This window comes from Astyanax mexicanus, chromosome 7, assembly GCF_023375975.1.
Source record: "Astyanax mexicanus isolate ESR-SI-001 chromosome 7, AstMex3_surface, whole genome shotgun sequence".
In the NCBI taxonomy this organism is placed as follows: Eukaryota; Metazoa; Chordata; class Actinopteri; order Characiformes; family Acestrorhamphidae; genus Astyanax; species Astyanax mexicanus.
The window spans coordinates 50,621,064-50,887,500 of record NC_064414.1 but is presented as its reverse complement, the minus strand read 5'-3'; the positions used below and the strand labels follow the sequence as shown (position 1 = coordinate 50,887,500).

At 38.4% G+C, this 266,437-nt stretch overlaps 1 protein-coding gene across 1 annotated transcript; it reads left to right on the top strand.

The window, feature by feature from the left end:
* The first annotated feature begins 71,574 nt into the window (after positions 1–71,574).
* On the top strand, positions 71,575–265,682 carry nr3c2 (nuclear receptor subfamily 3, group C, member 2). Its single transcript, XM_049481378.1, has 9 exons — positions 71,575–72,074; positions 75,932–77,753; positions 196,691–196,818; positions 221,655–221,771; positions 229,214–229,528; positions 235,501–235,645; positions 251,113–251,243; positions 262,908–263,065; positions 264,041–265,682. The coding sequence occupies exons 2-9, from the start codon at positions 75,952–75,954 to the stop codon at positions 264,194–264,196; spliced, it is 2,952 nt and encodes a 983-aa protein (XP_049337335.1). The 5' UTR covers positions 71,575–72,074; positions 75,932–75,951; the 3' UTR covers positions 264,197–265,682.
* The last annotated feature ends 755 nt before the right edge of the window (positions 265,683–266,437 follow it).

Below are 266,437 nucleotides of genomic sequence, written 5' to 3'. Positions count from 1 at the left end.
GTTACCTAATCACAATTACTTAATTTATACAATATTTCTAAAATAATTTATGATAATATATAATATATTATAATTCCTGAAATTTAAATATTTTTAAATATTAAAACACATGTAATACATTCTTTATACTAGTATAATAAAAACATTAGCTGTGAACAATTTATTAGTATACTATAAAGAATGTATTACATGCCACTCATGTGTTGAGACAGAGAGACTTGCTCTGTTTACAAAATAAATCTTTGAGATTATTTAAATATTTAAACGTGTGTTTTAACCAAAAATGTATATATAATAATATTGTATAAATTAAGTAATTGTAATTAGTTAATTTTGTATGCAGAAAATAAGTAAAGTTTACTAAAAGAAAGGATTGACTGAAGTTCAGTTCACTTATTTACTCTACTGTGTAACATTTAAGTCTTGAAACTGAGTTGAAGTAACTTAAATTAATCTGAAAATAAATTTACTAAAAACAAAAGCAAATGCAGAAAGTTGCAAAACTTTTTTTAAGTAAGTTTTACGCTTTTTTTTATTAGTTTAGCTTTGCATGAAAAAATTGCTTTCTACTTTAGATTTAGGATTTAAAATACTCATATACAGCTCTGTAAAAAATAAGACACCACTTAAAAATGATGAGTTTCTTTGATTTTACCAAATTGAAAACCTCTGGAATATAATCAAGAGGAAGCTGGATGATCACAAGCCATCAAACCAAGCTGAACTGCCTGAATTTTTGCACCAGGAGTAAAGGCATAAAGCTATCCAAAAGCAGTGTGTAAGACTGGTGGAGGAGAACATGATGCCAAGGTGCATGAAAACTGTAATTAAAAACCAGGGTTATTCCACCAAATATTGATTTCTGAACTCTTAAAGCTTTATGAATATGAACTTGCTTTTGTCTTTGCATTATTTGAGGTCTGAAAGTTCTGCGTCTTTTTTTGTTATTTCAGCCATTTCTGCATCATTTTCTGCAAATAAATGCTCTAAATGACAATTATTTGGAATTTGGGAGAAATGTTGTCTGTAGTTTTTTAGAATAAAACAAAAATGTTCATTTTACTCAAAAATGTACCTATAAATATCTAATTAAGAAAAACTGATTCAGATTCAGTTATGGTTAAATAGCTAAAACATAATTAATTCTTACTTATTTACTTAGGTAAATCCAGGTGGTGTAATTACATGTTAAAATGATTTTATATTTATTTAGTATTCATTCAAAGGGTCAGCATATCAGAATGGATACTCAATTTCTATTTACTTGCTCTTTTTGGTATTTAAAAAGTATTTACAATTTTACTCTTTAAACTGCGAAGAAGAAGCTCTAGGCAGGGACAGAAATCAGAAATGACCTCACAGACCCATCATGATCATGTTGAGGCCGGTGTGGTGACAGATGTGTTTGGATGTGGAGAGATCTCCGTCAGCTGCCCCTCCGTCTCTCTCTCTCTCTTCCAGATGAAAGCTGCTGTGGTTGCTGGGAAACCAGCACCTCCACCTCCATCTGACTCCCAACCTTTCCAGAGGTTGGCACTGCGGATCAATCAGCTCCGAGCGAGTGAAGACAGCAGAGCGCCTGGCTTTAACCACTGATATACAGCTGGAGTTTCATGGTATATGTCTCATTTATACTATATAATGCATATAAACTAAATAAAATATGCCTTAAATAATAACTATTAACTGTTATAACACAGATATTATGAAAAATATAAAGAATATAAAGAATACTATAGTGGGTATGATGTGAAATGTATTTAAAATTATTTTAGATTAATTTTACAGCTTAATTTAGCTTAACACATTGATTTTTTTCTTGATAGATTCCAGGTGGCCCAAAGTTACACACAAATATAAATACTATATTTAAATATTTTATTTGATGCTACTAATGAGCCTAAACATGATTTTCTATAAGGATGCTGAAAGTGATAACATAATAGGGATGCGGGCTCCAAATGGTCCAGTGGACTAAGGCGCTGCCACTTTGATCGGTGGTTCGAATCCCAGTCATGCAGCTTGCCATCAGCTGCCAGAGCCCTAAGAGAGAGCATGATTAATTGACCTTGCTCTCTCTGGGTGGGTAGATGGTGCTTTTTCCCCACATTCCTCCAAAGGGTGATGTCGCTCAGTACAAGGCATCTGTGCGCTGATGTATCACTGTATATTTTCTGTAAGTCTAAAGTCAGTGCAGTTTTGTTTTCCTGGAAAAATCTTACAGCACTTCATGCTTCCCTCTGCTACTGACAACTTTTATGGAGATGCAGATTTCATTTTCCAGCAGCACTTGGCACACTGCCCATGCTACCGAAAGTACCAATTGGTCTTATGTAATATAAAATATAAAAAATAATTTACTGAGGCACTGAGATCTTAAAATAGATCACTCTGTGTGTAATACATCGATATAATATATGAGTTTCACATTTTAAACTTAATTTCTGTAATATAGTAATTTTTCAATGATTGTGTCCCAATTCATTAGCCGGGGCAGCGATAGTGTATTGGAACACGACCCTGATGACATGGGTTCGATCCCGCGTGAGGAGCGGTGTGTTTATCTATCTATCTATCTATCTATCTATCTATCTATCTATCTATCTATCTATCTATCTATCTATCTATCTATCTATCTATCTATCTATCTATCTATCTATCTATCTATTTATTAATTAATTTATTTATTATTTTCTTCTTGGGTTTACCTGCTTTGAGATCAACTGTTCTGCAATCAGGCTCAACAACCCTCTGGGCTGGAGAGCTACTAGTCTGTAGCACTCCGTACCATTACACTTAATTTTTCCAATACAGAATTTATACATATATATGACTTGAAAAATACATTTTAACTGCAGACCCCTGGTTTAGATACTCACATTGTATAGTATGATTTTTACTCTGTAAACTGAGTTACAGTTCTACAAATGACCAGAGCATTATACTTGCATAACACTGGGCTTCACTAATGAGAAGAAATATTAATTAATGCCTTCAAATCTGTCTCAATCTCGTCCTCTCTTGTTTTTCTCCCCTCTTCTGCTCCTGCCTGCCATCCATCTGTTGCTCATTTCCTTTTTTTCTGGTCAGATCCAGTCCTGCAGTGTCTGAGTGCTGCTCCTCTAACTGATGTGGGTTAGGGTAATACAGTACTGAGACTGAAACTCCCCTGACTAACAGATCAGCTTCAGTGTGCTAATTTATCAAAATACTCTATCGTAATCCTCGTGCTGCTGCAGGTTAGTGTTATACGTGTAATCCTGTGTGCTCAGCTTTTATCCAAACATTTGCTCTTTGCTTTTACTTCAGTGTAATATTGAGAAATCTCATTTTAAAGGAAAGGATGTGATTCATTATGAGTGTTTATGATTATTTAAAGACATTTCTCTACATAAGTCTAATAATAACAGCCTTCATTCACAGTATAACATCAGTCACACACACTTTATACACAGGTTAGAGAAGTAGTTTCAGTACACACTGGGTCTTGTTGGTCTCCACACACACAGAAAGGCGCATATAGAAGGTTTCTTTAGGGTAGTGCACCTCTTGGTGAGAGATTGTTGATAAATTGTCCAGTTGACAGACTTTAAAAGGAAGATATTATGAAAAACTCTCTTTTTGCATGCTTTTCCCTGGTAAAAAAAAATATATATATATATATTGTATGGAATTGAGAAATGTCTATTTTGATTTATGTACTTAAAATATATTAAAAGTACATCAATATTATGCTTCCATCAAATGTTTGAAAGTAAACTTTGACAATACTTTTTAAAAAGTACAATATAGTGTATTTAAAAAAATAGACTACAATGAAGTACACTTTTAGTTTAATGTAATTCAATACTTTAAATACTTAAAATACTTATTTTCAAATATACTTTTGCACATTTTTAGCAAAGTGTGTTAAAAACAGCTGTTACAGTAGTTCACTTAAAGTACAATGTATCATTTATACTTTTTAGAAAGTAAAATTAATTACTTCTACTAATTTAAAAGAAATTAAGGTAAATTTGTACCAAGCTAGAAACTATAGTGCAATGTATTAAAATATATTTTTATACCCAACAAAGTGTTGTAATACTCATTAAATGTATTATAATTTTACTGTAAGCATATTTAAAATATAGGGTTACATACATGAAGTAGTATATTTAAATGTTACTTAAGTATATTTAAAATAGTTCCATTTTAGTACAGTTAAGTACACTTAGCACAATTTAGTAAAAAAAAAAAACTATTTTACTATTTACTATAATAAGTAAAATAAATTGTTCCATTTTAGCACTTTTTAAATATACTAATTAGTAATGTGTCTAGAAGAACACTTATAGTATACTTTATAGTATACTATAGCATAATAATGCTTATAGTATACTTTAAGTATACTAGGTTGTATTTCCACTTGAGTCTAAACTGCGGACATAAACATTATAAACACTCTAAACACAAAGAAAATCCCTCCTTCTGTTTTCTGTGAATCAGCTGAAAGGGTTTGGTGTCAGAAATCATTTGCTGATCAGTTAAAGAAACAACATTTTGGTTTGCTGGTTGAGAACCTCAGCAGGATTAGCCTGCAGACTTCTTCTGAGGGAGGGATCTGTACCTATTGTCCTTGGCTAGAACTTTTCAGATTTCAAAGCCCTCAAATTTTCAGAATGTAAATAAGTTATTTTAGGCAGAAAAAAGGGGTTTGTATCACCTACACCTGTAGCTGGTATAAGGGACAAGGCATGTTAAGGGGTTAATAATAGTAAAAAGTATTACTCGACTACATTAATACATGCATTAAAATATATTTTCTCACTTGGACAATTTTAAACTAAACCTTTTTAAGAACTTTCATATTATAGGTGTCTATAAGTGTATAAGTTTGGCACCATTTGTTACAAGAGGTCATGAAGTTTTGCAAAAACAGTAAAGTTGCAGTGCGGTTGAAAATACGACTACGTTAATCCTTTATAAACTGGGCAGACATTAAAATAATATTTTTGGATTGAATATTAGCAGTAAGAAAGCATCATGCCTCAGGGTAAGGTAACGGCCACCTCTCTGCATCTGCACAGCTCACTGTTGCACGAGGACACCACAGCTGTGCCAGATGCCGTCCACCACGGACCAGCTGCTCCCCTAAACTGCTTTGATGGCCTTAATAGGTGGTCACTGGGGCACGCTGTATTTTACCCTGATTAAATCCCATCAGCCTTTTCCTCATAAAACTCTCCCAGTCTCTCGCTGAGCCCATCCTCTACTGCATCCTGTATACGTTCCTGATGTTGGACCCTATTTCAGTGCACCATACAGCTTGATTATGCACATGTCAGCGTGTCTTTGCTATCGTAATGATGGGCAAAGTACACCTTGTGCGACTCGAAATGGACAAAAGCCATGCTTTCCGGTATTTGTGTAAAAATGCCTTTATTTTAAAACTTTTCTAAATGTTGTTTGTCTCACTGCCTCCCAGCACTGTTAGTCAATCAGAGGCGATATGATTGCATATATGAATATTCATGAGCAAGAGCCAAAATCCCATTGTCCCCCCACCCACTCTTCCACCGGACTAAAGCACCGTTATACCAGTTTTAAGAACTAGACTTAGAGTCTCTGTAAAACACCAAATTTACTGGAGATCCTATTTAAACCTATAGTTACTTACACTCAGAGGTGGGTAGTCCAGGTCCAGAAGGTGAAAATCCAGAATTTTTTTCATTTAACTAGTGTAAACAGAACTGTTCTAAACATACACCTACTTATCTCAATTGTACTTCTCTGGTGGTAATCCTCCATAGACAAATTTTAACAATTTTTAACCGTTCCTTAGCTCTGAATTACTGGGTAAAGCATTAAAACACTAATGTGTTATTCGCACAAATAACACAGGAATGAACTGCCATGCTGTTCCTAGCACTGTTAACCCTCCTATCTAACGAGACAGCGTCGCTGCCCGGCTTCAGTTCTGTCTGTGGGCGGTCCCGAGCCAAGGTGGGCGGGGCCATGAATATTAATTCACAGGTTGGCGTAGAGGACATTTTCTTTTTTAACTAGCTACTGCAGACAAACTTATCATATACATCTCAGAGAGACCCACTGGATTTCACAAAGAACAAGGTAAAGTGGATTTTAGTAGAAGGAGACCTTTAAAAATTAGTTTATGACTAGTTATTACACCATTTAACAATGTTTATTACTGTTATAAGTGCTGTTATTTGTAACCTATATTGTAAAGTGTTACGCTGAATTGCAACTACTGTGAAGCAGCACCCCTGCACACAGTTTAACACGCTTGGAGGAGAACCCTAAGCTCCAGTACTCTTAGATAAGTTGAATTTACTTTAAAAAATTGAATTTACTTAAAAAAGTTAAGTAATGGGTAATAAAAACTTAAGTTAGCATAACTTAGAACATCAAGTTATTACAACTAAAGGGGAAGCTGATTTACATTTTTTTTTTGTTGTTGTTGAACTGTAAGACTGGATAAGTTGAGTTTACTTAACTTTTTTAAGGCAGCTGATTTGCTCAAATTTTTGAGTGGAAATTACTTTGAAAAATTGAGGAAACCAGTTGCCTTAAAAAAAAAGTAATGGGGAATGAAAACTTGAGTTAGCACAAATTAAAACATCAAGTTATTACAAATAAAGGGGAAGTTGATTCATTTCTAAGGTAGCCCAGGAGGAATCACTACACACTGATGCTGAGTGTAAGTCAGAAACTGTTGGACACACCCAGTATGCAAATAGATTGTGACAGAAGCCAATGGAAAAGAAGCTGCCAATGACTTAAATTATTTGAGTTCAAACAATGTATGGGTTTATAGTGTAGGTAGCATTATGTCCCTCTACAATGAGGGGGGGAGGGAGGTAGAACAGTTATTAAGCTTTCTTAAACTCTCTTGCACAGAGGTGGAAAAAGTATGAAAAATTGTAATTAACTAAAAGTACCTTTACTCTGCTAAAATCCTACTAAAGTAAAAGTAAAAGTACCCATCTAAAAATCTACTCGAGTAAAAGTGAAAAAGTACTCAATTTAAAATGTACTTTGAGTAAAAGTTACTTTTTACTTACTTTTTACTTTTAACTATTTGATATAAAAAAAGTACAAATCATACATTAAATCGTTTTTAATGAACTATTATTCCAAATAATAATTTGGACCTTTCAGGCAGTATTTGTTAAGACCATCCCATAAAACATTTTCAAGAACAAGTGGCAACGGTTTCTATGATAAATTGTTTCATTACGGTCATACAGGTTTTTAAAGTTTTACAGTTCATTATTATTTTTTAACTTGCTATTGCTATGCTTTAACTGCTATTTATGTGTTTTTTTTTTAACATCCAAGCAGACCGTTTTCAATAAAAACGTAAGGTATTATTATGAAAAACATGAAAACATACAAAAAAACTGTTGGTCGGCACATGCGCAGTGCCGTAAAGAAGCACATATTGATGGGTAGCATAACTCGGCAGAACACCGGTTCCCAGCTGATTCACACAGCGTCTCTCCCGCTAACCGTAATAAACAATGCTGGGAAAAGTTCAGCTGCGCTGCCATGGAGAACAAAACTTAATTATTTTTCTTTTAATTCAGACAATTAGTATTTTTTTAGCCCAGCGTTTAATTGTTTATTCAGTAATTGGGAGTTTTCCAATGTAGCGAAGTAAATAACTTGTGTCAAAATGTAGTTGAGTAAAAGTAAAATTACCTATTTTAAAAACTACTTAAAAAATTACAAATTACTCATAAAATCTACTCAATTACAGTAATGTGAGTAAATGTAATTAGTTACTTTCCACCTCTGGTCTTGCACAGCTGTGCAGTCTCTGTGAGTGGACAGGCAGCCGGGCAGTAGTAGTGAACCAGGCGTGCGAGTGTGTGTGTGCCCGCTGTGTTGTGCCCACGCTCTGGCAGTCAGGCTGAGTGATGCTTTCTGAACTGCCCTAATTGTTTAATTAGGTTGGAGCGGATAGGATGTGACAGCTGCAGGGTGATTCATGTTTACGAGGCAGCGCGGCCCGCTGTGTGACGGGGCCTTTGGCAGCCAGGATGGCATCTGTCCTCTCCGCCAGGGCTGTTGGAGGAGAGACTTTACCAGCGCTGCCGGGGGACACACCGCCACCGACCCTCTCCATATACATTACCTCTATTACTTCTGTTACCTCTATTATCCTTCTGTCCATCTCTCTCACCCCCTTTTACCTGTGTATACACACAGCTCTAGAAAAAATTAGGAGACCACTTCAGTTTCTGAATCAGTTTCTCTTGATTCTGCTATTTATAGGTATAAGTTTGAGTAAAATTAACACTTTTGTTTTATTCTATAAACTACAGACAACATTTCTCACAAACTCCAAATAAAAATATTGTTATTTACATCATTTATTTGCAGGAAATGAGAAATGTCTGAAATAACAAAAAACACACAGAGCTTACAGTCCTAAAAAATAATGCAAAGAAAACAAATTCATATTCATAAAGTTTTAAGAGTTCAGAAATCAATCTTTGGTGGAATAACCCTGGTTTTTAATCACAGTTTTCATGCATCTTGGCACCATGTTCTCCTCCACCAGTCTTACACACTGCTTTTGGATAACTTTATGATTTACACTCCTTGAGCAAAAATTCAAGCAGTTCAGTTTGGTTTGATGGCTTGTGATCATCTTCCATCCATCTTACTCTTGATTATATTCAATTTGGTAAAATCAAGGAAAAACATCAAAATTAAGTGCTCTCTTGTTTTTTTTTATCTCTTTGTCTCTGTCTGTTTTTTCTTCTTACTCTTACTTATCTCAGTCTCTATTCTACTATATGGCTCTATTCCATTTCACCCCTTACCCTTACCCCTCTGTTTTGTGTGTGCACACCAAGGAGTACTGGAGGATGGAGGGGTAGGTTAGGGGAAGGGTGTCATGTCTTAGCCCTGTCTCATGTCTCTGTGTGTTTTCCTCACGTGACCTGTACTCCTCTGTGTCTCTTGTCAGTAGATTTCCACCATGTGTTTCTCATTTGTAGCTCCGCCCCTTCCACAGGTGTTTCTAATTATAGTGTGTTTTATGTTACTATAAATAGCCCTCCTCTGCCACCTTGTCCTCCGTCGGTCTTTGCACTAACCCCTGTTGTTTGTCTCTCCGTGTCTCTTTGTGATTTCAGCCTTAGCCCTAGCCCTAGTTCCTTGTTTACATCTTCTTGTTTCTTGTCTTTTATATATATCCCTGCCTTGTTTAGTATTGTATTTATTCAGTCCCTCGTTTGTTTCTTTGTTTATTTACTCCCAGTTTATTTTGCTATTTATTATCTCTTGTTGGTTTAGTTGATGTTCTCTGGTTTCTCTCGTTTGTTTTGGTTTTTGGTTATTTGTTTATCTAGTTTAATTTATTTAGTTCACTCCCTTGATCCTTGTATATATCTCCCTGTTTTATGTTTAAGTGTTTACTTGTTTCTCGTTTCCTGGTTTATTTATATTTATTTATTAAATTATTCATTTCTCACCCTACCTGCACTTGTGTCCGCCTCCTCGTCTCCCTGCCTGGGTCATACGTGACAAAGGGATTGGGCTTGTTAGCCCTTCAAACAGAGATTTTTCAGATGCACACTTCAAACTGAGGGGTATTAGAATCACTGGTAAGCTGGGGGAACAAGCAACCAAAGAAACCCACAAATGTAAATATTTTCCTTGTTAAAAGTGATATTTAGCACTATGTTACCAGAGTTTAATGGGTAGTTTCAATGTTTCATGCTCGAATTCTTCATAGCAAGCATAAATAAAATCGCTAGTAGTTTGTCTCAGTAGCTATCTAGCTAACTTTCACTTTCCACCTTAAATGGTGCACCAGATGGCAGGGACCTCAGCTTTTACGGCGGAACGGAAAAATAAAATATAATGAAAAACTAATCAAAGCTAATTTCAGCTCCCCATCACAGAGGTATTAAGGAATGGACAATAATAATTAATTTCTGCACCATCTTACTTTCTCCCTTTCTGAAGACATACAATAGAACACACTCTAAAGTTAACTAGTTATCCAGCAGCAGCAGCTCGGTTACTGAACTTTAGCGCTCCTGATGACGTATCAGGTGCTGAAAGGGTTTCCCAATTATTAGGGGGAGAATTTTACCCCTCCCCCTTGTAACTCTGTACCAAGGGAAAGGGTTACACTTGAAAAGAAGGGGTAGAGGTAAGTAGTAGGACCCAAGTGGTGAAATGGGATTTGTCCCATATCTCACTTTATTTTTCTTTCAAATTTCTCTGACTTTGGCAGATTGCTATTTTAACAGTGCAGTTACCTGAACGTGTCCAACACTTCTCAGCAGAGGAAACTGACCTGCTTATTTACGCTGTGAAGGTGCTTCCTGATAGTGCCATGTGCAGTGTCATGTGAGCAGTGTTGGGAGTAACGGCGTTAAAACTAACGGCGTTAATAACGCCGTTACTTTTTTCAGTAACGAGTAATCTAACTAATTACTCTGACAGTAACTATAACGCCGTTATCATTTCCGACACCCTGTTACTGCGCGTTACTTTAGCCGCTCTATGAACTTTTTTTGTTTTAACTTCGCTTTGCCCTGGTTAACCCCTCTTCTTTCTGGTGAACTTGAGCTTCTGGCCGCTGTGCCTGTGGTTTGGCGTGGTGAAGGGAGGCACAATTGTGACAATTTGCGTGCTCTAATCAATTCAGTGATTGCCCTGGACAGCCCAAGTTCCAAATTAAGGACGTTAAGCTCTTTTTAGCTGCTCCGGTTTTTGTGGTGCTGCTGCTTTCTCTTTTAGTGAAACTGTTATATTAATACCATTTTAACGGTCATTAGATTGTTGTTTTTGTCCATTATTTTGTTTTGTTTATATATACATATTTCCTTTGAGTGTGGCTTGGTTTGTTTAATTTCATGCGTTTTAACGTTTTTTTTCCGTTTTTTTTCAGTATTACAAGTTTTAGTAATTTTCTTTGGTTCTGTGGAGAATTTCGTTTTGTTTTTTGAAATTCGTTAGATTATATTTTTGTCAACATTTTGGGTTCATTTTCGTTTGTGATTTTTCTAATAATAATAGTAAATGCATAATTGATTTCCTTTTTTTTGACGGGCGAATAATAAAAAGTAACGCATAGTTACTTTTACTGGTAACTAATTACTTTTATAGTGGAGTAACTCCGTTAGTACTTTTTTGGAGAAGTAACGAGTAACTATAACTAATTACTTAGTAACGTGCCCAAAACTGCATGTGATCACATGAGTGCATGATGGGTATCGTAGTCCGGAGGCTGGAGATCGCATCTTACTTACTGTCAGCTAATGTAACCTACCTATCTCCTTATTATTCACTTCATTTCAGGAGAACATCAGGGTGTCATCACCAACCATTATAAATTCAATGGCCTTCAGTTAACAGCTGTGCTGAACTCGTCATTAAGAGGCAAGAAACTCGTCAATTTCTTGCCTCGCCTGTTGGTATACAGTGAATAGCCCTATTTCTTATCCATATTATGACTCAACCAAGAAAAGAAAAAACGTCGAAAGCGTCTTTAATTGCAGTCACCACAAAGACAATCAAAAATATTATAATGATGAAACTGGCTCTCATCAGGAATGCTGCAGGAAAGGAAGAGCGAGAGTTATCACCCTCAGAAACTGCAAATCACATCTAAAGTTACTAAATCACATATAAATTGTGAGGCCAGTGCTGTAAAATGTATGCAGTGGAAACTTTACAATATTTGTGACCTACATTGGAAAAATGCAATGCCAAAACCCACACTTTACTAATACAGTATTAATAGCAATGCTGACTCTGCCAGAACAGCATTCTCTCACACACACTGTACACACCCAACATATATCTCAGAGCTGAGCTATTTTTAAACATACTACTTATGCTTCTTGGAATGAGATTGTTGATAGCTGCTCATGCCTTCAGCGCTGATCACTGTTCTAAGTAAAGTGTTGTTATGTATACATGTTATATTGTGTATACAGTGCCGGCATGTACATCTGATTGTGCGTTCTTTAATGACTGAACTATAAATAATGTTAATATAATAGAAGCAATGTGATTAATCTATGAAAAAAACTCTTTACACTCTACTTCACTATTTGAATGGTTCAGTATAGATGCTTCTTAGATGCTCAACTAACATTCAATTGGTGAAAGTAAATTATTCTGTATTGAATGTAACCCTACACCCAACTCTAACCCAACATACAGCTCTGAGAAAAATAAGAGACCACCCAAAAATGATGAGTTTCTTTGATTTTACCAAATTGAAAACCTCTGGAATATAATCAAGAGGAAGATGGATGATCACAAGCCATCAAATTAAACTGAACTGCTTGAATTTTTGCACCAGGAGTAAAGGTATAAAGTTATCCAAAAGCAGTGTGTAAGACTGGTGGAGGAAAACATGATGCCAAGATGCATGAAAACTGTGATTGAAAACCAGGTTATTAAACCAAATATTGATTTCTTGACTCTTAAAACTTTATGAATATGAACTTTTTCGTTTTCTTTGCATTATTTGAGGTCTGAAAGCTCTGAATCTTTCCTTTATTTTGTCCATTTCTCATTTTCTGCAAATAAACGCTTTAAAAAAAACATTATTTTTATTTGGAATTTTGAAGAAATGTTCTCTATAGTTTATAGAATAAAACATAAAACATAAACCTATAAATAGCAAAATCAGAGAAACTGATTCAGAAACTGGAGTGGTCTCTTAATTTTTTCCAAAGCTGTATATTCTTAATAAATACCACACTATGGATCAAAATAATTTCAAATACCTGCGTCACCTTATCATGAGCACACTGGACAGTGTTCAGCCTCACTCACAAATAACACCCCACAACTTATACAGGTGTGGGTATTATCAGGGCATCCAACTTAATGGCAATTTTACATACTGCTGTCACATGACTTGTGGCAGCTCATGGTAATAAAATTTGTGTTAAGATTTATGGAACAACAATGTGTTTAGAAGCTTTAAAATATATGCAAATTAAAAATCACTATCTTAAGTTTTGCAGAAATAGCCTTTCCTTTAGTAACAGATGAAAACATTCTAAATTATTAAATTCAATGTTTTTTTTTTCATGATTTAAATTCTAAAGTGATTCAAACTATGAATAAAAACATATGAAATTATTTAGTAAACAAAAGCAGTGTTAAACAAACCAGAACATGTTTTATGTTTTAGATTCTTTAAAGGAGCACCTCTTGCTTAGACTAGACAGTTTTACACATATTTGCTGGGTTTTCTCAGTCAGCTTTATGAGGTAGAGTCACCTGGAATTCAGGCTTTCAGTTAACAGCTGTGCTGAACTCATCAAGAGTTAATTACTTGAATTTCTTGAATTACTTGAATTTCTTGTCTCTTAATAAAGTGTTTGAGAGCATCAGTTGTAAAGTAGTGAAGAGGTAGAGTTACAGGTATACAGTGAATAGCTCTATTACAGTAATGTTCTAATCCATATTATAGCAATAACTACTCATCTAAGTAATCCAGTCGTAAAGACCATCAAAAACATTATGATGAAACTGGCACTCATCAGGACTGCTGCTGGAAAGAAGAGCAAGAGTTTCCTCTGTTGTACAGAATAGGTTTATCAGAGTTACCAGCCTCAGAAACCACAAGTTAACAAACAGCACCCCAGATAAAAGCACCTAAATGCTTCACTTTTAAGTTACTACATAATTCTTTATGTGTTCCTTCATAGTCTGGATGACTTCACTATTCATTTACAATGTAGAAGTAAAGAAATAATAAAAACATTGAATAAGAAGGTGTGTCTAAACTTTTGACTGGGTACTGTACATCTAATATCCATGTTAAAAGTAAGATATGAGCCCTTTAAGAGTCTGATTTAGACAGTCCAGATCCAGAGCAGGCTGAACAGTGTGAGAGTCTCTCCCGGGCAGACGGCCAGCGGACGCAGTTCAGAGACGTCATGATGAAGGGCGGATCATCAGATAGCCGCGGCTGCCCGGGCCCGGCCACGCTACTGCTGTAATATACAGCCGGCTCTATAAATACTCTACCCCATCCAGACCTAACATGTTTACCTGCAGTGTCAGAACTGATCGCTCTGTTAGGACTACACTCCACCAGCCAGGCCAAGTCCCTCACATACAGCTCTGGAAAAAAAATAAGAGAGCACTTAAAAATGATGAGTTTCTTTGATTTTACCAAATTAAAAACCACTGAAATATAATCAAGAGGAAGATGGATGATCACAAGCCATCAGACCAAACTGAACTGCTTAAATTTTTTGCATCAGGAGTGTAAAGCATAAAGTTATCCAAAAGCAGTGTGTTAGACTGGTGGAGGAGAACATGATGCCAAGATGCATAAACTAAGGTTATTCCACCAAATATTGATTTCTAAACTCTTAAAACCTTTTAAATATATGAATATGAACTTGTTTTCTGTTTGCATTATTTGAGGTCTGAAAGTTCAGCATCTTTTTTGTTATTTTAGCCATTTCTCATTTTCTGCAAATAAATGCTCTAAATGACAATATTTTTATTTGGAATTTGGGAGAAATGTTGTCTGTAGTTTATAGAATAAAACAACAATGTTCATTTTACTCAAACATAAACCTATAAATAGCAAAATCAGAGAAACTGATTCAGAAACTGAAGTGCTCTCTTAATTTTTTCAAGAGCTGTAGGCTTTATGACTTTGACGTATAGGCTGAAATTAATGAAATGAATGGGATCACTTCAAAATTAATAGTCCGTTTCTCTGACTATTTATAGGTTATTTTTGAGAAAATGAATGTTTGCATTGTTGTTTTAACCAACAGAAACAAATATTAGATTTATTTTCTCTTTTACTAAAATATGCAACAGATATCTTTAAGATGCTGACTGGGATTTGCAGATTTTTTACCATTTGGATACAGTTTGGGACATTTAGAGACGTTTTTGGCACTTTTCGGTAAAACTTTAATAAAACCCAAATCGTTAGACAGAAGCCTTATCTGGACGTGATTAGTTTCTTAGGTTGTTCTGGGGTAATTTGATCTTTTGTGTTTTTTTTTTTTTGTTTATTCCGTCTGGGGGATGTGTATGTGTTATTCTCAGATGTCCTCTGAGAAAATTACAGGCTGAACTATCTTCAGTTTTTCTCAGAACTCCGTGGTCCTCCGGTAATTTTAGTCTCGTCCGGACGCACATCTCTGACTTTCATCTCCTTGCGTTTAATAAAATAGCTATTTGTCCCCTGCTACGCATCATAATTACACTTTGGGTGCGCGTTTCCATGGAGATCCACATAAAAACACAACAGTGAGTGGAAATGGAGGAGCTACTGAACGTGATGTTTTTCAGTCATGTGACTGAGAAAGCCTAAAAACTCACTGGTCCTCCTGTTTTTTCAATTGCAGTCCAGATGCAAGAGTTTTATCACTTAGTAGAAGTGATAAAACTCTACTCCTTACATTTTAATAAAAATAGCCTCGTTACTCCTATTTAATTTCAGCTCGTTCTCATTCTGTCTTTTTGTCGTTCAATAAAATCCCTATCCAGATAAATCTCTCCATCCAGGTTGTGATTGTATGTAGAGAAGTATAAACATATACCATTCCGACTCCCTATTGGTTTATACTGTGATCCATCACACCTGATCATGTATGTAGTCTAGTATAAAGACGATCCGTGCAGAGACTCAAGAGAACTCCAGATAAACTCCAGTCCAACTAAACTTCTTTAATATATTTACATTGTTCTGTATGTGAAATACATTCATTTTCAATCAGCATATATGCAGCTGAAACAGGAAATCCCAAATTTATCAACATTAATATTTTAATATAACGTTATAGTCATTATGGCTGTTAGAAAATTGTTTTAGGGAGGGCTTTATTTTTTCTCCTTACATTACTTTTACTTTTATACTTTAAGTAGTTTTGCAATCAGTACTTTTTTTAAACACTTTTTCTTAAAGAGTAAAACGCTTGAGTTGATACTTCAACTTCTAGTTGAGTATTTTAAACCTGAGTATCTATAATATACTTCTACCTACAGGTTAATGAATAAGAATATTTTTTCACACCTCTTTAACATGTACTCAGTGTTTTGGTCAGTGGAAGGACAGGATTTGGGCTCAGTTTCACTAGAAGTCCAGACTGCCAGACTGAACCAAATGAGGTGCCACATTTTCATACTGTCAGCAGACATAATGCATGAGATTCCATCAGTACCACTCGCTCCTCCTGACTTCTCCACGAACTGTGGAGAAAACTTTCAGCTTCAGCTTCTTCCCAAATCAGCTCCAGCCCAGCATTTTACCAGACCCTGAGTCTGGATGGGGGACGGCGGAGTGAAGGGGCTTCTGAATGTGTGACAGACCTGACAGGTGTCCAACACAATCATCTCAGACAGAGAGAGAGAGAGAGACTGAGAGAGAGAGAGAGAGAGAGAGACTGAGAGAGAGAGAGAGAGAGAGAGAGAGAGAGAGAGAGAGAGAGAGAGAGAGAGAGACTGAGAGAGAGACTGAGAGAGAGAGAGAGACTGAGAGAGAGACTGAGAGAGAGAGAGAGAGACTGAGAGAGAGACTGAGAGAGAGACTGAGAGAGAGACTGAGAGAGAGAGAGAGAAAGAGACTGAGAGAGAGACTGAGAGAGAGAGAGATTGTGATACCGCCTAAAGGACAGTGAGTAACTCCCCATTAAGCCACAGTTCGTTATTATATTAGACTTTAATTATTCTAATTTCTATTAATATTATGATCATTGTTTATTTGTATTGATGATTCTGTTAATATTTTCATTGATGTCTTACTATATGTTCAGTTTTTGACATTTGTGTGCTTTGGCAAAATTGTTTTTAAAACAGTCATACTAATAAAGCCAACTTGAATTGAATTGAATTGAATTGAATTAGAGGTAGAAAGGGTAGAGAGAGAGAGAGGAAGAGATAGAGAGCGAGCGAGAGAGAGGAAGGGAGAAGAGAGGGAGAGGAAAAAGAGAGAGAGTGAAAGATAGGGAGAGAAGGAGAAAGAAAGCGAGCAAGAAAGAGAAAGGAAGAAGAGAGAGAGAGAGAGAGAAAAAGGGAGGAGAGAGACAGAGAAGGGAGAGAGAGGAAGCAGGAGAGAGAGAGAGAGAGGGTGAGAGAGAGAAGAGAGAAAGAGAGAGAGAGCAGGAGAGAGTGAGAGGAAGAGAGAGAGAGCGAGAGAGCGAGAGAGAGAAAGGGAGAAGAGAGGGAGAGGAAAGGGAGAGAGAGGGAGAATAGAGGGAGAGGAAGAGAGAGAGAGCGAGAGAAAGGGAGAAGAGAGAGAGAGAGAGAGAGAGAGGAAGAGAGGGAGAGGAAGAGAGAGAGCGAGCAAGAGAGAGAGAGGAAGAGAGAGAGTGAGAGAGAGAAAGGGAGAAGAGAGGGAGAGGAAAGGGAGAGAGAGGGAGAATAGAGGGAGAGGAAGAGAGAGAGAGAGAGCGAGAGAAAGGGAGAAGAGAGAGAGAGAGAGAGAGAGAGAGAGAGGGTGAGAGAGAGAAGAGAGAGAGAGAGGGAGCAGGAGAGAGCGAGAGGAAGAGAGAGAGAGAGAGCGAGAGAGAGAAAGGGAGAAGAGAGGGAGAGGAAAGGGAGAGAGGGAGAATAGAGGGAGAGAAAGAGAGAGAGAGAGCGAGAGAAAGGGAGAAGAGAGAGAGAGAGAGAGAGGAAGAGAGGGAGAGGAAGAGAGAGAGAGAGCGAGAGAGAGAGAGGAAGAGAGAGAGAGAGTATGGGGACAAGCAAAAATGGTACAGTTTAGGAGACACTACAGACAACATATACTGACTTGCCAAAAGTCATTGGATAGGAACTAAAATCATAATTTGCCATGTCTTACAGAATTCAGAGAATTCAGCTGCTCTGACCTGTAGAATATGTGGGCGGGGTCTCCTGCATTGAATATGGATGCCTTCTCAGGTGTATTCCTGTTACACATGTTACACTGTAGCCTTATATGTGGTCTCTCATTGCTTTGCCATGAGCACACTGGCCAGTGTTCAATCTCACTTACGTGATAACACCTCACAACTGATTCAGGTGATTATTATAGGTGAGCCATCAGCTGTGCACCGTGTAGCTTGATTTAGGGTTGGTCAGTGTGTCTTTGGTATCGTAACAATGGGAAAAGTACAAAAAGCATGTACTTATTATCTTAATTAATCATGGGTATGTTTTGGACAGAACACTTGCCATTCCTTCTTAGAGACAGGAGCTCCCTGACTTTGCTGAATTGCTATTTTAACGGTGCAGCTACCTGGCTGTGTCCAATGCTTTTCAGCAGAGGAAACTGACCGGCTCATTCACAATGTGAAGGTGCGCAAACAGGTAATTTAAAAAATATGTCAATGACCTACTTTTTGTTTTGACCACCACACCCATTGGCGTAGATAAACCTCTGGAATATAATCAAGAGGAAGATGGATGATCACAAGCCATCAAACCAAACTGAACTGCATGAATTATATATATATATATATACGTATATATATATACGTATATATATATATATATATACGTATATATATATCAAATATTGATTTCTGAACACTTAAAATGTTATGAATATGAACTTGTTTTCTTTGCATTATTTGAGATCTGAAAGCTCTGCATATTTGTTGTTATTTCAGCCATTTTTCATTTTCTGCAAATAAATGCTCTAAATGACAATATTTTTTGGCATTTGGGAAAAATGTTGTCCGTAGTTCATAGAATAAAACAACAATGTTTTATAACAATTTTATTCAAACATATACCTATAAATAGCTACATTTATATTGCTATTTAAATGATGCAGGCAGAAGTAGTGAAAATAGACTGTTGTCGAGGTGTAAGATAGCAATGAGCATTACAACGCTCCTTGCTCAGGGTGTAAGATATTGCCCAGTGACCAGTAGGAAGCAGATAAGAAGATAAATGAAGGTATTTACAACTAATTAAAAATAGTAAAATTGTATTAACAATATTTTGAATAATAATTTTCTCCAGCATGCTCTAGATTTATTCAGCAGTTCATAGAAAGCTCCAGCGAGAGGATTTAGAGAATGTGTGTACTGCGTCTATGGTTGAGCTCACTCAGCCTGTAGAGCCTCATTAACACCCTGACTCTCTCTGATCTCCTCCAGTTAAAAGTTCTGCTCAGGACAGACGAGACGTGAGGAACCAAGCAGCCGGAGGTCACTCTGGACTTCATCTGGAAGCGCTGTGTTACGGGCAGACGCTGGATCCCAGCCAGGCTCCAGTCAGCATCCTCTGTTAGCAGATCAATGCTACTGTTACAGCGCTCAGGGGATAATGGGAAGCTACAGGTGGAATAAGTTACTGAGCCTCAGGTTATAAAGCTGCAAAACAGAGACTGGCAGTAGCGGAATGACTGGAGGAGAGATGACTGTCATGTTTTCCAGTGACAGGGATTTTCCCTCTGGGAAAAAAAAATCTTATGTAACAGTGTTATCTGGTGTAGTATGCTCATGCAACAATACTCAGTCTGTCAGATTTTACAGAATATTATTGGACACCCCTTCAAATAGCATTCAGCTACTTTAAGCTTTTCTAATTCCTGTAGAGAAATATTACCAAATACAACAGGACTTTCTCTAAAGATAACAGATCATTGAAAAGTTACTTTATTTCAATTATTCAGTTCAAAATGTGAAACTCATACATTATATAGATATATTACACACGGAGTGATCTATTATATGCATTTATTTATTTAACAGTTGATGATTCCCTGCTTAGGCTGCTGCCCCGCGACCCGACCCTGGATAAGCGGAGGAAAATGGATGGATGGATGGATGGATGATTATGGCTTACAGCCAATGAAAACCCAAAAATCAGTGTCTCAGAAAATTAGAACATTACATAAGAACAATTGGTACTTTTGCTATCTGTGTGTGCAGTGTACCTGCTGGAAAATGAAATCTGTGTCTTTGGTAAAGTTGTCAACAGAGGGAGGCATGAAGTGCTGTAAGATTAAGTAACAGCATGTCTGTAACAGCATGTATGTAACAGTATGTGTGTAATAGTAAGTCTGTAACAGCATGTATGTAACAGCATATTTGTAACAGCATGTCTGTAACAGTATGTCTGTAACAGTATATAGTATGTAACAGCATGTCTGTGATAGCATGTATATAACAGTATGAATATAACAGTATATCTGTAATAGTATATCTGTAACAGTATGTATATAACATTATATCTGTAATAGTATATCTGTAACAGTATGTATATAACAGCATGTCCGTAACAGTATATATGTAACAGTAGGTGTGTAACAGCATGTCTGTAACAGTATATATGTAACAGCATGTTTGTAACAGTATATATGTAACAGTATGTCTGTAACAGCATGTATGTAACAGTATGTCTGTAACAGCATGTTTATAGCAGAATGTCTGTAACAGCATATATGTAACAGCATGTCTGTAACAGCATGTCTTTAGCAGCATGTATGTAACAGCATATATTTAACCGCATGTCTGTAACAGCATGTATGAAACACCATATATGTAACAGCATGTCTGTAACAGCATGTTTGTAACAGCATGCCTATAACAGCATGTATGTAACAGCATGTATGTAACAGCATATATGTAACAGCATGTCTGTAACAGCATGTATGAAACACTATATATGTAACAGCATGTATGTAACAGCATGTCTGTAACAGCTTGTATTCAAAAGCATGTCTGTAACAGCATGTCTGTAACAGCATGTATATATTTACAGCACTTTGTCTTCTGACGTTTATTCAGCAATTAATTGTGCGTTACTGAAATTAGTTCAGCTCCTCCTAAAATTTACCAGATTAAGTTGTATATTCAGGACATTTAGCTAAATTCACTAATGTTATTGTGTATCTGGAGATATTTGGACGTAGAATCCTCTGTATTTCTTTGTGCATTACAAAAATAAATGGTTGGATTGTTGGATGACACATCCAGCTGGAACAGGAGTCTTTTCCATGCAGATATAAAAACACACCTGCTTCTTCCTGAATATTTCTCCTCTAAACTGAAAGTTACGCAGTGTTCTGTTCGCTCTTACGCTTTCCTTTCCCGCTCATGTCTCTGAGGGAGTGGGGGAAATGGGCTGTCCCAGAGCCACCGCCTCCCCTGCCCTGTGTTTCCATGCGCTGTATCCAGTGCAGGCAGGAAACACACTAGTATTCCCCATCAGGAAGAGCACAGCTGCCAAATATCTGAGGGATCTGGAGAGCGGTTTAAACCGGTTCCTCAGCACACTGTAGTAACCTCTCCACCACAGCCCTCACCAGGGTCAGAGTCTGAGGTCAGGAATCCACACACTCAACAAAAGTAGGGATTTACTTCACTCACATGTCAACAACATTCCCACATTAATACATATTTATACCCTTTGTTAAGTCCGGCTGTCAGATTGATTGATAAACAGACTATCAGAAGCAAAAACATAAACAACTTCACAGTAGTGAAGCATATTTCTTACAGTTTAGACAGTTTAGAAAGGCGGCTTATTATTGTGATTTAGTTTCACATTGAAGCACAGCCTTTAAAAAGGCTTTTTAATATAACACAATATCTGTCTCATTTACAGTCACAATTCCATTATAGTTCGCTAACTATTGAATTAATTCAGCATGAGCTCCATTTATGACTGAGCAACGCGTAACACCTTCAACACAGCGCTGAGAAGGGGTTAGACAGCCATGGATCCGCCCCCGTAGTGAAAATCATGAATCTGATTGGTTAGACTTGCTTTGGCTTTGCTAATAGACTCATTACTACACCCTTCTCAAAATCAGGAGACAGGGGGCAGAAGCCATTTTAAAAAGCTTTGATTGGTTAAAACCGCTGTCAGTCAGATAAGAGTCCTGTAGCAACTAAAAAACACAGACTAATGCTTTAAATTAGTTGCTGTTTTTTATTTTAGTTAATTTCTAAAATAAATTCTTAAACTTACAATAGCTATGATACATATTTCCTGATTAAAAATGATGTAATTATTTACATGCATTTATTGTCACCCCTTCTCTGAAGGGTTAGAAGGGCCTCACTGCACACCACTGTCAAAATCACACGTCTTGAGCGGCTCGAAATGCACAAAAGGCATGCAATAATTCTCTTAATTAATCAATCATTAATCATTGTGTTCTTTTTCAAAACATCAGTGTTTTTTATCTTGGAAATCTCCAATGGAGATCATTTTTGACCTTTCATCCCTTTTTATTATTGAATCATTAACACTCACCTGTACTGAGTCGAGTGAGATCCTGCACTTCTTTAAATGTTGTTCTGGTTTCTTTTGGGACCTCCTGGATGAGTTGTTCATGCCCTTTTGGAGTAATTGTTGTCAGTAGGCCGGTCACTCCTGGGAAGGTTCACCAGTGTTCCCGTTTGTGTTTACTCGATTTGTGAATAATAGTGAATCCATGTGGTTCTCTGGAGTCCCAAAGCTTTAGAAATTACTTTATAACCTTTTCCAGACTGATAGATGATCAATGACTTTGTTTTCTGATCTGTTTTTTAATTTCTTTAGATCAGGGTATAATAATTTGCTGCTTTTAGAGATCTTTTTCTGCTTTATGTTATCAGACAGGTTCTATTTAAGTGATTTCTTTATTCTACAGCTCTAAAAGTGATCAGGCCTAGTGTATTAATTTGCACAGATAGAATGTAACATCAAGTAAACAAATGAACAAACACACAAACAAAAAAACTGTGCAGGGAAAGTAAAAAAAATCCTAAAAGAGGCTACAGTACTTTTCCTCCAAGGAAATTATAAGAGAAACACAGAGAAAAAAAAACCTAGAAACAGAACAACATAAAACAAATAATAATAATAATAATAATAATAATAATAATAATAATAATAATAATAATAATAATAATAATAATAATAATAATAATAACAATACTACTACTACTACTACTACTACTACTACTACTACTAATAATAATAATAATAATAATAATAATAATAACAATACTACTACTACTACTACTACTACTACTACTAATAATAATAATAATAATAATAACAATACTACTACTACTACTACTACTAATAATAATAATAATAATAATAATAATAATATGTAGTTCCTCAATATACATAATCACAAGAAAATACATACGTAAGTATTTGAATTGGTTACAGTGAGAGTAGTTTTAAGTTTTAAGCTGTTTTTATTTTTATTAATAATGCTAGTGCAGATTTTTAAGTGAATTTATTACAATTCATGTTTTTATTTCATTTATTATATTACCAGACATGGATGTTGGTGGAAGACTATTAATGTTTTTATTACTTTTAGTTTTTTTTTTTTTTTTTTACTAAAAGGCATAAATTAACTTACATTTTTATTGTAAGGTCTGAATGTGCACTGACAAAAATGATGAGTAAAATTGAATTAAAAAAAGTTTCTCAACTTTCTGCATTTGCTTTTTTTCAAGTAAATTTAATTTCAGATAAATTTAAGTAACTTCAACTCGGTTTCAAGACTTAAATGTTACATAGAGTAAATAAGTGAACTGAACTTCACTCAATCCTTTCTTTTAGTAAACTTTACCTCATTTATTTTTGCTGAATAAATCCTTTCTTTTAGTAAACTTTACTTCATTTCTGCATACAATATTACCTAATTACAATTACTCAATTTATACAATATTACTAAAATTTAAATAATTTTATTTAAAACACACATTTAAATATTTACATAATCTCAAAGATTTATTTTGTAAACAGACCAAGTCTCACCGTCTCAACACATGGATTGTAGTTTACTAAAACAAAAAAATATTTAAATTTCAGGAATTATAACATATTATGTATCATAAATTATATATAATAATATTGTATAATTAAGTAATTGTAATTAGGTAATAATGTATGCAGAAATTAAAGTAAAGTAAAGTTTACTAAAAGAAAGGATTGACTGAAGTTCGGTTCACTTATTTACTCTATGTAACATTTAATTATTAAAAAAACGAGTTGAATTTACTTAAATTTGTCTGAAATTAAATTTACTTTAAAAAAAAGCAAATGCAGAAAGCTGCGAAACTTATTTTAGGTCAATTTTACTCATTATTTTTTTTTCAGTGTGTTACTGTAAACATGTTACAGGTGATGACCTCAACACCTATACCTGTAACCTGCGGTTTATTGTATCTCAGGCTTGCGTGTTTCCCTCTGGGTCACCTTCCGCTGACCCCTGTAAGCCCGCGAGGGCTCGGAGCGGCTTCCCTCGGTCAGGTGATTGGCCGGCTGTCCACCGCGCTCTCCAGGCATCCTTCAACAACAACAAGGCCACTAATCCCTCTTCCTGTTAGCCTGCTAATCCTGAGATGACTCTCAGGTGGTGCACAGTTACTAGCGTCCGGTGCAGTGCCCCCGTGGCCCGGGCTGACCTACATTCACAGCAGTTACACACCAGCAGATTCCAAGCAGGTGGAGGAAACCAGTATATGTCTGTTCAACATAAAATTGGATATTTCTAAACAATACTCAACTATTGTGAGTTAGTTGAGTTAATAACATTTATGGGCACATATACTGTACTTTTCAAACTGAGATCTTTGAGTTGAACCATTAACAGCTTCTTTTCCATTGGCTTCTGTCACAATCTATTTGCATACTGGGTGTGTCCAACAGTCACCATCAGTGTGTAGTGATTCCCCCTGGGCTACCTTACAAATAAATCAACTTCCTCTTTAGTTGTAATAACGTGATGTTTTAATTCATGCTAACTCAAGTTTTTATTCCCCATTACTTTAAAAAAAATAGCAAAAAAATTAGTAAACTCAACTTATCTGGTCTTACAGTATAACAAAAATAAAAAAAAGTTAAATCAACTTCCCCTTTAGTTGTAATAACTTGATGTTTTAATTTATGCTAACTCAAGTTTTTGTTCCCCATTACTTAACTTTTTTAAGGCAACCAGTTTTCTCAAACTATTTAAGTAAATTCAACTTATCCGGGCTTATAGTCTGTGTTCATCCATGTCTTTACCTTAACTGTTGTCACCTGTGTTCATTTTTAGCTCCACACCTCATAAGTAGGATCTTCAGATGTTACCTGTTCCCTTTCTTGCCTTTTGTGTATACTTAAGCTCCTTAGTCTTCAGTGTTCGTTTGTCGGTTCTTGTGTGTGTTATGTTTCTGTATCTCAGCTGTGTTTCTGTCAGTTAGTTCTAATCATCCTGCTTTTTGCTTTATTTGGTTTATTTGCTTGTTTTCTGTTTAAAAAAAAGGATTCTTTACTGGATTAATCATTTTACATTTTATATCTACACTGAACTTTTATTTTAATATACATTTTATGTCTACACCAAATATCTACACTGAACATTTAACTAAAATTCTATATAATAATATTGTATAAATTAAGTAATTGTAGTTAGGTAATATTGTATGCAGAAATGAAGTAAAGTTTACTAAAAGAAAGGATTGATTCAGAAACAGTAAATTAAGTAAAGTTTACTAAAAGAAAGGATTGATTCAGTAAAAATAATTTAAGTAAAGTTTACTAAAAGAAAAGATTGATTCAGTAAAAATAAATGAAGTAAAGTTTACTAAAAGAAAGGATTGATTCAGTAAAAATAAATGAAGTAAAGTTTACTAAAAGAAAGGATTGATTCAGTAAAAATAAATGAAGTAAAGTTTACTAAAAGAAAGGATTGATTCAGTAAAAATAAATGAAGTAAAGTTTACTAAAAGAAAGAATTGATTCAGTAAAAATAAATGAAGTAAAGTTTAATAAAAAAACGATTGACTGAAGTTCAGTTCACTTTTTTTACTATATGTAACATTTAAGTCTTGAAACTGAGTTGAATTTACTTAAATTTACCTGAAATTAAATTTACTTAAAAAAAGCAAATGCAGAAAGTTGCGAAAAAAAAAATGAAGTAAATTTTGTTGGAATGTGTTGGAAATTCTCCAGTGTCTGAGGAATTGCATTATGATACATTTGAGTTTTTAAACCATTATTTACTGTGTACATTTGGAACTCAATTATTATAAAATTAAGAAATGTAAGCCATGTTTAAGACATACTTTTTGTAAAGATACTACTTTTAGATATTTACAGCAGCATCTACTTTAACAGGAATATGTATACTTTTACCCAAATTTAGGGGTTGTGTACCTTTGTCCCTCTATAGTTTGAAAGTATCTCACAGATTTAAGTCAGTCTTTTTGTTTCCTGTTGTAAATACGTACACTCTCTGTTTGTGCCTGAATAAAGTGGATTAGCACAGTGAACGAAATCTGTCACCTCTGGCCCACTTTCATTCGCTAAGTCAGAGGTCATAGCTGTAGGAAACAACAACTTATGTAAAATTATGCAAAAATTAATTTTTCATTAATTTCTTTTAAAACCAAATGAAAATGCAAAGCAGACAGATTGATGACTTTAGCCCTGAGCTCTACTTCCAAAAAGAAAACAAGCACATGCAAATCAGACCAAAATCACACTTCCAATCACAGCATAATAGACTGAGTGTTCATTTTACACTGTACACACACACACACACACACACACACACACACACACACTCGCACGTACACACTTCCTTAGTCCTTAGTCATAGTACATTAACCTTTAGCCTAAATGTTTCAGATTTCATACTGCACTACATCATTATCTTCATCATCATCATTGAAATTGGCATTAACTCTAAATTTCTGCATCATAATTGTATTGTTTATTTATTTTAACCAAAGTATAAATTGAACCAAAATAGGCTTTTACACCTATAGGAATGGACTCTAATGATTGGCTGTTGTCAGGGTTTTAATCAGTCAGTGGAGCTCCTGCGTTTTCCATCACCAAAATATATAGAAACACACCAGAAATTTACCTGAACACACCTCACTTCTAGACCACCACACCCATCAGTGATGTAGATTTGTTCCTAAACTCTGATGCTATTTTATTGGCATGGGCACTTGGGGGATGGTAGGGCCCCAAGAGTTGCCTCTGTTGTACAGGATAAGTTTATCAGAGTTACCAGCCTCAGAAACCACAAGTTAACAAACTCCCCAGTTAAGAGAATCTAAATGCTACTTGACAGAGTATTTTTTTGGTTTGTTTAACAATTTTAAGTTACTACATGATTCCTTATGTGTTCTTAATAGTCTGATAGATCACTTCACTATTCATTTACTATGTAGGAAAAAAACATTGGTGGAGTGGAGTCAGCTAACATCAGGGGGTTTAGTGCCCCTTTAACCCTTTGAACTCTAGGCTGATTTGGTGTGTTTTTCTTAGTTTTTGTCACTTCCTCTTTTTCAGGTCTTATAACACAGTAATTATATCAGACAGTCACAAGCCCTGTTCTCTTTTACTCCACAAGACATACGGCTGCTCAAAAATAGAATCATTTAAAATGTAAAAGGAAGCAGAATTGTTATATTTTCCTGGAACTGATCTTTTTTTTTTTTTTTTTACTTATTTTTGAATATATAGACATTAAATATATTTACACCTAAGATATCTTTTCAAAAATGGTTAGACTAGAGTGTTTATGAGTTGAAAGCATAAGAATATTAATTATTATAAGTTCATTACATGGTTTATTAATTATTACTTTAACAAAATACATGGAGAAACAGCATCAGGTGGAGTTATTTTTCTTGATAATCAATAATCACACCTCTAGGATACATGTAGATACTAAAAACCTGACACTCAGAGCAGCCTATGCCTTTCAGTATTTATAGTGATCAGGACACACACAAAAAAAATACTGTATATACAAAAATGTAAACTTTTAGTCCAAATAAACAAAAAAAATGTTTAGTGCAAGATAACTACTTAGTAAAAATGTGCAAATAAAATAAAAACTATATGAAGTAGTGCGCACATCATATCTAGCTTTAGTTTGAGTAAAGCAGGTAGTTTCACACTTTTTCTGTGGAGACTTTTGAGTCTTTATTTACTGATATTATTTGGTTTGAAACATCATATAAATATGTTTTTTAAGCACTAAAGGTAAATATTATATATTGGTTGGGGAAGAAGATTTTTCACCTTTTTCTGTGTTTTTTTAACTTAATAGGTTTTTTGTAGATTTAGCTTTACCGCACTGGAATATGATCACTATTTTTAGAAAGAGTAAGCTCCGCCCTTTCTAACCATATATGGATTATGTTTATGTGTGAAGGGATTCCTGAGTTATTTAGCTGAGAACACAAGGTGCGATCTAAGGCTTCTAAGGGTTAATATATATATATATATATATATATATATATATATTAAATAATGATATTTACGAATATGTGCTGTTTATGTTATTTTGATAGTATAAAGTATGGCAGTAGAATTAAGTTATTTCTTTCTTCAGTTAAACAAGCCTTTTACAGTCCATTCACTGTAATTAACTTAACTGCCACTCAAGCCTATGGCAAGTATTTCATGCTCTGACTGCAGCACTCATTTACTCATCTCATAAGAAATAAGCTTTAATTAAGAAATCCAGAGAAACGCTGCCGTTCTGAAGATACACAATTATTGTCTGGACTTAATCTTTCATAATCATATTCATGGCAACCAAAACTCCTCTGCGCTGCAGTAAAAAGACTTAAATTATTGACCCATGATGAGGTTCCTGACTGTAATTCCATGTAAAGCAAATTGCTGCCAACTCCACAAACATTAATTCACCCTGAGAGCGCTCTGTCTGTGCCAAACTCTCAGCCCAGTTGCTGCCGTTACAGCATGTTTAACCCTCGCAGCCTGAGATTTCCCTCTGGTACAAATAATGAACTCGTATGAAGTTTGGCTAAACTGCATGAGAGAAAGGCATGAGGGATTTTAAAGCCAAAAATTCTCTTTATTTTGGAATGATTCGCTGTTTAGTAAAGGGTAAAATAAATAAAATTGTCAGACTTAGCCATAGAGACATATGAAGAAATTTGTACACCACATGAAAACCTTCTTTTTCATGTATTTTTCATAGGGCTGTTCAAGTTAAAGCGTATACACACCTAATTAATTGTTAAGCCTAAATTATTTATATACAAATACAAATGTTTCGCCGTATTTCACCCTTTTTTTTACAGAGCCTGGTGATGGTTTAGTGTGTCACGGATGACCCAGGCAGGGAGACGAGGATATGGACGCAAGTGCAGGTAGGGTGAAAATAAATAATAATTTAATAAGTAACAAGTAAACAAAGAAACGAGGAACAAGTAAACATGTAACAAAGATAAACGAATAACCAATAACCAAAACAAACCAGTGAAACAAAAGAACATAAACTAAACCAACAAGAGATAAAGATAATAAATAAACAGGGAATATATACAAGGGAAGAAACTAGAAATAAACAAGGAAAATAACTATAAACGAGAAAACAAGAAATAAACAAGAAACAAGGGACTAAGGCTATGAGAGAATAAGGAAACACTGAGAAAAGCTATTAAACACTGAGAGAGACAAACGACAGGTGAAGGTGCAAAGACCGACGGAGACAAAGTGGCAGAGGAGGGCTATATATACTAACATGAAACACACTAGAAGTGGAGACACCTGGGGAAGGGGCGGAGCTACAAATGAGACGAGTGGTGGAAAACTACAGACAAGAGACACAGAGGAGCACAGGTCACGCGGGGAAGACACACAGAGACACGAGACAAGGCCAGGACGTGACATAGTGATTGGTGTTGTTGTTTTTAAGCAATGTGAATAAAGCTACTAGCTACTGTTCAGAAGTTCAGAATGTAGATTACTGTTTATATAATAAACACAGCACAAAAAAGTAAGGAAATGTGTGTAGATTGGTAGATTTGATTTACTTTGTTGTAACTTGTTGCTTAAAAATGGCAATAGATTTTATATGGTTGGAAAGCCTGTTCATTTCTCTTTTAATGGCAGAGTGTTAGACTGTGGATGGAGGAATGTTTAATGTTCACACAACTTCAGAAATGGGACATCCCATCATCCATCTTTACTCACTATCAGTCCTCACTATACTCACTATACTCATGCTATTCAGATTGCCTTGCCATGAGCACACTGGCCAGTGTTCAGTCTCAGTCACAAGGCAGCATCTCACAACCAGTGATGGTATAGTTACTTTAAAAACATAATCTGATTACTGATTACTGACAACCCCTTAATAAAATAACTTACTAGTTAGTTACTTAGTTACTAATTAGTTACTTTATGGATTACTTGATATTAAAAGTAACAAAGTTACTTAGAAGTTACTTTAATAGTTACATTCAGCAACTGCCGACAGCTGATTGGGGGAGAGCAGAAGAAGGGTGTGTCTGTGTGCGTGTGTGTGTGTGTAAGGTGAAGAGAGAGGGGTGCTTGCTGTGTGTGTGTGTGTGTGTGTGTGTTTTTGTGTGTGTGTGAGGTGGAGAGAGAGGGGGGGTCACTGTAAATGTGTGTGTGGTGGTGAGGGAGAGAGTGGGGGTGGGGGGGCTTGCTGTGAGTGTGTGTGTGTGTGTGAGGTGGAGAGAGAAGGGGGGTCACTGTAAATGTGTGTGTGGTGGTGAGAGAGGGGTGCTCGCTGTGTGTGTGTGTGTGTGTAAGTGTGTGTTTGTAAGGTGGAGAAAGAGGGGTGCTCGCTGTGTGTGTGTGTGTGTGAGTGTGTGTGTGTGTGTGTGTGAGTGTGTGTTTGTAAGGTGGAGAAAGAGGGGAGCTTGCTGTGTGTGTGTGTAAGGTGGAGAAAGAGGGGTGCTCGCTGTGTGTGTGTGTGTGTGAGTGTGTGTGTGTGTGTGTGTGAGTTTGTGTGTGTAAGGTGGAGAGGAAGGGATGCTCGCTGTGTGTGTGTGTGTGTGTGTGTGTGTGAGTGTGTGTGTGTGTGTGAGTTTGTGTGTGTGAGTTTGTGTGTGTAAGGTGGAGAGGAAGGGGTGCTCGCTGTGTGTGTGTGTGTGTTTTTTTTGTTCTAATTAATGTAATTTCTTCCTCTAATTTATCTCATACAGTTATAACACATATAGAGAATGACATAATCACAGTAATATTCTCTTTACAATAAGCCAATAAGGTGACTGCACCGGGTCCACTGACCCTCCTCACTGAAATATCCTGAGCAGAGTCACGAGGGCCGTCTCTGGAGAACAGGGCTTCCTTTATGACTGATCTGGAGAGGAGCTTCCAGAGGGACGCAGTCAGCACAGTCAGCACAGTCAGCGCAGTCTGGTACAGTAGATTCTGTAAGGTGATGACAGCCCATAATAGCTGCTCTTTCAGTGAGTTTAATTCATTTCCCACAGCACCGCCGTCCCAGTTTTAGCTTTTTTGTGTATTTTTTCAGGTAATTCTTACTCTAACAATAACTTTCACATGAATTCAATAGAGAATCAACTACCTGAGCAGAGCAGACAGACTGCAGACTCCCTATAAATTCATAAACATATATAAAATATATTCTGTTTATTTATATTTATTTATAGTGCATTACACAACGAAAGCAGTGTCACAATATAGCTTAACAGAGATCCACATCTCAGCCTCTTCTGTCTCTCCATTTATTCATCTGTTCATCCACCTTTAATCCATCTGTTCTTTCATTTTTCTGTTCATCCATCCACCTGTACATCCATCCAAATTACAATCCATCTATATATACATATATTGCATATGTAATATGCATTTATGTAATATACATATATTAATACATATATTAATCCATCTCTATACTTGCTATAGAAACTTCCATTCCATCCATTCATCCATCCATCCATCCATGCTTCAACACTCACTTGCACACATTCATCCATCCATCCATTGATCCAAGCATCCATCCATCCACTCAACCCTTCTATCCATCCACCCATCATCCATCCATCCATCCATCCACCCATCTATCCATCCATCCATCCATTCAATCAACCTTCTATTCATCCATCTATCCATCCATCCATCTATCAATCTATCATCCATCCATCCATCCATCCATCATCCATCCTGCCATCCATCCATCCATCCATTCATCCATCCATTCAATCAAACCTTCTATCCATCCATCCATTCATCCATCCATTCAATCAACCCTTCTATCCATTCACTCTTCTATTCATCCAACTATCCATCCATCCATTCATCCATTCATCCATTCATCCATCATCCATCCATCCACCTTCTATTCAATCATCCATTCATGCTTCCAAACATGCTTCTATACATCCATCTATCCATCCAACAATTCACTCAAACATCAATCAATTCATCCATCCATCCATCCATCCATCCATCCATCCAATCACCCCTTTTATCTATCAATTCATCCAATCACCCCTTCTATCTATCCACCTATATCCATCCATCCATTCACCTTCTATCCATCCATCCATCCATCCATCCATGCTTCCACATATGCTTCCAAACATCCATCAATTCACCCATTCATCCAATTAACCCTTCTATCTGTCCACCCTTTTATCCATCCATCCATGCTTCCACTCGTGCGTCCACACATCCATTTCATCCACCCATCCATCCATTCAATCAACTCTTCTGCCTATCCACTCATATCCATTCATCCATCTATCAGCCTTCTATGCTACCATCAATTCATCGAAGCAACCATCCATCCATCCATCCATCCATCCATCCCTCTCACTAATCGATATGTAGACGTGAGGATCAGGTTACGCTGATGGTAGTCTCTCTGGTTGGCAGTGTGCCTCCCCTGCCCCCCTCCATGTTATTGTGACTATAGTGGTCGGTTGCTATGGCAGCCCCAGGTTGGCGTGTGGAGAGTAGGTGGGCGGGTGGCCGGCGGTTCCTCGTTCCTGAAATAGGCGCTTAAATTGTGTAAACAGATAAGCGGAGGGAGCTGGCGCTGAGCCAAGAGCGTGCCCGTCTGGCTCCCACTTGGGACCCGGAGGCGGCACAAACAGTCTGCACCGCTGGGAGGGAATGAGCACATCGGCTCGGGCGGCACATCCTCCACCCGGCCGCCGCGCACTAATCTCCTCCATCACAGTCAGGTTGCATGACCAGTTTACTGAGAATTAAAGCTAATAAGGGTTCAAATTAAGTGTGTGTGTGTGTGTGTGTGTGTGTGTGGAGGGGGGAGGGGGTCCGTGTGCTGGTGGGGTTTAATTCCTGATTTATGCTCTTAGGAGATCAGGAGGACACTTCTGCCCAATGTTGAGAAAACACGTCATTGTTAAAAAAAAAAAAGAAATTAGAAATATTCTTTGTCAGTTAATAGTATACAGCTCTGGAAAATGAGAGATTTTATTAAATTGAAAACCTCTGGAATATAATCAAGAGGAAGATGGATGATCACAAGCCATCAAACTAAGCTGAACTGCTTGAATTTTTGCACCAGGAGGAAAGCAGCATAAAGTTATCAAAAAGCAGTGTGTAAGACTGGTGGAGGAGAACATGATGCCAAGATGCATGAAAACTGTGATTAAAAAACAGGGTTATTCCACCAAATATTGATTTCTGAACTCTTAAAACTTTATGAATATGAACTTGTTTTCTTTGCATTATTTGAGGTCTGAAAGCTCTGCATCTTTTTTGTTATTTCAGACATTTCTCATTTTCTGCAAATAAATGCTCTAAATGACAATATTTTTATTTGTAATTTGGGAGAAATGTTGTCTGTAGTTTATAGAATAAAACAACAATGTTCATTTTACTCAAACATAAACCTATAAATAGCAAAATCAGAGAAACTGAAGTGAATCTGTATATCGGTCATTATCAAAATGCCTTGTCTTTTGGCCCTCAAAAGCTTCTGATTACACAGAAATCATAATCACTTCATATTTTCACTTGCATGCATTCATCAATTTTGCATGGCAAGCTGCTTTAGCCACCAGTTCCACCTTAAACCTGTCACTAAATTCATGCATTCACACTAGCTCCACCTTAAAAGCTTTGTCACATTGTCACATTGTGTACATTTGATCCGTTTAGTTTCGGTTTCACTCTGCAGTTTAGTGACAGACAAAAGAACTGTCACTGTGTGTATTAGACAGTGATGCCCCTCTTAAAACACTGTATCCCAATTAACCAGTCAATTAAAGCTGAAACTTAGCCAAATTCTGAGTTCACAATGGAAAGTCATGATTTAAAACTAGGCTAAAACTGTACCTTGGAAAAATATAGACTTTATATGAACCGTACATAGGAAACATGTTTAATTTTAAGGAGTAAAGATGGGCTGTTAAATAACACACTTCAAATGCTATTGATAGAATTCACCTTCAATTTAAAGAGAAAAACGTAAAGAAAAACTTTAAACCTCACTCCTGAAGGGATGGAGGTTTGAGAAGATGAGCTAAACTCACAGGTCAGTATCAGTCTCTGCTGAGATACACAAAAGCGCCGCACTGTTAAGATATGAACGCGCCAAAGTCAGAGCTCACCTGCCTCTTAAAAAGAGAATGACAACTGACACACTGATTGGTTTATTTCACGTTACGCCCAAAACCCAATCACGCCCATGATTATTTAAGAGAATTAGTCGATAATCATGCCTTTTGCACATTTTGAGCTGCACAAGTCATATTTATTTGCAGCTTAATGATACAAAAGACACTCTGACACATCCTAAATCCAGGTGCGTGATGTACAATTGACCTGTGCACTATAGATCACTAAAATAAGGCCAATCTTACACTTCATTCTGCTCAACCAGTCAATTGAAGCTGAAACTCAGCCCAATTTTGAGTTCACAGTGGAAAGTCATGATTTAAAACTAGGCAAAAACTGTACCTTGGAACTTGGGGTAACACTTTAAAATAAGACTACCTTTATAAAGGGTTTATAAATGGTTTACAATTAGTTTATTAATGGTTACTAATGTCACCGGGGAAAAGAACACACACCAAATGACAAAAGAACTTTGTTGGTTATTTTATTCTGATTTAAATTGAAATATAAAACAATAAAAATAAAATTAATACACTGTAAATACCTAACTAAGAACACCGTACAGTATTTGGTAGTGGCACTAATTACAGAAAATAGATAAATAACATTAATACCACATTAATACCATTAACAGAGCTCTTTTTATATACTCAACAAGATTTGAGCATTTCTTTAAGAGAACTTGGATAAACAGCTTCTGTAACCCAGAAAAATACAAGGCTTGAACACGAGGAGCACACTACCCCACAGAAACAATGCCATCTGCCCGCATCTGGTTATGATTCATCCAAAATACATGTTTAGAAAGGCAAAATAGGCATCTACTACTGTTATATTGTTCAGTATTTCCTGATTTTTACCTCTTATTCCATTAGGATGGCTCTGGATGGATCCTAAAATGGAGCACCACCATTCACTGCAGCTTGAGCCTCCTTCTCTACCATGCTCTTAGCTCCTCCCTTTCCTCTCTCAGGGTGACAACACTTCTGATTGTGTTTCTTAAAGTTACAGACACACATTTTAAAGGTGTATTCTCAATTCACCACCTGGCTACACTAATTAGGTTGTAAATGCCTTAAAAATGATTAATAATCAGTTATAACACATACATAGAAAGGGCTACAATACAGATGGCTGTGGGGTCACTATTTGGCAAACAACAGGTCATCGTTGCCCTTTCTACATATGTGTTATAACTGATTATTAATGATTTTCAAGGCATTTACAACCTAATTAGTAACTATTAATAAACTAATTGTAAACCATTTATAAACCCTTTATAAAGGTAGTCTTATTTCAAAGTGTTACCGAACTTGGTTACCCATAGATTTATAGGAACCAGTGGCGATTGCTCTAAGACTGCAAGGGAAGCTCAGCTTCCCCTAAAATGTAAAAAAATAAGTGATTAAATATATACTGTTGTGTGTACATGTCACTGATTAAATATGCGCTACAACGCGCTGAACTTAGTTCAGAATCAGCTTCTTATCTCTGGTAACGCCGCGGCTTTCCTCTCACTCATTCCCGCAGCTTCACTGCGCTGCTTTAAACAGTGCACACACTTCAATAGCTTCAATAATTTCAGACAGTTTTAATGTTGTGGACCAGATTTTGGAGAAGCCATTTGATAGTCTTCCTTACAAAGAAAAACTTAGAGTTAAACAGCAGGGCAGATCAACTGCTCAGAGTAATTTGGTGTAAAAGGTGGGGTAAAGTAACAGGTATTTTCAGCTGTCCTGGTATTATAAAGTGAGCTTGGCTGACTGGAAGTGCTGTAACAAATAAAATGTACTGATGGCCATTCCTCTTGATGAAACTATCTCAGGACATAAATGAACAGGGGCCAGCAGTAAGTATTGTGTTATCATTAAAAATAATCACCTGCTTCTTAAAAAAAGGGAATGACAACTGACAAACTGATTGGTTTATCAATCATGCCTTTTGCACATTTTGAGCTGCACAAGTCATATTTATTTGCAGCTTAATGATACCAAAGACACTCTGACGCATCCTAAATCCAGGTGCGTGATGCACAATTGACCTGTGCACTATAGATCACTAAAATAATCAGTTTTAACACATACGTAGAAAGGGCAACAATATAGATGGCTGTGGGTTCACTATTTGGCAAACAACAGGTCATTATCGCCCTTTATACATATGTGGTAACTGATTATTAATGATTTTTAAGGCATTTACAACCTAATTAGTAACCATTAATAAACTAATTGTAAACCATTTATAAACCCTTTATAAAGGTAGCCTTATTTTAAAGTGTTACCGAACTTGGTTACCCATAGATTTATAGGAACCAAACACCAAAAAACATGTTCAATTTTAAAGAGATATAAAGACGGGCTTTTAAATAACTTTAATGCTATAGATAGACTTCCCCTTCAATTTAAAGAGAAAAACGTAAATCACAGGCTCTTTAAAGCTCCCTCCTGATCTGTCACGCTCTGAAGTGATGGAGGTTTGAGAAAATTTTCTCTGTGAGGTTAGATAGCAGCTCTTTGCAGAGCACAAACCCGAAAAAAATTGACAGACTAAAGATTAAAATAACATTGCTGTTCCCTTACATGAGCTGAAGACGCACAAAGCACCACACTGTTAAGATACGAATGCGCCAAAGTCAGACCCATGATTAATTAAGAGAATAAGTCATTAATCATGCCTTTCCACATTTTGAGCTGCACAAGTCCTATTTTTTGCAGCTTAATGATACCAAAGACACTCTGATTCACAAGTGCGTGATTCACAATTGACCAGTGAGCTATAGATCACTAAAATAGGGCCCATCTTACACTGCATTCTGCTCAACCAGTCAATTGAAGTTGAAACACACTCAACCCAAATCTTCCAGTTCACAATGGAAAGTCATGATTTAAAACTAGGCTAAAACTGTACATTGGAACTTGGTTGCTTATATAGATTTATAGGAAACATCCCAAACACCAAAAAACGTAAAGCATAGGCTCTTTAAAGCTCACTCCTGATTTGTCACACTCTGAAGTGATGGAGGTTTGAGAAGAGTTTCTCTGTGAGGTTAGATAGCAGCTCTTGGCAGAGCACAAACCCGAAAAAATTAACAGCATAAAAGATTAACAGCAGAAAGATTAAAATAACATTGCTGTTCCCTTACATGAGTTAAGGACGCACAAAGCACCGCACTGTTAAGATACGAACGCGCCAAAGTCAGAGCTCACCTGCTTCTTAAAAAGGGAATGACAACTGGCACACTGGTTGGTTTACTTCATGTTACGCTCAAAATTAACCACGTCCATGATTAATTAAGAGAATTAGTCATTAATTTTGCACATTTTGAGCTGCACAAGTCATATTTTTTGCAGCTTAATGATACCAAAGACACCCTGATGCGTCCTAAATCCAAGTGCGTGATTCACAATTGACCAGTGAGCTATAGATCACTAAAATAGGGCCCATCTTACACTGCATCCTGCTTAAATTAAGGCCAAATTCTAAGTTCATAATGTAAAGTCATGATTTAAAACTAGGCTAAAACTGTATCTTGGAAGAATATAGACGTATAGAAACCATTTAAAACATGTTCAATTTAAAGGAATAAAAGAATAGCTTTAATTCTATAGATAGACTCATCCTTCAATTTAAAGAGAAAAACGTAAAGCACAGGCTCTTTAAACATCACTCCTGATCTGTCACGCTCTAAATTGTGATGGAGGTTTGAGGAGATGTTCTCTGGGAGGTTTGACAGCAGCTCTTTGAGCTCTGATGACGGTTTAAGGAAAAGGTGAGGTTGGTATTGTGAGGCCTGTTAAAACATCTTCAGTGTGTCTAATGGAAGACTGGAGTGAAGGGAGCTCTATAAAATAATAGATGACTATTAAAATTGTCTGAATTCAGTGTCAGTCAGTAGAGCTAATGAATTCTGGGGTAGATATGTGTTATAAAGTGTTAGAGTGTGTGCTGTGTCTGTGGTATAATGGGGAAAGGTCAGTTTATCCGTGACCTCCTTCATTTTCTCTGGGAACAGTATGTTCAGTGTAGCATGAAGCGATGTAGAAGTAGCTGTTTGTACACTGGAAGCCACATACAGCCATATGTGTCACATTTAGACTATTATCTATAGGTCTGAACATTTTCTTGTTTTTGGTCATTTTTCTACAGAATGTCCAAAAAATATATAAAATGGCATTATTGCATTCAAGAAATGCTGCTTATATCACATTTTTAATTTTTTTGAGTTGTACAGCTCTGGAAAAAATTAGGAGACCACTTCAGTTTCTAAATCAGTTTCTCTGATTTTGCTATATATAGGTATATGTTTGATTAAAATTAATATTTTTGTTTTATTTAATAACCTATGGACAACTTTTTCCCAAATTCCAAATAAAAATATTGTCGTATAAAGCATTTATTTGCAGAAAATGAGAAATGGCTGAAATAACAAAAAAAAAAATTCGAAGCTTTCAGACCTCAAATAATGCAAAGAAAACAAGTTGAAATCTTGGCATGTTCTCCTCCACCAGTCTTACACACTGCTTTTGGATAACGTTATGACATTACTGCATAAAATATCATAAATCTATCTGTCTGTCTGTCTGTCTGTCTGACAACACTATCTATCTATCTATCTATCTATCTATCTATCTATCTATCTATCTATCTATCTATCTATCTATCTATCTATCTATCTATCTATCTATCTATCCATCTATCTATCTATCTGTCTGTCTGTCTGTCTGTCTGTCTGTCTGACAACACTATCTATCTATCTATCTATCTATCTATCTATCTATCTATCTATCTATCTATCTATCTATCTATCTATCTATCTGTCTGTCTGTCTGTCTGACAACACTATCTATCTATCTATCTATCTATCTATCTATCTATCTATCTATCTATCTATCTATCTATCTATCTATCTATCTATCTATCCATCTATCTATCTATCTGTCTGTCTGTCTGTCTGTCTGTCTGACAACACTATCTATCTATCTATCTATCTATCTATCTATCTATCTATCTATCTATCTATCTATCTATCTATCTATCTATCTGTCTGTCTGACAACACTATCTATCTATCTATCTATCTATCTATCTATCTATCTATCTATCTATCTATCTATCTATCTATCTATCTATCTGTCTGTCTGTCTGTCTGTCTGTCTGTCTGTCTGTCTGTCTGTCTGTCTGTCTGTCTGTCTGTCTGTCTGACAACACTATCTATCTATCTATCTATCTATCTATCTATCTATCTATCTATCTGTCTGTCTGTCTGTCTGTCTGTCTGTCTGTCTGTCTGTCTGACAACACTATATATCTATCTATCTATCTATCTATCTATCTATCTATCTATCTATCTATCTATCTATCTATCTATCTATCTATCTATCTATCTATCTGTCTGTCTGTCTGTCTGTCTGACAACACTATCTATCTATATATCTATCTATCTATCTCTCTTCCCGCACTACCCCCCATCCCAATCCTGCCCACAGCACACACACTCTCATCATCCTGACCCCACATCCTCCCACCAACACAGTACTGAAACTCTGCACTAGAACACACACAGTACTGTAACTTTTGTAAAAGGACCTGCACTACACACCCAATACCTGCACTACTGTTACGCTGCACTGTCATACACACTTTAATTCCCCAAGAACTGGGAACTTTAAGAACTTTACCAGCCTTAAGCTAGATACAACATTGCACTACTGTTATACGGGTTCTATTTATATTGTCACTTGATCTTAATCACCATTAATATTGCACTATTATCTTCTGTCTCACAAATGTCTATTGTGTTTTTGTTGTATTGTACATATAGTGTCTCCCACTCATTTAGATTATATATTTATTTCTTTTTATTTCTATTTATATATCTATTTCACCCCCACCACTACTGCACCTTGTTCTGTCTCATGTATGTCTGTGTCCCTGCTGCTGTATTGTACACATAGTGTCTCCCCTTTTTCTTTATTTTTCTTTATTATCCATTATCTGTACTTGCTGTAAAATTGGGAAGGAGAGTAATGTAATTTCAATTCTCTGTATGTCCTGTACATATGCAGCATTGACAATAAAACTACTTGACTTGACTTGACTTGATCTATCTGTCTGTCTGTCTGTCTGTTTGTCTGTCTGTCTGAAAACACTATCTATCTATCTATCTATCTATCTATCTATCTATCTATCTATCTATCTATCTATCTATCTATCTATCTATCTGTCTGTCTGTCTGTCTGTCTGTCTGTCTGTCTGTCTGTCTGTCTGTCTGTCTGACAACACTATCTATCTATCTATCTATCTATCTATCTATCTATCTATCTATCTATCTATCTATCTATCTATCTATCTATCTATCTATCTATGATGGGCAGAGTGTAGAAAACAAGGAGGTGGTCATAATATTCTGTCTGAACTATGTTTAACACAAGGTAAGAAATTAAGAATAAACCCAGTTATATCATACGGTTGATAAAGCTGCATTAACACCATGTTCCTCTGTTTTCACTTCCCACAAAACCCCGCACTCGTCCTCTGATCACTCCATCACGTATCAGAGTGGACTTGGTTGAGTTTAACACCATGAAGGGCTGAATCACCATTCAGCGAGCAGCAGCAACAAAGCCCACCCCCTTCAGTGTGGAGATAAATGTCAGGGTTGGCGCTCGAGCCTAAATGCCCGTTTCCCTGGGCGCCGCCGCCTCTGATGAAGCGCATCACTCAGCGCCGGTGGATGACCTGTCTGTGGAGCGGTCGCCGTCGCCCGCTGGCCCATGAAGGGTGCGACCGGGCCGCCGCCAAACACTGATTTAATGCCTTTAATTTTGAACACTGCCTGCTTATCTAAAGCCAGGTTCACAAGAACGTGATCTGTGTGTGAACAGTACACTATCAATGTTTTACTATAGTATTTAGGTGTAATTACATGTTTATTACATTTACATTACATTAATGGAATTTAACTGATGCTTTTATCCAGAGAAACTTACAAAGTTACTCATATTACAGTTTTTGGATTCTTGCCCAAGGACTTACCCAGACAAGGAATTGAACCTCAGTCCCACATACGATGTGGTAGCTCACTGGCAGGTAGTGGTGTTATCCACTGCACCACGTCAACCACATTTGCACTTAATTAACATGGATTTAAGTCTCCATTTACTATACATAATTTTGCATTCTTTTTGATGTTAAGAAATAAAAAATACATGGCAAAAGTGTACTGGACATTCTACGTTCTGGATAATAAAGCTAAATAATACATATTTATAAAATATACTGTTTTCTTATCACACCTAGCTAGTTCTCTTCTGGTGATAACACAAGATACCATCTCACAACTTAAAGTACAAGTCAAAAGTCATCCAGACTATGAAGGAACACATAATAAATGATGTAGTAACTTAATTGTTAAACAAACCAAAAAATACTCTGTGAAGCATTTAGTTGATTCTTATCTGGAGAGCTGTTAACTTGAGGTTTTTGAGGCAGGTAACTCTGATGACTGCTTTCCTGGGGCGGTCCTCATGAGTGCCAGTTTCATCATTATAATGTTTTAGGTGGTCGTTGCAGTGACTGCACTTTGTCACGGATGACCCAGGCAGGGAGACGAGGAGGCGGACACAGGTGCAGGTAAGGCGAGAAATTTATTAAATAAGTAAATAAACAAATAAACAAAGAACAGCGAAACAAACCAAAACAAACTAGGGAGACTAGAGAACACGAAACTGAATAGAGCTAAGAACTTAAACAGGGAATAACTACTAAACTAGGAACAAAATAACAAGGGAAGAGAGCTAACAGCTACGAGGAACAAGGAAACACTAAGAATCTAAGAAACGCAGAGAAAGAGACAAACAACAGGAGACAGTGCATAGACCGACAGAGGACAAGTGACAGAGGAAGTCTATTTAACTAAACAGGAAACACACTGGGAGTGGAAACACCTGGGGAAGGGGTGGAGCTACAAATGAGACATGAGGTAATGGAAAATCACAGGCAGAACACAGGGGCATGGGTCACGTGGGACAACACAGGCACGAGGACAGACAGGAAACAGGGTCAGGCGTGACACACTTCTTCTTTTTAAATTGAATGACCTTAATTTCTTTAAGTATTTTTTCTTTACCTAGTTGAGTAGTTCTTGCCTCTCATAATATGGATTAGAACATTACTCAAATAGAGTAATACTGTAACTCTACCTCTTCACAACTTTACAACTGATGCTCTCAAACACATTAAGAGGAGCAAGAAATTCTCACTTGCTACTTAGCTGTATATCCTTCATCATTAGTGATGCCACAACACAAGGAAAGTGAAGACTAGCACATGCCTCCTCCGACACATGTGAAATCCGACTCCGCCTCTTTTTGAACTGCTGCTGATGCTGCGCTCGGAGGAAAGCACAGTGACTGGTTCTGATATGTCAGCTCACAGATGCAGCCTTGTGCTGATCCACATCACCCTAGGAGTGATGAGGGGAAAGAGCGCCATCTACTGTACCCACCCAGAGAGAGCAAGGTGTATTGTGGCATCTGAAGGCAAGCTGCATGACCAGGATTTGAACCAGCGTTCTCTCGATCATGGAGTCAGTGCTTTAGGCCACTGGACCACTCAGCAAAAGGTGTGAAAATAGACTGATGGCAGGGTGTAAGATAGCAATGAGCATCACAAAGCATATTTTGCATGGTGTAAGATATAGGGCCCACAATATTTGATGCAATAAGCAGCAAAATGACTACAAAACAAAAGGTGAATGCATAAAAAAATCACAAAGATGTCATCGGGAAAGTTTCATTAAGCCAGTCTCTCTCTCTCTCTCTCTCTCTCTCTCTCTGGGCGAGGAGGCTCCAGGCTGTAAGTGGGGGTGTGTGTTGGTGAGTTAGTGTGTCGCTGGCGAGCTGAAGGCCGCGTTTTGAACAGAAGGTGTTGTCTCGCGCTTCGGGCAGTTCGCACACACTCGTGACGGTGAGGGGTGAAATATTAACAGCTCGCTCCCTCCGTAATTAACCCGACTCCGCCGCCGGCCCGCGGACGAGGGCTCCAGCAGCGTCTGGGGAGGCCACTGTAAAAACGCTGAAGGTTTATTTGAATATTCAGTGGAGAAATGTTCGGAAAGTTCTTCAAAGGAAGGAGGAAAACAGTTATTGTTATTGTTTAGCTGGAATGTTGAGGAAACCCAATCTACATTTTAAATGAGTCTCTTTAATAATACTGAGCTGATCACGCACTGCTTTTCTCTCTATTGAGGAATTACTGGTGTAGCATCCCGGCTCCTCCAGGCTCAGCCATGGGTATCGGAGAGAGAATACAGTAAGTTCATACAACAGACCTTTTGAGTGGATTAGTAATTTAGTCTTCTCCAGTAATCACACACTTATGTTATGCATAACTCCCTTAACTGAAATTCCCTTAACTCTCCTGAGCATGGAGCTCACCAGAGCTTGACAGGTTCCACTGGAATGCTTTTCCACTCCTCCATGAGGACATCAAGGAGCTTATCGCTTCCATTTGAGGATGCCCCAAAGATTCTCTATTGGGTTTAGGTCTGGAGACTTGCTTGGCCAGTCCATCACCTTTACCCTCAGCATCTCTAATAAAGAAGTGCTCATTTTAGAGGTGTGTTCAGGGTCATTATCAAGATTTAAGATTCAAGATATACCCAAGAAAAACTTGGGTATAAAGCTGGAACATTGCCCTGTGAGCCAGTTTATTAAAGTTTATGTGTCCCTCAGTGAAATGTACAGTAACTCCCCAACACCTGCTGCACTCATGCAGCCTCAGCACCAAGGCACTCCCACCACCATGTGGGAAAACACTGCACTGACTTTAGACTTGATAATAAAACACAGTGGATCAACACTAGCAGATGACATGACTCTCCAAACCATCACTGATCATCAGTAAATTTTACATTTCATTTGAAGTAAATCAAGGGAGCAGAGTCTGGAGGAAGAGTGGAGAGACACACAGTTCAAACTGCTTGAGGTCTAGTGTGAAGTTTCCACCAATCAGTGATGGTTTGAATAAAGAGAAATGTCATCTGCTGGTGTTGATCCACTGTGTTTTATTATCAAGTCTAAAGTCAGTGCAGTTTTGTTTTCCCACAAAATCATACAGCACTTCATGCTTCCCTCTGCTACTGACAACTTTTATTGAGATGGGGATTTCATTTTCCAGCAGGACTTGAAAATGAAATCACTGCCTAAAGTACCAATTGGTCTTATATTATATAATATTCTAAGTTTTTAAGACACTGATTTTTGTTTTTTCATTGGCTTTAAGCATTAATAATAATCATCAACAATGAAAGAAATAAACGCTTAAAATAGACCACTCTGTGTTTAATACATCTATATCAATTATTTATTATTTAATTATATATTAACCTTTTTAACTGCGCGACCCTCTTGTATTCTCCAGAAAATGTTGTGACCCCCCCATCATTGGCAGCACAAAATAAAGTGGCTGGGATGGTTGGGCCTGCATTGAGGCACAAATATTTTCTATGCATGGCTTAGTAGGGCTCAAGAACAGGCGCAAACCGTCTGAGAAGGTCTATGTATTTGTTTTTTAGATCCAGAAAATCCAGATTCACAGAGAAATGTTGATTCAAAGGGGAAGATTTTTTTAGTGCAATTGAACTTAGTGCTGGGAACTCCGTTTACAGTAAAATCCAGAAATCAGGCAGAGAGCATTCTTCGCCACATACCCCACACTGCAGTCGTGCATACTCTCCTTTGCTTGTCTGTGTAAATGTATATTTCAAGTCCTTTTCATCATATTTTTTCTGGAGGCTTGACTCTCTAAAAAACGCTCCATTTTAATCCAGCCTGGACTTGCAGAGCTGCGGCGCGCATGTGTGAACCTATATCGAGATTGAGATAGAAGAGTCGAGTAAAGCAGCGGATGAGTCCGTTTGAATCAGCGAAAAGATACTTTTTAAAAAAACGACCAATTTTAAAGCAGGCGGTTCCATGAATTAAGCCTGAGAATGAGTGGGTTTGATTCAGTAAAGAAAAACAAAGATTGGGGCCCAAATCTGATTTGTCTCAAGTTTAGCTGAGAAAACGTGACACCCCTGCAAGTACGTCATGATCCCTGGGGGGTCCCGACCCCCAGGTTAAGAACCCCTGATCTATATAATATATGAGTTTCATATTTTAAACTGAATTACTGAAATAAAGTAACTTTTCAATGATATTCAAATTTTTTATAATATTACTCTTTAGTCTTTAGTGATGAAGGTCAGAGCATCACCCCCAAAACAAGGAACGCGATTAATTGACATTAGTCTTTTTAACACATTTTTAAAAGTGATGTGATGTTTGCTGGATATTGTGGTGAGAAAAACACTGATGAACGAGAAAATGAAAAATGAAATAAGATTGCAAATTCCCTCAAACTGATTAGGCTCAGGGTTATAATACACAGCTACAGACGGCTGCGTAACAGATTACATATTAAATGTTACTTAGAAGCTAAAAGGCCACTTTATTATCTGGAGGCCCTCCAAACCAGAGAGCCTTGATCATTACTGCAGCAATTAGCTTTGTACTATTTTTAAGAAGTCAGGATGTCGGGTCAGTGATCGTTTGAGAAAAAAGGCGTGAAGTTTGGAAAGTGTCGTTTTGGCTGACAGAAGATTAACTGTAAGGAAAATGATCACGGCTGCCAGACGAGTTTACACCACAGCCAAGTATCACAACCAGGCCTACGATACAACAGAGGCTACACACACAGCGCCGGCCGGCAGCCAACACTCCTGCCTCCCAGACAGTCAGACAGAGTACAGTCCTGAATACTTAAGACTGAACAGCCTGATTCTGTTTTTTCTTTTAACTTTAAGCAACGATCTGTTTTGCATACACACGCTCAGGGCTTGCATAATAATATTCAATAATCACACCTGAATTAAAGCTGTAAAAATACTATATGTCTATATAGTGAGATCGGTCTAATTAATAACAATACCATTATTTCAATAGCACTATATTTTAACCCTTTCAGACCTGACTTATATTCTAGTGAAAAATATAAGAACACTGGGTACCACTTTAAAATAAGACTACCTTTATAAAGGATTTATAAATGGTTTACAATTAGTTTATTAATGGTTACTAATTAGGTTGTAAATGCCTTAAAAATCATTAATAATCAGTTATAACACATACATAGAAAGGGCAACAATGACCTGTTGTTTGCCAAATACTGTACCCACAGCCCTATTGTTGCCCTTTCTACGAATGTGTTATAACCAATTATTAATGATTTGCAAGGCCTTTACAACCTAATTAGTAACCATTAATAAACGAATTGTAAACCATTTATAAACCCTTTATAAAGGTAGTCTTATTTTAAAGTGTTACCGAACTTCCTTACCCATAGATTTATAGGAACCATACCAAATACCAAAAAACATGTTCAATGTTAAAGAGATATAAAGACGGGCTTTTAAATAACTTTAATGCTATAGATAGATTTCCCCTTCAATTTAAAGAGAAAAACGTAAATCACAGGCTCTTTAAAGCTCACTCCTGATCTGTCACGCTCTGAAGTGATGGAGGTTTGAGAAGATTTTCTCTGTGAGGTTTGATAGCAGCTCTTTGCAGAGCACAAACCCGAAAAAATGAACAGAATAAAGATTAAAATAACATTGCTGTTCCCTTACATGAGCTGAAGACGCACAAAGCACCACACTGTTAAGATACGAATGCGCCAAAGTCAGAGCTCACCTGCTTCTTAAAAAAGGGAATGACAACTGGCACACTGGTTGGTTTACTTCATGTTACGCTCAAAATTAACCACGTCCATGATTAATTAAGAGAATTAGTCATTAATCATGCTTTTTGCACATTTTGAGCTGCACAAGTCATATTTTTTGCAGCTTAATGATACCAAAGACACCCTGATTTTCAGGTGTGAGTCGATTCTCGGTTGTGATTCAATTCTCAGTTTTAAGTCAGTTCTCAGTTGTGAATTTTTTCCTAGTTGTGATTCAATTCTCAGTTTTGAGTCGATTTTCAGTTTTGAGTCAATTTTCAGTTTTGAGTCGATTGTCAGTTTTGAGTCAATTTTCAGTTTTGAGTCAATTGTCAGTTGTGAGTCGATTTTAAATTGGGACTCAATTTCCAGTTGTGACTCAATTCTCAGTTGTGACTCAATTCTCAGGTGTGAATCGACTCTCAGTTTTGATTCGATTCTAAGTTTTGAGTCGATTCTCAGTTTTGAGCTGATTCTGAGTTTTGAGTTGATTCTCAGTTTTGAGTCGATTCTCAGTTTTGAGTCGATTCTCAGTTTTGAGTCGATTCTCAGTTTTGAGTCGATTCTCAGTTTTGAGTCGATTCTCAGTTTTGATTCGATTCTAAGTTTTGAGTCGATTCTCAGTTTTGTGTTGATTCTCAGTTGTGAGTCGATTTTCAGATTTGAGTCGATTCTCAGTTTTGAGTCGATTCTAGATTTTGAGTCGATTCTTAGTTTTCTGTCGATTCTCAGTTGTGAGTCAATTTTCAGTTTTGGTCAATGTTCAGCCAATTCTCAGTTCAGATTCAATTCTTAGTCATGAGATGTTTTTTAGTTTTGAGTCGATACTCAGGTGTGACTTGACTCTCAGATGTGAGTCAATTCTTAGTTGTGAGTCAATTTTGAGTTTTGAGTCGATTCTCAGTTGTGATTCAATTCTTAGTTATGAGATGATTCTTAGTTTTGAGTTGCTTCTCAGGTGTGAACCGTTTCTCAGTTGTGAGTCCATTCTCAGGTGTGATTTGACTCTCAGTTGTGAGTCAAATTAATTGTTTAATTTAAAAGTGTTTTTCTTAGTTGTGTCTCGATTCTCAGGTATTCTCAATTGAGAATCAGCTCATCACACATTACAAAACTATTACTAAGAATAAACAAAAATAATAAAACATGTAAAATAAAATGTAATTACTTTAATCTGTAGGCCCTCTGGCCCTAAAGGTACCCCAGTAATGTTATGATGTGACCTCTTTTACTTAACTTCCCGTTCTGCTGAGCTAAAAGTAATTCTGAGTCATTTCAGGGCAGATTTCTAACAGAATGGTAAAGAAGTGAGTCTGCGAGAGCAGGAGAGCAGCACTGTATGAGAGCAGCATTTCGAGCAGGAAGTGGGATGGTTTTAAACATGAGGCACCAGAGGCAAGTCTCTCGGAGAGTCTGGGCTGCCCTAGATTTCCTAAATCTGACCCAGAATGGGTATTCTCATCTCCTCTGCTGCGGAAAGCCCACGCTTTCCATGCAGTTGTTTGTTTGTCTGAACCTCCCGGCAGATCAAATGTGAATCTGTGTTAATTTAAGTGTGTTAAATCTCATTGTTTATATTCAGCCAAAGCTCCAGAGCTTTTTCTCTGCTAAATTAATGGGAAATGGGCGATGTTGTGTGATGTTGATAGTGGTCAGCTGTAAAAACAGTGGTAAAACAGAAAGCTGATTAAAAGGATCTTTAGAATTGCAGCACAAAGCTCTTTATAAGGCTAAGTGATTGGAGGTTTTCATCAACATTAAATACACTGTAAAACCTAACTGTACTATCGATGAAGCATAACATAATGACACGATCACATCCTTGCTTCCAGATTCATTTTCCATTGCTTCAGTTTGTCAGAACCACTGATTGTATTGGAGCACTTATGTACTGTAGTTCTATAATATTTACAGACTGTAGTCCTGTATATGTTTCAGTTTTCTATACTATACTTCATTATTACCCTGTTCTTCATTGTTCAGGACCCCAATAAGCAGCTATTATTTTGGTGGTGGTCGGAAGATGGTCAAAATGTACCATCAGTGTGTAGTCAGTCCCCCATACTAGAATCAATGTCCAGATAATATAATAGTGGTTTTCATCTTCTGGTGAAGTTTCTGTGCTTTTGTTCATGTTCATTGTCTTCTGCAAAGAGTTGATTGTGAGTCGATTCTAGTTTTGAGTCAAATCTCAGTTTTAAATCAGATCTCAACTGTGAATTTATTCCTAGTTGTGAGTCGATTCTCGGTTGTGATTCAATTCTTAGTTGGGAGTTGACTCTCTGTTGGGAGTCGATTTTCAATTGTGACTCAATTCTCAGTTGTGAGTTGATTCTCAGATGTGAGTCAATTCTCAGTTTTGAGTCGATTCTCAGTTTTGAGTTAATTCTCAGTTTTGAGTTAATTCTCAGTTTTTAGTCAGTTCTCTGTTTTGAGTTGTGAGTCAATTCTCAGTTTTGGGTCAGTTCTCAGTCAATTCTCAGTTGTGATTCAATTCTTAGTCATGAGATGTTTTTTAGTTTTGAGTCGATTCTTAGTTGTGAGTCGATTCCCAGTTTTGAGTCGATTCTCAGTTTTGAGTCAAATCTCAGTTTTGATTCAATTCTTAGTTATGAGATGATACTCAGTTTTAAATCGATTCTTAGTTAACATAAAATACACTGTAAAACCTAACTGTACTATCGATGAAGCATAACATAATGACACGATTACATCCTTGCTTCCAGACTCATTTTCCATTGCCTCATACTAGAATCAATGTCCAGATTTAAAGACCTCAGTTTGAGTCAACTTACAATTCAATTCAAGTACAATTCTGTTAACTACTTAATTCACTTAACAGTTTTATTGTTTGTTACTGCTTTTTATTATTATTTTTTACCAAATTGAAAACCTCTGGAATATAATCAAGAGGAAGATGGATGATCACAAGCCATCAAACCAAACTAAACTGCTTGAATTTTTGCACCAGGAGTGAATCAGCATAAAGTTATCCAAAAGCAGTGTGTAAAACTGGTGGAGGGGAACATGATGCCAAGATGAAGCATTTAAACTGTGATTAAAAACCAGGGTTATTCCACCAAATATTGATTTCTGAACTCTTAAAACTTTATGAATATGAATTTGGTTTCTTTGGCATTATTTGAGAAAGCTCTGCGTCTTTTTTTTTTTTTTTTTGTTATTTCAGCCATTTCTCATTTTCTGCAAATAAATGCTCTAAATAACAACAGTTTTATTTTGAATTTGGGATAAATGTTGTCTGTAGTTCATAGAATAAAACAACAATGTTCATTTTACTCAAATATATACTTATAAATAGCAGAAAATCTGTTTTAGAAACTGAAGTGGTCTCTAATTTATTTTTTCGATTTTTTTTTTGTATTTACTGCTGGATTTACAGTGTACTCTACACACCTCACAGGAAGTGCTTACATAGTCAAAATATCTCATTTTTAGGATTTTATTTTTATATTACTGAATATAATAAAAATAGAATAATATAAGATCTACTACTTTGTGTTTACAGTGTAGTCATAGAGGAATCATGGAAGTGAACTCTACAAAAGAGCTTTTATATTGGAAATAAACAGGTAAACTAAGAGTTTCTAATTCATTAAAAAAAATTTATTTGGTGTGGAACGGCTGCATGGGCTGAATAGGGCACTGGCGAGTGAGCTGCCACCCACACTAACGCACAGAATGGCATGTTATGCAACCCTGGCTGCTAATTGCAAGTGACACTTTGGAGAATGTGTCCCGTGAAATGATTCATCAACGCAGCCGTCAGCTCTCGATATTTGGCAGTCCATCTTTGTAATTCAAATCAGGGATCCTCAAGCCCCAATCAGGAATCAATGCTGCCGGCTGGCTAGCTTTTGGTTCCTCAACAAAAGCGGCTTTTTCAGCAGGACTGCAAGAATTTTCAGCAAGACTAAAAGAAATATTTCTAAAATGACACTTAGCTGTAAAGCCAGTCATGCTGGAACTAATACAGAAGTTGAGACATTCATTAAAAAGGTCAAATTTATACAAAAGCTATGGTAACACTTGCTGTTCTGCGGTCAGAATTTGGGGAGCACCAATTCAATACTAAGTATCACTATCAGTCTGTAACTGATCAAAATCATTGGATCGATTATCAGAAGAGAAATAAAAAAAAAATCCTTATAAAGCAAGCAAGTAAATTCTATTAACCCTTGTGTGGTGTTCATATTTTTGCTACTCGTTTACTTTGTTACTTGTATTTAATTCAGCAAAATTAAGCAATTTTACATTAAAATGCTTTACACATGCTTGCTTCACCTAAACTGCAAGCAATATAAACAGCTTACATGGTTAATATTTGCCTTTTACCTTTCTTATGTTACATTTCTTTCAAAAAGTGCTACTCTTTTTTTATTAGTTTTTTTTTTAATAAAATGTAAAAGAAAATGAATTAAACTCAAGATATGAGTAGAAAATTTGTTTAGTTTCAAATTTACAAATGAAGCAATGTTTATTAGTCCTTGGCCAAACATACTGTATGTAATATAAATGTGTGGGTGTGTGTGTGGGGGGGGGTGTACAGTGTGTGTTTATCGAAAATGTGTTTTGATATATGTTTTTCACAAAAAAAGAGCCAATGCCAATGAGTTTGAGTTAGAAAAAATATTTTTTTGTATCATGTGATGAAGGGTAAACCCTGACTACTGAAGAAGTAGGAGCAAGGTTACTCTGCATGGGTAGTGTCGGGCGTGCAGTCTGGTGTACCAGATAAAGAGAGCAAAAAGCAGTAATTCTTCTTTTATCCCAGCCAGATTTTATTTACAGCCACAGCGGTGAAGGATATTTACATAGCGCGCAGATATATTTACAAAAAGAAAAGTAACAAATAAACAAAAAGAAAACTAAACCAGAAAGAAACTGTCTCTCATCAGAGAAAAAGATTATGACTACAAAGTCACACGAGCTTAAACGTGAAGCATACAAGCATGCTCTTACTCTGGCACAGGTGTAACTTAACCTGGCCCTTACGGGATGAAGACCTTCTCTCCTTCCCCCCGAAGTTCTCAATGATCCCCTTTCTCCCGATTCTTGGGAGGTATATATGCGGGTAGCCCCGCCCCTGAATGCACCAAATCTAATTACAGGTTAACATGAGCATTATCACCTATAAAAGTATCTGCACTGGAAACAGTATACGCAATCAATATGTTGAGACACCCTTCAAACAGAACACACATAACTATAATCAGCCTAAACGTGTTGTTAGCACATAAATAACATCGCTCTTTGTCTCCACAGGGCCTCCTCTACCCCTCCCCTTCTACAGAGGATGGTATCACCCAGGTAAGTAAAACTCAGTGGTTAGCCCACCTGTACTCTTTTAGGACTACACAGGTAAGTATGAACAGTAACAGGTTAGAACAGGTAAGTATACACATGTAATTAGCTGTTGGTAATGTGTAGGGTAACCTGCTTCATTACATATCATTTTATGAAAAATGAAAACGGGTCCCACGGACCCGAACACCACACAAGGGTTAAGTTACAGTTTCATTCTTAGTTCTTGGTTCAGTGAGTTATTTAAACTTTATTTTATTAACTATTTACTATCACTTGTATTTTTACAATTCAAAAGTTCTAAAATACTTATTTCCAAAATATATTTTTGTAAATTGTTAGCAAAGTGTGTTAAAAACAACTGTTACAGTAGTTCACTTAAAGTGCAATGTATTATGTAACTGTTTAGAAAGTAAATTAAATGACTACTCCTCATTAAAAAAGAATAAAAGTAAATTTGCAACACGTTAAAAATTATAGTACAGTTTATTAAAATATATTTTTATACCTAAAGAAGTATACTAGAAGTGTGCTACTTACAAAAGACAGGAAAAAATGCATATTTGTGCTCTAATGTAAACAGATCACATGTATTTAACATCAATTCTTAATAATGTTTTTCTCTTGTATGTATAAAATAATGTATAAAAAAATCCTTATAATCCATTAATGGGATGTGCACAAAGAACTAGTAAAAGAAGTAAACATCTTCAAATGTTTTCTAGCTGACCTTTGTTAAGACTACAACTTTGTAAAGTTAAAAATTGCCTTTTTTGAAACACAGCACTAGACAAGCAAATAATAATGTGTAATTTGTAACTTTTTACTGAGTCTTGAAAGGCTAAAACTGCACTGGTGGGGTTAAGGGAGGCTACATGTGCAGAAATAAATGATTTAAGGGTTTACAAAACCTATATTCAGAACATGGAGAGGTCAGGAAACAGCCATCTGTTCATGACCTCAAGCTCAGGTGTACTGTTGGGTTCTGCAGCAGGACAATGACCCAAAGCACACAAACAAGTTCACATTTAAATGACTGAAAATAAACTAAATGAAGGGTTTGTAGTTTGGTTTTGGTCTAGTCAAAGTCTGATTGAGATGCTGTGGATGATCTTAAACAGAACATTTATGCTGGAAAATCCTCCAGTTTGTCTGAGTATCATTATCGGTCTGATACTGGTCAAAATCACTGGATTGACTATTAGACGAAAAAAAGAAAAAAAAAATAATCCATGTAATCCATTAATGGGATGTGCAAAAACATTTAGAATAAACATATACAAATATTTTCTTGCTGGCTTTTGTGAAGAATACAACTTTGTAAAGTTAAAAATGGCCTTTGTTGAGACACGGCACTAGACAAGCGAATAATAATGTGTAATTTGTAACTTTTAATTGTTTTCACTCGCTTTTTCATTAGTTTTCTTGAGTTTTACTGAGTCTTGAAAGTCTAAAACTGCACTGAAAGGGTTAAGGGAGGTTGTTTGTGCAGAATATGTGTACCAGATGTATATTTAGAACATGGAGAGGTCAGGAAACTGCCATCTGTTCATGACCTCAAGCTCAGGTGTACTTGGGTTCTGCAGCAGGACAATGACCCAAAGCTCACAAACAAGTCCAACTCTGAATGGCTTAAAGTAAAAAAAAAAAACTAAATAAAGGTTTTGGAGGAGTGGTCTAGTCAAAGTCTGATTAAGATGCTGTGGATGATCTTAAACAGGACGTTTATGCTGAAAATCCTCCAGTGTGTCTGATTTAAAACAATTCTTTAAAGAAGAGTGGAACAAAATTCCTCCACAGAGATGTTAAAGACTCGTTGCCAGCTATCCGTAAAGCTTGATTGCAGTTGTTGCCGCCAAGGGTGACAACATTACAACAAAGTTATTAGATGTAGGAGGCACTTTTTCACACAGGGCCAGATTGGTTTGGATATTTTTTTTTCCTTTAATGAATGAAATAATCATTTAAAAAATACTTTTTTATATATTTACTCAGTTTACCTTTGTCGGATATTAAAGTTTGTTTCATAATTGGAAAAAAAAAAAAAAACATCAGAATGACAAAAAAACAAAATCAAAAGAAATCTTCAGAGTGCAAGTACTTTTTCATGCAATTGTAAACTCTAAAAAACAGAGGTACATTATGAGTACTTTTTTGTACTCAAAGGTTAATTTTTTTATAATTGTACTGTCAATGGTATAATATTGGTCTTTACAGGGTCATATTTGTTCCCTTTGAAGTACAAAGTCATTCCTAACAGCAATATGTAAATTTGTACCATTTAACCAGAAAAAGATACACTTTGTAGTCTGTATAACTGTAATTATAAACAATATATATTTTAATTGCACATTTTTCATTTCAAAACCAGACTTTTCCAGAATTTTGGATCATCAAGTTCTTGACACATATTTGGTTTAAGATAATCTTTATAATCTTTATAATCTTCACTGGCACAAAAAACTTTCACTGAAAGGTACTTTTTTGTACCTCAGTATAAGGTACAGTCCCAGCAACAAGCTTTATACTCTTTTAATTACAAATCTGTACTTATTTTTCTTAGTGTGTATATTACACGTGGCACATAGCAAATAATGACTTTTATGTATTGCAATTATTTATTTTAATACTACACTACATTCTGTAAAAAAAGGCCACTTGATACCAAAACTGTTGTTTTATATGTCACCCCTCTAGTAACCCTTTGTATGATTTTTTATTTACAGTGTAGACCCTGTATGTAAGTCTTTGGCTGCAAGCTCAGCTCATCTTTGGTTAAAAGCAATGTGACAGTGTGACCTTTAGAAAGCCCATCAGGTGATGATGAATGCATGAACCATAATGACATACATTATATACACTCAGTTCAGTCACAGTCTGAAAGGTTTTCTATTGGCTCACAGATTAAACTACAGTTTTGCATATGCTGGAGTCTTCAGCTGACACTCTAGGATTCTTCCTCACCTCATTGATCATTCGACGCTGTGCTCTTACAGTCATCTTTACAGGACTTTACCATGCCTAGGGAGAGTAGCAACAGTGCTGAACATCAAGGCTTTTAGAGATACTTTTGTAACCCTTTCCAGCTTTAAGCAAGTCAACAATTCTTAAACGTAGGTCTTCTGAGAGCTTGATCTTTTTTGTGAGGCATGATTCGCATCAAGCAATCAAGCTTCAGAACAGCAAACTCAAAACTGGTGTGGGTTTTTTTTATAGGGCAGGAAGGCTTTAATCAACACATCCAATCTCCAATCTTAATCACATCCTGGCTCCAATTAGCTCTTAGAAAAGTCATTAGTCTAGGGGTTCACATACTTTTTTCACCTTGTTTTGTGAATGTTAACATGTTGTGTTCAATAAAACCATGCACACATTATCATTTTCTGTGTGGTTTTAGTTTAAGCAGACTGTGTTTGTCTAGTGTTGTGACTTAGATGAAGATCAGAACACATTTAATGACCAATTTATGCAGAAATCCAAGTATAATCCCAAAAGATTCACATACTTTTTCTTGCAACTTCTACCTATGTTCTACCTATAAGATTAGTTTACCTGTGGGGGGAATCACTACACACTGATGGTAAATGTCAGTAACTGGGGGGTGATGCTATCTAAAGGAAATTAAGACCACAGTTCATCTGTCAGCTGAGAACACAGAAATGCAGTGAAGATAACTAGGGCATGTTTACTGCATGATAATGCTCAAACGAAACTGATGAGATTCCAGAACTCTTAATCTGATAATTACTATAATAAGCGGTAAACAGGTAGCTTTTTTAAGACAAAAGAAATGCCAACAACAAGAATTTCATGGGAAATCTTCATCAGTGCCAGCCATGCCTCTGGCTCGGCACCAAAACCGGATTCCTGGCATAGTCCTGTTCCACTTAGATCGCTCCGGGGAACTGTTTTGACTTCTCATTCTGATGTAAATGTTTGATTTTGACGAGCAGTTGATGGAAAAGATGTTTGCGGTATGTTGACCTGTATGTTGGGTGACTGAGCAGTGTCAGGAGCATTTATAGCTGATGTGTGATTTAATGTACCGTATTTTTCGGGCTATAAGGCGCACTTAAAATACTTATTTTTTCCCAAAAATCGTCATTGCGCCTTATAATGCAGTGCGCCTTGTGTATGGATTTTGCTTGTGTTTACTGACCTCGATTTTTATGTGGTACACGGCGCTCTGTTGTGCAGAATTCCTCACCCACGCCAGAAAAAGATCCCCCTCTTGGGCTAGCGCGCGGTTACCTTTGACTGCCGTACTGCCTCTCGGCTGTGGCTCAGGGTAGCTAGTTTCCACTGTAGCTCCGTGGCCAGAACAAGGTGCCGGTAAACTTTCCTTTCCACCCGTTCTGGGGTAATAGCACAAACTGTTTCTTTTTAGCGCCCACTTCTAAGTAAAGTTAACCTCTTAACACGCGCTGGCCCACCGGCGGACCAGAAATATTTAATATTTCATAACTGGCTGTGTTTCTGAATAGTTATGAACAGTTACAGGTTCAATATAGACATCCAATATACCATTTTAAAGCTTAGAATCTCTGCTTTTGAGCTATTTAGCCTATTTAGCGGAATATCCTTTCAGAAAATAAACATTTAGGGCGAAATATGCCTTGGTTATGATTTTAATAATTCATAACTCTCATATTTGCGTTTATCGTTCGTCCATATTTCATCGAATGCGGTCATGTCATACACCATTCGAACCGTCTGGCTCTCCGGATTCCAGAACTGTGCTTTTACTGTAGGATGTATGTTTCATGAATTAGAGCTGCGTCAGAGCGCATGTTTCCAGTAATAAAAGGCTCTCCTTTTGTCCTGGGGTAACCTCCGGTCACTGCCGCCACCCCCCGAACACACACCCACGCTCAGCCACAGGTCCTACCTTCAAAACGCGTCCAGACTAAAGAGAATCCATCAATCCAGTCTCCTGTAATCCACAGTTATATCCAAACAGCGCTGGAAATCACTTCATCCAGAAATGAAACTTATCCAATCTTTATCTCTGTTTTAAAACCGTTTTATTCACCGAATTCGGCACAACACGCTATTATAGTCAGAAGCCTCGCGGAGTAATGCGGTACTTGCTGTGCTTCAACATAATATTATGGTCTGTCGGAGCGTTGCGGCTACCGTTGTCAGGAGCCTCGCGGAGTAATACGTACTTGCTGTGCTTCAACATAATATTATGGTCTGTCGGAGCGTTGCGGCTACCGTTGTCAGGAGCGTCGCGGAGTAATACGTACTTGCTGTGCTTCAACATAATATTATGGTCTGTCGGAGCGTTGCGGCTACCGTTGTCAGGAGCGTCGCGGAGTAATACGTACTTGCTGTGCTTCAACATAATATTATGGTCTGTCGGAGCGTTGCGGCTACCGTTGTCAGGAGCGTCGCGGAGTAATACGTACTTGCTGTGCTTCAACATAATATTATGGTCTGTCGGAGCGTTGCGGCTACCGTTGTCAGGAGCGTCGCGGAGTAATACGTACTTGCTGTGCTTCAACATAATATTATGGTCTGTCGGAGCGTTGCGGCTACCGTTGTCAGGAGCGTCGCGGAGTAATACGTACTTGCTGTGCTTGTTGATTTATTGCTCAGAGATGTTATTTTTCACAGATATTGTGAAGGATTTATTGCTCAGAGTTATTGTTACTGATATAAATAAAGTTTCATTTAGTGCGCCTTATAATCCAGTGCGCCTTGTGTATGGACTAACACTAAAAATAGACCGTTCACTCATCGTGTGCCTTATAATACGGTGCGCCTTATAGTCCGAAAAATACGGTAATGCGATTACTTGCCGTTGACAGTGATGGAAATAAGGATGCATGTAATGCAACTTTAAAAAAAAAAAAATTGATTAAATGAATGTAAGACTTTTATTCTGGATGTCCAGCTATAAATAATATTACCCTTAAAAAATATATTGTGCATAAATGGTTCAAATGTGTTTATTAGCAGTTATAAATTGAATTAGATCAGAAACATCTTAAAATGAATAAGTTACAACAGGGGTGTTCAAACTACGGCCCGCGGGCCATTTGTGGCCCATTTCCTTATTTTGGAGCGGCCCGCGAGGTATTTTAGAAATAGAATGAAAGTTGGCCCGCTGTTAAGCAGGTTTTTATAATGTGAGATTCAACGTTTGAACGCTAGGTGTCAGAAACGGGCCAAAGAGTCTAAAAGCGGAGAGAGTGCGCATTTCTAGCGCAGAAAAACAGGCCAAAGAGTCTAAAAGCAGAGAGGGTGCGCATTTCTAGAGCAGAAAATGGGCCAAAGAGTCTAAAAGCAGAGAGGGTGCGCATTTCTAGAGCAGAAAAACAGGCCAAAGAGTCTAAAAGCAGAGAGGGTGAGCATTTCTAGAGCAGAAAAACAGGGCAAAGAGTCTAAAAGCGGAGAGAGTGCGCATTAAACATCAATTTGAAAAATCTTAGTTTACACAACACTGTCAAAGATAAAGTTAGTAAGTCAAGTAAAATGGTGTGTAAATGAAATAATCAGGAAAATGTATTATTTAAAGTGGTATATTTCATTATTTGTTTTATTACAGAGTCTGTGGCCCGTGACTTTAAATATATTTCTCCTTCTGGCCCCAAACAAAGAAAGTTTGGACACCCCTGAGTTACAATAAAGCACATAAATACACTGACACGCCAAAAGTCATGATACAGGAATTAGTATTGTTATAGAACTTGTCCCATGAGTTTTGCCACTTTCAAATATAACCCACAGAATATATATTTGCGGGGCTCCCTAAATTTCTTGCTTGGCATTGCTGTGTTAAATAGACTAAAATGGCTTAAGACAACCTCAGATCCACATATTGCAAAGAGCCAATTGGTCAGTTCTCTTAGCTCTCTTAGGCAGTGTAACATTTAAATCAGTTCAGGGAAGTAACATCATACTAAACGTGAAAACATGGTGGTGGTAGTGTGATGGTCTGAAACTGCTTTGCTGCTTTAGAGCCGGGAAAACTTGCTGTAATTATGCTGTTTACCAGACAATCCTGAAGGAAAATGCCCGGTCATCTCTTTGTGACCTCAAGCTCAGGTGTACTTGGGTTCTGCAGCAGGACAATGACCCAAAGCACACAAACAAGTCCACCTCTGAATGAAAGGTTTTGGAGTGATCTATTTAAAGTCTGATTTAGATCGGAAGTTTATGCTTGAATATCTTCCAATGTGTCTAATTTAAAACAGTTCTGTAAAGAAGAGTGAAACTAAATTCCTCCACAGGGATGTGAAAGACTCCAGTTTTCAGTAAAGCTTGATTGCAGTTGTTGCTGCCAAGAGTAGCACAACCAAGTTATTAGTTATAGGGTGTAAACAGGGATTTTTCAAACAGGGATAGACTGGTTTGGATAGTTTTTTTTTTCTTTAATAAATCATCATTTAAATTATAATCATTTAAAAAAGTGCTTTTATTTATATTTACTCAGGTTATCTTATTGTTGTCTAATATTAAAAAAAGAAGAAATCTGTAGAGGGCAAATACATTTTTATGCAACTGTATGTTACACATGGTACATAGCAAATAATGACTTATATTCTACAATTATTTCTTTAAATACTAAAGTACATTCTGTAAAAAAAAAAAAAAACACTTCTTTAAACTATTTTGCACACATCTCTTTTTAAACAATACTCTTTATGGTACCAAAACGATAAAGACAACCTCAGATATCCACTTATTCTAAAGAGTCAATTGGTCAATTACACTCTTTTAGACAGTGTAATGTTTAAATCAGTTCAGGAGTGTTGTAATGTTCTTTCTCAACAAGTCTTCCTTTCAAAAAAATTGGATGGAGAAAGTTAATAGCATACAGCCAACACAGATTTAGCAGCTCAGATAAATGATGCTTGCTCTTACAGCCTACAACACAGAGGCCAGGCAGTTTAATCATAATTAGGTCTGTAAATGTTAAAACTTTAATGACACACATAGATATAAAATGTATATCTTGATATGATATGATATGATATATTTTATATTATCATTATTTTTTTTTTATTATTACTTTTTTATTTCTTGATTCTATTTTATTTTATCCTAACATTTATCTATTTTAACAATTGCTCTTTTTGGCATAACTGCACCATGGGAATACAAATTCGTTCCACCTCATGTACCACATGCGATGTGAAATGGCAATAAAGTCTACTTGAATTCTTGACGATGCTGCGTACTTGGCGTAAGGAGCTTTTAAAGGGACAGTGTACACATTACAGACTACTGACTGTTATATATTTCCCCAAGGCCATTTAAATGGTCATCCCCCCCATTGTGAGCATGTGAGCAATACCAAACACTTCCTGAGATTTTTATAATATATATTAATTAAGTTCAAATTCAGAAATCCTTACAACCAAGCTGAGATGTTTATAATAGTAAAAAAGTAAAAACGTTTCCACCAATTTGCATGCATTCTTTATTCCAGCGTCCTGCGTCGGCTTTATCTCCCTTTAAACATTCAAGTATTTAGTGTTTTAATTTATACTACTAATATAAATAAATTGCATAATTGCATATATAATTGCATTTCTTACATTCATTCTTTTATTTACATTTAAATATCCACTATAAAAGTGATTAATCACAGTTAATCACAGACAGAATATTTGTCGGATTCATTGGATGAAAATGTTTTAATCAATTCACACCCTTAATCATAATATACGTATGATCTACCTTTACTTTTCACGGGGGGGGGGGGGGTGGGGGTGGGTACACACAGTATGCAAATAGATTGTGTGAAAGCCAATGGAAAATCAAAATGTTTCTTTGATTTTACCAAAAAACCTCTGGAATATAATCAAGAGGAAGATGGATGATCACAAACCATCAAACCACCAAACTGAACTGCTTGAATTTTTGCACCAGAAGTGAAATAAAGTTAACTAAAAGCAGTGTGTAAGACTGGTGGAGGCGAACATAATGCCAAGATGCATGATGAAAACTGTCATTTATAAAACCAGGGTTATTCCACCCAATATTGATTTCTGAACTCTTAAAACTTTATGAATATGAACTTGTTTTCTTTGCATTATTTGAGGTCTGAAAGCTCTGCATCTTTTTTTTGTTATTTCAGCAATTTCTTATTTTTATTTTCTGCAAATAAATGCTCTAAATGACAATATGTTTTTGGGAATTTGCGAAAAATGTTGTCTGTAGTTTATAGAATAAAACAACAATGTTCATTTTACTCAAACAGAAGTGGTCTCTTATTTTTGTTTTCAGAGCTGTAAAAGTGTAATGTTTGAAAATATTAAATTTTATGTAAAAGAGGACTTATTTATTTGATTTATTTGAGCTCTGTTTGAACTAACTGTGTGTGTGTGATTTGTGAGTTAATCCTCTCTGCAGCGTCGCTCCTCTACCTGAGCATTACATCACTGTCTGACTGACCCACTTCATCCCAAATCACCCAGATCACCAGGTAGTCGAGTTCACATCAGGTCCCGCCCTACTAACACCGCCCACACTGACCAGCCACTGCGTGTGTGTGTGTGTGTGTGTGGGTGTGTGAGAGACATAAGCCCTTTGTTATCAGTAGGTGGAGATCTGTTTGTGTCTGTGTCTATGAAGAATGAGTAAGAGTATTAGAGGAAGTGACACGTGCGAATTTGCATGGGGGAACATATCACACTCATTATCTCTGTACCCGTGTCCTCACCTCACACGCACCCGGTGCACAACCTTGTGTGGGAATCTGATCAGAGAACAGGAGACAACAAAGCCTTCTTAAGCTTTAATTCACTCACTATTTACTATAATTAAACACTCACAGGGGTTGGACAATGAAACTGAAACACCTGTCATCATTTTAGTGTGGGAGGTTTCATGGCTAAATTGGAGCAGCCTGGTGTTCAATCTTCATTAATTGCACATTGCACCAGTAAGAGCAGAGTGTGAAGGTTCAATTAGCAGGGTAAGAGCACAGTTCTGCTCAAAATATTGCAATGCACACAACATTATGGGGGACATACCAGAGTTCAAAAGAGGACAAATTGTTGGTGCACGTCTTGCTGGAGCATCTGTGACCAAGACAGCAAGTCTTTGTGATGTATCAAGAGCCACGGTATCCAGGGTAACGTCAGCATACCACCAAGAAGGACCAACCACATCCAACAGGATTAACTGTGGACGCTGTAAGAGGAACCTGTCTGAAAGGGATGTTCGGGTGCTAACCCGGATTGTATCCAAAAAACATAAAACCACGGCTGATCAAATCACGACAGAATTCAATGTGCACCTCAACTCTCCTGTTTCCACCAGAACTGTCCGTCACCACAATAAATTATTGTGGTCTAAAACCAGGTGTTTCAGTTTCATTGTCCAACCCCTGTATTTGGACATTTAGTTCATTGTTTTGTCCTAAATCAAGGACATTTTATCAATTCTATTGACCAAATTCCAGTAGAAATGTGGCAAATTGACTTTTACTTTAAAGTTAATGACATTTGGAGAAAATTATGTTTTTTATTTGACAGTGGCAACATGTCATTAGCCCTATCTGGACAGGATTAGTTTCTCAGCGGGTCCTGGGGTAATTTTCTCTTTTATGGGGCTCCTTTGTGATTTTATTACCGTGAGGAACAACCATATATATGTTTTTTTGTCCTCTGAAAAAATTACAGGCTGAATTATCTACAGTTTTTTGTTGAACTCTGTGGTCCTCCCGTAATTGTAGTCCCGTCCGGACGCACATCTGGTCTTGAAGTGTGTGTTCAGGTAAATTTCTGGCATGTTTCTATCATAAAAAATCACAAGCCTGATTTTTAACTCAACAGTAAATAGAATAAAGAATAAAATAACATAGCTGTTCCTTTAAATGAACTGCTGACGTATTGTCACAGTGTGAACACGCAGGTCAGTATCCTCTGCTGAGACGTGCAAAAAGCACTGCGCTGTTAAGATATGAATGTGCCAAAGTCAGACTGACACACTGATTGGTTTATTTCACATAATCACACCCATGATAAATTAAGAGAAACAGTACATGTCTTTTGCACATTTAGAGCAGTGCAAGGCTTATTTTTTTGTGCCCTCACGATACCAAAAACACACCGACACGCCCTAAATTGAATGGTGCTTTATATATCAATATAATATGGCCCATTGACCCATATAGAGTTTTTCAATGTTAGGTTTTACTGAAGTCTGAACATTGTCCATACTTTGGTCCACAAAGCTCTAAACACCAGTTATACAGTATCCTGGGTTGAAGAAGTGATAAAAATGAATTAAACAAATACATTTTTCGCTGAACAATTGTTGTAAACTATCACACTGCAAATCACATAGGACATACAGCATATGGTGGTGCATAATCGTGAGCACCGCGCTGAACGGTTCTCCATGTTTTGGATGCTGCTGTTATCTTGGCTGTAGTGCCGGCCTGGCATCTGGAACAGAATGCGTGTTAGGAAACACCTCGCATATTAATTCGTAATCTACTTGACACAATTTGGGTAAACATCGCATTATTGGGTGATAAAGACGGGCCGGATAATGCGGCGATCCGGAGTCCGGCTGTGTCTCGTATTTAGTGTTCCTGCTGAATATGTATCAGCGTCATAACGAGATAAACACGTTATCCAATGGGCCTGTTCTGCTGCTGTACCTGGAGTTCTTTAGTTAGGGAGGCAGAAACGGGTTGTTTTTGCTCCCCCAGAAACCAGACACGTGTGTGTTTGTGTGTGTGTGTGTGTGTGTGTGTGTGTGTAAGATGCTGTACAGAGCTGCCAAACTCTCAGGTATTGGCTGTGAGTATTTTACAATTACAGTAACTCTAATCTCACTTTTTATAATAGTCTCACTTTTACACACCACTGGTCTTTTCTCATCCTTTTTTTTAATGACCCCTCTTCCCCCCCAGAGAAAAACTTCTGGATAAATTTGACTGCAGATAAAGTTTCCTACAGCTGCAGCGCTGCTGCTACAGAACATGGTTACTGTGGTGTTCCAGGTTTCCATAGTGTTGCTAGCTGCTTACACTCAGTGCTTTTCCACCGATGTGGAACCATCAAATTTTGAACTGGTTCGCCACTTCGCCTTTCCACCAACAAAAATGGTTACGTAACCAGGAACCTTTGTACGCAGAAGGAACCGAAGAATGCTATACTACCATTACAGCTTCTGTTCACCTCCACTAACTGCGAACCCACTATTTGTCTGAACTCAAATAAATTAAGCCTGTTTTCTCTAAAGATTTGATATTTCCAAACATTATTCTACTATTTTGAGTTATAGTTTTTCCACATTGTTTTCACACAAAATATGGAACTGTGCACACACATCCAAAAACATGAAGCTCATGTGTTACATTATGACTCCAAACTGCTGAACTCTAAACACAATTCCACATGTTCTCACTCAAATATCATTCTAAATCACAGCTTTACAAATCACTAATCACTAAACACAAACTGCATCATTTAGTACAGCTTGGTCACTTAAGAATCACTGACCTTCAGATACATCAATAATAAATACATTTTTGTTACCTCTTTGTATGTGAACTGATTTTCCTCATAATGTTTCACATTGTTGAAAATTACAGCTTTTCAACGTACTACATACAGTGAGCTAAAAATAGCTCACATTTGTGTTGCATATACATGTAGTCCTGTAATGCTATATTGGGAGGGGGGGGGGGGAGGGGGTCCTACACCGCACCAAATAAATATAAAGAACAGAAAGCCAAACATATTTCCATGGACATGAAGTCAAAAACACAACCAAACAAAAAACAACCAAACAAAAAAACACGTTTTCAGAAAATTTAGAAATGAGAAGGGTACCATCATATAAGAGCAGATAAATGTTTTACTAAATCCTAAATTCACCAAATAAAACAATTACAGTAATACAATTAATACCTACAACTTATTGATAAGCAGAGGTTACACAAGGATTCAAGGATTCAAGGATTCAAGGAGATTTTATTGTCATTCGCATCACATGTGGTACATGAGGTGGAACGAAATTGTGATCTCACGATCCAGTTTTACACCCAAAGAGCTGTTATTAATAGATATATAGATAAGAAAAGAATACAATAAAAGAAATAGAATATACAAAATAGATAGATAAATATCCCAAGAATAAAAAAAATAAATAGAGAGTAGAAGGTTCAGCAACATGAAGTCCAGAGTGCAAGCTGTTACATTTAAATAAAGGAGGTAGAATTACAGTATATTGGGGGGCAAAACGTGATTGAAAGTTGTCTGTTTTGCCATTGAAACCTATGGGGATGGGTGGGGTTACACAGCTTTCTGCAACCGAACAGCAGGGGGCGCCCGACCTGTGGTGGCTTCACTTTTTTGAGAGACGATGCTCTGTCCAGCTATATACAGTCTATGTTACTTGAGTTAATTGACAGAGAGCAAAGAAGAGAACAAAAATAAAAAAACAAGAAATTTTCTGAAAAGACTAAAAAAACAGAACAAAACTTCAATTAGTACAAATAAGTACCACTATTTTTCTAATACAAATATAATTAAACCACTTCCTTTGAGTTTTGGACTTTAAGCTCCTCAAACAAAGATTTATAAGTCAGAGGAATGAAGAAACAGTTTATTCTGAACCTCCATTGTTACCATATGGCTCCCATTTTTGGATGGCTTTTAATCTGGGGTAAAAAAAAACAGTACTGCCCCCAAAGTTCAGGGGAGGAATTGCAACTACAAAAGTAAAAAACGTGACTGCTGTCACAAGTGAGTGGTACATATTTTACATTTGCTCAGTAGAAGTTTAGTAGAAGCTCAGACTGTGTGTGTTTTTTTTTTTTAGAGGCAGGTTTTCCAACCCTGCATAACTATCAGCAGCCCCAGTTAGAGGTCTGCCGAAGCTGTAAAAGCCTGCAGGGCAGTGGGACTTCGCTCTAGGGCAACTGTCTTCACCCACTGAGGAGCGGCTGCAGCGAGACTGGAGGATTAGATCATTCTGTGCATCTGTATGGAACAGATGTTGCTCCCCAGCTGCTATGTTTACCACCTACACCTTAGTCATGATTCCAGTAGTTCATTTTCCGAGAAACAGTAAGCGGAGAAGCCTCTGAGCTGGCGGCGGGGTTTCAGCGTTTGTACGAACGCGAGTCAAATCGCCTTCCGTGGACGTCCAAATGCAAATGTCCTACCACAGAAATGACTAAAGTGATCTTCTCCAACACCGTCGCTGCCAAACAGCCCCCTTCTCCTCTGTGAGTCAAACACTTTTGCCAATAGCGGCGGCACTAGAGAGAATATCTGATGAAGGGGATATGTGGGTGAATATTCTGAACTGTTAAAGAGGAGACGGGATCAGCCAAGCGTTTTTACATAACGTCGCTGTCGTATAAAAAAAAACCTATAAACTCTCTAATAAGAGAACTTTTTAAGTCATTTTGAACAGTTTCTTTTGGTCCAATCATTTAAAGAAGTTTAAATAACGTTAAAGACAGTGTTTGTTACAATAACCTCTTATTTGAACCCAAGATATTTGATAAAAATGAGATAATGCACTGGGATTAAAAAAGGCTATGCCATCCATAAGCATCCACAAGAGAAATCCACAAGAGAAAAAAGTAAAGAATTACCCAGAGCAAGAGGAAACTTCCAGGCTTCTTAAAAATAATTAAAAGCTTTATTGAAACATGGCAAAATAGTAAAACAGTGCCAAAGCATTTCTTTACTTTTTTATCTTGTGGATTTCTCCTGTGGATGCTAATGGATGGCATAGCCTTCTCTACTCCCAGTGCATTATCTCGTTTTCATCAAATATCTACTGCACCTATTCCACAGGAGCACCTATCTTTTTGCTTTTACAGCCGTGACCCCTGCAGAACATCTTCTATTTAAGTTTTTTTTTCCAAGATATTTGATGTTTTATTTGGTGAAATTAATTTTATTTCTTAATGCATCCACTTTCCAGTACAACAGAAGTTAGGACTAAAAAGCATTTACCATTTTGCAATGCTACCATTTTATACCATTCATTCTCTTAAACACTTAAAAGGGTTTTTAGGTGTTCTTTTGTTATTTTTAAAGGTGTACAACAGCATAGGATTAAGGCCAATTTATACTTCTGTGTCAAAGCGACGGCGTAGGGTACGCAGAGATGCGTAGGCTATGGCGTAGGTTCGACACAGAAATATAAATTGCCCTTAATCCTATGCTGTTGTACACCTTTAAAAATAACACCTCTCTGGAAATGTAACTACGCGTCTCGCGTGATTGGCCTGCCGGGCATTGTGTCCCCTCCCACACATTCCCGCCTTCACCGTTTAAACTGCAGAGCATGCAAAGCTGCTGATACACGCACACAGAAGTATAAACGCATTATGCTAAGGAGCTGGATACGCGTACGCTACGGCGTAGGTTTGACGCAGTAGTATAAATTGGGCTTTATGCTTATACGCTTTTCCTGGGGACAGTTCAGGGCTACAGGTATACGTATCCTCTTCTTCCTCAGCCATGCCTTTGTAATGCCTGCAGCATGTGGTTTTGCATTATCCTCTTGAAAAATGCATAGATCTCCTTGGAAAACATAATTGGCCATATTGTAGCGATCCATGCACTTAATTTAGGGCATGTCAGTCTTTGCTATTATAATAAAAGGCAGAGTTGCCAGGTTTCACAGTTTTCCCGACAAATTGGGCTTGTTTTAAAACCCAGTCACATGTGAAATTTAGGGGTAGGCTACTTTTAAAACAATTACTGTTGTTAAAAAGGAGAGAAGAGACTTCAAGAGGGCCAAGAACATAAGTATATAATGTTCAAATTTCTAAAACACTGGTTTTTGGGTTTTCATTGGCTGAAAACCATAATCATCAACAACAAAAGAAATTAACGCTTAAAATACAGGGTTTGGACAATGAAACTGAAACACCTGGTTTTAGACCACAATAATTTATTGTGGTGACGGACAGTTCTGGTGGAAACAGGAGAGTTGAGGTGCACATTGAATTCTGCCTTGGTTTAATGTTTTTGGGATACAATCCGGGTTAGCACCCGAACATTCCTTTCAGGCAGCTTCCTCTTACAGCGTCCACAGTTAATCCTGTTGGATGTGATTGGTCCTTCTTGGTGGTATGCTGACATTACCCTGGATACCGTGGCTCTTGATACATCACAAAGACTTGCTGTCTTGGTCACAGATGCGACAGCAAGACGTGCACCAACAATTTGTCCTCTTTTGAACTCTGGTATGTCTCCATAATGTTGTGTGCATTGCAATATTTAGAGCAGAACTGTGCTCTTACCCTGCTAACTGAACCTTCACACTCTGCTCTTACTGGTGCAATGTGCAATTAATGAAGATCATGTGTTTAATACATCTATATAATATATGAGTTTCACATTTTAAAATGAACATTTTAATGATTTTCAAATTTTTTGAGATGCACCTGTAATTCCCTCCAACTTTACCACAGTCTGAAGGGAACTATGGTACCACCTGGTGGTGAAGCGCACTGTATCTTCTCCACTGTAGCCACTGTTCTTAATAATGTAGGTCTACTGAGAAGCACTGCAATCAGACACACACAGCGTGTGTACAAAGACTTATAATCACACAGCATTTCAGCACTAACCCATTAACATTTTCAATTCTGCACACCCACACATAGTCTCCTAGTCTCTCTCTCTCTCTTTCTTTCTCTCTGTCTCTCTCTCCGTCCATGTCTCTCTCTCTCTCTCTCTCTCTCTTTATCCTGCTCTTGAATTAGTACGCTTTATGTTTCATCCGTGCTATCAGTGAGCAGCTGGCAGAGGAGCAGGTTTCTGGGCAGGAAAGCTATGTGTGTGTGTGTGTGTGTTAACCCCTGAGGCAGTAAACCTAAATTTAAAGACACAGTCATGCTACACACTATGCAGCTACATTATTATCATGATACTAAAGCCTCTATAATAAAGCTTTACAGGAGAAATATTAGAAATTAAATAGACTTTAATGTCGTTTTTCTTTATTCCTTTATTTAATGTATTTTTTACAATGTAGATTAATATTAAATACATTTAAAAAAATAAGGGACACATATGGATTTAAGTAGTAAACAGTAAAAAAGTGTTATTCCTCCACATTAATCTTCTGATTTAATCCTGATGAACTGAGATGGTGATTTGAGGTTATTTAATTGGGATGAGCTGGAGCTTCACAGCGTGAAGGAAAGAAAAGCAGCAACTATTGTTCAGCACCTCCAGGAACTCCTTCCTTCAAGACGCTGAGAAAACTATTCCAGGTGACTTTCCCTCATGAAGACACTGAGATTAAAATTAAAACCAAGAGTGTGCAGATCTGTCCTCAAAGATAAATGTGCTACTTAGAAGAATCTAAAGTGAAATAGAACATATTCTGGTTTGTTTAACATTTTTTGTTTACAGAATAATTCTGCATGTGTTCCTGTAGAGCTTTAATATAGTTTTTAATATTAAATATACAATGCAAAAACTCATAAAAAGAAATAAAACATGTTAAATGAGAAGAGGTGTCTCCACAGTTTCTGAATCAGTTTCTCTGATTTTACTATTTATAGGTATATGTTTAAGTAAAATGAACATTATATTCCAGAGGTTTTCAATTTGGTAAAATCAAAAATTCTCATAATTTTCAAATGTTATTTTTTTCCCCAGAGCTGTATATTCCCCCACACAAAGTTCCACTTCTCCACAGCTCATTGCTGTGGAGTTTCTGAATCAGTTTCTCTGATTTTGCTATTTATAAATATAAATATTGTCATTTAGAGCATTTATTTGCAGAAAATGAGAAATCCATAGCTTTTAGACCTTAAATAATGCAAATAAATAAACAAACTCACATTCATACATTTTCAAGAGTTAAAGAATAACCTGGGTTTTAATCACAGTTTTCATGCATCTTGGCCTCATGTTCTCCTCCACCAGTCTTTTACACTGCTTTTGGATAACTTTATGCCTTTACTCCTGGTAAAAAAATTCAAGCAGTTCAGTTTGGTTTGATGGCTTGTGATCATCAGTCTTCCTCTTGATTATATTCCAAATGTTTTCAATTTGGTAAAATCAAAGAAACTTATCATTTTTAAGTGGTCTCTCTTTTTTCCAGAGCTGTATATAAATGTCTATTACATTTTGGTTTACTTAATAACTCCATATGTTTTTTTTTTCTAAGCTTTTTTCATGAACTAAATCAGTGAGTCGGTTGAATCAGCTGAATCGAATCTCCGGTCATCAATCGCTGCTATCACTGTGTTTTGTTAGCGGAGTAAAGTTAGTTTGATATTCGATATTCAGCGGAGATTCGCCTTTCGGCCGTTCTCTTGCTCACAGGCAATGTCCTAAACTCTCCCAAATTACATTTTCCAAACCACAGAAGAACAGAGAACAAACTACAAATGTCAGATTTTCTGAAAACACCCAACCTTTCTGTTTCTCCGAGAATATTTACTGAAATATTCTATATTTCATATTAGTACAGTACAGTAGCAATTTTTATTATTAAAAAATTAATATAAAATCAACCGAGTCATATTTTTCAAAACTAAAAGTTGTAGTATGTTTATCAGGTGTGTCTCTAAAGACTACAAGTGATTTTATTTCTATATTTCATATTAGTACAGTACAGTAGCAATTTTTATTATTAAAAAAATAATATAAAATCAACCGAGACATATTTTTCAAAAATAAAAGTTGTAGTTATTTTTCAGGTGTGTCTCTAAAGACTACGTATGATTTTTTTTATCTATATTTCATATGGGCGTGTTACAGTAGAAATGCATTAAACGGCGCTGTGAATGTTTACGTTTTTAATCAGGGTCCGTACTTTGCAGACGGTCCCTTAACAGCTTCAGCGCCCGCTGCAGCGATTCCTGCCATTTTCAGTTAATATTCTCGGAGAAACAGAAAGGTTGGGTGTTTTCAGAAAATCTGACGTTTGTAGTTTGTTCTCTGTTCTTCTGTGGTTTGGAAAATGTAATTTGGGAGAGTTTAGGACATTGCCTGTGAGCAAGAGAACGGCCGAAAGGCGAATCTCCGCTGAATATCGAATATCAAACTAACTTTACTCCGCTTGTTTTGTTTTGCTTCACCTGTCGGTGAGTTACCTCGTAACCCCGCTCCGGCTCGTGCACGCGCAATCTACCTCATACCCCCCCCTCCCCCTCTATAGAGCTCGGTGCAGTGGGCGGGGCCTATGACGTAGCGCGCGGGGGGGGGGTGTATTATTTTGTAGAGCAGCCTGCAGTCGCCAGACTCCCAACATACATACACACACACACACACACACACACGGAGACACGCGCTGTGTATATACACACATACACACACACGCGCACGCACGGATACTCTGCGCGCGCAGAGCGAGAGAGAGCGAGCGAGACAGACACCTATGCGCGCGCACAGGTAAAGAGGACGCAAGTGCGTTTGTTGTTTTTTCTGAAGCCGCGCGCACGAGGAAACTCGCGGACGGGATTTTCTCTGTTTTTCTGGGGTTTTTGGTGTTTTTTCTTTTTTTTCTATTCTTCTTCTTCCTCCTCCTCTCAGCGCGTGATGTGCGCAGCACCGAGCTCAAAGTAGTGGACGAGCAGAGAGAGAGAGAGAGAGAGGAGTACAAACAGAAGAAAAAGGAGAGGAAAACTACTTTCCCTCATTTGGATTAATCGAATAATCGAACGGAGCAACGCGGGGGACGGCGGGGACACACCTGACACAACACCTGGATGACTTAATCAAGGTAAACTCCGCTCGCGCCGCTACCGCTTCTGTTGTCATGCAAATTGTTGCAAAGTCTACTGGATAAACAATACGATTTGTTGGAGCACTTTTCATTTCACTTTACTTCAAAGTAGTAAAGTAGTGATAAAAACAGCACTGCAAGAAGAAGAACTGCAACTAAGCACTGTTTTAGTAGCTGACTACTTAAATGTCTGTCGATTATTTTTATTATGAGCCTCGATTACTCGATTAGTCCCTGTATTTCATTGGTGAGGCTCCTGTTCAAGTGACAGCTAAACTCTTAGGACCCTATAGTGCTATAGTGTGATAGTGTACATGTTTTATTGATCTTAGCAAAACAAACAAACAAAAAAAACATAATTCTAATCTAAAGAAATGCTGTATTTTATATAAACCCAATATATGATACACAAGCTGCAGTATTAATATCATGGCATTCTGAAATATAATAATATTGTGCATCCCTACCATAGGTCAGTTTTATGGGATATTTTAATCATTGTTTATCATACCTCTATTTGTGTTTGTAAGAATTTTAACATGTTTCTGATTTAATATATATATATATATATATATATATATATATATATATATATATATAGATAGAGAGAGAGAGAGAGAGAGAGAGAGAGAATTACTACTATGTCCCATTTACAAAATATTATCTATAACTTTTATAATTGTTGATTATAAAAAATTTGAAGACACAACAGATTACATTGCACTGCATTTTTTTTCACTTAGTATCAGAACATCCTTGAAGCGAAGATGGAGAAAGTCGAAAAAATAATCCTGTACAACTACAATGCTTAGTTGATATAATCTAAAAATCATAAAAAAATAATTGTGGATTGACTCCAAATTCAATGTTGACTAGTCGTTAATTTGAAACTGTAATGTAATGTACTAAAGACAGGGCAAAAAAAGTGCCTACTGGGCATTTAAAGGGCATTTAAATCCCATATTGTGCTGTTTTTAACATTTTGGTGCAAAGATAGAAAAAGCTATAGGATCAGGAGCTGTACCAACAGAAGGCAGAGATTAGAGGACATGGCAGAAATAATCGCTGACTAATCGATTAATCAGAAAAAATAACCGTTAGACTAGTCAACTATCAAAACAATCAATAGTTGTATCATATCGGTTAGGGGTGAGCAAACGCGATGTGCCGCGCGACAGTCTAGTAGCGCTGGAGCTGTTTGTAGCGCTCGCGCCACAAATCGCGCTGCTCCCAACAGTGCTGTTATAGTGTTATTATTTATTACTTTGTTGAAGTGTGCTCCAACAAATCCTGAGCGCATGCACGCACGCACACATACATGCATGCATTCATGCAAGCAACATCCCACTGCTTTGCTCGTGCATAGTCAGCCCTGCTCTAAACTGTGTCCGAGCAACTCCGAGTTGCATGAGTGAGTGCACGAGCCTTGAAGGTTGGTCAGTGTCAGTGCACTGCGCGAGCTGCTCCCGCTGCGTTTTTCCGTCCCGTGCCTGTTTGACAGTGAAAACCGCTAGTCAGCGCGTGCATGCACGCTAAGGACACCTACGGTAATGCATAACGCATTGTACTCGTCGCTCGCGGCGCGATGGCATGAGTGTCGCGAGCTTGTGTCGAAGCCAGATCGCGATATAAGCAACTGCGTCACTGTCATCATCACCATGCAAGCAGAAAAAGTGGGCTGTTGGAGGGGTTGGGGTGGGGACGAGAAAGGGGGGGGATGCTTGACTTTGGGCAGCGCGCGCGAGGCTGTGCTGTGCTGGGGAAAGTTTTGCATGTGCACGGCATCACGACATTAAGCCCATTGTTGTTGTTATGTTGTTTTGGAAAAGAGATGAGAGATGAGCAGTGGCGTGTCCATCCACGAGCCCTCATAAACAGTAGTGCATAAACTTCTGGGCGACAGTGGGTCTGCTTGTGTACAGTGCACGAGGAAAAAAAATATGTGCACCACCAACTAGTAGGCTACGTCATGTTTTTTTTTAAAAGTCGTAGCCTGCTGTCCCGTGCACATTGCTGTAGCTTGTAACAAGCCTGTTAAAATCCATTGCATTTTAAATAAATTGCAATGCAATGAATTAATGCATTAAGTTATATGCAAGCATGCGTGCATGCATATGACATCAAGCTATTCAAACATGTCCATTCTGTCATCTTAAATTACATTACATTACATTTGGCATTTTTTTAAATTGATTATTATGATTTCTGTGTAGTCTGAAGTCTTATAAATATAATAATTATTTTAAAAACGGTATATTAAGTATTTTAAAGGTTTTGAAGGCCAAAAGGTTTTAAAGTCATAGCCTACTGTAGCCCATGCACATTTGTCCTGTATTCTCGCTTTAAAACAGCAGTCTGTAAGATTGTACTTTTTTTAGTTTTACATAACATTGAAACATGACATTGCAATTTAGTTTTAGTTTTTGTTTTTGCAGGGGGTGGTTGCAAATATGTGAGATTAACCATTTTCATTAATTTCATATAATATGTTGATTACAGTTAATTAGGCAAACAGAAGAAGTTTATTTGAAACGGGTCAATTTGACCCGTAACATAACAGAAAATTAATACATTTGTTTTAAAACAGTGGTCTGATAGTTTGCATGTCTATTCAACAGCTTTTGCTGGTTACTTAAGCCACCTTGCTAACCTTGCTAATGGCACTGACACAAGAGCTACTGCGAACATAGAAATATCATAACAGCAAAGTCTTTGTATTCTTAAAAAAGTCTTGCTTATTTCTAATTTATGCATCAATATACTAAAGAAACACAGAAACTATAACAAAATAAAGCTGGCAAAGTAAAAGAGAGTGCAACAGAATCCTCACTAAATTCACCAGATTTATCTGCTCTGAAAAAAGACTGCACCACAATGCACGTTTTAAAAGTATTTGTTTTTCGCAAGCCTGCTCCTGTTACACACATTTTTACCAGAGATCTCTCAAAATCCACCAAAACTTACGGACTGTCTTTTTAAAGATACATTTCACTCAGAGCAAGACGAGCGCTGATCCAGCCCCTCCTCTAAAAGTCCAGAACGGCTTGTGCTCTTTTCCTCCAGCTCCTGCTGCTCTGAAACAGTCAACAAGAGTTGCACACCAGCCTGTGCACATGCACACTGCTCAAAGTTCTGCTCCGGCTGTCAAAACTAAGTTTGTGTTTAAAAGTGTGTATCTTGGTTGCAAGCTGCAATTGCAATTCCTTAGTGTACTTTGAATACTATGCATTTTATTATGCAATGTGTTGTGATTTAACAGAACTATGTACCATGTTACTATAGAAATATGCTGTAGTTAAGTTGTAGTGATATAATGACCATGTGACTGGTTTTATTTAACTTATTGCAATTGAAAAAAACTAAAATAAAAAAGCGTAGATGAACATGCAATGTTTAACATCTGTTAAAAAAGACAAATTCTACAACAACTTCTGTTTTTGTTTTACAATGATATGGAAAACCTTTGGTAGCTCAGGTCAAAGGTCTTTTAGGTACAAATATAGGACACAGCTGTGATTTCTGTCAAATGGGTCACCAAGCAGGTGGAAACTGACCTTTTCCAAATGGCCTAGTGATTATCTTTTATATATTAAAAAAGTCTAGACCTCTCATGACAACCATTTTTCTTTGCACAATATATTGTCCCAGAAATAATTCTAAAAATGATGTCATTATCATTTTAATAAGATTTTTACCAATAGATAACACAGTACTGTAGGTTTTCTAAACTTTTGACCTTAGGTCACACTGTAATATATATTATATAAATCAGCTTTGTTTGTGATAAATCTACATCGAAAATTGTTCTCACTCAAAAGTAATCACGCCTTCTTCTCATTTCTGTCACCAACCAGGTTTATCAAATGATCCAGGCATGGAGACCAAAAGATACCAAAGTTTCTACGAAGGCACCGACACCGAGAACAGATGGAGCCAGGTGCCAGGATCTATGGAGTACTGCTGCCCAGCAGAGGAGGAGGGTGGCTTGATGAACAGTGATGTCTTGATGGACATTGTGAACGTAAGCAGTGCGTCCAACCCCCCAGCACCAGTGCCCACGTGCAAGGACAGTGTTGCAACAAAGAAGTCAGAGGCACCGATACTTCGGATCGGTCCGAACCAGCCTCTCAGCTTTCCTTCATTTAACAACAACAACAACTCCCTCCACCATCGCAAGCCAGAAGGCGACTCTAAAGAGCTCTCCAAAACTGTGGCTGAGTCCATGGGCATCTACATGAATGCTGCCCGGGAAGCAGAGTTTGCTTACGGCCAGCAGGGTCCACCCGCCGGGTGCCAGGGCAGCCCTGGCAAACTGTACCCCATGTGTGGCCGAGGGATTGAGGACAAACAGTCCGGAACTGTTGGGAGCCCCAATATGAAAGCTCCACCAACACCATTCCCAACCATGCCTCAACTTCCCAACGGAAACCTTGGGGAGTGTGTTGTAGGCACAGCGTCAACACCTTCTGCCCTGGTCTCGGCTCTGTCCAGCCCTATCGAAAACTCCAGCACCATCTCCAGCCCTACTGGAAACAACATGGTGACTTCCACCACCAGTCCCACCTACTTTGGCGCCAGCTGCCCTTCTATCGGCAGCCCATCAAGCTTGGGGCCAGTTGGTTCAAGCCTAGCTCCAGGCCACCGTCCGAGCTCCAGCACCTGCAGCCCGGTGCAGTCCAGCACAGTTGGGTCTCCACCACTGGCGAGTCCCTTAAACGTGATGAAGTCGCCCATCTCGAGCCCGCAGAGCATGGGAAGCGTGAGGACGCCACCATCCTGCAGCACCAACATAAGATCGTCCGTGTCCAGCCCTACGGGAAGCGGGGGCAAAGTAAGGCCATCCATTTCTAGTCCGCCCACCGTGGGTTCCATGACCATGTCCAGTCCCAGGAACCCTTCTAGGAGCTTCTCCGTCTCAAGCCCTCCCAGCGGTCTGGGTTTGGTGCAAAACGACATCCACAGCCCGGAGGTTCGAGAGCCAGACTTTAAAGGGTTTGAGTTCCCCAAAGTGGAGAGCATTGATGGGGAGATCTTTAACGTAGGTCTGGACTCAATGGGGATGGTCAAGTACATCAAGAACGAGCCGGACACTGATTACAAGAGCATGTGTTTGGGCAGCAGTAAGGCTAACTTGTCCCATTCGCCGTTTGTGGCTCAGATTAAAACTGAACCCAATCAGGACATGACTTGCGGAAGTGCGCACTATGGCGAAACGCAGCACTCCATGGGGCTCTTCCCGGGATCAGAGACCACATACTTGTCCTTGCGGGATAATTTTGATGAATACAGCCTCTCGGGGATCCTGGGACCTCCCGCTTCTTCTCTTAATGGCAACTACGAGCCTGGCATGTTTCCTAACAATGACCTGCCCAAGGGGATTAAACAGGAGACCAATGATGGCAGCTATTACCAAGAGAATAATAACGTGCCCGCTTCGGCTATTGTCGGCGTTAATTCAGGTGGACATTCATTTCATTACCAGATTGGAGCGCAAGGAACAATGTCGTTTTCACGGCACGACGTGCGGGACCAGACGAACCCCTTGTTGAATCTAATCTCTCCGGTTACGGCGCTAATGGAGACGTGGAAAACACGCCCAGGCCTGTCGCAGTGCCCCCTGTCCGCACGAGCAGACGGCTACACGGGCCCTGGCGGCTTTTCAGACAACATGGCAAGGTAAGGGGCGGCGGCAGGAAGTGCTGGGTGCTTTTTTCTCTTCTTTTCTTTTTGTCTTTTTTCTTTTTTTAGTTATTTTCTCTTATATTCCTTTCTTGCAAAAAAAAGAAAAGTGAAACTGAAAAGTGAAAAAAAGTGAGGGCATACAGAGCATTACAGCATTACATTACATTCACAAGCTGCCTGCAAATAATCGTGCACTTCAGGTAATTTTCTAACGCTTTTGTTCGCCAAAAGAAGTTGCTAATACTTCACGGCTTTCGGGTTATAGTACATTCTGTATTATTTCACCGTGCTGTTAATTGGAAAAAAGAGCCTACTTTAAAAAACGGTATGTCACATTTATTCTGGCACTCCAGGCATTTCATAAGCTTTTTGTGATTGCAGCTATGGCATTTTATGACTTTTTTTTTGCTCAAATATTTGCAGATTGATTAAATAACTGATGAATAAAAAAAAATGAAAGGTTGTTGCTGTGAGAGATACGTAGGCAATAGGCATTAAAATGATTTGCAAGCATGCATGCTTTGGCTTTGGCTAAGGAAGCAGATTAAATTTTTGATTTTTAGTTTCGTAGTTAGTTTAAGTCCTTAAATAAGAGCAGATTTTGACATCGAAATGATGCTTTTCATATTTGATTTTCAGGCTTTGGTACAGAAATTGGGTCACAAATTGCAAATTGCATGACTACAGTTGCATCATTTACTGTATATAGTTCTGTAAAAAGGAAGTAACGTAGAAACGCTTTGTCTTTGTATAAATGTGTTTTTTATGGGTTTATGGATTCCTGCTGTTGTGTTATACAGCTGTACCATAAATAATTAACGCTAGCTGACACATTGTTTTTTTTTCTTTTCTTTTTTTTTTTTTTACACAGCCACTGTGATAAACAGTAAGGGCGGAGTGCCCAAATAAAAACAAACAGTAGTTGGACGAGAGTGGGAAAGTGTGTGTGTGTGTGTGTGTGTGAGTGTGTGTGGGCACATATACTGTACTATTCAAACTGAGATCTTTGAGTTGAACCAACTTATATATATATATATAATAACTAACTAAGTTTAGTCTTTAGTCATTGGCAGCTTCTTTTCCATTGGCTTCTGTCACAATCTATTTGCATACTGGGTGTGTCCAACAGTTTCTGACTAACACTCACCATCAGTGTGTAGTGATTCCTCCTGGGCTACCTTACAAATAAATCAACTTCCCCTTTAGTTTTAATAACTTGATGTTTTAATTTATGCTAACTCAAGTTTTTATTCTCTTTATAACTTAAAAAATTGAGCAAACCGGCTGCCTTAAAAAAGTTAAATAAACTCAACTTATCTGGTCTTACAGTATAACAAAAATAAAAAAGTTAAACTAAAGTCAACTTCCCCTTTAGTTGTAATAACTTGATGATTTAATTTGTGCTAACTCAAGTTTTCATTACCCATTACTTAAAAAATTGAGCAAAGCACCTGCCTTAAAAAAGTTAAATGAACTCGACTTATCTGGTCTTTTATTAAAACAAAATTAAAAAAGTTAAATGCTTAAAAACTTAAGTAAACTCAACTTATCCGGTCTTACAGTATAAGAAAAAAAAAAAAAATCAGCTTCCCCTTTAGTTGTAATAATTTGATGTTCTAAGTTATGCTAACTTGAGTTTTCATTATCCATTACTTAACTTTTTAAAGGCAACTAAGTTCCTCCAATTTTTTAAGTAAATTCATCTTATCCAGGCTTAAATAGAGGACACACACTCTTTTTTTTTTTACTTTGTCCCAGCTGTTTACTCAGCCCCGCAGTGGTCAACGGTTACAAAATGCTGCACTAAAAATCCAGGAAAATAAAAGCAAGCGAGCCGTCCATAAAGTCGCCTGCATCTGGGGCACGGCTGGGATATTATGTGAAGCGGTTATGTAATCTCGGAGCAGAGCAGCACTTTGTTTACACTGAATCAAGAGATAAGGTACAGTACGTGGGTTAGCGGCCCGGCCCGCACTATTCTGGGCAGACGACCGACCCGATACAATATCTGCTGATTACTGCAGTCGTAAATTTATGGCCCACAGATAGCGAGTTTCCTGGTTGCATAATTTTTTATGAGCTCGCACCCAGCAGGAAGTCCTAGACAATGCTATAAAGTGGCCAGCTCCGGGCCCTGGAGGGCCGTGGGATGGTTTACACTCTAATATACTGGATTCAGCTCAGTGGATACTCATGAGTTTGGGTTAGGAATGAGGCGAGTACAAAAAAAAAAACACTCCTTTAATTATTAGTCGGCACTTTTATTATTATTATTATTATTATTATTATTATTATTATTATTATTATTATTATTATTATGTGTGTGTGTGTGAATTACTGTACATGGAAGTGGCACTTGGGATGTGCCATATCGTATTATATGCAATAATATCACCTTGATTTTTTTTGAATATTATAAATGATATTATACCCTGAAATATGGTGCCATATCACCCACCCCTAATTATCACACTAAGGTACTTCTTTTGTGGCTGTTTTTATCAAAATAATTAGAAAAATTCACACTTTTCTCATTTCCCATAATAAATCTACTAGAGACAGTATCATTTATTTAATATTTATTTTTTTATTTTACTTTAATCCTGGATATATGGAGATATATGGAGTGCATTCTGCTAAAATTAATAAAATTCTTGCATTTTTTAATATCTCACTTACTGGTGTGCCATATCCTATCATTCGCAATAATATCGCCAATTTTTTGAATATTATGAATAATATTATATCCTGAAATATGGTGTGATATCACCCACCCCTAATTATCACATTATACTACTACTTTTTACTGTTTTTAACAACAAAAAAAGATACAATGATAAAATTATACAATTATATATCTACTAGACACTAGATTATATCTGTCCAGTATAATTTATTTTACTTTAATCCTGGTTATGTGGAGATATTTGGAGTGCATTATTATTAGTATCGTGACATTCTGGATCATCATTGACTTCTGTTACAAATCTGATAAAATTCTTGCATTTTTTAAATAAATCAGTTAGGGGTGTGCCATATCATATCATAGGCAATAATAAAATTTTATAATGATTTTGGACCAATTTTTTTTTACTCATTGTTTTGTCATATCGCCAAGAGTATTTTTATCGCGAAAATATGATGAAATATCGTGATAATCCAGCCGTATTGCCCACCCCTAGTTGACACATATATTTGCCCTACACCATATCTCTCCTTAATAATGGATAGAGTGCATTGTGATTACCTGGTTATCAGCGACTGAAAACGGAACATTTTAGCTTAAAACAGACTTTATTAGTAGCACATTTTTTAGTATTAGGTGATTTGTGACTGTCAATCAATAAATCAATCAAGCTTTATTTTTACTCAGCAATACATTGAGGGAGTGACCCTCATTGACAATGTTTAAAAAGGTTTGAAAACATTTAATAAGAAATCAGAAATAATAAGAATATATATATATATATATATATATATATATATATATATATATATATATATATATATATATATATATAATAGGAAGATCTTAAAAAATGACCATAAACAAATTAAAACACATTAAAAGTAAAGAATTTATTACATATAAAATGACGAAAAAGATAATAATAGTTAGGAAAAATAAATTGATAAGAAATTGTGAAATTACTAGATTAATTATTTGCTATGCATGATTGGCATAGCCTTGGGGAAATAAAAAATAAATATTTTTACTCAAAATGTGATTCCTGTCATGTGACTGCCTGAACTAATATTCTGCCCATATTTGTGATATATATATATATATATATATATATATATATATATATATATATATATATATATATATATATATATATATATTAAGAGAGCACTTAAATATTCATAAAGTAGTTTTATTGCTTAGTCAGAGGGTCATCTTCTAACTCTATCACAGTAAATGCAACATTTCTATTGGCTAAACATGTCTAATGCTCTTGGTTGCATTGTAACATGATTGAAGAGATCTGTATTGTTAAACACTGTGGTAAAAGCTGGAAGCGGCGGTTCTGTTTCAGCTCTACAGCTCTGGCCGCGAGGCTCGGCGAGGAGTAAGACCGAACATGTGATGGCTGTAGCGTCTGCTGGAATGTGCATCTCTTTGATGCTATTCTGGAAGAGGTGCAATTGCTACGAGACTAGCCCACTAGCTCTCATGTGCTCCAAAACAGTTAGCCAGGCACTCATTCAAAATAGCATTAGCAAGTCATGCATGTCCGCTAAAGCCGGCTAATGATACCAGTAGCAGAAAAAAGCTTCTAAAGTGTGTCTGCTCACCAAAAGCCCTTCTGAAAGCACTACACCACTGCTTCTGAAAGTGGTCCTTGTGGCTCTCCAGACCGTCCACACTTGTGGACTGTTTGGGATGGCTCTGTGGACCAGTCTGAGAACCATGGATGATGGAATGTTACCTACTTTAGCAAAAAAACTTCAGTTTCTGAATCAGTTTTTCTGATTTTGCTATTTATAGGTTTATGTTTGAGTAAAATGAACATTGTTGTTTTATTCTATAAACTACGGACAACATTTCTCCCAAATTCCAACTAAAAATATTATCATTTAGAGCATTTATTTGCAGAAAATGAGAAAAAAGATGCAGAGCTTTCAGACCTCAAATAATGCAAAGAAAAAGTTCATATTCCTAAAGTTTTAAGAGTTCAGAAATCAATATTTGGTGGAATAACCCTTCTGGTTTTTAATCACAGTTTTTTCATGCATCTTGGCATCATGTTCTCCTCCACCAGTCTTACACACTGCTTTTGGATAACTTCTGCTACTCACTCCTGGTGCAACATTCAAGCAGTTCAGTTTGGTTTGATGGCTTGTGATCATCCATCTTCCTCTTGATTATATTCCAGAGGTTTTCAATTTGGTAAAATCAAAGAAACTCATAATTTTTAAGTGCTCTCTTATTTTTTCCAGAGCTGTTCAGAAATATATTAAAAGGTCTATGCAAATAATGATGTGACAAATAAACAATGTGCAAATGTTGATTAGGTGATAATGAATTACTGTATAGTAGGAGAATCACGTTTTATGTTGAGGGAGTTGAAGTTGAAGGTTGTTGGTGTTGGTTACCCTATATCTAAAGTAGTGCTGGGTGGTATGACAAAAAATGTGTATCACAGTATTTTTCTAGATTATGACAGTTTCATGGTATATGACGATATTTTAACGATTATTATTTATAGTTTTTTAAATGACTTTAATATTGGCTTTAATATAGATTTGTTACTGCACTGTTATGAGTACATAAAATATAAAATACTTAGGCTTTAAATACTATTGGGTTTAGTTTGTCCCAAAAATTACACAATATATGAAGAAACCAGACTTTATTTTCAGAAAAACAGCTGAAAAATGTAAACAACAGACCTTAAAAAGAGCATTAAAGTGTTAAAATCAGCCACAATTCCCCTCTTTCTCTAGTTAAGAAATAAATTCAGATCAGTGTGCATTAATATTACCCTTTAAGCTACATTATCAATATAATTAAAAGGACTAAGGACTAATAGTTACTGCTCTTTAGGTTTGTTTGTTCCTCATACCCAGTGTTTTATTGAGTTTTATCACTTGTGCTGAATAAATGATTCAGTACTCAGGTCTGGGGGACTAGAAGACCTTTTCTCTGACCTTTGGATTGATTGCAGTAACTAACTGAGCACATTATATAATACTACTTATTCTGTACTGTGGCTGTAATCTATATCAGTGGTCCAATGCTGGACCAGATGCTTTAACCCTTGTGTGGTGTTCATATTTTTGTTACTCGTTTACTTTGTTACTTGTATTTAATTCAGCAAAATTAAGCAATTTTACATTAAAATGCTTTACACATGCTTGCTTCACCTAAATTGCAAGCAATATAAACAGCTTACATGGTTAATATTTGCTCTTTACCTTTCTTATGTTACATTTCTTTTAAAAAGTGCTACTCTTTTTTTTATTAGTTTTTTAATAAAATGTAAAAGAAAATGAATTAAACTCAAGATATGAGTAGAAAATTTGTTTAGTTTCAAATTTACAAATGAAGCAATGTTTATTAGCCCTTGGCCAAACATACTGTATGTAATATAAATGTGTGTGTGTGTGTGTGGGGGGGGGGTATATGTTTTTCACAAAAAATGAGCCAATGCCAATGAGTTTGAGTTAGAAAAAATATTTTTTTTGTATCATTTGATGAAAAATGAAAACGGATACCACAGACCCGAACACCAAACAAGGGTTAAAACAAAGTAAGAAAACATGGCCGTCCCCTTCTCACTTTTCCACTGTTTCTGTAACTGTATCTGTAACAGGTCTTTGGTTTGTGGATTACGACATGGACGTGGGTAATTTACATTTGCTGTGTCTGTAAATGTGCTAGTGCTATTTAAATGCTGAAACCTGCGGACAGACAGACAGACAGCGTCTGCATGTACGGTTATGGGGAGTGGAGTTATGGAAATGAAGGCTTCCCAGCCAAACCCTGGGCCTGGGCTGGATTACCTTATTTGACCTTTTTCCTGCTAAACAAATCTGGTCTTGTTTGAATGGAACTTGTAGAGGAAGGAGGGGGAATATTTTGCTGACTCACGATTAAAAGAAATCTATTTGACTCTGAGCTCAGGAGGCTACTGTAAGAGTAATTAGCCCTTGAGTGTAGGGCATAATGAATTCAATTGTTCTTTGGGTTATGGTTGCGTGACTTTGCTGAGTTTAAGTCGATGGACTCCTGAGTCCTCCTGAGTGAAATATGAGTGACTGATGGTGGTGAAAGGGCTTGGCCTGAATTTTACCAGAAATCTACCTGAGATATTCATTTTATCGTTTTTTTATTCATTTTAAAATGTAGTGTAGCTGTGGTCTCTAGTATGAATGAATGTCATGTGAGCTGGTATTTGTGGTGATCCGGTATAACGCTGCTTTAGTCCGGTGAAGGAGTGGACTGGGAGAAACGTTAGGATTTCGGCTCTTGGTCATGAATATTCATGCATGCAAATATATTGCATCTTATTGGCTAACAGCACTGCGAGGCAAGGAGATGGACAGCAGTTTGAAACGCTTTAAAATAAAGTCAGCATGATAACTTTCCAATGTCATATGTTACCATATAACATGTGTAATGCCCTGCTAAGTGCAGTTCAGGCACACCAAATCCACTGGAGATCCTATGTAAACATATAGTTACACACAGAGGTGAGTAGTCCAGGTCCAGAAAGTAAAAACCCATCCGGGGTTTTGTTGGCTGAGCCGCAGAAAAAACGCCTAGGCAGTTGGAAAACCCAAAACCCTGGGATGGAGTTTTACCTTTGACTAGTGTAAACAGAACTGTTTTAAAATTACATCTACAAATTACATCCTATCTACGTTGTACTTTGCAGGTGGTGTTCCATAGACAAATTCTAACCATTTGTTCCTTAGCTCTGAAAATACACATGCAAACATGCAAAAATGGATTTAGTAACAAATGTGATTTGACGCATACATAGAAAACATCACTCTTGATTAAACAAAAGAACAAAGAAGTCAGATGCCTATTAAGTTATCAAGTCCCTAAAAGTCATTAGGCCAACAATTAGTTTTTAGTTCAGAAACTAGAAACTGATTGCTGTCTTACTTCCTGGGTTGATGTGATGTAATTATTTGTGGAACATCTGCTTTTCAGGCCTATCTCTTAATTGTCTACTAAATATCTTATATAAATAAAGATAAGTATTAATGATAAGTATCGGGTCGGGCTCGGGCCGGGTCGGGTCGGGCTGGATGTTTTGGGCCTGATCTAAGCTCTAGTTTGGATCTAAGCTGAAGGCCCGTGGTAGCCGGAGCTCAGCGGCGTCAGTATGTAGCTACTTTTATCACGCAATCTGTTGCAATCAGACTCAGGGCAGGTCCTGGAGCGGCGGTGGCGCTGATTCAGCAGTTCCTGAGGGGCAGTTTAAGGGGCAGCTAGCCCCCGGAGCGGATGCTGCCGCCCGGAGGGAGCATGATATGGCAGTTACCTTGAAGGCGACCCATACTGTGGGAGTCAGAGCGACGTATCAGAGCCGCGTCCTCGGCCTAATGAGATCCAGCTGAGCTCGGATGTCGCTCTGGATGACAGTCAGAGGTGGGGTGATATGTTGGCTTCGGCTCGCTCACAGCGTTGTGTCGTATGCCTAGAGACGGACACTCTCCTACACATTGGCACATTCAGATTCTCCCTTCTTTGTCTTATACAATGCTCATTGCTATCTTACACCCCTATTATACAGCCTTACAGCCTGCGTTATTTAAATAGCAACAGTTCTTTTGGATATATGCACTCCGATGTGTGGGGTAGTCTCTAAAAGAAGTGTTTTCAGGTAGCTACATTTATTCCATATTGCTATCTTGGCAATGGAAAATATGCAGCAGTGCACAAACCCAACTTCTACATCAATAGTATACAGAATACACAATATTAATATCACATTGTGAACAAGCAGGACAGTTTTCTCTGCTGAAAAACAATAAAGCGCTGTGCTGTTAAAATAGCAATTCACCAAAGTCAGAGCACACTTGTCTCTTAAAGGGAATGGCAAATGAGACGCTGATTGGTTTATTTCATATTCTAAACACATATTCGTCACTCAAAACACACCCATGATTTATTAAGAGCATTACTACATGCATTTTGCGCATTTTAAGCTGCACAAGGCGTTACTTTTCCTGCCGTTATGATAGCAATGACACACTGACACACTAAATCAAGCTGCATCTCCTGGCATTTCTATCTTTAATTCTTTGTTCTTTTTCTTTATTTTTTTTTTTACCTTTGATTAATCCATTTGCCCCTTTTCTTTATTCACCACATCTGTCTATTATATCAAATTCTTTTATTTATTATTTTGTTTATCTAAACCATTTTATAAGTCATTTTTATGTCTTTTTCTATTTAGTTTATTCTTGCTTTCTTGTTCACTCTCCTTCTCTTTTCTCTCACTCACTTTTAGCTACTCCTCTCTTTGTATCTGTCTACTTTATGCTTTTTGTCATTACTTTTTTTACCGCTCGTTTTTTGAACCTATCTCTCATTTGATCTCTCTCTCTCCCTATTTCTGTCACTTTTTTCTCACTTTTTTCTTTCATTTCTCTCTCACGCTTTCTTTTTGCCCCTCCTTTTCACATTGTATCACCTCTTTCACTTTGTCTCTCAATTTCTTGCCTCTCTTGTACTTTTACTCTTCTTTCTTTCAATCTTTCTACTTTTTCTTTCTCATTTTACCACATATTTGTATTCTTTCTCACATTTTTCTTTACTTTTTTTCGTACTCCCACTTTTAGATTTGCCAGTCTTTGTCTCTCTCTTTCCACCACTCATGTTTGCATCTTTTTTCTGTTCCTTATTTCTACACACTTTTCGCCTTTTCTCTCTCACCCTTTCTCAATGTAATTTTACTCCACTCTTTCTCACTTTCAAGCATTTTCAATCACTTTCTATCTCTCTCTTTCGCTCTACCTTTTCCTCTCTCGCTTCCCCTCTCCCCTTTTTCTCACTTTTCTCTTCCCCTTACATTACTTTCTTCTTCTCACTTACCTTCTCATCTCTCTCTCTCTCAACCTTTCTTAATGTTAGTTTTACCCCACTCTTTCTCACTTTCAGTCATTTTTTTCTTTCTATCTCTCTCTTTCGCTCTAACTATTTCTCTCTTGTTCCCCTCTCTCCTTTCTCACTTTTTCTCACTCCATCCTGTCTTACATTACTTTCTTCTTCTCATTTACCTTCTCATCTCTCTCTCTCTCTCTCTCTCACCCTTTCTCAATGTTAGTTTTACCCCACTCTTTCTCACTTTCAATCATTTTTTTCTCCGTCTCTCTCTTTCGCTTGACCTTTTCCTCTCTCTCTTTCTCCCTTTCTCACTTTTTTCTCACTTCATCCTCTCTTACAGTACTTTCTTCTTCTCACTTACCTTCTCATCTCTCTCTCTATCTCTCTCTCTTTCTCTATCACTCTTTCTACTCTTTCTTTCTCATTTTATCACTACTGTATATCTTTTTTCTCCCTCTCTCTACCACTTACATTTGCATTTTTTCTCACATTTTTTCCTTCCTTTATCTCTTTCTCCCACTTTCACATTCGCCTCTCTTTCTCTCTCTTCCCTATTTCCACACAGTTTTTCTACTCTTCTCTCTCACCCTTTCTTAATGTTAGTTTTACCCCACTCCTCCTCTCTTTCAATCATTTTTTTCTCTCTGTCTCTCTTTCGCTCTACCTTTTCCTCTCTATTTTTCCCCTCTCCACTTTTTCCCTTTTTTCTCACTCTATCCTCTCTCAAAGTACTTTCTCCCTCTCACTTACCTTCTGATCTCTCTCTCTCTCTCTTTTTCTGTCTCTTTCTCTCTCTTTCCACCACTCATATTTGCATCTTTTCTCTCTTTCCCATTTCCACACACTTTATCCTCTTCTCTCTCACCCTTTCTCAATGTTAGTTTTACCCCACTCCTTCCCACTTTCAATCATTTTTTTTCTCTCTGTCTCTCTCTCTTTTGCTCTACCTTTTTTTCTCACTCCATCTCTATCACCTCTCATCTCTCTCTCTCTTTCCCCTCTCCCCTTTCTCACTGTTTTCTCTTTCCATCCTCTGTTACAGTACTTTCTCCTTTTCTCTCTCTCTCTCTCTCTCTCTCTCTCTCTCTCTCTCTATCCTCTTATTCTAACCCGTCTCTGCTGGTCCTCCTCCTACGCTCCGCACCGTTAGATGTATTACAGGAGTCTTTTGTTGCTCGCGGGTCTTTGATATCGACATTAAGCAGCACACATTACTGACTCAGCCACGCATTATGCAATCGCTCAGAAAAATAAACAGAGAGAGAAAGAGAGAGAGAGAGAGAGAGAGAGATATTGTGGTGGTGGGATGAGGACAGTCATTCATTTCATCTGTTCATTCAGTGTCCAAAACTAAGAGCAGCGTGTCTTTTTAGGCACAGTGCTGTAAATTGGCCTCAGCGCGATAGCAGTTGATTTTTGTGACAGACGTGTGAATGTGTAAAAGTGCAGATGTGTCAGACCCCTCATCTCATCTGATCTCATCTGATCTCATGTGAACACACTCGCTGCCTCAGACCTGATTTAGATTGGCAGTGCAGACACACGTTACAGCATGTCTGATACAGCACTGATTACACTAAAAAATGAGTCAGTTTATGCAGATATTTACTGCACTGTGCTGCACTGTGCTGTACAAGTTATACTGGGACATCAGTAATAATAATAATAATAATAATAATAATAATAATAATAATAATAATAATAATAATAATAAAGGATTCTCTTATCAGCAGGTCTCGCCGCTGGGTGGTGGTGATAGAGTAGCAAACTAAGTTAAGTAAAGCTAAGCTAAGTAAACAAAACTGTAATAAAAAAAACCTTTCTTTTAAAGTCAAATGAGCACTGGATGTTAATCGACACAGATTTCTACCATCAAAACAGTTCATTTGGGTGAGTAAATCTCTTCCGTTTATTTACAGTAAGCTTAGATTACTGAATTTCCCCAGCACTAAGGCTGGAGCATTAGCATTAGCGGCTAACTGCTAGTGGTTTTAAATAAGACACAGTCTGACTTCACATGTGTCGGAGGAGGCACCCTCCTTGTGTTGAGGCATCAACAGTGATGAGAGCTGAGTAACAGCTGTATGAGTGGGGCAATTGGCTTAGCTTAATTGAAGAGAAAAATGGTCAAAAATTAATTTTATAAAAAAAATAGCTCTTAAGTCTTGTTCATACAGTTTGTGGATTCTTGTTAGAGTGGAGGTTCTAGAGGGAATCTATTGCTTTTGTTAGTTTGCTGCTGTTTAGCCTAATTAATCCACAGGTCTCCAGCCAGCGCTGACCAGCGTAGTCTTCAGAAGGAACTAAATAAAAGGAGCTATTGCTTAATTATTAGTTATCAAGGGCCAAGATCAATTCTGTCTTAATCTTTGATTCAGGTTTTTCTCTTTGTCCTGGCTAGAGGTGTGCCATAACATATCATACCCAATAATATCTGCAACATTTAAACGATATCATACCCAGACGTTACATTACATATCACCCACCCCTAATTATCACATTAAGGTACAATTTTTTTTGCTGTTTTTTTTTTAGCAAAAGAACAATTCACACTGTTCTCATTTCCCATTATTTACAATATGTACTAGAGACAGATTATATCTGTCTAGTATTATTTATTTGACTTTAATCCTGGATATATGGAGATATTTGGAGTGTATTATTAGTATCATGACTTTCTTGATTATTGACTTCTGTTACAAATCTGATAAAATCTCAGTTAGGGGTGTGCCATATCATATAGTATGCAGTAACAAAACTTAATTTTCATTTTGTTGCAGTAGTATATTCTTATATATATATATACAGTACAGGCCAAAAGTTTGGATGCACCTTCTCTTTTTCAATGCGTTTTCTTTATTTTCATGACTATTTACATTGTAGATTCTCACTGAAGCATCAAAACTATGAATGAACACATGTGGAGTTTTATGTACTTAACAAAAAAGGTGAAATAACTAAAAACAAAAAATATATATATACTTTATATTCTAGTTCCTTCAAAATAGCCACCCTTTGCTCTGATTACTGCTTTGCACACTCTTGGCATCATTCTCTCAATGAGCTTCATTAAGAGGTGGCCACCTGAAATGAAAAGTTTTCCAACAGTCTTGAAGGAAGGAAGGAGTTCCCAGAGGTGTTTATCAGCACTTTTTGCCCCTTTGCCTTCTTCACTATGTGCTCCAGCTCACCACAAACCTCATGTTTTGTTAAGTATATAAAACTCCACATGTGTTCATTCATAGTTTTGTTGCCATCAGTGAGAATCTACAATGTATAAATAGTCACGAAAATAAAGAAAACGCATTGAAAAAGAGAAGGTGTGTCCAAACTTTAGGCCTGTACTGTATTTTTTTTTAATTCAGTGTTTTGTCATATCGCCAAGAATATCGTTAATCAAAAATACCATAAAGTATCGTGATATTATTTTATTAGGGCCATATCGTCCATCCCTAGTCCTGACACATAACACACAGTTATAACCTGCACTGAAACACAGGCGTATTACCGCTGTAAGAACGTCACAGTCAGCAAAGCCTGAGGTAAAGAAGCTCATGAACAGGTTTTACTACCTGCATCTGCTTCCTGTGTCCTGATTGTCTCTCGCTAAAGCGAGCGATCGATATATTCAGGATCCGCAGACGCTTCTGTCCTCATTTTCCCTCTGCTGGCTATGTTTGGTTCTTTGGTAAACAGGGGAATGGTTTTAATTAAAAGTGTCTGCTCATCGGAGGAGTCTGGGTGACTCAATGTGAAAGCTTTTCCTCAAAAGAGAGAGAGAGCGCGAGAAAGAGAGCGCGAGAGCATGAAACACACAGAGAGAGAAATAGAGAGAGAGGGAGAGAGAGAGAGAGAGAGGATCATTGGGATTTTTTATTTTTTTTCTGTGGTAATTTCTCTTGCTAAAAATGCAGCTTACACACCCCTTTGAATGCATTCCCTCATGTAACCTATTAAATTTGCATTGAACAAATGAGATTATTCCGGATTATTCCTTCTATCGTGCTCCGTGTGTTATTAGGGGCTGAAAATATGTATTCCGTCGAGGCGAATTCTCTCTTTCTTCAGTGTTTTTTTTTCTCCCAAACGCGCGATGGCTGTGCGGTTGTAAAAAGAAAGAAAATAAATAAATAAACGAATAAATAAGAAAAAGCACACTATTACAAATCGACCTACTTTTATGCCCAGGATTACCTTGTGAATTGCATTTTTCCGCTATTAAATCTTGTTCCAGTCTATTTAGGCCATGTTTAGCTGCTGGGTTTTATTGGGCATTGAGGACATTATGTGTGGGCTACAGTTCATTATGAGTGTACACTTAGCGAGCAGGCCAGCTGATACTGGAGCTGTGTGTGTGTATAAGCTACAGGACTGTGTGACTGTGTGTGTGTGTGTGTGTGTGTGTGTATGTGTGTGTGTGTGTGTGTGTGTAAAAACTGCTTTTTAAAGGGGCAGTCAGAAGCTTTGTGGAGGTTATAGATAGCCTATAGTATGCACGCTATGCTGTTTACATTGAGATGTGTATTTTTAAAGCAGCACATCTGTAGGACGTCTGAATGTGAGTCAGTGCAGTGTGAGTCGTCAGTGTTCTCCAGCTATGCCGTTATATACTGTGTGTTTATATACTAAATGTTTCCAGCTACAGCTACAGCTTCATAAATCTATTGATCAGCATACCACAGTTCCAACAGTGTATATATATATATATATATATATATATATATATACACTGTTGGAACTGTGGTATGCTGTACAATAGTACAGCAATAGTAGTATTAGACTGTATGTACAGTATATATATATACATATATATATATACATATATATATGTATATATATATACTGTACATACAGTCTAATACAGTCCTCATACATTACATAACTACAGTTAAAGTTAAATATCTGCAAGTCTGGGACAGGTTTATTTTAGTGTTTATTCCTTTAATTAGACACTAGAACAAGTTATTTGTAGTTTAAAATGAATTCTAATAAGTGTATTTGTTTCTTTGTGCCTTTTAAGCTTTAAAATATACAATATTTGTATCCTTAATTTTTTTAATAGTTTTATAATTTGTTATTTAGTGTCTTAACAGTTAAGCTCCAGCCATTTGTACTAAAGTTATAAAGACTTTTCAGTTTCAGTTGAAGGTTCTTCTTAAATAGCGCACAAAACAGAGCCGCGAATCAGAACAGATGTCATTTACATGGGTCAGTCTTAAAGGAGCAGTATATTTTTCATATATGCTTTCAGTGCTTATTTTTTCCCCTCAATAATTAGAGAGCACTTCAGTTTCTGAATCAGTTTCTCTGATTTTGATATTTATAGGTTTATGTTTGAGTAAAATGAACATTGTTGTTTTATTCTATAAACTACAGACAATATTTCTCCCAAATTCCAAATAAAAATATTGTTATTTAGAGCATTTATTTGCAGAAAATGAGAAATGGCTTAAATAACAGAAAAAACATGCAGAGCTTTCAGACCTCAAATAATGCAAAAAAAAAAAAAAAAACAAGTTCATATTCATAAAATTTTGAAAGTTTAGAAATCAATATTTGGTTTAATAACCCTGTATTTTAATCACTGTTTTTATGCATCTTGGCATCATGTTCTCCTCCACCAGTCTTACACACTGCTTTTGGATAACTTTATGCTGCTTTACTCCTGGTGCAAAAATTCAAGCAGTTCAGTTTGGATTGATGGCTTGTGCTTATCCATCTTCCTCTTAAGGTTTTCAATTTGGTAAAATCAACGAAACTCATCATTTTTAAGTGGTCTCTTATTTTTTACAGAGCTGTATATATAGTCAGCAATTTCTCTTCTGTTGTATTTCTGTTAATTTGTTTTTTTTTTTTAGTCTTGTAACTGATGAACTTATCCTGTGCAACAGATGTAGCTTTTGCTCTTCATTTCCTGGGGTGCTTCAGATGAGTACCAGTTTCATCATCACGTTTTTGATGGTGACTGCGCTTGAGGATATGTTTAAAGTTCTTGAAATGTTTCGTATTGACTGAGCTTCATTTCTTAAAATATTTTTTCTTTATTTAGTTGAGTAGTTCTTGCCATAATATGGATTAGAACATTACTCAAATAGAGCTATTCACTACTAAATAATTCAACATGTGTTTCTTCATAGTTTGGATGACTTAAGTCTTAATCTACAGTGCAGAACATTTAAAAATAATGAAAAAAAAAACTGAATCTGTCCAAACCTATTCAGTGAAAATTAATAAAAATTATTCAAATAATGTGATAGAAAACATGGTGGTAAAAATGAAACAGTGTTAGTTATATGACGTGTTAATGCACTGTTAAAGTATTATTAATTTGATAGCACTAATGTAAAACAGAGAAAGTCATGCCACAATTGTTGGGAGCAGGTTGTAATTCTGCAGGCCATCTAAGGTGATAATGACTGGCTAAATCATTAATTATTATTTTGTCAGGTACAAATTTAAATGTAGTAAATTGACGCTAAATGCTCCACATTTTCCACATTTTCACTTTTTATGGGTGTTTTAGGGATTTTTGAGGAACATTGGTTAAACACTGAAATTGTCGGTGTCAGATGGAGGTGTGGTGGTGTTATCTCTAAATAATAAATAATAATCAGGACCTTCTGCACTGAGTACTGATTAATTTCTGCTACAGTCACTTATCTGTTCTGTTCACATGGACAGTTTTAGCCAGACACCACCAGTCACGATCATTATAAACCACTGAGGATAATAGTAATAGTAGCCTGGTACACATACTGTATGACATCCCACATAATAAACAATAGTGGAGGGAATCACAGGGCATCTCAAGATACGATATTATCACAATTCGTTGCTCACATTAACGATGATATCACTATACTGTGATTCTGTGATACTTGATACAGTTTATCACAAGACAAAAGAAGTGGATAAAATACTTAATTAAAGTGGATTAAATACTAAATAATTGAATAGCAAGAATTATAGATTTATTGGTGTCAGTTTCACAGAATTTCACAACCAATATACTTTATTGCAGGTTTGCGCTATTCATTAAATTATAGCGCCTCCATGGGGATTAACGAGGCAGTAACTTTAGGAAGTTAAATTGTGGGTCGAGTCTGAGGGTCTTTAGAGAGCCTGTGTTTTAGTAACAGTAATGTGTTGCAAGACAATTTATTACATTGTAGCGAGATATTGAGTAAAAGATTTTAACAAAATATTGTGCCATTTTTTCACATTTCCTTTTCTTGATGAATTGAGTTGGTATACAGGAAATAGCCCTATTTAAATAATATTCTAAAACATATTATGGCATGAACTACTCAGTAAAAAAAGTAAAGAAGATCACTTTAACTCTCATCGGGACCTTCAAGACCAATTTACAAATCCATATTTGATGCCACCTAGCAATAATGCATCAATACGATATATTGTATCGAGATATCGAGCAAGACATGAACAAATCTTATTTAGACGTAATCATTATGTTATAATGCTATTCCTTTACATTTTCATGGTGAATAAAATACAGTGGTTGGTATAGAGTGAATAGCTCTATTTGAGTAATATTCTAATCCAGATTATAGCAACTACTCAACTAAGTAAAGAAAAATGAAGATCAAACAAGACAAGAATTTGAACGTATCCTCAAGTGCAATCACAAAGACAATCAAAAAATGTATGATGATTTTATGATCTCGTCAGGACCACCCCAATAAAGGAAGACCAAGAGTCTTGAAGACCCATTTAATTATCCGTATTTGAAGCCAAATAAGACTTAGTTGGACTTAATTATCTCATTATAATGCCATTTTTTCCACATTTCCTTTACATTTTCACAATATATGGAACACAGTGGTTAGAATACAGTGAAAACCCCTATTAAAATAATGTTCTATTCCATATTTTCCAAGAACTACTGAACTATGAAAAGAAAAAAATGCTTAAGTGCAGTCACAAAGATCATCCAAAAAACATTATGATGAAACTGGCTCTCATCAGGACCACCCCCCCAGAAAAGGAAGACCAAAAGTCTTTAAGACCAGTTACAATATCCATATTTAAAGCCAAATAGCAATAATACATCCCAAACAGAATGATACAATACAATATATTGTATTGAGATATGAGTAAGACATCTTAATTAGAAAAAAAAAAAATCTTAATTAGTCTTAATTATCTCATTATTATGCATTTTTTTCACATTTGCTTTACATTTTCATGATGAATTAACCCACAGAATTGCTTTAAAATGATTTGGAATAAAATATTTTAGAATGCTCTTTGCCTCTTCTTTTAAGTTGACATTTTGGAGATATGACAAGTTTCAAACATTTCAAATGTCAAAGTCTGTTAAAATGCACTTAAAATGTCTTGCTGTTTTAGTACAGAACAAGAATTCACACCAGTATTACAACATCTTTACTGCACTGCAGGCCCAGCTGTGAGCTGTATGCATTCTATACATAGCCTGGCATGGTGTGTGTGTGTGTGTGTGAGTGTGTGAGTGTGTGACCCAGCGGAGGTTAGATTCTTTCTCCAGAACAGCGAGGCCGAGGCAGAGGAAGCGTCGGCGAGGAAGCAGCGAGGCAGGAGGAAGGGAACGCTTTGCACTGGAAAGGGGCCAAATTTCAATGTTCCTCCGTCAGATGAAAGGGCATATCCCTGAGAGAGCGCTAATAAGCTCTTAATTGTATGTTCTTCTACAAAATTAATGGACGGCATTGATTTGATTAATTCAGACGTGGCAGGATACTAATATCCAATTAAATCCCGACCTCGCAGAAGCTGCCCGGTACATGATGGCTACAGGCAGGGCCAACACTGTGGCTCGTTTAGCGCCGAGGTGCCTACACACACACACATTACACACACACACACACATATGCACACATCACAGACACACACACTCTCACACCTGCTTCATTACAGCAAGTGACTGCATTTTATGTTAGCCAATGTTCCTTCTTCAGCAATATTAAAAACAATCCAGCGCTAAAATTAATATACTGTATAACATTTTCTGTACACTAACAAACAGAGGCACAATATAAGTACTTTCTTGTACTCTTTTTTTTATAATTGTACCCTCCAAAATCCAATATTAGTCTTTACAGGGTCAGATTTATGATGAAACTGGCCCTCATCAGGACCACTCATGAAAAGGAAGACAGAGAATCATCAAGAGCTATTTAAATATCCATATTTAATGACACATAGCAATAATGGGTCCCACTTTATAATAAGTGTCCCTTAGTACTATCTAGTTACACAGTAACAATCCATGTAACTACAGTGTAACTACTGATGAAGAACACATTGTTACAGATTAACTACAGAGGTACAGGTTATGTAATTACACATGTGTATTAAGGTTCATTTAGGGTTAATTCAGAGTGAGTGTACTTACACAAGTAATAGAGTAAGTGTACTTACACGTGTGTAACAATGTGTGTGTACATACACATGTGTAATAGTGTGTGTGGTAGACAATAGCTGTTAGATAAGTGTATGCTCAACTTATAACACGCACTATTACACATGTATAAGCACACACACATTGTTACACATGTGTAAGTACACTTACTCTATTACTTGTGTAAGTACACTCACTCTGAATTAACCCTAAATGAACCTTAATACACATGTGTAATTACATAACCTGTACCTCTGTAGTTAATCTGTATTAATGTGTACTTCATCAGTAGTTACACTGTAGTTACATGGATTGTTACCGTGTAACTACATAGTACTTAGGGACACTTATTATAAAGTGGGACCCAATAATGCATCGCAAACGAGAACGATACGATATATTGTATCGAGAACAAAATCTTAATTAGGCTTAATTATCTCGGTATTATACCATTTTTAGATATTTCACATTTCCTTTACATTCCCATTATGAATGAAACACAGTGATTGGTATACAGTGAATAGCCCTATTTGAGTAATGTTCTAATTCATACTAGGGCAACTAGGGAACTACTCAACTAAGTAAAGAAAAAAAATGACTTTAAGAAATGAAGGTCAGTCAATCCGAAATATTTCAAGAACTTTGAAAGTATCCTCAAGTGCAACATAAAAACAAAGAGGTATGATATAAGTACTTTCTTTTACTCAAACCAGACAAACAGTACCATTCGGTATTCTGTACTAATAAACAATATGTATTTTAATTATAAATTTTTTACTTAGAAACCAGACAGTTTTGGATCATCAAGTTCTTGACACATACTCGACATTTGCTTTTAATAGGCAGTTGGATAGGTTTATCTAATAAAGAGGTCGGTGAGTGTATGTATAAATACAGTAGTTAGACAATGAAACTGAAACACCTGGTTTTAGACTACAATAATTTATTGTGGTGACGGACAGTTCTGGTGGAAACAGGAGAGTTGAGGTGCACATTGAATTCTGCCGTGATTTGATCAGCCGTGGTTTTATGTTTTTTGGATACAATCCGGGTTAGCACCCAAACATCCCTTTCAGACAGCTTCCTCTTACAGCGTCCACAGTTAATCCTGTTGGATGTGGTTGGTCCTTCTTGGTGGTATGCTGGCATTACCCTGGATACCGTGGCTCTTGATGCATCACAAAGACTTGCTGTCTTGGCCACAGATGCGCCAGCAAGACGTGCACCAACAATTTGTCCTCTTTTGAATTCTCTGGTATGTCACCCATAATGTTATAGTGTGCATTGCAATATTTTGAGCAGAACTGTGCTCTTACCCTGCTAACTGAACCTTCACACTCTGCTCTTACTGGTGCAATAATGTGCAATTAATGAAGATTGAACACCAGGCTGCTCTAATTTAGCCATGAATCTCCCACACTAAAATGACAGGTGTTTAAGTTTCAGTGTCCAACCCTCGTATATATTAGCCATATTAGCTCCTTTTCCATGACTCTGCTATTTTAGTGTATATTTTAGGTTTCTGAGCTTTTAACACAATGCTGTCTCAATACTGTCATTATGGCACAGGCTGTCTGAGAGGCTGCAGACTGATGTGATATAAATGTTGAGTTTTATTTGAAAGGAAAGTGAAGTCTGGTCTGAAAAATCACTCTGGACTTAAATTACCAGCCTCAGACTAACAGTGGCACAGTGGCAGTGGTGTTATGGAAAAAAGTGCCACATTCACTTAAGTGTGTAGTGCGCATGCGTCCACAAGGACACACACACACACAAGCACACACAAGCACACACAAGCACACACTCTCTCTCAGACAGCACTGGGCTGGCACACTAATAAAAGTGTAGTTCCTGCACACTTGGGATCTGGGCTCAGAATGGCTGTCCTCATTTGAACTTCTCTCTGGGTGAAACTGCGCCAGATTTCTGCGAGGCAGAGGGAGAATCTCTCACACTGTTACTGAGCTCTAGCTCTAGCTCTATAACACCACTGCCTACCCAACTTCTACACTCGTATAACAGCCAGGCTGCAGTAAATGCCACAGATCTAACAAAGAAGTTCAGCCAGAAATCAAATGTACACAGTTCTCTGTTCCTTCTTGGTTTCAAGACTTGCTTGGGATCCAAGTTTACTTTATTTCTTTGGTTTTGTACTGGAGCTGAAAGGCTAAAATGTCCACGAAGTTCATGTCTGATTGATTAGCGCTGTAAGAACCTGCATATACTGCATACAGTACTATTTAAAAGTTTGGACAAATCAGAATATTAATATTTTAGATTCTTCAAAAGTAGCTCCTCTTGCTTAGATACAGACACTTTTGCACATCTTGGCTGGATTTTCTCAGTCAGCTTTATAAAATAGAGTTACCTGGAATTCAGGCTTTCAGTTAACAGCTGTGCTAACCCAAAAAGTTAATTACTTGAATCTTCTTTATTTCTTGCCTTCTTAAAGCATCCACTGTGTTGTTGAGTCATTAGACATAAGTTTAAGTGAGGTCATTGGGGTGTAACTTTGAGGTGAATCAGTAGTTTTTGGTTTGTAAAGTGAGTTAAATCTCTGGAATGTAGGCACAAGAATATATGTCTCTGGAATATATGTCCAAAAGACTTTTGGGGTCTTCGAAGTATTGGTCCAAGAGAAGTCTGGCATATTTGGGGTAAGAGTCCAAGTGAAGTCTGGGGTCTCTGGGGTACAAGTCCAGGTCTAGAGACTGTAAGGTATGAGTTGTGACACTGGGGTGTAAGTAAGTAAAGTCATTGGAGAGTAAATTTGAGTTGAATCTGTAGTTTTTGGTTTGTAAGTTGAGTAAAATCTCTGGGTAGGTCCTAGAGAAGTCTGGAGTCTTTAGAGTATGGGTCCAAGAGAATTCTGGACTCTCTGGAGTATGAGTCATAGAGAAGTCAGGTGTCTCTGGAGTATGGGTCCAAGAGTAGTCTGGAGTCTCTGTAGTATGGGTCCAAGAGAAGTCTGGTGTCTCTGGAGTATGGGTCCAAGTGGAGTCTGCAGTCTCTAGGGTACAAATTCAAGTGGAATCTGTGGTCTCTAGGGTACAAGTCCAAATAAAAGTTGATCCTCTGGGGAGTAGGTATGAGGTAAATCTGGCGCCCCAAAGCATTAGCTTTTAGCCTTTCCTGGGTTCCTGATTGCCCTTCCCCTGATTTCTCTTCATTACATGCCCATTTTGAGCTCCTCTTCTGTGGTCACTGACTCAAAAAGGCAATAATCCTGAGCCCTTGTTCACATAGTGACCCATATTTCCATAACTAACTAAAGAAATCTGAAGAAAATTAGCTGCTCTCAGGTAACAACAACAACATCACCATATCCAGAAGTGTCAGTCACATTTTACTCTCTATGTACTGTATTTTTTACTCTATAAGGTGCACTTGAAGTCCTTTAATTTTCCCAAATATTGACAGTGCACTTTATAATCCACTGTGCCTTATGTATAAATTCTACCAGCCAGGTATTAAGGAGCAGTAAAGCCAATTATGTAGGCATTATGAAGGAGTATCAGTGGATTTTTTCAACTCTTCAGGCTGGAACAGTATTAGCATTAGCTGTTAACCGCAGTGCTAGTTCTTTACACTGTTCAAAGGAGAGTATATTGGACTGTATCGGACTGCTAACCCTGGCTAGCACTGCTGCTAACTGGGGCTGCTCTCCACGGCTACCGTTGCTACTAACCGCTTCTGCTAACCGCTACTGCTAATGGCTGCTGCTAATCGCTACTGCTAACTGACTGTTGCTAATTGTTGCTTAGAGATCTCTTGAATTAGAAACGAAACATGGTGACACCCTTGTTTCTTACTATGGTTGCTTAAAATGTGCCTTATAATCCGGTGCACCTTATGTATGCATGAAAATATACCAGAAAATAGACGTTCATTGATAGCATTGATACCTTATAGTCTCCGTATAATACGGTAAATATTGGGACTGTCATTACTTTAAGTCAAGACTGTTACATAAAGATTTTTGAAGTTGAAATTGTTTAATTTTTGGCTCTGTTTTATTCTTGCTTGACTTTCTATTGATGGCTTGAGTTAAGGTTTATGTTTTGTCTTAATAAATTTCCTCTTTATTGCTGGATCTCGTAGATAATGCTGACTTAATGCTCTTGATGCAGCAGTATGTACAGTACAGATATGTGTCAGTAGGTCATCCGAGCCACTGTTCTTGAAGCACCGGTAAGCATCGCTCTCGCACTCGTGTTCCTTACAGTCGAACATGCACGAACGCGCAAACAAAGCACAACTTGGCCATTCATGTTTAATTGGAAGTTTTGCTGGAGCGTTTCACGCTGGAGAGCTTCTCTTTGTTCCTGGCTGAACGTGTTTTAGTTCGTCGGTGGATGAGGCTGTGCGAAGCAGGCAGGCGAAACTGCCCCGCTCGGCCGGAAACGACGGCCATTAATGAAAGCACTGGGAGAAAAAAAAAAAGCTTAATTGTTCCGCATGGCTTGTTGGCGAAGTAGGTCAGGCTCGGTCTGCCTCAATTAAACGAGAGAGGAGGGAACGGACCGGAAATGCAGCACAACTTTCCAAGTACATTTTTACATCACCGTGCTTCACGAATACGTGTGTAAACAAGGCTAGCGACATTACTGAGTGTTGCAGATGAATCTTTCAGAAAGGCCAAAGCTGTGGCAGCGAATGTGACCTAGAAAGCGCTGGCGTTCCCGCCCCCTCACTTATGCGTCAGGAACAAACTCGCGCTCTTTGTACGCACTGTATGTATCGACTCCAGAAGAGCTATGCCCTTCATTTCGCTCGCTTCGTTTCCACTCGCTGGAACTGGGCTTTAGGGCACCGGGGTCATAAATCATTCCTGTCTTGCCCTGTGGGGGACAGTCAATGACACACTGACCCAGCAGGTAAAGAGACGCAGGCAGGTGTCGGGTGGCGCTTCATAGAAAAGACGCTATATCAAGTTCACGAGTCTCAAAGGCAGGCAAGAAGAGGAAACACCAGCAGGAAGCAGGGGGAGAAAGGCATGAGACTGGCGTGAGAACATAATTTATGGCGTCTGGAATAACAGCTCGGAGCGACGAGTGAGAATATACAGTAGTGGAGGGTGTAGAGGATTAGGGAACGAGTAAGGAATACTGTAAAGTCTTGTATGTACAGTACAGGCCAAAAATCTTGGACACACCTTCTCTTTTTCAATGACTAATTACATTGTAGATTCTCACTGAAGGCATCCAAACTATGAATGAACACATGTGGAGTTTTATATTCCAGTTTCTTCAAAATAAGCACCCTTTGCTCTGATTACTGCTTTGCACACTCTTGGCATCATTCTCTCAATGAGCTTCATTAAGAGGTGGCCACCTAAAATGAAAAGTTTTCCAACAGTCTTGAAGAAAGGAAGGAGTTCCCAGAGGTGTTTATTAGCACTTGTTGCTCCTTTGCCTTCTTCACTCTGTGCTCCAGCTCACCCCAAACCTCAAATCTGGATTGGGTTCAGGTCCGGTGACTGTGGAGGACAGCTCATTTTTTGTTAAGTACATAAAACTCCACATGTGTTCATTCACACTTTTGATGCTGTAGTGAGAATCTACAATGTAAATAGTCATGAAAAAATAAAGAAAACGCATTGAAAATGAGAAGGTGTGTCTAAACTTTTGGCCTGTGCTGTTCTAAAATGTAAAAACCTGTTTGGTACGCTCTTTCACAAGAGGTTAGGTAAGAACTGTTTAATCAAAAAGGCAGAAAATGACATATTCCTTCTTTAAGCTTCTTTGAGCTTCTTTGAGCTTGTTGATAATGGTTGCCTTCGCTAAAGAAACCCAGAAAGAACCCAGTTTTTAATGGTTTAATGAGTTTGCATCATGCTTTTAGTTTGTACTGTTGCCTGTTGACTGTTGACCATCTTCTTTGAAATCTGAAATGAGGACATACCGTATTTTCCTTAATATTATCCCATTTACCTTTTATCTATTTTCCTATTTTAAAGTGGTTGAATGAATCAAGGAAGGTCTTTTTCTCTTAATATTAGTTTAATATTAGGAGGAGTGGAACGACAAGGCAAAACACAAAACTACTGTATATGTAATAGTTGATTGTGCCTACTGGTCAGAAAACATTTTAGAGATAAAATGTTTAGAGAAAAAATGTTATATATAAATACATCCTTCGCATTTTTATTATTTTCTATGTTACAGATGAATATTGAAGACATCAAAACCATGAAAGAAAGCATATTCAATTATTAATTCAACAAAAAAGGTGTTAAACTGAGCCAAAATATATTTCATGTTTTAGATTCTTCAAAGTAGCCCCTCTTGCTTTGCCCACTCTTGGGAAAATTCTTGATTCTTGATTTTCTCAGTCACTTTATAAGGTAGAACATAAAACGGTTCTCCAATTATCTTAAAGTAGTTCTAGAGGTGCTGAGCACTTGTTAACTGCTGAGAACTAATGATGAATGCACCAGGAGTGTAAAGCATAAAGTTATCCAAAAGCAGTGTGTAAGACTGGTGGAGGAGAACATGATGCCAAGATGCATGATGAAAACTGTGATTAAAAACCAGGGTTATTCCACCAAATATTGATTTCTGAACTCCTAAAACTTAATATATAAATATAAATTTGTTTTCTTATTTTGCATTATTTGAGGTCTGAAAGCTCTGCATCTTTTTTTTTTTTTTTTGTTATTTCAGCCATTTCTCATTTTCTGCAAATAAATGCCCTAAACGACAATAGTTTTATTTGGAATTTGGGGGAAATGTTGTCCATAGTTTATAGAATAAAACAAAAATGTTCATTTTACGCAAACATAAACCTATAAATAGCAAAATCAGAGAAACTGATTCCAGAAACTGAAGTGGTCTGAAGTTTTTCCAGTGCTGTTTTTTGTCTAGTTTTTGCCGATGGATTTTTTGCGGTGTAGATAAACTTTGCCATCAGTGCAAAGAAAATGTTGCCAGATTTTCGTAATAAACACCAATCATTTTGTCTACTTATCACTTTAGCGCTAATGTCAGACCCTGCTGTTCTGTACTGCTTACTGTTCTGCTCTGTGAAACACACGCACTCTTACTCAGAGCTCGCGGCGGTGTGTGTTGTGTTGTTGGTGCCCACCTCGTGCTCAGCCGTGGACCTGACTGCACTCTTTCCTGCCAAGGCCTGCGCTTTACTGCACTGTACCTGGCACCCGGCGCCAGCCTCTATTTACTGCCATGCTTTGTTTCGGCTGCCGTCACCACCTCCTTTATTCTCTCTCTCTCTCTCTCTCTCTTTTACTCTCTTTTTTCTCTCACACGCTCTCTCTCTTTATAGAGAGATTTCTCCGCCACGCTGGGGGTGGAGAGAGTAATAAATACAATGAGGAAGATAAATAGAGAGAGAAAGACAGAGAGAGAGAGAGACGTGGTTTTGTTTGGGTTCAGACTATTAAAAAACAGGTCTTTTTTGCTGTTGCAGTTGGAAAGTTCTAGATACAGGCTCCCTCTTGGCTGAGGTGAGTAAAAAAAGAGAGATGGAGCCATTGAGAGAGAAAGAGAAAGAGAAAGAAAGAAAGAGAGAGAGATGGACAGAAGTAGAGCGTGTAGTATTTAATTGACCGCATTTTGCAGGTCAACAAACAGCAGTTAAAAGGCATTGACCTGCTGACCTCAGGCCAGAGGCTGAACAAGAGCCATTTGGCTCTAAAGAGAACCAACACGTCCAAACTAGTGCTGTGCAATATGACGATAAATATCGTGGGGACAATAGAAGGTAAGTAGCAAGATAGACGCTTTTCTATCGTCCCCACGATATTTATCTATCGTTTCTACAGTAATTTCATCAATTATTCATGCAGATATATAAAGTAGGCTACGATGAAATGTATTGGGGTGGCCACTTTGCATAAACTCGGTTTATATAAGTGATAATAAAGTCATCTTCACAAAAAAAGCTTCATAATGTGGTTTTGCGACATGACACTGCTTTTTTTATTTATTTGACGGACACTTTAAAAAAAGTTACTTGAGTTTATTTTGATAACTTATATATAAATACCTTTATAAAATACCTTTATCATTTTGAAAAAAATTAGCTACTGCATCTACCTCATCTGTTTTCATTTGATACATAAATATTGCTGCACTAAAAGGTAGTAATTCTCATTTGTGAAAGTTTGGTTTAATGTCACTTTGAAATAAAATTGGAAAAAAGTAAGCAATGATATTATTTTTTCATATTTTTCAAAGAATAACTGAAAACACAGTCAAATGTGGTATATCATGATATATGTCGTTATTGTGATATAAAAAATTCCTTATCGTGATGTATGATTTTTCTTAGATCGCCCTGCACTAGTCCAAACAGTAAAAAGAGGCCAAAATGTTCTAAAACTTCTGATTTTGAGCGCCAGAAAACAGATAAACTGCAGAACCAGCATGAGTGGAGGAGAATATTTTGATCAGTGTGAACGATAATAGTGTAAATTAGAACATTCAAGAGTAATATGAATTAGAACCTTCAGTAAAAGTGTTTAAAACTAATATATATAATGGTGTGAAGAGATTATAACTTTCTAGACAACTGTAAATTAAGAGAACATTCTGAAATAGTGGAAATATGAAGAACACTCAGGAAGAGCATGAATAGATAGAGAGATTATTGTAGAGTGGGAGGAGATTCTTTAAATGTCAGAAAGTATTATAGAACAGTGTGAGTGTAATCGAGTATTCTTGAACATCTTTTTAAGGGGAGCATTTTAGAACATTGTGAATATAAAAGAGTATTCTAGAACAATCTGAACATGAGGGTCAAAGAGTATTTTAAAACAGCTTGAAGAAGGGAGCATTCTAGAACTGCATTGATGGAAGACAGTAATTTAAAACAGGCTGAACTATATGAGTGTAAGTGACTATTCTAGAACAGTGTAAATGAGAGAAAGCATTCTAGAACAGTGTGATAGTTCTCTAGAACAGTGTGAATAGGAGAGGGAGTTCTAGAACCATGTAGGAGTAATCTAGAACACCACGAATGAGGGTAAATGTTCTACAACATTATGGGTGTAAGCGAGTAATCTAGAACAGCAAGAATGAGAGTTTTCTAGAACAGTGTGAATAAGAGGCAGTATTCTAAAGCAGTGGGAGTATAAGCGAATATTCTAGAACAGTCTGATAGTACTCTAGGACAGCGTGAATGAGGAAAAAGTGTTCTAGACCAGTGCGAGTGTAAGCGAGTTTTCTAGAATAGCAGGAATAAAGGAAATTCTTGTGGAACAGCATGAGTGAAGGAAAGTGTTCTAGAACAGTGTGAGTGTAAGCGAGTATTCTAGAACAGCATGAATGGGAGTACTCTAGAACAGTGTGAATGGGATACAGTATTCTAGGACAGTATGAGAGTGATTTAGAACAGTATGAATGGGAGTACTCAAGAACAGTGTGAATGAGAAACAGAATTCTAGAACAGTATGGGAGTACTCTATAACAGCATAATGGGAGTACCCTAGAACAGTGTGAATGAGAGACAGTATTCTGGAACAGTATGGGAGTGATCTTGAACAACATGAATGGGAGAGACTATAGAATGGTGAGAAAGTATTCTAGAGCAGTATGAATGAAGGAACAGCATGAGTGAGGGTAAGTATTCTAGAACAGCATGAATGGGAGTATTCTAGAACAGTGTGAATTAGAGACAGTATTCTAGAACAGTATGGGAGTACTCTAGAACAGCATGAATGGGAGTACTGTAGAACAGCATAATGTGAATACTCTAGAACAGTGTGAGTGAGAGACAGTATTCAAGAACAGTATGGGAGTAATCTAGTACAGCATGAATGGGAGTACTCTAGAACAGCATAATGGGAGTACTCTAGAACAGTATGAATGAGAGACAGTATTCTAGAACAGTATGGGAGTAATCTAGAACAGCATGAATGGTAGAGACTATAGAATGGTGTAAAAGTGTTCTAGAGCAGTTTGAATGAGGGACAATATTCTAGAACAGTGTGAGTGAGAAGGAGTAGTCTAGAACAGTATAGTAGTATTCTAAATCAGCCTAAATAGTAGATAGTATTCTAGAACAGCATGAATGGGAAAGACTATATTAGAATGGTGTAAGAATATTCTATCACAGATTAAACAGGGCAGAGTACTATAGATAAGTGTGAGAGTGTTTTATGAGAGTATTTTGGAACCGTGTGAATCCTGAGAGTATTCTAGAACAGCACAAATGAGATAAAGTATTGTAAAACAGTGTGAATGTGGAATTTTAATGATTTTTTTCCTAGAACACTCTTAAAAAGATAGCATCATAGTAGAGTGTTTATGGGAGAGAATGTTGTGGAATGGTCTGAATGGTGGAGAGTATTCTAGAATAGAAATTGAAAGAGTATTCTAGAACAGTAGAGTTTATATTTTAAGAGCATTTGTTGGTTTTTGGTTGATTTTCTTTGTTAGAAAGTGTTTTTCTAGCAGCTGCTCGGCTGAAATAGAGGGAATCTTTGGACGTGATGCATATTCCTGCATATTCCTGTAAAAAAAAAAAAATCACCAGCGCATAAATCTTACTAATGCAAATGAGGGTGTAATCCGTGCTTTAGGCGTAGCTGCAGCTCCACATCTGCTGTGATAATTTGTCAGGGTATGGCTCGTGTGAAGAGCTCCAGCAGAGCGCTATCAGAGGCAGCCAGCTGATTCCAGAAAGGCCGCGGTGCTCTGAAAGGATCCGGCCTGATTCGGCTGTGTGAAAAGGGGCAGATCGGAAAGCTTTGGGGTCACATGTATTGGTGTGTGTGTGTTGGTGTGTGTGTGTGTTGGTGCAGGTAAGGGTCTGTCTGACCCAGTTTGTGAGATTGTGCAGCAGAAATCCTCACTAATGTTTATGAAGCTCTCTCTCGGAACGATTGGCCCGGAATGGGAGGGAAAAGTGCAGCTCGGATGGCTGGGCTGCCCATTAACCCACTTTAGCGCCGCTGCTAGTCGCTAGCGCCGGGCTGGCTAATGTTTTCACACTCCAGAAACCCGGTTCTGGGAAGCGTCCAGCATCTCGCATCTGAGCCGAGCGTCTGAGCTTGGCAGCTCTGGGTCGGCAGCTCCGGCCGGAGCGGGAGAAGGAAGAGGAGGAGGAGGAGGAGGAGGAGGAGGAGGAGGCTGTACAGTTGTTGTTGACGTGTTTCACATGCTTTAAGTTCTTCCTTCATTCCTCCACACATGTGAAGCATGCTGGGGGTTTGGGTTAGGTGTCACGGTGTGTGAGATTCAGAAGGGCTGGGTGCTGACCGGCTGTTACGGTGATGGTAAATTGTAAACGGAATATTTTATGATGTATAAGAACTCTGTATATTATTTTGGCAAGGAAAATTAATGTAAATATAGTTGAATCATCCAAACTATAAAGGAACACATTGTAGTAAAGAATCATGTAGTAATTTAAAAGTGTTAAACAAACCAAAAACGTGAGGCTGGTAACTCTGATTAACTTATCCTGTACAACAGAGAAAACTCTTGCTCTTCCTTTCCTGGGGCGGTCGTAATGAATGGCAATTTCATCGTAACTTTTTTATTACAAATTTAACAGATAACAGTTAACAGTGGAAATATAGTACTTATAGTACTTGCTTTCCATTTGTAATCCCGTTCTTACCCACTCCACTCCGCCCACATCCACTCCACCACTTCCAGTTCACCTTGCCCTCAACCATCCCTTCCCACCCAACCACCACCAATGTATACACAATATACACAATATACACAATATATACATAAAAGAGACGTAGTCCAGTACTAGAAAGTGATCATGATGAAAGAAGGGTCTTCACATCTTTAATTCCATTCAGCCATCATATCCTCATTATATCTGGATTTGCTCTATTGACTCTAGCTAAAGATAATTCTAAGTAAAGAATATCTAAAAAGGAATGTAACCAGTGTGTAACAGATAATAAATGGGGCAGAAGCCAGTTTTGAACAATCATTTTTAGCGTCTGTCAGGCCAGCCAACCAGACTTTTTCTGTACTCTCTTTACTATAGAAAAGGTAGAACTATCAAGTAGAAGATACAGAGAAGGGCTCATTGGAAGATTTGTATCAATCAATACAGAGAGCATTCCAATTACAGGGGTTGGATGATGAAATCGAAACACCTGTCATTTTAGTGTGGGAGGTTTCATGGCTAAATTGGAGCAGCCTGGTGTTCAATCTTCATTAATTGCACATTGCACCAGTAAGAGCAGAGTGTGAAGGTTCAATTAGCAGGGTAAGAGCACAGTTCTGCTCAAAATATTGCAATGCACACAACATTATGGGTGACACACCAGAGTTCAAAAGAGGACAAATTGTTGGTGCACGTCTTGCTGGAGCATCTGTGACCAAGACAGCAAGTCTTTGTGATGTATTAAGAGCCACGGTATCCAGGGTAACGTCAGCATACCACCAAGAAGGACCAACCACATCCAACAGGATTAACTGTGGACGCTGTAAGAGGAAGCTGTCTGAAAGGGATGTTCGGTACTAACCCGGATTGTATCCAAAAAACATAAAACCACGGCTGATCAAATCACGCAGAATTCAATGTGCACCTCAACTCTCCTGTTTCCACCAGAACTGTCCGTCACCACAATAAACTTTTGTGGTCTAAAACCAGGTGTTTCAGTTTCATTGTTCAACCCCTGTACTTACACAATAAAAAAGTAAATACACAATAATCATCACATAATCTCGATAATCTGATATCCACATATACATACTTTTTCCCTTTATTATAGTTGTTGCTTCTCATAATCTGGATTAGAACATTACTCAAATAGAGTTATTCACTGTATACCTGTAACTCTACCTCTTCACTACTACTACTACAACTGATGCTCTCAAACACAAACATTAGCAAGACATTAACATCATTAACTCTTTATAAATTCAGCACAGCTGTTAACTGAAAGCCTGAATTCCAGGCGACTCTACCTCATAAAGCTGACTGAGAAAATGACAAAATGACATGATGTTTTTTCTTCGTGGTTTGGATGGGACTTTAGTATTAATCTAAACTTTTGACAGGAACTGTACACTGTCCAGCTGCTAAAAGAAATGTTTAGAAGAGTTTACAGCGCTGATAATAGAGTTATATACTGTATGAACAGCTGAGCGTGCAGCCATGCGGTTACGTGTTAAAACAGAGGAGTGAAGCTGGAGTGTGTTGCTCTGGACGCCATGCTGTGTGTGTGTGTGTGTGTGTGTGTGTGTGTGTGTGTATCAGGAATAAGGCTTAGTCTTTCATCGCACTCCGGTTTCCCACACAGGGCTAACCTGATACCCTGTCCAACGCCCACTTTACCCATTCATCACACACACACACACAGCAGGTCATGTGAATCTTTCCTCACATGACAGAGGCTCTCTCAGTACAGAAACAAGCATGAGAGTGTTAAAGGCCACGGGGAGGCTCCTGGGCTCGGCCTACTGTACACAACAGGCCAGGCCTGTATAAGTCAGGGCTCTTGTTCCAGTGGCTGATTTGTGATCAGCGACTGGAGGCTGTGGGCTGAATGCTTCTCTGACCAGCTGGTCTGTCTCAGGCAGCAGGGAGGCCTCTGTGTGAGGAGGAGAAGAAATGGTCTTGAATGGTCTAGAATGTTCCTTACTGAAAAGAAAGGCTCATTTAACACAAAGACTCTTTAGCATACGTTTTATAGGAAGGTTTATATAGATGTATAGGTCGTTTAATCTTCTGGCTGCAATAGTAGTGCACTGTTTACGGTCAAAACTAGTGGGACACCTTTTCATCTATTGTTTATCCTGCTTTTGTTGGAGTAACTGCCTCTACTGTCTTCTTGGATCATTGCTGTGAATATTTATTTTCATTTAAGGACAAGAGTCCTAAACCTTGAAAATAGTAAAAGTGTTAAATGGAGCACCATCCTTCTAGAAAACACAGCTCCACTGCTCCACAGATGCATGTAACAAGCATGTACTTTTGACATGACAATTCACTGGCAAGATAGCAATGAACATCTGCCTGTTGTCTAGGTTTGTCTAGGTTGTATTCAGTTAGTGAAGCACCTGTTTTCTGTTGTCAAGATGCTGGAACTTGTGTGGCATTATATTAAAAATGTATTTTTGATTATATATTGACAGGTAAGTTATATACAGGGGTTGGACAATGAAACTGAAACACCTGTCATTTTAGTGTGGGAGGTTTCATGTCTAAATTGGAGCAGCTTGGTGGTCAATTTTCATTAATTGCACATTGCACCAGTAAGAGCAGAGTGTGAAGGTTCAATTAGCAGGGTAAGAGCACAGTTTTACTCAAAATATTGCAATGAACACAACATTATGGGTGACATACCAGAGTTCAAAAGAGGTGCACGTCTTGCTGGAGCATCTGTGACCAAGACAGCAAGTCTTGCAAGTGATGTATCAAGAGCCATGGTATCCAGGGTAATGTCAGCATACCACCAAGAAGGACCAACCACATCCAACAGGATTAACTGTGGACACTGTAAGAGGAAGCTGTCTGAAAGGGATGTTCGGGTGCTAACCCGGATTGTATCCAAAAATAAAACATAAAACCACAGCTGATCAAATCACGGCAGAATTCAATGTGTACCTTAACTTTCCTGTTTCCACCAGTTTTATTGTCCAACCCCTGCACTTACACAATAAAAAGTAAAAACACAATAATAATCACCGATAATCTGATAATCTGATATCCACATCTACATACTTTTTCCCTTTATTGACAATACGATGCAGTGAGGCAGTTCAGAGTTTCAGTGGCAGTTTTCTAGTCAAATAGGCTCTGCAGGCTATAATACATCATTATTTCATGTTTGCTGATCAAATAAAGCAGCCTCTGTTTGGGCGAATCTCTGCAGCTAAAAATATGCAGAAGGCCGACAGCTTCCTGTTCTGCTTCTGCAGCTCTGTAAAGTTTAATACGACTCTTTTTTTAGTGGGATTATTAGATTCGCTCGAATGCCGCTGTGGCATCCGCTCAGTTCAGGACCCGCCGCTTCGCTCCGTATCGTGAGAGGGGTGGGAAAAAGCATGGTGTGAAGGAGAGGTGTTCCCTCTGAGATCACACCAGCGTTCGCCCGCGATCCGACACGTCTAGAGCGGTCAGCGCGAGAGCAGGCACAGAACGCGAGAGCCGGGGGAGCCGAGCAGGAGCGGTTCGGTTCTGTTACACTGTGTGTGCAGCCGCTATTCCCCCAAGCACGTGCTGCTGAAAATGAGTTGAGGAGGAGTGTAAGACAGGGAGGAAAAGTGTGTGTGTGTGTGTGTGTGTGTGTGTGTGTGTGTGTGTGTGTGTGTGTGTGTGTGTGTGTGTGCGCGCACACTTTCTCCGCTAGCAGAGGGCAGATGAGGTGAGGGAAAATGAGGTAACTCAGCAGACGCCATTTTTACACCAGAGCCTGCTGCTCTTAATCCTGAGAAGTTCAGCAGTGCAGAGTCGTCCTTTCACAAGAAAACACATTCATTAGACATTATGTAATGCACTTACTGTACTTTTCACATCATTACACACTTAATTACACTATTAGTTACATAATAAATTACATTTATATTTAGTTTTATTCTCTTTTGATGTATTAAGCATCCATATCTCGCTTTTGTAGGTTTGTTTTAAAGACAAATGATAAAAAAAAAGAATTGCTGTTTCCTTTATTTTCATCTAAAAATAAGCCACCATGGACCTCAAGCATCTGCATAAAAACTACTTGGAATAGCATAGCAACCACATAGTAACCCCATATCAACCATTTAGCTATTTAACACCTTAACAACCAACATCCCACGGCAGCAAAGCATTTCATGTGCCACTTGAAATCCCAATTCACAGAGTGAATGGCTGCTTAGCAGCCACTTGGTAATCCCATAGAAACTGCCAAGCAAAATCTTAGCAACCACCTTCATCACAGTCATATAATATCATCCAATTGGAATGACATAGCAACCACCCCAGCAATTACTGTGAAAATGTTTAAGCAACAACCCCCTTCATCACAGTCATATAGTAGCATCTAATTGGAATAGCATAGCAACCACATAGCAACCCCCTATCAACCATTAAGCAACACCTTAACAACCAACAGGGAATGACTACAACAACATCCCACCGCAGCACAAGCATATCATGTGCCACTCTCCTCCGATATCTCAATTTACAGAATGAATTGCTGCTTAGCAACCACTTACTAACTCCACCCAACCACTCAGCAACCTCTTAGCAACCACCCAGCAATTACTGTGGAAATGCTTAAGCAACAACCACGTTCATCACAGTCATATAATAGCATCCAATTGGAATGACAAAGCAACCACCTAACAATTACTGTGGAAATGTTTAAGCAACAACCCACTTCATCACAGTCGTATAGTAACATCTAATTGGAATGGCATAGCAACCACATAGCAACCCCATATCAACCATTAAGCAACACCTTAACAACCAACGTGGAATTACTGAAGCAACATCCCATCACAGCACAAGCATGTCATGTGCCACTCTCCTCCTATATTCCAATTTACAGAATGAATGGCTGCTTAGCAACCACTTGCTAACTCCACCCAACCACTCAGCAACCTCTTAGCAACCACCCAGCAATTACTCTGGAAATGCTTAAGCAACAACCCACTTCATCACAGTCATATAAGAGCATCCAGTTATAATGGCATAGCAACCACATAGCAACAATTAAGCAACACCTTAACAACCAACATGGAATTACTGAAGCAACATCCAATCACAGCACAAGTGTGTCTTGTGCCACACTCCTCCCATATCCCCATTACTGGAATGAATGAAACTACCTGCATTACTCAAACTAAAGCTAGGTATGGTGTGCGCACTACTTAATATAGTTTTGGTTTTACTTGCACATTTTTACTAAGTAGTTATTTTGTGCTTAACATTTTTATTTATTTAAGACTAAAAAGTTTACATTTTTGTAAATACTGTAGTTTCCTTTGTGTGTCCTGATTAAAATACTGAAAGGCATAGGCTGCTCTGAGTGTCAGGTTTTTAGTATCTACATGTATCCTAGAGGTGTGATTATTGATTATTAAGATAAATAACTCCGCCTGATGCTGTTTCTCCATGTATTTTGTCAGAGTAATTATTAATAATCCATGTAATGAACTGTTATTGACCATTTTTGAAAATATATCTTAGGTGTGAATATATTTAAAGTATTTAAAGTCTATACATTTAAAAAATAAGTAAAAATAAAACAGGCACTTGGTAAAATTATGACCAAAACATGATCAGTTCCAGGAAAATATAACAATTCTGCTTCCTTTTACATTTTACATTAGACCTGAAAGAGGAAAAAAAACACACCAAAACACCTTTAGTAAAAGGATCACTAGCTCTTTCACTGTTCAGAGATGAGTATTTTAGAGTGTAGTCTGCGAGTTTACTGTGTTAAAACAAGCTACGTGGGACGAACAGCTAGCTGATAGTGCCCTGGGTTACCTCAGTGTAGCGCTGTCGGCTGGCGTTAACTAGCACTAAGCCTTATAATCTGGTGTACCGTATGTATGAACTCTACAAGTCAGGTATTAAGGAGCAATAAAGCCACTCCAGTGAAGTACAGAGTTATACAGGAGTTTCAGTGAAGTTTCTCCAGCACCAAGGCTGGAGCAGCATTAGCATTAGCCTCTAACCACAGCGCTAGCTCTATTGTTGTTCAGAGAAGAGTATATCAGAGTGTAGTCTACAGTCTGTTTACTGTGTTAAAACACAAAAAGCTACGTGGGACGAAAAGCTAGCTGATAGCTCGCTGGGTTACCTCAGTGTAGCGCTGTCGGCTGGCGTTAACTAGCACTAAGCCTTATAATCTGGTGTACCTTATGTATGCCACTCCAGTGAAGTACAGAGTTATACAGGAGTTTCAGTGAAGTTTCTCCAGTACCAAGGCTGGAGCAGCATTAGCATTAGCCTCTAACCACAGCGCTAGCTCTTTTGTCGTTCAGAGATGAGTATATCAGAGTGTAGTCTACAGTCTGTTTACTGTGTTAAAACACAAAAAAGCTACGGGAGACGAACCACTAGCTGATAAACACCAAAACAGCCTAGGGTTCAAAGGGTTAACACCTTTAGTAATACTGAAGGATCACCCTGGGTGACTTTGGTGCTCTGTGAGATTCATGATTTATGTGAAACTTCCTTAACAGCAAAAAAACAGAGCGTAGCACTCGGAGACGGAGATCTCCACATGCCACAATATCACCCAACCAGAACCCTAGTGATGGCGGAGGAACTGCTGAGTCACTGCTTGTGTTTTGGGAGTCGTTTCAGGCCTGACTCTCGCGTCCCCGGTGAGACTCGGCCGTGTTGAAGAAAGCAGGCGGCGGAGGAATCGTTCCGCAGGGCAGCGCTCCCCCGAGAGCCCTTAAACCCTCTCTGAGCTGCTTTGCGCTGCACTCCAGTCTTAATAGCGGTGGCGGCGGCAGTTTCCCCCGGCCCCTGTCAGCAGGTTAACCCTTTCAGCGTAATTGTTTAGCGGTTGCGTAACGCTGTGGAGAGCGGAGTGCTGAGTCAGGGAGCAGACAGAGTTTCGCCGAGGCTCCTGTGGGAGGAGGGGTCGGCCCTCGCCCCCCCGCCGCCGGTGCTGGGCTGGTCTCAGGCATGTGGTGCAGCTGGATATTTATTTTTACAGTATTAACCCTCCCAGGTCTCTCCTGCTCTCCTGGCCTACAGAGCATGCCTTAAAATGCTTATTGATACATTTGGCTCAAAATTTTTTATTTCTCACTCGTGGATAGTTATCACAATCCATTCCTGTGGCTTTGTTTTGTATAGATTCTGAACTTTTTGGACTTTTTTATGTTAAAATAAATAGCAAAAAGGGCAAAGTGGAGAGCACTTTATGATAAAGATCACAAATATCAGTACTTACCATAGTACTGATACACAGAATTACCGTATTTTATAAGAGGACTATAAGGCGCACTTAAAATCTTTTAATTTTTTCAAAATGTCGTAAGTGTGACTTATAATCCAGTGCTTCTTATTATTTAAGGAATTAAGGAGCAGTAAAGCCACTCTGCTGAAGTACTGTGTTATACAGGAGTTTCAGTGAAGTTTCTCCAGCACCAAGGCTGGAGCAGCATTAGCATTAGCCTCTAACCGCAGCACTAGCGCTTTCGCCACTCAGAGGCGAGTATATCGTTCTGTAGTCTGCGTGTTTACTGTGTTAAAACAAGCTACGTGGGACGAACCGCTAGCTAATAGCACTCTAGGTTACCGGAACACTCAGGTTCCGGCAATATACAGTGAATGGTTAAGACACTAGGTAGCAATAATCTCTGTGATTCCATCTAATATTTTCCAAAGGAATTCATTTACCCATCAGCCCCATACCAACAAACCAGCAATACCTTAATAACCACTTAAAATGGTGTACTTTGAATTGAATTTAAAGTTTCTACAAAAGAAAAGAAATCCTAGAGGAACAAACAAATCTCAGTATTGCAACCACATGTAAACACATATCAACCACCTATCAACCCCACAGCCACCACCCAGCAACACCCTAGCAGCCACTTCTGAACTACTGAAGCCAGGGAGCCACTTTTATAATAAAGATCACAAATATTAGTACTTACTATAGTAAAACACATAATTACCGTATTTTTCAGACTACAAGGTGCACTTAAGATCTTTTAATTTTCCCACATACCGTCAGTGTGCCTTATAATCCGGTGCTCCTTATGTATGAATTATACCAGTCAGGTATTAAGAAGCAGTAAAGACACTCCGGTAAAGTATAGCGTTATAAGGGTGAGTTTCAGTGAAGTTTCTCCAGCACCAAGGCTGGAGCAGCATTAGCATTAGCAGTTAACCACAGTGCTAGCTCTTTCGCCATTCAGAGGCGATTATATCGGTATGAAAATAGACCAGAAAATAGAAGTTCATTGATAGTGCTCCTTATAGTACAGTGTGCCTCATAGTGCGTAAAATGCAGTAAATGGTTAACACACTAGGTAGCAATAATTTGTGTGATATATTATGCGCAAAAAAATGAATTGAATTTAAAGTTTCTGCAAAAGAAATCCTAGAGGAACAAAAAATCTCAGTATTGCAACCACATGGAACAACATATCAACCACCTACCAACCCCACAACCACCACCCAGCAACACCCTAGCAGCCACTTCTGAACTGCTGAACCCAGGAAGCCACTTTTATCCCTTTTTCCTTCTTTTCAACTTTTCTTCTTGGTAGTTTTAACAAAGTAGTTAAATAATTAAAATAAATATGAATTGACCCAGAGCACAGTCTGAATAATAGCTCTATGTTATATATATATATATTGCTCTTTACTGGAGAAACAGTGTTTGACTGATTTCCTTTAGCTTGTTCTTTGATGTTATTTTCTATAGAATAACACACGCATTTACTCGAGGTCACGGCTGATGACTTATGGATAAAGCTGGTGAAACTGCATTACCGGAACATCAATAAAAAGCAAGAAAACAGGAATAAAGCGCTCGCTCGGGTTACTCTGCCGTATCAGAGCTCGTTCTCCTTCTGCTTGCTCGGCAAAGTCATCTACCTGCGGCGGAGTTCAGGAGCCTTCCGGCTGAGTGAAGGTCGGGCTGCTCTTCAGCGGGACGGTGCCGGGTTCCGGAGCGTTCGGCGGGACAGGTTTGATTAATTGCTGGGTGAAGCGGAGCGGCTTTACCGGAGAGGAATTGAATCAGCCGTGCGGCGCTCGCGGGACGACCATTAAAGAAATTGGCCTTTAGTTTGGAAAAGTAAACGAGAGGCATTTATTACAGCCATCTACCCTCTACTCATCTCATAACAGCTCCACACACTGAGGGTGGGCCACACGGAAAAATATATATATTTACAGTAGAGTAAATTTCCCTAATGTAGAATAATTAAGCTTTACTAAGTGTAACTGTTCATTAAAAAATCTATGAAAAAAATCAATAAAACTATAAATCATTAATACAAAATATATTGGACATCCAAAAAAGTGTGTTAAAAAATATATAATTTGCCAAGGTGGGCCGCACTGAAAAATATATATTTACAGTAGAGTAAATTTCCCTAATGTGGGACAATTAAACTTTACTTAGTGTAGGTGTTTATTAAAAAAAATATATACATAAAAAATCTATAAAACTATGAATTATTGATACAAAATATATTGGACAGCCAAAAAAGTGTGTTAAAAAATATATAATTTGCCAAGGTGGGCCGCACTGAAAAATATATATTTACAGTAGAGTAAATTTCCCTAATGTGGGACAATTAAACTTTACTTAGTGTAGGTGTTTATTTATATATATATATATATATATATATATATATATATATATATATATATATATATATATATATATATATATATATATAAATAAATCTAAAAAACTATGAATTATTGATACAAAATATATTGGACAGCCAAAAAACTGTGTTAAAAAAATATAACTTACCAAGGTGGGCCGGGCGGAAAAATATATATTTACAGGCGAGCAAATTACCCTAATGTGGGACAATTAAGCGTTTCTTAGTGTAGCTGTTCATTAAAAAATCAATAAAAAAATCAATAAAACTATGAATTATTGATACAAAATATATTGGACCTCCAAAATGATTTAAGCAAAATAGCAAAAAAAAAATCCTTTAACTTTCCCAATAATCCAGGACGACCATTAAAGAAATTGGCCTTTAGTTTGGAAAAGTAAACGATAGGCATTTATTACAGCCATCTACCCTCTAATCATCTCATAACAGCTCCACACACTGAGGGTGGGCCGCACGGAAAAAAATATATATTTACAGTAGAGTAAATTTCCCTAATGTAGAATAATTAAGCTTTAAAAAATCAGTAAAACTCAGAATTAGAGATTAGAGATACAAAAGATATTTGAAAACCAAAATGATTAATTGTATTTTTTACACTATAAGGGGAACTTAAAATCCTTAAATATTTTTCAAAATAATCCAGTGCACCTTGTGTATATATTTGCTATTTCTCCATTCTCCATTTTTATCAGTCTGTAGCCTGCTGCTAACCCCAGCTAGCACTGCTGGAGTAGTATTAGCATTAGCCGCTAACTGTGCTAAGGACTAACTCTTCTGCTGTTTAGAGATGAGTATTATCTGCCTGTAGCCTGCATGTTTACTGTGTATAAAACATTACATTACATTATAAAACTTTTGTTGGGCATCATAGCGCTAGCATGATAGCACAGAAATCTGTGTAGTATTTTATATATATATATATATATATTTATTACAGTTGTGTTTACTTAGCTTAGCTTTACTTAATATAGCAAGAACTAATCCAGCAAGACCTGCTGGATTAGAAGGAAAACATGGCCACACCCCTGTTCCTTACTAGTGTTGCATAATGTGCCTTATAATCTGGTGCGCCTTATAGTGCAAAAAACGTGATAAATGTAATTATTTCTATATTATAAAGCTGTGCTGCTTGCTACAGTTCTGCAAAACACTGAATGCGATTTTTACCGAGATTTTATAAACCTCTGTAAAACTGTAAATCATTTGTGGGCGGGGCATGAATACATTAACGGGCCTTTCCTTTTAGAAAGACACAAGGCATTTTTTTACAGTCACCTCCCTCCTAGTCATTCTACAGCTACAGTATATAACATCCTGTGTATCCAGTGGACACATGATGCCAATGAAGGGGTGACCTGGGTGAGGCAGGCTGCCAATCAGGCTAACTGTGCCTGTGACAGGTTGTGTGACAGTTAAGCTATTGTTAAGAAGAGAGTTCACACATTTTACAGCGGTCATTGCTGACCAAACATCCTGTCTCCTCAGCCGAGAGCGTCAGGGAGGAGAGAGGCGGCTGGATTTCACTGTTTTAACCTAATTATGGGAAAATGTCAAGGTGCTCAGAGCTGGTGTTTTCACTGCCGCAGCCGAGAAGAGCCCAGAGGGCATCAGGGGGACACTCCATGTCCAATTTCTGCTGAAAAAAAAAACAGGGAACTTATCAGTAAGGCAGGCAGGGAGGATGGTGGTGGAGATATGGAGGTTTGAGAGGATTTCCCTCTGTGAGATTATTATACCATCTGTATTCAGATCGCTCCGGTCGAGGTGGAGAATCAGTGAAAATGAATAAACTGTCATTAAGCCATTATGAGTAATATTTAGTATTAGATATGCAGCTTGTAACACAGGGCTTTGCTTCTTTATTTCGCCTGCTTTTGGCTTCACTTTTTATGGTTCATATTCTGTATTTTTATAATTTACATTTGGACCATTTCACCGAATGGGTGCATGGGATTTGCTTGTTTAACTCTTCCAAACTAAACTTAATATTTTTTTCTCTTTTTTTTTATTCTGAAATTGTGTACTGGTCAATCTCAGGTAGCTTTACTTCAATTTTACAAGGTTTCTCAGCCGAATATGGTTTAAAGCTTTTTAAAATTATATTTATTGTCTTGTAAGAAAGTCTATATTTTAAAGAAATGGTCAAATAATTAATATTTATGACAAATATATATATATATATATATTATATATATGCATGCACATTGTGTTTTTCTAAAATATGCAAATCATGTTTTTTATCTTTTCAAGAAGAAAGAGCCAAACCTGAAATGTATCAAATTTATTATCATGCAATTTATAAAAAAAATAGGATAAATGATAAACCAAACAGAATTGAAAAAAAAAACTGTGGTTTACATTAACTAATATTCATATTAATAAACCAATAAACCAGAGGACTCTACTCACTCCTGTTACTGGAACTCAGTCCTGTTACTGAAACTCACTCCTGTTACTAGAACACACTTCTGTTACTGGCACTCACTCCTGTTACTGGCACTCTTTCCTGTTACCGGAAATCACTCCTGTTACTGGAACTCACTTCTGTTACTGGAACTCACTCCTGTTACTAGAACACACTTCTGTTACTGGCACTCACTCCTGTTACTGGCACTCTTTCCTGTTACCGGAACTCACTCCTGTTACTGAAACTCAGTCCTGTTACTAGAACACACTTCTGTTACTGGCACTTATTCCTGTTACTGGAACTCACTCCTGTTACTGGAACTCACTCCTGTTACTGGAACTCACTCCTGTTACTGGCACTCTTTTCTGTTACCGGAACTCACTCCTGTTACTGGCACTCACCCCTGTTATTTTGTATGATTTGGTGGAAAATGTCATTTACATTTACAGCATTTATCTGACGCTCTTATCCAGCGTGACTTACAAGGTTATTTCTATTACAGAGGTCTGTAGCTCACTGGCAGGTGGTGGTGTTATCCACTGCACCACACTGCACCACACCAACTACCATGTTAATATTACACCTTATCAATATTACATATACCCATATCTCTAATTTGGTTTGACAGTTCAGTTTTTGTGCAACTTTGTGTAGTATATAGTACAACATTATTGGGATAGCTGCTTATCCTTTGGTATTAAGCACATTATCTGATCAAATTAATCACATTATTAATCTTTTTTTGTTGAAGTAACTTTCTATACTGGCCAGAGATGACTGTTTTTACTAGGCTTTGGATCATTCCTGAGAGGATTTGATGGCATTTAACTATAAAGAACTTAAATGGCAAACATAAAGGGAAAACCTTTGACTAGTACTGAGTGTCCGACAGATTTTTGTTCTAAACTTTATACCGTAAGTGAACTGGTCTCGACCTGTTCCTCAGTTCCTCCGCAGGTCTCAGGCTGATCCGGTAATGCAGGAGGAAATGTTGGAGATGTTGATTTATGGGAGTTTGAGTGTGATCTGTGTCAGGCGGCTGAGGAAGAGCAGAGCGCTGATGCAGACTGTGAGTGTGCGTGTGTGTGAGTGTGTGAGTGTGCGAGTGTGCGAGTGTGCGAGTGTGTGAGTGTGTGAGTGTGTGAGTGTGCGTGTGTGTGAGTGTGCGAGTGTGCGAGTGTGCGTGTGTGCGTGTGTGTGAGTGTGTGAGTGTGCGAGTGTGTGAGTGTGCGAGTGTGTGAGTGTGTCAGTGTGTCAGTGTGTGAGTGTGCGAGTGTGCGAGTGTGCGAGTGTGCGAGTGTGTGAGTGTGCGAGTGTGCGAGTGTGTGAGTGTGTCAGTGTGTGAGTGTGTGAGTGTGCGAGTGTGCGAGTGTGCGAGTGTGCGAGTGTGTGAGTGTGCGAGTGTGTGAGTAGGGTAGTGAGATATGATGAGTGAATGTATGTTTTATAGCAGCTCTTCCGGCGGCTCTGTTTTAACCTACATCTGCTGCTCAGCTGCTGCTCTCACCATGTGATTTAACTCCAGCTTTACCCCCCAGTGCTTTACTGCCCAAACACACAGAGAGAGAGAGAGAGAGAGAGAGCACTAATGAGAGAGCAGAGATAAATAAGTGGGAGACAGAAAGTGAATAAAGAGTATTCAAAATGGAAAGCGAGAAAATAAAAGAAAGGAAAGCAAGAAATAGAAAGAGGAAGTAAAGAAAAACATGAGTTAAGAGGAAAAAAGAGAGTGAGATAAGGTAAGAGAACAAAATCAGGAAATACGAATTTTAGTGTGAGACGCAATAAGTGTGGAGGAAAAAAGAGATTAAAAAAGAGACTAAGAGAAGAAGGGAAAACATAAAGGGACAAAAATCAGAAGACAAAAAGAGAAAAAACAGAGAGACAGAGTGAGGAAAAGGAATACTTAGTGATAGTTAAGAGCAAAAAGGAGAAAGAGTGAGAGAGGAAAGAACAAAAGCAGTGAAAAAATACTAGAGGGGCTGAAAGAATACACTGAAAATAATAAGCAGAAGAATATAAGAGAAGATGAGAGAGAAAGAGAGAGAGAGATTACACAGTGAGACAGAAGGAAAAAAGAGAGAGAGTTACGTGGGAGAGAGAGAGATAAAGAGAGAGAGAGAAAGAGAGAAAAAGAGAGAGTTACGTGGGAAAGAGAGAGAGAGATACGTGGGGGAAAGAGAGAGGGGTAAAGCAACACAGAATACTAGAGAGATGGTTGGAGGGTGAAAGAAAAAATGTGAAAAAATGTGACAAAATGAGAGAAAGACAGGTATAAGCTCATAATTGCTATTTTACACCCCAACAACAGTCTATTTTTACGCCTTCTGCCTGCGTCGTTTAAAAAGCAACAGTGCTTGTGAATAAATCTACACTGATGTGTGTGGTGGTCTGGAAATGAGGTGTGTTCAGGTACATTTCTACTGTATTGCTATCTTGGCAACAAAAAAAAAAACAGGTGCACCACTGACTGAATACAACCTAGACAGACGTCACCAGTCAGATGTTTATTCCTACATGGTCATGCAGCAGTGCAAAAACAGATAACGTGTACCTGTTGGCGGCTATTTAAACTTTTGCATTAATAATAAACACAATGAACGAGCATAAACAAGCAGATTAATTTCCTCTGCTGAGACGCGTTCGAAACATCCAGGTAGCTGCACCTCTAAAATAGCAATCCGCCAAAGTCAGAGCACACCTGAATGTTAACAGGAATTGCAAGTTTCATGCTGATTGGTTTATTTCACTTTAAACAAAAAAAAACCACACCCACGATTAATAAAGAGATTTTTACTTGCCTTTTGCATGTTTTGAGCCACACAAGGTGTACTTTTCTCGTTGTTACGATAGCAAAGTCACACTGACACGTCCTAAATCAAGCTGAATGGTTGAACACTCACCTATAGATTGCTAAAATAGGGCACATAAATAGAGTCATAAGTAGAATGAACAAGTTGACAAAGTGATTAAATAGGGAAGAAGCAAGAGGGAAAGAAGAGAAAATGACAAAATGTGAATGACAAAAGAGCAAAAGAGAGCCAAAATGAGAAGAAAAAGAGAGATAGAGAGCAAAACCAAAAATAATCGAATAACAGAACAGAGAGGAGGAAGAGAAGGAGAGCGAGAAAGACTGACAGAAACAGATAGAGAGAATGAATAGCGTGTGTCCGTGAGAAAAGAGGAAGATAGGCCGGCGAGTCGGGGTTTCTTATCAGCCTGTGTGGAACTGTGGGCTGCAGTGTAAACACAGGCTCTGGAGGAGAAGCCGGAACAGCAGCCCTCAGCCTCGGAGTGAGGCATCTCTATCTGACCTCGCTCCGCTGAAGACTGATCCTCCACCGCTATTTATAGACTCAATAAGACGCCTTACACAGGAAATGAGGAGTATGGCCGTCTATCTGTGCCTTATGTGAGCAAATCAGACCATATTCATTTCTCTTTAGATGCCATCTGGGTTCTCGGTTCATTAAACCTGCGCTAACGAGATTACGCCCAGCGCAAATGTTACGCAGAGAGATACGCTCAGAGTCCTGCTCATTTCCTCACTGTCACTTCTTTTAATGGGGTGCCCACTGGTGCCAGCGTGAGATTACCAGTTCCTGGAACTCTGAAAATGAATGAAGTTCAACTTATGTAGTGCCTTTCTAGAAACCCAAGGCCCAAGCTTTACAATTTACACGTTTTACACACAACCATTTATACTCAGCACTCTCCCTACACACTGCACAGCGTACTCTCAACCGGAAACCACTATTCACCTGGAGGACTGCATCATACACTACAGTCAATCCATATGCCAATCCATACCTGAGCACACAATCATACACACCAGATCAATTTAGAGTATTACATTTTTCTGAGCAATTTAGAGGATCGAATTTACCCAATATTCAAGTTTTTGAACTGTTCCAGAAGGAAACCAACGCAGACACGGGGAGAACATGGAAACTCCACCCAGATAGGGACTTGAACCCAAGACCCCAGTGTTGGGAGGTGAACGTGCTAACCACTAAGCCACCGTGCCACCCAAAAGGATGTATATTATGGTGGAAATCACAATAGGATGTCTATGATAATGATGATATCACAATACTGCGATTCTGTGATACTCAAGACTCTTGTTTTCCAAAGAATCAAGGATCGATGTGCTTTCATTTATCACCACTGTTGGAGATGAGGTTGGGTGGCGATCACCCAACATGACCTGACCTCATCAACACTCTTATCACTGAATGCAATCAATTCTTCACAGCGATGCTCCAAAATTGTGTAGAAAGTCGTCTCTGGATGCTCATTGCTATGTTACACACCCATCAGCTGTATTTTCACGCCTTTTCATGCCTCTGTGCCTTTAAAATAGCATCGAAGTTTAGAAAAATATCTACACTGAAGGGTGTGGTGATCTGGAAGTGAGGCGTGTTCAGGTAAATATTTGGTGTGTTTCAATCTTGTCGGTGGGAAATACAGGTGCGCCACTGACTGATTAAAACCCTGACAACAGTCAACAGTCAGCCATCCAATCCTGTTGCAGTCATGCAGGAGTGCCGTACAGCTTTTATGTCAACAATAAACAGAATAAAGAATAAAATAACATTTCTGTTTCATTTAATGAGCTTCTGGTGTATCTTCGAGTCAGTATCCTCTGCTGAGATGCACAAAGCCCCGTTCTGTTAAGATACGAATGCACCAAAGTCAGAGAACACCTGCCTCTTAAAGGTAATGACAACTGGCACACTGATTGGTTTATTTCCTGGTTTATTTGCCCAAAACACACCTATAATTAATTAAGATAATTATTATATGCCTTTTGCACGTTTTAAACCGTGCAAGGCTGCATTTTTTGTGCCCTCACGATACCAAAAACACATCGACATGCTCTAAATCCAACTGCATGATACACCATTGGCGGTGCACTATAGATCACTAAGATAGGGCCCATAGTGTTGGTTATGTTTAATGAGATGTTGACCCACTGCCAGAATGAGCGTACAAGTTCATGTAACTCTGAAAATTATGAAATTATGTAAGTCTGTATTGTTAGGTTCCTAAAACGAGCAGTAGTAGTGTTGGTAAATGAAGTGAACTGCGGTAATTGCGGCCATATTTGTTTCGCTTGTATGGTAATAGACAGGTGGACGTTGGTGAGGTCAGGGTCTACGACCTTCCTGCTCCTGCTAAGACCGTCTAATGACCAGTGACACCATGTTTTGTGCTTATTTTTTCTTCATTAGCAGAAGCCAAGTCTCTCCAGTGCTTTCCAGTCATTAGTAATGGACACACATTCATGGTTGATTGGCGTGTTCAACTCGGAGATCCTGTGCATACCTGATCACTTCATGTGACTGGTGTGAGAAGTATCTGAATTGTATCCTGGTGAAACTTTAGCCGAAAACTTATGATTTTATACATGGTAGTTGAATGTGTGCTTAGTTGGACTAAAATCTGTTTTGTTCAGACTTTCCTGTGTGAAATATCATTGCTCTCTGGAAATTTGCTATTTTTCATGCCAACATCTACTCAATTACCTTATTTACCTAGCATATAAAATAAAGCAGGACTCAGATCAGAATAGATCAAGCCAGATGACTTTTTCAATAAGTCTTGTTGCCTTGAGCAATGTTTAGCCTCACTCACAAGATAACACCTTACAATTTATACATCTTTGAGAGCTGAAAAGTATAAAACATGACTTTTGTTCATTGTTGTTTCCATTTAAAAGCTTTACAGCACCAGGATGCATGCGTAGTTTTTGAGTCATTAGAACACATAAGCGTGAGTGTGCAAATTGTAAAAGTTATGTATACTCAGCTGTATATCCCCAATCACTAGTGATGTCACAACACAACTGACACATGTGAAGTCAGACTCCGCCTCTTTTTGAACTGCCGAGTAGCATCACAGCGCTAACGCTCGGAGGAAAACGCAGCGACTCGGTTCTGATACATCAGCTCACAGATGCAGCCTTGTGCTGATCCACATCACCCTAGCATTGATGAAGGGTAAGAGTACCATCAACTGTACCCACCCAGAGAGAGCAAGGCCAATTGTGCTCTCTCAGGGCTCCGGCAGCTGATGGCAAGCCGCATGACCGGAATTCGAACCGTCGATCTCTCAATCATAATGGCAGCAATTTAGACCGCTGCCACAGAATTTAACAACCAATATTCTTCACCTCAGGTTTACCCTATTCATTCATGATTATAGCGCCACCACGTGGAGTAATGAAGCCACAACTTTGAAAAAAGTATTATTGATACCTGATGCCATGTATTGATAATGTATTGCAAATGAAAACGACACAATATATCGTAGTTTTGATAGTTTGTACCAACCCTGTGTTTCCTTACATGCCTCGACAGAGCAGAACACACTCGCTGCTTCACAACATACGCACTACTTGTAGCTGATGGCAAGCTGCATGAACGGGATTTGAACCAGTGATTTTTAGACTGCTGGACCACTCGGCGCCCCAGGTTTACCACTTTTACATCTACAGCATACCCACTGTAGATATTAGGGGTGGGAATCTCACGATAATGATGATATCACAATACTGTGATACTGCGAAACTAGATATATCACAGAACACAAGACAGTTAGTTCTCTACGATATGTTAATAAAGAGGATAAAATGCTACCTAATGAGCAAATGCCAGGAATTAAGGATTTACTAGTGTCAGTTTTACAGAGTCTACAAGGCGAGTTTTAACGATACTTGATGCCACGTATTGATACTTTATAGCAAACAAAAACGACACGATATATAGCAATATTGATATTTTGTACCAACCCTGTGTTTCCTTACATGCCTCGATAGAGCAGAACACACTCGCTGCTTCACAACATGCACACTACTTGTAGATGATGGCAAGCTGCATGACCGGGATTTGAACCAGTGGCTCTGCGCCCCAGGTTTACCACTTTTACATCTACAGCATACCCACTGTAGATATTAGGGGTGGGAATCTCATGATAGTGATGATATCACAATACTGTGATACTACGAAACTAGATATATCACAGAACACAAGACAGTTACTTCTCTACGATATGTTAATAAAGAGGATAAAATGCTACCTAATGAGCAAACACCAGGAATTAAGGATTTACTAGTGTCAGTTTTACAGAGTCTACAAGGTGAGTTTTAACGATACTTGGTGCCACGTATTGATAATGTATTGCAAACGAAAACGACACGATTTATCACAATATCGATATTTTGTCCCATCCCTAATTTACATCACTTCTACTGTAGATGTAGTGAATAATTTAAAGAAGATCAGACAAAAGGGGACTTTTTTAATTAGTTTTTTTTTGTGAGCAGCCACCTGTGTTTCCCTACATGCCTCGACAGAGCCGAACACACTCGCTGCTCCACAACATACGCACTACTGGGCACGACTCCAGCTGCACTGAGCCCACACAAATAGCTCCTGCATGCCGCTCGCCTGTGGGGACTGATTGTTAGTTTTACATGTATAAAACATTATTGGAGGGAGGGGGGGGGGGGAATAAGAGATAGAGGGAAGAGAGAAATCCCAGCAGAAATTCCTTGAGACCGAATTCATTCCAGCTAATGGGATGAAATGAGGCCCACTCGTTGGCCTACATACGTATTTATGTTGTACTCGGAGCGCTTAATGCGAGTGACATTGATCTGATGAGAATGACATTTAAGCTCTCAAATCTGCGGCGAGGGCCGTTATGAAGGGCTTTGGACGCGAAGGGAGAATGGAGGAGATGGATCACGGACGGATGAACGGATGGACGGAATGGCGGGGGAGAAAAGTGGACCAGAATAGAGGGATGACTTTGCGGTTCTTTGTTGGAGAACGCGTTGACGTGTCAATTACAAAGTGTCATTTTTATCCATCCCAAGTCAGCAGTTTCAACACTTTTTCTTAGCTCTGCTCTTTCTATCTTTCTCTCTCTCTCTCTCTCTCTCTCTCCTTTCTCTCTCTCTCGCCGATAACTTCTGTAACGCTCTGTATCTTTTTATTCTTCTCCGCTTCCGTGAAACAGGTTCCTCGACAACTTTGCGAAGAAAAAGTTAGTTTCTTCTCACTTTCACACTCTCTCTTCTCTCTCTTTTCTCTCTCTCTCTCTCTCTATCTCTCATTCTCTCGCTCTCGGCTTGTGTGTGAAGGTACGCTCAGCAGTGCCAATGTTTATTCACTTGACCTAGAAACGGCACATAGCTGGAGTTTGGGAGCTGAGACTGTACCATCTCTCACGCTCGAATAAGTCTTGTTTAATTTGCCGCCGGTCCAAATTCGAGTGGGTTACGTTTGCACTTGAGCAGCTCGGCGCTCTCGCAGGTGGACACTTGAGCTCTGGTGCAGATATCTCTTATTTGTGATAAACATTAGGCTGAATTATTATTAGATGTCTAAATATGTGTAATTTCAATTTGAGCTAAATGAATATGGTGTTAAAATGCCTATAAAACTGGGTCCAAAAGACTTACCTGAAGCTTACCTGAAGAAGACTCAATAATTCAATTCTTTGCTACCTGTAAGACATACAATATATATAGTAGCTAAAAGTGTAGGCACCTCTGAAATCTTTCCAAAAAAAATTGAAGTTTTCTCCAAGAAAATGATTGCAATTACACCTCTTTTGTTATGTACATGTGTATTGCCTTTGTGTTCATTGGAACAATACTAATAAAAAGAAACGAAGGAAAAAAAAAACAGCCAAAATTATTAATAATAATTTCACCAAAAACTCTTCCTATAACCATCAACAAGCTTCTAACAAGTTTAAAGTTTTAAGTTTATTTGTCATTTGCACATCATGTCATCACGTCAAGACATACTGATGCTCAGATAATCACTTTACAGTAATAAAAACAGTGCAACATATCAACAAAAAATAAACAAAATAAAATACTATTAATCTCTGGTGTATAGGCAAATTAATCCAATATATATATATATATATATATATATATATATATATATATATATATATATATATATATATACTTTGATTAATTGGTTTGGTTGGTTGGTTGGTTATTTGGTTGGTTGGTTGGTTGGTTGGTTGGTTAGTTGGTTGGTTGATTGGTTGTTTTATTATTTGGTGGGTTGGTTATTTGGTGGGTTGGTTAGGTGGTTGGTTGGATGATTAGTTGGTTGGTTGATTGGTTGGTTAATTGGTTGGTTTATTAGTTGGTGGGTTGGTTGATTGGTGGGTTGGTTGGTTGGTTGGTTGATTGGTTGGTTGGTTAGTTCGTTGGTTGGTTGGTTCATTGGTTTCTCACACCAGGCGCTGCTACTGTTGGGTGCTTGAACTGTGTAACCGCAGCACCACAGCAACTTCAGTTATCAGCACTAAACCTTGGGCTGAGTCAATGTTTGATTGACTTTTATCAGCGCCAGTGCAAACAAAGCCACTCTAATTCCTACTTTTTGATTTCAGAGTGTATTGATATGTGGACGGAGCTGATAACGCTGTTTACTTTAGGTTTCGATTGAAGGAACAGATGAATATGTAATGATAATATTAGCCAGTAGTTTGCATGATGAAAAATGCATGATGTACATAGTAATATACATTGTTAAATGGTTAAGCAATGCTCTTTACTAATTATTAGTTAACACTAAATTCTAATGCTTAAAAATGTTTTTAATAATAATGAATTGAGACATTAGTTTTAAAAATGTGTAATGATTAGCATTAGTGATTAGTGTTAATTGAATAAAAAATTGAGTTCAGTTAATCACAAGCTGAACTGCTTGAATTTTGGCACCAGGAGTAAAGGCTTAAAGTTATCCAAAAGCAGTGTGTAAGACTGGTGGAGGAGAGCATGCCAAGATGCAAGAAAACTGTGATTAAAAACCAACCAGGGTTATTCCACCAAATATTGATTTCTGAACTCTTAAACTTTATGAATATAAACTTGTTTTCTTTGTGTTATTTGAGGTCTGAAAGCTCTGCATCTTTTTTCTTATTTCAGACATTTCTCATTTTCTGCAAATAAATGCTCTAAATGACAATATTTTTATTTGGAATTTTGGAGAAATGTTGTTTATAGGGTTGTAGTTCATAGAATAAAACAGCAATTGTCATGTTACTCAAATATATAGCTATAAATAGCTAAATCAGAGAATCTGATTCAGAAACTGAAGTGGGCTCTTACGTTTTTCCAGCAAAATGTTACCCTAGGATATTAAACTGTATGTATCTAGTCATAGTTAATAGAATATTGCAATTAGTACATTAAAAAGACAAAATGTGAACCTTAAAAACTGCTGTTTTTCCTTTAAAAGATAATCCAGCTTTCTGTAAGGTTTTTTTTAAATGTTTATATATATATATTTCTATCTTAGTATATTGTTAGTAGTATATGTTTCTTATATATATTTATATCTAAGTATATATTTCTATTGTAATATTGATTCTCCATTGGGGAGACTCCTGACTCAATACACACTTGTAATAGAGGCAGTGTGTTGATTGTGAAGCCGCAGCTTATTGAGTTGTAATGAAAGGGATTTTTCTGCTGGACTGTTATTGGCAGTGTGACAGAAGTGTAATAGTTGTGTGTATATTGGGTATATTGGGTATATTGGGTATATTGAGTATATTGGGTATATTGGGGATATTGGGGATATTGAGTATATTGGGTATATTGGGTATATTGGGGATATTGGGTATATTGAGTATATTGGGAATATTGGGTATATTGGGGATATTGGGGATATTGGTATATTGGGTATATTGGGGATATTGGGGATATTGGGGATATTTGGTAGATTGGGGATATTGGGTATATTGGGTATATTGGGTATATTGTGGATATTGGGTATATTGGGGATATTGGATATATTGGGTATATTGGGGATATTGAGTATATTGGGTATATTGGGGATATTGGTATATTGGGGATATTGGGTATATTGGGGATATTGGGTATATTGGGGATATTAGCTATATTGGCTATTGTCATGTCTGGTGCTGAAAGCACGTCTGTGTCTCCCACATCCAGCTCTATCTGCGATTCTCACAGTAACAACTACAATACCCAGAACGCACCACTCCATGACACAACACACACTCCCGATCACATGACACGTCACATGACGCCACCAGGAAGTCCCGAGTACTGATTACTCAGTGTATTTAAGGGCCATGCTCACACTCACACCTCGCCGAGTATCTGTTTGGTAAATCCTACAATACAAAGCGTTTCTCTTGCCCTTGCTATTCTCCGTGTATGATCTTGTTTTTGTTTTCTATCGACTTTGATTTTTGCCTGCTCCCTTGTGTTGGATTACCGTGTATGACCTGGACTGTTTATTGTACTCTGGAATTTTGCCTACCCTGTGATACTGCCTACCCGTGTATGAACTCTGGACTGTTCCCCGGTTATGGTATGGTTTCTCTACACTGTGCATTTTTGGTACTGACCCTGTTTCTGTTGACTACCCCTGTCTACTCTATAACTTTAATAAAAGTTATTTTATTGTATCTGCACCAGTCTCATTCCTGTCTGGCCCTGACAAGATACTCGGCCTTAATGACAGAGACTGCGGATACAGAGTCTATTAAGTCTGGTTTGGCTAACCAGGGTCGGCTTTTAGGTCAGCACCAGCAAACGCTCGCTGGTGTGACCCAAGCTGTTGATGAGCTAGCACGCCACCAGGTTAACCAACAGCAGCAGCTAGCCGATATTATGAGTCACCTCCGGGGTTTGTCCACCCAGAACCCTAGCCCAGTGGTTAGTCCTGTAGCCAGTCCTAACAAACCCACTACTCCCGTTTTCGCTGTGTGTAAACCAGAGGTCTATGACGGTAACACTGAGAAGTGTAATGGATTTCTGCTCCAGTGCTCCGTGTTTTTTAGCAACTCACCTCCTGCTTCTGATAAAGCTAAAATCGGGTTTATAATTTCTCGGTTGTCTGGCAAGGCTTTGGACTGGGCTACAGCGATTTGGGAGAGCATTTCTGAATCCAGCTACGACACTTTTTTGTCTATTTTTCGCAGCGTTTTTGATCATACACGCTATGGGCAATCTAGTGGAGAGCTTCTGATTTCCTTGAAGCAAGGTAAACTATCTGTGGCAGCCTTTGCTCTGGAGTTCCGTACGTTAGCCGCTAGCAGCGGTTGGAACGACCCTGCTCTCATCTCCATGTTTCGACACGGACTTAACCCCGAGATTCAAAGAGAACTTGCATGCAAGGACGACTCACTCACCCTGGATCAGCTGATCGCTCTGTCTATCCGTCTGGATCAGCTCCTCTCCCGTAAGCCCAAAGCTGTTAGCCACACTCCTGTGGTTCGCCCTGCACTACTCCAGTCCGGGAATCCAGTTCCGGAATCTGTGCCTGCACCCAGCTCCGAACCCATGGACATCACACGATCCAGACTATCCGTCGCTGAGAGGCAGCGTCGCATACGCCTTCACCTGTGCCTCTATTGTGGTGGTCCAGGTCATCTAAGGGCTAACTGTGAACTCCGGCCCAATTCTGCTCAAGCGTCTGCTCTGGGACAGCGCGTGGAGAGTGCTCCACGCGCTAACGTGGTATGTACCCCTGTTTCTACACTTAAAGAAAAATGTTTTGTGTTGCCTGTTATTATTACCACTCCAACGGATGTGTTTTGTGTCTCAGCGCTTGTAGATTCTGGGTCGGAGGGGAACTTTATCAGCCTGGATTTGGTGGAGGAGCACGCCATACCCACGAAAGTTCTCCCCAAGTCGATCTCCATCCATGCCATCGATGGAGAGACTGTACGCTCCAAACCTGTGACCCTGCAGACTCTTCCTCTCACCCTTCAAGCCAGCGCTCTACATGTGGAACAGCTCTCTCTCTATGTGCTCCCACGCACAGAACATCCACTGGTTTTGGGAGCGCCATGGCTAAAGACACACGACCCCGTCATTTCATGGAGCCTGGGAGACATCACTGCCTGGTCTCCTTTCTGTCGTGAGAACTGTTTATCTTTAATTTCACTCTCTTTGCAATCTACCTCTGTCGAAAGCCCTAATTCTGTAGATACCCCTGCTATTCCCTCCGAGTACTATGATTTTTCTGATGTGTTTAGTAAAGCTAAAGCTACCGAGTTACCTCCGCATCGCCCCTATGATTGCTCTATTGATTTGATAGAGGGTTCTGTACTGCCCAAAGCTCGTGTATACCCATTGTCTCGTGATGAGGAGAAGGCTATGGAAGAGTATGTTAGTGAAGCTCTTGCGCAGGGTTTCATTCGCCCATCCAAATCCCCAGTTGGTTCAGGTTTCTTCTTCGTGAAGAAGAAGGATGGGGGTTTGAGACCCTGCATAGATTACAGAGGCTTAAACGACATTACGAAAAAATTCGCTTACCCGCTCCCGTTAATCCCAGCAGCACTCGAACAGTTACGTAATGCTGTGTACTTCACCAAACTCGATCTCCGTAGCGCTTATAATCTCATTCGCATCAGGGAAGGTGACGAATGGAAAACGGCGTTTTCCACCACCAACGGCCACTATGAATACCTGGTCATGAGCTACGGTCTCGCTAACGCCCCAGCCATATTCCAGTCATTTATGAACGACATATTTCGCGATCTTATTAATCACTCTGTTGTCCTTTTTATAGACGACATCCTTGTCTATTCCCCAGATCTCCCCACACACATACAGCATGTTCGCCAAGTTCTCCAACGCCTGAGAGAACATAGCCTGTTTGCCAAAGCCGAGAAATGTGAGTTCCACACGCAAAGGGTCACATTTCTCGGCTACGTTATTAGTTCCTCCGGTGTCCTTATGGACGATGAGAAAGTAACTGCCGTTACTAATTGGCCAGTGCCCCAGACCATTAAAGAACTCCAGCGATTCCTTGGCTTCGCTAATTTTTATAGGCGGTTCATCCGTAACTTTAGCTCCATTGCTGCGCCCCTGACTGCTCTCACTAAGGGGGCTGCTAAAACCCTGAAGTGGTCACCCGAAGCGGATCGCGCTTTCTGTGAGCTGAAAGCTGCGTTCACTTCAGCCCCTGTACTTAGGCACCCTAATCCCGAGTTTCCCTTCGTAGTGGAAGTGGACGCTTCCGAATCGGGTGTTGGCGCGGTTCTCTCTCAGCGTAGTGGGTCGCCACCCAAATTGTTTCCTGTAGCCTTCTTCTCACGCAAGCTTTCCCCTGCGGAGCGTAACTATGGGATAGGGGATAGGGAACTTCTTGCTGTGAAGTTAGCTCTAGAAGAATGGCGTCACTGGCTGGAGGGGTCCGTTCATCCGTTTACTGTGTATACTGATCACAAGAATTTGGAATACCTCCGCACGGCTAAACGACTTAATCCGAGACAAGCACGTTGGTCTCTTTTTTTCTCTAGATTTAACTTCTCGATCTCGTTCCGTCCGGGAAGCCGTAATACTAAAGCTGATGCGCTGTCCAGGGTTTACAGCACTGTGGATAGCGCATCCCAGTCCCAGGAGGCTGAACGCATTCTTCCTCCCTCTGTTCAGATCGCAGCCATTCAATGGGAGTTAGACGATCAGATTCGCCAAAGTAACGCTAATCACCCCAATTCTGAGGACTGTCCTCAGGGTAAAACGTTCGTACCCGTCCAGTTTCGAGACAGGCTCATCACCTGGGCTCATTCCGCTTTAACCTCTGGTCATCCTGGTGTCACACGCACGTTACAATTACTCTCTGCCCGTTACTGGTGGGATTCTATGCGTGCTGATGTTCACTCATTCGTTACCTCCTGCTCTGTCTGTGCGCAATGTAAAACGCCTAAAACCCTTCCAGCCGGTAAGCTACTACCTCTCCCTGTACCTGAGAGACCTTGGTCGCATATTGCTGTTGATTTTATTACTGATCTGCCTGTATCTGAGGGTTATACTACAGTTCTCACTGTTGTTGATCGTTTCTCTAGAGGGGTTAAATTTATTCCATTCCCAGCTCTGCCTACTGCCTTCCAAACTGCTCAAGCTATTTATATGCATGTATTTAGACACTTTGGTATCCCCGAAGATATTTTGTCTGACCGTGGTCCTCAATTTACCTCTCGTGTGTGGAAGGCATTTTTTGAACATCTCGGTGTACATGTCAGTCTCACTTCTGGGTTCCACCCTACATGTAATGGTCAATGTGAGAGGGTTAATCAGGAACTCGGGAAATTCCTCCGCACATACTGCTTCAAACATCCCACTGATTGGTCACAATACCTCGTTTGGGCTGAAATTGCTCAAAACTCCCTTGTTAACACTACCTCTGGCCTCACCCCCTTTCAGTGTGTTCTGGGTTTTCAGCCTCCTCTAGCTCCTTGGACAGCGGTGTCCACTGATGTGCCGGCTGTGGATGAATGGATGAAGCGCAGTGAGCAGGTGTGGGAAGACACGCATCGTAAAGTCTCTGAGGTACTGCGCGTGTACAAGGAGCGTGCGGACAAGCACCGTGGTGACAGCCCAGACTACCAACCAGGAGATCGGGTGTGGCTTTCTACCCGGGACTTTAGGTTTGAGGGTAGTTGTAGAAAACTCCTGCCTAAGTTTATTGGTCCTCTTAAGATTTTGTCACGTATTAATGAAGTTACTTACAAGGTGGAGTTACCCCCTCAGTATCGTATTAATAATTCTTTTCATGTATCTCTCCTCAAGCCTATGGTCCCGGGTCCGCTCGCTGACGCTGCACCGGCTGATGTTCCACCCGCGGCTGTGGAGGGGGAGGGGTCGTCCACGTATGCTGTCCGGGAGGTGCTGGATTCACGCAGACGTGGGGGTGTACTCCAATACCTTATCGATTGGGAGGGGTATGGTCCGGAGGAGCGTTGTTGGGTGGCTGCCAAAGACGTGCTGGACCCTGCCTTGCTCGTGGAGTTTCATGCTCGTTTTCCTGGTAAGCCTGCTCCTAGGCCCCGTGGACGTCCCAAGCGTCCTCCGACCTCCTCTGCTCCAACTCGTCGGGTTTCTCGCTCTGGTGAGCCCCGTCTGTCTGGCACCTCCGCTCCGACACCTGCACCTCCCGCCGGTACTCCCTGTCCGCCGGGTGGTCGTCGCCGGGGTCGGCCCCGTTCTGCCTCCGCTCCGGTCCCTCAGGGGGTGGGTACTGTCATGTCTGGTGCTGAAAGCACGTCTGTGTCTCCCACATCCAGCTCTATCTGCGATTCTCACAGTAACAACTACAATACCCAGAACGCACCACTCCATGACACAACACACACTCCCGATCACATGACACGTCACATGACGCCACCAGGAAGTCCCGAGTACTGATTACTCAGTGTATTTAAGGGCCATGCTCACACTCACACCTCGCCGAGTATCTGTTTGGTAAATCCTACAATACAAAGCGTTTCTCTTGCCCTTGCTATTCTCCGTGTATGATCTTGTTTTTGTTTTCTATCGACTTTGATTTTTGCCTGCTCCCTTGTGTTGGATTACCGTGTATGACCTGGACTGTTTATTGTACTCTGGAATTTTGCCTACCCTGTGATACTGCCTACCCGTGTATGAACTCTGGACTGTTCCCCGGTTATGGTATGGTTTCTCTACACTGTGCATTTTTGGTACTGACCCTGTTTCTGTTGACTACCCCTGTCTACTCTATAACTTTAATAAAAGTTATTTTATTGTATCTGCACCAGTCTCATTCCTGTCTGGCCCTGACAGCTATATTGGGGATATTGGGGTTATTGGCTATATAGGCTATATTGGTGATATTGGCTATATTGGGTATATTGGGTGTATTGGGTATATTGGGTATATTGGGTGTATTGGGTATATTGAGTATATTGGGGATATTGGGGATATTGATTATATTGGGAATATTGAGTATATTGGCTGTATTGGCTATACTGGGGATATTGGGAATATTGAGTATATTGGCTGTATTGGCTATATTGTGGATATTGGGGATATTGGGAATATTGGGGATATTGGGAATATTGAGTGTATTGGCTATATTGGGTATAGTGGGTATATGGGGTATATTGAGTATATTGGGTATATTGAGTATATTGGGTATATTGAGTATATTGGGTATATTGGGGATATTGGAAATATTGTGGGTATATTGGCTATATTGGGGATATTGGGGATATTGGGTATATTGGGGGTATTGAGTATATTGGATATATTGGGTATATTGGGGATATTGGGTATATTGGGGATATTGGGGATATTGGGGATATTGGGTATATTGGGGATATTGGGTATAGTGGGTATATTGGGTGTATTGGCTATATTGGGTATATTGGATATATTGGGTATATTGGGGATATTGGGTATATTGGGGATATTGGGGATATTGGATATATTGGGTATATTGGGGATATTGGATATATTGGGTATATTGGGGATATTGGATATATTGGGGATATTGGGGATATCGGGTATATACGGTATATTGGAGATATTGGGGATATTGGGGATATTGGGTATATTGGGGATATTGGATATATTGGGTATATTGGGGATATTGGATATATTGGGTATATTGGGGATATTGGATATATTGGGGATATTGGGGGATGTGGTGGAGTATCGCTTTAAGACGAGGGTTGTGAGGAACTTGCAGTATTGCAGCTTACCCACAGTCCCCATCTGTTTACTAGCTGCCTGTATTAAAGAGCCACACCACTATAAACCTACAGCACACACACACACACACACACACATGCTGACCTTTTTAATGATTGCTGTGACAACACTCTGAGCCTGATTATCCAATTAGGTCTCAGAAATTAAATAAGCTGCGGCCTCATCGTGTTTCTCGATGATCCAGCCTGTTGTTGTTTCCATCTTCCGCTTTTCTCAGGGGGGAATTTAACCCTTTTAACCTTAAGGGTCGATATGTGTTCCTCACATCTGCTCTAACTACAGAAGCTTAGCGGACTGACAAATTATTAAATTAGTAAACGACTGTCTTAAGTGAAATATAAATTATTGTATTACTTTTTAATATGTATAAAAGTAAACTTTTTCATCATACAGAGGCAGCATTTAAAAGAGGGTAAACATGATAACATATACAACATTTTGTTGAATAGTCCTTCTCCATTTTTAGCTGATGCTCCCACCAGGCTTACAATGCTAGTTATAGGGACATAGAGTTCCCATACAAAGAAACTATGGTAACACTTCATATGAACCCTGTATTCATAACGCCTTATGAATGCATTTATAGTGCATTATATGACATGCATAATACCTTAAAATTATTGTAATAAGCCTGTATAATTGCTCACAAGTACTTACAACGACATTCGTAACACATTATAAACTACAAGTATAAGGGTTTATAAAGAAACAGCGTGTAATGTCTTATAATATCTGTTCATAAGAACATTCTACAACGTAGTGTTGTAATGCACTATAACACAGATTTGGTATATTTTGGTATAATGCATTAGTTTTTTCATATGCTTTTTAAACGTGAAGTTTTATTATGCCTCACTGTAATGTCTTATAGAGCATTATGAGTGCTTTTTATTGGCTTAAAGTGAAGTGTGTTTTAAACGTGTTTTTAAACAAGTAAATGTTATTATGCCTTTCTGTAGGCATTTAAAAAAAAAAAAAACACACTTCATTTCAAACCAGTAAAGATCGCTCATGATGCTCTATAAGACATTACGATGAGGCATAATAAAATTTACTTCACATTTAAAAAGCAACCTAAAGTCAGTAATGGCTGTATATAAGGCTTTATAATGTGTTACATACATTTATAAAAGCCTAATTTGAGAAATCATAGCTGCATATTATAATGCATTATACCAAAATATACCAAATCTGTGTTATACTGCATTACAACACTACACTGTACAATGTACTTATGAACAGATATTATAAGGCGTTATTCGCCGTTTCTTTATAAACCCTTAAAACTTTTAACTTTTCTTTAAAAAACTTATGACTGTAGACTGGTGCTATATAATGCAACTACTTTTATATATAGTATGTTATTTATAAAGGTTATATATAGAATCTGCTAAACATAATTTTAATTTTTTTATTTTTTTCCATCGACATAAAAGACATTTTAACCAAACAAAGAACTATTTTAAGCATCCAGATGTTCTCTTGAGTTGTCTTGGTTCTTGAAAGAATCCTTGGAAGTATATTTTGTTGCTGTCCTGCAAACACTTACAGTGGAAATCAATGTAAAGAAATTTTATCCAGGGAATTTTAGAGCATTACTATTGATCCAGTCACTCTTAAGAACCCATCACTGCTGTCCAATAAAAACATGTATGTTTTTTTCACCGTTTAAACCATGTAAAAACCAATAATTCTGTCTGAATAGACCAATAGAAATGCTTTAAAATTATTTAAATACACTAACATTTTACAAAGAATAGATTTGCCTTCTCCTGTAGATTTCATCATTTTGGAGCTATGTGATTTGGTAAAATAGGCTTTGTTTATAAGGGTTTTTAAAGGTGTTTATAAATGCTTTAAGTTGTAAATACTTTAAAAACTTTAATAAACACTTAAACAGAGTTTAATATGTCATTATTCTTAAATGAATAAAGTTATTAACAGAAATGTTTATGATGACTGATGGAAAACACCAAGTAAGATGGGAAATTAGTAAGATCTGAGGTTTAACAGTATGAATGAACATGTAATCACTATTTTGTACATGACTGGTCACTGTTACCTTATTATTTATATGTTTTAACGGTTTATTAATAGTTTAGAACCTAATTAAAATTGTTAATACTCTTCTTTATAAACTGTTTATGAACTCTTTATGAAGGAGTCTTAATTTAAAGTGGTTTCCATGTTTTTTATTCGACAGTGATGACATTCATTATGATGTTAGAAAGTGACAACTGGCAAAAATTGGTATTTTTGTTTGGCGGTTTTAAAGTGAAAGGTAGTTAAACAGAGATAATACAGTATATTAAGTAATTCCTAGCAGTTACACTGTAATAAATCATATTTTACCTGTAGTTTTAGGAAATAAAGCTGGAACAGTACAGAGAATCCATAAAACAGTGATGTTTTGAAAGAAAGCTGCTCTGCGTTTGTTAAAAAAAGCTTCTTAAGACGCTTCCAGAATTGGAAACTACAGGAATGCAAGTTCTACCCAGAGAAAAAACACACAGAGTTTCAGCTCACGCATCTCACTGCACGCTAAGTAAAGCAAAGAGTGAAAAATGTGTTGTGCTTTAAATAAATGGTCTTATCAGATGGAGCAGTATTTACTGACAGAGGGGCTCTGATGTGAAAACAGCGTGATGCAAGCGAATCACACGGCCCGGCTGGTTCCAGTAGATTTAGTCTCAGTTTCGCAGTGTTTTTCCGCAGGCCTCGTGCAGCAGGCCTTACCCAGGCATTCCTCACTGATCTCCTATCTGCCTCTTACTCATTCTGTTTGCAGATTACCCGGCTGTAATCCAATTACACATCTTAGGCTTTCTTTAGCCAGCTCGGCTGAGGGTTGCAGCAACAGCACTCTTTAGCATGCAAGGAGAAATACAGGAGCGAAAGCTGGAGACTGAAAGAAAAAGAAAGAAGGAGAGAGATAGAGAGATAGAGAGAGAGAGAGAGAGAGAGAGAGAGAGAGAGGAAGTTCTGGTTCTGTTGCTGTTTTCCTTCTGTTCTTGTTTGGAAACATCATAATTATTGTCTGCATTATTGTTATTAACTTTGATCGACGTGTCCATGCACCGCCCCTAAAGCTTTCTCTCATAGCAACTGTTGCCAGGCTGCATCAGACTTACTAAACTATGGTCAAAACACATACATTTATGTTGAATATGGATCAGTGGATGCAAAAGTATTGCAAAACCAGTTCATTCACTTAAAGTAAGAGTATAAAAGAGGAGAGGTGTCACGTAATAAAGTACAAATACTTTGTTAACTTTTTTAGAAAAGTAGAAATGTTGGTAAAGTCATTTACAGTCAGTACAGGAAATACTGCCCCATTACTCTACTGTACTCAATACAGCCAGTACAGCAAATACTGCCTCAATACTCTACTGTACTCAATACAGCCAGTACAGCTCCACTACTCTACTATACTCAGTATTGCCAGTACAGCCAGTACATCCCCACTAATCTACTGTACTCAATACAGCCAGTACAGCAAATACTGCATAAATACTCTACTGTACTCAATACAGCCAGTACAGCCTCACTACTCTACTGTACTCAATACAGCCAGTACAGCCTCACTACTCTACTGTACTCAATGAAGCCAGTACAGCCCCACTACTCTACTGTACTCAATATTGCCAGTACAGCCCCACTACATCCCATCTACAGCAAGTTCCACTACTCTACTGTACCCAGTACAGCCAATTCTACCCCACTACTCTACTGTACTAAATACAGTCAATACAGCCCTACTACCCTACTGCACTCAATAGAGCCAATCCTACCCCACTAATCTACTGTTCTAAATACAGTCAATACAGCCCTACTACTCTACTGTACTCAATAGAGCCAATCCTACCCCACTACTCTACTGTACTAAATTCAGTCAATACAGCCCTACTACCCTACTGTACTCAATAGAGCCAATTCTACCCCACTACTCTACTGTACTAAATTCAGTCAATACAGCCCTACTACCCTACTGCACTCAATAGAGCCAATCCTACCCCACTACTCTACTGTACTAAATTCAGTCAATACAGCCCTACTACCCTACTGCACTCAATAGAGCCCCATTACATCCCATTTACTGTAGCCTCACTACTCTACTGTACTCAATATTCCCAGTACAGCCAGTACAGCCCCATTACATCCCCTCTACTGTAGCCCCACTACTCTACTGTACTCAATATTCCCAGTACAGCCAGTACAGCCCCATTACATCCCCTCTACTGTAGCCCCACTACTTTACTGTACTTAGTATTGCCACTACAGCCCCACTAAATCTCATGTACTTTAACCCCACTTCTTTACTGTACTCAATACAACCAGGACAGAACTACTGCCCCACTACTCTACTGAACTCAATACATCCCCACTACATCCCATTTACTGTAGTCCCACTACTGTACTGTAATCAATACAGTCAGTACAACCCCTATACTGTACTGTACTTAGTACTGCTCATACAGCCCCACTACTTTACTGCACTTAATACAGACAATACAGTTCCACCACATCCCCTCTATTGTAGTCCCACTAGTATACTGTACTCAATAAAGCCAGTACAGCCCCACTACTCTACTGTACTCAGTACAGCCAGTACAGCAAATAATGCCCCACTACACCACATTTACTTTAGCCCCACTACTCTACTGTACTCAGTACAGCCAGTACAGCAAATAATGCCACACTACATCACATTAACTGTAGCCCCACTACTCTACTGTACTCAGTACAGCCCCATTACATCCCATTTACTGCCCACTACTCAACTGTACTTAATACAGCCAGTACAGCCCCATTACATCCCATTTACTGTAGTCCCAGTACTCTACTGTACTCAATATTTTGAGTACAGCCCCATTATATTCCATTTACTGTATCCACACTCTTCTACTGTACTCAGTACAGCCCCATTAAATCTCATTTACTGTAGCCCCACTACTCTACTGTACTCAATTCAGCCAATTCTGCCCCAATGATCTACTGTACTCAATAAAGTCAATACAGCCCCACTACTGTACTGTACTCAGTATTACTAATACAGTAATATTATTATTACTACATCCCCTCTACTGTAGCCCCACTACTGTACTCTTCTCAATACAGACGATACAGCCCCACTGAATAGATCTGACTAAAGAAACTGAGCTCTGAGGAAGAAAAGAGATAAAGCGTGAAGCGGCACAGCGCAGGAATGTGCCCAAATAAAAGAATAGCGAGGGATACGCTCAGATAAAGAGACAGAGCGAGGGGAAATCCAAATTTAACCCCGTCCTGTCCTGCGCTGTGGAGTGTGATATAAACGGGGAGCTCAAGGACACTGCTGCTGCTCACCTACTCGCGCTCTCTGGAGTGGCCCTATTGATTTGCAGGGGCTGTGCAATTGAATTGTTATCCGTGTGGAAGAAGCACTGCTCTCCGGCTGAATCCGGCGCTGTGGTGCAGGAGCTGGACGCTCTGCAGTGAAGCACACGCTGCAGAATGAGCCGGACATGGCACAGGTTCATGCAGGGCTGGCTGGGCTTTATTAAAGTGCACAGTGTGAGTTAAACGAATACAGACAGCTAGCTTGGGAAAAAGGTTTTTGATCAAATCTGCATTTTTGGTCAGTATGCAATAACTATGTGTAAAACTGTGGCATGCCATAAGTCATAGGACAGCAGTATGTGAACAGATCATAAAGGGTTAGGTGGCAAAAATTTTGGAACAATGACTCAATGCAATTCATGTCTCCATTTTTCCTGTTCCATGAAAATTGGCATGTCAGTTTATAAAATACACATAAAATACACAGCCAGTTTACTTAGTAGCCTACAGTAAATGGTGTAAAAAAATATTATAGCAATTATATTACTCTTAAATGTTGTGCAAATGTGTAAATATTTGTTTTCATATTTTAGATGATTATAGAAATGCACTAACTTAATTCTAAGTTATGTTTAGTTGTTTTTAGTGATAATATCTAGTAAAACAGACATTTGTGTAATTCAAGAAATAATTCAGTCAATAATTTGTAAAGAAATACAGGACAAGCAAAATTAAATCAAAATGATCTGCCAGTGGACAAAGACTTTTTAGTAGGTAACATGATGTAAAGGAAATAAACACAATTTAGATATTCTTTTAATAGAAGAGATTTAATATGTATTGTTTTAACATATTTACTAGGGTTATTACTAGTAAGCTGGGATATGTGACTCTGAACAAGTTAAGACTGTGATATAACAGTTTTAGGGAATTTAAAACTGACTTTTTGTACACCTCTGTTTTTGTGCTCCTAAATTTTCTTTTAAAGGAAGAACAGCAGTATTTGAGGTTCAAAGTTTGTCACATTTACATACTAAACTGTTAATATTCTGTTAACTATGACTAGATACATACAGTTTAATATCCTAGAGTAACATACAGTTCTGGCAAAAAAGTAAGAGACCGCTTTCTGAATCAGTTTCTCTGATTTTGCTATTTATAGGTTTATGTTTGAGTAAAATAAACATTATTGTTTTATTCTATAAACTACAGACATTTCTCCAAAATTCCAAATAAAAATATTGTCATTTAGAGCATTTATTTGCAGAAAATGAGAAATGGCTGAAATAACACAAAAAGTTGCAGAGCTTTAAGACCTCAAATAATGCAAAGAAAACAAGTTCATATTCATAAAGGTTAAAGAGTTCAGAAATCAATAGTTGGTGGCATGTTCTCCTCCGCCAGTCTTACACACTGCTTTTGGATAACTTTATGCCTTTATTCCTAGTGCAAAAATTCAAGCAGTTCATCTTGGTTTGATGGTGTTTTAATGGTGGTTAAGTGGTCAATAAACATTGTCACTGTCAAACAAAGCCCCTTGTTAACTTTCAACAGAAGTTCAAAAAGAATATTCCAATTCTTTTTGAAGCATTTCTATTGGTCCAAATATCATAATGCATTTGCCACAATTTTAGGAACATCTGTAGGTTTACATTTTGCTAGAAAGGGAAAAACAGCAAAAACTGATATGTGAGATTTTTTACACATTGATTTATAATTAATGTTTTATTATACTTTTGGTTGTATCTGCCCACTCCTACAGCTGAGAACAGTGATGACATCAGTGCCACGCATTTACATTCTCACAGTGTGTGCTCTAAATGCCAGGCAGACAATGGACTGCAGCCTTTGACCCTACAGCAGCAGTGGAGTGGGCAGCGCTGGCAGAGAGTGGACGTTTCAGAGTGAGAGAGAGAGAGAGAGAGCAAAAGAGAGAGAGAGAGTGAGTGAGAGAGAGAGGAAGCTAATGAAAGCAGCCAGAATGGAGGAAACAACTCTGAAAAGGCGCAAAGGAGCAGTGGCGCTGCCAGCCTGCCACAGGGCCGGAGGGCACAGCGCAGGTCAGCAGAGGAAGCAGAGGTGGAAACAATAGCCAGGAGAGTGGAATGGAATTGGAGCGGCTAAATGGAGCGAGTGGTGGAGGTGTGCTCGGCTGAAAGGGGGTCTGTTTGGGTGGGAGGAGAAAAAACTTTACTGAAGCTTTTGTGTGAATCAATATTATGCAAGTAGGTAAGTAGGTCTTGTGGAAGCGGCTGAGTCTGAAAATTACAGTTAAGCAGCGCAATTAACATGCAAAAAGTGCCACAGTGACTCTACAGGTGATTCTACAGTATTTAGCACATCAGCTTCAAGAACTGACTGTTCACTCGCTGCCTAATATATACTGTACGTAGATCCCACCCATCGACAGGGACCAATGATCAACCGCATAACCACTGCAATTAACTTCCCCTGTTACAATGGTGGTCCATTATGATAGCACCCCATTCTGATGTCATAATGATCATTGTGACTATACTGCCTTGTAATATGTCATAAGGCATGCTGTGATGGCACTCGATTGTGATGTCATAATGGCCATTGTGATTATACTCCACTGATATATTTCATAATAGACGTTGTGATGTACCTCTGTTTTGATGTCATAATAGATATTGTGATGTCATAATAGCCACTGTGACTATACTGCCTTGTAATATGTCATAACAGACATTATAATGGCCATTGTGATTACAGTATGATATGTCATAATAGATGTTGTGATGGTGGTCCATTGTGATGTCATAATGATCACTGTGACTATACTGCCTCATAATATGTCATAATAGATGTTGTGACTGTGGTCCATTGTGATGTCATAATGATCATTGTGACTATACTGCCTTGTAATATGTCATTATAGATGTTGTGAGGGTGGTCCATTGTGATGTCATAATGATCATTGTGACTATACTGCCTTGTAATATGTCATAATAGATGTTGTGATGGTGGTCCATTCTGATGTCATAATGACCATTGTGTGTACTGCATTGTAATATGTCATAATGGTCACTGTAATAACAATCCAATGTAATTTCATAATGGATGATGTGATGTCATAATGACCATTGTGACTATACTTCATTGTAATATATCACAATGAACATTGTTCTTTCATAAGGGATATTGTGATGCATCCTATTTTGATGTCATATTGTTCCTTATAATGTAATAATGAGTATGTGATGTCATAATGTACTTTGATGTGATGACACACTGTTGTGATGGCATTCTTATGGTGTCTTCTTTAACAGCTCTAAAAGAACCCTTTAAAGCAGTTTTATTCCAGTAATGTACGATTTTGGGGTACATTTGACCCAATTAAGGGCAAAACTTTTAGACCACCAGCAGTGTTTTTCCTGGACAGTGGAGACAGTTACCCCAATAAAAGCAGGAAACTCTTTTTAATACCCTTTATTTAGTAAGAAACAATAAATCACCAGGTGCCCAGTGCTCTGGAGTGAAGAAGCTCCATTCAGTGTCTCTGGAATAATTTGGAATAAGTGGGGTTTGTGACCCAGAACTAATCATCCAACATTAGAATTACTGTCATGGCTTAATGCAATCAAATTAATGCTTTCTAACAGATATTTTCAGTCCAGACACTTTTTAATTTGGTGTCAAACGAACTTGTAAATTTCATCTCTGAATTAAGTCTGATAACCAGGTGAGATTTCAACAGCTTTTAACAGGTAACGGAGTCAGTGAATGGAAAACGTGGTGGTGCTATAGACTGTAAATTTACACGTTAGCTTGTCGCCGCATGTGGCAGGTTGTTTAACCCTGCGGTGAAGCTCCAGCTCGCTCGTTTCGCAGTTTTTTGGGCTGTGCGAGAGCGACAGCAGCCCTTAAGCCGTGCACAGGTTTTTGGTGGAGCATCCACGGCGAGATGAGAGCTGGGGAATATTTTTATCTCTCCACCGTCTAGCCAGACAGTTATTTATTTAGAACAATAGGGCTGCAGTGGAGCCTGCAAGCCCACTGCTCTGCTGTCTGAGAGCAGCCTGCTTTCGCGGAGCTCTTCAGCTTTAGCTGGAAAAAATCGGCCCAAACTTGTGTACTGTGGCACCTTCTGCTGATCTGCTGCTTTCCAGCAGTCTTTACTCTAAACCTGCAGACAAACCAGGGTCAAGAGATTAGCTATGAAAGAACAGACTGGTTCTGTATTATTGGTATGGGGCTACACTTTTAAGACATTGGCATGTTTTCACTAGAATTGTACGAAGCCAAACTGGGTTTTCATGATATTGAGTCCTATGACTTTTGAAGAAAAAAAAAAAAAAAACCTTAATAGACATGTGATGCTGTTTTGATGTCATAATTTACGTTATGCCACTCCATTGTAATGTCATAAGGACCACTGTGATGCCATAATCAATGCAGTGTGTAGCATATCCTAATGAACATTGTGATGACAGTCCATTGTGATGTCGTACAAGCTCTTGTGAGGACACCTTAATTTGATGGCAATTCATTGTGATGTCATCACCATTGGAATTTCACAATGGTCCTTGTGGCAGTACTTCATTGTGGTGATGTAATGGCACTCCTTTGTGAAGTCATAATGGTCATATAATGAACTCATGTGATATCATTTTGGCCACTGTGAAGTGTTAATTGCCTTTGTGATGATACTTTATTGTGATGTCAATCACTCCATTATGATGCTATAATAGCCATTGGGATTTCATGATGGTCCTTGTAATTAATTGTAATTGTAATGCAACTCCCTTGTGCCATTATAATGGCCATTGTGATGTCACAAGCACCATTGTGATGCCACTCCATTGTGATGTTGTGATAAGTCATACGAGCTATTTGTGACAACATCACATTGTGATGCTATAATAGCCATTGGGATGCCATAATTGCCCTTGCCATTGTGATTTCACAATCACCATTGTGATGGCACTCAAATTTGATGTCAGAAGGGCTGTTATGATGACACCCTAATTTGATGGCACTTTATTGGGATGTCAGAATGTCCATTGTGATGTCATAATCACTAGTGTGATAAAACTCCATTGTGATGCTATAATAGAAATTGGGATTTCATGATGGTACTTGTGGCAATACTTTATTGTGATGGAACTTCATTGTGATGATATAATGGCCACTGTGATGATTCTTCATTGTGATACCACAATCACCATTGTGATAATACTCCATTGTGATGTCACAGACACCATTGTGATAATACTCCATTGTGATGTTGTGAGGCCAAAAGTGATGTCATAAGGGCTGTTTGTGACAGCACCCCATTGTGATGCTATAATAGCCATAATGGCCTTTGTGGCAATACTTCATTGTGGTGACGTAATGGTCATTGTGATGGAATCCCTTTGTGAAGTCATAATAATAGTTTTAAAAGCACTCCATTGGGATGTCAGAAGGGCTGTTGTGATCTCATAATCACTATTGTGATGCCAATCCTTTGGCATGGCAATGATACTCCATTGTGATGTTACAGTCACCATTATGAAACCACTCCATTGTGATGTTGTGAGGCCCAAAGTACACCCAATTGTGATGCTATAATAGCCATAATTGCCCTTGTGGCGATATTTCATTGTGGTGATGTAATCGCCATTGTGATGGCACCCTTTTATGAAGTCATAATAGCCATTATGATGATACTTCATTGTGATGTAACAATTACAATTGTGATTTCAAAACAGCCATTGTGTTTGTTCCCATTGTGATGTCACAATCGCCATTGAGATGTCAAAACAGCCATTGTGTTTGTTTTCCATTGTGATGTCACAATGCACAATGCGATTGCACCCTATTTTGGTTTGATAATAGCCATTGTGATGTCATACTGCTAAAATGACTTGGAGTAGTTATTTTATTTTTTTTTTACATTGACTTCCAGTTAAGAAGTAAAAGTAAAGCTCAGGTATTGGTGATGATGCTGAATGGTGTGTGTGTGTGTGTGTGTGTGTGTGTGTGTTTTGGCTGGGAATTGAACTGAATCCTGGGGCATGCTCCACAGTGTAACAGCATGTTATAAGCAGGGTTTTTTTTGGTAATAAAAGCAGATTTTATTGTTGATTCCAGGCGTCTCTGAGCGTGAGTGTAGAACAATGCTGCAGTCCTTCATTAAAGAGCAGACCGTCTGAACTCTGCTGCAGCTCTGAATTAAGATTCCCCACATTCTTCTTTACACAGTCACTCCGGCCCTGTGATGAAGCCAGTCATTAATATAATAACAGCTTCATGACGCGTGTGAAACGACACGCCACACAATGAAGAATAACATCGGTAACATTTTATTTAAAGAATACCTGGGCTTCAAAATCTTCTATGGAATTTAAGGCTTCATAAGGCTAAAAAAACTTTGTTTTATATTTTAGATTCTTCAAAGTAGTTTCTCTTGATTAGATTAAACAGTTTTGCACATCTCTGCTGGATTTTCTCAGTCAGCTTTATGAGGTAGAGTCACCTGGACTTCAGGCTTTCAGTGAACAGCTGTGCTGAACTCATCAAGAGTGAATTACTTTAATTTCTTGCCTCTTAATATATTTGAGAGCATCAGTTGTAAAGTAGTGAAGAGGTAGAGTTACAGGTATACAGTGAATAGCTCTATTACAGTAATGTTCTAATCCAGATTTTGACAAGTTGATTCGAAACATCAAAAATGTTGTGATGAAACTGGCTCTCATCAGGATTGCCCAAGGAAAGGAAGAGCAAAAGTTCCCTCTGTGACGCTGATGTAGAAAAAAAAAAAGAAAAACTTTGAATGAGTGTGTCCAAATTTTTGACTGGTACTGTATATATAGATACATTCTTTAAAAATATAATTATGATATTGTACATATGCCACACACCACTATGTATTTAATATTACGAGTACTTTCATAAGCTATTTATAAAAAAAAAATAAAGCTCTCATTCCATCGTTTTTGTGAAAAAAATTGCTCTGGTGATCCGCTATAAAACTTCTTTAGTCTGGTGGAGGAGGGATGGGGAAGAACCATAGGATTTCAGCTCTTGCTCATGAATATTCATACATGCAAACATATTAACTCTGATTGGCTAACAGCACTGCGACACCAGGAGGCAGCGAAACGAACAACAGTTAGAAACGTTTTAAAATGAAGACATTTTTACACTAATAACAGTCTTTGCAATGTCATATGTTACTTTGCAACATGTGTAATAATGCCCTGCCAAGTGCAGTTCAGCCACTGACCTAGTCTTAGAGTCTCTGTAAAACACCCAATCCACCGGAGATCCTGTTTAAACCTATAGTTACACACATACAGTGGTGGGTATTCCCGGTCCAGAAAGTCCACCTATCTATCTCAATTGTACTTTGCTGGTGGTGTTCCTCCATAGACAAATTCTTAGCTTAGCTCTGAATTACTGGGTAAAGCATATATAGAACACTGATGTGTAATTCGCACAAATAACACAGGAATGAGCTGCCATGCTGTTCCTAGCGCTGTTATTAAGCTCCTATCTGATGAGGCAGTGTCGCTGCCCGGCTTCAGCTCTGTCTGTGGGCGGTCCCGAGCCGAGGTGGGCGGGGCCATGAATACTAATTCACGGGTTGACGTTTGAATTTTTACTTTTACGAGCTACTGCAGATAATGAGGTCAAGGGGTTAAGGAAGAGTTTTAAGTGCAGCGTCATATACAACTCCTACTTGAGAGACTTACTGTATTTCACAAAGAACAAGAAAAAGTAGATTTTAAGAGAAGAACACCTTTAAAACGTACTGCTTTATAAATGCATCCATCGCTGTTATGCTGTTAAGCTCCTACATTTGCACCCTTCAAATGCAAGGTGTTACCAAAAAAAAAAAAAAAAAAAAAAAAATCACAGGCGTTCTTTACTTTTTTGTGAGGAAATCTTTTTTGTTAGATGAGCGAATCCCAGCGGCCTTCAGTTTAAACACTGGGAATCTCACTGGAGACCAAATTCCAGCCCACAAAAAAGTAATTAAACAGGCCAGGAAAGGAACGCTAGCAGTTCTGGCCAGACTGCCGCAGCCTGAATTGCCTTTCAGGGAGACTTCCATCAGCCATCAGGTGTTGGACAACTTTCTGCACCTTTTTCTTCCCTTTTCTTTACTTTTTCTTTCCTTTCTCATATTTTTTTTTTTTCTAAAAAAGGGTGAGGATGTAATAGCTGGGGATCCTGCCGAGCTCTGCACCTACACAGTGTAAACCTGGGCTTTATTTCTCCTCGCTGCTGTTAAAATAAAGCGAGGAGCACATGTCCGAATAAAGCTCGGCCTCCACGTCTAAATATTTATGAGCGGGAGGAGATGTGGTGTCTGTTTACTTTTGCTGGTAGACTTTAAATACCCTGGAATAAAGAAGAGAGACTGAGAAATAAAGAGAAAGAGAGAGAAAAGGGGAGAGGGAGAATGTAACGTGACTGAAGGTCTAAAATAAGTTCATTCTGGGGGGAGCATGTCTGAATCCCCTCCTCCTCCCAATCTACCATCCTATAATGAGATTCTCTACCTTTTTCACATGTTCACACCAAGTTTTCACACCCTTCCAACACCCTATCACAAGCTTTTAACTCAGTCATATCTCTCTGCTGGCTCGGCGAATCAGAGCGAGCTTGGCTAGTCCCTGTAGAGAATTATTTCCAATCCAATAGAAATCCCTGGACTCCCTGGAGCAGATAAACAAACATGTTTGATTGGTGTGGCGCAGTGGATAACACCACTACCTGCCAGTGAGCTACCCACCGCATGTGGTGTGGGAGATTGCGGTTCAATTCCTGATCTGGGTGACTGAATGCTGTGCTGCACCAATAAGAGTCATTGGGCTAGACTCCTAACACTACATTGTAATAGAAATAATCGTGCAAATCTCTCTCCTTCTTTCACTCTGCCTCTCATTCTCTGTCTACTTTTGTTTTTCCCTGTTTATCCCTCTCTCGCTCTCTTTTTCTCTTATTTTCTTTGCTCACTTTTCATATCTATCTCTATCCCTCACTTTTCTAATTTTCTCTGTCTACCTTTGTTTTTTGCTGTTTATCTCTCACTCACACACACTCTCTCAATTTCTCTCTCTCTTTCTATCTGTTTCTCTCTCACTCTCTTTCTCATTCTCACTGTCTGTATTCATTTGTATTCTGTGTATCTCCTCTCCCTTTTACTCGCTTTCTTTCTTTCTTTCTTTCTTTCTTTCTTTTGTGTCCTTTGTTTCAGTCTTTCTGTCTATCATTTTTGTTTATATCATTCTATCTTTCTGTCTGTCAGTTTTTTCTGCTTCACTCTGTCTGTCTCTGTCTCTCTTTCTGTGTATATCTCTCGCTTTCTCTCCGTCTCTCCTTCTGTGTATTTCTCTCTCTTTCTCTCTCTCTCTCTCTTTCTCTGTTTAGCTTTCTCCCTCTGTCTTGTTCCTTTTCTCTCTGCATATCTCTCACTCCCTGTTTCTTTTTTTCTGTTTCACTCACACTTTCTGTCTATCTTTTTCTTTGTTTTTATATTTTTCTGTGTCCTTCTGTGTTTTCAGCCTGTCTTTTTTCTCTCTCTCTGTCTGTTTCTGCTTCTCTTTCTGAGTATACCTCTCGCTCTCTCTTTGTCTCTCTTTTTCTCTGTTTATATATCTCTCTCTGTTTCTCTCTGTTTCTCTTTTTGTGTATCTCTTGCTTTCTCTCTCAGTCTCTCTCTCTCTCTCTCTCTCTCACACTCTCTTTCTCTCTCTTTTTCTCTGTGTTTATATCTCTCCCTGTCTCTCTCTCTTTCTTGCTCTGTTTTTTTTCTCTCTCACTCTCTCTGTGTGTGTGTGAGAGAGTGTGTGTGAGAGTGTGTGTGTGTGTTATGTTATGTAAGCAGCTCTCCTGTGGTTTTTCCTCTCTCTCTCTCTCTCTCTCTCTCTCTCTCACTCGTTCCGTTTGTGGTGTCCAGACTCCAGATAAGAGAGAGGGCTGTTGTGAAAATCATCCTTCATTTTTATCTTTTATCTCTCCTCTGTTCTCGCTGCCCGTCGCCACCCTGCCTGCCAGCCAGCCGTCACTATCAGCCCCCGTTAATAAACAGTGTTAATACAGGTATCACTCTGAGTGTGGGAGAATAGTGAGCTGAGTGATAGTGATAGAGCAGAGTCAGATAGAGCAGCTCTGAGGTCTGAACCTCTTCACTTATTACTTATTCCTTATCTCAGCCGTGTGCAGAAACACTGTACTAACATTTAAGCTCACAGCTCCCAGGACCTGTATGGGTTGCTGTGGTATCTAAAGGGGTTGTTGTGGTATTTTAATGGGTTACTGTGGTATCTGCATGGATTTTTGTGATAATTATATGTGTTACAGTGGTATCTGTATGGATTTCCGTGGTATATGTATGGGTTACTGTGGTATATGTATTGGTTTCTATGGTATCTGTATGTGTTACTGTGGTATCTGTATGGATTTCCGTGGTATCTGTATGGATTTCTGTGGTATATGTATGGGTTACTGTGGTATATGTATGGGTTACTGTGGTATATGTATGGGTTGCTATGGTATCTGTATGGGTTGCTGTGGTATCTGTATGGGTTGCTGTGGTATCTGTATGTGTTGCTGTGGTATCTGTATGGGTTGCTGTAGTACATGCAGGGATTGTTGTGGTGTCTTAATGTGTTTCTGTTGTATCTGTATGTGTTCCTGTGGTATCTGTATGTGTTGCTGTGGTATCTGTATGGGTTGCTGTAGTATATGCAGGGGTTGTTGTGGTATTGTAATGGGTTTCTGTTGTATATGTATGTGTTGCTATGGTATCTGTATGGGTTGCTGTGATATCTACAGGGATTTCTGTGGTATCTGTGTAGATTGCTGTGGTATCTGTATGGAATGCCATGGTATTTTCATGGGTTATTGTGATATTTGCATGAATCTCTATGGTATTTGCATGGATGTCTGTGGTATCCGTGTGGGTTCCTGTGGCATCTGTATGGTTCACTGTGGTATCTGTATCGGTTGCTATGGTATCTACATGAATTGCGTTGGTAATTTGAACAATCAGATTATGAGACATTATTACAAATCTGAATATCACATTTCAAACCACTTCTAAATCTGGTTTAGATTCTAAGTGCTTATTTCTTTTATTGTTGATGATTATGGCTTACATCCAATGAAAACCCAAAAATCAGTATCTCAGAAAATTTCAATATTATATCAGACCAATTGGTACTTTCGGAAGTGGGGGCAGGGTGCCAAGTACTGCTGGAAAATGAAATCTGCATGCTGTTCATGGGTTAAGGGCCTTTTCAATGGTCTAACTGTAGCAGCTTGCCATTGTTTTTTTGGCGTATTTTGTCATAAATCATTTCCTAATCACTTTTTGTATCTTTTATACCTTGAAATTAGAGAGGAGATGATTATTACTGCACCTTTAAAGGGCAGATGTAGTGGAAAATAATATTTTCTCTTGGTTTTATCTGAAATAAGAAGGTTTGATGGAGTAACTATGTTGGTGCAGCAGATGGCGCTCTCTCCCCTCATCACTCCTAGGTTGATGTCGATCAGCACAATGCATCTGTGAGCTGATGTATCAGAACCTAGTCACTGTGCTTTCCTCTGAGTGCGCTGTGCTGTGATGCTACTTGGTTTTATCTAAATTAAGTTAAGTTACTTAAGTTTTTAAACCAAATATTATTCACTTTTCCAGCTTCTTTTGCATAATTATTACGAGATGCATCAATCAAATGGAAAGAAAAACTTGTCTGGCAGGTCTGCGCTGGAACACAATGGTGCGACATGGTCTAGGTAAGCATTTGGCCCTTAGTGGAAAAGAGTCCAGTGATATTAATAACTGACTAACTAAAGTTAATAGACACAAAGACAACAGAACAGATTCCTCAGTAAGAATTCCCTCTGAAATATGTTGAGGGAGTCCTGCAGTATTAAATTTATGACATTTAAATGCATGCTGGGTAATTTATCTGCAAGTATGTTAGAGCTCAGACCTGAAAACATTTTCAGTTGCGTGTTCAGTAGCGGAGACTCCAGCTGGCCACATTAGCATAAAATAAAAGTCTGAATCATGTTTGTGGGGGTGGAGGTTTCTCCTCTCAATGGACAGTCAGCCTACGTGCTTAGACATCTGAACCGCTTTCACTGTACGTCCAAAGACTATCGCGCAGCGAGACGCTGCTCCGGCAGACTGCGGAGGGAAGGCAGTTGCAGTGTGAATGCGCTAATGAGGCCCATTAATGCTGTTTAACCCTTTAAACTACAGCCTCGTTATTCCCTTATTCATGCTTATGCTTTATTATTCACACTGTGATAAATGATGCTGTAAATTCTGAATTTGTGAGAATTAGAGTATGATGACAACATGTAGATTCTTATAGCTGTAAAAATAGAACATTTACATCATAATGAGCTGAAACATTGCTGTGAGAATTTGATTGCACTGATGCACAGCCCAATACTGGAGCCTTTCTACCACTGTAGACCATGCCTGGCATTAAGAGTTCGTTGATGATGCTGGCCTCTCACAAGATAGCACCTCACAGCTTACACAAGTGTGGGCACTCCAAAGAGATCAAGTTGTCTCCATGATCAGGGGCGTCGAGTGGTCTAGCAGTCTTAATTGCTGCCACTGTCATCAGGAGATTGTTGGTTTGAATCCAGGTCATGCAGCTTGCCATCAGCTGCCGGAGCCCCGAGAGAGCACAATTGACCTTGCTCTCTCTTTCTGGGTGGGTACAGTACAGTAGATGGCTGCAGCTCTCTCCCCTCATCACTCATCACTAGGGTGATGTCGATCAGCACAAGGCTGCATCTGTGAACTGATGTATCAGAACCGAGTCGCTGAACTTTTCTCAGAGTGCGCTGTGCTGTGATGCTACTCGGAAATGCTGCATCAGCAGCAGTTGGAAAAGAAGAAGTGGCTGACTTCACATGTGTTAGAGGGGGATATACAGCTAAATATCCACTGAATAAATTGGTGGGACAATTAATGAATGAATAGCTAAATTGGGGAGAAAAATGGGAGAAAAGTAGAAACATTCAAGTGAGAAATCAGTTCATAAAGCAGTTAAAGTAGGCAATTTTGACTAAAATCAAATTGTGATGGCTAGGTGATGGCTAGAGGTCTAAGCAGTAGTTAGCTACCAACTGTGCTCCAACAAATAAATCCAACAAACCAGTACAGAGCTTAAGTGATCTGCTGCTAAGATTTGCCTCGCTAACAGAACACATTTAGAGGTCTTGTTGAGTCATGATAGTTTGTTGGGTCATTACATAATACTAGGCAGATAGTTCTAATGTTATGGCTGTTTGTTGTACAGGGTCAGTCAAAAGCCCTAGGACTAAATATGTCGGCTATTGAGATGGTGACCATGTTCCAGGAATAGAAATAAAAAAAAAGCAGTTTTTTGAAATAAATGGGTATCCTGAGATGTTTGGCCACAGTTGTATATTACAGTGTTGACTTGTTTACCAGTGAATTTCCCACCTCCACTAACACGGCGAGCTCCTAATCCATTTTTGATGTGTATACAGAGCTTCCTGCAGTTCAGGTTCAGCCGTCTCCACTGCCGCACTGACATCACCTGGAAATCGCTTACCCAAGGTGACACGTCTGGCCCGCAAAGGGCAGCCGCCGCAAATATTTCACCCTATTAAAAATACATCGACGGGCTCCGGTTTTTAAGGAGGTGCGCTTTGGTCAAGGTTAGATTTGTAGGTTTTTATTTATAACATTCGGTTTGTTGTGAGTGAGTTCTACCTGACCTAGAATCTGCACAAATGTGAGTGTGTGAGTGTGAGTGAGAGAGTGAGAGAGAGAGCGAGAGATAAAGAGCGACAGATAGAACGTGATAGAGAGAGAGAGAGGAAGAAAGAGAGAAAGAGTGTAACTGTGTGGGTACCACTTTAAAATAAGACTACCTTTATAAAGGGTTTATAAATGGTTTACAATTAGTTTATTAATGGTCACTAATTAGGTTGTAAATGCCTTAAAATCATTAATAATCAATTATAACTCATATGTATAAAGGGCGATAATGACCTGTTGTTTGCCAAGTAGTGAACTCACAGCCATCTATATTGTTGCCCTTTCTATGTATGTGTTATAACTGATTATTAATGTTTTTAAGGCATTTACAACCTCATTAGTAACCATTAATAAAATAATTGTAACCCATTTTTAACCCTTTATAAAGGTAGTCTTATTTTAAAGTGGTACCACTGTGTGTGTATGAATATGTTCCTTTTTAGATGTTATAGACCATTAATGTGAGGATTTGATGGCACTCGGCCATGACAGCTTAAGTAATGGCAGGTACCAATAATGCATGTTTAGTTGTAGAGCAAATATTCCATTTAAACTTGCCAATTTCTTAAGGTGTGTTTAAGAACTCCAGCAGCACTGCACCAGCACTGTCTCATCCACAATTAAAGAACAAGGTAATAAATAATGTATTAGTGCATCTCAAAATTTGATAATTTATCATTGAAAAGTTAATTTATTTATGTAATTCAGTTCAAGTCCACTTCATGTAAAGCTCTAATTATATATAGATTTATTAAACACAGAGTGATCTATTTTAAGCAATTATTTATTTTATTGTTGATTATTATGGCTTACAGCCAATAAAAACCCAAAAATCAGTGTCTTAGAAAATTTGAATATTATATAATAAGACCAATTGGTACTTTTGGCAGTGTGGGCAGTGTGCCAAGTCCTGCTGGAAAATGAAATCCGCATCTCCATAAAAGTTGTCAGAGGGAAGCATGAAGTGCTGTAAGATTTTGTGGGAAAACAAAACTGCACTGACTTTAGACTTGATAATAAAACACAGTGGATCAACACCAGCAGATGACATGTCTCTCCAAACCATCACTGATCATCAGTAAATTTTACATTTCATTTAAAGTAAATCAAGGGATCAGAGTCTGGAGGAAGAGTGGAGAGACACACAGTCCAAACTGCTTGAGGTCTAGTGTGAAGTTTCCACCAATCAGTGATGGTTTAGAGGAGAGACATGTCATCTGCTGGTGTTGATCCACTGTGTTTTATTATCAAGTCTAAAGTCAGTGCAGTTTTGTTTTCCCACAAAATCTTACAGCACTTCATGCTTCCCTCTGCTACTGACACCTTTTATGGAGATGCAGATTTCATTTTCCAGCAGGATTTCAAGTTAGGTTGTTATTTATAAGATTCGGTTTGTTGTGAGTGAGTTCTACCTGACCTAGAATCTGCACAAACATGAGTGTACGTGTGAGTGAGTGAGAGAGAGCGAGAGATATAGAGAGACAGATAGAGAGAAAGAAACAGAGTAACTGTGTGTGTATGAATATGTTCCTGGAAAGCATCCTGAATCTGGCTGAGGCACATGGCTCACACATGTGCTGTGGAGTGTGAGGCGGCGAGCGGGAGCCAGGCCGGTTCTCCGGGTGGAGCCCGATGGGATGGTGCCCGCCGAGCCGGGGTGTAAATCTCTGATCCAGAACCTTTCGGCTTGAAGGAACTCATAATATACCACTAGGCCTGTTACAACAACTACATTATCGACTTATCGTTCAATAAATTGACATTACTTCAATTATTTTAATAATCGTGATATCATCCATTGTGTTTGAACTATAGACTGTATATAGCTGGACAGAGCATCGTCCCTCAAAAGTGAAGCCACCACAGGTCGGGCGCCCCCTGCTGTTCGGCTGCAGAAAGCTGTGTAACTCCACCCATCCCCATAGGTTTCAATGGCAAAACAGAACAACTTTCAATCACGTTTTTTTCCAATATATTGTAATTCTACCTCCTTTATTTAAATGCAGCAGCTAGTGTAGCCTCTGCTTATATTGTTCATTTTTTATATCCCCACAGAACTCGTTTTTTAAATCGTTATTCAGCTCTATTCAAAAAAGGTGTGGTTATTGTAAAAGGGCTGGATATGAGCGGGACCAATAACAGACCGTCAGCTCCGCTCCGCTCCGCTCTGCAGCCTGTGACCTCGAGGCAGCCCTCAGGGGCGGGGTTATTCAAATGAGTAGGCTGCTCTCCACAGTCTTTCTCCCTCCTCTGGTCTCTACTGCGCAGATTCAGGTTTCAGGATCGCCAACATGGCGGAAGATTTTGGCTTCATTTTCATTGAATGAATGGGAATGGCGACACGGCGTCCATCTTTTTTTACAGTCTCTGGTTTGAACCTACAAAATGCGCTTACATATTGTGTGACCGTGGGCATGGCTGCAGTGACCTGGTAGTGCAAAAGCACAGAGAGACACAGACACAGGGAGTGAATTAACACAAAACGTACTTTAATTAGGAAAAATGCCCTCCATCAACACCCAAATCAAACTTAAAGAAACAGAATAACAGCCCAGTGCAGATCTAGTCGCTTAACTTTAGTGTTTAGGTTCATATTGCCTCAGGCAGGGTCTTTATGCTGGTTCAACGAGTGCCAGCTGGGACAGACCGGGGCTGTACGTCATAATGTGAGGTGGACACGCTTCCCCTGCCTCTGCGCTTCACAAAATTAGGTGCGGTTGCAAAATTAGGTGCGTGAACAGGAAAGGAAAGTTTATTGTCTTTAAATGGGTTAATTCCTTTGTTATGATACTATGTTATCATTTTATTAGGGCCAAATAAGTGGTCTAAAAATGCCAACAATATCGTGTATCGCAGTCATTTCTGGGACAAGATATTATTCTGAAAACATTTTATCGTTACAGGCCTATAAGCCTATATAGTCTTAGTCTTTAGAATACACTGACAGTAATGGAACGGAACATAATATTATATCGGGTCATGTCCCATGACTTTTGCAATGTCCCATAGAAGCTAATGAACGCTGCACGGACCTGTGGGATGTGTGTGTGGGGTCTCCTGAATCGAATGTGGATGTGATTGAAATGTGAATCTGGATAATTTTAGCCAGAAGTCGCTGGTCACGATCATTACCACCCACTGCTCTGTCCACTTTGGATGGTAATATTAGCCTTCTTTGGCATTATCCTGGTGCACAGGTGACACTGTGGATCGAGTCTACTACATTAAAATAAGGCTCATTTATAAAGGGCTTATACATAGTATATAAAGGAGTTTAGTATAATTGTTAATTAGGTTATAAAGCATTATTAAGCAGTTATAACAAATAAATAGTAAGGACAACAGTATCCTGTCATGTATAAAATAGTGATTCCACATTCATTTATACTGGTAAACCTTAGATTTTACTAGATGTAATCTGACTCTTTCATTAATAACATTTCTGTTATTAACGGTATTCATTTAACTATAATAACATATTAAATTACTAAACTGACTTTGTATATTATTTTATTACATATGTTAAAAAAGTAATTGTCACTCTTTGTCTTTCTATTTATGTGATTATTATTGTTTTTGAAGCATTTACAACTTAATTTATAACTCTTATTAATTAACTATTTATAATCCTTTTATAAAGTAGCCTTTTTTAAAAGTGGTAAAATTTTCTCTTATTTTCTCTGGTTTTCTTTTTTTTTAATTGATTCATTTTAATATTTTATAGCTACAACAGTTTGCAGTCTTACCTTTATTTCTCTTATTTTTTGTTATTATATTTGATTTTAGTGTCTTATCTTTGTTATTCATTTTAATTCACTTTTTCTTTCCTTCTAATTCACATGTTTGCTCTATTTCTTTTCTAAATTCTGCTAGTGTCTGACAGACCAGACCAAAGTCTGAACTGATTCTTTTTTTAATTGTATGAGATCTAAAACCCCTGTATTGTTTAATCGTATACCCGCTTTGATTTTTATAATATTTGTGGTGATTTATAAGAGAGCAGATGATATTAAAGGCATGGCAGGGTTCAGTGTGAAACAGCTGACTGGCAGTGTATTGAATGTCCCTCAGTGCTCAGTTTTAAATGACTTTTTTTATAGAATATTAATTTCGCTTGAGTTGACTGATTAAATCTGCGACCTGAAGCCCGCTGCTGACACCACCCACAGTATATTTGGGTTGGGAGATGCTCAGTTACACGATGTTCTATTTTCAGCTTTTTGTCATTGGTGTGTGTGTGTGTGTGTGTGTTCTGAGCTGTGTGTTGGGCAGGTGAGGTATTGTTCTGTAAGCGGCCATATGGCTCAGTAATCCTCCAAAGTGAACACACCAAATTTGAAAAAGGTCATGAAGCAAGGGCGATGATGGTTCAAGGCGACGTGGGTGTGTGTGTGTGTGTGTGTGTGTGTGTGTGTGTGTGATGTCCACCTCGTGTTCTTTTACATTTTGTACGATGTCTCCAGGCCTTATCGTGCTGAAATGTAAACTTGACCTTCATCAGGGCTGCTGGGACACAGGAGGAATAGTCAAAAAAGCAAATTAAAAAATTATCTGTCAAGCAAAAAACGTTTCTCAGTTTTTGCAATATTTTTTTTTTACATTAATCTGACAGTGGATAGACCAATAGACCAATAGAAATTCCTCAAAATGACTTATGAATCGAATAATATATTTTCTCATTGACTTTAGTTGAAAAATAGTAAGGATTTTCATGCAATTTTATAAAATTTAGAAATCTATGTGATAAAAACCGATCTAAAAGTTTTTATTTTAATTCATGGTTGTATGTTAGACCATTGATTTGAGGATTTGATGGCACTTGGAGCTTAATTGAGTGATGCCAGGTACTGATAGTGTATGATTGGTTACAGAGCAAAAATGCCATTTAAACTTGCCAATTCCCAAGTGTTTAAGAACTCCAGCAGCACTGCTGATCTCATCCATCATGGAAGAACAAGGTCATAAATAATGTACTAGTTCATCTCAAATATGTATAATTTATCATCGAATGGTTATTTTATTTCAGTAATTCAGTTTAAAATGTAAAACTCATATATTATACAAATGTATTACACACAAATAGAGTGATCTATTTTAAGTGGTCTTTATTTATTTTATTGTTGATGATTATGGCTTACAGCCAATGAAAAACCCAAAAATCAGTGTCTCAGAAATTTAGAATATTATATAATAAGACCAATTGGTACTTTTGGCAGTGTGGGCAGTGTGCCAAGTCCTGCTGGAAAATGAAATCCGCATCTCCATAAAAGTTGTCAGTAGCAGAGGTTCAGCATGAAGTGCTGTAAGATTTTGTGGGAAAACAAAACTGCACTGACTTTAGACTTGATAATAAAACACAGTGGATCAACACCAGCAGATGACTGTCTCTCTAAACCATCACTGATCATCAGTAAAATTTACATTTTATTTGTAAATAAAGGGAGCAGAATCTGGAGGAAGAGTGGAGAGACGCACAGTTCAAGGTCTAGTGTGAAGTTTCCACCAATCAGCAAATCTTACAGCACGCCATGCTTCCCTCTGCTACTGACAACTTTTATGGAGATGCGGATTTCATTTTCCAGCAGGACTTGGCACACTGCCCACACTGCTAAAAGTACCAATTTGTCTTATATAATATTCTATCTTTTTGAGACACTGATTTTTTTTGTGGGGTTTTTATATAAAGGCTTAAAATTTGATCACTCTGTGTTTAATACATCTATATAATAAATTCGTTTTTTGAGCATTTTGAAGTGAACAACTGAAATAAAGTAACTTTTCAATTATATTCTATTTTTTTTGAGATGCAATAGAACTGAGAAATGGATAATAAGTGCAGAAACAAGGAAGTGGTCATAATGTTATGCTTGATCTGTGCATATTGACTTGATAAATAATGCCGATAAACTTTTCTCGTCCCAAAAAAGTGCTGAATTTATTAGCATCTCCTTTCCGTCTTCACTCTGGGACTGATAATAGCCGTGTTTCAGCGACGGGCGAGGAAGATTGATAACCGCGCCGTCCTCCAGCTCAGCTGCCAGCGTGTGAGACTGATGTTCAGAATTTAACCGCTGTCTGGGGAATTTCCTGTGATAAATTAATTTTGTTCATATCACAGTTAATCAGCAGTGGCACGGCTGACCCTAATATGTGCGCTGTGCTAATTAGCGCTGTCAGATTACACACTGTAGTGTAGATATACATGAGTTTACTGCAGAACAGGCCAGATCTGCACCAAGGCCTTAGATAAACAGTGAACAGTCAACGAGCTCCCAGAATTCAGCTGGGTCTGAGCTGTTGTGTAACCAAATCCTGCATTTCCAATCTGATGAAGACAGGTGGTTATCTGAGCCAGTGGGTTTAACCCCAGTTTAACCTTTTGACCCATGTGTGAATTTAATCTCTCTCTCTCTCTCTCTCTCTCTCTCTCTCTCTCTCTCTCTCTCTCAAACACAAGCACACATACATACATAAGTATATTACATACATAGGGACGCACATAGGGGACATATGGGCTTGGACAAAATACGTCAAGATAAGACAACCATACTTTAACCCATCTGTTCCATGAATAGCTGTGGCTCAGGATGAAAATAGGGATGGGAAGAATCACAGGGCATCTCACAATACGATATTATCACAATACATTGCCCACGATACTGTGATTCTGTGATAGTCATGTGATACTCGATATACAGATTAATTTGAGTAAAATGAACATTGTTGTTTTATTCTATTCTATAAACTACAGACACAATTTCTCCCAAATTCCAAATATAAATATTGTCATTTAGAGCATTTATTTACAGGAAATGAGAAATTGCTGAAATAACAAAAAAAAAAAAAAAAGATGCAGAGCTTTCAGACCTTAAATAATGCAAAGAAAACAACAAGTTCATATTCATAAAGTTTTAAGAGTTCAGAAATCAATATTTGGTGGAATAACCCTGTTTTTTTTAACTTAGCATGTTCTCCTCCACAAGTCTTACACACTACTTTTGGCTGCTTTCAGCTTGGTTTGACAATTGTGATCATCCATTTTACTCTTGATTATATTCTAGAGGTTTTCAATTTGATAAAATTAAAGAATCTCATCAAGTGGACTCAATTTTTTTTCCAGAGCTGTATATCACAAAGCAATTCTCTATGATACTTCACAGCACCTGTACTGTTACTGAAGAGGATAAAATACTCCTAAAGGAATTATGGATTTATTGGTGTCAGTTTCATTGAATTTCACAACCAATAATATTTTTCATCACAGGTTACCTCTATTCATTTGATTATAGTGCCAACATGTGGAGTAAAGAAGCAGAAACTGATGATATGAGAAAAATTATGATATATAGCGATATTGATATTTTGTTGCACCACTAGGGCAAAATAGGAGCCTACATCAACATCTAAAAAGCAGGAAGTCAGGTGTGAAAGTAAAGGTTTTCTAAAGACAGTTTGAAGCGAATGGTTGGTCAAGATGGAAGTGGCGTAGTATTAGATTTGGAGTCTCCTGGTAGAACTTTCACAGGAGCTTTCATTTCTGTTGGTTTCTCATATGTCAGTGTGTCTTTGCTATCATAACAGCAGGAAAAGTACAGAAAAAGTACAGCTCGAAACGTGCAAAAGGCATGTATTATTTCTGTTAACTAATTATGGGTGTGTTTTTGGGTATAACATAAAAATAAACCAATCAGCGTGTCACTTGCCATTCCCCTTAAGAGCCAGGTGCGCTCTGACTTTGGCGGGTTGCTATTTTAGGAGTACAGCTACCTGGACGCATCCAACGCTTCTAAGCAGAGGAAACTGACCGGCTTATTCACGCTTGTTCATTCTGTTTATTGTTGATGTAAAAGTTGGGTCCAAGTCTGTGTGTAACAAGCGGGGTGTGTGAACGTTGGATATGGATCTGTTAACAATTCACTACCAACATAGCAATGAACGTCTGACTGTTGACATCTTTCTACGTTGTTTTTAATTAGTTGGGCACCTGTTTTTTCTATTGCCAAGATAGCAATATGCCAGAAATTCACCTAAACACACCTCGTTTCCAGACAGGCACTGTTGCTGTAAAATGTTCACTTTAGAATTCAAAGAATTCATACACTACCATCTGCAAATGCCTCAGACTTTCATGTAGCAAATTAGTAACATCCCAGTGAAATCACAGCTTTTCATGACTTTACAGGAACTTCACTAACAGAGAATAACTAAGATCAACAGCTGCTTCAGTAACTGCTTAAGTGAGATTTTATCATTCTCGAATCAACAGAAAAACACCTTCAGAAGTGCATAGTTTAGAGCCCACCTCTGACTGAGAGAGAGAGGGAGAGAGGTAGAGAGAGAGAGAGAAAGGTGTGTATATGTGCATGAATAAAGAGACAGTAGAGAAGGAGGTAAAGAGATAGAGAGAGAGTAAGCAAAAAAATAAACTGAGAGATACATTGTGAGATATATAGGAAGTGTGAGAGATATAATGTGTGCGAGAGAGAGAGAGAGAGCGAGAGAGAGAGGTAAAGAGAGAAGTGTAGACAGAGAGATACAATGTGTGTGAGAGAGAGAGGTAAAAAGAAAGGTCATTAGAGATGTAGTAGAAAGGTAAAGAGAGAAAGAGAGAGAGCGGGGTAAAGAGAGAGAGCGGGGTGGAGAGAGAGCAGGGTAGAGAGAGAGAGGGGTAGAGAGAGTTCTTCAGTTGACACTCTGGCTGAAACTCCACCCTCTTTGACTAGGTCTGCCTAACAACAGAGAGATCTATATTCTGATTGGCTCACCGAGAGTACATTATAATATACAGCCGATTAATTGGCAAGCGTAAGAAATACCATGTGTGGCGTGTGAACTCACTGAGGTGCGTGTGTCACACGCTCAAAGCGTGAGACTTGAGAACACTGGTTAGAAGTGTGTTAGTTGTGAGGTAAGTGGCTGTGGTGAGGGGTGGTGATGGGGTGTGTGCTGAGAGAGGTAGTAGTGAGGTAGTAAAGAGTTAGTAGTGAGGTGAGTGGCTGTGGTCGTGGGTGGTGACAGGGTGTGTGCTGTGAGTGAGTTAGTAGTGAGGTAGTAGTGAGATAGTAAAGAGTTAGTAGTGAGGTAAGTGGCTGTGGTCGTGGGTGGTGACGGGTTTGTGTGCTGTGAGTGAGTTAGTAGTGATGTAGCAGTGAGGTGAGTAGCTGTGGTCAGGGGTGGTGACAGGATTTGTGCTGTGAGTGAAAGAGAGGTAGTAGTGAGGTAGTAGTGAGGTGAGTGGCTGTGGTTGGGGTGATGACAGGGTGTGTGCTGTGTGAGAGAGAGGGGGAAGAGTGAGGTAGTAGTGAGGTGAGTGGCTGTGGTCGGGGTGGTAACGGGGTTTTGTGCTGTGAGTAAAAGAGAGGTAGTAGTGAGGTAGTAGTGAGGTAAGTGGCTGTGGTCGTGGGTGGTGACAGGGTGTGTGCTGTGAGTGAGTTAGTAGTGAGGTAGTAAAGAGTTAGTAGTGAGGTAAGTGGCTGTGGTGAGGGGTGGTGACAGGGTGTGTGCTGAGAGAGAGGTAGTAGTGAGTTAGTAGTGAGGTAAGTGGTTGTGGTAAGGGGTGGTGATGGGTTGTGTGCTGAGAGAGAGGTAGTAGTGAGGTAGTAAAAAGTTAGTAGTGAGGTGAGTGGCTGTGGTGAGGGGTGGTGATAGGGTGTGTGTGCTGAGAGAGGTTGTAGTGAGGTAGTAGTGAGGTAGTAGTGAGTTAGTAGTGAGGTAAGTGGCTGTGGTGAGGGGTGGTGACGGGTTGTGTGCTGTGAGTGAGTTAGTAGTGAGCTAGTAGTGAGGTAGTAGTGAGGTGAGTGGCTGTGGTCGGGGTGGTAACGGGGTTTGTGCTGTGAGTAAAAGAGAGGTAGTAGTGAGGTAAGTGGCTGTGGTCGTGGGTGGTGACAGGGTGTGTGCTGTGAGTGAGTTAGTAGTGATGTAGTTAAGAGTTAGTAGTGAGGTAAGTGGCTGTGGTGAGGGGTGGTGACGAGTTGTGTGCTGTGAGTGAGTTAGTAGTGAGCTAGTAGTGAGGTAGTAGTGAGGTAGTAGTGAGGTGAGTGGCTGTGGTGAGGGGTGGTGACGGGGTGTGTGCTGAGTGAGTTAGTAGTGAGGTAGTAGTGAGGTAGTAGTGAGTTAGTAGTGAGGTAAGTGGCTGTGGTGAGGGGTGGTAACGGGGTTTGTGCTGTGAGTAAAAGAGAGGTAGTAGTGAGGTAAGTGGCTGTGGTGAGGGGTGGTGACAGGGCGTGTGCTGTGAGTGAGTTAGTAGTGATGTAGTAAAGAGTTAGTAGTGAGGTAAGTGGCTGTGGTGAGGGGTGGTGACAGGGCGTGTGCTGTGAGTGAGTTAGTAGTGATGTAGTAAAGAGTTAGTAGTGAGGTAAGTGGCTGTGGTGAGGGGTGGTGACAGGGTGTGTGCTGAGTGAGTTAGTAGTGAGGTAGTAGTGAGTTAGTAGCGAGGTAAGTGGCTGTGGTGAGGGGTGGTGACGAGTTGTGTGCTGTGAGTGAGTTAGTAGTGAGGTAGTAGTGAGTTAGTAGTGAGGTGAGTGGCTGTGGTGAGGGGTGGTGACGGGGTGTGTGCTGTGAGTGAGTTAGTAGTGAGGTAGTAGTGAGGTAGTAGTGAGGTAAGTGGCTGTGGTGAGGGGTGGTGACGAGTTGTGTGCTGTGAGTGAGTTAGTAGTGAGGTAGTAGTGAGTTAGTAGTGAGGTAAGTGGCTGTGGTGAGATGTGGTGACGGGGTGTGTGCTAAGTGAGTTAGTAGTGAGGTAGTAAAGAGTTAGTAGTGAGGTAAGCTGTGATATTCTATCTGTTAATTTTAAATGCAGCCTGAATACCAAACAACCATCACATGCTGGAACTGCTGGACCCGTACAGAGCAGCTGGATATGAGCCAAAGCACACACACTCTGTGTGTGTGTGTGTGTGTGTATGCTGTTTCTTGTGGTTGTGGTTTTATACCCTCTGACTCCGGCGAGCCGCTCAACTATTAACTATACATTCAGTAAACACACTCGGCCGGCGGTTTGGCTCGGCCGGCTAAACACAGGGAGTTATGGAAATATATTATAGCTGCAGCAGCTCTGTGTGGATTGGCTGAAATTATAGAATTCCTGTCCAATTGAATCAGGGTTTAGACTGTTTATCTTAAATTATATCATTTTGAGCCCCTTAAACTTAAAATTTATTTAATCAGAAGTGTTGAACTCCTGTCCAGCCCAGCAAATGTTCTGGTTTACTGTACTGTGTGTTTATCTGCTAAGAATTTAAGAAGTATCCATTATGATTTTTTAGTATCTACAGTGTCTACATTGATCTATTCAGTATTTAACTTATTTAAATTAAATTAAATTTAAATTATTCAATATCTACTGTAAATCATTTAGTATTTACTTAAAGATTATTTTGTAGCTTCTAAGAATTATTCAACATCCACTATGAATTATTATGTAACTGCTATGCAATATTTACTACCTACAAATATTTATTTAGCATCTACCATGAAATAATCAGTATCTACAAAGAATTATTCAGTATCCACTAGGAATTACTATGTAACTGATATGTATTATTTACTATATCCACTGTGAATTATTCTATATCCGCTATGAATTAATCTGTCACTGCTATCAAATCATTATTTAATTATTTAGTGTCTGTTGTGAATTGTTCGGGATCTGCTATGAATTCAGTATTTTACATCTACTATGAATCAGTCTGTATATTTAGTATCTACTTTGAATTATTCACAATCTACAATTAATTATTCAGTATCTAAAATAATTGCTTTGTATCTGTTTATCCGTTTGTATAAATACATTAGATCTGTTAAATAAAATACTTTCAATTCAGTATTTACAAATTGTTACCAAATTGTTCGAAGTCCATGTATCCAGTGTAAATTTATTAATTAATATAAATTATTTAGCATCCACTATGAATTATTCAGAACCAACTATGAAGTATTCAGTATGCTAAGAATTATTTAGTATCTACTATAGATTTTTCTGTAATTACTACGAGTTATTCATTATCTACTATGACTTATTCTGTCATTACTATGAATTATTCAGTATCTACTATGAATTATTCAGTAAATACTATGAATTATTCAGTAAATACTATGAATTATTCAGTATCTACTATGAATTATTCAGTGAATACTATGAATTATTCAGTATCTACTATGAATTATTCAGTAAATACTATGAATTATTCAGTATCTACTATGAATTATTCAGTAAATACTATGAATTATTCAGTATCTACTATGAATTATTCAGTAAATACTATGAATTATTCAGTATCTACTATGAATTATTCTGTAATTGCTATAAATTACTCAGTATCTACTATGAATTATTGTGTAACTGCTATAAATTACTCAGTATGTACTATCAATTATTCAGAATCAACTATATATTATTTAGTATCTACTATCAATTATTCTGCAATTACTATGAGTTATTTAGTATATACTGTGAATAATTCTGTAAGTGGTATGAATTGTTCAGTATCTACTATGAATTATTCAGTAATTACTGTGAATTATTCAATATCTACTATGAATTATTTTGTAATTACTATGAACTATTCAGTATCTACTATGAATTGTTGTGTAACTGCTATAAATCACTCAGTATGTAATATCAATTATTCAGAATCAACTATGAATTATTCAGTATCTACTATGAATCATTCTGTAATAACTATGCATTGTTCAGTATCTAATATGATTTATTCTTTAATTACTATGAATTGTTCAATATCTACTATGAATTACTCAGTATTTACAATGAAACATTCAGTATCTACTATGAATTATTTTGTAATTGCTATGAACTATTCAGTATATACTATGAGTTATTGTGTAACTGCTATAAATTACTCAGTATGTAATATCAATTATTCAGAATCAACTATATATTATTCAGTATCTACTAGGAATTATTCAGTATCTAATTGCTATTAGTTATTCAGTATCCACTGTAAGTGTTTGAGTATAATTTAGAGTGTACTATGAATGATTGAGTAACTTCTATACAGTAAAATCATTTAATTACAATGATTTGAATGGTTCTGAACTTACGTATGTGTTAGTTATTGAATTATTGAGTGAGGACTCTGTGCTGTTGTGTATCTGGATGTCAGTGTTGGAGGCTGACTGCTCTTCTTCACGCATGTGGTCGCTGCATGTGCAGCATGTGGAAGAAATAAACACAACACAGGAGCAGCACAGCACCCGCCCCAGATTCACTGCATCTGATGACAGACTTCTCAACCAACAACCTCTCAAATAAACAACAGCAGGAGCAGATCTCACTCTGTCTCACTCTCTCTAATATCCAAAAACACTGTTTTAATAAAATTCACAAATGCTGTTTCTAATAGATTATAAACTGAGCTCCATATCCAGTCCAGTTCACCTGCTTGTGTAATGTCATGATGAACCTGATGAACCATATGGCAGGTTATTAGGTCAGTGTTGCACCAAACAAATACCATATTTTTTGCACTTAAAATCCTTTAATTTTCTTAAACATTGTCAGTTTTTCTGACAATGTTGGGTGCTGACAGGGTGCTAACAGCTCGCTGATAGCACCCTGGGTTACTGGAACAAGGATTCCTCAGCCTAGCGCTATTGGGTGGCATTTACTTACCACTACTACTGTGGTTAGCGGCTAATGCTAATGCTGCTGCACCCAGCCTTACCCAGCAATCATATCTGCCAGGAAAACCTGAATGAAAATATTTCAAGTTTGATATACAGTACATTTTATATTGGTCCAACACAAATCTTGGGAAAAAAAAACCTTATGAAATTTGTTCTTAAAACTAATTTACTCAATAAAGCCCCCTAGTATTGAGCTGTGTAGCAGTCAAAGAACCTTTTTCTCTGGAATGATGGAGCTCCATCCAATACTTTTGGATGGTATGAGTTGGGGAGCTGACCTCACTAATGCACAAAACAATGTTTTGTTGCGAAATGAAATCAAATCCACAGAGTGATGCCTCAGACTGTAGTGAAAAGTTGAGTCATTGATCACCTGAGTCAAGTTTTGGTGTGTACAGCTCTGCATTGAACTGATCCTGAGCTGAGAGTTTTTTTTTTTTTTTTTGATAATAAATATTTTAAATGTGTTGCTCTCTTGGTGAACGGATTCATGCATGAACTGGAGCTGAACTGCAGCAGAAGGTTGGCTCAGGTGGAACTCTATTGTTTATTGTTCTGTAGAGTAAAGTGCATCTTTAACACAGAGGTTTACTGTATGAGGCTGGACAGACCTTTTTTTTCACAATGTATTACTATTTATTACCAGCTTTTTTTAAGTAAATTTAATTTCAGATAAATTTAAGTAACTTCAACTCGGTTTCAAGACTTGAAATGCTAAATAGAGTAAAAAAGTGAACTGAACTTCAGTCAATCTTTTTTTTTTGTAAACTTTACTTACTTTATACATACAATATTACAACTTAATTTATTAATTTATACAATATTACTGAAATTAAAATAATTTTAGTTAAAACACACATTAAAATATTTACATAATCTCAAAGATTTATTTTGTAAACAGAAAAAAAGTCGAACTGTTTCAACACATTGAGGGCATGTAATACATTCTTTTTAGTTTACTAATAAAGTATTCACAGCTAATCTTTTTAGTATATTAAAAATAATGTATTACATGCCATCCCTGTGTTGAGACAGTGTAATATGAGTGTATTAACTTAAAATATTTACATTTCAGGAATTATAATATATTATGTATCATAAATTATTTGATTAATATTGTATAAATTAAGTAGTTGTAATTGTAATGTTCAATTATTTACTCTATGTAAAATTAAAGTCTTGAAACTGAGTTGAAGTTACTTAAATTTATCTGAAATTAAATTTACTTAAAAAAAGCAAATGCAGAAAATTTTACTCATCATTTTTCAGTGTACATTGTAAATAAATACTAAAGACATCCAGACTATGAAGGAACACATAAGGAATCATGTAGTAACTTAAAAGTATTTTAAGTAACTTAAAAGCATTTAGATGCTCTTATCTGTGGTGGTGTTTTAACTTGCGGTTTCTGAGGCTGGTAACTCTGATGAACTTATCCTGTACAACAGAGGAACTCTTGCTCTTCCTTTCCTGTGCAGTCCTGATGAGAGCCAGTTTCATCATGACATTTTTGATGGTCTTTGCGACTGCACTTGATGAAACTTTTAAAGACCTTAATTTCTTAAAGTCATTTTTTGTCTTTACTTAGTTGAGTAGTTCTTGCTTCTCATAATCTGGATTAGAACATTACTCAAATACGTCTATTCACTGTATACCAACTGTATACCAACTTTACCTCTTCACAACCCAATACACAGCTTGAATTTTCATTGGCTTTTCTCCTGTGATTACTCTCCCTCTGTTTCTCCAGTGTTCTCCTAACTCTCCCAGCTCTTGTTATGAGGCTTGTTTTGCTCTCCAGTGTTGACCAGAGAAGGGGATTCTTGGTCTCCAGGGTTCTCGAGGTTTCTCCGTTACGCTCTGAGGGACTTTTTTCGTTCCACTGTCGCTCTGGGCTTTTGATCACTGGAGAGTTTTAGCAGAGTTTCTGTGAAGCTGCTTTGCTTTGATACAACAGCAACTATTAAAGTGTTAAAGTGTTACTTAGATCAGCCATAACATTAAAACCACTGAAAAGCAAAGTGAGTAACATTGTAAAACCAGATAGCATCGGCCATCGGAATTTATAGCAGGAAACTGGAGAGCTAGGTAGCTAGGTAACTAGCTAGATAGATAAATATATATATATATATAGCTTCAACAGAAGAAAATACGCTTTCTGGGGCAGCAAAACCATGATGCACCCTCCACCATGATGCACCCTCCACCATGTTTCACAGTTGGGATAAGGTTTTGATTATATATATATATATATATATATATATATATATATATATATATATATATATATATATATATATATATATATATACTTCTTGTGTCTATCACATTTCTAGTATACTTTGTTGGGTATAAAAATATATTTTAATATGCTGTGCTACAATTTTAGCGTATTTCAAATCTACTTAATTTTTTTCATTTGACATTTAAATTCATTATTTAACATTGTGTCCTATAGTTTACTTATGTTTATATTTTTCTTTTTATAATTACAGAGCATTGATATACATTTTTCTCTTATATTAATGTAATAACTATACATATTTACCAATGTAGTAATTTAATTTACTTTCTAAAAAGTTACATGGCATATTGCACTTTAAGTGAACTACTGTAACAATTGTTGTTTTTAACACACTTTGCTACAAATGTACAAAAGTATGTTTGGAAATACGTATTTTAGAGGCATTACATTAAATGAATTACATTAAACTTAAAGTGTACTTCATAGTAGTCTTTTTTATATTTAAAAATACCATATTGTACTTTTTATAAAAAGTATGATCAAAGTTTACTTTCAAACATTTGATGAAAGCATATTATTATAAATGTATATTTTTTATATATTTTAGGTAAGTAGATAAAAATGTTAGTATATTTACAGAATACTTAGACATTTCTCAATATGTTTTAAGTATAATTAAGTATATTTATTTTTTTTTACCAGGGAATATAGTCTTTAATATAAAAAAAATATATAAAAAGACAGAGTGCCTCAGACTTTAGAGCAGCGCTGTTCCTGCCATTTAGGTCACTTTCTGTCTGGGCAGGACGTGCCGTGCTTTCGTTGTTTAACGCAGTAGAAACCCCGTTAAGTACCGTGAACGGTGGCTTCCCGGGTTGATGGGTCTCAGTTTGGCTCAGTTTGATCCTGCCCCAGATAATCTCACACTCTTTGGGGATTTATTTTTCCTGTTTGTCCTGGTCGTGCTAAAGCCGTTCTAGAGGTCACCTGCGGATCGGGGCCACCTCGCCGCCGCCGCCGCAGAGCCAGAGCAGGTACAGGAGCCGGAGGAGCCGGCTGAGAGTGTCTGGGGGTGAGAAGTTCACAAGTTCACCCGTCTCAACAAACGCCAGGGATTTGTGGCTTTAATGAACCAGCTTTCTAGTGCGAGCTTTGAAGCTGCACTGTTTGTATCTGTGGGCACGCCGCTAAGCCAGATTAGTGTAAATAGTGAAGCGTATTAGCCTAAAGGTGCTGAAAACGCTGTCGGATTCTGTGTAGTGCTTGCGTTCGGCCTCCACAGGTGGCATAGTTATGGAAGGACCCTGGTGATTTTGAGAAAAAGTGATTTGGTTCCAGCGTGGAGGCAAAAAGGGATTTTATATACATGATTTAGGCATGATTTTAGGAGTTTCTGTGTTTAGAACTGACCCTTGCAACTTTGTTTTGTCTTGTAGTGTAAATCTAGGCTCTTATTTGCGTGTTCATTTGCTCACTATAAAGTTTTTAAAGTGTAACATTATGAAAATGATGAAATTATTGTTATTACCGTATTTTCTGCACTATAAGACACACTTAAAATCCATTTGTTTGCCCAAAAATCATTATAATCCGTTGCGCTTTATGTATGAATTCTACCAGTCAGGTCCACTGAAGTGCAGTGTTATACAGGAGTTCCATTTAGCCCGAAGCACTGAGGCTGGAGCAGTGTTAGCATTAGCTGCTAACCTCGCTAAGCATTAGCTCTTTTGCCGTTTAGTGGTGAGAATTATTAGCCTGTAGCTCTTTTGCCATTAATGTGAGTATTATTGGCCTGTAGCCTTCTACTAAACCCAGCTAGGACTGCTGGAGCAGTATTAGCATTAGCCGCTAACCGTGCTAAGTGCTAGCTCTTTTGCCATTTAGGTGAGATTTATCAGCTTGTAGCTCTTTTGCCATTTAGGTGAGTATTATCAGCTTGTAGCCTGCTGCTAAACCCAGCTAGGACTGCTGGAGCAGCATTAGCATTAGCCACTATCCGTGCTAGCTCTTTCTTCTTTCTAATGCCTTAACCATACTAAAACAAACCATGTGGAACCACTAGCTAATATCGCCCTGGCTTACTGGAACACTCAGGGTTCCTCTGTGTAGTGCTGTCAGACAGCATTAGCTGCTAACCACTAGCATTAGCAATTAGCCGCTAATGCTAATTCTAATTCTCCAGCCTTAGTCCTGGAGAAATTTGGGAATCTATCTGTTTTAGTTACAATTTTAAGTTTCTATTTAGTTTACTTAACTTAGCTTTAGTTAACACCACAACCACCCTGCGGCAAAACCTGCTGAATTAGAAAGAAAACATGGCCACACCCTTGTTCCTTACTACTGGCACATAATGCGCCTTATAATCCAGTGTGATTGGGTATGAAAATAGACCAGAAAATAGACGTTCATGGCTAGTGTGACTTATAATCCTGTGGACCTTATATTGTGAGAAATACGGTTATATATAATGTATATGTTTTTAAAGCTTTTTATTATTCTTATTCAACATAGTTATTATCACTAATATACATTTTGGACTCTTTTTGGATGTCTTACACCTTGTGCAAGGCGAGTCGGGATGCTCATTGCTATCTTACACCCAGTAAACGGTCTATTTTCTGCCTGTGTCATTTAAATATACCCGAATATACCTATACCATTCATACTGCAGTCAGCGGCCTGTCTCCTCCAACATCTCTGATTCTTCACACAAATAAAAGTGAATTTTTTTGGGGATATTTGCATCTTCGTGCCCCAAAAACGGCTGTTGGTACTTCCCGCATCCTGAGGCTCACTAGGAGAAGAAGAGCGCTCAGAAAGAGACCTGGCACCAAGACTCGCGCTTGCTGTGAAGTAAATTAATTTAGCATTAATTACTTAATTAGTCCCTGACAAAAGCTTTGCCAGTTAGCTGAAGAAGTTTGTCAGGAATCCTGCGGAGCTGCTCCGCGTCGTGGAAGAAAGAGGCTGGTGTTTTTACACGTACGATAATAGCGGTGTCACTCGAGGCGTATGAGCATAAGCCTGGCTGTAATTTTCACACACTGCTGGAGCTCTGATCTGGAGTCTTCTTCTGAAATGTAAACCTCCATCCCCCTCACATCCTGTTATCACTAGCAACCCGCTAAATTCACTGATTTAACAGGACAAATACACTGTAGCGCAGAGCTCAGCTTCAAAGGACAGTCTTTACCTTGTGTTGCTTGTGTTATATCTTCTTTATTTGGTGTATTTATCATAATTTTAATACTGAATTCAGTCTGTGTTTAATCAGGAATCATTCTTATTCATTTGAGTTGAGTTTAGGGAATTCATAGATGGGTAGGTAGGTTAATATAAAGGTAGATGGACGGATGGATGATGGATGATGGATGATGGATGGATGGATGGATGGATGATGAATGGATGGATGGATGGATGTATGGATCTGTAAAGTTTCCATTTTAAAGATCTAAGGTTTAGGTGTAACAGGTGGAAATTGATAGAGAGGTAGGTAGATATGTAGACAGACAGACCATCAGACAGACATGCAGGTGGATGATTAGATGGATAGAGAGAAAGGACCTGGGTAGAAAGAAAGAAAGAAAGAAAGAAAGAAAGAAAGAAAGAAAGAAAGAAAGAAAGAAACATAGAGCAAGAAAGAGACAGAGAGAAGGCAGATAGACGGACAGACAGACAGGCTGGAGGAGAGAAAGACAAAAAGATAGAGCAAGAGAGATAGAGAGAGCAGATAGGCAGACAGATGGGTACTTTATTATGCACACAGACAGACAGACAGACAGACCGACAGATAGATAGATAGATAGATAGACTGGAAAAGAGACAGACAGACAGAAAAAATTGAGCAAGAGAAAGATAAAGAGAGAAAAAGAGACACACAGAAAGATAGAGCGAGAGAGAGAGAGATAGATAGAGGCAGAAAGATGGACATGCTAGAAGAAAGATAGACAGACATACAGGTGGATCCTTTATTAGACAGACAGATAGACAGAAGGTCCAATAGATAGATAGATAGATAGATAGATAGATAGATAGATAGATAGATAGATAGATAGATAGATAGATAGATAGATAGATAGATAGATAGATAGTCAAAGATTAAGAGATAGAGAGAGAGTCAGATAGACAGACAGACAGACAGACGCATGGATGGATGGATGGATGGATAGACAGACAGACAGACAGACAGAGAGACAGACAGAAAGATAGAGCAAGAGAGAGATAATGAGAAGGTAGATAGACAGACAGACAGGCTGGAAGAAAGACAGACAGAGAGGTAGAGCAAGAGTGAAATAGAGAAAATACAGACAGACAGACAGACAGATAGATAGATAGGTGGGTACTTTATTAGACAGACAGACAGACAGGTCCAATAGATGGATGGATGGATGGATGGATAGAGAGATAGATAGATAAATGGATTAATAGACAGACAGTCAAAGATTGAGGGATAGAGAGAGAGGCAGATGGCTTGATGGATGGATAAATGGATGGATGGATGGATAGATAGACAGACAGACAGACAGACAGACAGGTTGATTGTGAAGGTGTGCTGTAGAGTTAGCGTGCAGATTTATAGGTGTTGTTTATACACGCAGCTTATTAACACATATGTAAACTAACACCACAGACTTCTAGTGGAAAATGAATTACAGAGATCACTATCACTGTTGTTTGACAACATTACTGTCATCAGTAAACACACAAACAGTGCAGCACTGAGACTGCTCCTCCACTCAACTCAACTCAACTCAACTCAACTCAGATCTGCTCGAGTCCTGATGGCCTAATTATGTGCACAGTGGCTGCTGAGGTATTCACGGCTGCGAGTTTCATCTTCCTGAGCTGCAGAAAACCCTGCAGACAGCTCTCAGTTTATGTGGGGAAAAATAATCCAGCTCGTCTGACATGAAAATTCTTGTGACAGCAACAATATGCGATAACCAATCACAGGCCTCGCCCTGACGGTGAACTCTGGGTCAGACGAGGTCTTGTGGTGTGCTGTCGGCTCCTCCAGTAGAGGCTGGATCGTGCTGTCGGTGCCACAAGTGCAGAGAAGACATAATTCTTATTAATTAACCTCGCCGAACAAAATCGACCTGATAGAAGAAATAGAAGTTCTGAGAGCGCTAAATTCAATCAAATAAAATCACAGACTAATAGTGAAGGTCACTCAGTTTCACCAATGAATAATTTATATCCAAACTACACTGATTAACTTAAAGATATACTACATTAAATTAAAGCAGTAACGTATTACAAATTATACTTTGATTTAATAAAGTCATCCAAACTATGAAGAAAAATGTATGGAATAATTGAATAAACAAAAACGTGTTAAACAAACCAGAATATGTTTTATATTTTACATTCTTCAAAAAGTAGCACCTCTTGCTTAGATCAGACAGTTCAGCACATCTCTGCTGGATTTTCTCAGTCAGCTTTATGAGGTAGAGTCACCTGCAATTCAGGCTTTCAGTTAACAGCTGTGCTGAACTCATCAAGAGTTAATTACTTGAATTTCTTGCCTCTTAATAAAGTGTTTGAGAGCATCAGTTAAAGTAAAGTAGTGAAGAGGTAGAGTTACAGGTATACAGTGAATAGTGAATATTTAAGTAATGATCTAATCCAGGTTATGGCTAATCAACTAGGTAAATAAAATAAATGCAGGTCAATCCTATCATTCCATAAATAAGAATTTCAAGAACATGATGATTAAAGTGGCACTCATCAGGACCAAGAGCAAGAGTTGCCTCTGTTGTACAGGAGTTACCAACCTTAGAAACCACAAGTTAACAGCTAGCCAGATAAGAGCATCTAAATGCTTCTTCACAGAGTATTTTGGTTTGTTTTAAACTTTTAAGTTACTACATGATTCCTTATGTGTTCCTTCACAGTCTGGATCACTTCAGTATCCATTTACTATGTAGAAAAAAGACTGTATTTGTGAAATAGGAAATGTGTCCAAAATTAGACACATTTTTAGCATGAGAATTGGGTCATAACTGATATGAACAATAAGAGATAATGAGCAGAACCAACATGGCAACCAACATTGGTGTTTTTTTTTTTTTAAAAACACCAAGAAAATACAGAAAATACAGAAAAAGAGGAAGCCAATTACCTTTAATGAAAGTTAATTTAGAAAAGTGCATTTATATGGAGCATTTATTTATACAAAATACAGTGAAAAAAAAATGAAAAAAATTGTAAAAAAATAAAAGAAAATTAAAAAGCAGATGCCCTTTGCTATCTTACACCCCTAAAAACAGTCTATTTTCACGCCTTGTACATGTGGCTTCAGAATTTAGGAATATATCTACACTGATGGGTGTGGTGGTTTGAAAGTGAGGTGTTTCAGGTAAATTTCTGGTGTGTTTCTATATATTTTGGTGATGGAAAACACAGGAGCTCCACTGACTGATTAAAACCCTGACAACAGTCAATCATCAGTTTTAGTTTTAACTCTTTTAACTCAACAACAGACAGAATAAAGAATAAAATAACATTGCTGTTCCCTTAAATGAGCTGCTGGTGTATCTTCACAGTGTAAATGCACAGGTCAGTATCCTCTGCTGAGAAGCTGTGCTGTTAAGATACAAACGCGCCAAAGTCAGAGCTCACCTGCCTCTTAAAGCCTCATTACGTCCCAAACCTAATCACACCCATGATTAATTCAGAGAATTAGTACATGCCTTTTGCGTGTTTCGCTAAAATAGATCACTAAAATAGGGCCCAGTGAGCAGGGAACTGTGAAACCAACACTAGTTAATGTGTAGCTCCTCCCACTCTAGTGCTGCATTGCTTATATTATGTAATCCTGCAGGTTCTGGCTGTTAGTAATGAAGCGTGAGGCGGTGGCTCTGTGGAGAGGATCTGTCAGTACAGCAGTGTTTAACTGTAGGGGCTGTAGAGTGTAGGATAAATTCATAACCTGGCGTCAGATCTCTCGGCTCCGCGCCGCTCGGCTCCGTCAGTCAGAGCTCTGACACACTTCCAGCAGTGATACTTTTAGCCGTGCTCGCGGGCTGTTGACAGGAACGCTGGTGAGGCCAGGCGCGGGCCGGGCAGCACCGGGCTCTGCTGAGAGACCTGTCTATCTGCTTTCTCTTTCTGTGAACTCTGCGTGCGGATGAGTGCAGCGTTGGGGGACGAGGCGGGGGGAGATGTGTGAGGCTGATAGAGTGAAGGCTGTCGTTTCTTCAGTTGGACGCTGCTGTATACCTGCGGGCCCTGCATACCTCTCCGCCTCCTCCCCCACTCTAAACACCGCTCACTCGCTCGCACCGCGCCTGCAGGAGGAGAGCAGAAACGGCAGGTCCAGGAGCAGTCTGTGGGCACCAAGTGGAGGAAAGAGAAGCAGAATAAAGATCAATGAAAGTAGGCTTCGCAAATGAAAGTATCAGCACAAAGTTTTGGATGTTTGGAAACAAAATAATCTCAGTTCTTTTTTTTGCGTTAACCCATAAAGACCCAAACAGAGTTAATATTAATACTGCTCTACTGAGTACAGAATCTAATATTAATTATGCAGCACGCTCATGTTTTTTTTCTTACAGAAATAAAGAGCAGGAACATAACTGTTAATATTTTAGGGTTAAAATCCTGATGTAACATACAGTGCCCTCCAAAAATATCAGGACGGCGAGGCCGATAACATACATGCATAGATAAACTGCAAAAAATCCATTGGCAAAAACTAGACAAAATATATGCTAATTAAAACAAATATATGTTTGTGAAGCAAAAAAATCTGCCAGTGGAGTAAGCGAAATTTTCTTAGTAAGATTTCTTACAAAAAGCAATGGCAAAGTCTCAAAATGAGTGAAGTAACACCTAAATCAAGCAGAAAAGTCACTGTTTTTGGACACAAGAATCAGAATAACTTGATTGCTGCTTGATTGTGCTTATTTTGAGTTCAAATCACTTAAAATAAGGTACAAATTCTAAGTAAGAATGATTAAGATAAGTAACCCTAAAATAAGCAACATAATCTAACACTTACACAATGCTTAGTAAGACAAAAAGTCTTATCAGAGAAGAAAATAAGATTTATTGCCTTAAATTTAGAACATTTCACTTGCTAAGATTTAGTTTTTTGCAGGGTAGATAGTAGATAGGGGTGTAACGGAACAGAAAATTCAAGGTTCAGTTCACACCTCGGTATAAACCCCATGGTTTGGTGCGTTTTTGCTAAGTTTCGGTATGTAATCGGCATTCTGTACAGCCTCACCTTTATTAACTTAATATAATAATGACAATGAATCTTCATTCTAATCATGTTTTGTGTTTTTTAGAATGGAATTTTGTAACAGGGCTCGAGCTCTTTTATTAAATGCTGAAACCAGGTTTCCCTCCTACTGTCGTCATGAGAGGATTCATCTTTTAGATCTTGTTGGAAGAAACAAACAGTGAGCCTGATTGTGGCGCTTTATTAGGAACAAAAACCACAGCATTACTTTAACTGATTAAACTACAAATGTATATTTTTTGTAAAGATATTGAGAGATAGATAGAGAGAGAGAGAGAGAGAGAGAGAGAAAGAGAGAGAGAGAGAGAGAGAGAGAGAGAAAGAGAGAGAGAGTCTCCTATAGGCTGTACGGTGTATTCTGCGTGCATTCTACGAAGCTGACTTCCATTGAAAGTTTAGAAGGTTTTTTCTCTCCTCTTTTTCTCTCTTTTATCTCTCCTGTAAAGTTGCTGTTTTTGAAGATACTTGTTTTTCATTGGACAGCTACTATTTAAGCTTTTTTTCAGGCATTTACATCTGGTTCTGATACACTTTTCAGAAGGTAGCACCTGTGTGTGTGTGTAATGAGTGAGGGTGTACAGGCAATGGGAACACCTAAAGGAATGGACTCTGATGATTGACTTTTGTCAGGATTTTAATCAGTCAGTGGAAACATATAGAACTAAAACATATAGAAACACGCCAGAAATTTAGCTGAACACACCTCACTTCCAGATCACCACACCAATGAGTGTAGATTTATTCATTAACTGTATAGACGCTATTTTAACAGCGCAGGCCCAGGGTATGAACATAGACTGTTGACGGGGGGTGTAAGATAGCAAAGAGCATTGCGACGCTCCTTGCGCAGGGTGTACGATAGGGCCCTCAATGTCAGAACTTCAGTCAACCATGTGTAGGAGTCTGGGTTTGGCGCCTCTCGAACACTTCTCTCACAGAAATGTTCGAGAGGAATGAAATTGAGCAGTTATGCTTACCCCGTCTCCTGTCTCTGATGCATTAGCATATTACACAAGCATGCTTTAATGCATATGAACAGAGCTGTCTCTGGAGGGACGAGGAGGCCTGGGTCAGCTGACCTTACACACTACATCAATGTATAACACACAGGCTCTGTGTTACCGCTTCCTCCATACAAATCCATGAGAGCTCTCAGTTTTCAACAGCTTTACAAACTGCATAGCAATTGACTGAGGCCGAGCGCCTACAGGCTGCCTATAAGAGCCTATCTGAGTGGAGCGGGACCCGGTTCTAGATCTTATTGCACATTCAAACCTGTTTCATAATTGATTTAAAGGCACTTTCGCATGTAAAACACAGGTTTATAATTCACACGGCCAGAGAGCCGGAGTCCGCTGACCTGAGGCTGCTGCCCTGCTATGGTCTGCTACTGCGGCAGTGCTGTAACACTGTGGGTGTTGAAGAGTATAGCTAAATAAAAAAAAAATAAATAGAGTTTATGAACGGCATTTAAACATACAGTACTGTGCAAAAATTTTAGACACCAAAGCAAATTACCCTAATCTATTTATCTCAGCAATATGAGTGAAAAAAAAGCACCACATATGATTTAAGCAGATGCAAATAAACATTGATACAGTAAAACGCAACTAAGAAATCTCATTTTTAGCTAAGTATGATGTTATATCCTGTGAGCCAAGCTGAAGAACAAAGTGTAGAGATTCCAGATTTCTCCTGGATGCTCCTCAGTCAGCATGTGTATAAAGATATGTTCAGTTCCGTCAGCAGCTCACCTGATTTACCACATTTACCAGTAATTTACCAAAGCAGGTGTTGATTAATATGAAGAGAACTAGAAATAATAACTCTATTAAACTCAGATGAGGAGGAGAGATTAGGAGATGCTGTTTTAAGGAAAACAGGGCTGTAAAAGCTGTAACTGCTTTTTGTAAAATTGCTTGTGTTTCTATTTATTGTAATGCTCAGTGTTTTACTGAGTTAATAAACATAAATTTACTTCACAGATAAGACATTTATTCTTTATTGAAATTCCCACAGGTGCCTAAAACTTTTGCACAATACTGTTCTTATAAAGCTCAAATTCCCATACAGTATTGTGCAAACGTTTTAGGCACCTGTGGGAATTTCAGAGCAGTAAACACAAACATCTGAAGAAATTGCCTTTTTAAACATTATTTATAAAGGTAATTAATAGAAATTCTAATTTCTAAGTTAGATGGTATGTTGCAGAAGCCTGTCTGTGTTTGATTGTTAATTGTCTGGACAGCAAAAAAAAGAAACACAGGGAATCTGATTAAAAACATATAGGGCACTATTTTAGCAATCTGTAGGCGAACCGTCAACAGTGCATCGTGCAGCTTGCAGCTTGACTTAGTGTGTGTCAGTGTGTCTTTGCTATCAAAACCACAGGAAAAGTACACCTTGCACAGCTTGAAATGTGCAAAAGGCATGCTCTAATTCTCTTAATGAATCATGGGTATGTTTTGAGCGTAACATGCAATAAACCAATCAGAGTTTTACTTGATTTTCTGTTTAAGAGCCAGGTGTGCTCTGACTTTGGCGGATTGCTATTTTAACAATGCAGCAACCTGGATGTGTCCAATGCTTTTTAGCAGAGAAAACTGACCTGCACGATCATGCATTCACTGCCAAGTTAGCAGTGAACGTCTGAGTGTTTACGTCTGTCTATGTTGTATTCGGTCAGTGGAGCACCTGTGTTTTCTGTTGCCAAGATAGCAATACGCCAATACTTCCAGAGACAACCAAGCCCATCGGTGTAGATATATTCACAAGATATATTCATTTTCTTAATATTGTCCAAATTACAAATTCACATACAGTAACTGCCATTAGCTTTGCTTGAGCTGACCCTGTGGCTAGGAGTGTTAGCCTCGCTAACCTGGGGCACAAGTCCCGCAGTTCTCCGCAGGGTTTACCCACAATTCCCTACTGCGCGCCGCTCGGTGTGGGGCGCTGAGTGGGTGCAGTGGTAGCGTTTAGACTGTCTCCCTGCGGTTATGTAAGCCGTTTTGTCCTCTCCGCTGTTTGTTTTACCTAATCTACCTTTAGCTTCCCCTGCATTCCAAGGTAGATGTTATATAAATACTCCAGACTGGAGAGGCCGGCGCTGAGCGGACGAGTGGCCGGCCCTCTCTCGCTCTCTTTCTCGCTCGAGAGTGCTTCTCTCTACAGCTGAACTGGGAGCCATTTTCCCTGATTAGTGCAGGGTTCTCCCACCTCTCTCGCTCGGCCGTGGCGTAATAGTTGGCCCACTTGAACGTCGTCCCAAGTGCTACAATACAGCAGAACTCCCCTCCTTCACTTTAATGGAGGGTGCTTATCTTTCCTTCTGCCTTAAAGAAGCAGGTCGGCCACAAAAATCGAATTGGCGGTGGATTCGCCTGATGCCCAATGGAGTAAGATAGGTAAGATGTGTGTTATTATGAAATAACATTATCACAAAAATATACTGAGGGCTCTGAGTAGTCCAGTGGTCCACTGGTTTGAATCCTGGTCATGCAGCTTGCCCTCACCAACCAGAGTCCGAGAGAGCATAATTGGTCTTGCTCTCTCTGGGTGGATACAGTAGATGGCGCTCTTTCCCCTCTTTCCCCTCATTACTCCACAGGGTGATGTGGATTAGCACAAGGCTGCGTCTATGAGCTGATGTATCAGAACCGAGTCACAGCGCTTTCCTCCGAGTGCACTGTGATGCTACTTGCTAATGCTACATCAGCAGCAGATTGACAAAAGGTGGTGGCTGACTTCACATGTATTGGAGGAGGCATGTGCTAGTCTTTACCCTCCTTGTGTTGTGGCATCACTAGTGATGGGGGAGGGCAGCTAAGCAGCTGAGTGAGTGGGATAATCGGTAAAGCTAAATATGTGAATTTATTTTAAGGCCTTATGCATCATATCAGAGTACAACTCTTCTCATTTCCCATTAAATATCTACTAGAGGCAGATTATATCTGTATAGTATCACTTATTATACTTCAGTACTGGATATATGAAGAGCATAATTAGTATCATGACATATTGGCTCATTGATTTCTGTTATAATCTGGTAAAAATGTCAGTTAGAGGTGTGCCATATCATATCGCATGCAATAATAGTGACAAATAACATTTAATGTTCATTTTGTGGTAATGTGAGGAAAATTAGAAAAGGGACGTATAATATGATACATTATCGTTATGATTAATGATTCATTAATATGATTCAATCTTATATATATTCATATTTTTTGTCATATGGACACAAATATAAAATACCTTGAAATATCTATTTTAGGGCCATATTTTTCATCCCTAGTACAAATATAGTAAAAAAAAATTGGTGTGTAGAATCTGCTACTTTCAGACATGTAATTGCATACAGGTCCATGTCAATTAAAACGTGTGTAAAAGAGTTTTTCATATAGTGTATGTTTTTTCGTGTGAAATAAGTTTTGTATCTGTTTAATACCGCTTGTTTGGTATGTAATTAAGGCTGTGACTGTTAAATGATTTTAACTAAAAATCATTACAAATATTCTGTTCTGTCAAATAATAACATTAATACACAAATGTATGTACACTGCCTGGCCAAAAAAAAATATATATATATATATATATAAATGTCTTTACCAGGATTTAAGTAAGTAAATGATGTGGGGTTGATTGATGCTGCAGTTGGTCTGCAGGTTTAGATTCAGCAACAGTATGTGCTGAAAGAATGAGGTCAGCTGACTCTACCTGAATATACTGAATATAGACCAGCTTATTCCATCAATGGATTTATTTTTTCTTCCCTGATAAGACACACGGACAGATTTTAAGATGATAAAGTCAGGATTCATGGGGCTGGAATTGTGAAAGAGTTCAGGGTTCAGGGAGAATGAGATCATCATTTATCATTTTCACACATGGATTGAGAGAGAGTTCACCACAGAGTCCAGACCTTAACCTCATTGAGAATCTTTGGGATGTGCTGGATGGAGAAGAGCTGCTTTGAGCAGCGGTTGGTCAGACTCTACCATCATCAATGCTGCTGCAAGATCTTGGTGAAAAATTAATGCAACTTAATGCATTTTTTTTTTTGCCAGGCAGTGTATATTTCAAGTAACTGTAATTAATCTGTAACAATGCATATTTGACCCATTATTACACAGTTATTACATGCATTATTAATGTGTAACTACACAGTTACTAGGGTCACTTATTATATATTATAAAGTAGAACCTGCTACCTTGCTGTGAACTGGTGCTCTGTCCAGTTTTTGTTCCTGTATTCCTGTATTCTTTGTCTTCAGTGATTCTAAGTAGACTCTTGACCCAGTGTGACCCCCCTGGCTAAGAAGAAGAAGGGTAGGAAGATGGATGAGCTATAATACTTAGCTGTGAATGCTCATTGCTGGTTCTGCTTAGCCCCGTAGCTCAAAACTGAAGCAGGAAACTTTCTATACAACTCACGTCTCGCTGTTGAGCTCAGTTCGGGGTAACGGGGGAAACGGCAAATTTGATTTCTCACCAAACTGCGTCTTTAAACATCGCTCCCGCTTGCTCTTCAGTGGAATTCCTTGAGCGCTGTGTTGAGTTTGACTGAATGGCATGTTGTTTTCCGAAAGCACGGCAGCGCAAACATCATCAGGAGATGGGAGGGCTGCGCTGCTTTGATCAGCTAACTCTGCGAGGGGATTGGGAAAGCAGGCCAAGAACTCCACAAACAGTCAAGGAAATAAGTTCAGCCCCGAAGATTGGCACCCAACAACTCCGACTCGGCGCGTACAAGCGGGGTGATCTTGTAGTTCGCTCGTTTTGCTTTGCTTTTGCAGCCCACCCCTCACTCTGCAGCATCCCCCCGTGCACCGGCTGCGAGTTTCCGCTCATCTCCGCTGACACCGCACTCCTTAAACAGCAGCAGTAAAGTATGCAGAATGCAAACAATGCTGAGAATGCCTCGCCTCGCGCTGCCGTGTCTAATACAGTCCCCCATGCAGCCGCTTCCACACTCGGCTTCAACATCTGCTCTGTATCTGAACGCGTCCGCACTTCCGTCAGGCTTTTTTTTAATGCGTTTATGTTCTGAATACTACTGAATATTCTTCTACACTTCTGCTCTGTTATTGTTACAATAAAAAACCTTATGCCTTATTGTCTTACACTCTCCGCAAAGTGCGTCATGAATCACCAGACAACTGTCTACACTGAAAAAAAAATGCTGCGTAAAAAAATTACTTAAAAACTTTTGCAACTTTCTGCATTTGTTTTTTTTAAGTAAATTTAATTTCATGTAAATTTAAGTAACTTCACGGGTGCACCACGGACTAAACACAACCTAAACAGACATTCATTCACAACAGTCAGACGTTCATACAGTTTCTGAATCAGTTTTTTCTGATTTTACTATTTATAGATATATGTTTGAGTTAAATGAACATTGTTGTTTTATTCTAAACTACAGACAACATTTCTCCCAAATCCAAATAAAAATATTGTCATTTAGAGCATTTATTTATTTGCAGAAAATAAGAAATGTCTGAAATAACAAAAAAGTTGCAGAGCTTTCAGTCCTCAAAGTTTTAATAGTTCAAAAATCAATATTTGGTGGAATAACCCTGGTTTATGATCACAGTTTTCATGCATCTTGGCATCATGTTCTCCTCCACCAGTCTTACACACTGCTTTTGGATAGCTTTATGCTGCTTTACTCCTGGTGCAAAAATTGGAGCAGTTCAGTTTAATTTGATGGCTTGTGATCATCCATCTTCCTCTTGATTATATTCCAGAGGTTTTCAACTTGGTAAAATCAAGAAAAAATATACTTATTATGTATTAAGTCTCTTATTTTTTTGCACACATGGGCACGCAACAGTGCATAAACCTATAGCGCATACCTGTTGGCAGCTATGCAAACATTCTCTGCTGAGAAGTGTTGAAAACGTCCAGCTAGCTGCGCCCTTAAAATAGCAATCCGCCAAAATCAGAGCTCAACTGGTTGTTATAGGGAATAGCAAATGATGCGCTGATTGGTTTCTTTCATGTTACGCCCAAAATTAACCACACCCATGATTAATTAAGAGAATTAGTACATGTCTTTTTTCTCATAATAAACTAAAGTTACATTCAGGTTCTCTGGTGGGTTTGGATGGTAAATAAAGTGGCTATATTTGTGCTGTAGACATGGCAACCCCTAATTCCCAAAACCGTCACAGTAAAGATAGATATCAGAGACTCTCAGAGTTAAAGTTTCTCTAAAATGAACAGTTTTACACCAGGCCCACTCTGACTGACTCTGTTTACATCTCAGACACTCAATTATGCAGATATTTTGGTGAAATTCCTTTAAGAATATCTCATTTTTTTCCTGTGAATAAGCTCATTGTTTTCCTTGTAAACACTGAGTATGAAGTCTTAGAGGCTGTTAGCCTGGGGATTTACGCTGTAATGAGATTTTCTTTTCATATTCACTGTTATTTATAATGTTTATAATGTTGATCATTTGTTTAGGTCCATTAATCTTGACACAGAGCAAATAACTTTTCAATACATTCAGAGAAATTAATCTTGTGATCACATTCGAGATGCTGAAACAGTGTGTAGAATATCGTCTATTGAGTTGAGCCCATTGAGTCCATGCTCAACTCAATCTCATACTGTGGTCTCATTCTGTATGAGGCTGTGGGGAGCTGGAAACAGTTTTTATAGTTTTGCTAATACTATATACAGTGGAGCTGCAATAAGGGCACAGTAATTAACAGTACTTATTATATAATGTCTCAACTAATTATTAATTGAAAGTAGTGAAGACATTAGTTTTGGTGTCAATTATATAAAAAAAAACAGATTAAACTGCGATTAATCATACTTTTTCTTCTTAAGATGTACGTTTTTACAGTGGATATTTAAGTGTAAAAAAAATAATGTAAAAAAATTAAAATGAGTGGTGTTCATTTAAATACTAGTATATACTTGTATGTTTGAGGGGAGATAAAGCCAATGTATGCGCTGAAATAAAGAATGCATGAGTTTTTTTTTTTTTTTTTACTTTATTGTAAACATCTCAGCTTGGTTGTAAGGATTTGTGAATTAGAAATCACTTTCAAACACGGTATTTTCAATGGGACCGCATAGTAAACGGAGTGTTTCATCAACAAGCAGTGAACACTGCACATTACTGCATGTGTAAACAGCATGGAGCAGCAGAGAAAGCGTTTGTTCACAGCTGTGTTAAATTATCTGGCGAATTTATCAGATTAAACTGTGCTTTATCAGCAGTTAAGCTCAATTAAAAAGAAGAATATTTGATAGCTGGGTCAGCACTGATGCAGATAAAACGTGACTTTATTAAATAAAGGTGCAGACAAAGGGGTAGTCAGACAAAAATATATCAACAGGGGCAAACAACAGTAGAAGGGATATAACATACCAGACTAGAAAACAGTCTAGAGGTCAAACACAGGCAGGCAATATCAAAGGGCAGGCAAAAATCAGAGGCGGTGAACAAAACAAGGTCAAAAAAGAGAGAAACAAAAAAAAGGCAAATGAAACGGGTTGTATGAGGAAAAAACATCAATACTTGGCCGAGCACAGGTGCAAAATGAGTCCCCTTTATAGGCCATGTAGTATTCTGGAGACCAACTTCCTGGTAGAAGCATGTGATGTGTCATGTGATCATGAGTCAGTGTAGTTTCAGTGTAAGGTGCATCCTGGGCAATGGAGTCTGGAGGCTCCGGAGGCTGATAGTGGGAGAGACAGGAGCGCTTACAGTGCCAGGTGTGACATTAGGACTGGACTGAGACCAAAATCTTTGCTTTGGGTGGGGGTGACATCATTTTGTGGTACATGGTATTATCGTTATATCGCCCGACCCCTAAGGAGAACCCTTGAAGCAGCAAATCCCGACCCACATGCCTGAAGACCGAGGCATTACTCCAATAATTCCAATGCTGTTCTGCTGCAGTGCTTCACCTCATCATTCACTGTTGGTCTAATGGAGAGCGATTAGCTCTACCTGAACACAGTGCGTGATGCTGCTCTCTCTCTCTCTCTCTCTCTCTCTCTGAGTCCCGCTGTAGCTCTACTGTACACAGCCACCATCCAAAAACACTCCGGGCATCAGGCACTTAAACAGGTCGCCTGTTTCATAACCGCGGACACTGACCCACTTACCCCATCCGCAGGAGGAGTCACCTTGTCAAAAGTTTATTTTATTATTTTTTCATGCCTGACTTTTATTCTCTGGCGGCAGGATGCTTTCAGATGTGTTTAGAACCGGGCTGGTGACTGACAGAATGCAGCCGGGCTTCTTTTAAAGGCAGGGTTTGTCAACAAATCAGATTCACGCAGTTATCCTCATATAGCCCTGCTAAAAAATATATATATACATAGATCAAGGACAGATTTTGCTGGTATCTGGTTCTAAATGGTGTAGGCTGCTCCTTTATGATCAAAGTTGTTGAAAAGCTGGTCATATAATATACAGCACCAGACAAAAGTTTGGACCCAGCTCTTCTCATTCAATTTATAATTTTTTTTACATGGTAAATTTAATATTGAAGACTCTATTAAAGCTATACAAGGACACATGCACAAAAAAAAGCCAGAATTATCGTAGTTTTATATTTAAGTTTAGCACATTTATCTTTTTCGGACAGATCTGCACACTCTTGGTTTTAATTTTAATCTCAGTGTCTTCATGAGGGAGAGTCACCTGGAATAGTTTTCTCAGCGTCTTGAAGGAAGGAGTTTCTGGAGGTGCTGAACAATAGTTTCTGCTTTTCCTTCACGCTGTGAAGCTCCAGCTCCTACCACATTCCCAATCTCAGTTGAGTTTTAGTCAAATAGGATATTTTTACTGTTTACTACACTATACTACACTTCTGTTTGTATCCCTTAATTGTTTTAAAGTATTTAATTTTAATCTACAATGTAGAAAGTACGTTAAAAAAAGAAATAAAGAAAAACAATGAATGAGAAGAGGTGTGTCCAAACTTTTGAGTGGTACTGTACATGCTGGTCAACCAGCATGTTATACCAGTTATACCAGTTCTACTGAATGCCAGCGTGTATAAGGCTGCATAAAACATTAATATGTCAAACAGACTTTTATTACAGTTGAGATGAACCTAAATAAACTATGCAAGCATATTCCCAATAGGCTACTTTTATCATTTTTATGTATTTTTGTGCAGTGCTGGGGGAAGAATGGAAAAAGCACCAACTGTTTAACACTGGGAATGATTTAAAACAAGTTTACTCTGTCTTGTAAAATTGAATACAGTCTATCTCATTGTGAGGAGCACCTGCATTCCCATTTTCTCTGCTGGAACTTTTAGACACAAGTGGGTTTAAGATTATCGAACAATTTAAAGTGATTTGATGCAGATTTGTGATTACTTAGGCCTGCAAGTAGCATGATGCTAATTATTCAGGAGTAAGCTTTCATTGCTTATTAGCTACATTATCCTATATATAAAACTACCACACACTGAGCAGGTCCTAGCGATCGACTACGTTTAAGCTGAAGGGAAAATCGTGGAAATGATGGTCAAACTCCTGCTTTAATCACATTCTGCCGTCTCGACACTGACTGGCTCTCAGGGCCCACCAATCGTCTTCCCCCGCCAGAGACGAGCTAAGCAGCTAACAAATTGAATGTGTGTTTAGATGGGCGCGGCAGAATTAGATCAGCGCGCTGGATTGTGTCGGAGCTGCTGAGAGCCGTCTCCCTCGCTGAGCCGAGCGTGCCTCCGAGAGCAGACGGCTAGTTAAGACGCCATGATGTTGTCAGAATGTTAAGCAGACAATTACCCTGCACTATCGATTATGATGGGCGAGAGAGCTCATTAGCAAAGGGAGAGAGAGAGAGAGAGAGAGAAAGAGAGAGAGAGAGAGAGACAAAAAGAGAGAAAGAGATGGAAGAGACAAGCTACTCCGGCAGAACCGTGAAAGTAAACGAATAAAGCTTTTCTGTAAAAAAAAACACAAGAGCCTAATGGGTGGTTCTCAGCTTCAGAAGGAATATCTGTTAATAGAAAATATCTGATAATTTGTGTATTTGTATTTAAAGTAGAAACAAATCTTGTTTTTTTTTAGAAAATTAACCCTTTATATTTTATTGTATTAATACTGTTGTTGCATTCATTTTGATTATTAACATTAACACTGTTGGTGTTTAATTAAACACTATCACTAGTGTTGATTTAATGCTGACAGTTCGGGTGGCTTTGTACCCTCTAGCATGTCTGGCATGGTACCAATAGGTTTATATATATATATATATGTTCCAGATTTGTAACTACAAGATCATGCAAAAAGTGAAAAATGCCAAATCATATCGACAATATGCTCTATAAAATAGTCTAGTTTAATTGGATGATGTCGATCTATTTAAAACTAATCAGATTAATCACTTCAATATTCTCATAATAATCACAATTAATCACACTTCTCCATAGGATGAAAAAAATGCTGTTTTTGTCCTGTATTTTTGGAAGGGAGACAGTAAAAATGGTGTACTGTGACATACCTGGAAAAATAGATTTCTATAGATGGGTGACTATTGACTGTTGTCAGGGTTTAAATCAGTCAGTGGCGCAAAGATACTGTAGGAACATTAGGAATTAACCTGAACACACCTCACTTTCAGACTACCACGTTTATTGGCGTTGATATATTCCTAAACTCTAGACTAGGCAAGAGTATCTGATGGGGTGTAAGATAGTAAAGAGCATTACAACAAGCCTTACACAGGGTGTACGATCGGGCCCTATTGTGTTATACAATATTTTTACCATATCGCCCAGCTCTACATTACAGTATGTAGGGTAATACAGGGGTTGGACAATGAAACTGAAACACCTGGTTTTAGATCACAATAATTTATTGTGGTGACGGACAGTTCTGGTGGAAACAGGAGAGTTGAGGTGCACATTGAATTCTGCCGTGATTTGATCAGCCGTGGTTTTCTGTTTTTTGGATACAATCCGGGTTAGCACCCGAACATCCCTTTCAGACAGCTTCCTCTTACAGCGTCCACAGTTAATCCTGTTGGATGTGGTTGGTCCTTCTTGGTGGTATGCTGACATTACCCTGGATACCGTGGCTCTTGATACATCACAAAGACTTGCTGTCTTGGTCACAGATGCTCCAGCAAGACGTGCACCAACAATTTGTCCTCTTTTGAACTCTGGTATGTCACACATAATGTTGTGTGCTTTGCAATATTTTGAGTAAAACTGTGCTCTTACCCTGCTAATTGAACCTTCACACTCACACATGCTCTTACTGGTGCAATAATGTGCAATTAATGAAGATTGGACACCAGGCTGCTCCAATTTAGCCATGAAACCTCCCACACTAAAATTACGACAGGTGTTTCAGTTTCATTGTTCAACCCCTGTATGTGTGTTTTTTGTCCATTCAGGCTCAGTGTGTTGGTTTTCTGTTTTTGGGATGTCAGCTGGGCATCTCTGAGAGGGTGACTTTGGCAGCGCAGTGCTCGGGCCGCTCGGACTATGTCAGGTTTCGCTGCCTGATTTAATCAAATTTCTGCAGAGTCAGCGTGACTATTTGGAGGGAGCGCCTCGGGTTTTTCTTTTTTTTTTTTCCCTTTTTTTCAGTTTTGGACTGTTTCGATTTCATTTGGAGGGCACAGGATGTAAACGCTCTCTCTCTCGGCCTTGTTGTTATTTTATTTTTTTCGATGGCTCTCTTTGCGCTGGTTCCTGGTTGTGTCGGGCGTGCGGGCGGTTGGTTGGTTGGGCTGTTTTGAAGGCGGCGGTCCCGGCGGGAGCTGTGTTTGGTTGGGAGCCGGGCTCGGGGGACCACCCCTGATAACCTCATGATCTGGAGCCGAATGATGAAGCATAAGTTATGAGTCAGTGGCATATGCCGAGCTCTTCGGGTGCCTGGTAACAGTGGGAGAAATACATTACACACTGGCTTCCCACCGCAGCCATTAGGGCCAGCCTTCTGCAGCGTTTAAAACGTTTAAAAATAAAACGCTGACTTTCTTTACTCCCTTGTTGATGCTGAGGTTAACCCTGAAGTACTGCTACACACCCTGTTCCTCCAGCTGCGCTTGTTTAGGCCTGTTTTAGGGTCACTGCAGCTCTTAACCCCTTATACTACAGGGTTATTATTTAGTTATAACTCTTTAAAGGGAAAATATCATGGGTAAAAACTGCATTTTATTTCTTTTTGTGAAATAAAAGCAATAAAAGAGACTTTATTGAAGTAAATAATCACTGTAAAAGGTTCTCCCAGACAGTTTAAACCCAAATGTTTTAATATATTTTATATTCATGTCTTTTTCAAATGAGAGACCACTTCAGTTTTTGAATCAGTTTCTCTGATTTAGCTATTTATAGGTTTATGTTTGAGTAAAATGAACATTATTGTTTTATTCTATAAACTACCATTAATTCCAAATAAAAATTAAGACATTTAAAGCGTTTATTTGCAAAGAAAAAAGTTCATATTCATAAAGTTTTAAGAGTTCAGAAATCAATATTTGGTGGAATAACCCTGGTTTTTAATCACAGTTTTCATGAATCTTGGCACCATGTTCTCCTCCACCAGTCTTACACACTGCTTTTGGATAACTTTATGCTACTCACTCCTGGTGCAAAAATTCAAGCAGTTCACATTGGTTTAATGGCTTGTGATCATTCATTTTTCCTCTTGATTATATCCCAGAAGTTTTCAATTTAGTTAAATCAAAGAAACTCATCATTTTTAAGTGGTCTCTTTTTTTTTTTCGGGAGCTGTACATCCATTCCTGCATTTCAGGCTTGCAACAAATTAAACAAAAATAAAAAGAGTTATAGCATTTCCCACTTTGCAATGTTTCTTTTGCAACCATTCCTTCTCACAGCATTTAGAAGATGTTTTGGCACTGAGGATGCCAGCTGATGAAGTGTTTCAGGTGTTGTTTTGTCTTAAGGTGGTGTGTAAAACAGGTACGCAGTTGTCAGTAGCAGATTTTTCTATAGAAAATGCTCCACACCTTCTTGATTAGGGACAGGTAAAGTCTGCAGGCAGCCCAGTCTAGTACCCATACCCTCCTTTTCTCCATAGCCGTGGCTGTTCAGTATGTGGTTTTGCATTGTCTTTTTGAATATATATATATATATATATATATATATATATATATATATATATACATAATGTTCTCCTGAAGGCAGCATAGACTGTTCCAAATCATGACTACAATTACTTCAAAACATTACATCAATATTTAGTTTTTGTACCTCATTATTCAATTTTTCAAAATGTTTTGGTGGCCTGAAATGCAGAAATAGATTCATATTATTAAATAAAATACTAAAAAAGTTTATCATACTAAGCATAAAATTTGATAGGTCATCTTCTGCAGTCATTTTTTTTAAAGGAAATGTAGGAACCTTTGCTCTGTTTTATTTACATGTTCCATACTTTCCCAACTATTTCTAATAGGATTTCTTGGGATTGTGTATTTCTAGGTGTGAAGTGTTTTTTGATCTAACATCAGGTGCATCAAGATGCTCTTTGCTATCTTACACCCCATCAACAGTCTATTTTCACACCATGCACTGTGCTGTTCAAATAGCATCAGAGTTTAGGAATAAATCTACACTGATGGGCGTTATGTTCTGCTGAAAGTGAGGTGCGTTCAGGTAAATTTCTGGTGCGTTTCTATATGTGTTGGTGGTGGAAAACACAGAAGCTCCACTGACTGATTAAAACCCTGACAACAGTCAATCATTAGAGTCCATTTCTATAGGTGCTCCCAGCGTTCACACACCCCCACTCAATAAACACACACACACACACACACGGACCCACTGCAGAGCACAAACCCGACTTTTAACTCAATAATAAACAAAATAAAGAATAAAATAACATTACTGTTCCCTTAAATGAGCTGTTGGTGTATCTTCACAGTGTGAACGAGCTGAGATGCACAAACACCGCACTGTTAAGATACGAACGTGCCAAAGTCAGAGCTCACCTGCCTCTTAAAGGGAATGACGACTGGCACACTGATAATTAGTTCATGCCTTTTGCATGTTTTCGAGCCACTCAAGGCATATTTTGCGACCTTACGATACCAAAGACGCATCGACACGCCCTAAATCCAGCTGCGTGATCTGGAATTGACCAGTTATTATAGATCACTGTAATAGGGCCCATTGTTTTTTTTTAAATATATAAATTTTAAAATGTATTGAAAATGTATTAGGTTCACTGATTGATGGATTGGCCTATTTGTTAATATTGCAACTCCTAAGTGCCGTTTTTTTATGGGAAATAATATATATATATATATAGTTTAAATGCGCTGTAAAGTGAAGTGTCTTGCTTAATATGATGAGTTACATTACAACTAATGCAACATTAAATTTCTTTTTTACTTCAGCCCGGAGTTTAGATTACACAGTCCAATATAAAGATATTTCTGCTAAGAGGAAGTGTGTGATGATAATGATGATGATAATGATGATGATGGTATAATAATAGCTTTGTTCTCTGATTCTGAACGCAGTGTGTATTGTGTGTGTGTGTTCTCTCTGCAGTGCGTCTCTGAGGCACTCGTCCTCCACGGCGAAGGTGTGTCTGGTGTGCGGGGACGAGGCGTCCGGCTGCCACTACGGCGTGGTCACCTGCGGCAGCTGCAAGGTCTTCTTCAAGAGAGCGGTGGAAGGTACGGCTCCCAGTTTAACCAGCACTGCTGTGTCTGAGTGGAGGATCTGAACTGGGGTTTCTCACTGTGGGATTATGGGTGTGAATGTTTGATATCTGAATTTTGCCTGGAGAATGTGATAAATAATTCATATAAATAATATTTATATTAATTGGGAATGTTGGCCACTATTTGCAGCATAATTTTGACACAGGTTTTATAAAATCCAGTTCTGGAAAACTACAGTACAGCATATTCCTGCTGAATCCATTAATGACCATATATGGAATGTTTACATTTACATTAGTATGAGTGATGTCCCTGGCTTTGTTAAATTTGACCGAACAAAAATATATGGATATATTTTTCTGTTTGATCATATAAATTATATTATATTGAATATAACATTAAATAATGAATATTAAATTCAGTTATTTTAACTAAATTTTAATTTAATTAATTGTGATTATAGTCCAGTTCTATTTTGACAATTTTGGATATAACTTTCTTACATATTTGTTATTGCAGTTTGATATCAGCTATAATAAAATGCATGATAAATCAAAGAAGTTTACTGCTACTACTACTACTACTACTACTACTAATAATAATAATAATAATAATACTTGTAGCTACTGTTGTATAATAATAGTAATACTTATAGTAATTAATTACTAAATAATTCTTACTAGTAACTGAGACGTTTAATCACTTACTAAATATATTTGTGTGGACAATGAATAATTCATAATAAGTACTGAATAAATGAGAAAACTGAATAATCTATAGTAGATGCTCAATAGTTTATAGTTACTAAATAATTTATCATAAATTAAAAATTAAATTAAAGTATCATAGCAGTTACTGAATTATTCATGGTTGACATTGAAAAACTAAAATAGTTGCTGAATAATTTGTGAAAGATTCTGAACAATTTATAGTAGATACTGAATTATATTTGTGTATTTTCTTTATTATTCAAAATAAATATTCAAAATGAATGGTAGTAGAAGGTACTGAATAGAATTCTACAAAAATATATATTCTACAAAAAAATATAGTAGTTACTGAATAATATCTGGTCATTATTAAATATTTAAATATAAAAATAATTTACGGTTGATACTAAATAATCTAAAGTAGTTAGAATAAAGAATAATCTATTCAAGTGGTCCAGCGGACTAAGTCACTGACATTAGGATCGGGTGGTCGCTGGTACGAATCTCGATAATGCAGCTTGCCATCAGCTGCCGGAGCCCTGAGAAAGCACAGTTGTCCTTGCTCTCTCTGGGAGGGTACAGTAGATGAAGCTCTTTTCTCTCATCACTCTTAGGGTGATGTAGATCAGCACAAGGCTGCGTCTGTGAGCTGATGTGTCAGAACCGAGTCATTCCCCTTCCCACGAGTGTGCTGTTATGCTACTCAGCAATGCTGCATCAGAGGAAGCATGTGCTAGTCTTCACCTTCACCAAGCTGATTTCTGGACAGTCTTTTATACCTGGCTCCCCAGGTGCTAGTAGGCAACTTACTTCCTGCAGGTGTCACATGAAGAGTGGTGCATTCTGGGTAGTGTAGTCCTGTGAGTGGAAATGGCAGTAGAGCTGAGTGTGGGCAATACTGTTGGCATGTACACTTTGTTTCATATGATTATTTAAAATATACATGAACAGATGCATGGTCTGGAGTAATTAGGGAATATAATTAGTGATGTAATTATAATTTAATTGGGTTCATTGTGAAGCTTTTTCCCTTGTTTAATCCGCTGTTTTCTGTGTAGTAGATCACATCCCACTCTCACACATGGAAATCAGAGAATCGTGAATGTGAATTTTGGTATTATTTTATATAACAGTCCTAAAGTTTTATTGAAGTGTCTCGAGAGATGGAGAGAGATGGAGAGAGAGAGAGACAGAGAGATAGAGAGAGAGAGAGAGAGAGAGAGAGAGAGGGTTTAACGACGGCCTGTAGGATAATTTATACGTGTTTGGTAGAGAAGGCCGTGGTCAGAGCCTGCAGGGCAGCGTCGTCTCACAACACAACCCCACCATTAGGACCCAACCGTCTGAAACCTCAGGCTAAGCTGGAGCGAAAGCACCCGGCTGCTCCAGTCTCTCAGGAGAAGCTCGGAGCGCGAGAGCGCCGAGTCAGCAATCGGACCGGCGCGAACTACACAGAGCAGAACCTCACAGCCAGAAAGGAGCTTCAGAACCCGTGTGAAGAAACGAGCGCAGGAACTGCAGGAGTGTCCCGCCTGTGACGAAGAGGAATGTTCAGCTGAGAAAAAAGTGCTTTTTTAGGCTCTTTCTGAGTCTGAACTTCACATTTTTGCATCATGTTTGATTCTGCTGAATAGGAGGAAATGGATTCAGGTGTCCGTGGTGTCGCTATCGAAAAAAAACTCTGGAGAATTTAGTGATATTTTATATCGAATAGGCCAGCTATAGCATATGTGTATGAATTAGTGTGTAAATCAGGGCTGCACGAAATACAATGTAAGATTTTACATCATGATATTTTGATGTTCTGCAACATACATTGCGATATTTACCAAATTTCACCAGAATCCAATGATCCAACATGGTGATATTAATGATGATATTAATCACTGATTGGAGTAAACTAAATCGTATCAGTCATTGACGTCAGATATTGACGTTTATTTATTGTACGATAAGTCCATGACGTAATTATTGCAACAGGCCTAATCATGGGTGTGATTTAGGCATAACATGAAATAAACCAATTAGGATGTTACTTTCCATTCCCTGTAAGAGCCAGGTGCGCTTTGACTTTGGCGGATTGCTATTTTAACAGCTTATTGTATTTTTTGTTTAGAAGTTAGAAAAAGATACAGAAAAAGGTATAGTTTGGGTATCGGTACTGAATACAAACTATCGAACCTGTACATGTATCGCAGGGTGTAAGATGGCAATAAGCATCATAATGTATTTTTTGCACAGGTTGTAAGATAGATATATAGCCAGTTCAGTGATAGATAGATACTTTATTGATCCCTGAGGGGAAATTCTAGTTAGTCTGAAGCTGCTGTTAGTCTGAAGTTAGTCTGAAGCTGAATGCTGTTAGTCTGAAGCTAAAGATGAAAGATGATGTTAATTTAAAAGAGACTGTAAGTATTGCTATGAAAATGTTTGTTCAGATAGAACTAAATGATGCAAAAAGTTTTGCTTCAAACATAATACATATCTGCTGTGTCCTGCTGTAAATTCATACTGTATACTGTATACATACTGCTAGTCTTTCACCCATCAATCAGACTGAGCACTCCACACACTCCTATTCTGTGTTCCACAGGCATTAAAAGTAGAGTAGGTGAATTAGTAATGGTGTCATATTGGAGACGTGCGACGACAGGCTGCTGTACAAAGTCTCAGCTTAACGTTTCACTCAGGCTTTCCGCTTTCTCACTCTTCAGAATACATCCTGGAACTCATTTAGATCAGTGTCTGAGTGCTAAACATTCACACACACACACACACACACACTCAGAAATGCAAATTAAATCAAACCTGCCTGAATGCAGACGTGCCAACTGTGCAACTTCACTACACATCACATTACCTCTGCTCCTGTAACCTGTACAGATCTATAGCTCTTACAGTCATTCTGTTGTACTCTGCTGTAAATGTAATTATTAATTATGTAATTATTCAAATAAGTACATACATACATTTTTTTAAATGTTTTTAAATATATCATTCTTCCACTTCAAAACACAGCCATACAACAAATCTTTACAGAAACTTTACATTTTTAAATACTGCTCTTTACCTGCCATTTTTCACTTTTTCTCTCCAGATTTTATAGCATTTTTATATAAGCATGATATAAACATAAACATGAAGTAATGGATTCCTGCTGGAACTGGTTTTAATGTTATGGCAGATTAATGTACAGCTTGGGAGCAGTGTTGAAGTGTTGAAGTAGGACAGTGTTAAATTGAAAAGAGAAAATTTTAGCATCGGGTACAAAGTGGCTCAGCAGTACATGCGGTTCTGCATCAGCAGCCGGAGTCAGAGAGAGCATACAGACCCTACTCTCTCTGGGTGAGTAGATACAGGACAATTCTTAATTTGTCCACTGTGTCACATTTGTAGAAGGCACTGAAGCGCCCACAGTGGATAGTGAATGCAGCGGGTGACAAATGATGGTGACCGGCGGCATCTGACTAGAATTGTCCATGTGAGCTGAGCTCAGTTCAGCTTTTATTAGCATACATGGGACATGGCAAAAGTTATGGGACACAATACTAGTTCTGGCATGTCCGTGTGCAATACCATGAAAAATGCTAAAGCAATATAACAATGATTTAACATTATCATTCATGCTATTTGATTAGTATTAGCTGATAATTACCATTAACCATACTAGCTATTCATCCATTCATACAGTCATCCATTCATACAGTCATCCAGTCATCTGTTCATCTTTTCATCCAGTCATCCAATCATCCATTTATCCATTCGTTTATTCACTCATGTGTCATTCATCCAGTCATATGTGTATCCTTTCATTAATTCATCCATTCACCCTTTTATCCAGTCATTCATTCATCCAGTGATCCAATCGTCCATTCATTTAGTCATCAAGTCATCCAATCATTCATTCATTCATTTATTCATCAGTTATCGTTTATCCAGTCATCCGTTCACCCATGTATCCATTCATCCAGTTATATGTGTATCCAGTCATCTATTTGTCCATTAATCTGTCCATTCGTTAATCCATTCATACATCCATCCATTCATACATTCATCCCCTCATCTGTTCTTCTGTTGATCTACTCATCTGTTCTTCTGTTCGTTTATGGTGAAGTCTGTTTTCATACCAGAGCAACTCAGGCCACGGTTTACTGTAGGACAGGCAAAGGAGATGCAGTGCTGTGTGTGTGTGTGTGTGTGTGTGTGTGTGTGTGTGTGTGTGTGTGTGTGTGTGTGTGTGCGTGTGTGCGCTCCTCTACCTTACCTGACCTCAGCCTAGTTCCAGAACAAGAGAGAGAGGGAGAGAGAGGGAGGGAGAGAGAGAGAGAGAGAGAGAGAGAGAGAGAGAGAGAAAGAAAGAGGGATGGAGGGAGGTAAAGAGAGGGAGGGAGAGAGAGAGAGAAACAGAAAGGGAGGGAGAGAGAGAGAGGGAGAGAGAGAGAGAGAGAGAGAGAGATGAGGGAGGGGCAGTGAGACAGAGAGGAAGTTTGTGAGAGAGAAAGAGGGAGGGAGGAGGAGGAAAAGAGAGGGCAGTAGGTAGATGGACAGAAATAGAGAGGGAAGGACGGCGGGAGAATAGATAGACGAGTGAGAGAGAGGCAGGAGAGGACGAGAGAGAATAAAACATACATAGGAGAGATAAAGCAAGAGGAGAATGAGTAAGAGAGAGAGAAAAGGAGAGAGAGAGAGAGAGAGAAAGAGAGAGAGAGAGTAATGCACAGAAACAATAAGAATAGACAAGACAATGAAAAAAAGATGAATAGAGGAGAAAGAAAAATACGGATACAAACATAGCAATAGAGAAAGAAAAGAGAATGAGATGAATAGAACATGAGAGATGCAGAGAGAAAAAAAGAGAAAAAGATAAAGGAGAATACAAAAGAAAGGGGGATAAAAACAGAGAACAGAATAAACAGAATAGAGAGACATGAGATAGATATAATGTGACACATAATGAACAAACAGATAAAGAAAGTTACAGAGAGAGATGATTAACAGAACATAGAAAGCGACAGACTTACAGATGATAGAGGATTGAGAGAGAAAATGAGAGAGAGGTTGGGAGAGGATAATGCAAAAGAGAGAAGGAAAAACTAAAATGATAAACAGAATATAGAAACAGACATGAGAGAGATATGAGACAGAGAGAACGAGAGAGAGCGGGAAAGAGGGAGAGAAAGGTAGAAAGAGAAAGAGAGAGATATAAAGAGGGAACGAAAAAGAGCAGAAAAGAGGGAGAGAGAGGTATAAAGAGAAAGAGAAGGGGTATTTAATGGAGAAAGAGAGAGTTATAAAGAGAAAGAGAGAAGTAGAAAAATAGAGAGAGAGCAGAAAAGAGGGATAGATAGGTAAAAAAGAAAGAGAGGGGTATATACAGAGCAAAAGAGGGTGTAGAAAGAGAATTATAAAGAACAAGAGAGAAGTAGAAAGAGAGAGCAGAAACAAGGGAGAGAGAGGTATAAAGAGAAAGAGAGAGATGAAAAGAGCAAGAAAGGGGATATTTGATGGAGAAAGAGAGTTATAAAGAAAAAGAGAAATAGAGTGAAGAGAGAACAGATAAGAGGGAAAGAGAGGTAAAAATAGAAAGAGAGACATAAAGTGTGAGATAGAGGGTATTTGGTGTAGAAAGAGAGTTAGAGAGAGAAATAGAAAGAGAGAGAGCAGAAAAGAGGAAGAGAGGGGTATAAAGAGAAACAGAGAGATATATAAAGAGAAAGAGAGAGGGGGTATTTGATAGAGAGAGAGAGAGTTATAAAGAGAAAGAGAAGTAGAAAGAGAGAGAGAGCAGAAAAGAGTAGAGAGGTATAAAGAGAAATAAAGCGATCTTTAAAGAGCGAGAGAGGGGGTATTTGATGGAGAAAGAGAGAGTTTTTAAAGAGAAAGAGAGCAAGAAAGAGGGAGAGAGGTATATAAAGAGTGAGGGAGGGAGGTCAAGAGAGGTAGGTATTGAGTTGAGAGAGAGAGAGAGGGAAGCTAGGTTGGTGTTCTGCATCTCAAATATGGAAGGAAAGTAATACGTAAATTCTGTTGTTACGTTTACGTTACTTTAACGCTATTACTCACCTGGAGGAAGTGGCTGCTGATTGGCTGTCTGAAGCAGTACCTGAGGGCGCAGGATGTCACGGCGGGTTCGGTTGCCAGGTTGCTGAGTAAGACTTGGACACTTCTGAGGTTGAAGCAGGTTAAAGCACCTGGATACATTACTGTAATTTGCTAGGCTGTTTAAATGCAATTACGTAATTACATTTACATAATTACAAAAGTCGTGGGAGAGCGGTATTTAAGTGTGGCCTCATGATGTTCTGAAGATTTCTCAGGTTTTTATCATTCCTCCGTCCACAGTGTGACGTGTGCTGTGGGGAAACTCTATGTCATAAAAGGCTAATTTTACCACCTGAAAAATGTTTTATTTGGTTGAGTAAAGCAATTCTGTTTATTTGCAGTAAGCTTAGATTTTCTATATTTTCAACAGCGTGGTTAGCAGCAGTGCTAGACACGATTAGCAGCACTTAATTAAATGCCACCCGATAGCGCTACACTGAAGAACCCTGAGTGTTTTATCAGCTAGCGTTTCGTCTCACGTAGCTTGTTTTATCATGGTAAGCCGCATTTCGGTAGTGGCTCCCTGATGCCCGCGAGTCACATATAATCTCATACAATCAGTTTTTAGTGTGGGCGGGCAGTGTTTTTCCCCCCTCCTGGACGGGATTTGTTCAGTGAGTGAGAGAAAGCAGATCATGGCGGAGGCAATATTAATAATTATTGTAATATGATATGAAATGTTTTTGATGTTGTGCAATTTTTTTGTGATATTGTAACTGGCCATTTTTGTCAAATAAAGGCTTTTTCTTCCAAAAAGATAAAACACATTTCACCTCTGAATACTCTAAATTTAATAATAAAAAAAAAAGTAAAATTAATTAACATAAAAGTAAAGTTTCGTTATCCTTTGGTGTGTGTGCATTTTTTTTTTTTTTAAACCTTCCTGAAATCAACTTTTGCAACTTGGGATGTCTGCTTTACTGCTCCTTAATACCTGACTGGTAGAATTCATACATAAGGTGCTTTGGATTATAAGGCACACTTTTTTTTCCAATTTTTGGGAAAATGTAAGGATTTGTTATTAATTTTGTCACTCTGCATAAGAGTGTCAGTGCCGTAAATGTAAATATGAAGGTTCCTGAGTGCAATCCAATCAAATCACAGTAGTGCTGCATACTTTATATTGTAGATGCATGTTTGTGAATGTAGCAGATCCAGTATAAATTGAAAAAAGAGATGTTTTCCAGTAATAATTGCTCTTTATCTGGGATCAAAGCTGAGAGGCTGAATATTATGTGGGTTTCTTTACACTGTAGCATGTTCAGCCCAGCTCCCCACAGTGTAATCCCTGGTGGGATGGTTGCCAGGATCAACACCATAATTCCCCTGTGTTTGTGTGTGTGTGTGTGCATATGCGTGAGTATGTGGGTGGTTATGAGTATGTGAGTGTGTGTGTGTGTGTGTGTGTGTAATATTTCAGTGCAGACGAAGCTGAATAGTCCCTCTATGCAGCGGGATGTGTTGCGGCTCTATCTGCTCACAGTTCTACAGCTGTTCAGTCTGCGGACCAAAATAGCATCTGTTCCTTCATAATGACAATGCATTATGGAATTTGGCTGCTGCCGGAGACAAGGCACTTCAAACCACACCGGCTCTCGCTGCAGGGCCTGCAGGCCTCGCTCGGGATGCGCTGAAACAATCACAGAGGAAATATGTGGAATTAATGTATATTTTGGTTGGAGAAATTACTGCTTGGTCAGGCGAGCTCCTGCACAGAAGCTCACGCTCGTTTATGACTCTGTGTTTATCTCCGTTTCTAATTCAGAAGACGTTGAGGGTACACTCCAGTGTTTTTCAGTATAGCCTCTACGTGCTGCATTGGTAACATACAATCAGATACAACCACAGACAGTATTTACCAGATGTGTGAATTCGAGACAAATTTGATGACTTGAGACTTGACTCAGAAAAGACTTGCGACTCTTGGGCTTTAAGACTGCTACACTAAGTAAATGATGTGTTGGTTGGTTGATGCTGCAGTTGGTCTGCAGGTTTAGGTTCAGCAACAGTATGTGCTGAAAGAATGAGGTCTGCTGACTACGTGAATATACTGAATATAGACCAGCTTATTCCATCAATGGATCAATTTTTTCTTCCCTGATGAACACGGTCATATTCCAAGATGAATAATATCAGGATTAATGGTGCTGGAATTGTGAAAGAGTTCAGGGTTCAGGGAGCATGAGATCATCATTTTCACACATGGATTGAGAGAGAGTTCACCACAGAGTCCAGATCTTAACCTCATTGAGAATCTTTGGGATGTGCTGGATGGAGAAGAGCTGCTTTGTGCAGTGGTCAGACTCTACCATCATCAATGCTGCTGTAAGATCTTTTTTTCATTAACACTGGATTGAAATACATCTTGTGACATTGCAGAAGCTTATTGCAAATTTAAATGATTTTTACAATTTTGAAAATACAGGGGTTGGACAATAAAACTGAAACACCTGTCATTTTAGTGTGGGAGGTTTCATGGTTAAATTGGAGCAGCCTGGTGGCCAATCTTCATTAATTGCACATTGCACCAGTAAGAGCAGAGTGTGAAGGTTCAATTAGCAGGGTAAGAGCACAGTTTTACTCAAAATATTGCAATGCACACAACATTATGTGAGACATACCAGAGTTCAAAAGAGGACAAGTTGTTGGTGCACGTCTTGCTGCAGCATCTGTGACCGAGACAGCAAGTCTTTGTGATGCATCAAGAGCCACGGTATCCAGGGTAATGTCAGCATACCACCAAGAAGGACCAACCACATCCAACAGGATTAACTGTGGACGCTGTATTATTATTGTAGTCTAAAACTAGGTGTTTCAGTTTCATTCTCCAACCCCTGTAAGTTTTACATTTTGAACTGAATTACTGAAATAAAGTAACTTTTCAACGATATTCTCATTATTTGAGATGCACTATTATATAACAACTGTCTTTATATCGATCAAGTGAAAGTTGTTTGGGTGACAGTGACTTTATATTTATATAAACACTTTTTTCCTCCGTTCAGCATCATCACAGATCTGACTCATCAGCGTCTCCGGCTCCGACTCGGCTCCCAGACCACAGATAGGCAGTTTGTTGATACAGTGTGGTTTTGCACTGTGAACATTTCCATGCGGGTCACTGTTGGGGCGTTATTTTTTTTATTTTATTTTTTCTATTTTTAAGAGTGGACACTAATTATTTTAATGTCATCAAAGGGACTTTATGATATTTGGTGAGACTTTTTCATGAGTTTTTTAAGTATTTTAAGTGTTTTTATTGAGCTCCAGAGCTCAAAATTAAGAAGTCAGCAGCGGCTGCAGTGGAGGTGTTTAGGGCTGAATTTGTGGGAAAGGTAAAATCAGCGCTGCTGGTAATCTCCTCGTCTACCCCGGAGTCATTTAAGGACAAGCCTCGCTCTGTTTCAGCATGACTGACAGGTTTGTGTGCCAATCAGGAACAAAACAGGCAATCAAGCGATCGCCTGGGAATGCTGCCATGCACTTCAGCGTCCGGAGGAAAAAAAAGAAAAGAAAAGAGCGAGGGAGCGCTGATGACAGTTTCGGTGGCGAAACAAAGACAGACGCTGTGCGGGAAATTGCCAGCACTCAGCACCTGAGCTCCACCTGTGGATAATCAGAGAACATTTATGTTTGGACATGAATCTGTGAGTGGGGGGTGGGGGTTGAGGAGGGAGGGGTTGGAGGACTTTGTCAGTGAAGGATTTATATGAGTTTTTTAAAACTTAGATGATCGTTTAAAAGCAGTGGATTAAGTGTGGCGTGCTGTTATTGTATCAGAAACCACCAGTATCAGAACTCACTTCTATTGCAGAGTATTCTGTGCAGTTTGAGGAGTTTTATTGTCAGTTGGGTCACTGCATAGAACTTTGTAGAAAATTTTGGAATGGAAAGATGGTTTGTGTGTTGTGTTTATTTTCTAATATTAAAACAAATACCATGTTATTACATAACTACTTGGCTGTATTGACACACATACATATTTTAAGGTAAGGAAGAAAAAACATTGTCTATTACAGTAACACTCGTGACGATAACACCTGTGACAATAACACCAGTTAATAATCTTACCAGTGAAAAAAACACTAGCGATGGGAACAACAGTGACGGTAACACTAGTAAAAGTAACACTAGTAAAAGTAACGCCAGTGACAGCAACAACAGTGAAAGTAAGAGCAGTGAAAGTAACACCAAGGACAGTAAAAGCAGTAAAAGTAACAAGAGTGCAAGTAACACTAGTAAAAGTAACATCAGTGATGGAAACAACAGTGAAAGTAACACCAGTGACAGTTACAACAGTGAGAGTAACACCAGTGAAATTAAAACTAGTGAAAGTAACACCAGTGAAATTAAAACTGGTGTTACTTTCACTGTTGTTTCCATCACTGATGTTACACCAGTGACAGTTACAACAGTGGAAGTAACACCAGTGAAATTAAAACTAGTAAAAGTAACACCAGTGACAGTAACAACAGTTACAGTAACACTTGTGACAGGAACAATAGTGAAAGTAATACTACTGAAAGTAACACCAGTGACAGTAACACCAGTGAAAGCAACACTAGTGAAAGTATCCCTAGTGAAAGTAACACCAATAAATAACACCAGTGACAGAAACAACAGTGAGGGTAATACTAGTAAAATGAACACTGGTGACAGTAACAAAAGTTACTGGTAACACCAGTTAACAGTCTCATCAGTGACAGTAACAATAGTGAAAGTAACACCAGTGACCGTAACAACAGTCAAAGTAACAGCAGTGACAGTAACAGTAACTTTAGTGAATGTAACACTAGTGAAAGTAACAACAGTGACAGTAACAAGAGTGACAGTAATATTTGTGAAAGAAACACCAGTGACAGTATCAACAGTGAAAGTAACACTAGTGATAAAAACAACAGTGAAAGTAACACTGGAGAAAGTAACACCACTAACGGTAACGACAATGAAAGTAACACTAGTGAAAGTAACACCAGTGACAGTAACAACAATAAAAGTAACCCTAGTCACGATGACACCTGCGATCGTAACAACAGTGATTAACAACAGTGACAGTAGCACTAGTAAAGTAGCATCAGTGAAAGTAACACCAGTTACAGTAACACCAAAGAAAGTATCACTAATAATGATAACCCCAGCAGTCTCATCAGTGACAGTAACACTAGTGAAAGTAACAACAGTGATTAACAACAGTGACAGTAGCACTAGTAAAGTAGCATCAGTGAAAGTAACACCAGTTACAGTAACACCAAAGAAAGTATCACTAATAATGATAACCCCAGCAGTCTCATCAGTGACAGTAACACTAGTGAAAGTAACAACAGTGGCAATGTGCAATACTTACTGTTGAGTAAAAGTGGGAATGCACAGTAATATTGCAATTAACTTTTTAATTGAGAAATAATTTACAGAAAGTATTTTTTACTTTTACTCTACTTAGTACTAAGCTAATTAGAGCTCATGCCCACCTGAGACCCACTTGGTTCCACACATGTTCCACCCCTGTGGAAGAGCCCCACACGGGTATGTTGGCTTGTGGCATTGCCCAGAGTCCAGGAACTCAATAATAGCCCTTATATGAACTATATATAACTAAATGGACCCACAGATTGATTCACAGTGTATTATATGTTCTATTCCATGCGTGCACTACTATATAGCCGATCCATCAGCAGGTCTCCCAGTTTAACCCGGCTGGAAGGCAGTCTGTCAGTACGGAGGACGGTGGAGGTAAAGATGATGTGTAACACAACACGCACCATGACAGGTCATCTCCCCTCGGCTGACCCCTGCCTGTCCGCCCTCGGCGCTGCCGCTTTAAATATCTCCCATCTCTTCCGCCTCCTGGTGATACCTTTGTTCTTTGACATCAATGCAAAATGCAGGAGCGCTCGGAGGATGCACCTTTTGTGTGTAAGCAAATGGAGCTGCGAGTATCTGATGGTGGGCATCGTGTGTGTTTTCACCGTCGATATGTTTTCGGGGACGTGGGCGGCGCTGATGTGTTTATACTGTCGATAGGGCTTTTGTGCCGGCTTGTTGATAGACTGTCCGGAAGCCGTATCAACTCATCTGAGTAACCACAGCAACCTATTTCGGGCTATCGAGCTGGAATATCTGCCCCTGCCTCGGCGAGCTCTCGCCACTGGTTTATCTATAGAACCTGTCCACAGGGGAGCCGCCCATCTTTTTTTAACAGGTCCAGATGAATAATCAGCATGAGCCATGTCCATGTGCATGAAGAGTCTGATTATTAAATATTACTAATCTGTACACACTACGCAAGTTGCATTGCATTGCTCATTGCTATCTTACACCTCGTCAACAGCCATTAAAACAGCGTCCGAGTTTAGGAATAAATCTACACGGATCTGGAAGTGAGGTGTGTTCAGATAAATTTCTGGCGTGTTTCTATCTCGCCAGCAGAAAATACAGGTGCACCACTGACTGATTAAAACCCTGACAACAGTCTAAGCACAGCTATGGAATCATAGCTTAGCGATGCAGGAGTGTATGTGCACTGGAAGCACTGCAGAGTGCAAACCTAACCTTTAACTCAGCAATAAACAGAATAAAGAATAAAATATCATTACTGAGCCATCAACTGAGCACCGTGCAGACTGATTTACTGGAAATGTATGCCATGTGCAGGTCGAAATGTGCAAAAGGCATGCACTAATTGTCTTAATCCATCGAGGGTGTGTTTTGTGCCTTTTGCTCTATAAACCAATGCTCTATGGGTTTGTTCAATACTGTCCATTAATGCATAGCAAGTGAGGGTGTACATGCATTATAGAAAGATGGATGGATGTATGGATAGATAGCTAGAAGGATGGATGGCTGGTCGGACAGTTTGTTGAATGGGATAGATAGATAGATAGATAGATAGATAGATAGATAGATAGATAGATAGATAGATAGATAGATAGATAGATAGATAGATAGATAGATAGATAGATAGATAGATAGATAGATAGATAGATAGATAGATAGATATGAACTAAGATAGCAATGAACGTCTGACTTTTGACTGTTGACTGTCTAGGTTGTATTCAGTCTGTTTGGCAACTGTGTTTTCTGTTGCCAAGATAGCAATACACCAGATATTTATCTAAACACACCTCATTTCCAAACCACCACGCTCAACAGTGTATGGCAGGTGGTTTAAATGTTAAATGTTAAAAGTGAGGCGTATTATAGCAGTGAGGAGTTTGGCAGGGCGTCTTCACGTCAGAGCAGGCTTCTCTAGGCCTCATGTGAAAGTCGTTATTGGGAAGCTGCTGCAGCTCCGTCCAACAACAACAGTGATTAGAGTGAGCTGCGATGAGTCAGCTGGAAACATGCTGAATGGATTTGATGTGTGCAGTTAAGGAAATAGTCGTGCGCTGATTCACGCTCAGCCTCTGGCCTTCGTTTCTCCAGCTGCTGCTGCTGCTGCTGCTGCTGTGGCTGTTGTTGTTGATGATGTTGATGTTGATGATGTTGTCACGTTGACGCCGAGCTCCGTCACTGGAGGCCGACTCCCCTCTTTCCACTTGTCCATAAGTGGGTCAGAAACACGAGACCCCATTTCCATGAAACCAGACCCGGGGCTTAAGCTGGACTGTGGGGAAGGAGATACTCACATGTGCTGCATGGAAGAACGCAAGGGTTTTAACTATGCTGAGAAATATGATGATATGCTTTGGTTCGGGTGATAAATTATGGAATTATAAGCTTCCCCTCTGGATAGGGGGGGGGGGATTACTGTGCCTTTTTAGGGACTCCCGTCACCATATGCTCTATCTAACTATATAGACTACCGGTCAGAAGTAAAGTGCTGTATTATTTCCTCATTTTATCAATCTTAATCTTTATTACTGCAGTTCTTCACCTGACAGACCTGCTCTAATTCTAATTCTCTTCACTGCTGAAACTAAAGAGACTTAGCCCAATTATATTAAGCTGAGCTAAAGGCTACTGAAAAGCTGCTGTTTCCATGTGGGTCAGCCAGACGTGACTCTTCCTGTAGCAGTTTTCTCCAGTTTCCAAGAGTCTTTTGAAGGTGTAGGAAACAGTACTCACCACTCACTGGCTTCATCTTTAAAAAGAGCAGATGTATACTTTTAATAGCTACAGGGGTTGGACAATAAAACTGAAACACCTGTCATTTTAGTGTGGGAGGTTTCAAGGCTAAATTGGAGCAGCCTGGTGGCCAATCTTCATTAATTGCACATTATAGCACCAGTAAGAGCAGAGTGTAAAGAGTGTTCAATTAGCAGGGTAAGAGCACAGTTTTGCTCAAAATATTGCAATGCACACAACATTATGGGTGACATACCAGAGTTCAAAAGAGGACACATTGTTGATGCACGTCTTGCTGGAGCATCTGTGACCAAGACAGCAAGTCTTTGTGATGCATCAAGAGCCACGGTATCCAGGGTAATGTCAGCATACCACCAAGAAGGACCAACCACATCCAACAGGATTAACTGTGGACGCTGTAAGAGGAAGCTGTCTGAAAGGGATGTTTGGGTGCTAACCCGGATTGTATCCAAAAAACATAAAACCACGGCTGATCAAATCACGGCAGAAGTCAATGTGCAAGGTGCGACATATCGGTGTGACAGACTAATTGGTTTCTTTCACACCATGCCCAAAACACACCTATGATTAATTAAAAGAATTTGTATGCGCATTTTGCACGTTTTAGCCGAGTAAGGCATATTTTTTGCCCTAAATCCAGCTGTGCCATCAGCAATTGACCAATACGCTACAGATCGCTAAAATAGGGTCCTAAGTGTTCGTCTAATGCGGGGGCCAGCATGTTTTTCAAGTAAATTAAATTTCATGTAGATTAAATAATTTCAACTCGGTTTCAAGACTTAAATGTTACATAGAGTAAATAAGTCAACTGAACTTCAGTCAATCCTTTCTTTTAGTAAACTTTACTTCAATTTTTTTGCTGAATCACTTATTTTCTTTTAGTAACCTTTACTTAATTTCTGCATACTTAATTTATACAATAGTATTATATATCATTTTAGTTAAAACACACTTTCAAATATTTACATAATCCCAAATCACTGTCTCAACACATGGATGGCATGTAATACATTATTTTTAGTATATAGAATATTGTACATGCCATCCATGTGTTGAGACAGTGTAATATGTGTGTTTTAACTAAAAATATTTACATTTCAGGAATTATAATATATTATGTATTATAAATTATATATATAATAATATTGTATAATTAAGTAATTGTAATTAGGTAATATTGTATGCAGAAATGAAGTACAGGTTACTAAAAGAAAGGATTGATTCAGTAAAAATAAATGAAGTAAAGTTTAATAAAAGAAAGGATTGAGTGAAGTTCAGTTCACTTATTTACTCTATGTAACATTTAAGTCTTGGAACCGAGTTGAAGTTACTTAAATTGATCTGAAATTAAATTTACTTAAAAAAAAGCAAATGCAGAAAGTTGCAAAAGTTTTTTTTTAATGTAAATTTTACTCATCATTTTTTTTCATTGTATAGATTAATAAAAAAGGGCCCTAAATGTTCGTCTAACTTGATTAGCGGATTTCTCTAATGTGATTGGTGGAAAGAAAAAAGAAAACTAATAGGCAATAGGCAATAGGCGGAACTGGCTGGTAATACTTCTATATACACATTCTACTTAATATCACCATGGTTTCAAATTAAAGTGTTTTACAAAGTTTCCAAACTAATCATCAAACCACATTTAGCATCAGCTTGGAAATAGTGGAGTCCTGAACGGGTCTGGACGGGGTGGGGTGCACTGGGCAGGGTATTGGGTGTTTTCTCATGGGGATATTCCCCTCAGAATGTCTGCTTAATGTAGGCGCTGACAGCCTGAGCCCTGCGCCTCACTGTGGATCTTCACACACTGATGTAGCGGCTAAAAGTAGACACCGGGGACATCCCCCACCGCCATCACCACCACCACCACTAACACCACCAGCCCCTTCCAATCACCATAACACACACACACACACACACACACACACACTGTACCACCGCCCTCGGCTGGAGTAAGTGTCCACAGCTCCTGAAGCTGAAGACATATAGTAGCTGGCTGTGAAATCGTGAATCGCAGCCGGATTTTCAGTTTAATACTTCAAGCAGTGCTGTCTGTCTGTTTGTCTCTCTGTCTGTTGGATGGTCTGGTGGATTTATGGCGGTGGATTTATGGCTGCTATGCTGTTACAGTGGAACTGGCCACAATTCATGCTCAGAATTTAAGGCGTAAGACAATTTACAGCAATGAAGGGCATGGAAATGGCTGCATTATCTAAGCAGCCTGAGAGAGAAGCTGTGGAAAAGATAAATAAATCAGAGAAAAACTCACTGTTTATGAAGGCTGCTACTGAAAACAGCTGAAAATGATGACCTAGTTTTTTAATGGACCTATATAGAAAAAATATATACATGTATTATGTGTATACATTGCATTTATTTCATTCCTAAATACATATATGCCTATAATGCCTATATATACCAATATGTATTACGGATATTAAGGATATTAAAATATTAAGCACAAATGTGTAGTATGTTTATAAGATTATTTAATATATATATATATATATATATATATATATATATATATATATATATATATATATATATATATGTATATATATATAAACTTGTTCTTCTCAAGGTGCAAACCTTAGTAGTGCATGTTTAAATGTAAATAAAAGAATAAATGTTAGAAATGTAAAAGGCAATTATATTTATATTAGTGGTGTTAATTTATAATACTATATATAATACTTGTATATACTTGTATGTATGTCAATGGGAAGAGCAGCTCAGATGTATTAAACAGTGTAAACAGCATGGAGCAGCAGAGACATCATTTGTTTATAGCAGTTTATTATCTGGCTAAATTATCAGCTTAAACTGTGCCTTATTAGCAATTACCTCAGTTAAATATATAAAAAGTGTAATATATATTAATTATTATTAAAAAAATTAACAGTCTTTAAAACAGTAATAACATTGTTACAAATTTGTAACTAATTATTACATTGCTTAACCTCAGTGTTTAAAAATACTGTAAACTAAATAATAATGAGATTAATATTATATATTTATGGATTAAATTAGATTAATAATGTTTTAACCACTGTCTATTAATAATTAATGATTTGAGACACCCTGGCGTAAGTCTTGATAATAAATGTAGCTTATTCTAAAGTGTTAACAGTAAATTCTTATATTCATACAAATATATTTTTTGCTTTCAGTTGTATATTTAAGACATACATTAAATGGCCAAAAGTATTAATATACTTACTTATTCATTGTTTTATCCAAAATCAAGGGTGAAAGAAATTGCTTTTGTTAGAGTAACTGTCTCTACTTTAAATTAACTGCCATCTGCAAGATTCTTTTGACCTTTGCTGTGACAATTTGATTGCATTCAGCAACAATATAAGCGTAAGTGAGGAAAGGATATTGGATGATTGGTACCCTACAGCATCAGAATAAGCTTCAGCAGGTTTTCACTGGATAACTTTTATGCGATATGATACTTTTTATTGTGGACTGAGTTTAATTTAACGCAGAACTGAATATTGCTGGAAATCACCAGTGTGTGCACTTTAATTAAAACAGTGGATGTTGCGTGACGTGACTTATCTAGTGTGCAGTGGCCTCGACACACTCACACTATGTTTCTGCATTCACTTCAGTGTTAGCGAAACGTTACAGCAACCTTTATTATACTATAAAATAAATTAAGCAGATTGCTGATACTGTATTTAACTACATACTAGAGGTCTGCACTCCCGCGGGAGTCCCGCGGGACCCGCGGGACCCGTCAGAATATGTTGCGGCGCGGGACAAAACTGAATTGTTATTGGCGGGAGCGGTAATTTAATCAATACAGGCCATGCGGGAGCGGGACCACATTAACATGTGGTCCCGCTCCCGCAAATTGATAAATAGTTAAGAAAATTATAATAATCACGCTATGATTCCCATGCAAGCAACAAAAAAACACAAGAAAAATCTCTCGGAGGATGGACACACACACACACATTTTCAGCATCTCCAGCAGGCGTGTGCAGAGGAGGGGGGGGGGGGGGAGGGGGGTGTGTAATTTAAAGGACGACATTTACTATACTGGTGCAAAATAATAATAATAATAATAATAATAATAATAATAATAATAATAACAATAATAATAATAATAATAACAATAACATTGTTATTGTTATTATTATTATTGTTATTATTATTATTATTATTAATAATAATAATACAAATATTAATTAAACTAATTGAATTTAATTTTATATATTTTTACATTTATTATTTTATATAATATAGATCCACTTCTAATCCACTTCTAGGATTCTTGATGCACCTGATGGCATGTGTTTGGACTGCGAACTGAATTGCTGTTTTAATAAATACATATGTAAATTTGAAGCACTAAATGTAATTAATTCAATTCATATTAGGACTGCGGGACGGGAGCGGCGGGAATGTGTATGTGGCGGGCGGGAGCGGGATTAAAAGAAGTGATTTTTTTGCGGGAGCGGGCGGGAGCGGGACAAAAAGACGCGGGAGCGGGCGGGAGCGGGTTTAAAAAAACAGTCCCGCGCAGACCTCTACTACATACTGAGGATTCACCTTTCCAACATACACTTCTTTTCCATTGTTTTTGAAATCAAGGGTTTTAAAAAGAGGTTATCCTGTTCTACCACGTTCTTTTAACATTGACGGACATTTAGGTATATTTCAGTTCCATATAAAAAAAGATATAAAAAAGATTTAATATGTTCAGTAGGTTCATGCTGTTTATCTGCTCTAGAGAAACAGCCATGGATGCCACCTAGCATACTATTGCATGTCAAAAAAATTGAATATCATTGAAAAGTTACTTCATTTCAGTAATTCAGTGAAACTCATATTGATATATAGATGTATTACACACAGAGTGATCTATTTTAAACTTTTATTTCTTTTATTATTGATGATTATGGATTACAGACAACAAAAACAGAAAATCAGAATCTCAGAAAATTGTAATATTATATAAGACCAATCGGTACTTTTGGCAGTGTGGGCAGTGTGCCAAATCCTGCTGGAAAATGAAATCTGCATCTCCATAAAAGTTGTCAGTAGCAGAGGGAAGCATGAAGTGCTGTAAGATTTTGTGGAAAAACAAAACTGCACTGACTTTAGACTTGATAATAAAACACAGTGGATCAACACCAGCAGATGACATGTCTCTCCTCTAAACCATCACTGATTGGTGGAATCTTCACACTAGACCTCAAGCAGTTTGGACTGTGTGTCTCTCCACTCTTCCTCCAGACTCTGCTCCCTTGATTTACAAATGAAATGTAAAATTTACTGATGATCAGTGATGGTTTGGAGAAACATGTCCATCATCTGCTGGTGTTGGTCCCTCTGCTGACAACTTTTATGCAGATACAGATTTCATTTTCCAGCAGGACTTGGCACACTTCCCACACTGCCAAAAGTAGTATATGGTCTTATATAATGTTCTAATTTTCTGAGACACTGATTTTTGGGTTTTTATTGGCTGTAAGCCATAATTATCATCAATAAAAGAAAAACATGCTTAAAATGGATCATTATGTGTGTAATACATCTATATAATATATGATATTCTATGTTTTTGAGATGCACCTGTATCTGTATCTTTGTAACTATCTAGTAGTATACTATATTACCTATTCTGTAGTGTACTTATCCACTGCTGCACCGGAAGATCTAACACAAAGTAAATAAACGTGGCCGTGATCAGACTGTACCACACGTCCTGCACACAGACCCACAGTCAACATGTGATCTATATGAACGTGCTTCACCTCGGCCAATCATTAACAGAACAGTGGGGACAGAGCAGCCAGTGGGCGGACGGGGTCAGGAGGTGTGTGAGCAGGTTTCAGGTCCGATCTGCATGTGTGTGTCTGAGCGATGGAAAAGGCGGCGGCGGGGGAGGGGGGTGGTTGGAGGGGGGTTGTGTTGTATTTCCTGTGTCGCAGTTTACTGTTTTTTAGAGCAAGAAAAATGGGCTTATGTAACGGGTCATGTGACGGAGCCAGAAATAGTGGCGGAGCTACAGCTGCCATTGCTCCTCCGAGCTGATCCTGGGCTTTCTGGCAGCTTCCACCCAGCCTCAGCACATGCTCTACACACAGCCTCACAGCCACACAGCCACGCTGCACCAAATAACGCCCAACACGCCAAAAAACACCCCCGCGCTCTGCCTGCCTCAACCCGGCCCCGCCCTACAGCCAGACCCTGCAGCCTGCTGGGAGACCCCCACTCGAGAGACTGGACGGGGGGTCTGAGGAAATCACTACAGCAGAAGAGATGAACTCTAGTAACACTGGAGAGAGAGAGAGAGAGAGAGAGAGAGAGAGAGAGAGAGTGATGAGGGAAGGAGATTAGATGGAGAGAGGGAGAGGTATTGGTAGAGCGAAAGAGAAAGAGAGAGAGGGAGAATGATATAATGATATATAGTGTACTGTATATATTGTATTCATATCTATACAGTATATACTGTATATTACTATCTGTCTGTCTGTCTGTCTGTCTGTCCACCCATTATTCTGTCTGTCTACCTGTCCGCCCAGGCTTCCATCCATCCAACCTTCTGTCTGTTCATCAGTTTATTAAATTATCCGTCCATCTGTTCACGCATCAAACTGTTTGTCTCTCCATCCATCCATCCATCTATCTATGCATCCACACATCCAACTAACCTTCTGTCTGCCTGTGTGCTGCCTGTGTGCTATCCATCCATCCATCCATCCATCTAACCAACCAACCAACCACTTGTCCACCTGTCTGCCCATCAGTCTGTCCATCCATCCATTTATCCATCCATCCACCCAACCAACCAACCAATCAACCAACCGCTTGTCCACCTGTCTGCTCATCAATCTGTCCATCCATCCATTTATCCATCCATCCAACCATCCATGCATCCATCTATCTATCTGTCTGACTGTTTATCCAACTGTTTATATATTTATATAATATTTATATTTATATATTTATCTTATATACACTGCTCAAAAAAATAAAGGGAACACTCAAATAACACATCCTAGATCTGAATGAATGAAATATTCTCATTGAATACTTTGTTCTGTACAAAGTTGAATGTGCTGACAACAAAATCACACAAAAATCATCAATGGAAATGAAATTTATTAACCAATGGAGGCCTGGATTTGGAGCCACACACAAAATTAAAGTGAAAAAACACACTACAGGCTGATCCAACTTTAATGTAATGTCCTTAAAACAAGTCAAAATGAGGCTCAGTATTGTGTGTGGCCTCCACGTGCCTGTATGACCTCCCTACAACGCCTGGGCATGCTCCTGATGAGGTGGCGGATGGTCTCCTGAGGGATCTCCTCCCAGACCTGGACTAAAGCATCCGCCAACTCCTGGACAGTCTGTGGTGCAACGTGACGTTGGTGGATGGAGCGAGACATGATGTCCCAGATGTGCTCAATCGGATTCAGGTCTGGGGAACGGGCGGGCCAGTCCATAGCTTCAATGCCTTCATCTTGCAGGAACTGCTGACACACTCCAGCCACATGAGGTCTAGCATTGTCCTGCATTAGGAGGAACCCAGGGCCAACCGCACCAGCATATGGTCTCGCAAGGGGTCTGAGGATCTCATCTCGGTACCTAATGGCAGTCAGGCTACCTCTGGTGAGCACATGAAGGACTGTGCAGCCCTCCAAAGAAATGCCACCCCACACCATTACTGACCCACTGCCAAACCGGTCATGCTGAAGGATGTTGCAGGCAGCAGACCGCTCTCCACGGCGTCTCCAGACTCTGTCACGTCGGTCATGTGCTCAGTGTGAACCTGCTTTCATCTGTGAAGAGCACAAGGCGCCAGTGGCGAATTTGCCAATCCTGGTGTTCTCTGGCAAATGCCAAGCGTCCTGCACGGTGTTGGGCTGTGAGCACAACCCCCATCTGTGGACGTTGGGCCCTCATACCATCCTCATGGAGTCGGTTTCTAACCGTTTGTGCAGACACATGCACATTTGTGGCCTGCTGGAGGTCATTTTGCAGGGCTCTGGCAGTGCTCCTCCTGTTCCTTCTTGCACAAAGGCGGAGGTAGCGGTCCTGCTGCTGGGTTGTTGCCCTCCATTGATGTGCCATTCTGGATGAGCTGCACTACCTGAGCCACTTGTGGGGGTTGTAGAGTCCGTCTCATGCTACCACGAGTGTGAAAGCACCACCCACATTCCAAACTGACCAAAACATCAGCCAGACAGCATAGGTTCTGAGAAGTGGTCTGTGGTCCCCACCTGCAGAACCACTCCTTTATTGAGTGTGTCTTGCTAATTGCCAATAATTTCCACCTGTTGTCTATTCCATTTGCACAACAGCAGGTGAAATTGATTGTCAATCAGTGTTGCTTCCTAAGTGGACAGTTTAATTTCACAGAAGTTTGATTTACTTGGAGTTTTATTGTGTTATTTGAGTGTTCCCTTTATTTTTTGAGCAGTGTATATTTTATTATATATATATTATATTTGTCTATCAATATATTTCTCTCTCTCTCTTTCTCTCTCTCTCTCTCTCTCTCTTAGTAGGATGTATGTATAGGATATAAGCATGTAGAATGAGCACAAGAGAGAGTGAGTTTGTTAGAGAGAGAGCGAGAGAGAGAGAGAGAGAGAGAGTGCACAAAACACACACATCCACCCACACACTCGCTCACTCATTCTCACACACAGTGTGTGGCCCCAGTGCGTGTTTGTGTGACCCTGCGGCGCAGCGAGAGGGTCTTGTGGAGTGTGTGTGTTTCTCTGTGTGTGTGTGAGCGAGTGTGTTTAGTGTGTGTGTGTGTGTGTGTGTGTGTGTGTGTGTGTGTAAGTGAGTGTGTTTAGTGTGTTTAGTGTGTGTGTGTGTGTAAGAGTGTGTATGTGTGTGTGTGTGTGTGTGTGTGTGTTTAGTGTGTGTGTGTGGGTGTGGGGCTCAGTGGAGCAGAATGGTTCTAAGGGGAGACTCACTCACATCACTGCAGTCTTACACAGCAACACACACACACACACAATCTCACACACACACAGCGTCCTTCAGGGCAGCTGAGGGTCAGTCGGTGGAGGACCCTACAGTGGAGAATGTGGCGTATTTACAGTGAGCGAAGTACGAGTCAGGAAGCGTGATGTCATCAAACGACCTTGACTCAGAGGTCAGTCTTTACTGAGGACCAGAGAGACGAGCCTGTCGCTTTCTAGGAATCTGAGAAAGTGATTTGGTATAAAAAGCTGTGAGGAAGCTGCTGCTGCTTAAATGCAGGTGCAGTGTTAGTCTTGAGCTCCAATGAACGTCGCCTCGCTTTACCAAACAAACATTCACACAAAGCAATCCAGACTGTTCTCATACAGAGTTCCCCAACGGTGGAACAAACTACCTTCCACTACCAGATCAGGAGAATCTCTCACTATCTTTAATAAACTCCTGAAGACAGAGCTCTTCAAAGAGCACTTACTCTCCTAACACCTCTAACTAACTACCTTCTACTACCAGATCAGGAGAATATCTCACTATCTTTAATAAACTCCTGAAGACAGAGCTCTTCAAAGAGCTCTTACTCTCCTAACACCTCTAACTAACTACCTTCTACCACCAGATCAGGAGAATCTCTCACTATCTTTAATAAACTCCTGAAGACAGAGCTCTTCAAAGAGCACTTACTCTCCTAACACCTCTAACTAACTAACTACTTTTTACCTCATTTCCTTCTTCCCTTGTTTTTCTCCTCTATCCCACTATTACCATTTGGCCTTCTTTAGGTTGGTCTTAAATGTTTTTTTTTACCTTGAACTTCTATTACTCCTTGTACAGTACATCATTATTGTAAATCACTTCGGACAAAAGCGTCTGCCAAATGTTATGTAATGTAATTATTGTAATGGAAAAAAAAATAATTTTAAAATGTTACAATTACAATTTTTTTCTCTCTCTCTCTCTCTCTCTCTCTCTCTCTCTCTCTCATAGGTCAGCACAACTACCTGTGCGCTGGGAGGAACGACTGTATCATTGACAAAATCCGACGGAAAAACTGCCCGGCCTGCCGAGTACGGAAGTGTCTCCAGGCGGGGATGAATCTGGGAGGTAAACCTCTACTTAAAGCAAACAATAAACCTCTGTAAAGCTGCTTATTACAGCCCAGCCGAGAAACCCCAGGCACAAAACCTCCGTCCTCACGTGAGCGCAAAGCAGCTCTGCACTCAGTAAACAAGCAATATCTGCACATTAGCGCAGTTTAAAAACAAGCATGGCTCGCTAATGACTGAGCGGCACGGGCTGCTGCGTGTTAAACTGTTACTGCATACAGCGTGAGACCAGAACGTGAGCCTGGAGAACGTGGAGCGATGCTGATGTTTGCTAAGAGACTGGAGAACAGAGTAAACAGCAGCCTGCATAAGGAACCTGTAATGATGATGCTGATGTTGTAAAACATGTGTCGAGCTTAGAGGTCAAAATAGAGTTCAAATCATGATCAAATCGTGAGAAATTACGTGAGAACATTGTACAACACGACATAAGCAAACCCAGTGCAAAGCAAAGCCAGATGGTAATGGAGGCTCAGGAATTTGAGTCATATTGTGTTAAAACAATTTCCCAAGATGCTTCACAACTTACTAATAACTTATATTAAATACAGAACACACATGAAGTGTATTATAATACTATTATAATGTATACCCAGATCAACCATAAACATAAACCAGCAATTACCATCCTGTGTCTAGAGCAGGGGTCGGCAATAGGCGGCATGAAACATCTGCCCGTGAGGTTGTTTGAACAATAATGAACGATAATGACAAAAAAAAAAAAAATGCTTCTCTGTTGAGCTTTTGTTTACATTCCTCCCCTGTCTCTCTCTCTGTCGCGCTCAGTGTGACTTTAGTTTCCACCCGTTCTCGTTTTTCCACCCGTTCTTTGGCTCCCTATCTTCTTGTAAGGGCGTTTTTTTCTCCCGGCTGTGTCCCAATTCACTAGCCGGGCAGCAGTAGTGTATTGGAGCACGATCCTGACGACACGGGTTCAGTCCTCCTTGAGAAGCGGCGTGTTAATTTTTTTATTTTTTTCTGTTTTTCTTGGGTTTACCTGCTTTGAGATCAGCTGTTCTGCAATTGGGTTCAATAACCCTCTGGGCTGGAGAGCTACTAGTCTGTAGCACTCCATCCTCTCCATCCTATCACACTTCATTTTCTAAAACAGAATTTTTATATATATTTTCACATAATGGTTTGGAAAAAACTTAATTGCCGACCCCTGATCTAGAGGATGAGCAACACTGTAAATTGTGCAGCAACGGATTCAAAGCTTCAGTCTTATTTTATCTGCAAGGTGGAGCAGCTACAGTAGGAAGGAGTGTGTAATAGAGAGTGGAGGAGAGTAAGTGTTTAAAAACTCCAGCAGCATTTCACTATAGTGAAGGGTGCTTGAAGTGGGGGTGGACCATGCAACATGACAATGACCCAAAACATGCCAGTGAATCCAGCAAAGTAAAGTAATGGCTCACATTTTTTTTTTATCTTGTCCTTTTTTAAAACTATTTGACATAATTCCATTGTAATGATGAGTAGTCCTGGCTCTTCAGGTTCTGATATTTTGTGTTATTAATATAGCACTGGCAGTACAGTAGATTAGGTCAACATATAGTATTATGACTATCAGGTTATGCTAGGCCTGACAAAAAATATAAAACTAAAAACTTTATTGTACAATGTAGGGAGACACTGCAAAAACATCCATTGGTGAAAACTCGACAAAATATATGTAAATTTGGACATAAATGCTTATATTAAGCAAAAAACTCTGCTAACGGGGTAAGCTAATTATTCTTGGTACGATTTCTTTAAAAAAGTAATCATAAAGTCTCAAAATAAGTAAAGTAAGACTTAAATCGTCCTTAAATTTGGAAACAAGAATTAGAATAACTTGATTTATGACTTTTTGTGCTTATTTTTGAGTTCAAATTACGTAAATTAAGATGACAATTCTAAGTTAGAGTGAATAAGATCATTATTCCAAAAATAAGCGAAATAGTCTAAAGACAAAAAGTCTTATTGTCAGGATTGACCCAGGTAGGGAGACGAGGAGACAACGTAAGTGCAAGTAAGAATAGGAATTTAATAACTAAACAACAAATAAACAAATAGACGGGTAAACACAGAACAATGAAATGAATAAGAAAACCAACGTGATATAAAACTAACAAACAAACAAGAGATATTATAAAACTAGGCAGGATAAACTAAAACAGGGCAAGGGAATAAACTAGGGAATAACACAGGGAACTAAAATATAACAAAGGATAAACAAAAGATATACACTAAGGAGGGAACTAAGGAGCACGAGAATAAGCAAGATAAATATAAACTACAAACAAAGAGGGAGGCTATACAAGGAAAACAAATGAATGAAACAAGACTATGAACTAAACAAAGCAGAGACAATTACCAGGAATAAACAAGATAAACAAGGAACTAAAACAAGACGGGATAAACACAGAGCAGGAAACCAAGGAGCGCAGGAATGAACACAAGAAACAGATGTACGACAAACAACAGGGGTTAGTGCAAAGACCAACAAAGGACAAGAGACAGAGGAGGGCTATATAACACACAAGGGAAGTGGAACCACCTGGGGCTAGGGGGCGGAGCTACAAATTGACACAGGTGGAAAAGTACTGGAACAGAACACAGGGGCACAGGTCACGTGGAACACACACAGGCACGAGGACAGACAGGACATGACACTTATCAGAGAGGAAAATAAGATCTAATGCCTTAAAACTTTAAAATTTCATTTTTTTGCAGTGCACAACCTCAAAAATGTCACTTTTCGAGAAAAGCAAATTAATGGGAATAAGTTATGAAGTTGTGTCAACAGTTTGTCTTTTATTTTATTTAGATTTAATTTATTTAGGATATAGGCCTGTCACGATATACACACAGTGTATATAATATATGGACATGAACTACATTTTTGTTGAGCTCAGTATCGCCCACTGTGGTCTTCTTAGTAAGGAGAGCCTATTTACATAAATAGCTATTTCAATTCCAATTCCAATTTCTGAATATTTTAAAGAATAAATAATGTTTTACTCTTTAAAATGGTATAGTTTCATTATTATTATTATTATTATTATTATTATTATTATTATTATTATTATTATTATTATTGGAATTAAATGGTCAGAAATGGCCATTTTTATTATAGATTTGATTTTTATTTTATTTTATTATATATCATGACAGACCTAGGTAATTCTCTATTCAATTATCTAATTAATCTCCAAAATAGAGTGCTCAGAGAGACGTCTGGTAAATGTGAACAGATTTAAAACAGTTCCTCTGACTCTAAAGAGTTTCTACCTATAGCAGCATCGCTAAATTCCTCTGCTCTGCTGTAGATGGATCTGGTCCAAGCTCTGATTCACTGGCTTTGGATTCCCTGAAGTCCAAAAACAAGTGCTTTAGTCAGGCCTTTCCTGTCAGCCGGGCTGAACGATTGCAAATGACACATTGTTAGTTAACAGTCACTCAGGCAGGCATTAAAGGACTTACGGAGTTTCCTCTTTCAGACTGTAATGAATGGCTGCGATTTGGAGGTTCGTGCTTAAGATTCTTGATGATGGTAAATAACTGGAGAGACGGGCTCGCTGAAGTGAGACGGAGTGCACAATACATACAGTACAGGCCGAAAGTTCTTTATTTTCACGACTATTTACATTGTAGATTCTCACTGAAGCATCAAAACTATGAATGAACACATGTGGAGTTTTATATATTTAACAAAAAATGAGCTGTCCTCCACAGTCACCGGACCTGAACCCAATCCAGATTGGAGGTTTGGGGTGAGCTGGAGCACAGAGTGAAGAAGACAAAGGAGCAACAAGTGCTAATAAACACCTCTGGGAACTCCTTCCTTCAATACTGTTGGAAAACTTTTCATTTCAGGTGGCCACCTCTTGAAGCTCATTGAGAGAATGATGCAGAGAGTGTGCAAAGCAGTAATCAGAGCAAAGGGGGGCTATTTTGAAGAAACTAGAATATAAAACATGTTTTCAGTTATTTCACCTCTGATTACTGCTTTGCACACTCTCTGCATCATTCTCTCAATGAGCTTCAAGAGGTAGCCACCTGAAATGAAACGTTTTCCAACAGTCTTGAAGGAAGGAGTTCCCAGAGGTGTTTAGTAGGGGTGGGCAATATTATATGGTATACATTATATCGTGTCACAGAAATATCATGATATTAAAAATCCATACCATGATAATAGAGATGTTCTGTCTTAAAACTAGTTTATTATTTACTATAAAACTTTAAGTGTATTTATTGTATAATTGTTTTACTTTGCAGTTTATATGCATGCACTAAATATTCTGCAATATTTTTTGCTGCATTATATTGTTTTATGCTATAATATATATTTTGCCACATTATGATTATTCTGTTATACTGTTATACTATATTCCTGAAATTAATGAATTATTTTTCTGTTTTCTTATATCGCCAAGTATATCGTGATCGCAAAAATACCCTGAAATATCGTGATATTAATTTAGAGCCATATCGCCCACCCCTAGTGTTTAGCACTTGTTGCCCCTTTGCCTTCTTCACTCTGTGCTCCAGCTCACCCCAAACCTCAAATCTGGATTGGGTTCAGGTCCGGTGACTGTGGAGGTTCAGCTCATTTTTTGTTAAGTACATAAAACTCCACATGTGTTCATTCATAGTTTTGATGCTTCAGTGAGAATCTACAATGTAAATAGTCGTGAAAATAAAGAAAACGCCTTGAAAAAGAGAAGGTGTGTCCAAACTTTTGGCCTGTACTGTACATCAGCGTAAAAGAGAGAAATTAGACGAGTGTGACGGAAGCGGCGCTCGTTGTTCTCGGCGTTTCGCTCTGTTTCCGCTTCGTTTAGCCGGCGTTTCCCACAGCAGGCCTTAATCTGCGCTGTCTCCTCTACAGCCAGAGCAATTTATTTTCTATTTTTACGCATCGCCGCGACAAACACAAACACAGTTTTAGCTAAATTGGATTTTTAAGTACAGAAACAGCCCTGATTGAAAAGAGCTCTGTTTTAAATGTAGCTTTGTTTCAGGGACCGTCTCACGCTGTCCAATCATATCCGGCTTTTATGCATTTTATAGTGGAAACATCAACAAACACACACACACACACACACTCAGCACACCAGCACACACACTTTTTGTTGTCTAGCTGTTCTGATGTCAATTTTACCTGCTGTTATACAGTCTCCATCAGTGATGGTATAGTTACTTTGAAAAAGTAATCCGATTACTGATTACTCCTTTAAAAAATAACTTAGTTACTTTATGGATTACTTGATTTTAAAAGTAACTAAGTTACTTTACAAGTTACTTTATTAGTTACTTTCAGCAGCTGCAGACACCACCTCCCGCCGCGGCGCCGCCTTAACATAAAAATGATAACCAGTTTTGCCAATACTCCCTTTATTGGAAAATGCAATTTTAACAGCAACAATTTATCTCTATTAAGTTGAACTATTTCCTAAAAAATATATATATATATTTTATAAAAATAAAAAAATTAACTTAACATAAATATTTTTTTTTATAAAAAATAAAATATGGTCTTTCTTGATTTTACTAAACATAAATACTTGTTTTAAAAAAAAATATATAAAATAAAGAAAGTCTTTCTTGACCTGACATATTTAACACAGTAAAACTGAACATTGAACCTGTTGTTCTCTGCAGGGCAGCAAGGAGTGGTTTAATAAAACAGAACCGTGTATATGGTCTAGACCAGGGATCACATATTTGCAGACTGCGGTCCGGGTCCGGGTCCGGACCCAACTACTGAGAAGGATTTAATTCTGACAGTGTTCATTTAAAGCACCGGAACTTTTCTTGTCTTTACGGTGTGTGCGCTCTGCGCCACAGTGAACTTCCAATCACGTGTGGTGTAAAATCTTCAAACGCTCTCCTCTGCCAATCAAATTTGTGGCAGACCGCTGCCCTGGCTAGTGAATTGGGACGCGGCCGCAAAAAAAAACGCCTTTATAAAGAGATAGGGAACCCGAGAACTGGGGAAAAACGAAAACGGGCGGAAACTAAAGACACGCCTAAGTAACGTGTTACTGACATCACTGGTCTCCATACAGTAGAGACAGTACTGATTCACCATCTGCTGTGCTGTTTTTTTTATTTCTTTTAATCCAACACCAGTAGATGACGTGGCTCTCCAAACCATTTACCTTAAGCCAAAATTCAGTACTAAGGGGGCGGGTCTTAGGGAGTGTAGAGCATCTTGCTGTTGATGTGTTAAATGTTTTTATTTTGTTTCTTGTTTGTCTCAACATATCAAAATCTAAAGGCAAAAAATATATAAATCGTCGCTGTCCTATAAAAAACACTTATCTCCATTTTTGTTGATTTTTAATTTACTACATAATTTGAATAGACAAACTGTCCCTTACACTGTGCCAAAACTTCTTGATGAACGGACCAATAGAAACTCTTCAAAATGACCTGAAATAAACTTTTTTTACATTGACTTCCATTGAAAGTTTACAAGTTTTGTTTTTCCTCTCCTGTAAAGTTGCTGTTTTGGAGATAAGTGTTTTTCATTGGACAGCGACAAAATTAATATTGAAATACAAAATATTTAATAGTAATCTTGAACTTGTCTTCACACATTATGCTTTTTTAAAATATTATTGTCTTATATCTCAACCCAGTGCTGATTCCATATATAAGATTTTAAGTATTTAATTAAAAGGTGGGACAATTTTTTCATTTGTTTTATTATTTATTTTTTGAGAAATCAGCAGAATCTGTCTGTGTAAATGTATTGTAAATTACATTATTTCATATTATTTGAAAATGTTCTGCATTGTAGATTAATACTAAAGTCATCCAAACTATAAAGAAAAAAACATATGGAATTATGTACTTAACGAAAACATGTTGAACAAATCAGAATATGTTTTATATTTTAGATTCTTCTAAAGTAGTAGCATCTCTTGCTTAGATTAGACAGTTTTGTACATCTCTGCTGGATTTTCTCAGTCAGCTTTATGAGGTAGAGTCACCTGGAATTCAGGCTTTCAGTTAACAGCTGTGCTGAACTCGTCAAGAATTAATTATTTGAATTTCTTGCCTCTTAATAAAGTGTTTGAGAGCATCAGTTAAAGTAAAGTAGTGAAGAGGTAGAGTTACAGGTATACAGTGAATAGTGAATATTTGAGTTTTGTTCTAATATATATTATAAAAAGCAAAAACTACTCAACTTAATAAAAAACTTTGAAAGTATCCTCAAGTACAGTCTCAAAGACCATCAAAAACGTTATGATGAAACTGGCTCTCATCAGGACCGCCCCAGGAAAGGAGGAGCAAGAGTTCTCTCTGTTGTACAGGATAAGTTCATCAGAGTTACCAGCCCCAGAAACCACAAATTAACAAACAGCTGATGATTCATGATTCCTTATGTGTTCCTTCATAGTCTGGATGATTTCCGTATTTAAGGATTGCTTGTTTTTCCTCTCTCAGCACGTAAATCGAAGAAGTTGGGGAAGCTGAAGAGTGTGAGCGAGGACTCGGTACAGGGCTCCAAAGACTCCGCCCCGTTCCTCACCTCAGAGAAGGAGCTGACCTCCAGCATGGCTCTGGTTCCTCACGGCTCTGCGGTGACTCCGTACCTGTCGCCGTCCGTCTGCAGCATCCTGGAGCTCATCGAGCCCGAGGTGGTGTTCGCCGGCTACGACAACACGCAGCCCGACACAACCGACCACCTGCTGACCAGCCTCAACAAACTCGCCGGCAAACAGATGATCCGCGTGGTCAAGTGGGCCAAAGTACTTCCAGGTATGTCTCACAGTTAATTATCATAATATGTTTAAAGTACGCTATTGGCCCTGTTTTAGCGATCTTTAGTGCACTGGTCAATTGCACATTGTGCAGCTGAATTTAGGGCGTCAGTGAGTCTTTTGTATCGTGAGGGCGCAAAAAATCAATCAATCAATCAATCAATCAATCAACCTTTATTTTGACTCAGATGTACATTGAGGGCAACCCTCATTTTCAATGTAGCCGAGCACTTACAAAAACATGGAATGACATGACACAGAAAATAATAGCTAAATTTAATCATTTTATAATAACAGTAAATAAAATATAAAAATAGATAAAAAAAATAAATAGAATTAGAATAAAATAGAAAAAAAATAATAATGATTATAATAAAGTATGGTATAATTGATAAAAAATAAGATAAAAAAAAAAGATTAATACAACAAAAATGAGTTAAAATGAGCTAAAACTAACTTTTACATAATACAATAAAAATTCAAATAAATAAATGAACTAAAAAAATTATAAAAAATAAAAGCAATAATAATAATAATAATAATAATAATAAAAGAAAATCAAAATAAGTTAAAAAACAATAATTCAAAACTAATAATAATAATAATAATAATAATAAATAAGGAAATAAATAAAAGAATAAATAAGATTAAGTAAAACAGGTACAGGCTGTCTGAAGGTGTCACGTCTTTGCCCTGTTTCCTGCCTGTTCTCATGCCTCTGTGTGTGACCCCCACGTGACCCGTGCTTCTCTGTGTTGTTCCCCTGTAATTTTCCACTTACCTGTGTCCATTTGTAACTCCGCCCCTTAGTCCCAGGTGTTTCCTGTTTCCCGTTTGTGTCCACCTCTATTTATAGTCCGTGTTTCCTTTCTCGTGTGTCGATCCTTGTACGTTTTTACGTCTGTTAGTGGTCCTCGTGTTTTCCTGTTTATGCTCAGTTCTGTTTTCTTGGTCCTTCCCGCATCCTACCTGACAGAAGGGGCTTAGATATTAAAGGTTCAAAATGAATACACCTTAAAAATACACCTTGAGTGGCTCGAAACGCGCAAAAGGAATGTACTAATTCTCTTATTTAATCATGGGTGTGGTTAATTTTGGGCGTATCAAAAAATAAACCAATCAGTGTGCCAGATGTTACTCCCTTTAAGAACCAGTGTAGCTCAGTGTATGTAAAACAGTTTGTATAAAACACTGAAAATAGTACACACTATAGTACACTGAATATTAGTTTATATAGTGTTATTTTTATTGTTGTTGTACTGGATGGAACCTCACCGCTCTACTGCCCAGTACTAAGGAAATTATTCCACTTTATCTAATGCTTTATAGTAATCTCTACAGCACCCTGTTTTATTGAGTGAATACTCCTTAAAGCTGATGAAATGAACTCATCAGGCGTCTGCAGGTTTTGCACAGATGCTGTAGGTGATGTGTGGTACTGAGCTGTAGCCGGCGGGTAGGAAAGGTGTGTGAGCTGAAGTTTGGTAAAGATCCTGACTCTGCTGTTCACACTGAAGTCTTCACGCGCTCCTCTCTCAGGACTCATCTGCTGGATTGCAATTATTTGATACCGGGTGTCTGCTTGCTTTATCCAGATGTATAAATAGAAAGCCGGTAGACGCCGGGGTAAATCAGGCCTACTGACTTTCAAACACACATCCTGAGATTCAGAACACAGTGCAGAGCGAGAGCTGCACACACAGCACCAAGGCTGCAGCGGGTCTTCACCTAACTTTATCTTTAGAGCCTGTTTTAGAGTTCAGGTTAGACTATGGTTCAACCTGGTTTTAACTTTAACTAAAACTGATTTAACTTGATTTTGATTCCTTTTTGACTTGAGTTTGGGTTTGGTTGCAGATTCTATTGACTTCCACTTGCTGTAGACTCACTTTAGAGGTTTGACTTTCTTTAAACTTGGGTTTAATTTGCTTTAAACTTGGTTTCAACTTACTTTAAATTCAGGTTTGCCTTGCTTTAATTCAGGTTCCTGTGCTTTATACTTGAGTTTGACTTAGTTTCAACTTGCTTTAAACTTGGGTTTCACTTGCTTTAAACTTGGGCTTGATCTGCTTTAAACCTGAGTTTTATTTGATTTAAACTTGGACTCGACCTGGTTGGGGTTGACCTGCTTTAAACTTGGGTTTGATCTGCTTTAAACCTGAGTTTAATTTGATTTAAACTTGAGTTGGCTTGCTTTAAACTTGAGTTTGACTTGCTTTAAACTTGAGTTTGACTTGCTTTAAACTTGAGTTTGACTTGTTTTAAACTTGAGTTTGACTTGTTTTAAACTTGAGTTAGACTTGCTTTAAACTTGAGTTTGACTTGCTTTAAACTTGAGCTTGACTTGCTTTAAACTTGCATTAAACTTGGGCTTGAACTAGTTGGGCTTGATCTGCTTTAAACTTGAGTTTGACTTGCTTTAAACTTGGGTTTGACTTGCTTTAAACTTGAGTTTGACTTGCTTTAAACTTGAGTTTGACTTGCTTTAAACTTGAGTTTGACTTGTTTTAAACTTGAGGTTGACTTGCTTTAAACTTGACCTTGACTTGCTTTAAACTTGAGTTTGACTTGCTTTAAACTTGAGTTTGACTTGCTTTAAACTTGAGTCTGACTTGTTTTAAACTTGAGTTTGACTTGAGTTTGACTTGAACTGGTTGGGCTTGATTTGCTGTAAACTTGAGTTTGATTTGATTTAAACTTGAACTTGACCTGGTTGGGGTTGACCTGCTTTAAAATTGTGTTTGACTTGCTTTAAACTTGAGTTGACTTGCTTTAAACTTGGGTTTGAACTAGTTGGGCTTGATTTGCCTTAAACTTGGGTTTGACTTGCTTTAAACTTGGGTTTGACCGAATCTTTGCTTGCTTTAAACTTTAGACTTTGACTTGTTTAGACTTGGTTTTGACTCATTTTAAATTAATTTTGATTTGGTTACATATCATCATAATCTTGGAGTTGTCTTGGAACAAGGCCCTGTTCTTGGTGGACTTTCTAAAACTGGAGCTGCAATTGGAATTGCTTTCTATTACATAAATAGTGCAGTATATGGTGTTTTAACTGTTTTGTAGTGCTTTAAGCTTGAATTTCCAATTTACACGATAATGCATTGCAGAGGTGTTGAGCCAGACATCCTCAGCAAGTGCTATAAAATGATTAGTGAGTGAGTTAATTCTACTCTAATTCTGAGTGTGCATTACACTGTTGGCTATGCTGAGATTTAAATATAGAGTTTTGTGTTGTTCTTCCCTCAACACTAATTTCAACATTGAACCTCATTCCACTGTGATTTAAATGCACTGTGACACACCTGATCCCTCTACTCAGCTCGTTAACAGCTGCTTCCTGAGAACTGAATGTGTTAGTGCATTGCTGTGTTTGGTGATGTGGGTGATGTTTGGATGGATTTGAGCTGCTCCGTCATGGAAACTCTCCAGTTTGGAGGTGTGTAGTGATTAACTCTGAAGCTACATGAAGTTTGGATGGAGGTGTGTAGTGATGATGAACTCTGAAGCTACATGAAGTTTGGAGGTGTGTAGTGATTGATAAACTCTGAAGCTACATGAAGTTTGGAGGTGTGTAGTGATGATGAACTCTGAAGCTACATGAAGTTTGGAGGTGTGTGGTGATGAATTCTGAAGCTACATGAAGTTTGGAGGTGTGTAGTGATTGATAAACTCTGAAGCTACATGAAGTTTGGAGGTGTGTAGTGATGAACTCTGAAGCTACATGAAGTTTGGAGGTGTGTGGTGATGAATTCTGAAGCTACATGAAGTTTGGAGGTGTGTAGTGATGATGAACTCTGAAGCTACATGACGTTTGGAGGTGTGTAGTGATGATCTAATCTGAAGCTACATGAAGTTTGGAGGTGTGTAGTGATGATGAACTCTGAAGCTACATGACGTTTGGAGGTGTGTAGTGATGATCTAATCTGGAGCTACATGAAGTTTGGAGGTGTGTAGTGATGAACTAATCTGAGCACAGAGTTGCTGTCGTTCCCAGTCTTTTCCACTGTGTTATAATATCACTGACAGTTGGCTGTGGAATATTTAGTAGTGAGTCGTGAAATTTCACGACTGGACTTGTTGTTGCACAGGTGCTGCATCCCATTCTTTCACTAATGTTTGTAGAAGCAGTCCCAGCATGCCTAGCTGCTGCTTTTATTATACACCTCTAGACATGGAAGTGATTGGAAATTGAGTTCAATGATTTGACTGTAGACTGAAACAGCCTCATCTTCACTGATGAGCCTCTGCGTGTCCTTGCTGTTGTGGATCTTCAGCTGCGTGCGGCTCTCGGTGAGAGTTTTCTGTCCAGTGCTGGGTGAACTCTATTTATGGAGCTCCAGTACAGCACAGGGTGATAAATGGAGACCTTGGGCAGTTTGTGTAAAGCTGATTCTGGTGATTGTGCTGCAACAGTTTATCGAGTCTAGACAAATATTAACACCTCTGGACGTGCAGCTACAGCACAGGAAAAACAACCCAGCCCCCTCCTCCACACTGTTTACCTGCTCATACACACAACTCACTATTTTTAACCCACAGACGGACTCTACTGAACAGCCAGAGAGTCATTACTCCCGTTTGTTGCTCAGAACAAATAATTTTTTTCATTCATTCTATTATTAATTATAAAATGTGATATATATATATATATATATATATATATATATATATATATATATATATATATATATATATATATATATATATATATATATTTTAAATATAAATTTATTTCTAATTTTCTCCTAATTTATCTGGCCAATTGTTGGTACTCCCATCACTAGTGATGCCCCAACACAAGGAGGGTGAAGACTAGCACACGCCTTCTCCATCACACTCGGAGGAAAGTGCAGCGACTCGGTTCTGATACATCAGCTCACAGATGCAGCCTTGTGCTGATCCACATCACCCTAGGAGTGATGAAGGGGAAGAGCACTATCTACAGTACCCACCCAGAGAGAGTGAGGCCATTCTCAGGGCTCCGGCAGCTGATTGCAAGCTGCATGACCTGGATTCGAACCAGCAAACTCCCGATCATAGTGGAAGCGCTTTAGACCTCCCCATATAATGTTTTGTTTGTGGGTTATCTCATCCCACATGTTGAGATATCAACACCCTATACAGTATACAGTCTAATTGATCATGATTCAGTTTAATTGCACATTGATTTGTTTGCAAAACGATTAAGTTGCAAAATGATTCAACTCATTTCATAGTTTTATACTTTAATATAGTATTTGATCATCACACACACACAGCATGTGTGTTCAAACACAATTGTTTTATTTCAGGATTATATATTTTTTATCTTAATTCAGTTTGTTCCTTTAGAAAATGAATCTTTCTTAATTTAACCTTTTTTCATATTGTCTCAGGTGTTTGATTCAGTTGTAATTCAGAGTTTACAGCATTTATATTTGATTACATATACATGTACGATTGAGGCATGGGCTCCATTGATTAGTTGATATAATCGACAATGTTGATTAATGAAATTTGTCGACTACATTTTTAATTGTCGACTAATCGTTAATGCAATTTACCAATGGGAGATGGGTAAATTACTCAGTCACACAGTTTATTCTCAATTCTTCTTAATCTGTGTCTCCAAAAGTGCCCAAACTTAACAGATTACATATTTACTCACTAAATATCAGTAATTTTCGTATTTAACAACATCTGGGCATTTCAATACTTATAAAATCTCATGTTCAGCTGTTTCTATCGTTTTTAGAGGTGGAGGACATGTCATAAATAATCGCTGACTAATCGAAAAAAAAATAATCATCAGATTAGTCGACTACAAAAATAATCATTACTTGCAGCCCTAGTTCAAGGGGTTAAGCATTATTGGGCACAAAAGTAGCCATTTACAGTAAATATTTAGTTTATTTATTTACTGATTAATTGATTTATGGTATTTACTTTTCTATAATATTCATATTTTCTCTCTTTTTCTTTCTACAGGTTTCCGCTCTTTGCCCATTGAGGATCAGATCACGCTGATCCAGTACTCCTGGATGTGTCTGTCCTCCTTCTCCCTCAGCTGGAGATCCTACAAACACACCAACGCTCAGATGCTCTACTTCGCCCCGGACCTCGTCTTTAACGAGTAAGAGCTCACGATACAACACTGTTATAGCCTCAGTACCAATACAGCAAACTTAAGTTTATCTTTTCCTCTCTTAAACGAAGCTGTTAATAATACACTTGCCTCGTGTACTTTGCTAAACACAGCCATCTAAATATGATGTGGAACACATACTTTACTTTCCTATTAAGCCTAGAACACAGGCATTAAGGATTGAACACAGGCATAATTGTTACTAATGTAATCTTGCACAAATATAGGGTTAAAGAATTGTTGGCTTTAATAAATGTAGGCTTGAACATGTGAAGGCTTGAACACATGTAGGATTGAGCAAATGTAGGCTTGAATATGTGAATGCTTGAACACATGTAGGATGGAACAAATGTAGGCTTGAACATGTGAAGGCTTGAACACATGTAGGATTGAACAACTGTAGGGTTGAACATGTGAAGGCTTAAACACATGTAGGCTTGAACAAATGTAGGATTGAACATGTGAATGCTTGAGCACATGTAGGATTGAACAAATGTAGGCTTGAATATGTGAATGCTTGAACACATGTAGGATGGAACAAATGTAGGCTTGAACATGTGAAGGCTGGAACACATGTAGGGTTGAACAAATGTAGGATTGAATATGTGAATGCTTGAACACATGTAGGATGGAACAAATGTAGGCTTGAACATGTGAAGGCTTGAACACATGTAGGGTTGAACAAATGTAGGCTTGAATATGTGAATGCTTGAACACATGTAGGCTTGAACAAATGTAGGCTTGAACATGTGAAGGCTTGAACACATGTAGGCTTGAACAACTGTAGGATTGAACATGTGAAGGCTTAAACACATGTAGGCTTGAACAAATGTAGGATTGAACATGTGAATGCTTGAGCACATGTAGGGTTGAACAAATGTAGGCTTTAATATGTGAATGCTTGAACACATGTAGGATGGAACAAATGTAGGCTTGAACATGTGAAGGCTGGAACACATGTAGGGTTGAACAAATGTAGGCTTGAATATGTGAATGCTTGAACACATGTAGGCTGGAACAAATGTAGGCTTGAACATGTGAAGGCTTGAACACATGTAGGATTGAACAAATGTAGGGTTGAACATGTGTAGGCTTAAACACATGTAGGCTTGAACAAATGTAGGATTGAACATGTGAATGCTTAAACACATATAGGATTGAACAATTATAGGATTGAACATGTGAATGCTTGAACACATGTAGGATTGAACAAATGTAGGTTTGAATATGTGAATGCTTGAGCACATGTAGGATTGAACAAATGTAGGTTTGAATATGTGAATGCTTGAGCACATGTAGGATTGAACAAATGTAGGATTGAATATGTGAATGCTTGAACACATGTAGGCTTGAACAAATGTAGGCTTGAACATGTGAAGGCTGGAACACATGTAGGCTTGAACAAATGTAGGCTTGAATATGTGAATGCTTGAACACATGTAGGATGGAACAAATGTAGGCTTGAACAAATGTAGGATTGAATATGTGAATGCTTGAACACATGTAGGATGGAACAAATGTAGGCTTGAACATGTGAAGGCTTGAACACATGTAGGATTGAACAAATGTAGGGTTGAACATGTGAAGGCTTAAACACATGTAGGCTTGAACAAATGTAGGATTGAACATGTGAATGCTTGAGCACATGTAGGATTGAACAAATGTAGGATTGAATATGTGAATGCTTGAACACATGTAGGCTTGAACAAATGTAGGCTTGAACATGTGAAGGCTGGAACACATGTAGGCTTGAACAAATGTAGGCTTGAATATGTGAATGCTTGAACACATGTAGGATGGAACAAATGTAGGCTTGAACAAATGTAGGATTGAATATGTGAATGCTTGAACACATGTAGGATGGAACAAATGTAGGCTTGAACATGTGAAGGCTTGAACACATGTAGGATTGAACAAATGTAGGGTTGAACATGTGAATGCTTGAACACATATAGGATTGAACAAATGTAGACTTGAACATGGGAATGCTTGAACACATGTAGGATTGTACACATGTATGTTTGAACATGTGAAGGATGGAACACATGTAGGATGGAACACATGTAGGATTGAACAAAGGTAGGCCTGAACACAAGTAGGATTGAACACAGGAAGGCCTGAACACATGACTTGAACAAATGTAGGATTAAACACATACACGTTTGAACATATGAAGGCTTGAACACATGTTGGCTTAAACATACTGAGGCTTGAAAAAATGTATACTTGAACACATGTAGACCAGAACACATCTTAAATGTAGGATTGAACACATGTGGGACTGAACAAATGTAGGCTTGAACGTGTGAATGCTTGAACACATGAAGGTTTAAACAATTGTAGGCTCGAACGTGTGTAGGTTAAAACATTAAGGGAGGAACGCATATACAATTGAACACCTGTAGGATTGAACACATGAAGGCTTGAACACAAGTAGACTTGAACACATAAAGAAGTGAACACATAAAGGCCTGAACAAATGTAGGCTTGAACACATAGAAGTTTGAATAAATGTAGGGTTGAATGTATTTAGGCTTGAACACATGTAGGCTTGAACACATGTAGGCCTGAACACATTTAGGCCTGAACACATTTAGGCCTGAACACAAGTAGGCCTGAACACATGTAGGCCTGAACACATGTAGGATTGAACACAAGTAGGATTGAACACATGTAGGCCTGAACACATGAAGACTTGATCAAAGCTAGGATTAAACAAATGTAGGATTGAACACATGTATGCTTGAACACAAGTAGGATGGAAAACAGGTAGGCCTGAGCACATGAAGACTTGAACAAATATAAGATTAAACACATATACGTTTGAACAAAAGAAGGCTTGAACACATGTTGGCTTAAACATACTAAGGCTTGAAAAAATGTAGACTTGAACACATGTAGACCAGAACACATCTTAAATATAGGATTGAACACATGTGGGATTGAACAAATGTAGACTTGAACTCTTATAAGCTTTAACACATGTAGATCTGAACACATAAGCTTAAATATAGGGTTGAACAAAATATCGGATTGAACAAATATAGACCTGAACACGTGTAAGACGGGGTTCTAAGTAATAAGCATTTATGTGATAGTGTATGCTTATGGATCATATTGGATTATATATTTTTTTCTATTATATTTTTTCTATTCAATACATGGCTTTTGGCCATTGATTATTGGATTGGCACATCCCTACTATGACTGTTCCTATTACTTACTCACATTCACATTACTGATGCATGCAGTTTGCATGAGGCTAACTGAGGTGCAGTGTACTGTTATCTTTTATTACTTCTTAACCTAGCTCTATTATACTGTATCTCTAATACAGGGGTGTCCAAACTTTTTTTTGTTGGGGGCCAGAAGGAGAAATATATTTGAAGTTACGGGCCACAGACTCTGTAATAAAACAAATAATGAAATATACCACTTTAAATAATACATTTTACTGATTACTTTCATTTACACACCATTTTACTTGACTTATTATCTTTATCTTTGACAGTGTTGTGTAAACTAAGATTTTTCACATTAATGTTTAATTTCATGATGTCTCTTAATATAAAACTCCTTAATTTACTGCAACTTTTAGACTCTTTTACCCCATTTTCTGTGCTAGAAATGTGCACTCTCTCCGCTTTTAGACTCTTTTACCCTGTTTTTCTGCGCTAGAAATGAGCACTGTCTCCGTTTTTAGACTCTTTTTCCCCGTTTTTCTGCTCTAGAAATGCGCACCCTCTCTGCTTTTAGACTCTTTTACCCTGTTTTTCTGCGCTAGAAATGAGCACTCTCTCCGCTTTTAGACTCTTTTTCCCTGTTTTTCTGCGCTAGAAATGAGCACTGTCTCCGTTTTTAGACTCTTTTTCCCCGTTTTTCTGCTCTAGAAATGCGCACCCTCTCTGCTTTTAGACTCTTTGGCCCGTTTTTCTGCGCTAGAAATGCGCACCCTCTCCGCTTTTAGACTCTTTGGCCCGTTTTTCTGCGCTAGAAATGCGCACCCTCTCCGCTTTTAGACTTTTTGGCCCGTTTTTCTGCGCTACAACTTCACTCTCGCCGCTTTTAGTCTCTTTGGCCCGTTTTTCTGCGCTATACGTGCGCACTCTCTCTGCTTTTAGACTCTTTGGCCCATTTTTTGGCACTAGAAATGCGCACCCTCTCTGCTTTTAGACTCTTTGGCCTGTTTTTCTGCTCTAGAAATGCGCACCCTCTCCGCTTTTAGACTCTTTTACCCTGTTTTTCTGTGCTAGAAATGAGCACTGTCTCCGTTTTTAGACTCTTTTTCCCCGTTTTTCTGCTCTAGAAATGCGCACCCTCTCTGCTTTTAGATTCTTTGGCCCGTTTTTCTGCGCTAGAAATGCGCACCCTCTCTGCTTTTAGACTCTTTGGCCCGTTTTTCTGCGCTAGAAATGCGCACCCTCTCCGCTTTTAGACTCTTTGGCCCGGTTTTCTGCGCTACAACTTCACTCTCGCCGCTTTTAGACTCTTTGGCCCGTTTTTCTGCGCTATACGTGCGCACTCTCTCTGCTTTTAGACTCTTTGGCCCGTTTTTCTGCGCTATAAGTGCGCATTCTCTCTGCTTTTAGACTTTTTTACCCTGTTTTTCTGCGCTAGAAATGAGCACTCTCTCCACTTTTAGACTCTTTTACCCTGTTTTTCTGCACTAGAAATGAGCACTGTCTCCGTTTTTAGACTCTTTTTCCCCGTTTTTCTGCTCTAGAAATGCGCACCCTCTCTGCTTTTAGACTCTTTGGCCCGTTTTTCTGCGCTAGAAATGCGCACCCTCTCCGCTTTTAGACTCTTTGGCCCATTTTTCTGCGCTAGAAATGCGCACCCTCTCCGCTTTTAGACTCTTTGGCCCGTTTTTCTGCGCTACAACGTCACTCTCGCCGCTTTTAGACTCTTTGGTCTGTTTTTCTGCTCTAGAAATGCGCGCCCTCTCCGCTTTTAGACTCTTTTAACCCGTTTTTCTGCGCTAGAAATTCGCACTCTCTCCGCTTTTAGACTCTTTGGCCCGTTTCTGACACCTAGCGTTCAAACTTTGAATCTCACATTATAAAAAACTTGCTTAACAGCGGGACAACTTTCATACTATTTCTTAAAATACCTCGCGGGCAGCTCCAAAACAGGAAACGGGCCGCAAATGGCCCGCCGGCCGTAGTTTGGACACCCCTGGTCTAATATAAATCTAAATAAGCAAACTCCAAAGAGACCCCAAACATGTCTTATGGCTGATTGTTTGCCAAACTATGGCTTTAAAGAGTTGTGTGTGGTGGGATTGCACTGTAGGCGTATTGATGTTTCCAGCAGCATGTTTATGAAATTCATAACCCAAGGACATACAGTGTTTGTGCAGATCCGGAATGCCACAGCTCTTTCCCCTTCGACTGTAAACTGGAAAGATTAAGCAAAGCCAGTTTGTTCTAAACAGCCGAACAGCAGGGCTGTAATGTGGAATACCGGACTGAGGGGCAGAGAAACGTTTCAGTAGCATGATCTCGGACGTGCTGAGCTAGCTCTGATGATGTCAGACTGCTGAAAACAGCCCGTCAGTCTCAGCACCTGTAGCGCACACCGGGGTAAGTGTTGTGCCGGAGTCGGAAACACGTTTCCTCCATAAGCAGCGTTTAATCACATCAATGGAGTGGGATGGGGAGGTCAATGGGGCGTGTGATTCACAGAGATAGACAAGAGATTACAAGAAACCGGGAGGGAGGGAGGGAGGGAGGGAGGAGGGGCCGCCTGTTCCCGTTGATTTGTGAGGCTCTAATATTGACAGATCTGAGAGAATTTAGATGAGGGAACAGAGCGGCCCCTGCAGGACAGCTGTGGTACTGCAGCTCCCGGGTAAATGAGGTGATGAACTGGTGTGGGGAACAATGACTAAAATTATTACATTTTAAATGGTGCTGCAAATGGTAATAGAGATGGGTGAGTGTGTTTTGCCAGTTTGCTAGTGTCACATTAACACTGTACGTGTAAGAGTGATTAATTCAACACTAAAAGTGTTAAAGTAAAGGCTTAGAAAATCCTTGAGCATTGGTGCTCAATCTTCAGTTCTTTATGGTTTCAAAAGTAGAATATGCGTAAATCTGGGGAAAAAAATTAAGAGATCACTTCAGTTTCTGAATCAGTTTCTCTGATTTTGCTTTTTATAGGTTTATGTTTAAGTAAAATATAAACAAATCCCCCCCCCCCCAAAAAAAAAAATATCATTTAGAGCATTTATTTGTGGAACAAGAGAAACGGCTGAAATAACAAAAAAAGATGCAGAGCTTTCAGACCTCAAATAATGCAAAGAAAACAAGTAAATGCTCATACTCAAGTTTTAAGAGTTCAGAAATCAATATGTTGTGGAATAACCCTGGTTTTTAATCACAGCTCTCATGCATACTGGCATGACATTTGGATAACTTTATGCCACTCCTGGCTCTTGGCACTCTTGGTTTTGTGGCTTGTGATCATCCACCTTCCTCTTGATTATATTCCAGAGGTTTTCAATTTAGTAAAATCACAGAAACTCATCATTTTTAAGTGCTCTCTTATTTGTTTCAGCTTTATTCTTCATTTTAGAATACAATGAACACCCTATGTTTGCAGGGAAACCCATTCTCAGACCTGTACACTGATGATAAGGGTGTTAGTGCGTGTTGTGCTGGTATAATGGATTAGATACAGCAGTGCTGCTGGAGGTTTTAAACACTTGAACACTGTGTTCACAAGGTGTGCTCCACCTAGTAGATAAAGTAAAGTCTGTGTAGGTCATCCTCTAGACTCCTCTAGACCACCTGTTTGGTGGTTCTGATGGGTCCTGAAAACTGAAGAACGAGGTTGGAAGGAGGTTAACAGCTTATGGAGCTGATATACAGTGTAATGAGAAAATTCAGTCCAAACCAAAGGTGATCATAATATTCTTTGTTACAATTCAACTACATTTAGGATGAATGGGATTTATTACCAATCAGATTCACAGGATTTATAATTGATTTACGTTCAAATGCTGGGATGAAGCTTTACTGTGGATATATGTGATGTGTTGATTAGCATGCATTCTGATGTGAGTGTACAGAGTCAGGTATAAAGGTTATAGCGGTGTGTTTAGATGAGCTGCTGATAGGGGCTGGTAACGGCCGGAGCGTGGCCTCAGACAGATGGCGGCTGCAGCGTTCTCTCCTCAGGTAGTTCCTTCAGAATAATGATCTCAGTACAATGCACTCACAATGTCCTCTCTCTGCGCACGGTGACGTCTGTGCTGCGAGCTTCTGCCGCTCGTAAATGACTCCCACGCATCCGCACGCAGCGGCCAGGGCCAGAGCGGGATGACGAATGCGGCCGGCGTGTTCCTGGCATGCTGGGGCAGCGGGGCTGACGGGCCGGCGGGCCCAGCCGCTGATTTACTGCCCCCTGGAATGCCCACCAGTCGCCCAGGACAGTCACGATGCCTCGCGTGTCACTGCTGTTCAGGAACAAACTTAAATACATGCACTGTGTGTGTGTGTGTGTGTGTGTGTGTGTGTGTGTGTGTGTGTATGTGTAAGGGTGGGCACAGGGTGTGGTTTTGGTGCAGTAAAGACATGAATGGCCTGTTAAGATCATTCCATTCATATTTTGTTCTGAGTGAGAATAGATGAATAGATACATACATGGATGTATGGATGGATGGATGGATAAATACTGTAGATAGATGAATATATGGATGGACAGACTGATAAATGGATGGAAAGGTGCACAATGGATGGATGGATGGATGGATAGATGCATGTATGGATAAATACTGTAGATGGATGAATAAATGGATGGGTGGTTGGATAGCTGGCTAAATGGATGTATGAATGAATGGATGGATGGATGAATGGATGGATGGATGGATAAATACTGTAGATTGATGAATATATGGATAAAAAGAAGAACGGACGGACGGGTGGACGGATAGATGGTTGGCTTAATGGATGGATGGATGGATGGATGGAGGGACAGACAGACGGATGAGATGGATGGATGGATGGATGGATGGATGGATGGATGGATGGATGGAAGGATGGATGGATGGGTGGGTGGATGGGTGGATGGATGGACGGACGAATAAATACTGTAGATGGATGAATATATGGATAAATATATGGATGGATGGATGAATATATGGATAAATAGATGGATGGATGGATGGATGGATGGATATGATAGACATTTTACCTAAATCTAAAAACTGTTTATTTAATACTGGTATTTTTCTGAATGTACTAAAAACCTATAATAAAGAGAGGTATAAACTGTGGTTTGGGCAGGAAAGGGTTATATTGAGAAGGTGCTGAGATTTCTTCCTCCTACAGCAGAGACCTTTAATATACAGTGAAAGTAGAACTATATAGAGCAGCGTCCTTAAAACATATCGATTGGAGGCAGAGGAGGAAACTGAAGACCTACTTCTACCAACAGTGTAAAAACAAAAGCACAGAATATTCTCTTAATAAAACTGCAAAACTTTCCAATGACCTCAATAACTGTACATATATTACAGTATCAGCTTCCTTTGCCCTTTAATACAACCTAAACCTAACCTTAACCTTTTAGCCTAAACTCAAAAATATCAAAGAAACCTAAACGCTTAAACCCTAACCTCAACCTTAACATCTAATTATTATCCCAATCTAACATTATCCTTAACTTTAACCCCTAAACTAAGCTTAACCTTAAAGCTAACTTCACTAACTTAACCTAACCCTATCCTTATATTCAATCCTATTTAAACCTCAATAACCTAAATTAAAACTCCTTCTGCTAAGATTTAATTTAACTTCAACCCTTAAACCGAATTTAAACTTAAACTCATTGCTTCAACTAAACATGAACTGAACTTCAAACTCCTAAACTAAATTTAAGCTTTATCTTAACTTCAACTTTTAACGTAACATTAAAACTAAAATCATTACCTCAAATGAACATAAACTTAATTTCAATCCTTAAACTATATTCAACTCCTAACCTAAACCTAACCTTTATCTTAATCCAAAAGTGACACGAATTAAATGCTTAAATTAAACAAAAACTTAACTTATACTAGCCCTTATATTAGCTCTATTTAATTCACACTATACATTGAATTTACACTCTTTGTTCTTAACTTCAACTCTTCAACTCTTAAACTTTATTCAACTTCTAACCTAAACTCGTAACCTAAAATTAATATTAACCTCAACTTCAGTTTTTATTGTAGTTTTATGTAAGATTATCATTTTTTCCTTAACTTCAACCTTAACTCTTAATCTGAAGTTGGATTTAAACTAAATTTTTATCTGAATTTTAACTGAACCTCAAACATTGACCTAAACTTGACCCTAAACTCAAACTGTAACCAAACTATAACCCTAATCCTGGTCCTAAATCTCAAGTTGTTTGCCATTAAATGGTTTAGGTCTAGGGTTAAAAGAGAACTCTTTTGTAAAATGGACTTTTGTTGTAGTAAAACATGATAAAAAGTTCTTGCTCTTGATGAATAGCACACCTCTGTTCTCCCACAGCGTTCAAAAATACAGAAATTTTAAAAGTTTGACCAAACACCCGTCAGACTGGGTGATACGGGGCATAATTTTCCCTGATAAATCATTGTTCCCACCGTTATCCAGCTCAAAGTAGCTCCACAGAATCCGAGAGCCCTGACATTTAAAATGAGGCATTAATAACTTAAAAAGTGCAGAAGAAGCTTATTAAAAACCACATAATTACATCCTATAATGCTAGCTTTAGCTCTGAGCGCCGCCATCACTGTACTGATAATGACATAGACATATATATATATACATAGACTCTGCATAGCGTAGCATCCAATGCCAGGAGGCAGGCTATGCGGAATCTATGTATATAAATGTCTATAACATTATCAATACAAATATGGCGCGCTCGGAGCTCGGAGCTCAGAGCATTATGGGATGTAAACAGTGGTTTTTAATAAGCTTCTTGTGCACTTTTTAAGTTATTAATGCCTCGTTTTAAATGTCAGGGCTCTCCAGATTCTAGTAAGGAGGTGTGGAGCTACTTTGAGTTAGAAAACAGTGTAAAAAGCGATTTATCAGGGAAAATAATGTCCCATATCACCCAGTCTGAAGGGTGTTTGGACAAACTGTTCAAATGTCCGGATTTCAGAATGCTGTATAAGAACGAAGGTGTGCTATTTATCAAAGGTGAGTACTTTTTATCATGTTTTACTACAACAAAAGTCCATTTTACACCAGAGTTCTCCTTTAAAACCTGTTCAGGAAACTTTCCCCTTAAAGTTTAAAGGGAGTCTTCAAGCCGCTAAACTAGGAGAGCTGATCTAGGATCTGATTGGCGTGTTATTTATGTATGTATGATGACAGGAACAGGCTGTAGATCAGCACTCCCACTCTCCTAAACACAGGCTGACAAACTCCTCAGCAGTGTGTTTGGATTTGATTGATGCATAAAGGAACGGGACTCATGTTTACAGATGTTTACACTGGGTTTAGTGTAAACAAACATGAATTATGTATGTCTAAAAAAGACTGAGCATATGAGGAGGGGACGAATAAGAGCCAGTTCCACCACAGCAACCAATCAGATGGTTTACTCAGTTCACTCTGCTCACTCTGCTCACCCTGTGCACAATGCCTGGTTCCAGCAGTGAGTCTGCAGAATCTGAGCCTGTGCTGCTAGACTAAGTTTATATAATCGTTCATACGCAGACGTGGGAAGCATAAATCATAAACTGTAATCAGAGAAGGGAAAAGAATGGGAAAGTGAAATCTTTTTCAGCATGCTTCTAAAAATGTGCTTCTCTGACACTATTCACCTGAATCAGTTTCTCTGATTTTGCTATTTGTAGGTTTATGTTTGAGTAAAATGAACATTGTTGTTTTATTCTATAAACTATGGAAAACATTTCTACCAAATTCCAAATAAAAATGTTGTTATTTAAAGCATTTATTTGCAGAAAATGACAAATAACAAAATGCTGAAATAACAAAAAAGATGCAAAAAATGAGTTGTCAGACCTCAAATAATGCAAAGAAAACAAGTTCCTATTCATAAAGTTTTAAGAGTTCAAAAATCAATATTTGATGGAATAACCCTGATTTTTAATTAGATTTTTTATGCATCTTGGCATCATGTTCTCCTCCACCAGTCTTACACACTGCTTTTGGATAACTTTATGCTGCTTTACTCCTGGTGCAAAAATTCAAGCAGTTCAGTTTGGTTTGATATTCCAGAGGTTTTCAATTTGGTAAAATCAAAGAAACTCATAATTTTTAAGTGCTCTCCTATTTGTTTTATCCAGAGCTGTATATTATAGAGCTGATGTAAAGCCACAAATGTGAATAATTAAAAAAAACGACACAAATTCTAATTATATATATATATATATTATTCTTTTTTTTCATAAGGAATCATGTAGTAACTAAAAGGTTACTACTAGGCTGGTAACTCTGATTAACTTATCCACTGCAACTAAGGAAACTCTTACTCTTTATCTCCAGTTTCATCATAACATTTTTGATGGTCGCTGCAACTGGACTGCAAATACTTTTTTCTTTACTTAGTTAAGTAGTTCTTGCTTCTCATATAATATGGATTAGAATTCACTGTATACCTGTAACTCCACCACTTCTCAACTTTACAACTGATGCACAGTTCAGCACAGCTGTTAACTGAAAGCCTGAATTCCAGGAAAATGCCAAGATGTGCAAAGCTGCCATCTAAGCAAGATGTTTTTCGTCATAGGTGTGTATAGTATATATATATATAGTATATAGTTGTGTATAGTGTGTATATAGTATATAGTCATGTCGAGTATATACATAGTATATAGTCATGTATAGTGTCTATATAGTCATGTATAGTGATTATACTATGATTTTAGTATTAAACTACAATGTAGAAAATGTAGAAATTTTTGAAATGATGAAAAAGACACTAAATTTAAGGTGCGTTTAATTTTTGACTGAAAAATTATATGATGTAAACTAAAATTGGAGATACTTGGAAAACGTCCCGATACAACTTTAACTTTTATATCAGAAGCCAAATGTGAATATTCCAAAAAGTCAAACGTCTCTTTACAGAAGTCAGCACACACACACACACACACACACAGAGCTGAAGGCAGAGCGCGAGTGTGTGTATTGTCAGTGTGTGTGTGTGTGTTGTGCTTGGTCCTGCAGAATCACATGTGAACTCTGGCTCTTTTAAGTCGGCCCACAGGGCTGGCGTTTGATTATTTTTTTGTCAACACAACAGTGATTTAAAAGCACGGCCGCTTCCAAAACCCATAATTCCCTCCAGCTCCGCAGCTTCATCTGGCCTGCACATTTCCCTCGTCTGCTCCTCCACTGTTCCCTCCTTCATTCTGTTCCTCCTCAGACTCGGGGAGCTGTTGTGCTGCTTTGCTCTGATACGCGTTTGTGTGGAGATATTGTAGCTGATCCTTTTAAGCTGAACGAACTTTAAGGCGAAACACAGCGTTTTTTTTCTTCTTCTGGCTGAGAGATTTGTGTTTGTATACATCTGTATTACACAGGAACATGTGTCTGCAGTTCTGTGCAGGAGCGTTTTATTGCATTACAAGAGCCAAACAGGCCTGGAAACGCTGCATGCTATTAGCTAGCGTTCACTCTCTGGGTGGTAGAGCTGTGTATTGACAGGAAGCTGCTGATATGATACAGTATACATCATAAAACAGGGGTTATGATTAATGCTGGGGGGTTAGTTGATAAATGAACACTTTACAGTATGTATCACAGATAACACAAAGTACTTATGCATACCTGTCAAGTTTTAGATTTAAAAATAAGGGATATTTTTCTTCTGTCCGCTTAAAGCCGTCCCACCAGCCCAACGAAGGTTCAGTATCCCTTACATTTTAAGACAGGTTTACAAAAAAATCTAAAATAACCACAAGTGAACCACTTACACATTACAATTAGATTATCAGAATCTGAAATGTTGTGGACATTCCTGCATATGTCATTCTTTTAATACAGCCAAATTAAAAACCCTTTTCTAGATATTTTTAAAAAGTTAAGATTTCATGTCTTTTTGGCATAAATGCACTCTTTTCTATTATATATTTTTAATTTATTTAATGGATTTAAAATTGAACAAAGGGTGCACAAATTCTGCAAAATGAATCTTTTGATCACTCCACCCCTGATCAGTTTAGTTAATTTAGGTCCTCGCCACATTTCTAGTTAAACTGAGTCACAGGCTGTAATTTTTTTATTTTAAAAGGTTTAATCTGTGTGTTTTATTTCGGAGACGAGTATTTTTAAGCAGCTATCAGAAAAATCTCATCACAGTTTCTATGATTAGCCTACCGTTACCTTTCTTTAAGAAAAATCGCTGTATATCCAGATCTGTTTTAACATCAGCTGCTCCGACGAGCTGCCTGAACTTCTGGGCTGCCTGGGCTTCCCCACACTGACCCTCCTTTGCAAGCTGATTGCCTGTTTCTCCTGAAAGGCGGGACTTTCTCCTTGAACCGGCTCCACGATTGGTTAAGAGACACAGAGCGGTCAGTGCCATGTCTCCTCAATAATATATAGTTTTTTATTTTAATATAATACGTGAAATTTACGGGAAAATACTAATACGTGAGGACGGCGGGAAAGAGGAGTAAAATACGGTAGTTTCCAGGCCAAAACGGGAGACTTGACAGGTATGCTTATGACATTAATAAACATTGTTAAATGGTTTAGTTATGTCTCAAATAAAAACTGATTGAGACATTATTAAACTTTTCTAAAATTACTCAATTTTAATGCTGTAAAAATAATGAATTAAAACAATAAAATGTTGTGATTGTTAATAATGTCAATTATTGGTAATAAGTTGAGATATTCTGTTGTAGGTACTGTTAATTAACATACACTTATCGTAAAGTGCACCCCAAAACTCTTAAATGAGGCAGTGATTTTCATATTTTGCACTTTTCCTTAACTGAGATATAACATGTATATAAAGCTCTGGAAGGCAATAAGAGATCACCTAAAAAATATGAGTTTCTTTCATTTTACCAAACTGAAAACCTCTGGAATATAATCAAGAGGAAGATGGATGATCACAAGCCATCAAACCAAGCTGAACTGCTTGAATTTTTGCAGCAGGGGTAAAGGCATAAAGTTATCCAAATATTGATTTCTGAACTTTATGAATATGAACTTGTTTTAATTGCATTATTTGAGGTCTAAAAGCTCTGAAAATGTTGTCTGTAGTTTATAGAATAAAACAACGATGTTCATTTTACTCAAACATAAACCTATAAATAGCAAAATCAGAGAAACTGATTCAGAAACTTAAATGGTCTCTTAATTTTTTCCAGAGCTGTATAGTTTAGTGGGACTCGACTATATTGGTTTTATACAAGTACTTTTATGCTTCCATGGTTTTGATTTCCAGTATAAATAGTGTTAAAAATCACAATAGTATATTACAGCATATTTGTCTCTAAATGGGGCAGTTTGTTACTATTACAAAAAAATATTAAAAAAAGAATAAAATATTTTTTGTAGTTGAGACATAAACTAAAAATTTGAAATCATATTAGAAAATTGCTCATATATTGGAAGAATATTGAGATTTTATCATTTTTACAGTATCGCTCAACCCTGCTATTATCATAGTTTAGAAATATATCATCAAATGCAAAAAAAAAAAATCTTTTTAAAAGAGAATTTTTCTTCCAATAAGAACAGTATGATCAGAAGACAGAGTACAACAGTGCTACCTAGTGGGCGTGGTTTAAATACAACACAGGATAAATCACTGCCTGATGCCGATCTGGATACGTAAACTAATAGTTATTATCAATACTGTGTTTTTATTTTTTTATTTCTAAATTTTCCCCATTTTCTCCTAATTTATCTCAGCTGTATATCCTCCATCACTAGTGATGCCTCAACACAAGGAGGTGAAGACCTCTTTTTGAACTGCTGCTGATGCAGCATTGCCGAGTAGCATCACAGCGCTAACGCTCGGAAGAAATCGCAACGACTCGTTTCTGATACATCAGCTCACAGATGCAGCCTTGTGCAAATCCACATCACCCTAGGAGTGATGAGGGGAAAGGAAGAGCACCATCTACTGTACCCACCCAGAGAGCGCAAGGCCAGTTGTGCTCTCTCAGGGCTCCGGCGGCTGATGGCAAGCTGCATGACCGTTATTCGAACCAGCGGTCTTGTGATTATAGTGGCAGCACTTTAGACCAATGGACCACTCCGCGCCCTGTTGTAAAAAAAATGATACAGTATTGCTAAACACAATTTTGCTATAATTAAATATATCAGTATTTTGCTACCCCCATCCTGGATAGTATGACACAGTAGCAGTTCCACAGGTCTACACTATTTCTAAAAGGGGTAATGTTGTGTATTTGATGGATGTGTTTGTGTTTTTAGCTTCTGATGCTAATGCTAACGGTCCTGTCTGTGGTTTGTCTGCAGGGAGCGCATGCAGCAGTCGGCGATGTATGAGCTGTGTGTGAGTATGAAGCAGGTCAGTCAGGAGTTCGTCCGGCTGCAGCTCACCTACGAGGAGTTCCTCGCCATGAAGGTTCTGCTGCTCCTCAGCACAGGTCAGTATCCTGTTTTTAAATTACTAGATGGGATTAATCTCTGAGCCACTCTGGACATTTGTGAAATCAATCAAAAATACAGGGGTTGGACAATGAAACTGAAACACCTGTCATTTTAGTGTGGGAGGTTTCATGGCTAAATTGGAGCAGCCTGGTGGCCAATCTTCATTATTTGCACATTGCACCAGTAAGAGCAGAGTGTGAAGGTTCAATTAGCAGGGTAAGAGCACAGTTCTGCTCTAAATATTGCAATGCACACAACATTATGGGTGACATACCAGAGTTCAAAAGAGGACAAATTGTTGGTGCACGTCTTGCTGGAGCATCTGTGACCGAGACAGCAAGTCTTTGTGTGCATCAAGAGCTACAGTATCCAGGGTAATGTCAGCATACCACCAAGAAGGACACATCCAACAGGATTAACTGTGGATGCAAGAAGAAGCTGTCTGAAAGGGATGTTCGGGTGCTAAACCGGATTGTATCTAAAAAACATAAAACCACGGCTGATCAAATCACGGCAGAATTCAATGTGCACCTAACTCTCCAGAACTGTCCGTTGAGACAATAATTTATTGTGGTCTAAAACCAGGTGTTTCAGTTTCATTGTCCAACCCCTGTACATGGTACAGGTATTAGTGAAATCGCTGTCTAAATATCTGACTGATTCATCCCCTGTTATTTAGTACACCAGTGACGACTTTCTTCTTCAGGACATTCTAAACAGTTGTTCTGGCTATGAACAATATTTTTGCTCTAATGGTTCTGATTGATTTTCCATCTTGTCTCAGATTGACATTTACTTGGTTTTCACCCATAGACTCTCACAGCTCTCTGGTTTTCATGTTAGTTACTCCTCTATCTATAAATGCACAGTCTGCACAGATAAAACCCAAATCTGAAACTGAGCGCTGTTTATTGTGTAAACAATTAATGTATCAGGACACACCTGGGCAACAAAACACACCTGCCAGTCACATGTTGATCTTTTGTCTCATATTAATCTTTTAATCTCGGACAACATTTCTCCCAAATTCCAAATAAAAATATTGTTATTTAGAGCATTTATTTGCAGAAAATGAGAAATGGCTGAAATAATTATTTCTAAAAAAAAATGCAGAGCTTTCAGACCTCAAATAATGCAAAAAAAAAAAAAGTTCATTTTCATAAAGTTTGAAGAGTTCAGAAATCAATATTTGGTGGAATAACCCTGATTTTAATCACAGTTTTCATGGATCTTGGTATGTTCTCCTTTATATACAGCTCTAAAAAAATAAGAAACCATGTAAAATGATGAGTTTCTTTGGTTTTACCAAGTTAAAAACCTCTGGAATATAGTCAAGAGGAACATGGATCATTACAAGCCATCAAACCAAACTGAACTGCTTGAATTTTTGCACCAGGAGTGAGTAGCATAACATTATCTAAAAGTAGTGTGTAAGACTGGTGGAGGAGAAAATGATGCCAAGATGCATGAAAATTGTGATTAAAAAACAGGGTTATTACACCAAATATGGAATTTTGAACTCTTAAAACTTTATGAATATGAACTTTTTTTTTTTTTTTCATTATTTGAGGTCTGAAAGCTCTGCATCTTTTTTTTTTTGTTATTTCAGCCATTTTTCAATTACTTCAAATAAATGCTCTAAATGACAATATTTTTATTTGGAATTTGGGAGAAATGTTGTCTGTAGTTTATAGAATAAAACAACAATGATCATTTTACTTAAACATAAACCTATAAATATATATATAATGTTTATTCTATGACAAATTGGCTAACAGAAAATGATGATTGTCACTCATTAGAAAGTGTTTCTGACACACTGCTGTTTCTGACACTGTGAGAAAGTGAGGCGAGCCCTGAGCTGGAGTTTTGGTATGGGCGAGCTTTCGGCATCTGCTGCCACTGCCTGATCCTCTGGAGCCCTTCCAGCGAGCCCTGCTGTACTTAATAAAATCCAGCCAAGCCACGGGCAGCGCTCCAAGAGCCAGTGTTTTCCCCCACTTCCCTCAAACGGCAGCGGCGGCTCTTCAAGGAGAGTGGCCTGGAGGAGAGGAGGAGGAGGTTGTGATTGGCATGGCTAGCGTGTGCTCGCTGTGTGCTTCAGGCTTTAAAAGAAAAGTGACAGGAGAGAAGGGCTGAATCTGATCACTCTTTTATTATCGACCAATCATTTAAATTGATTAATATACTGATAGTTATTTGATTAGTTAGTTAATTGTTTTTCTTAACAGTATTTTTTAAGGTTCTTATTTAGCCACAAAACACTGGTCACAGTTTGTGAACTAATAAAGAATGCAATCAGGGAATGTGCGATGTGATTCCCAATAAATTTCTAGCAGGTTGAATATCTGGACCAATCAGTGACTCTAATTATTAAGTCAGGAAGGCTGTGTCTGAAACACTAGCATGGCTACAGAGAGGGAAGCTACTGTACATCAGTGGAGTATGGTAATTAACGCATTTAAAGCTTTGGGTGCTGTGTGTGAATAATAAATAATAAAATAATTCAGCAACACTCTTTTACACCCTCCATTACTATTATTTAGAGCATGAGGGGTTAAAATGTGTTCAATGATAGTGTTTGGCAGAGAGAGAGAGAGAGAGAGAGAGAGAGAGAGAGAGAGAGAGAAAGCTTTGACCAGAGGAAATATTTGGAGCATTATTAAGGTTTTCTTGGCCCTGTAGATTCTCACAAGAACTTGTTTTCTTGTTTCTTCTCAAATATTATTATTATAGCTTAATAAATATAGAACAACACCTATTCACCCATCCATTCACCTACCCATCCATCAATCCATCCATTCATTCATTCATCCATCCATCCCTTTATTCATTCATTCATCCATCCATTAATTCACTCATTACTTAATTAATTAATTAATTCATTCATTCATTCATTCATTCATTCATACATCCATGCATTTATTGATTCATAAATTTATTCATTCATCCACCCATTCCCCCGCCCACCCATCCATCCATCCATCCATCCATTCATCCATCCATCCATCCATTCATCCATCCAGTCAATCATTAATTTACATGAAATTACAGTGCATTAATTAAGGGAATTAGTTCATGCCTTTTGTGCGTTTTGAGCCTTTCAAGGTGTATTTTTTGTTCCCTCGCGATACCAAAGAGACACCGACATGCCCATAATCCAGGTATGTGATGCTCTCTTAATCTCTCTGAGAGAGAGAGAGAGAGAGAGAGAGAGAGAGAGAGTTAGCTTTGACCAGAGGAAATATTTGGAGCATTATTAAGGTTTTCTTGGCCCTGTAGATTTTCACATGACCATGTTTTCTTGTTTGTTCTCAGATATTATTATTATTATTATTATTATTATAGCTTAATAAATATAGAAAAACACCTATTCACTCATCCATTCACCTACCCATCCATCAATCCATCCATTCATTCATTCATCCATCCATCCATTTATTCATTCATTTATTCATTCATTCATTCATTCATCCATCCATTCATTCATTCATCCATTTATTCATTCATTTATTCATTCATCCATTCATTCATTCATCCATCCATCCATCCATCCATGTATTCACTCATTAAGTCATTCATTAATCAATTCATTCATTCATTTATTTATTTATTCATTCATTCATTCATCCATTTATTCACTCATTAATTCATTAATTCATTTATCCATCCGTCCATCCATGTATTCACTCATTAATTTATTTATTCATCAATTAATTAATTCATTCATTCACTAATTCATTAATTCATTAATTCATCCATCCACTTATTCATACATCCATGCATTTATTGATTCATTAATTTATTCATTCATCCACCCATTCCCCCACCCACCCATCCATCTATTCATCCGTCCAGTCAATCAGTCATTTACATGAAATTACAGTGCATTAATTAAGGGAATTAGTTCATGCCTTTTGTGCGTTTTGAGCCGAGCAAGGTGTATTTTTCGCGTCCTCACGATACCAAAGAGACACCGGCACGCCCCTAATCCAGGTGCGTGATGCTCTCTTAATCTCTCTGAGCTGATTGACAGGAAAGTGTTAAAGCTCTGCTCCCTCTCTTCCCTCCGTTCTTCTCTCCCACTGACCCACATCCTGCAGCCTCATTAGCCGCCGGCTGGCATTTAGACCAGTGCTGAATGGAAAGTAGGGCCATTACACCAGGCTAATCTGCGTCGTCATCGTAAGAAATGGATTTGTTCCTCCTCTCCGGGAACACTGTTCCACTGTCAGCAGCTCCACGGTTTCCCAGCTAACCCTGAATCACTGCAGATTCACTTAACAAAGTGAAGGATCTTCACCAACTGTCCAGTTCAAAATTTTTACAATTCAGGGGGGGCCGGGTGGTGCAGCAGTCTAAAGTGCTGCCACTATGAGCGGGAGGTCGCAGGTTCGAACCCTCGCTCATGCAGCTTTGCCATCAAGCTTCCGGCGGTCAGAGGGAGCAAAATTGGTCCTGCTCCCTCCAGGTGGGTAGATGGTGCTCTTTCCCCAACACACTTAAAGGTGGCGCTGGGCGGCACGGGGCGTCTGTGAGCGGATGAATCGGAACCTATCCGCTGTGCTTTCCTCCTGTGATTGACTTCACATGTGTCGGAGGAGGCGTGTGCGCGTCCGCATCCTCCAAAGGGTCACAGGTACCACCGGTGATAGGGACGCACAAAAAGGGGTGGGACAATTGGATAAATAAATTGGGAGAGAATGGGGAAAAATAAAAAAAATAAAAAAAAATTACAATTAAAAATGTAAAAATAATTCCTTTATGGGTTTAATTTTGGGTGTAACGTAAAATAAACCAATCAGAGTGCCAGTTGCTCATCATTCCCTTTAAGAGGCAGGTGAGCTCTGACTTTGGCGCGTTCGTATCTTAACAGCTGAGCTGCAGCTCAGCCAACCCTTCCCAAGCCTCTCGCTGCAGCTGGAGACGCATAACTGGGGTCTTCCTTGCGACCAACTTTCTCACTGGTGCTCAGTTCTAAATGAGACATTTCGCTCCACTTCTCTCGAGTCTTTTCCATGAGGCTACATGCATCTGTTTTGTTCTTGCTGGAGTTTGACGTGACGTGCAGGTGGGATGGATCAAGTACAAACCAATAGACAGTCTGAATGGTATATGTTTATACTTGGGTACCACTTTAAAATAAGATTACCTTTATAAAGGGTTTATAAATGGTTTACAATTAGTTTAATAAGGGTTACTAATTAGGTTGTAAATGCCTTAAAAATAATTAAAATCAGTTATAACACATACGTAGAAAGGGCAACAATGACCTGTTGTTTGTCAAATAGTGAGCCCACAGCCATCTATATTGTTGCCCTTTCTAGAAATGTGTTATAACTGATTATTAATGATTTTTAAGGCATTTACAACCTCATTAGTAACCATCAATAAACTAATTGTAAACCATTTATAAACCCTTTATAAAGGTAGTCTTATTTTAAAGTGGTACCTATACTTGTTATCCAACCACAAGCTTCAAGCAATCAAGCCAAAATGAAATAGGAGTAAAGAGGCTATTTTTAATTTTAAATGCAATGAGTAGAAAGTACCGATAACTGCGTAAAAAATTAAGGATTAGAAGTAAAAAGTCGTCTAAAAAATAATTACTCCACTAAAGTACAGATACCCAAAATTTCCACTCAAGTAAGGTAACAAAGTATTTCGGTAACACTTCCTAGGAACCCTGTATTCATAATGTATTATAAATGCATTTATAATACATTATATGACATGCATAATACCTTATAATGAATGTAATAAGTCTGTATAATAACGCATAAGTACTTAAAGCACATCCATAACACATTATAAACTACAAGTATAAGGGTTTATAAAGAAAGGGCTTAATATAATATCTTTTCATAAGAACATTGTACAATGTAGTGTTGTAATGCACTATAACACATATTTGATATATTTTGGTATTATGCATTATAATATGCAGCAATGATTTCTCAAATTAAGCTTTTATATATAAGTGCGTAACACATTATAAAGCCTTATATATACATACAGTTATTACTGACTTTAAGTGAAGTGCTTTTTAAACATGAAGTAAATTTCATTATGCCTCACTATAATGTCTTGACAGTAGTGACTGTATATAAGGCTTTATAATGTGTTACGCAATTATATAAATTAATTTGAGAAATCATAGCTGCATATTAGGGGTGAAACGATGACTCGAGTAAATCGAGTAACTCGATTCACAAAATTGATCGATTAATTTTCTGTGCCTCGAGTAATCGTTTATTTAATTAATAAACTCAGCGCGCTGTATTTTCACGACTTTTATTTTGACAACGCGCTCAGCGTTACGTCACCCTGCCCGGGAACAAGGAGACGGAGGTTTGAGCAGCGGCAAAAATGGAAGTGGCGAGAGAAACCAGCGATTTTAAAGGAATAAAAGCATTTTATGTTCGAACTGTGACCTGTACTCGGTGCAGTGCCAAAACAGCGCGTTTTAATGCTGCACCATCTGAGCCGAGGACACCCGAGACGCGAGGACGCCGAGAGAGCAGGTAAATATAACTTATAATAAATCAATGAGATTAACATTAATGTGAATTAATAACAAAACGACAGCGCTTTGGAGTGTGAATTAATAGAAGCACTGTCTATAATGTGTGGTTAGTTTATTAGAACAGAGTTCATACAGGCTTTATGTAAACAGTAAACACAGCGCTGTGCAGTTCAGAATATAAACAATAAAAATGTTAAAAGTTAGCTAAACTGAAGTTACTTTGGCTGGAAACTAAATGCTTGATTTCTTCATCTAAGAGTACATTTGGCCAGTGAGACAAAAAAGTATCAACACTGTTGTTCATAAAAGGAAGTGTGTCTCTTATTTATTGGGTAAAATATTGATTACCACTAGTGTCTAATGTGCCCCAATGCGATAGGTGTCAATCTTAATAAATGCACGGCCATGAACTTATTATTAGAGTTATTAGTCTTAGTGATGTAATTAGACCCAAATAGTCCAACATATAAATAAAGAAAAAAGCAACATTTGTAATACTTGTGTGTCACAATTATTGCACAGGTCCTGATATATTTTGGAGAAGCGGCTTGGTGGTAAAAGAATGCAGCACACTGATCCAACACTGGCAGAACTGACAACGTCTCAGAAGCTAAGATGCACAACACAAAGACGATGTTTATGCCTTTTTTATTGATTTATACCCTATATTTGTTATTTACAAGAAATCCAAATGTGAAAGTAATGTAATTAATTTTTTTTTTATTGTGGTATTTATTTATTTATTGTGTTTTATTTATTTGTATTTGCAATTTGGAAATGTTGTGAATTAAAAAATATAACTTATCTAAAAAAGGAAACCAATTGGTCATTCATTATTGAGTAAAATTCCTTTTTAATTGCTCTTTAACAAAAAAAATGTTTTATCCGATTACTCGATTAATCAAATCGATTTTTCAGTAGAGTACCCGATTACAAAAAGAATCGATAGCTGCAGCCCTACTGCATATTATAATGCATTATACCAAAACATATCAAATCTGTGTTATAGTGCATTACAACACTACATTGTACAATGTTCTTATGAACAGATATTATAAGGCATTATAAGCCCTTTCTTTATAAACCTTTATGCTTGTAGTTTATAATGTGTTATAAATGCCGCTGTAAGTACTTATGAGTTATCATACATCAGACTTATTACAGTCATTATGGTATTGTGCATGTCATATAATGCATTATGAATGCATTTATAATACATTATGAATACGAATTCCGGACTTTCACTCCAGAACTGTGCCCAGGCTGGCTCCTTGGACTTCCCCACAGACTTTTGCCAGTCCTGGGCACCCACCCATGTTTTTGGTCCCTGTGTCTCTCCCTGTCTTGGTCCCCGTGTCTGTGTTTGTTCCGGTTCCTGTCCCTGGTGGTTTCTCCGTTCCTGTCCCAGTCACCGTGTTTGTTTCTGTCCCTGTTAATGTCCTCGTCCCTGTTCCCATGTCTAGTCCCGTCCAGTCTCCGTCTCCTGTCCAGTTACCCGTCCAGTCTCCGTTCCCTGTCCAGTCTCCGTCCCCTGTCCAGTCTCCGTCTCCTGTCCAGTTCCCCGTCCAGTCTCCGTCTCCCGTTCAGTCTCCCATCCAGTCTCTGTCCTCTGTCCTGTCTCCGTTTCGGTCCCCGGTCTCGACTCCTGTTTTCCCCGGCCTCTCCCTGCCGCCAGCCCCCGGGGTTCGTTTTTATGCGCCTCGGGAGCTGCGCGTTTAGGGGGAGGCTTCTGTCACATATTGGCCTCGTCTCGTGTCTCTATGTCTTCCCCACGTGACCTGTGCTCCCCTGTGTCTCCTGTCTCAGTACTTTTCCATGTGTGTCTCATTTGTAGCTCCGCCCCTTCCCCAGGTGTTTCTAATTTTAGTGTTTCCTGTTACTATAAATAGCCCTCCTCTGCCACTTTGTCCTCTGTCGGTCTTTGCACCTTCCCATGTCGTTTTGTCTCTCAGCGTTTCTCTGTGTTTCATTGCCTCTGTTCCTCACGCCTTAGTCTCTGTGTTTATATCTAGTTTTATGTTTCTAGTTTCCTGTTTATTTCCGTGTTCCCTAGTTCCTTGTTTATATTTCCCTGCCCTGTTTGGTTTGTTTATTATTATCGCTCGTTTGTTTTGGTTATTGGTTATTTATGTTTCTTTGTTTAGTGTTACTCGTTCCTTGTTTCTTTGCTTATTTGTTACTTATTTATTAAATTATTATTTATTTAGTCCTTACCTGCACTTGTGTCCGCTTTCCTCGTCTCCCTGCCTGGGTCACTTCGTGACACAATGTTAAAATGTGAACACATGTGATTAATTTAGAATCAGTGTGCTTTTGCATACCTCAGGTGACTCTGTTTGTGGCGTGCTTGCAGAAATGGCTTCTTTCGCATGACTCTCCCATACAGCTTCTCCTTGTGTAAAGTGCGCTGTATTGTTGACCGATGCACAGTGACACCATCTGCAGCAAGATGATGCTGCAGCTCTTTGGAGGTGGTCTGTGGATTGTCCTTGACTGTTCTCACCATTCTTCTTCTCTGCCTTTCTATTATTTTTCTTGGCCTGCCACTTCTGGGCTTAACAAGAACTGTCCCTGTGGTCTTCCATTTCCTTACTATGTTCTTCACAGTGGAAACTGACAGGTTAAATCTCTGAGACAACTTTTTATATCCTTCCCCTGAACAACTATGTTGAACAATCTTTGTTTTTAGATCATTTGAGAGTTGTTTTGATGAGCCCATGATGCCACTCTTCAGAGGAGATTCAAATAGGAGAACAACTTGCAATTGTCCGCCTTAAATACATTTTCTCATGATTGGATACACCTGGCTATGAAGTTCAAAGCTCAATGAGGTTACCAAACCAATTTTGTGCTTCAGTAAGTCAGTAAAAAGTAGTTAGGAGTATTCAAATCAATAAAATGATAAGGGTGCCCATACTTTTGCACCGGTTTAATGCATATTGCACATTTTCTGTTAGTACAATAAACCTCATTTCAATCCTGAAATATTACTGTGTCCATCAGTTATTAGATATATCAAACTGAAACGGCTGTTGCAAACACCCAAATATTTAGAACTAAAAATGATTAAGATTAATAGGGGTGCCCAAACTTTTTCATATGACTGTACCTATCTGTCGGTGGGCCAGTGGCGGGGTGGGGGGGGGGGTATGGGGGGTGTTTGCAGAAGGGGTACCCACTATATTCACTGCACGCCACTGAGTTAATCAATACATGTAATTAAATTAAATTATTATTTTTGTAATGCCTTTATTTAATAATATTTTAGATATAGAGTTTAGATACAATTAAATAAGCTTTTAGTAAGGGTATAATATGAAAATTAGCTTCATTAAGGTTTAAAATAATGCTGGAGTATTTCTTTAAGATCCAGAGAGCAGTATAGCAATAGCAGCAGTAGCAGCAGAGGAGGATAAAGGTCAGAAGGAGGACAATCAGCTGGTAACGAAATCTGTTCCACTGCCGGCAACAATGACGGAGTGTAGCTGTGCAGCATGCAGGACGGGGACCGGCCCTGGTGAGATTGAGTAGTGAGTGCGGAGGGGCGCGGAGACGAGGTGCTTCTTAATCAGCTCACCACAGCCTGAATGTCGTTGGTGATTGGCACCGCTCCATAAACTCACTTGTCCTCTACAGACCGAGCTTACATCACTCCATCCGTCCTGAACAACTGTTGCTGTTCCATTTCTCCCTAAACCAAATCAGCAGGAGAAGGGTTTAATAGCTCACGTCTCAATTAACTACTTTAACTACATAATTAACCTACATCCTGCCAAAGACGAATTACATATAAATCAAGAAAATGATTGAAGTCATACTTGTTTTGTTAAACAACATTAAATTTCCTTTGCTTGCACTGTTTGGGTGGGATAGTGGCTTAGTGGTTAGCGCGTTCGCCTCCCAGCACTGAGGTCTTGGGTTCAAGTCCCTATCTGTGTGGAGTTTCCATGTTTCCAGTTCTCCTGTTTGCGTGTGTTTAAAAATTATGAGTTTCTTTGATTTTACCAAATTGAAAACCTCTGGAATATAATCAAGAGGAAGCTGGGTGATCTCAAGCCATCAAACCAAACTGAACTGCTTGAAGTTATCCAAAAGCAGTGTGTAAGACTGGTGGAGGAGAACATGCAAGATGCATGAAAATTGAACCAGGGTTATTCCACCAAATATTGATTTCTGTACTCTTAAAACTTTATGAATATGAACTTGTTTTCTTTGCATTATTTGAGGTCTGAAAGCTCTGTGTCTTTTTTTTTGTTTTGTTTTGTTTTCAGCCATTTCTCATTTTCTGCAAATAAATGCTCTAAATTAGCATATTTTTATTTGGAATTTGGGAGAAATGTTGTCTGTAGTTTATAGAATAAAACAGCAATGTCCATTTTACTCAAACATAAACCTATTAATAGCAAAATCAGAGAAACTGATTCCAAAACTGAAGTGGTCTCTTCATTTTTTCCAGAGCTGTATGTATAAATATTGTCCAATATCTCAATTCCTGGAAATATAAAAAACCTACAGGGGTTGGAAAATGAAACTGAAACACCTGGTTTTAGACCACAATAATTGATTGTGGTGACAGACAGTTCTGGTGGAAACAGGAGAGTTGAGGTGCACATTGAATTCTGCCGTGATTTGAGCAGCCGTGGTTTTATGTTTTTTGATACAATCCGGGTTAGCACCCGAACATTCCTTTCAGACAGCTTCCTCTTACAGCGTCCACAGTTAATCCTGTTGGATGTGGTTGGACCTTCTTGGTGGTATGCTAACATTACCCTGGATACCGTGGCTCTTAATGCATCACAAAGACTTGCTGTCTTGGTCACAGATGCACCAGCAAGACGTGCACCAACAATTTGTCCTCTTTTGAACTCTGGTATGTCACCTATAATGTTGTGTGCATTGCAATATTTTGTACCTTCACACTCTGCTCTTACTGGTGCAATGTGCAATTAATGAAGATTGGCCACCAGGCTGCTCAAATTTAACCATGAAACCTCCCACACTAAAACGACAGGTGTTTCAGTTTCATTGTCCAACAGTCTTAACACTGTAAAGTAATTGTGTCATAGACTGTGTCATAATTGTGAGATATATACAATTATATTTCTAACAGAAGTGATTGTGTTCTGTATTTTAGTGCCCAAAGACGGTCTGAAGAACCACGCGGCGTTCGAGGAGATGAGGGTGAACTACATTAAGGAGCTGAGGCGTTCGGTGGGCAAGGCCACCAACAACTCAGGCCAAACTTGGCAGCGTTTCTTCCAGCTCACCAAGCTACTGGACGCCATGCACGATGTAAGAACGAAAGAAGTGTTTTTTGTTCTGTTCTGTTCTGTTCTTGTTTTTACTTTGTAGAGTTTAATGCATTCCTCAATGATCAATTATTTACAACGCTTTGACAGTTAGTCAAAATGCCATGCGTTGTTTGTATTTATTGTAATGCTGTAATGGGTTTTACTGAGCTAATAAACACTTACTTCACAGATAAGAAGCTTTTTCGGTAACACTTTCTATTAATGTCATCTCTATAAGACTCTATAAACATACTCATAACACATTATAATGCATTTATAAGGCATTATAAACATGGCTATACAAATTTATAAAAATGTATAATTCATCATAGCCATGTTTATTATGCATCATGAACTGTGATTATAATGCATTAATAGCTGTAGTGTTTATAACATGTTATACGTCAATACCAAGAAACTCAGTCCCAGCTTGTAGACCATCTGTATCATGACTAAAACAGCTTCCAACTTATAAACACACCCTCAGTAATCCTATAAATATATTTTTATATACTTATTAATTAATCTTGTCTTGAATATAATAGTAGTTATTGTCAATTATAATGTATTATAACAGGTCTTTGTGCGCTGTAAGTAAAGTGCCAGACTTTCATTGTGGGACTAGATTATTAATGATAGATATATACTATTTTAACATATTTATTATAAACACAGCTTATAATGTATTATGATCAGAAGTCATAATGGGTTATGCATTTTTATAAATATTTATAGCCATGTTTATAATGCCTTATGAATGCATTATAATATGTTATAAATGTGGTAATAGAGTCTAATAAAGATGACACTCATAGAAAGTGTTACCGCTTTTTCTTTACTGAAATTCCTACAAGTGCCTAAATGAATGAATGAATGAATCATACTGTAGATTATTAAAAAATTAATTCACTTTCCAATCTAACCCCCCTCTCCTCTCCTCTCCTCTCCTCCCCTCTGCCTCCTCCATGCTGGGCAGCTGGTGGGGAACCTGCTGGACTTCTGCTTCTACACCTTCCGCGAGTCCCAGGCTCTGAAGGTGGAGTTCCCCGAGATGCTGGTGGAGATCATCAGCGACCAGATACCAAAGGTGGAGTCGGGCCTGACGCACATCATTTACTTTCACAAGAAGTGACTGGCAGCGGATGAGCAGAAGAAGACAGGAAACTGGGGGTGAATGGAAGAAAGAAAGAAAGAAAGAAAGAGGGGTAAAAGAGAAGATGCGAGGACACCAAGCTCTCGGAAAAAAAGAGAGAGAGCGGGAAAAGGTAGAGCCAGAGAAAGAAAGAGAGAGATAAAGAGAGAGAAGAGCCCAGGACGGCCAGCTCGCCCGCTATGCACACAGTTAGAGGGATTAATGCTATTGTAAAGCTCAGCTCGCACCGCCGGACAGAGAAAAGAAAGAGAAAAAGAGAGCGAAAAAGAGAAAGAGAGAGAAAGAAAGAGAGAAAGAGCAGAGGGTAGCATTGTCCGTAGCCAGCCTGCCGAGGAGGACTTCAGCCCGCAGCTCCTCGCCCCCCAAAGACAATGCTGACTATGTTCCTACTATGGATATGAAGCCATATGTTTCTTTGGTAAAGCTATAGTGCACATGTACAAGTGTATAAATAATGCTAAAGTACACACACACACACACACACACGTGTACACACACACACACACACACACACACACACTGAAACAAAGAAAGAGATAGACACGGTAATGTCCTTGCCTCTGAATACCTAAATACAATCTGCATTTAATTACCGAGGCATTTCTGTTTCTATTTAACCGATCCGGACACAACACGTCCACGTTCTTTCAGAGTACAGAAAAAAGAGAGAGAGAGAGAGAGAAAAATGCAATTAAAAGAAGAAGAAAAAAAAAAAACAAATCAGAAACGACGTCTTGTTTATATTGTATGTCTGTAGCAATCATACTACTTTCATTACCGGAGGATTTTTGGGGGACAAAAGCCGAGGCACGAGAGGACGTTTTTCCAAGGGCTACACTACCTAAAAAAAACCTGAATAGTGTGTCTAATTGGTTTGTATAAAAAAAAAAACCGCAAAGCAAACTATTCGCACTATTTCTTACTATCGTTTCAAAGGAAGAACAATCAAACCCAGCGCTGATATGCAAAACATCCAACACGCTCTTATTTCACAAAAAAAAAATGGGACGCTTTTGTAGTCAGCGATCGTCGTGAGCCGTAAGCGGGATGCGGTCGGTGGTGTGAGAGAGATGCTTTGGGTCCCTTTTCCAGTTTTCCAGTTTAAATGATTTAAATGGAGGGTTTTATGAAAAGGTATGTGCGGTGTGGATGTTATCAGACAATAGTTTGGGGCAAAAAATAAGCAAATTATTCTTTTAGAAAATAAGCTCAAGAGAAAAGAATCGAAGGGCATGATAAAAAAAAAAATATATATATATATATATATATATATATATATATATATATATATATATATTCGAGTTCATGCAAGATCATCTCAATGACCTTTTAAGGTCTTGACTGTTTGCTCACAGTGATAAATGGAACTCAAATTGTTTTAAATTGTTGTTTTTACCACTTTTTTAAAAAGTAGAGCTGCACAATATGGATTAAACATGACCATTGTGGTTATATACAGATGCATTATTATTAAAAAAAGTTACTTTATATCATTAATTCAGTTGAAAATTTGAAACTCATATATTATATGGATGTATTACACACAGAGTGATATATTTTAAGCATGTATTTCTTTTATTGTTGATGATTATGGCTTACAGCCAATGAAAACCCAAAAATTCAGTGTCTCAGAAAATTTGAATATTATATAATAAGACCAATTGGTACTTTTGGCAGTGTGTGTTTGGCAGTGTGCCAAGTCCTGCTGGAAAATGAAATCCTCATCTCTATAAAAGTTGTCAGTAGCAGAGGTTCAGCATGAAGTGCTGTAAGATTTTGTGGGAAAACAAAACTGCACTGACTTTAGACTTGATAATAAAACACAGTGGATCAACACCAGCAGATGACAGAAATGTCTCTCCAAACTGAACTGAATTACTAAAATAAAGTAACTTTTCATTGATATTCTCATTTTTAAAGATGCACCTATAGTTATAGTATAATGATGCAAAATAATGTTGCTCTAAACCACTAATAATGTTCAGATTGTCAGTGATTTTAATATTTCAGATCAAAAATAAACTATAAATATGCACATTAAAACAGTAAAAGCAGTGAAAAGTAGTTGTTTCGAAGTGATACCAGTTGAAAAGAATGTCCAGGAACCACCGGTGATTCTGCATTTTATGAGGATTATAAAGAGTTTTATATATTATATGTATGTAATGAAATACGATTCTCTGACTTAAAGATAAAGAAACCCTCTCTCTGATATATAGT

Bases quoted from the DNA above. Each gene is read 5' to 3' on its own strand.
- nr3c2 (XM_049481378.1), top strand. From the start codon at position 75,952: ATGGAGACCAAAAGATACCAAAGTTTCTACGAAGGCACCGACACCGAG. The intron at 77,754-196,690 runs GTAAGGGGCGGC...TTCTCTCTGCAG, and splicing joins TTTTCAGACAACATGGCAAG to TGCGTCTCTGAGGCACTCGT. The intron at 263,066-264,040 runs GTAAGAACGAAA...CATGCTGGGCAG, and splicing joins TACTGGACGCCATGCACGAT to CTGGTGGGGAACCTGCTGGA.